The following is a 288358-nucleotide window of genomic DNA, read 5'->3' as shown; positions in this document are numbered from 1 at the left end:
CCCAACTGCTGTTGGAAGGTTTGAAAAGTCTTGTGCACCACCTTCACACTCCCACAAACAAACTTTGGAATGGCCATTTTGATTTTGAGGTCATAACAGAACAAATGAACAAAGAAAGTGACCCTATGTAGCTTCCACAACATGCAGCATGCAGTGAACCTTTCTGGAGGCAGACAAACTACAGGCTTTGCAAGGGTAGTGTCTATAATCTCGGAGAGAATATAGTGATGTCCTCCTACCCAGCAAGAGTGCCTTGAAAAAGTTTATGAAAGAAGTGCATTTCTATGGGTGCACATGACTCAACATACCAATGCTAATGGTCTCAAGTTTTCTTATCATTGTTTCATTGGCCTAAAACAGTTGGATAGCTACGGTTTAAAAAAAAAACAAAAAAAAAACATTATTACTTTTGCTATATTTTGGATACTATGCTTCCATAGTGAGTGATGCAGGATAAGAGTCTTGTCAGACTAGATTTGCTTTTACATAGGCAGGAGCCATTATTCATGGATGGATTGAATTTGTGGATAGATCCATTTGCGTCCCTGTGATTTCAGATGCTGTTACCCCGAATGCTAAAACCTTCATGCTAGTGGAACAAGATTGCCACTTTTATGGGAACATCTTGTGCTGAAATAAATTCTCACCTACTAATGTGTGCTCAGGGATCAAGGGGGGCAATGAATGCAGAGGGAGCTGTCAGTGAAAGCAGCAATCTGGCCTGGCTTCTCATTTATGCTTTTACTTGAGAACGCAATCACTTTGTATTGCCAACATATGCTGCTACTGTGCTCCAAAGTTTGCCGCACTGACAAATATTTAGGTTTATTGTGATGCCAAATTTTCAACAGATTTAATCACACAAATAACTTGAAGGATTAGATGTATGAATAAATATAATTTTATCATAGTCTTCTGTACGCCAGTTTGCAGACCTCACTTAACCATATGATTTGACAGGCTTGTGCAGTTGGAAAACATGACAAACAATTTTTTTTTCTAATCTATATTGTTTTTCGAGAAACCGACCTAGATTATTAGTATAATTTATTACAATACAGATCAACAATATCATCTCAATCCAAATGTGATTTATTGCCAGAAAAGCATAATATTTCAGAAATAATTACCCAACCAATTGGTATAAAATAAGAAAAGTGCTTTTTATTTTATTTTCTTTAATATATTAAAAAAAAATGCATGACATCCAAAATAGTTTCACTGACAGAGATACTGGCGTGATCAGGCACCCAAAGGTTAGGTAATAGCTCACATGGAGGATTTTTAATTTTAATAAAACTATTTTCTCCCAAAATAATTTTAGCAAAATTAATAATACAAAAATAATAAACTTTTTAAGTTCTAAATGTGGTAAGTAACGTGTGGTAAATTGCTGAAAACTCAACCTGAATAAATAATTGGATGCCTTATTTTGTCCTTGTTATTTTTTTTAAGTGTATTCTTTACTCGATACTTTCAGATGGAACTAAAGGTAGCACTTTTGCAGATAGTTCTGCTTTAAAGCTGTTGAATGAGAAAAAGATTAAAAAAAAAAGAAAAAACAGTTTCAAACCTGTTGAACAGATGGAACAATCCTTTTGATTTTATTTAACCAAGGCCATTGCTAGTTAAAAGGGGCGTCACTTTTATACAATGCAAGATCAAACATTTTAAAACAAACCATGGCTATTGTCGCTCCCTTTATAAGCTGGGATGTTTATACAATGGACAAACAATGGGCTTTATAGATAAACTAGATTGAGTCAAATAGTAGAGAAGGACAGTGGTCTGACAAATTTCCCAGAAAGCTATTGTACAGGCAGTATGATGCTCTTTGGCTCAGCACAGCAGACCAGAAATGCTTGAACCGTCTGCCTTTGATAAGAATCCTGGAAAACCTCAGAAAGCGGCCAAATGATAACCGTAGAACTTGAGGGTATATACTGTAAACCATTAATCACCATAAATCATTGTATAAATGGTACAAGTGGGTCAGAAGCTCCCTGCTTCCATGATGATGCTTGTCACTATGGATACCATTCAATCCTTCATTACAACTCCCTCATATTGTGACATTTACATAATGAAGGTAGCTCATCTCAATGCAGGTGGCATCTCTGTGGTAGTTTGCACATTAGCTGATAGTTAAAACATAATGCATATACTATAACATTAGACAACATAAACCACTTTAATATATTGCTGTGGGGATGTTCAGGGGAGAAAAGTGCTGCTCTGAATGAATAATGTCTCTTGTTGTTATTTCTAAATCATATTTCTAACTTGATAACAATAAAACTCGTAACAGACACAAAAAGGCATCACATGTCTGTATGTTTAACCTTGTCCTCAGAAACAGATTGGGATCCTACTTAACTACTTAAATTATGGGTTTAACGTTTTAGCAAATACCATTTTTTTTTCCCTATGGGAAACACTGAAAAAAAAAAAGTTCTATTAAGAAAACAAAATGTTGAAATTGACATTGAAAAATGTTTGAATTATTTGGATCTATTATTTCTTTGGAAACTTGCTGTTTTAGGCAATTTTACTTGCCAAATCTTTCTTCATTACTAATTTGATTAAAAGTTCAGTAAATGACATCAAAAAACAAGAACAGGCAGATTCATACGTACTAACCGTATACAAACAAACACATCTAAAGCTTATTTTCTCCCTCACTATCAACTTTAACTAATATTTTAAAAGGCCAACATGTATTGTGGATGTGTTTAATGACAATTTTTTTTTTGTGGCTTTGGTTATCACACACAACCAGAAGTAGGTGACTTCATTTTCCCAAAAAGTTAAATTTAAGTAAAAAATGTTTAAATTAAATTAACATCTGATGTACCTAAAGGAGGTGATAGTAATTTAGGTTTTTATTCTACAACTTCTAAAGGCAGTCACAATCAAACCTAATTCACAGCTAACATGACATTTAAAGCGGATGTATCTTAAAATAGATAATGGTGTTCTTTTGTAAATTTAGGTAGTGTACTAATTTCTCCTTTTGTATTTACTGTTCCTCATTGTATTTGATTATTTATGAACAGATTTGCCAGGATATTGTAATTGGTCTTAGTTCTGCTTGTTCCCTACAAGTGTCACTGTCCTTGCATTTTGTTTCACCTGACTAGGGCCCACTTAGAATCATTAAACTCTATAATGTTACTTTAAATATGAATTTATTTCTTACACTGTAATTTGTTTCTTATTTCTGTATTCGTTCATATTATTTCTCATTTCATTGTTTAATAATAATGATGTTCTTTAGAGGACTAAAGTACAAAAGCACTTTGTGCAAACATGAGTTGGAGTGGTAGCAATGTTTCAGATGATTACAAATATTAGATGTTACAGGATATAAATTCTAATATGTAATTTTAGTTCACATACAGAAATTGCTTTCCGGAGGAACCAATTTGTGCACTGATCACATCCATGTGAAATTCCCAATGCATATTCAGAGCCAGCATTTAAGTAGAAATGTTCCACATTTAAACATCATTAACAACCATCAAAGTCCTGAGCAGTATAAAAAGCTGCCAGTCAAATGCAAATTGCGGAATATAATTGCTGAATGAATACCATGCATACAGGTAATGAATCTTGGCAATTTCACTGCATCATTGTACACCAGAAACTGTAAATTTAAAAAAAAATGCAAAATTACAACCTAGACAACATAAAACAGCACTGGATAATGATCTTAACAGTCTAATTAAAAAAAGGTCCACGTTAGAATTAGCAACACAAATCACAATCAAGTGCGGGATAGAAAAAGAAACAGCCGCAAGGTGAAATTACAGAACACTGAAGAAAATTCAATATTTCCATGGGATGGTCCTCTTTCCTTCAATCCAAAGTCGTCATACAGCAACAGAGATAGTGCCACACTCCACTCCGTTGAAGCATGTGCATGTGTCTGTGTGCATGTGAGCAATGAGACACATGCTGACTTACATAATCCAATCTCTTTTGTCTCTTTCTCCTTCTCACACACACACACACACACACACACACACACACACACACACACACACACACACACACACACACACACACACACACACAGCTACACAACGATGCCCCTTCAGGCTCAGGGAAAGGCGGGCACACTCACTGTGTTTGTGTGCAATGGGGCGGTCTTGGCACAAACACCTTTCTACAATCAGAAGCTCTGCAGTGTCCAAGTATGAGAAAGATTCCAACTTGATGCAAAAATCTGATGACACGGCATCTGGAATTTCTGTGTTTACAGGCCCTGAGGATGAATTCAGGAAAAAAAAAAAAACAACAACAACATTTTCTAACATTCATGTCCTCAGTGCATTGGAGTGCAGTGGTGGAAGTCTTTTATCCAACGTTGTCCCTTGTGGCTTTTTTTCTCCGGAACAATGTAGAATTGTCTCTTTAGCCGTTTGCTTCACATCAAATATGCAAAGCAGGCCAATAATTACAAACGAGTCGTTACAGAATAATTGCAGCAAACAGGATCCTGCTGGGGAATGAGAAGCCCAAATAACTGGTGTGCAATTCATATCACACATGAGGATGTATCTTCCTCGTCTCCCTGGATACAGGCTGGATGCTCTGTGCCGGGCTTGGCTGGGCTGAGTGGTGGCATCCCAGGGTACTAGTGGAGACTGACTGGAGCCCACAGACGCATGCCTTGAGATACAGCCTCTCTCTCTTTCGGTGTTTCTCTCTCCTCGCCATCCCACCCAGCACTCAGCTGCCTTCATCCAACTGACTCATGAGGAAATGCTCCACAAGAGGAAAAAGCTGCCAGCTCCAATGGCAAGAATTTTTTTTTTTTTTTTATCAAAAGCGGGCATCAAAGAAAAGAGAAACGGCGTACAACAAACGCTCTCGCAACAAGACAAAAAGAAAAGTCGGAAGTCGCTGTCGCTCCGCCCAGTCAAAATCTTCCGCCTTTGTTTTTGGTCGCTCATTTTATTTAGTTTCGCAGTTGTTTTACAGAATTAGCATCTGCTACTGAGCCTTTGTAGAGGGATTTATGTGCCCCCCTACACATTTCTCCGATACCACCCATCCCCTCCCTTTGCCTCCTTATCCCCCAGCAGTCTGCCAGACAAGTTTTTCCCACCCAGTCACAGTACCCAGCCAGCAACCTCTTTTGTGGGTGTGCTTGTTTAGTGTGGGTCTGGTCTGCGAGTGTGGTGCATGTCGTGCCAGCTTGGATAGGAGGAGAGACGAGGTGAAAAAAAACTCTTTGTAAGTTATGGGAACACTATGAGACAGACCCAGGCGCTCATAAATTATACGGTTCATTTGCATATTCTTGGCATACGACATTATGCAAATACTGACCAATTTGCATAATGAATTCCTCTTGTTGCCTCAATTGCCCAGTTGCTGCGTTTTATTTAATAATGGAAAAAAACAATAAAGAATATGATGTTCAAGCCCTACGAAGCACTTTCCCACTGCTTCCCTGAAGCACCAGGCTTCAAAAAGGAAAAAAAAATGTCTATGCTCAGATCATCTTTAATTTTACAGCCAAACAACTGTCGAGCAGACATTGTGCACAGTACATATACAGGCATAAGAGAGAGACAATGTGTAATCATTGACATAGCAATCGCAAGAAGTCTAAGCATCTATAAACTTCGGTTGATTAGTCTATTCTGTCTCGACTCTTAAAAGCAAGCCACTGCATTGCTAATTAAGAACTGTGGGCATACTCTCTTAGGAGAGAGAGTCATTTTATTTAATTATTTAACCATTTCTGTCTCCCGCTATCAACCTCATCAGCGCCGTACTAAACGACCAGCACAAAAAGCGACGAAAGACAAAGCAGATGTGGCCAAGATAATTGTTTTATCAAATATGCGCCGCCGATAAAAACACTAATGATAAAAGAAAGAAATCTTCATTACCGCATGCATATACAAAGCGGTATAAAAAAATGTCAAAATATACACTCATTTGTTTACCGCCTGTTCGTTATGCTTCTTATCCGTGTCCCACAAAACGAACGGCAAAGCAGATGGTTGAATACGGTTTAAAAGAACAGGACAAGTGATTGTGAAACAATTAAAGACAATTGCAAACAGACAAAGCAAGAGAGAAAAAAGATAGGTGTGTAGAGCGGGAAGAGAGCAAGGGCTTTAATTAGTTGTAAAATGCCAGGACAAAATTGTACGCTGGGATCAGCCAGCAAAAAGTCAACTTGGATCAACTACGATCGGATATGCAGCTTGAGATTCTTCACTGTGTGGTGTGGCACAAACAGACACAGCTCACCCTGGTTTTACTACACTACACTCAGGCTGCTGGTTTTGGGTTGAAGGCTGTCTCCTTCTCCATTCAGGACCAGTGCAGAGGAAAGGCAAAGCAGAAGGAAGCACACTGATGCCGGGCACGAAGGTTAGAAGGCAGGGCACAAATTGGCGAGCCAACTGTCATACGAAACTGTTATAAGAAATCATCAGCTTTTAGAATCAATTAACCTAAATGTTAATTAATGTCAAGCCCATAGAAGAAAAGAGGGCGAGGGAAGGTGGGTGCACTGGGCATGTGGAAGAAAGCTATCGAGAGGAGGAGGGTGAGTAAGAGAGGGACTGAGATAGAAAGGGGATGGGCAAATAAGGGAAACAAGGAGCGAATGCGGTTGATGGCAGAGAGAAGTTGGCACAGTGCCATCCATTCAGTGGTAGCACCAGCGCGGACTTCTGTTCGCTCTCTAGGGTAGGTAGTTAGATGTAGCTTGGGAGACAGAAGGGTTCTGCTGTCATTTTGATAGCGTCACAGGCTTTATATTTTTGCTTTATCTTGTTTTTTTGTTTTTTTTGTTTTTTTATGAGGATGGTCAGCTGTCTTACAAATATTACAAGTCGCAATGAAGATATGGGTCTTCAGACACACATCCATTCTTCAATACAGCATTGGGAGGACTGGTGAACATCTGCTGATGAAGACTTGAAGATGTGACTTAAACCTGAAAGAGTTTGGGGAGCTGCCAATTCAGATGGATTAGCTGTTGCTGCATGGCACCACGATGGTGGTATAAGGGTGGATATCCAGCACTCCAAATTGTAAAGACCCAGCGTATCAGAAGCTGTGAGACAGGAAGTGCACCTACAGGGACGGGTACCAATTGCACAAGAGTGGGAAATAGAAGCGGGATTAATGGAGATGGAAATTCGGAAACAAAAACAACAGAAACTTGACACTGTTTTGTTGTTCGAGTGATAACTGGGGGTGTGGCGGTGGCACAAGAAAAAGCTCCTCCCACACGCTCCTTCTCGCTCTCTCTCTCTAACCATCTGAGGCACAGCTCTGTGCCAGCCAGCCAGACAGCCAGCCATCACAGGAGTCGCCAGGCCAACTCATTCCTTAGCAGCAAAGGACGAACCCTTGGAAGACGGCAAGCCAATCTCACAGTTTGCATTAACAGACTTGGGTAAAAGTCGGTGGTTTGGAGGATGGCCAAGGAGCAATGATGTGGCGCTTGCGGATCTCAAGTGGTGTGCCATTGGGAATGTAATGGCATCTGGCACAAAAACTGGCGAAGGACGAGGAGATATACCACGATTAAGCCAAAATCGACACAATCGGATAACCTTCACGAATCGGCAGCCAAAAAACAAAGAGAAAAAAACAAACAGAGACACTACAGCAATAGATATACCTAATTAGAGTAAAATCTGCTTTGTTAATTAGGGTGACACACTCAATAAGAGGAACGACCTCAATTATCAACAAAAGAATCCATTTCGGGGATCCAACAACAAAAACACAAGACGAAGCAAGACAAAAGCATCGAACTGTTCAACTATTAGGAGAGAGTGTGAAGTGAGTGTCTCTTTTTGTGCCAACTCCCTTCCCCCTTTACGCCACATTTTCCCCAGTGTAAACTGCCACTTCTTGGTTGGCAGCCACATTGAAAGTCTAAGGTTGCTGCAACAGACGCTACCAATCTGCCAATCGCTTGTGTGTTTGCCTACAAGAGGAGGAGGGGGGAGGAATGGACCTGAGGGACTGTGCCTGAAGCTCAATAGCAGCTGTTTACAATGTCACAGACACAAAAGAGAGACAAAAAAATGCAAACATGAGGATGCATACTAATGAACTGCCAAAACAAATTACAATCAGCGAACAGACAGGAATTAATCAAGGTTTTTTTTCTTTGTTTACTTGTGCTTTTTTTTTTCCCGTGACAGGGTCGACTTTTAAGTGAAGAAAGAGTCAATCAATTAATAGCAATAGAAAACGCAGGTATTTGTGTGATTCATCTATATTCACAGAAATCATCATGGACTCCAATTCCAATAGGCTCAATACAGTATTCAGCAGCATGAGAGGCAGGTGAGAGAGTTGAACTATTTGGACTGGGTACAGAAGACACAGGAACAAGGAGGCAACCTGAGTTCAAGAGACACCGAGGGGGAGGTGCTGGCCTGGGTGCAACCACACTGGGGGTAGTGAGGCCGTGGGAACTCATTACATCCTCCACACCCACACCCCACATTTCCACGACTTCTTTGCCCCCGTCTTGCCAACCATCCAAAAGAAATGAACAAACTCCACCCTTTGAGGATTTTCCCTCCTGCGCTAAACTATCATAAACAGATGCAACGCAGACTTACCAACTGGTCTGAATCTCAGTTCAGGGTACTCTCCGGGTCGGGAGGGACGTTTCTGTGGTTGCAGCGAGGTCTGCTGGCATCGGGCTCGGAGCCAAGGATGGGCATCGCTGCAAAGGCACAACGGAGGATTTGATTAAGTTCGTTTTTGTTGTTAATATGCACATTCGGAATTAAAACAGTAATTAGCAACGCATGGATATTCATCCACTGGCATCCAACAATTATTGTTAATTATTTTCTTCTGGATTTCTTTGGACAAGAGGCATGGTTGTGCAATATGAATAATTAAGGAAGTCATCCAAAGGGAGGGATTATAACATCTTTGTGCTTGCTACCCAACGTTGGCATAACCAAGATGTCTGAATCTGGCAGCACCACCACTGAGGAAGGACCGCTTGAAAGATGGCATCTTTTTGGGCATTTCAAATGCGACAATCATGATCGCAACAAATACGATGAACAATTTAATTTGTAATTGATGGCGCATTTCTTCCATATTCATCACAGGGAAACGTGGATATTCTAATCTTTCGGAGCTAATGAACTTTGGATAATCACCCCTTTATTTAATTCCATGGGGGATATTAATTGCGCAGCGTCTTCATTACACAAATGGATTACAAAAAAAAAGAGGGCTTGCACGGGAGAGCAGAATGGATTGGGGGGTGGTGTGTGTGTGTGTGTGTGTGTGTGTGTGTGTGTGTGTGTGTGTGTGTGTGTGTGTGTGTGTGTGAGAGAGTGAGTGAGAGAGAGAGAGCGAGAGAGAGAGAGAGAGAGAGAGAGAGAGAGAGAGAGAGAGAGAGAGCGAGAGGGGAAAGCAAGAACGGAGATATTTTTCTTCCTTCGTTATATGCCAGTAGTCAAATAATGCCACAGTACTCACAAACAAGCAGAGAAAAGCTCCTGCACTGCTAGTGATGTTCAAGTGCTCCCTCTTGGAAAACCTGGTTTCTTTGCTCTCTGCCTGCTCTCTAGAGAACTCTCACATATGAAGACATCTGCCTTTCCTGGTTCTGGATCTTACAAAACTGGAGTGAGAAGAAACCTTCCTGGAATCTAATTTCCGTCAAAATGGATATTATTCGTGTTATTCAAATGATTAGTGCATTAGCGGCATTAATCTTTGTAAGAGTGGTGTTGGTGCCTGGTCGAAGCGGAATGCAGAAGAGGCAACAGACACTGTGGGCAGGCACTGGCTAATGTCTCCTGTGCTTAATCATCCTACAGCAGAATGATTTTATGCATATTTCATTTGCATATCATTAAATCGCTAAGGCATACGGGCAAATGGCAGCGGAGAGCGAGGGAGTGGAAACAGAAAAGCATAAAATATAAAGAGGAAAAAAAGCGACTCATTATGCGATGACAATCTTCAAAGCTGTGCGTCTGATTTCTGGCAACCTGCCAATTCATTTAATTCAACTTTAATTAAAAAAAGTCAGTGCACTCAGCCTTTCCAACACGGATTAATTGAGCACCTTACAATCTGTGCAAGAAGCTATTGCAGATACAGTGAATGTCTGTCCATGTAGAACTAATGGATGTTTATGCATTTGTGAATGGAACAGAAATTAGATTATTATTGTGATTACAGACTTGTGACCACCTGGATACTGAAGACGAGAAAATGGTTTTAACGACCGATTCGCAGTTAATTCTTTGAGAGCTTAAAATTATAGTTATTGAAATGAAGGCAGACACTAAGAACTAAAACACCTTCTATACCTGAAGGGAATAATTGAGGAAGATCTGTTGTATGTCTTTCACATGATCTTCCTACACGACAAGAAAAAACAACTTCAAGTTACTCCTGACATGAATATGACCAAAATATACCCCACACCCAAACTCACACCTGATTCTCGCTTTGAAATCTGGCCCATTATATTTGAATTAGTTTTTAATAAAACATAAAAACAAGCAGGACATGCAGTGAAATTTAACATTTTGCACATTTTAATATCACGAAAAAAATAACAGCATTTAGAAGAACGTAGTTACTAAAGGATAACACACTGACACGTACTTTGAGGGTTCAGAGGATCATCGTTCATTTCTAGATTAAACATTTAGCACAGAGTTTAAGGAGACAGCAAAAAGCCTCTTCCTAGAAAAATCTTCTATAACAATCAATTCATAAAAAAATATTTAAATTACTGTGTCTTTTAAAAAAATAAAGGATGCCACCTAATTTAAAGTTCATATTTGAATGAAATCATTCCTCTTACAAAACAATACCCCGCTGAAGTACAATATTAACAGCATGGAAAACAACAATTCATTGGCAGAATTGTACTCCACAGAGAGCTGTGTGTAATTTCGGATCCTCCTTTTCCCAGACATCCTTGCTTAATTCTTGCCATACGCAGGGCAAATCCCCTCCAAGCAAGAATATTCAAATGAAGTGAGCTTCACGCCTCACACAATTAGCCGTGTTTAGTAATTTGAGAAATGAGTGCTGCAGGGGCAAAGGGGTGGGGCAGTACAGATGGAATGCAGGCTGGCAGGGGAAGCCCAGTGAAGTGGGTGGGTATGAGCGCCTGGCGCTTTGTAACCATGGCACATGCAGATGTCGCTGTAGTTCTTCCAAAAGCTTCTACTATCTAAGTGGGAGGGAGGTAACGAGGAACTCCTTTGGCATCACATACCTCCACCATGCGTTCCTAATGAGTGAAAACTGGTGGAGTGTGGGAAAGAGGCTGGCAGCCAGGGCCAGAGGAGCTGACATGGCTGAGACCAAGCTGGGAGATCCCTCCCAGTATGAGGGAATGTGGATGCAAATAGCGAAGCAGGAAAGGTTAAGCAATACCAGTGAGGTGTCAGTGTGTTTCTGAGCCTGTCCCAAGATGTAGACATTATGCAGAGTGCTGACATTAATATGCATGAAGGCCCTCTTTATTATGCAGCTCAGCGTGAGGTAATATTGCCGAGCTGTTCTGCCATGCTTTGGTTACTCACTGAGAATGTTATCTGTCTCTAAACAAACAGAGCTCTCATTTCCTCGCCCTCCTATCAAAATGTTTAATTACCAAACATATCCATAGAGGTCGAGTCGAAAAAGAAACACAGAATCTCAAGTGACAAGCGCCACCATTGACAGGGAGAAAAATTACAATGGTATATATGTCAGGGTTATATGGTCTATTCCTTAGGAATGTGATTTCATGCCTACTTTTAGCATCATCGATGTATTCATTAGCAGATGCAGATATTTTCTACTGTTCAAAACTTTGGTATTCTATGACAATATCACATCTACAAGTACATGCTGCATTGTTGTTCTAATAATTAACCAAAGTTAAATGATGACGGCAACTCAAACCAGACACAGTATCTGTAATGTTGTATTAAATAAATATATTTTAATAGGTTTCATTTTTAATCATTTTATGTGTAATTACTGTACATAACAGCCTAAAACTTCAGGTTCTTCACTAGAATTCAAATATCTATCAAACTCAATCATCCAAACCAGGAAGTGCCATTTAGTGGTTGGAGGAGTAAACAAAACAACACCGAAATATACAAATAAAAAAATAACTTTACTTCAAACTTACCATATCTTCTGAGAAAGCTATGACTAATATCACGAAGTCATCAGGCCAATCAGGGAAATTTTATATAAAATAAATATTATAATCATGTAGCTAATGCAGATCAAAGAGCAGATTTTAACTCCCCAAATTCATCAACATATCTCAACATACAGCACGTTTAGTCTATACGATAGATCGCCCAGACAGTTTGTAGAACTCACCTCATTTCTTGCATTAATAAGTCAGCTGTATACTTCACTAGGGTCAGTGTAACCTGACCTAAGAATGTGCACGGTCATGACGGCTCACCTTTTGGCAAACCACACACACATGGAGTTGAATGAAATGGCAGTGAAATCCATGAACCTATGCACGTGAGCTGGCCAATCTAAAACACAGCACTATCTCTTTAACCACTGTCTTGTCTGGGGTCTGCAGATTAATTGGTTCCCGGTAATTCTATCAGATTACTATTAATACACGGTCATGGAGGCAATCGAGGTGACCCATTGTATCTTGCAGGCTCTTCATAAAGTGGTGTGAAGGTCAACTGTCACTCAAACGACACAATATGATAATCAGTCTTTAAAGTCAGCATGAGGATGCCATTAACACTAGCAGTAAATGGCTGATGAAAGAACTGTCATAATGGCAAGCCTCCAGGGATGAATGCTTATAGATCAGCTAGAAGAAGAGTGAAAGAGAAGGAGGAGGAAGCTCAGCCATTGAGTGAACGTGCAATTTGTGAGATCCTGTCTTTGAGACAACAGATGAGACTGCGGCACTTAGCAACACCTATGCCTAGCTATACACTATATACATAATTAGCAAGGCAATATCTAGAAACTCCTTTTTATGTCTTTACCAATACGACAATGTTGATGTCACAGGCCTTCTTTCTTCAATGGATAGTAAAGTGAAGAAGTAAAATGTCCTCGCACTTGAAAGACATGTCCAGCAGGAAGTAGACTGGAAATTCACTCCACTAACAGAGCAGTGCTTAAAGCATACTATGGCTGTCAGAGAGATAAAGATGTACCATCAGAGTGTGACTATTCTGCAGGGCCTGCTGAGAAGCTGCCTGTTTCAGCGAGAGCAGACTTGACTGCCCATGAGAAATCCACTGTATACTGAGTAGAGGAGGCTATCCTATGGGATGCAGTCACTAAATGCCCCTCATGAGTCCTGCATGCTCTATGAGATTCTGTATGTGTGTATGTGATTGTTAGCAAGAGTACGATTTACTGTCTGTGCAATAGCAGGAGACAAAAGATGTGAGAGACCTGGCATAGTCCCTGTCCGGGTCAGAGTTTAACAAAGGAGTATGAGAAAGGACGTGAGGGAGGAGGAAAGACAAGACAGAGACAGAGAGAGTAGGAGAGAAATAGAGAGAGAGAGGGAGAGTGGAAAGGAGTGCAGGAGATGAGACGGTGTGAAAGAAATGGTTTGTCTGTGCTATGTCCCACAGGGCCTGAACTGGGCGGCTGGCAAGGGAGCCATTACATGCGTGTCTCTGACAGCTCACTCTCTCATTACGCCAGCAGACAGTTAACACCACCACTCTTACACCCCAGCTTTGTAATGCAGACTATATCATCACCCACCACACACACTTTAATCGCTTTAGTGGCTGCTTTGATATACTGTGCACTAAAGCGGGTACTTATAAAACATGTTACTTTACATTTGAGCTGTGTAGAGCCACTTAAGGCCTGGACCACAGTCTATGGCTTTGTCTCGAAGTAATAAAAGTCAAGTTTACCAATGACATCTACATGCAGATGTTAAAGGATTTGAAGATCAAAATTTGAACATTTTGCAACATTAAAACTCCACAGCATCATTTAGGAAAAACATTTAGGGTGTCAACTATCTGAACTGCTTTTTTAATGCGAGCAAATCACAACCAAGCCAGAGGGAGGAGTTTGTTAAGTGCACAGGTAGGAGATAAAAATGGATAATCAAATCACCCAAATAACACCAAGCCAACACAGGATTTGCCCTCCACATTTCCTACCTCTTTAACCCAGTTTTCTTCTGTACGTTTATGTCTATAATAGAATATGCTGATTTTGTTTGGTTCATCCCCCATTACTCTAGTTCTCTCTACTCACACTATGGCTGCCATGCTGTTCTTTGGGAGAACAGAGATACACACAGCTCTACTAGAGCGGGATGTTCCCTGGCACACATGCCATACTCATCTAATAATATGAAAGTCCAGCCGAAACACTGTGAGCCTGTGAGAACATCTAGAAATTGCATGTTACTCAAAATGTACTCTATTGTCAGAAGATGACCTGGTTGAAATCTCCCCTGTCCCACCCACTCAAAATGAGCTGAGGCAAAAAAGGCAAGAAGCACTTATAAGAATAGAGCTAAGCAAGCACACATGAACATGACCTCTGCTAGCTGTGGAAAAATCTGCTGCCTCCACACTTTACTGCTAAAGGGCAATGACAGACTTAATTGGACTGAAAAAGACATTTCTCCAAGATTTTTTTTGGCTAATCTTACTGCTAAGGTTACGTGAAGTCCTCAAAAGAAGGAGTCAACTTAAACAAATGGAGATGTTTCTGTAGCTCTTCAGAGCATTAATCAACTTAATGATACAAATATTGGTATAAATAAAGCAAACTATTTCTGAACGGAGAACACTGCTGTTCTATCTATATCTCTCAAAACACTCACATATACCAAAAATACAAAACAAACAAAACAAAAAAAAACTATGAAAACCCTCCTCACAACTGTGGTTATGTTCAAGGTTCTGCTGTACAATGAAAGATACTGCTCCTGTAACCTGTAAACAGTTGATAGTCTGCTGCCCGTTGCAAATACAAACTATGGATTGCAAGGTTGATTATCTGTTGTATCTTAAATTGACAACATGTAGAAAGTATTGTTCATGTCACTCACTAGCCCTGGTCAGAGGATTTTAGCACAGTGCCTGCTTCCTACGTAGATACACTGTCATGTAAGGTTGCAAATGCAGGATGGAGGGAACAGGAATACTGTAGATGAGTACCTTGTTCAAAAACGACTGACACAAGAAGCTTGCAATAAAATAAGGAGCTTGAGGCCCCATTTTCATTCTTATTCCCAAAAGCCAAAGACATTAAGCAGTGTTTTCAAAAAAGAAAATCTGTAGAATTTCCTCAATCAGGGCCAGAACAAAAGGAAGAAATATGTCTTTTAGAGCTCACGGCCGTCTATGCCTTTTACTTCTCAGAACTTTTCATAGGTTTACCTTTTTGTGTGTCAGCTCTGAGGCACAAGATCCAATCCCTATTTCTACTTATATGTCTCAATTTGGTGTCCAGGAATATTAGTAAATCTCTGCAGGATTTAAAAACTAGAGTTACTCTTAGTGAAAACTTTTTGGGAATATTTGCTTTGTGCTATGCATGAGTTACCATCACACTTGTCCCAGTGAGGAAGAAATGAGGCAACTGTACGATCGTGCATCTGCACAGGGTGTCTTATTGTGAAAATTGACCGGATACTATGTGTCAATTTTCTGTCCAACTTTCTACTCTGCAGCTTGACATGGCGTCAATCTGGCTTCCGTCAAAAATAAACTCACCCTTTTTTAAGCAAATCGGAGGGCCGAGCCGATTCTTGTGCACTGCTGATAAGTGCCACGCACATCTGATGGAAATATAAGCTAGAACGGCAGCTATCAAATGCAATGGCCGTGTCAGAGCGGGCACATGATGCAGTCGGTTCCGGTGTAATTCAGCCATAAACCACATGGAAAACTGGGTTATAGAGCAGCAGATTGTAAATGAATATGACACCAATGATTAAGTACAGCAGAATTTACAGTACATAACATACCTTTTGCAAAGGTCTATCGTACAGTAAGGGACAAAAGCTATTTTGCACTGGTGAAACTATCTAAGGAGTTAATTAGGGCATGTTATATGTGTGAAAAAAAATAAAACATTCACTCTTAGGTCATCAGACTCCTTGTATTTAGATATGTTATTGACTTAAGAAATCTGTAAAGGAAAAGGAAAAAATTGGCAAGAGCAACGTTGATATACATTAGTCCTGTTGGGGCAATGATTTTCCCACTGTGACAACACAAGCAGAATATAGTGGAGATGTGGCAGAGACAGTTGTAAGGGTGGACTCTGGGCAGCAGAGAAGTATCTTACAGATGGTGTCACATAAAAGTGATGAGGACTGCGACCCCCCAGAGACATATGTACCAGGAACTACTGTGATGTAAGTTGTGGGGAGGAGAGAATGAGAGAAATTAACAAGACAAACATCCAGAAGACAGAGACAAGGAACTGAGATAAGAAAGAGTGAACAGATACATCTGAGCTCTCTTGAAATAACTAGCTGTCTTCTACTTGTAGAGAAAGAGCTTTCTGATGTACAGCAGTGGCAGGAAACACTGATGTCCCTGGAGGCCAAAAACTGGTTACTAAACTGTGGAACAAGCATTTATGTTAGAATATATAACTGTGACTGTGTGTATTTGTGTGTGTATGAAATTTTTAACATCTTAAACACAGTCACAGTATTGTGGCACCAAAACTAACAATGAGTAATAGTAACCTCATGATGTCTAAAGATTCTCAGCCATCTAGGTCATGTTCAATCTAACTGTTATCCAAAGGCAACGGAACTTGCTTTAAGCAAACACATGATTTTAGGTTTACGAACACGTGACATTTGTCTTGTCTAAATCTTTATATTAAGAAGAACATAAATTTAGAGAGATGCACTTCATACATACAGTTGAAAGCACCAAATATCTGTGAAATCCTCTTAAACCTTTAAAATAAACCTAAATCATGACTCAAACAAAACAATTAGGGTATATTGCAATACGAGGGTCGATCAACAAGTTCCTAGACTGCTCTGATTGCGCACTAACAATGAACAGCACTGTGACATGCACAGAGGAGGAGGAAGCTATAACCCTAATGAGTTAATTGTTAAAAATGTTGTCGCTTTACCAAAATCAGCACCTGAGTTACACACATTTATGTGACCACAGCGATTTCTCCACGGACATGACCAGAGGGCGCATGGCAAATTTTGTGTCAAACTCTGGAAATGGGCAACAGAAACCCTTAAATTGCTTCAGAAAGCCTATTTTAATGAAGCAATGAGCCTGGAAATGGGTTTTGTGTGACATTTTCGTTTCCAAGGGTCAGAACTTCACTGTTCAAAACCAAAAACGGTGCGGTACACTGCAGACGCACCTAGACGCCCATGGAGACACCTGGACACACCTGTAACTCAAGTGATGATTTTCATCAAGCAAAACTTGGGAGTATTTAGTAACAAAGGTTACAGCGTACCTTAGTTAGTCATTGAGGTCTCTTTGTGGAACTGGTTGCAAACAAATAATTGTTACAAATCAGGTCTGAAAGAGAGAGGTTTTCTTAAAAAAATTTTAAAAAAAAATGACAGCGAGTTTATTCTAACAAAGTAAAAGGAAATGTTATGGATTTCTTACATACTGCACTGTCTTGTTTGCAAACAGCAAAATAGATCCTTAGTTAGAGTCTTCCTAAACAGTACATGTGATGCTCCAAAAACAATTTCAATTCGTATCATATTCACTTATCGTTCCAAAATATCATACCGAAATGGAAAAGTAAATAAGCCAATAAACCCTTAATCATACTTTTTTGAAAGGGAAAGATGGAAATGTCCTTTTATGTTGTCAGTCAGCTTCTCACAAAGTATTGTATATTACCAGCAAGCATAATATTTTATGCCCCAGGGCCCCATTACTGTGCATACTGGCTCACTAGAATGGGTTACTGGTACATCTGAATGGAACGTACCATTTTTGTGAATGAAAGTTGCACCCAGACTGGGCAGAACTGTAACGTAGGAGTGTCGATAATAATGATAGTCCCACCTCGTTGAAGCATAGTTGTTAGAGAAAGCAATTTAGGACAAGTTTGTAAAAGAAGGTTTGTTGATGCCAGCTTGGAATACTTGTATAAAACAATGTTAAGGAAAAACGGGGCTCTGAATTTACTTGGGTACTTTATTTTTAATAGGGTCTAAATTGTTGTCTGGCAAGGCAAGACCAACAAGAAGAAGATGATTTGTTAAAAACACATACGACTCATTATCAGATGGCACATTACATCATTCTCCAGTGGCTCCATTGCCAATATTAAGGCATAACAAGGCCCAGGACTAAATTGGATTTTTCCAGCAGTGTTTCGTAATTTGAAACATCCATCATTTATTATTAAAGAAGGAAATCCAGGGAAGACAGGGAAGTATTGCCTTTGGCAGCATCAGGAAGTCCTATGCTAAACACTTCCCACAACTTTGTGCTTCTCCGTACCCTTACCATATCAAACCAAATATATTTTCATACTTTCTCAGAACTTGTCAATATGATAGCAGGCCCCCTCTCTTTTGTTCTTCTCTCCCTCCCGTCTTCTCTTCTAGCCTTTATCACTCCTTTATTTGATCTATTTTATGGTTTTAAATGTTTTGATGATAATTTCTATATCTGACATCAGCGTTGATGTACTGGCAACCAAAATCAAATTAGAAATAAGTCAAAGAGAAAGAAAGAGAGATAGGACCGACAGAAAGATAAATGGCAATTTTGTTCAAATTGAAATCCTATTGCTGAAATGGCAATTTTACAGTTTATCTCGTCAAATAAACGCACTATTCAATTCTGTCTTTAAAGTGTGTTGAATGATTTCACAAGTTTTAACAGTTTTACCATGTTTGGGATATATTCCAAATGAAAATGTCAGGTAAAAATGTGTCTTTTATTTTATTTCACCATTTTAAACTGAGCTGCTCTCCCTCCAGCCAGATTATGACCACTTTAGACATGAACAGAATAACGTTTTACAATTTAACAATTGTCTCATAAGAATGACTTATTCCAAGGTCAGGAATCAGTCAGTTCTCATACTCGATGTGTAAAATACAGGAGAAAGTCAGTGACTCCGAACTTAAGCTTGTTTTAGGCTTAAAATTGCCCCCATGGCGCACGTCACTGTCTGGCAAGAGCGATGCCATTAATGCTGCCACGCGCCACACTTTGATGTTATTTAGGATGTCATAACAGATGTATTACACAGGTGGTCATAATATTTTGGCTCATCAGCGTATAGCTGCATGCCAAAAGCAAGCATCCATTCTTAGGGGTCATTTCATCCTTGCATGGAGTTTATATATCGTTTCTCCAAGGAACCTGCTTCTTTGGGAGGAAAAATTATTCTTTTCCCACCAAATTTATTAGATTCAGCTGATAAGTTAGTGCAAAAAGTAGAAATGATTTATATGGTAATATATGCTCAGACAGCAATGTGTATGCACCTGCATGTTGGATATGTCATGTCCGACGGGACAAGGTTAGGGACACTGCTTTGAATGGCCCTCACAGAAACATAAGGTGGTGGTGCATCTCTCAAAGACATCCAGGGAATCCTTCTTAATAAAAGCTCCTCCATGTCCTTTTGTAATCCTGCTCTGTATTATCTGTACGTTGCAGCTAAGTGTTGCAATTAAGCCAGCCTTTTTCATGCAAATCAATTTGACAGCCCAACAATCAGTTAGTTATGCTAGCTCCTGCTCTCTCATTCTCGACTCCATCACTCCTTTGCCCTCTCCCTCCCTTCTACCTCATTTTCTCTGGCATTTGCAGAGGTTGCTACATTTGCATTATTTTTCATATAAGGTTAGAATATGCATCACTCAAGGCAGGAGTGTATGGTTATTAGTGCCATATAACAAATGTTAAATACAAAATACAGTTAATTCCTCATTCATGCTACAAAGCGTCACTAAAATGTAACGGGATCATAAGGCATTTTAGCTACTGAAATCAAACATGGCATGTTGGAGGAGGGACTTCTCCATGGCTCATGATGAACAATCAAAGCCAAGAAAACATGTCGAACTTCTACAGTTTTCTCTGGTTTGTACATTGCACTCATTCCTTCTCTGTGTGTGGGTCTTGATACTGTACTGTCCAGGTTATCAATTTACTCAAATCACGCAGGCAGCAGTCATACTACACTTGACAATACAGTCTCAAGCCTTGACAGGACTTCAGCCCAACAGCATTCAAACTCAAAAACACAACTTATATGTATATGTCATAGGCTACTCAAGCAGTTGGTCCCTCCAACATTATGATGCGTGTGCTGTTGGAAAGTTGCTCATTGAGAATATAAATAGATACCATTTGCTCACAGGAGGAGTCCCATCAAAGGCCTGCACGGACTTGTGCTAGTATGATCGATAGATGTGGCTTTATTGCCATTAAAAAGTCATTTATAAGACAAATAGGGACACGATTTCTGAATTATTGTTACTTTACAAGACACTGGATCTGGAGACAAAATTAAAAACAACCTTTTGATTTGCAGTAGAGATGACTGCTGGTTGCTAAAGATTTCATTCTATGCGTAGTGGTGGATTTAAGTAAGAAAAAGCTAGTATGGCTGTCGCTGTTTCACACACAATATATTTATGCATATTATACATGTGTGTGTGTGTCACATGTGGTCAGAAGACATTTTAGTCACATTAACATGCCAGCCTACTATAAAAATGATCTAAATTCATCTCCTCATCAAAGTCCTTAGTTAAGTACAGAGGCGAGATGGGGAGGCAGCCTGGTAAAATCATAAGGAAATAACTGCATGTGATCTTTTTTCTAAGGGTCAAATAAATTAAATCTGACAGAAAAAATATCGAGGGAGAGTTTAAAAGAGAAAAAAAAGCTGTGGGCGAGAGGCGAGAGATGAGCGAGAGAGAGAGGGAGTGTGTGTGTGTGTGTGTGTGTGTGTGTGTGTGTGTGTGTGTGTGTGTGTGTGTGTGTGTGTGTGTGTGTGTGTGTGTGATATGGGGAGAGAGAGAAGAGAGAAATGTAGAAGAAGCTGCAGGATGGTCTGTATGCCTTTAAACTGAAGTCTCAATCTCACGTAGTTTTGTTCCTTAAAAGGAAATCAGAGGGCTGAGCTGAGGCATTGCCTTGAAAGTCATGAATAAACATTGGGTTGCCTTTCTGTGCATACATCATACATCACAAGATGACACTACCTAATGGAGGAGGATTCCTCGCCCTCCGACACATGAAAAGGCAGTGAAATTACCCACCAAACCATGCAGCTGCGTGGTTCTAAAATGGACCGCTGAGGGAGAGAAAGGGAGGGGCTAATGGGGAGAAGGGAGGGGGACTGAGAAAAGGAATCTCTTGGTAAAGTGGATCCCTGTGAAAACCACATACTCTCTGCATTGACAAGCCTATGTTCAATGCAGGTAAAAACAACATCTACTGCGACAATAATTTACAATTACAGTGAGAATTTGGCTCCTTCTGCATGTCCCCATGTCATAAATGAGACCCCTGCTATGATTCTTGTGGTGTTGATTCTAATAGTACATTAAGTATGGTTGCTATTTAAGACCAGACATATAACAAAGTAAAAAGAGTTATTATTCTAGGCTATAGGAAATAAATTGCATTTATTATGGTCCTCTGTGCAAAGAGCAAATTTGTTATGTTAGGCAGTAGACACACCGCAGAAAAATGTAATCTGCTAGCCAGCAAAGAGGGCCCACTGATAAGAGCGGGTCACCTGGCTCCAACTGTGTCACCTCCCAAACTGGACATAAAAGCCGTAAGTGCTGCATCTAGTGAAGAGGGCATAGAGGCACACTGATACAAAATCAGGAGAGAGAACACATAAACAGGGACTGGGGCAAGCGAACAGTGACATTAGAAAAAAACAAGAAGTATAAGACACAGACAATTCAGCATATTCAGATGCAGTGTCGCAATGTAACAGAATAGACATCCTAAAGCCGACTAAAAGCAAGCTGACTCTGATGATTCTACTGCAAATGTTCACAGCTGTGTTAATTTAAATGTATTTTCACAAAGACTGAAATTCAAAAATGATTCAATGATTGCATTCCTAAAGAGCAAACTCCTTATTAAAACATCAGCAAACATGACAAATTAAATGCAATGGCTAATTAATATTATATTATAATTACAAGATATAACAAAAAGACCCCTCAAGAAAATGTCTGATAAAAAGCAGTCGGAAAACACTTGTAGTAATGTGTCCATGAATAATTTGTGGTAGGGGTATGGAGAACAGACTATCATTTTGAACTCACGCATGTCCTCCATTTCCTATCTGCAAGCGTGGGTGCATCAACTGTAGAGAGCCTAAGGCAACTACGCGCAGGACATTTCCACAGAGGATCACTTGGAAAATATCCATCAGAGGCAGATACTAATTAGTGTGAGTCCATGTATGCATGTGTGTATATATGTGCATGCATGTGCGTGTTGGGGCAGAAGGATGTACACCGAGCCAGGCGTGAGAGCAGTGTTGTGCAGCCGAGTGCAGTAATTTCTTTGATCATTTTTAATGGCCATTCTTTCATGTGAGGCTGCCGCTCACACACAGCTCCCTGCAGGTGTCATCTCATTCCTTCAGTTGTGGGATTAGTATGCGGCAGGCAATAAAAAGCCAGGCCATTACACTGTGCAGCACACATACATAATCTCAACACAGTGGGATCATTACCTTTTCAAAGGATGATATCAGCTCACAGTCTACAGAGAGACACAAAGAAAGCGATAGAAGCTGAGCAGAAGAGGAAAAGGAACCAGAAGGAGACATAAATAAAAAGGTAGCAAACCACAGTTACAGTGTGGGATGGAGGTGTTACAGAAAGCTCTAAACAATCAGCATTGCAAATAATGGCAGGCAGTGGATGATGGTTCAGTTTCATGAAGGCTAGCTTGATCTGGTCAAATGGGTACCTGTTGTATTCTCAAATATAGTTCTCACTACAAACATTCTCTCTTCTTCTATTCTGAAGTCCCCAGATAAATGATTTAGCCATTTGCTTATTTAGTTTGCCATTTAGGTACCATTCAAAACCAAAATGAAAACTGAGTGCCAAGATTCCACAACAATCTATTACAAGAAGAAAAATAAATCCATCTATGGCACTGGAGTGACACTCTGGTTGTGGTAAAACATCTGATATATGCTCTCTACTGCCCCAAACATGCAGTACTCTACACACCAAAAAACAGTTTCCACCAGCAACTAAAAAGCTCTCCACGAGGGCAAAGAGTCCCCCCACTGTCTTTCACAAAATCTTGCACGAGTGTAAACCGAGCAGACAGGTAAAAGGTCTGTAACATCAACTAAAAAGCCATTTTCATGATATGGGAATCTGTATAAACCAGCATGTTGTTTCATTATTAATAGTTCTCAGAAGGATCTGCTCGCTGAGAAAGACTGTTGACTTATCTCATCCACCCTCATACTGCATCTCCCCTGGTGGTCTGATACTGGTGCAATTTACACACTTATTACCTATTCCTTCAACTCATAACCTGCTCTCCCGCCAGCCAGAAGCCTTTCATCCAGAGAAAGGGTGCTCATGCATGTCCTGAGCAGTATATGTATACATGAATGTATGCAGTCTGAAGACCATTGCTATTTGCTATTGATTGCTATTTCCTAGGTAGTTTTAAATACTGTAGTTCAAGGATTCAGAAAACAGTATCATTATTTTCATCAATAATACCAATTACTCATATGATTTATTAAGTCACTGCATCAGACTTTTTAAAATAGTGAACAGATGTCTCAGTTTAGTGAATCAGAGACATGTAAGAGGCCATGTCACTTTGAAAAGTACACATTTTTCTGTATAAAAACTAAATATTGATGAGGGACATTTTTCGTGGTCTTGCCATTTCTGCTTTTTATTTAAAAATGCATTTTATTTATTATCAATACTCTATTGTTACCGATTTTTCTTTTTTCCTTCAATACATATGACTAATGTCAGTGAAATAAAAAGTAGGCATCTTGGACATAGTTCAATTCTGCCTGGTTGCTGAGAGAGTTGTAAGCCAAAGAGTAAGTCACACTGGTCAGCAATCGGAGTTTGTGCCTTTTTCTGGTTCAAAAGTAGTTTAACCCAATTGTGCTGCATTCAGGGCAGGAGCAGAGAGTGCTGGAGCAGCAAACAAATGATAAGATAAATCACAACAAAACTAAATATAAATCAAATGAAGAATTAAATTGTGAAATAATTGGATGGACGAAAAAAAATTGGAGATACATGCAGCGTTGAAAATTGCACAGGATCAGAGCAAATGACCATAGTTTCTGCAGTCTTGGGGAACCACAGAAGTTGAAGTTATATTTTACTTTCCAAGAAGATTAACACTTCTTACGTTTTCCCATCTCTTTTTGTCTTTACTCCCTTGGCAAGCCTATCTCTACACAGTAATTAATTGACTCCAGGGACAAACGGAATATAATTCCTCAGCTTTTCATTCAAGCAAAGCTGCTGAGCCCTGGTATATGTTAGTAAGCCCATTAATCACCAAGAATCTGATAATATCAATTATTTCAGTAAACAAGGAAGTCTAGATCAAGCCCTTGCCCCCAACTCAATCCCTGCATTAAATCACCACACAGATGGATTTAGCAACTAATTGGAGTAAAATGGAGCTTTGTGAGGGATAATTGAGGATTTCTATACAGTGTGTAGTTGTGTCTGTAAGGAAAACTACATAGAGGTAAATGGGAGTGGTACGTGTGTCACACTTAATATTGGAGTCACATGGACAATAAACCAACAGTCAGACACTGAAAATTCTAAAACTGCACAATGTATTTCTTAGTTAAGCCCACCAGTGTTCTTTCAGTGTACATTCCGTTGCTGTTTTTTTTGTCTTTACAGTGACATCTTCCAATCTAAAGTAAATCTTGTATGGGACATAAACAATGTCAGAGGATAAAAAAACAAACATTTCTACGATTTTAACTGGGCTTTACACAATCCCAGCCATCTCCCTGCTCTTCACCACTGGCCTATTTCTAAGTGAAAGTGAATTATTTGAAGTAAAAACATCTCCAAGACATGTCTGACAGGCCTTCTGATTCCCTGGGTGAATAAGGGAAGGCTCCCACTGGTCGGATAAAAATCCTGGGTTTCTGTAGCAAATGATGCCTTTCTCTAGACTTATGCCTACGCTCTGCTTTTAATTGGCCTCTTCTGTAGCTGCGAACCTTAATGACTTTGTTCCGGGATTAAAAGCCTCAGAGTGTTCAGGCAAGGCAAGGGTCCTAACCTTTCCTCGGCTGCTCTGTCTCTCCTGCTTCAACCCTCCATTTCCCATATTTATCTTTCTCTTCATTTTTTTGTATACTGCAACCCTGTCTCATTCTGTTTTTCCATCATCCTTTTTCACATTAATGTACATGTATCAACTCCCGACCTTCCATCTTCAGTCACTTGACATCAGTCACATTTATCCAAGGTTGTACCCATTAACTTTATTTCTATGTTTTATCTTTGACTAAATTAATTATCCAATTTTATTTCTCTTTAGTTTTAGTGCTCGTGTTGTAATACCCAATTCCTTGTCACTGCTAACTCTACTCTGTGGTTTTAAAGAGGCTTCATGATCCACGTTCTTCCTCTGATACACAGCTCCGAGGATTCAAAAGACAAGGTGGCCTCTCACCCACCACCTAAAGTAATTGTATTTGTTGGAATGCCCACTACAATGCAATCACATTGTTGGTACTCCAACTACCTATGTGACAGGTGCAAAGGTACAGAAGCATTTGAATCCAAAACAAATGTAGAAATCCTTGGATTTTTCTTTTCTACATTGGCTTTTATCATCACACGATCTGCTATTATCTACTTCATTTAATAAAAAGGTGCAGTCATGAATAATTGGATCACAACAACACTGCACGACCACAATAGAATATAAACTACACTATAATATCAATATAAGCTGTTAAACATGGTAGTGTCAGGAAAGTAGTCGTACCACAGAAATTTAATGCAGGCTGAAAAACTCAATAAGGAGGGTCTTGAAAACTATAACAAGCTGTTAAGGTAATACTTAAAGGTACTAAAAGATACTTTCTAATGAAAGGTAGTGAAGGTTTCATAACACAAACATAATTTGTGTAAAAAAGGGTTCATTCAGTGGCAGGGGAAAAGAATGAAACAAAGTTTGTATAAATGTAAAAGATTTAGTTTGATGTACATTTGTGATTCACTAAGTGAGGTCATTTCTCCAGGATGGCTGTCTGTCCTCCGTTACCCCCACCATCAAACGTACCTTCCTTCCAGATGCCCAGACATGGCCAGTGCTGAGTGATAGACTAATCGATGTGCAGCCTAATCAGCCAGCTTAACTCTAATACCCTGGACAGGTCCACATCATTATCATATCAGCCTCCACACGTTTCGAGGTGACATGGAAGGCGAAAGATTAAAGACAATCTTGTAAAGAGGCAGCACAATTTTAAATGCGTCGACCAACCAAAGGTGGCCTACGAAAGCTGGCAGCAGCAAGAAGGAGCTTAAGGTAGAACAAGTGATGACCAAAAACAGAGACCCAGACTATTGCTTCATATCAGGTTGAGGCTGCTACTTTCTCTGGGCGGGGAACATCAAGCAGAAGGCATTACTGAGGTGTAATCACTTTCAGAGACGCTGGTCCATGCAGCCAGGGTGATGTCAGCCCATGACTGGGTGTCTATGAAAGCAAAGAGTTGTACAGTACAACTTAAGCACACAAGTACATATTTAGGAGAGCCAAAGCCACTGGTAGAAATGATCTGTTAACTACTTTACCCGTACTATTTACAAGTGGTGAAGTAAACAAAATAATAAACAGGGTTGAGGTTTATGCTGGCAGCTCAGGGCATGTGTTAGAGATTGCACCATTAATGCCATCATCTTGCCAGAGACACACATGCCCATGGCTAAAAGCCAGCAAGAAAATGTTGTGTCTTTTAGCATTGTCTTGTTGTATGACTGTGCCTTCAAATGGCGTAACTCTAATATGTGTGTAGACTGATGACGTTTGAATTTCATAACAAAAGAGGAACAAAATGGTCAGCTTAACTAAGTTCAAAGGTCCCATATTTTGCACTTTTTTGATGTTTTAACTGCTGTCTTGATATCCATAAGATGATAATTTTATCTTCAATATATTGTTATTTATCTCCTCACTCTGGAACTCTACCTAGAACAGGCTGTTTTGTGTCTATGTCGTTAAGGCATATTGATATCAATGACCCCCTCCCCTGATTGACTGACTCTTTTCTGAGTGCCAATCACAGGTTTTTTTTTCATTCTTGTAGCGTAGTAGCTCCACAATGGAATGACTGCTTGGTGTTCTCTTCCACATAAGAGGTTGGACATGCATATGACATGAGTGTGAGATTGTGACATCACAACTTACAGAAGTCCAAATGTCACTGTTGCTAAATACGGGTTCTGTGCATCTTTCACAGTATTAATATTGGACCTCGACCTGCTTTAAAATCAAATCGAAAGAAATCAAATTCTGAATTCATGCAAAATGTGACCTTTAAAAGACAGATGGAATGACAGATTGCTTGATGTTCACTATCACAGACAGAAAATAGAGAATCATGTTTACAAATCAAACTAACCCTAATGCTTACTGAAATTAATTTGAAATCACTGACTTTGTTTGTATGAACTTAACATATATGCAAATGTCTTACAATTCTGAAGGGATTTTGAACGGATAAGAGTTTTTATACACAGTCCTTTGATAAATCATAGGATATATATTTAAGTTCATATGTTAGTCATCAAAGAAAACACACAAGTCAACAAGACTTTCACAAGCCATCTTCACCAATCATAAAGTGGTAGTACTGGTGCACCTCAAACAGTTATGACTGCCTTTTTGTTTAAAGTTTTGTGCAATGTGTTTCACTTCATTAAAAGTGTCACTATGCTTGAAAAATAATGTCTCTCTCTCTTAGTCAGCAGTGTAACTCAGAGCAACCACTCCCCATCATCATTAATGTTTAAGGTGGCTGACAACTGTGCTGTCAACAGCTCCCAAGATAATCGACGTGTCAATCAATGACGGGTGTGAGGCCAGCTTTTAGAGGGTCCCTAAGGTGGCTGCTTAGAACACGCTCAGTTTAACACAGCAGCAGTGGGAGAGTGTAAACAGAGAAGAATATAGACTCCAGGATTGACTGGCTGATCAATGCCATTGATCACTTAGCCCACAGTATCTCCACTTCTTTGTATGGGCTGCTCATTTTCCCCTCTGTCATCCCACTCCGGCTTTAAGCTCTGGATCACAACAACCCTCTACTCAGTCACCACCAAATGAAGCCTGCACACTAGAGGGAGACAGAGAGGAGAGACCCAACTAACATTATGTCTGGTTAATGGTTCCTGGTTAAGGTACATTAAAACAGAGCATTATGTCAACAGACACGTGCGCGCATGCACACTAACACATAATATACTTGTTGATTGCTTGTATCAATATTGTTGGTTTAAAATTTTGATTCCGGTTTTTTTTTTCTCTTTTCTTTTCATTTTAGGACTATATAATCACTAGCAGATGATCCTCACTGTCACTTCTTTTTATGAGAAAAGTTGCTGGTTATATACACAGCTGCACTGATCAGTTGTAATTTCTGTATTGAAAAAAAGACATATTTTCCTCAGGAATTGGTGGAGACCAAAACAGAGCTAAAAGGAGCCCTTAGCATGTATAAGCTAAATACAAGACAACTGTGATTAAAAACATTAAAACATTAGCATAATGGGAGTTGTTGTTTTTTTTGTAACCTCGAGCCCCCAACCACTTACCGGTTGTTGCAAATACAATGACCATCAGTCTGCTACCAAATAGCCCAAAATATCTGGATTAAAACTACCAGTTTTTACTCGTGTGCAGACACAGAGCATACCCCGTTGCTGCTTCACAGTAAAGGCCTCCCACTGGTTTGCCGATGGAAACCTTTTAATACACTACTACTGTCCAGTAGGCATGGGCTAATATCAAAATTTTGGTCATATGTGCTATTGCACTGATGTGTGTCTCTTAGAACACATAATATTTAAATATCTCATAAGCTGTGTTTCAACATTTTAATGCGTTAAAGAGCTTTGTCGATATTTTAAGGCCCATGCCTAATGTCGAGTAGATACTAGGGTCTTACACCTCCATAGTCCTCCACTGGCTTTCATAACATAATTGCACACAAGGAGAAAGAGCACATATATTCACAGTAAAAATACATACTGAATTCAGTGTGGAGCCCTGTCAGTATAACTTTATCCCTATAGTGTAGTCATATGCCACATCACACAGTAGATAGAGAAAACATACTGTCAACAACAATACAAATTTTAAAATTAAAAAATAAGCCTAGAAGAAAACTATATGTGGAACTGGTAATGGCGTTGTGATGACTGGTAGTGATTTATAGTAAGAATTAAAAGGCTGTACAAAGGATCAAAAATGTTTATAGCTATATTGATGTAAAGCGCTGTAGTTTTAAGCCATATCCTGCCTGTAATCTATATAGGTACCATCTTATCTGGAGAACATGTTTATCATACTGGGTTTAGATTACGCTACATTTAGTGTCATAAAAATGACTGCTGCTCTGTCAATAATGAGGTATAAAATTGTGATAAATGCTCCAAGTCTGAGAGGCATTTGCTTTTCAAAGCATCTTTCAGTGGCATGGAAATAGACCCAAACTCAAAGTGACAGTTGGCGAGGCTAGCTTAAACAACAAGGCAAACCTGTTGGTTTGATTCTGCTTTGATGTTAGGCCTTGCCCACCACATCAATCATTGTACAGGGTGATATGTTGTGGCAGCATTCACTCTCAACTGTAGACTGTATAACATGCAAGGACCCTCAAATACAGAGTTAATTTCCCAATTCTAATACGGGGATGGGAGTCTTCTTTGTGCTCGCGAGATACGATGGTACATATTGGGCTCTCTGGGACAGACACCATGACCGGTTCCAGTCTTAAATAGCCATTCCATCATTTGAGCAAGTATGTGGCAGAGAGGACAGAGACAAAGTGATATCAGGAGCACGTTATCTGTTATACCTTTTAAAAAACTCCAATCCAGCTGTGAACAATTTGACCAAGCAAATCTTCTAGCAAAGATAAAAACACTGCAAACCAAATAATGATACATAGAATAATCATAATCCAATGCGTATTACTAGCCAGTCAACTAGATCCAGGACAGTGCTGCGCCTACACACGGTATCATCAATTCAACATTGATGATGAATTTTTATTCTTGCTCTTTTCTCAAAGCATCCATTTCAGATGAGATGAAAAAGTAATATTCCAGCAATAAAGCTTGATTTACATCCCCTTCATCGTTCTCCCTCTTCCTTTTTTATTTGATCATTTAGCCGGGATCATATAACTGTATATCAGACACAAATGAAATCAGGTCTCATGCACATTAAGGCCATGTCTTTCTGCAGCTAACATCCCCTCCAACCCAACTACCCAGCTTCACAGCAAGCCAGGGGCAGAGTCCCATTCATTTTCAGGCCCATTTCCTCCTATGATTAGGCGATCAATCAATCCCAGCATTCAATCTCATCAGGCAGACGGGATTATCTGCCCATCTTCCCCTCTGCCTCTTTCAACTCACTCCCTCCCACACACACACAGCAGCACATTAACATCAGATCAAGTATCACACAACACAAGCAGTCTACCACATCCTCCGACCACAAACAGACAGCTCTCATCTTAGCCATCTCTTCCTCGTCCATCTCATCTCCTCCAACTGACTGTGCTCACAAATACACACAAAAAACAGGCACAATATAAATATATGGATGCAACGATTTCTGACATGTTGCCTGAATATCAAAAATGTCTGAAGAAAGCATAGCATAATATGTCCATATTAAACCTCATGTAAATGGCAGCCTGCATTGCTTCATTTGAAGATGACTAAAGTCTAACAATACCAATTTCCTTTGTGTTATTTTCCTAACAATTACATTTCATGTATATCCCCTCTTCCAATATATTGTATGTATACTTAAAGTCTAACAGACATGCTAAGTGCATGTCCTTCCCCATGAATCTTTTGATTTTTGAAGCACTTTATATAATTTACGTAGTATAATAGAGTCAAACCATAGGCAAGAATTTGGATCACATTATCCACATACACCTGCATGTGTATGCGTGTTCAAGACAAACATGTTACATAAGTGCAAAAACGCAAATAACGTGTTTATACAACCATGTATTTTTTTTCCACTTGTACCATTCAGTAATTTTTTTGAATTTTTAGATACGTGTATAGGTGGCAATGCAGGATAGAGAGAGACAAGATACAAAGTGAAATGGATGCATCGGTCTTTGTTCATTATTCCACTGAGATACTAATCTGGTAAGAAAAAAAATGAAAAGGATATTAAACAGTTTACTCGGACTCAAAAGGCAAACTCTTAATTAATGTGCAGAGATTTATAAAAGAAATGTGCATTACAATTCAGTAAATTAGGATTCGACCGAAAGCAAGAGTGGTGATCCACCATTACATTTTAGTGCTTTTATAATATATCTAAAACAAATGGGAAACATTACAGGAGAAAGCACAAAATAAAGTGAATTGTGCACTTATAAAAACAACCTATTTATCTATTGTAACTGAAATACCACTTTACAAACCCTTCTACTCATGGCTGACTGTATTGTTATATGCCATGCCTATGAACATATTTGCTCTCCCGTGGATTTTCTGGAACCTCGATCAGAAGTATTAGTATAACTATTAATTACCAAGCACAAATATATAACATAAAACAATGATTGTTTATGAAGTTGCTCTATTTCCTATCACACATCTAAATAATCACTGATGCAACCAACTGTTTTCAGAAGACAAATTTCTGAGTTCAATGAAATATTTATACCATACGGACAACGGGATTCCCCAAGCAACTGTGTGACATGTTTACTGAAAAGCACTAATCAGGGTAAGGATATAGTAGCTGTGTTTGAGGTCATTGTGAATGTAATACCTAATCCTTAAGCCACTGTTATGATATGCAGACTGAAAAAGGCTAGGGATCTGCTTATCCCTCTAATTTTTGTTATTCTCTAGGGGAGATGATTATGATAGAACATCATGTTGTGAAAGGCTAAGGAGAAAAAAATGAATAAGTAATAAACTTAAGAGAGACTATGAGCACACACACAGGAAAATGAAATTACTTTTTATGCCATCACTAATATTTAATATTTCTAGTTTGTCAGATAAGCACTTGGTGAAATGGACATTTTCCTTACAGTTGAAAATATGTAATTAATTTTCCCTAATGGCAAAAAGCTTTTTGATGTAGCAGTGCTAATTCGTGAAACAACACTGATGAAACTGTCATGCTTTCAAGACACACTACCTTTTAGTATCCACTAGCTAGGTTAATAAAGTTTCACATCTGAAAGGCAGCCGCTTCTTTCATGCTCATGCCCCTGTGTAGGTAGGTAGCAAAACCCCAGAAACAAATTCAAGGCTGGTACAGTCACACTGCCAAACTAACCAACTCGGAAAAACGAAAACAGTGTCACGCTGACAGATTTAACAACAATTAACCCCACCAGGCTATTAAAGTTACCTTTGCTCTCTCATCAACATAACCAACATGGAATTTGTGTTACAATGTGTGCCGAAATGTGTGGGTCTATGTTTTTCTGAATGAAGTCGGATTTCTAATCCACTTTTGAAAACCCTCAATCAACTGTGGGTGCAGTACTGTAGTGCACCCATGTGAGATTATCTGTGAGGTGTCCATGTTGTTACTGTTGAGGTGTCACATGTTAAAGTTCTTCTTAAATTCGTCATGCTTCTGGCAAACCAGGTTGCACTCTTTAAGGATGTGTCACATGTCTTCTGGTCATTGAGTGTCCTGGGATTAATGAAGTCCTACCAACACAAACGTTTTCATTATATCCAACACATCTGAACATTAAGACATAAACAACACATAATCGAAAATTATGAAACACTCTATTCATGTCAATAGCAGCAATATTGTCAAACTTACACAGCCATGTTATGCTTAAAAATCTCTCTGTGGAACTCTTGACTGTCTGGAGAAGCTGAATCTGCTGTAATAAATGACTTTAATAACACACCTCCTCAGCCTTTGTTCTACACGTCATTGTTTTAATTAGGTTCTGGGACCTACCAAGAGCTGCATACTCCAAGTTGTCTGGGTGTCCCCTTTACCGGCAAGCATTAATCTAAGGTATAGCTCAGCTTCTCTTAAAAGACCATAAACCAAACCACCGAACCTACAAACTGAAATTCAGACAGTTAATTTAGGTCCTCTTATGGCCATTTCTAACCGTGCAGGTATTAGGCTGTCCACAAATGATGAGCAGTGTCATGTACTTGGCTGCTGGGTTAGGACCAGCATCAGGACTTTGCTGTATCCATACACAATTTACAAACAAAGGAACGCTTTCTTATTAATAAAAGCACCCTAAAATTATCTGTGCATATCCACCATGTTAAATGATCTTGGTCAGTGGTAATCGAACTGGACATGCTTCAGTAGATCAGTGTTGAAATGGGCTAAAATTCAAATAATTAAGTATAGCGATGAGAAGTAAAATCAGAGCAGTGCTCAATGCACAATTGAACATCACTGATCTCTCTACACCATATATGTCAAGCTCAAGGCCTGCGGGCCACATCCGGCCCAGCGTGCAATTATATCCGGCCCGCGAGATAATTTTATATAGATCTATTATTATGGCCCGGCGATATGAAGCGCTGATAATACACAAACTACAGATCCCATAATGCAGTGCTTCAGTTGCCTCTACCGACGCTCGGATACCCGGGAACTTTCCCACGTCAATCAAGTCAGCTTCTGTTGCGCTACAACTGGCTACAACCCTGTTGAAAAGTTATTGCGATGCCCCTCACAATGGCGAAGAGAAAAGTTGATTCTGAAAACAGAGCTTTTCAAAACCGATGGGAGGCTGAGTACATGTTTACTGACATTGCCGGTAAACCTGTGTGTCTCATTTGTGGAGCTAATGTGGCTGTAATTAAGGAATTTAATCTACGACGGCACTACGAGACAAAACATCAGGAGCTGCAAAACCTGAATGCAGAGGAGAAGATACAGAGAGTAGAAGAGTTAAAGAAGACTCTGAGATTTCAGCAGACGTTTTTCACCAGAGCAAAATCCCAAAGTGAAGCTGCTGTGAAAGCAAGTTTTATTGTGGCAGAGGAGATAGCCAAATCAGCCCGTCCATTTACCGAGGGAGAGTTTCTGAAGGGATGCATGATGAAGGTGTGCGATGTCTTGTGTCCAGAAAAAAAGCAGATGTTTGCAAATGTAAGCCTGAGTAGAAATACGGTTGCTGATCAGATTTGTGAGATGGCCACTGATTTAAAAACACAGTTGAGTGAGAGAAGCAAAGACTTTACTGCATTTTCTCTTGCTGTTGATGAAAGTACCGAAAGGGACGTGACCGCATAATCACTGACATGTATGATGCGGTGAAGGCATTTAAAGTGAAGCTGCTCTTATGGGAGACACAAATGCACCAGTCCAACTTGCCTCACTTCCCCTGTTGCCAAGTAATGTTGAACCAAGTCGGCGCAACGGTGTTCCCAAATACGCACTTTGCTGACAAACTGAGCGCACTACGCACTGAATTCGCACGGCGCTTTGGTGACTTTGAAGCACGAAAAAAGAAGTTTGAGCTGCTTCGCAACCCGTTTGCCGTCGACGTGGAAACTGCTCCTGTACAGATTCAGATGGAGCTGATTGAGCTGCAGTGTAATGAGACACTAAAGGCAAAGTACAACACTGCAGGGCCCGCACAGTTTATTCGCTCCATTCCTGAAACAATGCCCCAGCTCCGTCTGCATGCTGCTCAAACCTTGTGCATGTTTGGTAGCACATATCTGTGTGAGAAGCTGTTCTCAGTGATGAAGATGAACAAAACAGCACACAGGAGTCGTCTCACCGACGAACACCTGCAGTCCATCCTGAGGATCTCCACAACACAGGAACTCACACCAAACCTAAACGATCTTATTGCCAAAAAAAGATGCCAAACATCCTGCTCTGACAAAATGGCATAAGAGCAAAGAAAAATGTTTTGATTTATTTTACTTAAAAGCACTATTTATTTATTTTTTTTCAGGTTTTTTGCAGCATGTTCATATTTCTAACTTGTATAATTTTGACAGGATATATTTTTATGGAGAGCAAAATACTTGATTTTATTTAAAGTTTAAGTTTATTCATTCTGAAATAATATTCCTGTCTGTTTTATTCATATTTATGTTCAAACATGTAGTTTCAGTGTGTTCAATAAATGTTTATCCTGTTCGGCCCGCGACCTGAAGTTTGCTTTGAGTTTTGGCCCCCTGTGCAATTGAGTTTGACACCCCTGCTCTACACACAAGAGAAATGCTTCAACACCCCGATCCCCCTCCCCCTAAAAAAAAGAGAAAAAAAAACCCAGAATGATCACGTGTAAACAACAAAGTTGTGGGTGGCACCAAGGATGGGGGCCGAAGGGGAGGATGTACTGAAAATAAAAATCAGCTTGGCTACATCATCTTGTTGCAGAGTGGCCTTGACCTGCTGGAGGATCTTGATAGAGCTGCTGTCTATTTAATTCGTACGGATACACTAACATCCCGCAGTATGCCTTATCTCAGTGAGGACCGAGTAATATATTTGGGATTGGATTAGAGTGATCCCACTGAGAGAGAGAGAGAGAGAGAGAGAGAGAGAGAGAGGGAGGGAGGGAGGGAGTGAGGGAGGTACTGACAGATAGTCAGCAAGGTGTGCAGACCAACAGGATTGGTGCCACCAAAAATATGTCAGTTCCTAACCTTGAAAAGTTTAAGACCATTATAAAGAAGCCTTTGACTTTAGAAATGTAACTTTGAAATGTGAACAAAAAATAAACTAGAATGTAATCCAACTGTAGTGATATAAAGACACAAATATGTCTATATATAAATCAAATTAAACACGTTACTTAGGATTCAGTACAACCTTATTATCCTGACATGTAGATTTAGCTAATAGGCCTTTTTCACTGACAGAAAGCACCAGTGGGGAAAAAAAAACACCAAAGATGGCTGCATTTAATTTAGATCATTTGGTTTCATGGTGCTGGTTTTGGGTAAAGGTAATAAATAAAAGGCAAATTAAGTGATTTTAAGTAGTTAAGTTAAGTAATTAGTATAATAAAAAAAAAACACAGCCATTTTGCATTGTAAGGTCAGTTTAATGTTCCCAACGCCAAGTTTGTTTGAGGTACTGCAGCGTGGCTAAATGTTTCTTCAGCCTAATAACTGTCCGTTACCACACAGACATCACCAGATTTCTCTGAAACCGACGGGTTTTTTGGTACCTGTTTTGTTGATGGATGTGTTGCTTTGGTGCTTTTGCATGATCCAGCGGGTGTATCCGCGTTCCTCTTTCGGCTACTTCCCCGCCCGTTTCCGACTGGAGGTGTGGGAGGAAGAAGTATCAGGCAGGGATCGTGGATTCCTCCTCCGCACCGGGGATCTTGCAGACTCTCTAACATTTGATGTTTCTCAACAAAAACAAAACAAAAACAACAAAAGCGCACGTCGCTTGAAAACATGTGCAAATCATGTGTGGTTAAAAGTGACCGCTTAGCAGCTGTTGTTAACGCCACTCAAACATCGTTCTGGTTCAGTTTGAGCCGGCGTTTACCTTTTGATCACGTGTTTACAGGTGCGTTAGATTCGGGTGACAAATGCAGCTCGCTGGGGCGGTGCATTACTCTAGAAAAAGTAAGGTAGACGCAAAAAAAAAAACATTAAATGCTGGAGTATAAGAATGCAAAACCTAACTATTACTCATCAAGCAGTCATTCCTGAATTTGTAGGATTAAAATGCCAACAAAGCCACTTTTCACTCTTGACCCTTGACTGTGTTGACTCTTGACTACTAGGCTATATGTAGCTTGAATATCTGTGCTGAAATGACCTCTTCCTTTTCTGTTTCTTTTTTGAATAGAGACTGGAGATACTGGTTAGTCATTCCCCTTTTTTCCTTATTAAATAATACACACTGAAACCTTTGAATCTTTAACAATAGAAACAAGAGTAAACAAAGCATAAGTTTTAAAACAAGGGGAACATCTAGTTTTGTAAGAAATAATACAATTATAGTATGATATAACAATGATGAGTACAGCTTGATTATAGATTCATAGTGTTTGTTGATAATAATTGATACTGATGGGTGAAATGAAATCATCAGTTTAGTCAGAATATTTTGTGGAAAAGAGTGTACTCCTTGGGGCCGGTGTGAATTATCTGGCCATATAAGTGGGTATGCGAGGTTTATAATGTGACTATGACTTGGTAACATCTTTGTTACAAACTAAGATTATTAAAAAGATGTCCCTTGGCAACTCATTATACCATCAGCTCAGGCCATTTTCTCCTTAAGCCTTTAATTAAATTTGAATGATTATAAAAGTACAGAACAGTCAACAGCTACATGACTTGCAGCCAGAACTGCAGTACCCCAGCAGGCAGATGACTTATTATATTCTTTTTTTTTTCCTGCAGGCCCACAGCTCCTTGGCATGATTGTTGGTCTTAATAATATTGACATTTATTACTGTCTGTATACCCTCTTATTGTTTATGGGTCTCCACATGTTTCTGTGTCTTTGGGATGGATTTATAAGTCAGATATAACCAAAATAGTTTTCTATGACATTTATGAGGGTAGAAGTCTTTTGAAAAATATAATGGTTTGGCAAACAGTGTAGATTAATAGAGCTGGGCCATTCTTTGGATACAAAAGAATCAGGCCTGCTTTCAGCATGCTCATTGTATGCAATTATGTTGATTTATTAACATGTAAAACTTAACTGTAAGTCTAATTAAAAGAGAAATCAGTATGTCAGCTATGCTGCCCTAATAAGGAGGGGAATGTCACAAAGGACAGAGTTAGGGGTTGTTCTTCTTTGTTCTTTCCACTGACTTGCTCTTCATAGATCTTCACGCTGAAAAATTCAGTAATTGTGGTATCAGTTAAGTGGGTAAGGGAAGTTATGTCAAGGTAACTTTTGAATTGATGTTTTTTTTTTTAAATCCTTTTGTACATGTGAGAGCTAGAAATGAAAGGAACACGGTACAAACAGTACAGTGGAACAGTGACCTGTATGTGACATACAAGACAATCACATAATGGCTTCTTAAGAGGAACAGTAATTAATGAGTCAGATAGGAATACTCAAACTTCCAATATTGGATGAATTGGATTATGATAAATGCTAACGTTTTTATGTCACGGTTTTGGAAGTGAAAGTCTTTTGAAAATCGGAAGGCCTAGTCTAAATGAATAGATATGGGTCATATTTGAGATACAGAAGAACCAGGGTGGCTTTCATCCATCCCTGTTCAATGCAACCATTATTTCTAGTTTTAAATATAACAGTTACCTCTGAATCTTATTAAAATAAAAGTGATTTTGTTTTCAACTGTGCTTCTGCGAGGAGTGGAATGTCAAAAGGTAAGAGGTGGACCAACTTATTCTCAATCTTAATGCTGAAACATTTGATAATTGTGGTATTGTTGGAGTGGGTAAGTATGCTAAAAGCAAGCAGTGTCAAGGTAAGATTTGAATGGGTTTTGTGAGTTTTGAGAGCTGGGAAATATAGCAGAAAGGTATAAATAGTCCACAAGATCTTCATGCAAACTGCACAAACATAGACTGTCGCAAGGAAGATAGAACTGCACAATTGAAAGAGGGACACTAGATGTAACAGATAACACAATGGTCACAATGGCCTCTGATGCATTTCCAATAATTAGAATAATAACAACAATAATACTGACCACACTCAAAGATGTGGAGATTATTGTGCAGGATGAAGTGGTAAGAAGCTCTGTGGTCAGGGCCCTTTTACCATTCTGAGCACTGTTAATCATGGGACAGTAATTAGAACCCCAAATATATCATCTAAGAAACTTCCTGCCACAGAGGTGTTGAGTTGCAATTATATTCCTGTATTGATTGCTGGGACAAGAGCTGTTACAAGAGCAATGTACGCTTCAGGCTTTGCACACATTTAGAATTAAGAAATGGGCATAAACTGCGCACAAATTAATGAAACATCTTGGCAGGTGCCACCGACCACTGTACAACAAAGCAAGCAGTTTTTTCACTCAAGTATAAATCATGAAAGGCTAACACAGTTAACACGTTGATACTGTTTTCACTGTACATTTACCACGACGGTGTGTCATAGCTGTATATAGGTTTACTGTTCAAATGTAAAGCCAGTTGCACATTCAATAGGTAGGCTATATGTCTGTGAAGTCTGCATTTAAATGACTTCTTGGTGTGAACATACTTGGTACTAAACATGATTCAGATTATTAAGTTTCTGAAATTTAAATACTGAAGTCATGAACGGTGTTTAAGGGATCAGCAGGAGATAAAACATCAAGGCTTCGTGTCATGGTGATAAAGAGGAAAGGGGTTTTGGTCTGTTGCTGAACAACAACACATGAGGTAGAAGGATAAGACAGGTGACTTTGTGGGCTATGCTCAATTTCAAGACGTGTGAAATCTTGCAAGTTCTTGTTTTGTGCCCAGTTAGTTCACACAGCTTCTTACTGCCACAGTCTGTATGTGCTCTCTGTTGAAACACTGTTTTCCACCACTTGCTTTGTTTACATGGTGATTTATTGGTTTGAAGATTGGTTTGAACGTCTCTCTTCAGCCCACCATACTTTTAAGATACAATTGTCTCCCACCTACCTCCCTGATCTTAAGGGAGGTGGATAGTATCAAGTGAAAATTGAGAAAGCCCAAACACACACACACACACACACACACACACACACACACACACACACACACACACACACACACACACACACACACACACACACACATATACGCACACATATGGGTGTTAGCATTGTTATAATAGAGGTGTTCAGGTTTGTGATCGAATCACATACCACAAAATATTATAATAACGATCTTCTGATGATTGAGGCTGAGTAATCCTGTGCACATTATAACAGGGCAACACAGGGTGACTATGGTTGGCAACATTTCAACATTAATACTGCAGCATAAAAATATGAAAACATGAATTATAGCATTGTTGAAATAACCCATAGGTTTCTAAAGACAGTCATAGAATTTAGTTCATGTCTACTTTGTCATTTATGGCAGACATTTGAATTAGCCAACTTTTCATGACGGAGACAGAGCCTGAGTAAAGCTGAGGTTACAGTACAGCTGATAGATGTAAACTCCAGCAAATCAAGCAAACACACGTCCAAACAAAACTCTGCTTAATCCCTGACAGTGTCTGTGAACACACACAACTGAGGAAAAACTGTGGATTTTCTTGTTAAATGTGGATGCAGCTGTTGCGTCCATGAAACTGAGTGTTTGGGATGTAGATGGTTTTACAGCACAAAGGGGTTAACGTGGTCAATGCCAGGAATTTGTTTAAAAGTGATTGCTGACATAAAAAAATATCTAAAATATTTCCTCTTCATTTTACATGTCATAACTCATTGAGAAACTCATGTTTCTCAATTCTTCAAATTTCCTTTAAAAGTTTCATGGCTGACATAAAAATAAAACAGATGTGGTTTTAGATGTTTGTACCTCACTGTATATGATATGTATATGTAAAATAATCTGACACAAGCACACCTCCCGACATCCCAGGCCTCTATTCCTAAATTTCTTCATAGGGCATTCACACTTGAAGTAGCCTAGGTGCTAAAGGGTTGCTACATCAGAAAAAGATACAGCAAAAATTTCATCTGAGTGTAGACTATCATCTCCATCCGTTTATGGGTAGCTAGAATTTACCAATTTTCGGACTGTGTATGTGTGAAATAAGGGTGGATTATCAATCTGCTTTATATTTGAAAGTAATTAAAATTCTTCATTTTTGAGGCCCCACAGAAAGACACAGGGTGGTGGTGTGGGGGTGACAGGTTAATTGAGGAATAATACCCTTCAGAATGATGGATTTTGGTGACTTGAGATGTCAGAATCCATTATAGGAAATTTAAATTTGCAATTAAAGAGGGAGGTTGGGTGCAGAATTCTTTCGTTTTAATTCCCTCTTGCCTCCTCCTCTGTTATTATTAATGTTCTGCATTAAATGTCCAGGCTCTCTGTTCTCTCCTTTGGCACTCACCCACTACCCATCACAGTTTGCCAAAATGAGGCTTAATTAATGAACTCATACATACAGTAAATCAAAGTTTTCTTTTGCTAGAATGGAGATGGTGGACTTGAGGGATATTTCATGAGATAATTGAAATGCACACCTCATCATGTCAAAAAAAGAACTGAGAAAAGCATTCAAGTTTATTCTTATATGTCAAACCTTGTCATATTTAACTTCTGGGCTGCATGGAATCTTTCAATAGACTGAATTTATTGGAAAAGTCTTTGTAATGTCATTTCCAATATGTAGATGACTGCTGGTCATTACATTTTTTTTCAAGAAATTTTGAGCTTCAGTTGGAGTGTGTCAATACTTGTGTCAAAACATTTCTAAAATGAAACCTTTACCACCTGCCACAGATTAAATTGTGTGTACATGTAATGTTGCACCACTGATTCTTCTCATTATGCACAACTTTATGTTTGAACACAGTTGAGAAATCAAGAAAGTGATCTTGTTGACCTATTTAAAGCATTCTTATAAATATATTTTAAATGGAGTAAACTTAAGAAACAAATGTTTTCTTCATTATGAAAGATGTTTGTTTTTTGTCTCATTTCCTTTCACTGTCATCTAATTTATGAACTCAAAGTTTAATAAAATTTCATCAAAACCCTTCAAACTATTAGATTGGAAAAGACATTTTAAATTGAGTAAGGATAAATTTTAAATTGAGTAAGGATAAATACATTAGTAAACATGGAATTTGGCATTAGTTAAAAAAAAAAAAAAAATTTTGGAATATAATTATAATTATTAAAATCATTATTTAAGTTTATATAACAATTACATATTTTTTCCAACAATGCACTAACTTGTGCAAGGGGTTTTGCCTTTCTACTAACCCAGAAAGAAAAAAGGCCGAATGAACAATATTTTTAGCATCCATTGGCAAAATTGTGGCGATGGGTGAATAAATTCAGCATCTCTGTTCCCCTGTGAGGACTATCTTCAGCAGCAGCACATTAATGCCACTATCAGCTACTATATCACCAGTCAAAGTGACAAATGGCAGACAAGCGCCTCTCAAATATTCAGGGAGGGTGGAGTAGTGCAGGGGTGGTAATGGGAGATAGGGTTTTTCTCCATTTTGAAGGAGGACTCGGTGTAAAATTTGTTGCGATGGTTGGAGTAAAAGTGAAAAAAGCAATGTTTGGAGCTTGTATGTTTGCATGTCTACATGACAGTGTTTTAGGGTGGAGAACAAATGATTGTCTTATTGTCCTTTCTCTGCACCCCACCCCCACACCCCACACCCCCATCTCCCCCATCATTCGGACAGCTGGAAACAGAATTCATCCGATTCGTTCTGCTGCTTTTCTCTCTCCCAACTGCCCCATTCCCCCCTCCATTCCCCAGTCCCCCTCACTGTCGTAATAGGATCTGCAGGAATCATTCAAAGGCTAGATATAATTTACTGCTTGCCGTGCACAATACCCCCTCCCACTCTCACCCCCTTTCTCAATCGCACAAGGTGCCCTGCGGATGAACTAATCATACTTGAAATATTATTTCTGCTTCTTATTCCTCCATTTTATGAACAGCTCCTTTTTATGGTGCAATGGATTTAACCCCTGCCTGGTCACACTCACACCAGTCTGCACAGGCAGAAAGAGGGTGGGTGAGTGGTGTGCAGAAAGAGAGACGCAGAAAAGCTTTTGTTTTTATATTTCTTTGTTTACATTTCTGCCTTTGTTTTGATTAATACACATTTCCCTGTCTTTCCGAGAGGAAAATAAAAAGCATTACTAAGAGAACATGCATGTAACTCAGCCAAAACCATAAAAACTATTCCACAGGGATCTTTTACCCATAATCCCCTTGCTCCCTTTATGAAATCCACATATTTAGACAAGTAACTTCTCTTCATTCATAATATATACACCACAGAAAATGCACTCATGCATAACAACTTGTATTAGCATGTGGGCTGTGCTCCTCTTTAAAATGAGATAATAACAAAAAAGAAAGATTTCTTTTGCTGTAATTTAGCACTTCTGTGACAACATGAACATTTTAAAAGAACATGAAAAGAACAATTAAAATAAAATTTAACTGAGAATAACAACCCCCCCCCCCCCCCACACACACACACATATGTACATATTGGCTCAAAAGACAGACAAAATGGGAGAATGTGATAGGGAGTAAAAGAAGTGAAAGAAGGTGAAAAATGAAAGAGGAAAACAGATAGAAAGGCAAGAGAGGGAGAGGTAGACAGAAAGCAGCTATCAGCTGTTCACTTGTACTTAGGGAGCACATTTACTTTCCATTGATTTCCAATGCTTTAGTCAATTTCCTGTCACTTTTCATTGCAAGTACATGTGATCTCAGTTTAGCTGCTTGTAGGAAAAAGGAGAAAGTTCAAAATGGATATTTGAGAGTCTGTAACACAACTGCTACAGGCTTTGTGTTTCTTGTCTGCAAAATCAAATATCACACTTGGCAGGAATATATATATATATATAAAAAAAAATAGGTATTAAGCAACAAGTTATAATTCAGTAGACTTTAGCTTTAAAAAAAACAACCACTTTGAAAATGAAAAGAATTACAGTAAAGAAAGGAAAGAAAACACAATTCTTACAAAGCTCATATATCACAATAGTAAACTGACCAGTCAACAGACAGCTCACTAACAGATGTGCAGTCCAGCAGTCTCTGTGCATCGCTGAATCTAGTTTAGCTTAAAAAAAAAATACTTTTTTGTTTTCTTTACCTTGGTTTCTGCCCTTTTTTCAGAGTTGCAGCTTCTTTTGTGACTATTTTCTGTGCACACAGCCTACAGGTTTGATCTGTATTCCATTTGTTTTTTCAATCTCCCACGTCTTTCACTGCTTTTCTTTAATGCAAATACTCATTCACCTAGTTGTTATTTTGGTCTTTTTTATGTTGTCTTCCATCAGAGAGCACTGCCAGCTGAATATTTGGTTTGAAATAGCACAACTCCAAACAAAGGGCATTTTTTCTCAGCACATCTGCTTGCAAGGGAGATGGGCCTTAACACCTGGAAGTAATAAAAGACCAACACTGAGAGAGAAAATAAGGTAGGATTATTGTTCTGTGTGAGGAAGAGATTATGTTCAGAGAAAAGACAGGGAGGCATGCGGCTACACTTTCACCTCAAACAACGGGACTAGAAAGCAGCCACTGATTAAAACTGAAATGAGGGGAGAAAGAACATCTGAAAATGAAGCACACTTTCATGCCGAGACAACAAGCAGAGAGCTTTATCTTAAATGGAAATAAAATAGACCGGAATATTCCAAAGCTGCTGCAGTACTATAACTCAGTTACAATGTCATTATCTTACCACAGCTTAAAATGATCCTGGCAGACAGAAAGCTGCAAAGCATTGTCCCAATTGTGATGAGACTCATTTGTTTAATTTTCCTTTTTCTCTATTCTGTATTGAAGATGTTGTGCATTTGTCTGGTTTCTTTTCTCCAAACCTAATCACCATGTAATTTTTATCACAGTTGTACAGAAAATGAGAAGCCCAGGATGTTATCATGTTTTTCGTCAATACTATCCTAATTGACTTCCTTTGAGAAGGATATTTATTATAAATATCTTACTAAAAATGAACATTTCCCACTTTTCTTTCTAAAGCACAGCAAATTGAATCTAGACTTTAGAAAAGGAATTTCTAATTATTTGCACACCAAGACACGGGACAGGACAAAACAAGCAGGAGGAATGCCTCACACAGGTAATTATTCTGTGACGTCCAGACACCTATTTCCATTCGCAGGCCAACATCAAAGCACTGGAATGTGAGAATCATTCAGAGACAACAGTAAATGTGCCTCTCCCCAGGTGTATGACCTAACAAAGATCCTACACAGAGTATGTTGGTCCATAACATCCTGTACAATCCAAATAATCCACACAAAAAACAATTCAAGCTGAGGAAAGGGAGTAAGGGATCCGACACAGTCTCTCCCTTTCTCATCGCTCTCCCTCATGTTGACTGGAATGACATTAGATGCCAGCGCTTGTTTGTGCTCTAATGACAAGTAAGAGGGGACTGCTGTCTCCATGGCAACAGCCAGGGCTCAATACATCATACCTCATTACAGTAGTCAAGCGGGGACGTTTGGTCAAAAATTAATATATCAAGGGAAGGGGAGAGGGAAAGAGTGCATTGTGGGAAGATTGCCCAGCATTTGTTACGTGAGTTTGATAACTGTAGCATTTAAATGGTGGCCTTATTAATTTCAAGCTGCAGCAGTAGACAACAGTTCGAAATGGCTGTTCAGTGACCTTGGCTTGGTACGTTGAGTGTCATGCCTCTGCGAGGAAGACGCTAAGAAGGATAAAAAGGCAGACCAAAGGAGAGGCTATGTTTGCGTTAGTGTGACTGAGTGTGTGTTGGGGGTAGGGATGGGCTTCAGGCAGTATGCTGCAGATTAATTGGGTATGATTCACAATTGTAAGAATTGTAGCACAACAGATACGCTAACTCAAAAGTCAAACTGCTCAGACTTATTTCCATTGTTTAACTGACTCCTGTTACTGTGTAGGTGGTGTTATATGAACTAAACAGAGTGTCAAGAGGAGAGAAAAAGAAGAATCCTGAATGTGGTTCCCATTATACTGTTTTTTTTTTTTTTTTTTGCAATATTCGTCAGAACCAAGTTTACAGAAAAGACCCAGCAAAGGCATGTAAACTACAGCAAATTGACACAAGGACTTTGGGCCACATGCTTAACTTCGGCCTCCTTTTAACCAAACTCCAGCATTTTAATCCAATTTAATACATGTATTTTATTTAGTTAGGTCATGTCAGGTAATTACCAGCCACTTAACTGATAGAACCTATTAACAAAGTGAAAGGAACCAACATCTGAGATCCTGTTTGTCTGTGTTCATCCTGACAGAAGAACTTGAATCTGCCTGTTTTAGTTGCTCTAATACACCATTCACTCACTCACACTCACACACACACACACACACACACACACACACACACACACACACACACACTCTTTAATTATCTTCTTATTTAGCATTTTACGTTTCAAAATCCTTTAGAGCAGGGCGCCTCCGCTAAAGAAATGTTTAATTTATCAAATAAATTCCAAAATGAGAAACCACAATTTAGCTCACAAGGTAAGACATAACTGAGTGACAGCCATTTTAATAGCCAAAGACAGCAGATCAAATAGGAATTGGTCTTTCGGCAATATATCCTCATATTCTTATGGATTGATTACCTTTGCATGCTTGTTCTTGTGTCATTGCCTGACTATCACGGGCCCCTTATTCATGTGGGAATAATAAGTAATTCACACATTTGAAAAAAAAAAAAAAAAAAAGGCCCCAGCAGGACCCTGTTAGATTTAATTATGGGATAATCTCATGGAGACAATACATACTGATGATGAAGAGAGTCATTGCTATTTGTATGCAATCAATGTTAAATATTTATCATTCAACAAGCTCTTAGAAGGCTTTAATGAGGACTTATCCTCACTTGAGTCCCTCTTCAACATTTTCAGCTCTCTTTCCAATTGACATTTATTGACCTCCTGTAGAGGACAGACGTGGGGCAGACTGTTTCTCCCACAGGATCTTCAAGAATCTTTGAAATATGTTCTTAGGGGGTTCCCGTAAAGGGTTAAATTGTTGATGTTAAATGGTATGTTGGACTCTGCTAGCTGCCTGCTAATTAGATTGTAATTACAGCAGAGCTTTGCGAGCCTGTCTGGTCCAATTAGAAACGCTTTTGTGGCAAGTCAGCCTGACCTTTCTTTTAAAACTTTTCTACTTTAAATTAACCACAAATACAAGGGCTAAATGCCCAAAAATAGTTGTTCCTAATGGTCAAATTATAATGTTTATGAATACTACAGAGACACATGAGTGCACATAATTTAAGTCACATATTGACTTTCAGCCAGCATTCTTACTTTATAGAAAAAAGACACAAAGTGCACAACTTGGTTGCTTTACCAATTTATGCATTTATACTAAAATAATTACCACGAATATAGTTTTACAAACATATTGTTCAGCATATACAGTAAATGTGTGTATGAAGTGAGGAATTGGACTATGGCCCAATCTGTTTTGAACAGTGGTAGTGTGCCCTCCCTCTCACTGAGAGGAGCTCTCAGACTGACTGAGGAGTGTCTCAGGCATCCACAGCACACCTGGTCTCCATTATCTCTCCATTTCACAGGCTTTCACCCCCTAACAGGGCAGCCTGGGAATGGGCCTGGCTCTTTCATCTTCCCATCATTATAGCAGCCAGCCCAGGGTCAGGGCCCAGTCTGACAGGCATTCCAGCAGCAATACACAACAACTGATTTTGGTTAAGGTTTAAAAATTACAAAACCAAAGTCAGAGAAATATTAACAAGAACAAGTCTCAAAGCAATTATTGTATTAAGAATTCTTCGAAGAGTTGACATTCTCCCCAGAGCTATGCGAAATATGGCGCTGCATCCTAAAGCTGTGCCCCCCGCTTCCTCAACAGCATCGCATTCCCTCACCCATGCCTTGAACACAAGCTTCCTTTGTGGCACATGTGTACTCTGTCGCACTGGAAAGTATAGATACACAGCTGTTCTACTGTTTGCTGACAAACACACCGGGAAGACTACAAGAGAACTTCTTTTTTTCAAATCTTCCAATGTGAAAGTAATGTTTACAAGTGTGTATTGATGTCATGCTGAGTGTTAGGTTTATTCTGTTGGTTTATCACTCCTAAATCTTGTCCGCGGAGGGACATTTGAAGACAGATCAAGGAGAAGCCAAATTCTTTCCCTTCAGCTCTTTAACTGTTAAAGGGATTTAACAGACCCCTCCAGACAATCTGTGAAACACATTTATGAAGAAAGGATACACCACCTGACGGTACAGGTCTGACATGGTCCAGCCATTATCATTTTGCATATGAGAACAAAATGAGGTGTGATAATTGATCTCTCATGTACTCCAGCTCACTCTCTCACGATACTATCAGCACAGCTTTGTTTCAAGGCAAAAACACTCCCAGGCAGAGCTCACCCGAAGCCTTTTTAATGCATCATCACTTTGAGGTTACAGAAATGACACTATGAGAAGCACTTTGAAGTGAAGTAAAATTATCCCTTATTTCTACCCCCACAAATGATTTATTAAGGGGTAGAGGGAGGGGGAAAGGAGGGGAGGGGGGGTGAGGAAAGGCAAAGGGCAGACGAAGGATAGAGAAGGACAAACACATTCCCAGCACATATTCTCTTCATTACAAGTGGAGGGGTGGGGGGCGATCATTCAATTACTGACTGCCGTCACAGGCTAATATTCCTGCCTGTCAGGGCCTATTCTGGCACAGTTTTGGTCAGAGTTCTTCTGATGGACCTCATTTCCTATTAAACAGAACCAGAAGGTGCTGTGAAAATGGTGACACCTGATCCTGTGTTCAAGAGATGGGAAATGCTTCGGCAAGGCCCAGGGCCTGCCAAGACACCTTCCCCAGCATGAATCTCATGCAGTTGGGAAGAAGTAAGGTGACATTTTTAGACTGCTGACTTAACCATCACAGGTGGGGGTTAACACTGATGTGCGTGTAGTATCATTTTCTGGCTATACAGCGCAAAGTCAAGATGTATCAAGCCATTGTGAATCTTGAAACTTCAGACTATAATTCAAAAGGGCTAGTTTTTAATTTTTCATCCCATTGAATTTCTCTTTGATCTTCACTCACCCATCATTTTATCTGACAGATTAGATTGAATTAGTTTGACCTGTCCTCAGGGGTGTAGCATAATTTGCCTTTGACATTGATAGGGGCAGAAGACAATGTGGAAGAGAAGCATATATGGGGGTGGAAAATGGGGAAGAGCTGTAGATGTGTGAGGACTCTGCGGCTTTCAGGCCTAATGGTGAAATTCCTGTTCTTCACGGTCAACTATGTTATTTCGCCAGACTGCCTGTCTGGGGTTAACCCTTGACAGTGGTGGTACATGCTGCTCATGTGCAGCTCAGTTAGGTCTATCATTGGCTTAGTCGCAAATGAAACCAGTATGTCCACAGTATTTGCTGTTGACACACTTCAATTTGCTACTCCAGTACAGTTTAGATCAGTTTACACTCAATTCTACATAGAAAATGTTCACTTAAGCCTTCAACAGTTTTAGTCACGCTTTGCTTAAAATCTACACATCTTTGCAATTTTTCATAAAATTCCTACTCATTCTGTATGCGCTACATTTCAAGGTACTTTCACATTTTTGGGTGTTAATGTTCATGAACACTGTGGAACAGGACACATTGGCGGGGGTGACTCCCCTCTTGGTGCTGCCCAGTATCACTCCAAAGTGTACAATACACCCATCAGTCCACGAGAGGATGTGTCATGCCTTTCCTAGGCATGAAAATGCATGTACGACCAGCCCAGTCACATGACCAGAAAGAGGTCATGTGTCAAAGGGTTATGACGTCAATGTTGGGATGAGGTAAGGGCAGGTGGATGGAATGAACACTGGAAATTCGACTGCGAAAGCGATGTTTGAATATGTGAGAAAGCAAAAGTCAACATGGATTTATTTTTAAGCTGAAGTTATTGTAATTTATTCAACTCAAGTAATGTACGTGAAGTAACTTATGTGAAGTAAGCAACATTACTTACTTAATTTTACTTATTTTAACTAAACCTTTCCCAAAGCAAGCCAAGTAGTTTTGGTCCCTAAACCCAACCAAACTGTGACTGTGTCACATTTAACTCAAACCACGATATTTTCCTAAACTTAACCACATGCTTTTGGTAGTTATACCTAAGGCACCTTACTTTTTACATCTAAACAAGGCAAAATGTGAGTTGGTACCCTTTAGTGGACTGAAAGGTGTATTACACGCTTTGGCCTTACATCGGGTTGGGTGGTGGTGTGCTTACGGTTTCTGCTTTTGTCGTATCAAGTGGTCATACCAACCTTGGAGAGCTATAATTTTCACTTAAGATCAGCGCCACATTGACATAGCACAACTACAGCTTTTAAAGTCATTTGGATGAGATCCACCCAATGTAAACAATTTATTCCCTGCAAAGGTTGAAATCCAAAACTGAAGAGCTTTGGAAACCCCAACAAGTCACTATTACAACAAAGCAAGAACTTAGACCTCAGGATGGTAACACCAACTAGCTTGAGTCAGAGTACACAATTACAGTGAGTGATCTCCTAGCCACTGGAGCCTTGCTATGAAAGAGAACATTCTGCGATATGTCAGGGGTTATTTGGGATATGTAAAAGGTGGACTGGTCTAAAGAGACAAACGACTCTAAGCTGTCAGCTGCACCTCTGACTGAAAAGACTGAGTTAGTGAGGTGCAGTGAGAATGATAATTAAATATGGGGCCATAGATTGGCAAGGTGGCCCCTGTACCTTTAGGCCAGGGAAGAATGGGTTTCGGAGCTAACATTGCCCAGGGCCTATGTTAAGACTCAGGCGCTAACCCAATTTCACACTGTGCGACTAGGCCTGGCCTGTTTCAATGCAGCATCTGAGTGTGAGTGCCATCTGGTCCAGGCCTGTGAAGGAAATGGCCTTGCTTTTCACACTGATCGGATTAGGGTGTTTTTAATTCATTCGGGATGTGCCCTTGCGTGTTAATTGGCTCAACATGGCCAATGAATCTCGCCTGTTGCTGGCCACGGGATGTCTTCTTCTTTAAACTCTTTTTGGAGGTTTGATGCTCCCAAGATTTCAGGTGGTTTCAAATTTTCCTGACAAAGCAATACAGTTTTAACCAGGTTTATGAGAATATGATTGATGTATAAATTATTAAGCAATTCTGTAATACTGTCTGAGCAATATAGCAATTTAAAGATTACAGTGGAATAGTGTTAGTTTATAGCTTTTTGAAGCATTTAAGAACATTTTATTTGCATGTCAGTTTAAAGTATTTAAAAAATATTTAAGAAAGTTTGCCAAAATGCTAATTCAAAATGCATGAAAATTAACACTATTTTAGTGAGTAGTCATTATAATCTTGCCCATACTTGAAAATGGAAAAAAAAATAAAAAAATAAAAAAATTTGATGCACATTTAACAACTAATTTAAAAAAAGTTTTTTTTTTCCTTACTTACTTCTTGCTCCTCACAATGCACCTCATTTTAAGATACTTATTTCCAAACTTGATTGACGGTGCTTCTTCAGATTACATTAGCTGCACACAGCCACTTCTAATTAAGAATAAGTTCACAGTTTTTGCTTAACATGTACTAATTAGGCACTAACAAACCTTACAACCAGTCTAAATATAACGCAGCTTCAGCAGCTGAAGAGATCTGACAAGATCACTCTACATATTAATTAAACTGTGTAAAACCATTAGAACTGTAACAGTTACATGCATGTATGGGTGGAGGCTAACAAGTGTTAATGATCATTTCCAGTCGCTTTGTTTTTGTACCTAAATGTCTGCTGAGAATTTAGTTTTGCTAAACAGGCAGAGCTGGGTTGGCTGTGTTTTCTTTGGGAATGGTCCAAAATCTCAGGCCTCCTGAAATAAGCACTGAACTGCACGCTGTTTACTGAGTGCTTTGCATTGTATTTTAGGTGTGAACATGGGTGTAGTACTTGAATGGTAGCGGGAAATTCCAACTCTGTAAAATTGACTTGGGAATGAATTTTTTAGGTAAGTAAACAACCTACAATGCTGTGAATTTTAGCCACCTTGGCTAAATTTGGCTGTTGGTGTGGCATACTGTACGACATGTCAGCTCACCAAGAGACAATTTACAATCCAGAAATACTCTCACTGGTCCTTGTTTTGCACGCCATTTACTGGCATGGCTTATAAAAGCACATGGTACAACTCAGACACCAATTAAAAGTTCAAACAGTTCAACTTTCATTGAAGGTAATGCAAAAAAAAAAAAAAACGAGTAGATGGGGTTAAGTGAGGGGAGAAGTCAGCATGCAGGCAGAGGTCCGTAAAAGAGAAAAGGTAAAGTCCAAAGACATGCAGGAGGTCAAAAATAAACAGATGAAAACAGCATAATAGTTAATTTGAATGAATGAATGTGGATGTGGCCCTTCCAATTTTAAGACTCCCAATTCAAATAATCTATGAAAATATACAAAATGAATTAGGCAGAACAGGCTATATTAGCAGGCTTTAACTTTGATAGTTACTTTTTGAACCGGAAACAAGGAATGCGCTTAAATTGTCAGTGAACTAGGAACACATGATTCATAAAATTAGACATATTTTGATGTTGTGTTTGCATTTTTAAATTGTGTGCCAGCATTTTTAAATAAAGATTTTTTTTATTTACTTGTATTTTGTTTGTTTGCATATGTTTTCTCAGTTAAGGGGATCACATTTTAAGGGCAATTGTAGCGCAGGCAGATGTTGGGAATCAGGTGACCAGGAAAGTCAGGCAGGGCTGGGGTTACTGCAGGACAGATGGAAGTGGCTGGATCCGAAATGACAGGATAATTGGTGGATGGCAAAGGACAAAAGGAAACAAGTAATGGATGAATGAATTCTGACAGTTTGCAAGCTTACACAACAATTTAATAAACTTTGCATGTGAGAAATGAAACTTTCTGTTACTTGAAGCAAAAATAGTATGACGACATGGTTGTTTGGTAAAGATGTGCTGGTGCAATGTAAAATGTAAAAAAGTGTTCTTCAGCAATAAATTACAGAATGCGTTGGTCTTGGTCTCATTTCTTAATTATATATCTGCCAGTTACATGTGGCAAGTTAAGAATTTTTTTGTTGATTTTCCAATACAAAGTTACGTTAAGGACAATGTACATCCAAGAGAGAAAGTACAAACATTAGGGGAATTTCACTCCAACGCCAGAATTGCAGGAAATACCAAAACGAATATAAAGTGAGAAGACACGTGCAAAAAGAGAACTAAAATGAATTTGCTACATTGAAAATGCTCCAAGAGCAGAAGTGATAGTCATGATTCGGATAAGCAGCACCTGTACAGAGAGCCAGGCTCAAAGCTGCTACAGAACAGTTTTCATAAAAGGACTACTCTTATGTCAATTTATTGAGTTTTGATATTCTTTTAACTATTTTGATTTCCAATATTTGGCCAGATTATCCAGCTAACACCTGTTTTGAAGACTGCTGAGAAACTTTCAAAGTAGATCTGCTCAGCCAATTTTTTTCAACAGGTGACACCGTGGCTCCTGAGATGACTGGCTGGTCAATGTCCGTCATCACCTGGGGAAAACAGTCTTATACCAGCAAGCCCTTTGACTGTTTACAGTTGGCTCTGATGTCTCTGTATATACTTTGATACACAGGAAGATAAAATTTGGTCCTGGGTTCAAATATGATGTTTATTGTTGCCGGTTTGAAGGTTTTAAGTCAAGTTTCATGTTCTATTGGAACCCTTATATATAAGGCTTCCTCTGGGCTGTGGACTATACAAAGATATCACCACAGTTCTATAAAAATCAACACATATTTGTGTTACACACACAGACAGACACACACACACACACATTACAGATTGGACACAGAAATATCTTATAAACTTTGAATAACTTTAAAGCGTACATCGGGCCCATTCATCCTTGTTACTTGAATATCTGCACAGCCGGCAGAGATGAAATCACTCCTCCTCTCAATCTGGGGCATTTACGTTGTGACAAATTCCTTTTGTAGCATATTGTTTTTTCCCTATTTGTATGCCTTTTGATATTTGTTACATCTCTGTATTTGTAGTTGCTCTTAATTATTGTGCTTTCCTTGTTTGTGTTTTAGTTTTTGTTACATTTTTACCCTTGGAGTATATTTTTCTTGCTGTACTTTGACTCTTATATGCGTTTCTGAATTTGTAGCATTTTTATTTTTTTTTCAGTGTTGGGTTCACCATACCTTCCTGCAAAGCATTTTTTAACTGATGGCTCCACTGAAAGACATAAATTCTCCACTCAACAATGCCAGTGTGTCACTAAAGATATAGAATTACTGTGTAGTGTACAAGGTTTTTTGTTGAATTTATCCTTTTTCTTATTTTTCATTGCTACAAATACTAAAACACATACACGAGTTAAAGAACAAACTGAGAAACCAGACATAGAAGCTATTATGGAATTATGAAAACAACCAAAAATTGCGTAAACAATTGAAACTTCTTGTAATTAAGTGTCAAAAGGAACTAATTATTTCAAAATGATGCTTTGTGAAATGTGTGAAAATATCTAATATGTACAGGCAAAAAAAACATGCTTTTAAGAAACAAATAAAAGTTTTCAGTGAGCATAGAGAAATGAGATTTGTTCTGCATGGTTTCTTTTCAGTAGTGCACAGACAGCAAGAGATCAAATCCATAAACAGTAAAAGATGAGTCCAAAACCAGTACAGCTTATGCTCATACTTTTTTAATGTATCACAATGAGCAAGAAACATACTTGATGAAATATTTTCAAAGGAGTATATTCAATTACCATCTACAATCAACTTAACTAGGACAACAAGGTTTTGTGACAAAAGTTTCTTTAAAAGTCTGAAGTTCCATGTGGTTGTATGTATGTTAGTTTCCATGTAATTTGGTACAGTTTGGAAATCTTCATATAATTACAGTAACAAAAAAGCTAACAAGACTACAGTATAGAAAAGACATCAAGAACAACATTTTTGGTTTAACTTGCTCTTTTTTGTACATTGCAAGGCTGTTTTTTTCTACCCTCAGATGGGCTGCCTGGAGCCACAGAGCCATGCTTGTGAGGCTCGAAGGAGGAGTAATTCAAGGAAACAAAAAGAAAAACTAAAAGCATAAAAAAACATTGTGGCACCAGAAGTCACAAAAGGAACAGAGAGCTCCAAGTAACAGTTCATCTTTGAAGTTGGAGCAAATGGTTGTTTGGTTGTTAGTTTGGTTGTTAATTTTGGTTAATACGCTTTTTTAGTGTGACTGCCTCTTTAAGAATGACAGCTTTGAGAACCCATCCCCTCTCTATGTTATTAATTTCTCTATTTAGATTATGTAACCAACAGAGAGAGGGGTGAGCCGCCATTTGACTGGAGAGCTTACTTGTCGACCAGAGACAAGCACAAGGAAATGAAACGGGTAGCATCATGAACTGGAAGAAATGAAGCAAGCATCTCTGTCCATCCTGTCCTGAAGTTTGGAAAATGTCCATCAAAGAGCAGAAGCAGAGGCAGAGCTGGAGAAAGAAAGGACAGACAGAAAGGAGAAAGAGGCAGCTGGAGCCACTTAAGTTCAGTTTCATCTAAGGACCTTCCTCTGCGTGTCACGCATGTCCATTGGTTCCAGAGTCCATTCCCATTACAGAGTTGTCAGTAATCAAATAAGGAGGTGGTTTTTAAAGCTGTTTCGAGCCTGCCTTTGGCTCCCATGCCCAGTTTTGGTATGCCCACAGCCTCTCATGTCCTCCCAACAAGATTTCCAAAGCTTCCCAGAGTCCTTTTTATTTCTTCTCATTCCTTCTTCATCTCAAAAACAAACAAACAAAAAAAAGTTGATGTCTTGTTTTAAATATATCTATATCTGTATACAGGTACACGTTCGTTTTCACAGTGGGCAAAAGATGACCTCTACAGCAAAACCTTGTCTTTATCTCTCTCTTGTAATTGTCCATTAAAATCAAGTATCCAAATGTAAGTCAGTGGATCCATGAATCCACAATAGCTTTTGTGCCACAATAAAATATACAGTTATCTGGGGCACAATTTTTTTTTCTTTTTGTTTCAACTGCATAAAGCTTTGGCCACATTCATATATTCAATCAAAGTAAAAACTGCTCAGTGCTTCGGTATCATCGTTCTCATTTCTGATCACCATCTTTTAAATTTGATTTTCTAAATTTCAGTTATTTCTAATCCAGCTTTGTGGTTCAGGTTGTTTTGGTGTGTAACATATAACAGAAAACAAAAGGCAAATGAAAAAAACATGAATTGATGCTGGCTCTTATGAAACACACACACGCACACACACACACACACACACACACACACACACACACACACACACACACACTCACACACACACACACACACACACACACACACACACACACACACACTCAATGTTGGCTGAATCTAATGTGGAGTCTTCAACTCCCTCTTCCACAAAAGAGCCCAAAAGATTACACTTTGGAAATAAGAGAGCAAACAGTATCATTGAGACAATGAATATAAAGAACATTATCACACCATAAAGTGGCCAGGTCATACTTTTTGTTTTTGTTTCTTAATTTCAGCATTTCAAATTAAAGCTAGTGTTAATTTATGATAAAAAGTAATATACAGAAACTAAAATAAAATACAAATACTTAGAAGAAAATAACAATACATGTCAGTCATTATCTGAAAATTAAAATAAAACAAACATATTTGAGAAAAACTGTACAACTTAAGAAATCTTCAAATGAGAAAGTACATATGAACAGTATTTCAGGGAACTGGACTTGAGAAGTTGCAAGCTTGCAGACCAGATCTACTGACTTTCAACAGCATGCTGTGGTATTAACACCAAATCACACTTCTCTGCCAGACACAGCACTTTTAAACACTTCTGAGATTGTGCCTTGTGTTCATTGGGGCAAATATATTGGCTATACAAGAGTGGCCAAAAAGTAGTTCTTCACAAATTTAAATATGTCTTGGTTTTGGTTTAAAAAAATTAAAATTCTAGCTCATCAGATCATCAGTGAGAAGGTGAGGGGTACCTATGGACATCCATTTCCATTGCAACAAAATGAAGTAGGCGACTTCTTTGGACATGAAAGCTTCCTAACTATTTGAAACCAAGGGACATCTTCAAAGAACCTCCTACTTTTTCCAGAAATAATGCTTTGGAATGAAGATGTCCCTTAAAAACCTGTAATCTATGTGAAAGTGGCACCCTGCAGACACATGCGACAAGTCACTGGTGGACCTCCCAGGAAAGGGGGTAACAACACCTCAGCAAAACAGCCATTATTTCCCTCTGAGACTAGTTGTAGGTTGACTGGCATAAATGTTACTAAACCTATGAGACGCATCAGTACCAGATGTATTATATACATTTTTTGGTAACCACTATTACTTGCTTAACAAGTGAGCAACAACCTTGACTGGATGGAGGGATTTTCAGCAATGTTCCATGCCAGCACAAAATGACGTATGGAGGTTACTTTGTGCAGCAACCAATGATGCAAAAAATGTACACAAGTTTACAGTCACTTTAAAAATGAGGAAAAAAAATAGATTGTGACAATTAAAAGCAATCAAATGAAATAGGATCAGTCCTTGCTTAAGAAAAATCCATTGTGATATTTGGAATGCACTGTTCTTTACAAACGTTATAGATCATTGGCTTTAAACATTGGTCTGTTCAAAAAGAAAATCGGCAAAATGTCCTTTGGAACATATATTCACAGTCTTCAAAGTTCCGTTTTTGCAACAAGAAAAAAAAAAAGGTGTTGCAGAGGCAAGAAATTGGTTTATTGTTTGTTTTAGTTAAAGCTTAGCCAAAAGCAAAATGAGCATGCATCTAGGTACTTTTTTTTTTTTTTTTTTTTTTTTTTTCAAAATTCTACATTAGCAGCAAAACGTATGTCGTTGAAGACCAGACCTTATACATTTTCTTAAAAAAATGGACATTTGAATGTGACAAAGTCAAACAAAGATCAATAACCTCTATCTTACAAACTGCAATGGCTCTGTAACGGTGCTACTCCACAATGCAAGGACAAGGGCCCTTTTTGGTTTTTGGTTTTTACGTAAAAAAGCCACCTGTTTGCTTGCAAAGAAGCAGAAACGGCAACTCTGATGCGTACTCCTTTATCTTTTAAAACTTTGTTTTCTTTCCTCTAAAAACAGCAACAAATTCTCAAGTATAAAGAAGCCTCTTTTCTCATCTTTATGCACCAATGGTGAAAGTGTTTAGTCTTTGGATTTTCTTTTTGTCTTAAAGCGTGAGAATTATTATTAGTATTATTTTTTCATTTTCATTTATGACAACAAAAATGTCAAAATGAAAATAAAGACTGTAGCCACACTACATGAAGAACAAAAGACCTGCTTTGTAGTATACATATCTACAAACACAGGAGAGCAGAGAAATTAAGTGCGAAGAGAGGAACAAGAACAGTGAGAATTAGGAGTCAGACAGTGATAAGTGCACAAAGGTAACACAAAAATTAAATAAAATAAAACTTTCAATATTTCACCCAGTATCTTTTTCGTTTTGGTCAGTGCAATACCAACCAGACCATAAAATTTAAATAATTCTAAAAGAGGATCCTGCCTTGTCAGGAGGGGCATTTGGGTGAATGTTTCCCAAGAAGCTGAGAATAAGACAGAAATAAAGTTTAGATAAATTACCTGTCCATAATCTAGACTATCGGAATGACCAAGACAACATCAAATGAAGTGTCATAAAATTGGACAATACAAAAGCTAAATGTACACAAAGTTTTTTTTTCAACCTACCATACTGTTTAAATTCATTTCCAATGCAACAATCTACTTAACACCAAAAATGCTCATATCTATCATAAATACAGAAGGTTGATTTTTGTTTTAATCAAAACTCTTTTTATCGCCTGTTATGTCTGCAATGCTCTCCTTGTCTGGATACAATGGGATTGTGATTTCCCCACTTTAAAAAGATTTCCAATATTAAAATCAGCAAATCATTTACCCTTTTCGAATGCCCAGAAACAATGCCTTATTGAAATTTCATTAAACTTAAAACTTTCTCTTGAATCAAGTTCAGAAAGGAAAGAAATAATGCTCATCTCCTGTTCGAAACAAAAGGTGTAAAGCATGGAGTTCTGTAACAGAAAAACATCTGTGAGCTGTTGACCTGAGAATAAAATAGACATTACATTATTCTTTTACTTTTGCAAGCCATTGGTATCTGAATGCTTAAATAGCAAGAAAACTGATAGACTATTCTCCCATACAGTACATACTGGCTTATTGTGACTGTGCTATTAAGTAGAAATTATTACAAAACAAAAGGGACAGCTTGTTGACTCGCATTTCTTCAAAAGGGTTCTTGGGCCATTTGTCAACTTTGAGGCAGTCCATTGCCATACAGTACAGCATTCCTCTACTATTACCCAAAACATAATTGCAGCAATCTTTTCTGTTCTCACATATTAGTATGCATGTATTTCAGTTGAATTCAACAAAAACAACAACAAAAAAAAAACCACAAAACAAAACAAAACAAAACAAACAAAAACAAAAAAAAGTACAAAATGAAAACCAGCATGTTGATATGGGAAAACAATCCACTAACATTAAAATTTTTGGTTACAAGCTTTGGAATTGCAGTTAGTCTTTACACATCTTTTTCTGAAATTGGTTTGTATACTTTTAATGTATTTTTAACATTGCTGCTTTTTATGTTTTTTTCCATTTGTGATTTTTTTTTGTCTTTTTTTTGGTGTTTTTTAAATATTGTCCATCACCGAAAGCTCTTTTACAATCTGATGGAGTCTGTTCCTACACTAGCAAGATTACTACTACAACTATTACTGTCTTTGACAAAGCCAGGCTGCTGCGGCTCCTCTGCCGTCCTGCCCAGCCTGTCTGCTGACTTCTGACTGCTGTCAGAGTCAGACTCGTCGGTAAAGACGTCTGTTGGTATCGAGGTCTGAACTCCTGAGGTGCTCAATGAACTTGAGGTAACCGTTGAAGGTGAGGACACTGGAGGAAAAGAGGAGGAAGAAGAAGAGGGACTAGCATTGGGTTTCCCAGCTAAAGCTCTGGAGAAAGGGGCCTGGGGCCAGGGTTTGCCGGCAGCTGTGGTGTTGAGTGGGGTAGTAGAGGAGGAGCACAAGGAAGAGGAGACAGCAGAGGATGGCATGGTGGCTGATGTTGTTGGCGGGGGAGGAGGGCTGCTGATGGGATGAGTGGCAGACTGCGAGGTAGATGCGGTGTTAGGATTGGGGAAGCAGGCTGAAGAGTGAGGTAATAAACTAGTAGCGTGCTCTTTGGCATTTCTGACTGATCGCTTGATTGTTCTGTGTTTGTGCAATGCCGATTCCAGGTGTTGACTGAGTGCTTTCTCCCCATCCAATGTAGTGTCACAAGCCAGGCAGTCGTAGAGACTTCCCGTCCCTACACCTACGCCACCGGGGACACGCAGCAACATTTCTTGCAGGTTTGCCACAGACTGACCAAAAAAACAGTTAGATTTAAGGTGGGTAATAGCCGCTTCTTCCTTGGTGAAAACAGCTTGACACTTGCGGCATGCCAGTTTATACTGCACCTTGGGGACGATGTACTGGTCTAGATGGGGGTCCACAGCTTTGCCATCCCTCTCGTTCTGCTCAGAGGGTACTTTATTATGAGAGGAGGAGGAAGAGGAAGAGGAGGAGGAAGTGGGGGGTTCTCTGTGGGGGTTGCCCTTTTGCTCCTCCGTTTTCGCTGGACCTTTGGCAGAATCTTTGCGATCCCCCAAGGTTTGAGAGGGAACTGGAGTTTGGCTCGCCTTGGGTTGCTGGATCTGCTGAAGCTGCCGCTGCTGCTGCTGTAGTGCCTCCTGCAAGCTCTGCTGATATTGCTGGTAATGCTGCAGTAGGGACCCTGGAGACAGGCCCATCAGTGCTTGTGACAATGCTGGGTTGTAAGGGAAGAGACTTTCCATTCCATACATTGGTTGCAGGTAGCCCCCTTGGAGAGCCCCAGGGATTTGCGGGGTGTAATATGGGGAGAAGCCAGGCATGAAGTAGGGTAGAAATTGGTTTGTAAGGAGAGCTGTGGGGTCTGACGCCAAAGCAGCCTGCAGGGCCTGAAGCTGGGCAGGGTCTACCACATACTCCATGCCAGGTGTGGGCATAGAGGTGGCAGGAACAGCTGTGTCTGGTTTCTCCTTCTTGGCGCTGGCAGCAGAAGTGGAAGGGGCAGGGGTGCTTCCAGTTGACGATGGGGTTGAGTGCCTCTCCGTCTTCTCCTTGGCCTTCTCCTTCTCTCTTACCCTCTCAGTATCACGTTCTTTGGGGGGTTCAGGTCGCGAACTGGACTGGGTGGTTGAGGAAGTGGAGTTGGATGTGCAGGTAGGGCTTGAGTGGGAAGCAGATGTGTTGGTCTGGGCTGGGCTGGATGCGGCAAGAGACGATGAGGAGGGAGGCTTGTTGGGCATTTGAGATGTGGGGAGGCTAGGTGAGGGAACACTGGCACCAGGCATGTTCAGGAGGTTTGAAGGTTTTGGAGGAGTTAAAGCTGTAAATTTTCCAAACAGACACAAATTTAAGACTTAATAAGTATATCTCTTTGATGGCTGTACAATTCTTTTTTCAAAAGATGACTCAGCTGCAACAATCAATGTAATCTTTTCATTACATAATGGAGAAAAAGAATAATCATTATGTGAATGATAATAAGCTCATGTAATCTTCACAAAGTCAAAGTCAGTCAGAGCGAGCCTTTTGTTCGCTCTATTAGGGCATCAAGTGTTGGTACTTAAGGCACAATGTGTACTTAGTAGCACATGTCAACAGTGGAAAAAGGCCAATAAATCACGCTCCACATTGTACAGTGGCAGTGTAAATTAATACATGTGGAAGATTGATTGGTAGTTAGATAAGACCATAAATATTTTGTTTCAGTGCTGAATACATGATTACTTTATATTTCCTGTAGTAATGGCTGATACAGTATATATATATATATATATATATATATATATATATATGTATATATATATTTTTATTAGTTAGTTAGTTAAAACAAAACATATTCAAACTTTTCAGCGTATATCAGAGAATGAATGCCAAATGACGACGTACCTGAATTAGATGAGTTAAAGCTGGAAAGAGAGGGGCTTCCAACCCCTGGCAAAAGGACAGGTGGGATGCCTTGCAGATTTGGATAGGCTGACTGGAGATTCAGAGCCTGCATTGCAGGGTTATCAAACATCCCCTGCTGCTGCATGGCCTGCTGCTGTGCCAGTCCTAAAACTTCATTGGCCTTCTTAATGCGGTCCATCTCTTGCTGGGCCATAAGTTGGCGGACAGTGGCTGGGTCGAAGTATTCTTTTTCCTTATCGATCTGGCTGCCGATGGTATCCTTCACCTTAGAGATGTGTTGCTGGGAGAAAATGTGATCACGGACAGAGAGGCGAGCACTGTACTTGACACCACACAAAGTGCATTCAGTCTTCGGCCCCTCGTAGGATGTCTGATTTATGCCGAAGTGCTTGGCCATGTTGAGTTTTGCCTTTTTCTCCTTGGCACGGGCATTTTGGAACCACACCTGAACCACTCTCTTTGGAAGTCCAATATCATTGCCAAGTACCTCACATTCCAGCATAGTGGGAGTCCTGTAGTCGTTAAAACAAGATTTCAACAGTTTCAACTGGAGGTTAGTCATCTGGGTTCGGAAGCGCTTTTGCCCAGGTCGATCTCCGCTGTCAATGCTCCTGGTACCTGAAGCACCAGGACTTGGTGAGCAGGGGTCAGCCAGGCTGGACGTCTCACTGTGGTCAATCATATGTTCATTGTCATAGTCCTTAGCATAATAGCTTGTTGCAGGGCTTACCAGCCCTGAGGACATCTGGTCGTCATTTTCAAGGATGGCGGCTGAGCCTCCAGACTTAGACAGGTAATCACCAATATTGTGGCTGTGCTTTGCATCAGCGCTGTCATTATCAGCATTAGCCTCATCACCTGTGGTCGTGTCTGTGATGGCTGTATTCACAGAAGAGCAGTCGTCGTTATCAAGTTTGTTCGGGTCAAAGCTAAGGTTCACAGAGGACATGGTTGCACTCTCAAAGTCTTCCATTCCTTCAACTTTGATGGATGAAGGGCTCAGCAGACCCCTGGGAGACAGATCCATGCCTTTGTTAACTGGTGACATGGAGGAGCTTTGTCCATCACTGTTTGTAGTGGGGGCTAGTTGGGAGTAACCCGATGCTTCTAGAGCATCCATTTTTATTTGCATGCTCTCCTGGTCTGGTAGCATTCCAGCGAGAGTTAAGTTATATCCAGCACGTTTGGCTTCATGCCAGTGACGAGAGCGAATGTGCGCCTCAAGGGCAGTTTTTGCTTTAAAAAGAGCTCTACAAAAAGGGCACCTCCGATGGGCTTGAGCTGGCCCTACTGCTCTAAACTGGCCTTTTCTCTCTCTTGCTCTGGTATTCTGGAACCAGACTTGCACTACTCTCTTCTTTAATCCCACCTCATGAGCAATGTGGTCAAGCATTTTCCGTGTAGGATTTGAATCTAATAAATACTTCTGATAAAGGATCTCTAGCTGCTCAGGTGTGATGGTGGTCCTGAGCCGCTTGTCCCTCTGTGGCTCTTCTCCGCTATTTGTGCTGTCGTTCTCTCCGGGGCTAGTGCTAGCTTTCTCTTCTAACTTCCTCTTTAGGGAGTTCATGGTGGAGGTAGGGGTGGACGGAGAGGTGGCAGAGCTGCTAGGAATCTGTGGCATTGCTCCAGAGAGTAGCTGACTTGCCAGGAGAGGATTGCTGGGATCAAACAGCATGAAAGACATGTCAATTGGACGGTCGAGGAATTGAGGGTGGATGAATTGATTTTGCACAGAGAGGAAGTGTAATTGCTGGTGTTCCTGCCAGTGCTCAAAGGAGGGGAAGCCAATCTTACACTGCTCACACTGGTACGGGATCATCTGTTGTGCCAGTTGTTGTGTGGCAGAGGTCAGGTGTGCATTGAGGCTCATGAGAGAGCTTTGTGATGAGGCCTGGCTTGTCTGAGAGGCTGAGGGACCACACTGCTGTTGTTGCTGAGAGAAGGAAGGTGATGAGTGCTTGTTGGGCTTAGAAACATTTTGGATCTTTTCTTCTCTCTGAGGTCTATGGTGCTGTGCCTCAGACTGGGGTTGGTGCACAACTTCCTGCTTAATAGAGGTTTGGTTTTCTCGTGGGTCAGCAGAAATTTCTGGTAACAGTTTGGGCTTCTCATCATAGAGGGATGAGGTGGTTGCTGGTGATGCCTCCTCTTTTTCAGTGGATGGGAGGTGTGAGAATGCTGAAGTCGAGGGTGGAAGGGGGCAGAGGCTTGAAGAGGAGGGCATTGGGGTGTGACAGGAAGACCCAGAGGGAGTATAACATTCATTGGAAAGATCCAGTGAATCCTCATTTTGGCTGTCATACTGTCCATCCTCATCTTCATCTTTGTAACACAGCTTCTTTTGGTGTTTTATTAGATCAAATATACGTTGGAAAACCAGACTACATTTCTTGCACTGGTAGTTCAGGTTGGATGTGCGTATGTAACGATCATTTGACAGTTCTCGTCTTTCACCCTCTTTTGCTCCATCACCCTGGTTTTCATAATTCTTCCTCGCCTTTTGGCGAGCATTTTGGAACCACACAACAATAACACGGGTGGGGAGGCTCAAAAGGTTGGAGAGCTGTTCAAATTCATCATCTTTAGGATAAGCATTGGCATCAAAGAAGTCTTGCAGAACTCTCAGCTGGTAGTCAGTAAATCTTGTCCTGGATGATCTCTTGCTGCCATATAAATCATGTTTCTGAGGTTCTGGAGAAGGAGGTTTGGAATCAATTTTGGTGTCTTCTAGTGTAGTTGTTGGTGGATTATTGAAATTGTACGGCGAATCTTTATTGCGCTGCCGTTCTTTAAAAAGGGTGTTTCTGAACCAGTGCTTTATTACTTTTTGTGGTAGCCCTGACTTGTCTGCCATCTCTTTAATCTGTTCCTCATTTGGTGAATTGTTGATGTCAAAGTACTGTCGCAGGACCCTAAGCTGGTCATCCGTGATGCGTGTCCGTGGCCTTTTGTTCTGCTGCTGCTGTAGCATGGCTGGTGTAAGTTGTTGTTGATATAGCTGTGCCAGGTCTGACGCCAGGCCTGGCTCAACAGATGATAACTGGGGAGGCATCTGACTGGGCAAGGACTGGAGAGACATGGGCTGCATCATAAGCGGCGAGAAGAGGGGCATATCCATTGGCATGTTTATTTGTGTCATTGTAAGTGGTGGCTGTTGGGGAGGTACTGATGGAGGTGTGAGAGAGGCAGAAGAGACAGGAATATTTGGTGTGGGAGCTCTTTGGGGTGGTGGAGGAGGTGGAGGTGGAGGAGGAGGCGGTGGAGGAGCCGGAGCAGCCTCTGGTGTAGGAGGTCTCAGTGGATAGAGTTTATCATAATGCTCTCTGTATTCCTTGGCAAATCTCTCAAGGGATCGAAATGGAAAGAAGGCCTGGTGGATATGCTCCTGGTGACTCTTTAGAATCAGTATGTTTGAAAACAGCTTGCCACAGGCTTCACATTCCAGTTTCTCTAATCCCTCAATGGGGTCCACCACTCTTGTTATTCCACCTGGACCACTTGAACCAGTAGGTCCAGCTGTCTTTTTCTGAGCTTTCTGTTTATTTTCATTGTACTGAATTACTAACTCAAACCCAAAATTTTCCAGCAGGGCTTTAGTTGCATTTCCTCGAGCGTCTGAAGCAATCCTTGGTGGTGGTAAGCCAGTATCATGGTTTATGTTAATTGAAATATGCTGAATGTCCTTCTTTTCTTTTGTTCTGCTGTCTACAGAATCTTTGTTGACATAGTCCTCATTTTTTTCAGTTGTATCTTTGTCTCTTTGTATTTCTCTATCTTTCTCATTCTGAGAGGAGGAGGCTCTCTGTTTTTTTTCAGCCTGCTGGAGGAGAGATGCACTCTGTTGCAGCAGTGCCATTTGGCTCTGAACTTGTGAGTGAGACTGCTGCTGCTGTTGCTGTTGCTGCTGCTGCTGCTGCTGCTGCTGTTGTTGTTGTTGCTGTTGGTGTTGCTGCTGAAGGTGGTGGTGCATCAATTGCTGCTGCAAGCAACTCTGCTGGGCAGAGTTTTTTAGATCTTCCAGCAGTGAGGAAGATCCTGCTAGACCAAGTGCTGCGTTGCTGAGGTTGAGCTCTGGGTTCAGCTGAAACTCTGCTCCAGGGATGTAGAAAGGAAACAGCAACTGCTGCTGTTGCAGGGGAAGAAGTGCATCAGTTGTCATTGGGAAGTGCTGCAGAAGTGCTGGGTTGAATAGCTGTGATTGTAGAAGGGCAGCCTGCTGCTGGAGCTCTTGCTGAAGCTGGGCTTGAGCTTGAGCCTGAGCTTGAGCTAATTGCTGTTGTTGCTGAAGCTGCTGCTGCTGCTGCTGTTGTTGTTGTTGTTGTTGTTGTTGTTGTTGTTGTTGTTGTTGTTGCTGATGCTGTTGTTGTTGTTGTTGTTGTTGCCCCCTAGCAGAGAGAATTTCTGTAAATTTAGACTTTTTTACTTCATGGTTCTCTGATGGTGAGGAATGGCAGCTCACTGAAGAATTCCCCAGGCTCTCAATGCTATGAGTCTGGTTCATGTGGTTTCCTCCAAGAATATTGTGAACTGTTTGAGACCCAGAACTGTGGTTAGTAGAGCTAGTAGTTGAATTGCTGGCTGGGCTTGGACTAGATGTTGAAGTGCTCATGCTGGACCCACCACCACTTAAACCAGTAGCACTTGCAGAACCGGTGATCCCGCCTGCTGCTTCAAGTTTGGCTGCCCTAGCTTTGGTCTGGTGTAGAACAGAGCGCATGTGGATTTCCAGAGTAGAACTCTGGCTATATGCCACATTACAAGTGCTGCACTTGAATGGCTTGTTGTCAGGGCTGCTAGTAGGCTCAGGCTGACCAGTCGTGGACTCCTGAAGAGCCCTCTTCACCTTGTGCAGATGGGAGACAGAGTTATAGTGAACCAGAAGAATGTTCTTCTGTGTGAAAGACTCTTTGCATACAGTGCACTTGAAAGGACGGGATGGATCCAAGAACTTCTCCATAGTAAAGTTAGGGCCCTTTCTGAATGGCAAAGCACGTTTAGGTTCAGATCCAGAATCTTCCTGCAGTGAGCCAGAGTCACTCCCTGTTGGACTTTGTTTTTCCTCTGGATCACTTTCATCTCCCTCTTTGTCGTCTTCTCCCAGACTTCCATGTTCCTCACCAAGGTTTGGATCCCCCATTACCATAATGTCACCATTCATCAACAATCCCCCGTATAGCTGCTGGATATCAGCTTCACTCAGCTCCAGGTGGCTCGTTTCTAAATGCTTCTTCAAGGCCTGGAGTGTTCTGAAGCTTCGCTGGCAGAGACAGCACATAGTGGCTGCTCTGATGACATGGTACTGTGAATGGAGTTGTAATTTCTCCACAGTCTTGAAGGCCAGGCTGCATTGGTTACAGCGGTACTTGTAGACATGGCGATCTGAAACAGGCAACTGGGGCCTTTTGTTGTGAACTTCATTGAAGTGCATTTGGAGGGAGTTTGAGGACTTGAACACTTGATTACAGCCTTTCTTCCAGCACAAAAATCCTGTGGCATCATCCCTTTCTGATTGTTGATCTTCCAGAGGTGACTTGCGAGCTTCAGCTATTTCTGTAGGGAGTGATACCCCCTTCTCTGGATCAGCATCTGATGCATCTGTGAATAAGTAAGTCAAAAGAAGACAGCAATTCATCAGGTTTCCACATATGTAATTGACATTTTTTCAGTAATGTCAATATAAGACAATAAAGCGTTCATGGTGTTAGTACTCTTTGAAAGGTGAAAAAAAAATGAATACACAATGGCTAATTAAAAGGCCTGTTAATACCAACCATCATTTATATTGTCTTTTTGTGAAAATAGTTTAAAGCATGAAAAGGTGCATAGTCTTAAATTAAACTGTCTCTGACAAATATCAAAACAATCCCTGTGTACAATGATTTTTTTTTTTTTATTCCTTGCCTATGTAATAAATACTGACTTAATATTGAAACAGCTATAAAGTGATCACATTTAGTGAAATCTCATTTATTGTACAGTCGGACAGATTATCCAATGTGATAATATTCTTATAACAGAACATATAGGTGACTCGGATACTAACCAGCTTGCTTCTTTGTATCTTCAGAGTTAGAGTTGGCTGTAGCATGAGGGGTGCTCTGTGACTCTCTGTCTGGACTTGGTACAGGTATGAACATGCTTGCTGGTAGTGCTTCAGTTGCTGTCACCTGGAAAAACAAAGCATTAGGAATTTAAGTGTTAAAAATCTTGTGAAGTGATACAGTTATTTTTGATTGAAACAATTCAATGAAAACTCCAAACACAAACAGGAGGATACACAAAGTAGTTACTGAGAAGACAGATAGACACTAAACATAAAAATCGAGTCAAAGTTAGCTACCAAATTCTCAATAGTAAAACTGTAAATACCAGTTCACTAAAAAAAAAAAGGATTCCTTTTAATAAGAATTGCTTAATTAGACTGTGATAAATCAATTAAAACAAAAGAAAACAATATCGGTGCTGATAAAAATGTATGAGATTTACATTTTGGGGAAAAAAAATATAATTTTCAAAGCAAAGAGAGGAACCAAGGTTTTTTCAGCTCTCACAGTTAGAGTCAATCATGATTAAAAGTAGCAATCTCTGTCTATTCCTGTTGCGCTCCCTAAACTTGCCTCCTATTTCTCTCTCTGATAGCTTCTCTTCACTCCCAAAGCCTGATAATTCATGAAAATCGCTCGTCAACATTTTTTTTTAACAATAATAATTGGCTGAAAGTGGGTAATTAGGAGATGGAGCTTTGTCTTTTTCACCGTCCTTTAATTAACTTTACAAACAGAGTAATCAGCTTCAGTCTACATGTTGCATTTCAATTTATACCTCCCCTCCTCTTTCCCCTTCTGTTTTGCAGCTGAACCTCAATATTATGGTACTTTTCACCCTTCACTCTTAGCCTAAAGATTTATTGGTAGTCCTTTCAAGTAACATCAAAAAAAGATGTCTCGCATAATGGAGATGAAAGGAGAAAATATCTTATGCAATGCATTCCGGTGGGCCAAGAGTCTAAGTCACCTCCACTGTACATCAAGAACCAAGAACCACAAGTATAGAAATTGGTGTACACACATTAACATGATCAATTCATAATAATCACAAATTACCAAATCTGATCAAAATGACCATTTCAGCTCCTGAAATAAATGAGGAGTAAGAGAGTGCTGTGTTAGATCTGTACGCTTGATGCTATGGTTAATCTACCATAAGTACCATATGCTTTGTAATTACTCCTCTAATAGGCACAGTGAGAACACAGTTGAAAGTACTGTAGCATGTCACTTAGCCTATGGGCCGAATCCAAATAGAGCAGAATCCCCCTCAAGCAACAGGGGTTTCAAGGTTAAGTAGAACAGTTCGCACTCTGTATGACAAAATCCAACACTCTACAATAAGACTGGTCCCAAATTCACCCGACATCCAGCTATTTTCTTTATTATTTTGTTACCTCTCTATCTCAATAAAGAGAAAATTATTGCAACTATCACTGAAACAAAACAAAACAAAAAAAAAAGCAATGATTTACATTACAAAGTGGACAGTTTCTAGACAACTGCTTCATTAGACGATTAGAGGAAAGAGCAGAGTATCCCAAGGTCACTTTTAATTTGGACTGCCTAATTGGCAAACATAGTTCAAAATGGCTATCATCCAGCCAGACTCAGAATTAATGAAGCACAATTATTTTCATTACCCCTATCTTACACAGAGAAAATGAGACATAGAATAAGAGACAGAGGACTCAAGGAGTATGTGTTATTTAAGATATATATATATTCTACTATACATGCTGTATAGGTGCTGTATGAGACAAAAGAATGAGAGACATCATGGGGTGGAAAGGAAAAGAAAGAAAAGGAAAGGAGGGAGTGCAAAGACAATGGGTGGACGAAGGGACGAAGGGTGGGAGCGTGAACACATCATTATGCATGCTTGGCAAGAAATAAAAGTCACCTATTTCAGAATTAATTAGGCTCCTCTCCGAAGACATGTGAAAAGGATAAAGTACCTTTCCATCTGCATTCACCAGTTATAAAAAGGTGCTAGCTTTAATGTGTGTTATATTACCTCTGTTCTATCTCCTCTTGTAGTGCTTCAGTACATTACTACCTCTATAAAAGAAATAAATATTGCCATCTACCATACTAATGTGCTTGCCATTTACTTTCTGGATGGGGGATGAAGATGGTTAGGCAGCAGACAGAGCAATGTTTTATTCGGTGATTGTCCAGCAAGCTATTTAAGCTTCACAGAATAGAACAGAACAAAGATTTGCTCAGTGATTTACAAGAAAACGGGGAATATAAAATTGTATTTCCCCATGATGAGCATTAACGGAAGCTAGGGAAGTTTTCTCTCTCGGTAGAAAAGGGTGTACCAGTGCACTGCAGCAGATATAAATCTAACTTGAGAGTAAACGATCACATGACTCATGCTACAAACACTGCACATTTTGCATCTTATTTACTGTACAATGGGAGCTGCACATTGGTAGTTTTAAACACTTTTACTTTCTACTTAGACTATAAGCATTTTTATATTTATATTTTATAAGATTTGATTGGCTCTGACTACTGATTGGTAGTGAATAACATCTCCGTTGCTTTTAGTGGAATTTCACAAAGTGGAGTAACTGTTCATAAAATGTCACAATCACTTTAACATTCATCATAAAAGGCTTTGTTTTGACTAGCACACAGGTGATCATAGACTAGGCAATAATGCCAGTAAAGAAATAAATGAACCTAAGAGACCTGCTCATCTTGAAATCATTAAGAAAATACAAAAACAGATTAAGAATTCTCCTCCCCAAATGACTGTGATTAGATGAGAGCTGGAAAAGGCTCTGTAATGATGGGTGCAATAAGACAATGAAAAAAAGAGAGAAAAAAATGTGCATCTTAAAAGGTCTAATCATTTCCAACAAGCCAGTGGGACTGCTTGCAGTCATTTCACAATTAACAGCTTTTTTTTCAGCAGGATACTAACACTATAAGACATGAGACTGTGTGGAGAAACTGGAATCAAAACTTGAATAGGTGCTATATATAAAATATAGCTTGCACAGGGGTCAAAGCCATTTGTTCATTTACCCATTTTCCACCAGTGCTTTCTTCAAATTAAATACGTATGTATTCTATTTCTGTGGCAGTTGATAACCAGAATAAAAAATGTGCAATTGCTATGCCAAACTAATACAAACCACTCCAATAAAATAAAGGCCAACTTCAGGTTACCTTGAAATATGCAGATTGGTAAAGAACAAAAATTAAAAAGCATTTCTTACAGAGAAATACAAAAATGAATCACTAACTTTGGCAGCCAGCCTGTGCCCAATCACATGCAAAATACACACAAGACAGGACTTACTGTGGCAATAAGCTTATCAACACAGTCAGGCGCCACACTGTGGAGGTGTGTGAGGTGGAACTGCAGGTGGATCTTGTTGTTGAGCATGTCCTGGCATAATGGGCAGCGTAACATGGGCTGGACAGAGTGCTGCGTCATCACGTGCATTCTGAGGCGATTCAGGTCCGTGTTGGTAAACTTGCAGTAGGGGCACTGGTACATCTGGGTGAAGGTAGAGACAGGAACAAAGAAAGAGAGAGGAGGGAAAGCAGATCCACAAAAGGGGTTAATGGGGTGAAATGGGTGCGCTGAGCATGGTGGGCCTGCATGAAGAGAAGCTGTAGACCAGGGGAAAGAGTGGGACCCCCTTCCCTCAAGCAGGCAGATCCCTCTGATCACAGATGAATGTGTAATACTGAGCACCACTGAGTCTTAGCACCCACTTCAAAGTGCTCTCATCTGTCAAATACTATATTGATTTTCCACCTTATACACAATTAGCAGTGCAACTAAAGCACAGGGGCTAAAATAGTTTTGAGTAGATTTGAAAAAAAAAATTCAAACTATGTAAATAACTGAAAATAATTAGTGTATTTTTTTTTTCTTTTTTTTTTTTAAAATTGATATGTAAGTTGCAGACTTTTAATGATGGCTTGGTAATTGAGGATGAGATAACTTTTTGCAAGAAACTCCTAATTAAGAGTTATGAACATCTGAGGGCATTAATGTTAACAAAATTCTGTGGTGTGAAACTCTCACCTGCTCCGTAGCGCCCTTCTCAGCTGTCCTGGGACGCTTTGAGGAGAGCGGGCTCTCTGAGGTCTCTGACCGCGAAGAGGGCCTTTTGGAGGGAATTGGGGACCCTGACTGGTGCCGTTCCAAGTGGCCAGACAAAGCTGAACATACGCACATTCACGCAGACACAGTCACACGCAAACAGGGAGGGATAAAGAGCAGAGAGCAGACATGTCAAGACAAGGTGAGGACTTGGCAGCCTGGGAGCAGGTCAATCAATAACACTGTGGATAAAGGGCTTTGGAATGTCTTTCTTAAATGTGATATAAGTGCATTTAATGGGAATTGGGCAGAGCAAGTGTTGTTATCCACCTCATGTCTTCGCATAAAAAAAGAAACAAAACCCATGCTGCTGCAGCAGAGGGGCACTCAGCCAAAGTCCTCTGATGGCCTGTCTCTTTTAATGTTAGCTTGTCAGGATATCATACAACACCATAAACGCTAATAAAAACATTAGTCTGCCACAGGGTGCAGATTTAGGTTTCACACTACCTCATATTTTCAGTCCAAGTGAGTTTCTAAACTTGAGACAAGTTACACAAACGTCCTGCGACCTCATCATACAGTCAGAAGGGTAAAGAGATCCACATCAGTGTCAAACTACTTGAAATATACCTTGTTTTAACTTTTTAAAACTTTTCAGTTTTGGGCTATTCATGTGTCACATACACATGATGCTCAAATGTAAAATAATGCACAGTATTTTCAATCTATAGCCGATAGTGAACAGCTATAGCGGACATTTTTTTACTCGCACAGTGATTCTGATTTTGTAAGACACATTACATTTTTACATACTTCACCAATAGTCACAGTTCTGCCTCATGAAAATGTATTTCAAAAGAGTGATCCGGCAGTTTTTAAGGAATCAAAACAGAAATATTTTTATGAGGCAGCGCTCTCAGTTTGACCCAGCTTGGAAAAATGTTCAGCTCTTTGTTTCCGTAAGAAGGTGAATGCCAGTGAAATGTTTTGCATTTCTCTTACCAGACAACTTCAGTGTGTTGGAGTTTTGTGCTAGTGGTCTGTGACAAAGTGAAAGAAATAGGACAGTGAGATGAGAGAACCTTTTCTGAAACCCCTGAGCACATCTCGATCCCTCCCTAAGGCGGGTTGCACAAGACAACAAGCTTTCATTTAACTCTGAGATTTTCAAGATGTAAAAACATGCCATGGGGCTCAATGTTGGCATCAGACTGATGACTAGTCATACGCAAGCATATTCGGATACAACTGTGCTTTCGTGCTCGGTCTGTGGTAATCTATAAAAAAAAAAAAAAAAAAAAAAAAAGGGGCTAAAGTCATCGTCAGGTGGAGGCCAATCTTTTCCGTTCTATAATGTTACTTGAAGTGTTTCGTGCATCGAATCAGATGGCTAATCCGTTCAATGCAAACAACGATAATATTGACAAAATAACACGTCTTTCTTTCCACAGCTGCAGAGCAAGGCCTCGCAGAAGAGCTCCAAAAAGCCCCTTTAAAACGACTCCACTCGATAAAGGAAAGGAGAAACTGGAGGTGGCACACAGAGAGGTCTAACAGTTGTCGAGCAGTTAAGCGTGGGTTCACAGAGGAGCTAAATCCACATAGAGCCTGTATGGAGGAGCTGCAGTTGCACCACGCTTTTTCACCAGCGGAAAAAATTCACTGTGAAACTTAAGGAGGTGTCTTACCAACCCCTAACAAGCCCATAAAGAGTTAAATTTGGCCTGATTTGTACAGTCCTGGAAGGGCAAATTGAGAACAGAGGGCACTGGTGAAGGAGGGGTGGTTTGGCAGGGGGTCAGGTTAAGCAGGGCTGACCACGCTCCTGCTCCAGACATTAAAATGTCAGCTCCAATCAGGACGAGGGCAGTTGAGCTGATTACCCAGTGGGGGACCTGGCTTTGGACAAAGCAGCCTGCAAGATCTCCCAGAGACACCGGGATCAGCCAGTGAGGCCCTATTAGGGTCCAGTCACAGTCAATCCTATTAAACACATCCGCCAATAAACAAAGGGAATGTTAAACAAAAGGAACCTCCCATTCCCTGACATTAACCTCTCAGTCATGGCACTGTCCTCACCAATTCCTCCCCAACTCCACTTCAGTCCACTCCTACTTCCCCTGAACTCATCTCTTGAAGAAAACAAGAACGGTCATCTGTGGTCACGTTTCAACAATCGGATCTTTTTGGGCCCAAAGTATTAATGATAATACCTTTCATGACTGCCTTGTGCATCATAGTTAGGAAACATAATATCTGCACGTAGACCTTTCTCCTCTCCTTCAATAGGTCATTACAAGAATAGGCAGCTCCTTGAACATCATTTCCACAGCTACAAGGTCAGGAGGGATAACTTTTCTCCAAGCAATGTGACAAGAGCAGAGAAAGAAACAAATAAACCAGCAAATACATCACAAATAAGTGTAATTGCAATTTACTGGGAATTACTTAATTTTTTTCACTAACAATTTTCATGTGGTCATAAGAGTAGTTAACTCTCAGCTATAGAAAGCATACATACAGTATAGAAAGTAAGCATGGATTAAGTATCAAGCATCCTATCAGCCTCATGATTAAGAGGATAAACATAACTGATTACAAGTATATTCCACTTCTACAAATGCTCAATTACCATTAGAGAGGTGAAACAAGTGGCTGTTTATGCTAATGCGCGGGAGATCTGCTGTAGAAAGGCCCAGTCCTGCTCTCTGGCTCAGGTGCTTTATTTTGGTGTGTGTGTGTGTGTGTGTGTGTGTGTGTGTGCGTGCGTGTGTGTGCGTGTGTGTGAGAGAGAAAGTGTGAAAGAGGAGGGCAGATGGAGGGCTGGGGAGGCTTACTCTGATGCAGTCTCTCTCGTCACGGCCAATTAGTACTCCGTAAATCTGATCAATGGTGTTCTCTTAAGAGCAGTACACTCCAACACCATCACCAACACCATGACTAATATCCAACTACTGTATCCTATTTTTTCCTTGTCAAGGGTGATGAAAAAAATGACAAACTTTGAAAAGCTAGGAATGAAATAGAGACTGTCATTATGTACAGTCTAACACGGCAGATTGGACACTGTTGTCCAAGCATACATGCGTCCACATGTGACACACAAACCTACAATATGAACAGGTGATCAGAACCAACGACCGAAACATTGTGTCCTGATGGAACAGGTATACGACTATTACGGGGGGAAAAAAGTGCTGTCAAGAAAGAACAGAAAAGAACAGTCCCTGGTGAGAAATGCTATGGATGTCAAAAGTAGCTGACAACAATTAGAGGTAGTTTTGCCATCTGATGTTATACTGGTGGGGGTAAAAGCGCAAAAAAAAAAAAATAGTTGCAAAAAGTAGTGAAAATTTGAATATAAAAAAGAAAAAAAAAGGAGGAGTTCCTGTTGTTTTCCCTTTAATACATAATATTCACCCTAAGTGAGCTGGGATAGGCTCCAGCCCCCCGTGACCCTATTCAGGATAAAGCGGGTATAGGTGATGATGGATGGATGGATGGATGGATGGACATAATATTGCCATCTTTGTGGAAAGTTTCTCTTGAAGTTACATTTTCATCACCGGGCCCCGTTTGACTGTAGTGGAAATTAAAATTAAAAAAAAAAAAAAGTGTTTAAAAGACCTAGAAGTAGAGTATATGCATGTATTTAAACCTCAGTAGTTGGTTAGATTAGCAACGCCTATCACATTCACACACAGTCCTCCACAGAGATGACAACGGGGTCCCCTTCTGTCAGTGAGGTCTGTCAGGAGCCTGCCTGTTACCCTGAACTCTTCTGCTTGGTCTTCAGACACTGAGCCCCCATCCACACTAAACATCATCTGACAGATACATAGGGTGGCCTTTTGTTTGAAGGCACAAAAGACAAGAGCAGCAGAGGAGAAAAAAAAACCTAAGAGTCAATTAGGTGATTATTAATTCATGCCCCTTTTCCGTAAACCAGAGGCTTTTGTGCTGTCGAGTCCCGTAAGTGAATTGGACTTTGGCACCTTGTCTCTCCCCCATAGCTGGACAGTATTATTCAAGCAGCAAAGGGGCTGTCAGCACACTGCACCGGTCTCTGGAACAATCACAGCCTTGTTGTGCTTTCAAGGGGAAAAAAAGATGGCTGCTGGACAGAGTGACTGACACAGCACGCACTGAATTAACTACAACGGGTCATCTGCCACTGAAATCTTGCAGGACAGCAATCATAGCTGCCATTAACTTTTGTCCTTGGGAAAGGTTATCCATATTCTGACACGCAAGTTACAGTAAACACTGTGTAAGGATGCGCAGATGGGAAAGAGATTTGAAGTGTTTTGGAGGGGAATTCCCCTCCCACTGACCGAGATGAGGTCTTCGTCATCTGTAGAGCCTCCCCTCCCTCATTACCACAGTTCCTGTCTCGCCGTGGCAGCTTTAGGCCTCAGTTGTAAAAAACACAACCTATCATCCATTCTGTCCGTGCCAGCGAGGCTGCATAACTTTACTGTCACTTTGCCCAGAACAGCCAGTCTGCCAATCAAACTTAAGATCAGTCGACAATTCCACTGCTTACAGAAACCTATCCCCCGTGGTACACTTTCTGCAAAGTGTATCTTCTGATCCCCAACTCCCTAAAACCTTTCACCTTCACAGTTCTGAGACCTTCTGACACCCCTCTGCTTCTTGCACCGGAAAATCCTCACCTGTATTCCCTCTGCAAGTTGGCTATTAATATGGAGATGATTCAACTCCCCCAGTGCTACAAGTCATTTTCTTTCAGTGCTATGCTAACAACACTTGAATATTGTCTCTTCCTTTTCCCATTTCTATGCAGGTTGTTCATTTACAGCCTGTGTCAGAGCCCAGAGCAATAAAGGGGCAGTGTTCCATTTCATCTTACATTTCTAAGGTAATTATTCTGCATTAATAAAAAAAAAAAAAAAAAAAAAAAAAAAAAAGAACGAAGAAACCTTCAACTACAAACCTGATACTGGAGCTACATATGAAATAATTTCTAAATATTTCTAAAACTTCTTTTATAGAACAAAACACAGAAATGTACAGTGTCAAAGGGACTTAAAATAGAGTGTGTTATGTAGCCTAAATTGAAAGGAGATAATAATTAGCAGAGGTGCTATTAATCTCTGCGGGCCAGTGAACAACAGGATGACAAGTTGTTCACCTTTACAGGACACAGCACTGGTGCTTGGCTATTAAACACCCTGTGGTAAAACTCATAAACACCGAGCTTTCAGGGAGGTGGCTCACAAACAAGGACAATTTATGGCCTATTATCTTCAAAGACAAAAGGAATTATAATTTGAGGGATGGCAAACACTGAAAGGACGTGATATGAATATGTAAACATTTTCACTGCTCTGTCTCCTGATTTCTCATACTACTTAGGGTTTAAAAGCAATAACAAATCACCACTGCACTGAATGTCCCCCAGTTTAGACTGACAATAACATAAACTTGAATAATTTGATTGTAACGAACCATAACCATGCAATTTAAACTTTTAACCTTAGCTAATATTAAATCTATGTTTCTGCACTGTCATATAGAGAACAATTCATAACATTTGGTATGTCTGTTTCTGAATGAGTAACACGAGAATGTAGCAGCACAATATAGAGCACAATAAAAAAAAAAAATGAGCTGACTGCAATGCCACAGTGCTGCGTCTAGGGGATGCTAATCATCATGTTCATTATACAGATTAAATGCAGCAGCTGCGGTGTGCAACACCACATCTGCTTCTCTGACGCACACACACACACATACATGCTGTGGCATATTTACATAAAAACAGGTGCATCTGAAGCCGAAAACTCACACACAGGTGCGCGCACGCATCCAGCTGCTCAGTCTTTGTTTAGACCATTTCACAGGTTTAGTGTCACAGTTTAATAGAAAATAGTTATCTTGTGTATTATCTCACACATCTGTGTGAAAACCTCCTGTGGAAGCATATTAAGAAAAATAAACAAAGCAGAGGTTTGGCCCATCCTGCAGAGAAAGGATATATAAGGAAATGTAGAGTTTCAGCAAAATGTGCTCCTATCTTATTACAAACAGGTTCTTACAAGTCTACAGTGTATGCTTTGAATCTGCTGTGGTTCATCAGTCTAAAATGCACAAGATTTTAATTGTTTATAAATGTGATTTCAGCTATTTAAATTGTATTTATTAAGACAAAAACTAAAAACAGTTTTTAAGGTATGATGAACTACAAAAATATCAGAACTATTTGTACACAGCAGTGTGAAAACTGTGTTTAGCAGTTAATTGAATGCTAAATTAAAACCTGCATGTCACCTTTAATTGGTGTTCCACAAAACAATGTCAAAATACTCCTACACACTTGGTTTAACAACAGTAACACAGAGAAACTGAATTTGAAGTATACAAGTATACATAGATTCACAAATTGCATTTAACAGATACAACTTATTTAAATGTAAAAGGACAACTTAATGCTGTATATGTGGTTAACCAGGCATGTGGACATGTTTTATTGAAATATCTTAAAGCACATTTAAAACGGTCATTAGATTATCTGAATTAGCCATGATTTTTTAAATTGTGAGCTACAAAATGACAGTGAAATACTGTATTCAGTGTGTGTCCCTGTGTTCCCTGTTTACCATTCACTGTCATTTGTTTTTGTCTATTAACAAGTCTGTCTGGTCTCTGAGGTGTTACAGGTCTGAGAATGACCCAGGTTGAAATATATTTTTTTCTTCGCTAGCCTCCACCGCTCCAGCTTTCATAAATTGAATGTAAGGAAAGGTATGAAAATAATTATTTATCAAGTTCAAATTCAGAGGACTACCTTCCTTCCAATGCCGGAATTGAGACTATATTTTTCTCTTCCTCTACTCAACGACCCCGATCACCCCTCTACCCAACCTGTCCCATACATTTATGTAAAATATGTCAGATCACATTGTGTCCAAGTCTGCAGGTGTATTAACAATCCTCCCTCTTTCCTCCTCTTCCACTTTCTGCTCTCTTCGCCTTCCTCTCTCCCCGACACTCACCACCCTCCTGCCTAGCTCTCTTGCTGCATTCCCATACATTCAGCTGCATAAATACACCACCTGCTTTAATGAAGGTAAGGATCCCGTTCCTGTGCAGAAGCTCTTCCCTTTAGCCAGTGCTGTATCAGCGAGGTGAAAAAGTGTGAGGAGAGAGGAAAGAGGCTCATGGCTATCCATTTATACATATTTCATACCTAGCATTAAAACTGACCCTTTGAATTACTCATCAATGTCCAAATATATTACGATTTTAGTATTCCATTTATAATTTTGTCTTATGTCTGGTTATATACTTATGATAATATACTATATAATCACCAAAAGCTGCACTGCATATTGTGTGCAGTGTTGGAAGCATATGACATTTACATATACCTGGATGCCTTTACATGTATCATCTCTGAGATAAATAAAAAACAACAGAATAATGAAGGCATCTTTCAAGAGATGACATGCCGAATACATATGCATTTTACAAAGGCTTCTGATGTACCTCTAAATGATTTTAATGAATACTGAGGAGCTGAGGAACAAGAAAGAGAAAATGAGATTGACAGTGGCTTTAAAAAGGAGAAAGCCTTTTTTCTGTGTTCACTAATGCCGTCTGTTTGACAGTGACTGTCATTTGTAAAGGAACAATGTTTTGCTCTGTTCCAACAGCTACATGACAACGATGAGAAGAAATACTTCAGTAGTTCTAATGACGGACCTTAGAAACAGCTCAGCCCCAGACAGTGGAAGACTGAGCACCTTTCATATAAATAACAGGTTGGCCAAGATGCTCATACACCATATTTTAACATACACACCATCTGTGTATCTACTGCACAACATTTTCAAACAATCACCAGCCCAAACAAGTGCTCCTCTGTTTACCAAATGCATTGTGAGGTCTTCCTTGCTTTTCCCCTACAAGATGCACTCGCTTTGAATGGGCATTGTATTCATCAATCACAAAAAGTTTGAAGCACAAAAAGAGACCCTTCCATTAAACTACAGCTGTCTACCTTTCGCTGACAACACAGCCTTGAACCCACCACCCCAACCTACCCACCCACCTTTTCACTGACATCAAACAGAACCTCAGACCTGGTTCCCTAATGCAATGCTATTTTTAACTAAGCGTTTCTAATAAGCTGCTGGGAAGCTGTAAATTTTTCATATGCAAGCACATATTTCCTTTGTGAAAACACAGAAACACACTTATTTGGTGATTAGCGACTGACAGAGGGGAGGAAAGGAACTGAATATGCTTGTATCAAATTGCATGCCTTTCAAAAAGGAGGAATCCTAATGCGAGGAGTCGTCTTCCTGTGCACCACAGGTATGAGTGAATTATTAATCGGCCAGCTCATTTTAATGCTTTTTAAAGTGCTTTATTTTGATGTGCTAAAACATACTTTTAGCCATATTCAGTCAGGCATGCATATCATTATTTCTTCCATCAAAGAAGAGTGTCGCCCTTTCAAAGAGCACAAACAACTCAGCCTCATTTAAAATAGAAGTTCGAATATCAAAGACATTTTACAAAGGCTGGGCTTCAAACACTGTGATGAAGTTTTTTTTTCCCCCTGCACTTTATAAAAACTTAGGTATGCAAAAGGTCTGAATTGTTTTCCAGCTTTTAACCTGACTAGTGTATATCAAAACATCCTGCAGTAACACAAGAAGTTAGACAAGTGAAAAGCAGCTATCCAAGCCTGTTACTGTTCAATGTCATCATTATCAGGAATCTCTTCTATTGAATAAGAGATGTCTTAACTGCCAGCATTGTTTTTCTAACACCAGCATGCAAAGCAAATTGTGCATAAAAAGAATAATGAAACCATATTTCATTTACACTGCTTCAGTAATCTGAATACAATCAGTAAACAAAGTTTTATATATTAGACGCAGTGATGCACATTCAGTGCACAGTATAGAATCTAGTTTTAAACCAAATTTGTTTGTCATTAAATGTGTGCTTGAGACCATGTTTCATTCATTTTCACATCTCTCTCAAAACTGGGAAAAAACTTTTTTTTGTTCACCAATGGCTCCACACAATTTAGAACCTACAGTGCTGCTTTTATTACGGGCACAAATATGTCTCTTGCTTAAGTAATTATTCTAGTTGCAGTACCACCTACAATAGAATCACAACTGCTATGATAACCTCAACTATTTCTGCTATGAGTCCTGTCATCTTTCACTGTAAACAGGCCTTCAGTTCAAATAATATGGGAACTTCCACATAGTCCACAACTATAGCAACATTTAAATGCCATGCAAAGTTTAGGGTCCAATGTTTAAACTGGGTCTATGTCATGTAGTTATTATCACTTTGATAATCAATTGCCCAAACAAGCAGAAAAAGAAAATCCACAAAAGCATTCTTCCGGTATCCCCTAATTTGAAAAAAAAAAAAAAAATCAAATTAGAACCTAAAATGTTCAAAGATTGTTTTCAAGAAATGCTGCAGACCTGTGACCACAGATTGTTTTGGCCTAAAGCTCCTCCCCATCTACTAAGCTCAACCCCCTACTCGGGAGTCACCACCTTCACCTATCAATAAAGAGGGCCTCAGGGAAGTGTTGTCTGTGTTGTGTGTGTACAGCAAAGTTGTGAAGGGGGCAGTGCCATCACATGTGCCTGTACACATGGTACAGTTGGAATTACACATACAGGCCCTGCTCTTCACATTACCCATTATTCATACACAAAACATGGGTCACATGTCACCTGAGCATATTACCTAAATTGACACCTTATCCTAACTGTATCTGATGAGATTTAATGCCTGGATGCATGCAGCATGAAAGAGTAGCCTTTGAAAACTAGGTTATGGAGTTTTGAGAGTGTGTGTTTAATGTTTAAAAAGGCTCTCCACACTATGTTTAAATATGTTTAATCTAATTAGACAAAAGGCCTGTTGTCCAGCACCTTTCAGCTGCATGGGCACATGACTCCTGTGAATAGTATTCCCTAAATATGGGGGTAAATATTGGCCTTACCTGTCCCTTTGGGGAGCTCCTTCTCCCCCCCACTTTCTCTGTCTTTGGTTTGGTCCTCCTGGTCTGTGGTGGTCTCACTAGCAGCCTCCACATCCTCGCTCAGCTCTCCTGAAGGGGGAGGGAGAACGGGATATGTAAATCACCACGCCATCAGAATTGGTGGAAGCACTTAAAGGGACGGCAGCGTTTTTTTCTATAGGAGCTTGCAACAATTACATTTGCTGACACACAGTTGCAAGGCTAGCAGACAAAGAGGGCAGCATCTGCTCTCTGCTTTCTGTCCTGTGCTGTCTGATCATTACTGTGAAATTTATTTAGACTTGAATTATAAAATCAGTGTTGAATTAAAAGGAGAGCGAAATGGCAAATATTCCTTCTTCTTCTTGTTATTATTATATTGTATCCATGTATTGAAAACCATGACACAAATATGGTTTCCTCTTTTAAATATGAACATAAAACTGTGGAAAAAAGCACACATGTGGCCTGAGCTGGGCAGATGGAAAAATAATTGTGTGAGCAGTATCCTTCAAGAGAGGGACCTGATATTAGACAAGCCCCCATTCTCTTTCTCACACGACACTCACACACACTTTACTGTCCCCTGCTGCAATCTGTTAGGCTACTTACCAATACAAACCTCATTTCACTTCTGCTATCCTAATATGGCAAAAAAAAAAAAAAAAAAAAAAAAAAAAAAAAATCATAAATATTTAAAACTTTCAGAGCCACAATTCATTTTATTTTTATGCCAAGTCAAAGGCAGAAATCCCCTGTAACCACCTTAAAAGCCTCAGCTCGATATATCAGGCCATTTAGGAGCATCGAAGTCCAAACAATGGATATCCAATAACGCCATTTGTAAGTAACACACAGAGGAAAAGATAGCAAAAACAGATAATAAAAAGGGCATCAATCTTGTTTATTTCCCTCCAGTGCCCCCTGAACATCCCTTTTGCCTGTTAAGTTTGTTTAAAAGTAGTGGGACTTGCATGCAATAGCATTGATTTGACAACAGTAAACTAGGCCGCAGTCAATAGGCCCTACCAGTTATTACACAAGTCAGCTAATTCTCAGCAAATGTACTTAAATGCTCTTTTGAAAATGCTTTCATGCTTAGGTCTCTACTCTATGAGCTATTGATGTATTGACAAAGCTACAACAGCCACTGAAATATCCTGTTCAAGTATTCAGCCCTGCAGTCATCACACATCCAATCTTAGCTCACCACATGACTACGCACAGCTAAAACCGCTTTTATGGCGTTACATTATCCCCAACACTCACTGTTTACGCCGTCAGTTATGAAACATTGCACACACACTGTATATACTGTCAACATCACATTCTCCCACTCTGGTATGCGTCATTATCACAGTTGAACAATCATACATCTGAACCATGTGGCTATTCTCACGGTCCCTTTCCTGATGACAATTCTTACATGTAAATAAAATATTCAGAAACATCTCTGGTTCTGCTGGGTAAATAAAAATGCTTTATGCAAATGAGTTATGTTTACTAATGAAAAATATTGTTATTAATTATGGTTTTGTGTATGTGTGTTGTTTTTGCAGAAGCTTAAAAGAGAAATGTTGTATCTTTCAGAGTATTTACAATAATTGTTGCTATTTTTATAGCATATTTAAAATGATTGTTTTCTTTAAGGTTGACTGAATGCACACTACAGCTCCAAAACCATAAGGGGTGTTAATTCCCATAACAATATTGTTTTATTTCAGACACAACTGCAAGTTAATGCATAAGGGGTTATTTTGTTCCAAAAAATATCAAAGTCAGTGGAATATACACCTTTGTATAACTAGCAAGACAGGAGCAGAACCCTCCATTTCTACTTGCTGATACAGTTGTAGGAAACAGCTGTCTGCGCAGAGTGAGAGGTGTTTGGATTTTGAGGGAACACATTACTGTTAAAAGGCAATTCTGTGATCCACTGATGCCCTGTTTAAATATAGGTATTTAAAAGGGATGACTGACTCCCAGTAAAAAAAAACATATTTAAGTGCTCCTCAGATCCAGCACACAAATACATTTTATTCTTTTATTTTCAGCCATGTTTCTATTATGTTTCCAAGGCAACCTATGAATTCCATCCAGTGCAGCCCATCCGGTGCTGCTGAGGCGGATCTTAAACATTTCCAGAAAACCAGAGATCTGCTGCAGAGTCTCAAAATCCCATCTAACTCCTGCCTGCATAAATCTCCACAACTGTGTGAGAATTAGGATACTGTACAGCTGCATAGGTGCTCAGATTACAAAATAATCTCTAGGTAAATTTTTTCACCTTTAAAAACGGGGCAAGGTGTCATTTCTTAGCTATGTGACACTTGTAGTGAGACTAATTCCCCACCTACGCTTTAATACACACCTTGTGCTTAAACATTACTGTGATAGGCAGCCAACATTTGAATGCTATTCCGCTTCCCCGTACCAACCCCCAACGTCCTGCACACATACTGTACATGTACACGTGTGCGCTGATATTTTTCCTCCTCATGTTTTCTATACCTCTTTATTTAGATGTTTAATCCAAATATATGACACTTTTAGCACACACGACACAGAGCCCCATCCATAATTTATGCAGAAATGCAGACATTTAATTCCAAGAGCAGCGTTACATCTTTACAAGGCAAATGGGTTTGCCTATTTCTAGTCTCATCTACAACAGTATTACAGAATGATTAAAGCTGGGCCAACTATAATTAATGAAAGGTCATGAGTGGCCTAAGAGTAGGATGCAAATGGAAGAGACACTAAAACTGTAACCATAGATTAACTCTGAAAATAGATTAGGAGAAACACTCAAAGCTATGGCAGCAGGCCATTTCTAACCCAAATCTGAGAGATGTAAAGGACAATAGCCTGAAGGTTGTCTTCTAATTAATTGTCTTCATTAACAATCCTAATACAATGATATGAAACAGTTCCATTAATCTAATCATGCAAGCTGAATAAGCCCATTGCCGACACAGAGATTACACTCATCTGTTCTGAGCATATAAATATCAGCTTTGCTCTGCCAGTCACTCAGTGAAGACAGTTCATGGGCTCTCTGTTCCAGCTTTTCACAGACAGAGACAGACAGACAGACAGACAGAGACACGGATGCACATGCACACAGGGACACACACACACACGCACACGCACACACACACACACACACACACACACACACACACACACAGCGCACGCACACTGATCCACCATCTGTTTAGCGGTCTTCCCCTCTTGTGTTTTGCCAGTGAGTGCAGAGGCCTAATCAGACCCATAGGTGTCACTCTATACAAGCTAGGAGAGAGCAACTTGCTCACACACATTAATGAGGTGGGGGTGGGGGGGGGATGGGGAGAGAGAAGCAGCAACAGACAGAAACACACGGGGAAGGGGAAAAGGAAGAAATATGTGGAGATGACAAAAGCAGATGCTATGCAAGAGCTGTCCGGTCAAGATGAGACACTGAAAATGGAAAGATTACCTTCAGATGAGAGAGAGCAGCCTTCCTTTCCCCTGAAGAGCAGTGATTACACTAATGCTAATCAGACTGACAAGCACAAACGGCCTAATAAATAATTGATGGTAACCACTGCACTTTCCAGTATTCCTTCCCAGACTGCAGAGAAGAGCAGCAGCAAGTAATAATAGTCACTCTAGATATCTTTCACTAGGTCAGGCTCCTCCTCCATACCGGCCTCAGCAGAATATACTACTGTGATGATAACTGCCTTACTTAAAGTACAGAATTCAGGTCCTACCTGTGAATGGCTCCAGTGTTCCTCAAAAAGCAGTGACAGTCTGCTCTTTTTTGTTGCATATACAGTATCTCAGTCAACAACACTGTCTTATGTATCTCGCTTGGCTTTCGTAAGTCCTGGAGAACCAGCGCGGGGGCTGAGTTGAGCTTCTCCCTCTTCCCGGCTCTCGAGTACTGGGAGCGAGGGTTGAGCTCTGCTTCTCTCTGTGCTCTCGTGTGGAGCTGTATGTCTAAGCTCTCATTACTCTCATTATGATTATTGAGGCTGTTGTTATCATTTTAACCAGGTGTCACAGGACCGCACTGTAAATCAGAGAGGTGTGCTTCCCCTGCTTTATCCAGGGCCGGACAGCTTCCTTTTCTTTAGCACTGCACTGTCGGATAAAAAGCAATCTTATTTCACACTTCACAGACTCTATCTTTCTCCCCGACTTCTTCTTTTAAAAATCCCCCTCTTGCTCCCCCATCATCCCTTGCACCCCTTCCTTATATCAAAGTTGGCCTGACTCTGGACTAGAGGGTGCAAAATGAAAGTGACAGGAGGGTACCAAGGGACAATGAGACACAGGACCCATGCTGAGGGCTTTCATGCATTGTCCGCTCCTCATATCAACACCTCTGCGCCCCATACGCAAGACCCCCCTTAAAAAGCACAACACACAGGAAAACACTCCCACCCCTCGTAACCCTCCTCTCGACACACACACACACACACACACACACACACACACACACACACACACACACACACACACACACACACACACACACTAACAGACTCACAGAAGCTCTCTCCTCAAGTCCTCACAAGATACACCTCATAAAACCACAACTGAGCAAAACATGCCCACAACCAAGCCAGAGACAAGAGGAGCTTTTGCTTATGAACAACAAATAAACCACAACATGGAATTATCAGTAACCATAATGGCCATTACACTACAAGACATGAAGCTGAATTAAAATTAGGACACGTTAGGTGCATAAAAGATACTGTTTAAATGACTTGCAAAACATTCATATTTGTATTTCTGTAGGTTAACCATAAGTATTTCCGTTGTATTCGTTCATATGGACAACAACTTTATATATAAGATATATTTAAACATGCAAACCATATTATTTAAAATGAATGAAAGTGCAGTAAAATACATATTATGACACGTCAGAATGAATGTGAATGTAGTAAGATGTCAGAAAATGCACCAAACACGAGACCTGCCGCATACACACAAAATGAAAGTATATCTGTCTCTGCAGTCTTCTTTTCTCACTCATGCTCTCACTCCCTTTCTCCCACACACTGTCACATTATGAAAGGAAAGAAGAGTAAGCTACCTCAGCGCTGCTGGTCGGAGTTACATGTTAGATTCCTGACCTGTCTATGGGGGGACTCGCTGGCCTCTCCCTGCTGGCCCTGCTGTGACCTCAGGATCTAAATGTGAATGAATACTTTGTGTCTCCATGGGGCTGAGGGCAGGAGGGAGAGGTGAGTGTGTGTGTGAGTGTGTGTGTGTGTGTGTGTGTGTGTGGGGGGGGGGGGGGGGGGGGTAGCAGAAGAGGAGGAGGTACAGGAGATGAAGGAGGGGTACCGGGGTAGGGCAGCTAATAACTAAAAAAAACTTTAAACAGAAAGTTAATCACAAACAGCAGTTATAGCTCATACGGCCTTAGAACAATATTGTAGTAACCCCCCCCTTCACCGCTCTCCCGGTGGTGCCCTCTCATCAAACCACCACACAACACTTAATTTGATCCCCCTTGCATTTCAAAGTCACTGGCCATTTTAAAGGATGTTAAATATATTCAGGTCACAGAGAGTCAGTATATTTTTCAATAGCTAACAGAAAAAAAAAAGAAAAAAAAAGCACTAAAAGTGGCTAATTTTACTGTTTTTTTTTAATACTTACTAAATTAGGAACTGTTATTGAGCACCACGTAACATATCAAATATTCTCCCTAAAGTGTTATCTCACGGGAAATCCTACTAATTAGAAATACTTCTCATGATAATGGCATGTTTAGATACATTACAAATAAAGTGGATGAAGTGAGTGTGCTGCTCTAGTTCTTTTCTCTTTGTGTTTTACTTGAGTGATGAAGGAGAGGAGGATCTAGGTTAATGTGGCTACACAGGGACTGAGCATTCAGGGACTGCTCACTCTTCTGCCCCATCTGACACACACACACACACACACACACACACACACACACACACACACACACACACACACACACACACACACACACACACACACACACGGAGTTCCTTGAATCCCCAAGATGATGGCTGCTAACTAACACATATTATGTCCACAATGGAAGATGCAGGCTGTACTTTTCCCTGCTAGGACAGTGGGCTAAAAGCCTGGATAGGGGGCAAAAGCATCACTGGGCCACACTCTTCCATCTACTCTGCCTGAGGGACATTGTCCTGCACAAAGAGTCACTTTGCCTCTCTGCCACTGCCACCCCCCGCCATGCAGTTATGCTTATCGTCCTCCACCGCAGCCTCCTCTTAAATCAACCTCCTTTTATTAATGCATCTTTTTCTTTTTTCCTCCAGCTCACACAACAATGGCTTCACCTATTTGCAGCCATTCAAAGGGACCAAACAGAATTGGGGTGGGTTGACAGAGTGTGGGGGTGGCTGAAGGGGTGTCTGACAAAAAAAAAAAGCATCACCGCTGTCATGAAGGGCAATCACATCAACTCTGAAATATTCACCAGTGGGTTGGAAAATGCGATGGTACAGTTATGACAGGCGAACAGGCGACTCCCCCCACTCTAGCCCACAGTCCCCCGCCCCTCTCTCCATCAGGGCGGAAGCATGGTGGACACTCTGAATATGTATAACCCGGAAAATGTATTGATTTTTCATTTGGCAAAAAGGGACACAAAAATCACATAACCTGAAACTGTCACAGCTCTTTTGTTCATAGCTCATCTCTCCTGATGTTTGGCTTTTGCCACAAACTCTCTTTAATTACCAGGTACAGTGAGCTTCAGAGCCTTTCTCCACAGAGACACAGCCACATACAGCCTGCTGGGCTTAACAAGACAGCCCACATCTATTATATATGACATACACCCAGCAGCTTTTGTTTCATATCTGACTAATAAGCGCACTGAATATGACTATACCCACAGTTTGTTTTGTTATTATAAGCAAGATAAAGTGCAAAAAGCTTTCTTGAAGAAAACCTTGAAAATTAAAAATGTAGTGTGCCACATTAAAAATAGCACTTTCATATTAAAAGCTAATGCTGGAGAGTCACGGCATTTATTTGATGTGCTTTTCTGAAGCACTTCTGCTCAACATGAAATTTTATTATCAATCTAAGTTTCCACAGGTAACAGGCAGGTGCTTGTATGTTTGTCTGAGTGCGCACACTCGTGTATGTGTGTGTCCATTAACAGGTACTTATCTGTTTATCTCTCCTTTTAGGCACTGCAGACCAGTACAGCGGACTGTCTGAAAAAGATCTCTGTCTGTCGATTTATTGAATGCACCATTTGCATATCTTTGTAGTGCTACCATCTGCCTGTGGACTGTTCTGTGGAGGTATTAGCTCAGAAAATCAATGTTGCCATGGTTGGATGTATGTAGCCCCTACCTCGGCGCGTGTTAGGAGTCCGGCTCATATCTCCCATATGGGTCCTATTTACATGAGTCCTGCTGGCAGAGGCTTTCCTGCCAGTTATTTCAATCTTTGTAAAGTTAAAGTACACAAACACATTTCTCAGCATGCCCCTCCAGAGTAGGCTGGTTTGCCATCCTCCTCTATGGTCAGCCTGCCTGTCTCCATCCACAGCCCTGGGCTCGACCGTCTGTTTGTTTATGAAAGCGTACGCAGAGATAAAACAGAATCTCACAGGTTATGAATACCAATTTTGCTAATCAATTTTATTTATAATATAAAATATAGGGTATCATTGATGTGTGTTTGCTCTCAAAGGTTTAACAGCCGGCTAAGTTCAGATCTTTCAGGATAGTTGAAGAGGTGGAGGATAGTGTGATGGTGTTTTCTCTTATTTATTTATTACACATATCTTTATTTATTACATTACACCGTTGTACAGATATAGTTGGAGACAGTGTAAGCGGGGACCTTAACATGGATATATATTTTTCTAGTAAAGACTGCAGTGGATAAGCCGGGCAACTTTTCCTCTAACAACCACCCGGCTGGTTGCTCATAGCTAATTGCTAAAGAAATCCAATGATTACACTGCACAGGCACTTTAAAACATCCATGAGAGTGCTACCACTTATTGAAAAAAGCCCTCCCTACCTTTATCCATTCAGTTTCTAATACAAATCAAACATCGGGAGCTTTCGTTCACCATTTGTCTTTCTTTCTGTTCCTCTTTGCATAGCCCATCCATTACTTTCACATGAAATATGAAAAGGCAATATCCTCTCTGTGTTTGTACTGAAGCGTAATGCGATTGTGTTGTCATTTATAGGAAATAATCACAAACCTCTCTTTCATTTTCCAGTTCAAATAACCATGAAAAATTAGCCTTCAATGTCAGGGAGGACAACAAAGGGATGCACACAGACTATTGCTTCACCACCGCGCTTGACATTTCTCCTTAATAGGAAAACGGGTGGTTGTTTCTATCTTTCTTTTTCAATCTTTTTCTTTTTCTAACCTCATTTTTTTACCTAATTAAAAAGTTCTGCACTCAGATCTTTGTACATCTTTCCAGCGTCTTCCTTCATTGTGCCAGGTCTGTATGTTAGAAAGAGTTAGAGCGTCAGAAAACTCTGCTTCCATGCACACTGCACCCTGTTCATTAGCACCCCTACCCCTGTCTGTTAATGGCTACTGTTGAAGGGAGATGTCGCCAGACAACCACTACGGGGCCTAGGTCGCCGTGACTACCGTCCAGCAGCCTGATAGATAAATAATTCAAGAGCTATCAGACTCCCTGGCAGCAGAGCAGTCCCAAAAACACACATTCAGGACACAGCTTGTAAAGGCCTTCCTAACTGATCAGCATTTAGCCCTTACAAATGATGTACAACTAGAAGATGTCTGTACAAGACCCCACACAATTAGCTATAGCTGTAGTCTGAGGATCCTTTTAATCTAGAGAAATCTTTATTTTCACTGTGAGCAAGTAATGGTAATTGCTTTCTATATTACTGCCATTAAATGCTTAATAGGCAGGTTGTTTTCCTCTGTAATTATGTACAAAATAATCAACCAACTTTGCAGTGCAATTATAGGAGATACATTTAAACAAGTTTAATTTTTGCTTGCAACACGAGGTAAAGAGAAATTGGATATTAAGACAGTATGGTCTATTGTAAATATATACAAATAAAATACACAATTTTAATTCATGAGAAAAAATATCAGGCATCACTTTAATTGCTAGTTTATAAACCTTTCATGTATTCATGAGTGACTATCAACGGGGATAAGTAAATATTTTAGTGAGGTTATGTCTCAGTCTAAAATGAAACTACTCAGAGTCATATATTTTTATATCTCCCCAAAAGCCTGACAGTAAATGCCACTGAAAAGCTGCACACCCTCAATGACAGAGACTCTGGGCACAGGTCGGCACCTTTTGGGTAATGGATAATTTCTATTTAAAAATTCAATGTCGTTGTCAACAATGTAATGAGAGATAAAACGAAAACTAGATTAAAACTAGATAATGAAGTCCCAACAAGATGTCAATTCAGATGCAGTATAACAACTCTTACGCTTCTAACTAAATACTTCAACCTTATTTGCATACTTTTAAAACAGGATTTCATCTGGCCGTATGGCTTGTGATGCATAAAATGAAATATTCTCTCAAAAGGCTAATGAAAAAGACTCATCTCATGCAATTAGCTGCTTCTTTATTCACTTCTTGTAATGTATTAATTTCTTATCACACAATTCTGGCAGCATTATTTATTTATTTGATTAGACGCATACCTTACATCCTTAATTACAAAATAGACTCTGGGCCAGAAGATGCGATGCAATGAATGCACCAACTCAACCATCATTTAAACTAGTTATCCTTCTAATCTCAGTGGTATGTCCAGCCTGCATTAATCTTAGCCTAATCAGTATGCCAAATTGCTTTAGGCTTTCAATTTCACCTGAGATTCAAAAATGCCTCAGAATGACACTTGACAGAGCAAGCCTACACAGTTCACCCTGGATGAGCGCTTCTTTTTTACGATAAAGTTTATTCCAATGACTGCTTCTACCACTTGTTCAGTTGAGTGTACCCCCTCAGAGTGGGTCACATTTTCTCTCTGCCTATTGCTGATTATTAGAAGATAGATCAATCCAAATAATTTACAGCTATACAGTTTTAAATAGGCGTGCTTTTGCATTACACACATGTAAGCAAAGTTGGCTTTGTCTGATTCTTCATGAACATGTCATCATACTGAGAAAGTGGGCTGAAAGCTCCTAGAGGGGTGGAACTGTGCTGCCCGCTGTGCTGCTCTCCAGAGGAGGAGACTTGGAGTGATTACAGTCAAACACTGCTACTCAGTTATCTTTGGCTCAGCCACAGGAGAGGGAGAAGACGAGACAGGAAAGGAAAAAAATGGAACTGATGATGTGGCTTAAATATGGGCCAGCTGCTCTGAAATGACCGAAATGACTAGTAGTGTCTGATACTGTTCTTGTAACATTTACCCTATGCTAAAAAAGAAAACCCACAACACCCGAGTAGCAATCACTGAGGTCAAGGGATGTGCACCAAGACTGTCTGATGTCCACTGGCTACAAGACATTCCTTTACCAAAAGGTGCGCTCTTCCAAAACACTGACCGCTCTGTTGGGGAAGAGATTATTAAAGAGACATTTCAAATGTCCTTGGATTCTCAAGTGGAGGCCAATTAAATGGCTTTGCAGCATCCATTTTGTGCCAAGTGAACAGGTATGAGTGGGGGGAGGAGTGGCTTGATGGCAGCAGGGATTATGAGGGGAGAGCAGATCGCACAGGCAGGAAGGTATGGAACCTGGTCAGCCAATCAGATGACTCCACTCAATGCACTTTTAGTTTATGTACATTTATGGAATATTATGATTATACAATATCATGTAATTTAAAGTGACTTTAACTTTTACAGAAAATGTTAATGGTGTGAGGATCGCGACTGCAGCATTTGTAAAACATTGAGTTTTCCTACCCACCCCCTCCTCCCTCTTCTGTTTAATGCTGACTGGACATATGGTTATGGAAATGAGCAGGTCCGAGATGTGGAGTCCCTTGCCTCTCGAAGGCATGGTCAGGGATTAACAACCTCTCCCCTACGGAGACCCAGCCTTCTGCTAAATTGGTACTGTGCTATACCACATCTTGCATTTCTATTGTGTGCATGTGTTAGTGTTGCTGTTGTTTTTATAATGGGTGCTGTTATTGTCCTCACTGCAGAAGACTCTTCTCACTCATTAGCCAGAGGTTGGAGAGTTAAGGGTGAGAGCCCAATAAGGTACAAAATTAATTATTCATCTCAGTGGTTGGTGTTTGGGTGCAGCTATGGGGCCTAAAGCAGGGACTCCTAACTAGCAGAGGTCCGCCTCTGGAGGACTGCCGGAATAAACAATTGAAAAAATGTTATGCCGTGGGTGTCAGTTACCAGGAGAAAGCAAACACTAATCACCAAACTAATCATTAAAACAAGCTGCCTACAATAATATGGCTCTCTGTGGATTTGTGGTACCTCCCCTGTGTACTGATCCAACATCCTAAAGCTCCATCATATCCTCACTCTAGATCCTGCTTCTGGCTTACGAATGGCCCCAGATACATCCCCCTCCTCTTTATTCAGCCATGGCTTCTGTTGGCTCCAGCCAGGACCAGTGGCCTCCTGAGAAGGCTGTGATAAGAATTCATTTCTTCCTATTATGTGCTCTTGTCCACTGCCTCAGTTCATCAGTTCAGTGCAGCCAAGTCAATGAAAGGGCCTGTAATGAAGCAATCAGATGCAGCCTGGTTCTCTGGGCCCGCCACTCCATTCTTGGCTCCCAGACCCAAGCTCCCAGTGCAGGGTGTGGGTTGGGGTGGGGGTGGGGGCAATGACGAGGGGAGAATGGACATAAACTGCACAGAGGCATTAATTCAAGAACTTGTCTTTCATAGACTGAAGGATAAGCTGCTCTCACATGTGCTTCACACCAGGTCTGCCGTCTCCTGTGGGTTTAGAGAATCATCCAGTTTTAGAGCGCTCCATTAGTTTAACCAGGCCTCAATATCGCCACTAAATTGGCCAGTCAGGTTTCTGTGGGATCCTATGCTTAAGTCACCAGTGAAGATGGTTTGATGGAAATCTCTTTTTTCATCTTCCTCCATTTGCATCTAACCCGTTTTACTCCTCTGTCTTCACTGCCATCCCTCCTCTCCTGCCGCCACCTCTTCACATCTCCTCAACATGTGGACACTATTATGGGGAGTTTGGGTGAGGAATGTATGTGTTGAATCTTAATCGGTCCCTTAAAGTAGGAGATTCTGGGTCTCCTTTGTCTTGTGATGTAGTGAAAGTTTCATTTCAAATTAAAAAGGGCCTTTTAGATCTACCTAATATTGTTTTCTTTCCCTTCAGGGGCTGGAAATGGTTGGTGTTATCTTTGATCAGCCTCCCTTCTCGACCCTTTATTACACACATGGACACACACACACACACACACACACACACACACACACACACACACACACACACACATATATATATTTTATGGTCTGTTTTATGGAGTGGTCAGGGTTCAACGATAGGGTGCCCAGGCCCGAAAATACACATAACACGCACGAAAAGAGACTATAAACTTTGGAGAAACAATAATGCTTAAACACTGCCAACACATTTCATTCAGAGTCTAAATTGGATTCTATGTTGCTTAAAATATAAGGGGTTGTCCAAATCCCTTACTTCCCCTTCATGTGTACCTTGTCTTCCACCTTCCACAGTTCACCTGCTGCCAACTTTGGCAGAAAGACCCTGCAGCTGGATTCTACCTGACAAGAGCTCCTTAACAAGCAGCAGTCATTAACCTCAGGAGCAGGCAGCTGCCATGTGATGTAGTGCACTCGGCCTGCTGCAGAAGGGCCCTATTGATCCCAGACATACTTGGTGCCTTCCTGGATGTTTATAATCAATATGCAAATGGCCCACAGCATTGATTCAATATTAATTTTCAATTAGGGAATTCTCAGGGGGTCCGGAGGGGTCAATACAGAACCATTCAGAGGAAAGGCTTGAGCAAGTTGCAGGCATTGACGTTCCTCTACCCAAGACAACTTACTTACTGTTTATTTAGCCTGCCCTGCTGTACGTTCCGATTAAGGCTTCGGATAATAGGCAGAGAGACAGATGGGCCTTTCTGCACTTCTGCAACACCTATTACAGAAACTGGATTTTGGTTGAAAGGGCTTGTCCCAACTAATAAGTCATCATCTCACACTTAGTTCTGTTTCTTATTTTGTTAAATCTGCTGGAATGCCTACAGGATTAAATGAACGTTTCCATATTTGGATTTGCTTTCATGTGTTCATAACAGCTTTCCCCTCCAAAGTTAGAAATAAGTGATAATATATGAATGTAGGCATTACACATATCTACGTACAGGCACGGAACAGTTCACACCTCGCACCCAGGCTTTAATTATTAAACATACAACAAATCACACGTTAAAGTGATACTTGTGCCTTACAACACTAAACATTTTCTGACAAGCTTCCATAATTAATTGAAGCCAGCTACAGCTGCCATGTAATGCTCAATGAATGAAAAGCATTTACTGTAAATGAGTAAAGGAAGACATGGAGGGTGCGGCCCGACAATCAGCATGACTGTCATTTACTTAACACGTTATTGTCTCCAAAGTCAGACAAGCACTAGCTGTCACACCATACATTCTCCTTTGTTCCTTAACAATAACCATACAGCATAAAGGAGGAAACCCTCTTTTATTTACACCATATGAACATGAGATGAATGAAGTTGTTGCACAATGAATGAGGTAATGTATTCCAGGTAAGACAATGCTTACTTTAAAACATAAAAAGTATTGATTCATAAGCCTGCTATTATTCATGTGCAGACAGTGTGTCTTTCACAGAGAGTTGTGGTTTGTTACTTGACTCTCTGGCTTGCTCTTTGTTGTAACTGTCAAGACAATCAGGCTTTTGTGGCCATCTACACGCACTATAGACATACTCTTTACCACAAAAACTCTACTACACGTAGTATGCATGATTGGTTAAATGTTAAATAATTACATAGTTCTGCAGTTATTGGCCTACACGTGTATTTGTTATAGCGCCATTATCTTTACTATTCGTTCATTTTTTGTTGCCTGAATAGTCGACATTTGAAACCTCACTCTCACTCTGAGCCTCTGGGTCCACAGCACAGATACTTTTAGAGGAGGAGATGAAGGAGGACCTGGGGATTTAGGAGACTGAGAGAAAGACCAAGGATCCTTACACAAACAAAGTTTCAGATCCAGGAGCTTGAATCCCCGTATAAAGAAACAAGATGAATTGGATTAGGATAGAATATGAAGCTGACTACTTTAGCAGATTATGTAACTTCAAGACAGAGGTAACAAATAAAGTAATATTATATAAATACAACATTAAATATGACTCTCTTGAAAAAAAAATATCTCCAATTTATTTGATAGACTCTAAGAAGATTACACAATATTTTTTGTTTCTAAGGGCTGCAAATACTCTGGGACAGATTGCAGCTTTACAGCCATGTTAAAACACAGCGCAGTAAAGAGGCTGCATGAGAAAATTGCTCAGTATAACAGAGATAACCTGGTTGGACTATTTGCTCCGCTTTCCTGTAGATGCACTGCCTGAGGTAATTGGTTTAGGGATAACATTAATTACCACATTGCTCATTAATGGATGAAGCCTTTATTGGTTCCATTGATCAGCAGGACCTGTTAGCCATCATCCTAAGCAATGGTGGATGTAACAAGCTTACATATTGGCATATCAATTAATGCAATCAATTCCTGTCTAGCAGTTGCCATTTTCCCTGTCTACCCCGCCCCCTTCCAATCGCCCCTTCTTTTTCGTCTATCATGTATCTAGAAGGCTGGGACAAAAGGCCGATGTCAAACAAAAGTTCACTAAGAGATTTCCTAATCGTTGCACAGTAGGCTGAATGAGTTGATGTTTGTGTTTCCGGCCAAAAAATATCTCTGATTGGCCAAAAGTAAAGGGTCATCCAAGAGTAGTTCATGACATGAAATTACAAATGAGAGGTGCATCATATGAGCTACACACTACGGGGTGAAAGAGAGTTACATGATCTGACATATTATAATTATATATCATTTCAGAAAATGTGTATTTCAAGTGATTATGATTCAAAATAAATGCCTTTATAAGTCCTTATATTAAAAGACAATCTTAAAGAAATGGCAGAATCAGATCCTGAGATTTGTAGTGGGTTTACCCTTCACTTTATCCTTCTGAGGAGAAAAAGCCTACTTAAAAAAAAAAAAATTAAGATCAATGCGCCTTTTAAGGAGTCATTGATTACAACTTGGAATCCTCTTTGTGTCATGCGCGCTCCAAAGGGGCGACTGACTTCAAATACAAGGCTGCTGTGCCCTGGTATAACATGGTGAAATGGGTAGAACATCAGGAATGAATGAGGGGAGTAGGGTGTGATAACTGAGAGCACACCATGACAAAGTGGAGGGATTTACCGTTGGGCCCGCAGCACTTCATTTGCTTAATAACAGATCATTCTATAAGAAAGTGGCTGCTCGGAGGGGGATATCACCCAACGAGGATGTCTCACTTGCAGAAATCCTATTTGAAGACAACACCTTTTGAGCGCTCATCCTCCTCCACGCCTAAGACGATCAACGCGCATGACAGGCCCCATTAATATGACGCCCCGTGTAACCTTGCTCTTTCTCCCTCTCTTCCAACAGGAACAAAACTGATAGCCAAGGAGGAGGGGCATTATGTTCTGACTGAGCATGTAACGGGAGGGGTGGTGTTCATTTTGAAAAGATGTCTTACATATCCTCCTCTGAGCCACCTGAAGCCACCTCTTCGAAGGTGAGAGAAGTGCATGGTACAGAGCAAGAGGGAAGGGTGTTTTGTTTGTTTGTCACAAAAATGCCAGTTTTTTTGCATGTCACACATCACGAATACTCTGACGTAAAGCAACATACAGAGACAGTACACCTGGGTCCATCAGAAAAATACTGCTAATAACGTTTTTTAAAGCCTCAATTCAACATCATTGTTATATTATAAGTCTATGCCCACAAGCAGATATTTTATTGTAGCTATAGTTATTGTTTAAATACACTATGTAGAATGTGCCTCTGGTGATTGCCAGTGGAAGTTCACTGAGACATCATGTTTGTTGGACAGCATTACGTGTCGAGTGGGAGACCAGATGTGCAGGCAGTTAGTCGGACAGCCCTTTCTCGCTCAATGCGGGACCTCCTGAAGGCCCCTATCCCCTGAGCAGCACACAAGTGGGCTGAGCAATTAACAATTTCATGCTGATTGCCTGAAGCATGTTTTGCTATGCCATAAAGATAATAGCATGAAGGGTGCAGCGGCAGCAGCCCCCACTCCCCCTCCTCTGGTGTTCCTCTATTGCTTCCATCCCTCAATTCTCTCCTGTGCAATTCACATGTTGGAATGACGCTCTGTCTGCTTGCTTTATTAAAGACACTCTCCCTGCTTAGAGGGCGCATTTAAGAAAAAAATATATAAAGATGACTCCCTGAAGAGTAAACAGGGATGATTATTAAAGGGAAGGAGAAAACTAGAGTCTTGGTCTCCCACTGGCTTCTTGATTTGAAAGTCTAATTTGGCAACTGCACACAACAGGCGTGCAGGTAGACAAAACAAACAGGTTCCATTCCCCCAGACAAACGGAGCATGCTCAGAGTGCCTGCTGGTGACAGCCCTCATCTCCCTCATTCTCTTCCCCACCATGGCATGACAGCAATCCACTCTGACCATGGAGCTCACCGCTGTGCAACAGGAAAATATGTGCACCACTAAACCTACTATTGGTGTACAAAGCAGAGCAGAAACAGTGCAAAATGTTGCTAGAACACAACACCGAGCATGAGATACCACATTAGTAGCTGTGTGACACTAAAATAGTTATGTTTGTGAAGAGAAAAATCTTGAATTATATCACTTTTAAATATATTTGTGCATAAATATCAAAAGGCCTTTATGCTAATAATGATGTCTTATGTTCCTCTGTCAAGGACTGCAGATTTTATTGGTCAAGTACTTTTAAAGATTATATTGGCAATATGGAACTGTATTATTTTGGAGTCTGCAATAGTAAGAACAGCATATGAATATTCATGCACATCAAGTAACTGAATTTTATGGAGTTTTCTTGAAATCATCCACCATTTTAGGTGTCTGTTACACATGTGGAAGTTTTCTATTGACCACTATTACTTCAGTTCACAGTATTTAGCATTAAAGTAGCAAATTGCCTCCTCATACTAAGTGCATTTCCCTTTCTGAATATACCAGTGAAAAGTTAAGAAGATAAATATTTTTGGGGATTAAAATAGACTGATAAATGAAGTCTGGCACTTTTAGTATTCAGAAGGCCACATTATTAACAATCCACCCCAGGGTCATTGTTTTTACTATGTGAAAACAAACCCCAAACACATAAGGAGAAGCTGTGGACAAAGGGGTTGCGGCACCAGCCCCCTCTACCCCTCTTGCCTGCCCTCTCTGGACCCCCCCCCCCCCCCCCACACACACACACACACACCTCCCAGGCTTCTGGTTGCCTTTCCACCCCCACCCCCCCACCCCCCGCCCCCCACCCCCCCCGGCTGAGTGTGAAAGTCCAGCTGGCGCACTGACAACCTCGACACCTCAACTGAACATGGCTGCAGTACAGGCTCCATATTGTTTATGATATAGAGCCTGTCATAATTTGCATTCTGAAGGAGCAAAAACACACACACACACACACTTACTGTGCGATAAGGAGAAACATGTTTTTGCGTTAATTTATATGATATAATGTCCCCCCCCCCCACCCCGGACACACAACAACACACACGCACACACTTATAAATTGCAGTCACATCCCCCTGCTAGAAGGGGATGATAATTGCGGACGGCCAATAAATTACTGCTGCCTCCACATCAATTATAAGCATCACGTCTGGCAATGAGGAAAATGAGATCTTGTGACAAATTTCATGAGGCTTGGCTGCCCAGCAGCCTTTCTTAACATGCTACAGATAGCAATCCCTTATCAAGCCTCTGTAATGGGGAGCTACGGATAGAGAGATGGAGCTGCAGCCATTTAATTAAAAAGCTGGGGGTAGGGGGTGGAGAGGTGTAATTCATTGAAAAGGCACGGGAAGGAGACAAAGCCTTTGTCTCCAATACATATTTTGTTCAATATTGTCACTCATCAGAGGCCAAGTTTGTATCTCTGACAACAATTCTGGAGATTTTTCTCTTTCTTTGTGCTCATCTCTCCACCATTTTCTTTTCTGTTTCGTTCCCTCTTCTCTCCTTGTTTTTTTTATATTTCCCAGGAGTCCACTGTTTTCTCCACTGGGACAGCTACAGCGTTTTTTACGAATGACTGCGGTGGACAGACAGTGGCACTGAATGAAATGGCCCCTGCACCTAATTGTATTCCCACCTGGGGAAGGCAGACAAGGGCGGAGGCTTCAAGAGCACAGCAATGAGGATTTATGGCAGATGGGGAGACGGCAAAATAAAACACCAAAAGGGATGGCTCTTAAATCTCATTCCCAGCGCAATATTCATTGTAGTTGCAATCGGGTGTGCTGATAGAGCATTGAAAAAACGACCGCTGTGTTCAAATTATGGCTGTACTCTCTACTAATATTTAACATCATTAGAAAATCATTAGAAAACCATCATAAAACCTGAGATTATGACCAGAGCATTAAACACAATGATTATTCAGTGTGTTCCTGCTCCGCTTTGCCTTGGAAATGAGATTTGCACTGCTGCGGCTATGTAGGGGAAAAGTATGAATATTTTTCATAATTACTGTAACATTTGAAAAACACTGGCTTGCAAGAATTACTATACTATTATGAAGTTGTGTTTGTCTGCCCAAAAGCTAAGTTTTCAATGAGCCTTTGCATGGGATATCATTAATGCATTTTCATGGGGCCATCAGTAGGAATAATGCCAATATTTTATTAAACCCTACAAAGCTTTACCAGTTATATGGGTAGCAGAGGCACGCTAATTCAAAGCATACACAAAAGAGGCAAAGACAATTTTCTTTTTTTTTGTTTTTCATTTTTGGCTGCAACATAACCACAAAGATCAGACTGCAATTTCAAAGGTGGTGGAACATGAGAGGGATAGCAACTGCTTCGGTGTGGTGAAGTTTCAAAGCATGAAATAAATTTCAGTAATGGATATCAGCTTTTTAAGGAATACATCTGAAAAAAAGAAAGAAATCAAGCAAATCTGATTTTAGTACTGAAAATAAGAGTGTATATATCTTGTACTGTACACTGATGTACTTCTCTACTTACAGAAAAGGAGGGCCGATAGTGTCAGAGTTGAGTCTTTACTTTTTGGGATTTCTCGGCAGCCCCATTATCAATAGCAGCCATCAGCACAAAGATAAAAGATCCTAATGGAGCTGGCCCTAGTGGAGATGAAAGGTGCAGAGATGGCACACTGTTATGAATCTCTAATGCAGCCCATGTTTCGAAGGTAATGACTGACTCTTAGGCCTCCTTCACAGGCTTCCCTGCTTAGGGCCCGGGCGATAAAGGTCTCCTATTCTTTGTCACTGACCAGTAAGATAGAAACCCCATGGCCAGTGCTCTCATTGCACAGGTAACAATCCTGAGAAGGAACACAGGTTTTTTTTTGTGTGGAATAAAGCACATCTGTGTCTAATCTGATTTAGTCAATGGATTGACATAATCAGTTCAGTAGCCAGGTTGAAAATAATCTTCCTTGTCATCACTAAATTTGACTTATGGTCTGTTGCTACTCCTCAAAAAGAGGTAGCCACTGTGATAGCAATGGGAAGTGGCAGATAGCATAATTTTGGTTTATGGGTAAAATAAACACCTCACTTGAATTACACGGTGAAGATGGTGAATCGTTCTAATATTATGAGAAGCTGAAATACGCTTGTTTTACAGTAGGTGAAGACTGAACAACATACTCTTTTGGGGTCAGGATGAGCAGGAGGCTAATGTAAGAGCAATTCCATGTCAAGCTTTTCAGAGTAATTGAACTGACACTTATGAGAACCAATGTTCTTTTAAATGCATTACTTGGCAGATATTCGGGCTTTTGTCCCTTAAACTTTGCCAGCAAAAAATCATGCCCTCTGAACAACAGGGAGAGGTGAAAATACAGTGAAAGAAGTCTTTTCTCCAGTCCCTTTCACAGAACCTAATGGATTGTGAGCACTTAATGCATTAATCAATCAATATCTCTCACTGTACATCAACAACGCGACCAAGTTATGAATGACCTTTGCAACAAAAAAGGACACTTAAATGCACACAAGATTGCTCCTAGGTTAGTAACTTGGGCCCCACTTTTAACATGCATGATTACACCTTCACAAGGCAATGGGCCGTTAACGGTGCACTAAATATACTGAGGTTAGTTGGTACACAATTTGCACATGAATTTGCTGGAGGTCGGGAAAACCTAGGTTCTTCCATAGAAAGGCCTCACTTATTCACCTGCCCAACTGTTGTTGATTATAGCACACCCGACAATATTCTATATAGGTTTACATTCACGTTCCACATCATATCAAGGCCATTAATGTGTTTTTACCCATTACATTATAATCCACTATGGAGCAGGCTCGGCCACCAAGCAACATATGAATTGCTTTGGCTTGCTCTGGGAAGACATCATGAAAGATAAGTGCTCTTCTTTGTAGTATGGCTCAAACACTAATTTAAAGATGGTCCCTATCTTTAGATAAAAGAATATGAAAAAAACAAAACTCTCAGTCGAGAGGAATTGTTGTAAGTACTGGCTTATACTCCAGTGGTTGCCCACTGAAAGTCATTTTCAATATCCACTTTAGGTTTATTGAACAATGTTCATCAGACGTGCAGCTGTTGTGTATGGGCTGGAAAGTGATACGTGACCAAGAAAATAACTTAAAAGAGCTAATTGTTCCATTATTTTTTTGTTTGAAAATAAATGTAGTTTTGTGACTACAAATCATTCATCAATAATTTGATTCTTTTAAACTAATAACAGAAAAATCCTTATAAAAAAAAAAATAAAAAAAAATAAAAAAAAATCTCCCAGGGGAAAAGTAGATGACACAAATCAGAAAAAAAAAATTGCTTTACTTCACTATCTTTATCTTCTGACAGTGCGCATAGGAAAGCGAGACAGAACAATTTGAGGATGGTGATGGTAGGTGATGGTGGAGAAAGAGGGCAACGCTGAGGTGGTCATGAGAAGGGGGCGGGTTTCTGAGTCCCTTCCTGAGTTGTGGTGGAGCACGGAAGGGAAACGTGGAGACAGAGTGGAACGGACAGCAGCTGACTGCAGAGAGTCAGAGAAAAGAAGAGACCAGAACAAGAGCACAAACTAATGCTATTGTGGTCAGTGCACAATGGCCTTGAAAAGTGACTGCAGAAGGCCCTTAAACAAAGAAGGCATTGCCATTCGCTTTCCCCCAACCAATTAGATTCCTTTACCCAGTTTAACGTGAGAAAAAAACAGCCCATTTTTCCTACTTCTGGCTGCCATACCGGCCCCTGTGCCACCTTAAGTCGAGTAAGCCTCAGAATGTGGGCCTGTTTGTTAGACTGACAACAACCTGTGACATAGATTCAAACACATCCACTGTGTTCTCCCTTCTACATCTCACACACAAATATGTGCCCCATCTCAGCTTTCCCAAGTGCTTGAAATATTCCACATATACATGAGAGGGACTCATTTCCAAAGAAACCCCACTCACCAGGCATTGCTGCGGTTAATCATTTTTAAGGTTTTTCACACATTTTAACTGAAAAATACCTGGATTTTTTTTTTTAAAGAACAGATCTTCAATCATATTTTACGTCCCAATGCAACCTAAAGCTGATGCGTTTCCTGCAGCAAGAAGACACTGTTCTCATCAGATTACAGTAAACGTGGTCCTCTTGAGACAATCACAGCTCAGCATATGCGTCTGGTAATAAAACATCAAGAGAAAAATGGGGTAAAAATACAAATGAGCTGATGATGATGTGGTTCTCAGAGCCATTTCAGTTACAGTACAGTCTTTGCACTGCAAATAGTACTGTAATTTCATACAAGTATTTGTATTCATGACATGTCTTTTTCTTTTCATGCTTTTGTTTTATTCTATATATACACTGATAAATTATCAAAGGGAACAATGACTAAAAAAATATTGAGCACAGCATACTTATGCTTTAATAATTGTCCATCGTGAAGAGTGTTAAACCACACTAGGCTAAATAAGATATATGAGGTCATTTTTTTAATGACACGAAACAACAGCTGCCACAGTATTATTGATCTGTACATTTGTAAATCCATAAAATATCCACCCCATCATTGCCTAAAACTAATGGCTGTTTAAAATGGTCAGGGTTTGGCACAATGCAATTATCAAACACATTTATGTTACACAAAATTAATATGTAAGGAACATTTTACACTTTCCTCACAGATATGGGTAATGATTTTAGTTGCTACTTATAAGAGAAGTGATTCATCAATGACTCCTAATTACCATAAGGAAAAAGTATCAATAGTGAAGCTCATGTTCTTAATATGGTTGTTGCTCTATCTAAAGATTTTAAATTACACACCCGAGTACTTCTGGACAAAGAACAATATAATACAATCAAACTAAGTATCAAAGTGCACATATACTGTACAGTATATGGAAATATTACAACTTAATAACACAAATGATCCTTCTGAAAAAAGAAACGAACATCTTTTATAGCAGCACTTGGTTTAACATAACATACTGTATCAATGCAAAAAATACAAAAAAATAAAAAGATTTAGAATTGCACGTCCTCCCCTCTATGGTCAACTCCACTTCACATCTGAATTAACTTGAGATGTCCTTCCTGAGCAAGTAGCATGAAAATGTACCTTTGCTCATTTTGTAAACAATGGATCATTTATCTTAATGCTTCAAGTGACGGCAATGTGTAGAGAAATTCAGGAAAAAGATACATTCTTCTTAAAACAGTTACCATTCACTTACCAAGTAAAGAAAAAATACAATTTCAGTTTCTCCTGCACTTTACTGATTTCAGTGTTAATAAAATAAATACTGTGAAGTCTGTCAATCAGAGAAAGAAGTGTACAAACTTAAATTTCTTTGTCTGTGCCATTGGATGCATGTTCTGCCAAAAACAGGCAGTTCAACAGGGAGTAAAGTACTTAATATTGTGATCGCAATAAAAATCTAGCTGCAATGAAACAGTTTATCCCTCTCAGTAGTCATGGTGGAACCTTATCTCATTAGTGTGCATTTACAATTTAAATTCCTGGCTTCTTGTTCACATTCCCTTACCTAACTATCATCCATCACGATGCTCATCCAGGCTCCTTCGCACCAAATGGACAGCGGGAAGAACATATCTCCAGCCAACTAATAAAACAACAGCGACAGAGCAGCATTGCCAGCCAGACAAAGAGATACTGTGAGGGATGGGCCATCCGTTGGACCAGGACGAACACCATAAATTTCACTGAGTAAAACAAAAACTATTTTGTCCAGGATTGTCATTGAGCAAGCGAACACATCTGGTTAAACAGATTGGGGCTGTGAGCACAACTCTGTCAAAATTGACACATCTTTTCTCCCACAAACATTGCCTTCACAGAATAATTACTGTCTAGTCAGTTGCCACCAGCCAAACAGACAATGTTGCGTATGTGCTCTACTAATCAGCCACATTGTTCTTCACAACACTTATCCCCAGAGAACCACTGTCTTACAATGCGTTATAGGAAAAATTACCTTACAGCAGGCAGCCACACGCCCTGGACCTGAAGGTGCTCTGTAATCAATAGCATCTTATGAGGGCATCACTTGTGGTATCACACTTGAAGTGGTGTGAGGATTTCTGTTTGCTGTATATGCACAGCTATTGGGGAAGTGGGGCAATATTTGTGGAAACAAGATAAATCCAGAACAATTCCCAATATCCATCTGTGGAAAGTTCCCTACAATGTCACACACACACACACACACACACACACACACACACACACACACACACACACACACACACACACACACACCATCACCAACATACAGTAGAGCCTTCCTCCCACTCATATTATGCTTTTGTGTTTTTCACCAAACTCATCCATTTCTCTTCATCCACCCTCCTCTCACCCTCCTCAGGTGGTGTGTAGTGTACTGTCAAGCACAGCGTGAATCAATGACTGGTGCTCACGCCCACAGGTAAAGGTTAGAGAGGTCCACTATTGAATTATTTCTGCACTTCTCTCATTGCTGCCATCTGCCAGGCTGCTTTTAGTTGATGTGGTTGAGGCACTGGAGGGGACTCTTTTTGCTAATGCACTCAAAACATGAATGCATGTGTGTGTTTTGTGTGTATCCTGCATGAGTCTGTCTGATTTTTTTTTTTCCCCGATAAGGATGTTTTCTTCAAATGTAACAAACCTAAAATTTATTTTCATCACATACACACGTGTACTTACACGAGCACACTTACACACATTCTGTTCACTACTCATGCTTATCTATCAGACAGCGGATAATGAATCACAACATCTGTGCTTTCAGCCAGTCTTTGTTTCATCTGCCTTTATTCTAATGGAGCCTACGGAGTGTGAGGGCAACATGCTGTTGGATAGGGCATCCTTCACTCTCTGGTTATATTTTGCTGTCAGCAAGGCTGATCGTCTCTGCTGGACCCAGGGTGAACTCATCCATAGCACAGATCATGCCCTTTGATCCACCAGCTCTCTCTGGGGGGCACAAACAGCCTTATTAAAAATGGCTAAATAAAACTTTCCTAGCCTCGACTCGATAGTTCCCAAACTTCAGCCCTGCTTCTTCTCTAATGCTGCCTATGGTCAAATTGAGCTGCCCAATTCTGACAGCAAGCAGCACTGTTCACCCAATATCAAAACATAGAAACAAATGAAGCAATGTAAGCGCTTAACAATTTATTGGTTCTAGTTCCTGGACTACCTGGCATACACTTGCACTACAATCAATATCACAGATGAAAACATGCTGGATGTAAGATGATAATGTGAGCCTTAGGGGAAAGTTTAAGTAAGGAGTGTGCAGGAAAATTATATATAAAAAAAAAAGAAATATTACAACCACTGCATATTATCCGTAAAGAAAAGCCAAACACTTACCCGTGTTTACTGTACTGTAAGCATAGGCAAGTTATTTTACCGCCATTTATACTGTAGAAAATGTGCTGGCTATAATATATACCCAAGTGGGCTTGAAGATGAAGGACAGACAAATGCCATTTCATAATTATGATCACAGTAAAGTGTACATATAGAGATATAATTTCAAAGTAAATGTTGAGGGAAAACCCTGCTTACTATTCTATAATAAGAAAGCCACTTCACATTCACCTCTGGGGGATCTAAAAATAATATCTAATATTGAATAAAATAATAATAATAAAATAATTATATTATATAAACAATATATACTATATCAAACATACTCGTATTAATCAAGTCTTTAAAGAGTAGAAATGTGTTTCTCCTTCATCTCACCTGTGGCAGTGACATGACTGCTGCTATAATTAAACCCATCACAACCATCGCGTCTTTGGCACCTAATCTATTCCCTCCTCCTCTGTCTGTGTCTGTCTGCAACCACAGACTTCCCGCCCTCAGCCCTGACTGACAGACCCTGTGGAGGCTGTGGTCACTCTGTGTGAGTGACATGAGGGGCAGCAGGGCTACTGCATTACGTCCTTGCCCTCCCTGTGAGCTCCTCCTCATCCTGCAATCCAGCACCTCACACCACCGATCGCCACCTCTGCTCCAATATCCAGAAGCAAAGCCTCTAGGCCTGAAAATAGAACTCATTAACACGTTTAGTAAGTACAAATGAGATGACTGTCTCCTGATGGACTGTCTATCTTTTGGATCAGCTTTCAAGGAGAGTGTGCGGTAATGACAAGAGAGAGGGAAACCAATATTATAATGTGCTGCCAGCCTCCTCTGAAAATGGGCTTGATGACAGGGAGAGCCTCTTGCACCAACACTCGGCGTGAGGTTCAGAGTGGACACCTATGTGTGTGCTCATTTATCGGTATGCAAGTTAACAAAATAAAATTTGGTACATTCTTACACCCACATGACACAACTGACAGTGAAATCACACACAGGGCGTAAAACATACGGAGCGCAGACAAGGTGAACTCAGCATGTGCAAATCTCCTCACGTACAACTACTGCATTAACGGATTCATGTTGTATTTTTGAGAGGCTAGACTCAACTTGTCCTCATTGAATTTATTACTTTTCTTTACATAAACACTCATCCTTAACATTTGTGCTGTCTATGCTCTCCTCCAAGCCAAATGTATTGGACAGGGTGGCACACCAGGAGTCAGACTTTGCCCGCCTGAGGGCAAAGCAAACCAAGTGTTTGCGGAATGAAGGTTTGCTCAGGAGTGGTAGTAAAAATCTGGACACCAGTCACTTTTATTCACAGCCTACCCCAGAATAAAGTGGTTGCTATTATAGGATGAGCCAGGAGAGGACTTCATACCAAGCCAGTGTAGCAGGGGGCACAGGGAAAGAAAAGACTTGCTTGTGTTAGTTTGAGCAGCAGGGTCATATGAATGCTGAAACACAACTGGAAAATCTATAAAGCCATCATTTTGGCTTTTTAATAAACGTCTAGTCTTTTGTAATATTTTCAAAATGAAAAGTAATGTATTTATGAATTTCCTGGCACGTTCCGCAGACAGCAAACAATTTCCTATGCTGCCTAGATGCCCTTCGGACAGGGATTAGAAGGCAGGCGACTGACAGAGGCCTGACTGAGCTGCAGGCCCTCTGGGGCCCTGCTCATCCAGGCCTGCACAGTCCTCATCCTCATATCCACTCTGCATCACCAGGGCAATAACAGCCTTTATTAAAAGCGCATTGCAGCAGTGTCTGTCTATACAACTTACTTTCAGATTGGCCATAATGTGGCATGTAGAAAGGGTCTGGTGGTTAGGGGCTACAATATCCTGTTTCTGGAAAGGTTTACTTTGCATTTTCACAAGCATGAATAAGGAAGGACATTCCAGAAATGGCTACCGTCTGTTTCGCTCATGCCTTTGGGGAGCAAAAGCTCAGACTAAGGCCCTTGCATGCCATCAGAGCGTGGCCTGGCTCACCTCTGATATTACCTGGTTTTAACAGCTGTAGCTTAGCCACTGGACATGCAACAGTCATAGGATGGTAGCAGGGAAGAGAAATGCTCTGTTAATATATTGCAAAAAAGCAAAGCAGAGCATCAATATATTAGACATGTGGTTTAATAATTTGGACAAATTGGATGTCGTCACATATTATGTGCCAACATTAAATCTCAAAGTGAGCCGCAGGGTGTTGTGCAAACCTTAAATATGAGGGAAGTTTGCTTTGTTTGCTTTATTAGTGCATTTTTCAATGTCACAGTGTATTTTCCGGTATTTTTTTTTTTTGTGTGTCTCAAGAATTATGCATGAGGCAGAGAGGGAGGCATGTTGGGAGGGAAGAGAAATGCCTCTGTTGTCAGGACAGGCCTTGCTATTAGGTGTGTGACCCTGAAAGTGCACCCCTTTTAGCGAAACAAGCAATGGATCTCATATTGGATACCACTATTATGCAGTAATTTGTATGCATCCTTTCGTCTCATTTCCATTTAATAATGCACACGGCTCCCCTGCCCAGTTTCTCAAACTGGTCATTAAAAGTAACGCTGATCTAAACGGGAGGCTTAAGTTCCACTTACAAGCAGTCACAGAGTGGTAGATGAAACAGCAGCATGAGTGAAAGTAAGCTAACCGTTCCCCAAACCAGCCTTCGCCCTTGAATACCCAGGCCTCTATGTCCACACAGGCGAGAGACAATGACTGGTGGCTGCCCAGGTGGCCCCAGCCCCAGCCTTCTCCTTCCCAGCCTCCTAGGCTCACAGACAGGGATTTCCTCCTGCGATGAGAGCCAAGCCGTCACAGCCCAGCGATCAAGGGCCTGCCATCTGTGACTGAGGCAGATTTACAGCAGGAGCTAATCCACACTGTCAGCCACGTTTGTTCTCCAGCTCTGCCTCTGCACATACATAAACTCACACAGATCCACCACCACTGAAAAATACTAATATTTTCCCCTTACAGAATGCTCGCTTCTGCATCTCTCTCTTTTCTCCTTGTCCTGCTAATATACACACACACACGCACACGCACACACACACAAAGCAAACATCTCTTGCAGAAGGGAATTCACCCTTCAGTGCAATTTAACTTTGCCCTTTTTAAAAGGCATGATCTCATTCTGTTCTATGCTCAAAAAATAACTTTACTCGATTAAATGTTAAGAAATGAGAAACCTCAATGTGTCATTAGTTATATGCCCTGGTGAACATCATTCATAGGAAATAGGGTCATCATATGCTCAAGTGTCACACTAGCGCTCACACGCAAACTCCCAAAACCCAGTTCCCCCACCTTATCCGGCATCCATTTCTTACTATTTTACCTTTTTACCTTCCTCTTTTAGACATACAACCTGATGCTTTACACTCACCTATATATTTTGTTCTCATGCTGTCAAACCAACTGTCCTCACAAGTGAAGACTTTCTAAGAGTTTTAAACATTTAAACAACTGTCCCAAAACATGTCTCCTCTATTTCTTGTGTTTATCTGCCACAGTAATGAGCTACTATTCTTAAAGCGAGAAGCTACCACTGGTGCATTGGTTCAAGTCAGTGCTGAGCTTTGTTCCGTGATCTGTGCACACAGGGCAGCTGTGTGAGACTGGGGTCCCTCTGAGACCTCCTTTGTTTCCCCATAGATAAAGGGTTAAAGAAGACAAATGGAGGTGGGGCCACAGAGCAACATGCCTAAGCAGCACATTTATAGTGTGAGTAAGAATTAAAACAATGCAGGCCTTTTATCCCTGTGTTAGTCTAATTAAAAATAAACTTAATTTTGCAGCCCTCGCTCTCCTCGGACATCCAGCACAGAGGAGATTTGTGGTACCAAATCCCTGCAGTCCGTGTTTGCCGCATCCTCACAAGGAACATTTATATGCAAAGTTGTAAAACAAACCAGATGATGCGTGAGCCAGCCCAAATGTATTCCACTGCTGTCATAGCGACTTAGCACTACATGTAAAGATCACGACTCAAAAATCATTATTTTTGGGGGATTTTTAAAGTAAAAATTATGTCACGCCACCATTTCATACCACCTCTGTATAATGTTAACATGTGTTTGATAAGAGTTGCAAGCTTCTTTTTTTTTTTTTTTGGGCAGGGGGCAGATTTCATATGTTTTGGGCAAAATCCCAGGCAGGCTACAATCCCAGGCACCTAAACCAGAGTAGAAACACTCGCAGGATCACAGAACAGCAGCGTGCGAGGGAATTACTTTCGAGGTGACCCAGAAATCCAGGAGCAACTTTGTTTGAACAAACCAGGGAATGTTCCACCACTTTAGCAACTATGCCTTAACCACGAAAAAAAAAAGAGCCCTGTGCCACAGAAGAGCTAGAGAAGAGGAAATTAAATATTACACTGGGAGGGAATGGGTGAGCCCCAGCTGAGGGGTGGGGTTATGATGTGGAGACGCTCAGCTGATGCTTTTGGGGCGTTAAATGGTAGTGAGTGAGGGGTGTGGAGTCAGCAATTTTAGAGTTAATGATTGTATGACCATTATATTGTGCTAATTTGATCAAGATGCTCAGTCAACATTTTTACACTATTTCATTTAACAGAAAACAAATGGAGGGGTTGTTGAAAACAATGACTAAGGGTCATAATCCCTTATCTTGTTTTTGTATTGTTTTTTGTCTTGTAAAGGAGACAGGAAGGCAGTCCCAGAATCATAAGGAAAACAAGAAAAGACATTAATGTCAATCCCAATAATCAAGCATCATCATCATCATCAAAATACGAAATGAGACTTTAAAGACATTCAATTTAAAGTGCAGTGGAGCGGTCTATTTAAGTGAGGGTTACTGTAATTTGATTTGAAGTTCTGCAAAGTAGTCACTGCTGTTGAGAGCGTGTGTGTGTGTGTGTGTGTGTGTGTGTGTGTGTGTGTGTGTGTGTGTGTGTGTGTGTGTGTGTGTGTGTGTGTGTGTGTGTGTGTGTGTGTGTTTGAAATGATACTGCCCACACACAATACTACTACAGCGACACGTTGCCTGACCTAAGGCCCGGATTCCTCTTCCTGCCATAAACATGGCCATCTAACTCATGAAAGGTTCAAACAGAAAAAAAAAACACATTTATTTGCAAACAGCACAACAGCTCCTCATGTGTGACACAGACAGACCAAAAAAAGAAAAGAAAACACCAACCCCCATCCCTTTTAACCTAAATGGCCCTTCCTCTTGCCTTTGCATGTTCGCTTGTCCACTGTACTGTAGTCATTAACATATTTGGAGTGCAGCGAGCAGAAAGCTTAATTGTCCCTAATTGCTCAGCTAAATATGTTCTCTAATGATTTGCTTCAGATCTGTGACTGCCTTTTGCGCAATTTCCCGGCCGCTGGCTTCATTATCCCTGCCTCCTTAGAACAAAGCGTCTTCACAGGCTGGCCTTTTTTTTTTCCTCCTGCATAACACAGACAGCGAGTATGTGTGCGAGGGAAGTAATGGTTCCCTCTTGGAAGGACACACAATAGGGCCCCTTTGTGAGGGCACAGGAGTTAAAGTGATTAGAAAACCAAATCTCTACTAAGAAAGAGTGTTAATTGACCACAGCTCACTCTTCCTAATCAGTCCGTAATAAATGGGCAGTTGAGGCACTTTGTTTCAGCCATGCTACTGTTGTTGTGGCTGTGTCTGTTTTTTGGCGTTCTTGTTGTTGTTACAGCTGCTGCTGTTGTTCAGCCCCTCCTCCTCCAGCCCTAACGCTCTGTCTCAATATGTCTTTGATGGCTGAAAAGGTCAGCTCCCATTAACATGAACTTCAATTTTGACAAGGCAATTCTGCTTTGCAGGAATATTTTGTGTAAATCTTAGTTACTGCTAAAATTGCATCAAAAATACATTTGAAGAATAAAGTTATATTGTTGTCTATTTTGTCATTCAGTTCTGTCACTAAAAATCATTCTTCATGGTGTCCAAGAATAGTAATATCTGCGTTTATGTATCTGAGTTATGGCTGTGCCATGTTTGTCATCTTTTTTTTTAACAAAACCAGCAAAAAGTATAACAAGAGCGCACAAATCCACTGTAAAAATGTTTTTGATGTCATTTCTAAATGAATGTTACCCATTCGATGGGGACGTAAATGTAAAAGTGCAAAGACACTGAACAACCGTGAAAGCAGAGTTTGACAACTCAGGCATATAAAACATTTTTTAACTGAAAAAATGGATGTGTGTGTACGTGTGCATGGCATAGGAGGAGAGAAGAGGGAAAAACAAAATGTTTTTACGCGTGTTCTGACCTGTATCTGAAGAAGGGCATTTGCGAATGGTGAAGATGGAGCTGAGGTCTTCTTCGTCCTCTGGCAGGCCCTTCTGCAAGCGCTGAAGCTTCCTGAGGCTCTCACTGCGTTGGTGCTTCATGGAGCGCACATGCTGGATCAGGTTGAGCTTGGCCTTGGTCGAGTAGTTGCACAGCACACAATGGTAGTAGCAGGCATCACCCTCCACGGCGTTTTCGTGCTGCTGCAGGTGCTGTGGGAGGAGATCGAGAAAGAGAGAGAGACAGAGACAGAGAAAGAAAGGAACATAGGGAAAGAGAGAGAGGAAAAGAGAGAGAAAGAAGTTATTGTAGATGGCAGATAGCTGGCCAGGCACCACTGACTCACTTTCACTCACACAGTTGGCAAATGAACAAATCAATTCCCAATCACAGCCCTGTTGTTTAACATCCAGACCTCTTCCACTTCAGGACAACTGTTTGGACTGCACACTTGTCTGCGTGAGTGTCTGTATCAGTGGGCTAACAGGACAGGAGAGGCCTGGGAGGCACGCAAATCTCAGGGGCCCAAGGGCGGGCAGGAATCGCATCAGCCACCCTTCAGAAGCAGTGGGTCTGCAGCCTCACAGACGGAAGGAAGCATTGATCCCCTTCACTCAACAGAAGCTTCCTGTCTCTGAAAAGGAAACTCCAAACATCTGCCTGTTTCACGCATGGGATACTAAATATTGATCATGGCGAGTTAAATCCTCGCTCTCTCATAGAGAACGAGAGGCACAGCCAGCCGGTGGTGAGGCAGGAGGGCGACTGAGTGTATTCTGAGAGAAAATGGAACATTCCACAACAGGAGGACAACCTTCAGAGGACAGGAAATCAGCATCAGTATTGACCTGTCAACCCCAGCACTTCCTCCAAGACTCAACAGCATGCCAAAGTCCAGTCTTGAGTCTCACCCTCGGTAGTGCAACAACATGCGTAACACCCCGTAGTGACACCATGCCACCACAGCCTCTCGTCACACCGCCAAGCTCCAGTCTAATTACCTCCTGCATGGCTCAATCAATGATGCAAGGCCAACACAATATGGCTGGGCCTGGTGTGAGCAACAGAGTTATTGACCATTATCCTACAGCATCACACTGACTGTTGCTGCATGTTTACAATAAAATCCCCAGACTCGGTATGGCCACTTGTGTCATGCCTGTCATGCACTGCTCAAACTCTGGAGTCTCGCTGTGGATTTCTGTGGCTGCAATCGATGTCAATCACAAAAAGTTTTCCTTTAATATTCTCTGACCCTGTGTCTCCTGTGAAGCATGCTGTGAGAACAAAGAAATTACTCTGAAATGTATTGCGTGTTGTGAACTCTGTAACTATTCATACATGTATGTGAACATGTTAATCATCTTATTAAATTAATGCGCCAAGTCATCAAATCTGCCAATTATAACCAGGTAAAATGCACTGATGAAAATGATCCTGCAGTAAGCAGAAGCTAATTACTCAAATGAACAACAGTAATGAAATCTTACAGTCAAATGTAAAAGGACTACTCTGCATTTCTGACCAGCCTCTCTATCCTCTGTGTGTTCATTTACCTCAGAAAACAGGCTTTCACACTTCACAAAACTGAACCGTTTATCAGGAAGAAACTGAACGATCCTCTCCTGCACTAGATGGCCTGTTTGGCTGGCTGGAGGATGTAAAAGCAATGGAAACATTACACATTTAACCACATTACATCGAAATCAGGTGTTGACAGGCTGGTGGAAAAAAAAGTCATAACGATATTATGTCTCCCTAAAATGCTCTCGTCCCTTTCTCCTAATGTTTAATTTTCTGGCAATATTGTAATATTGCTATGGGGTTTTCTGGACTATTGTGTTTCATTCTCTTTGGTTTCATATTTCTCACTTCTACACCTAAAATGTGCATTAAGACACCGCTTCCAGGAAAAGGAATAGGACTTTTTTTTCCTCTTTGTGAGCCCCACAGCTCGGTGTAATAGAGTTATTAGGTGATTGTAAAAAGCTCTGTGTGCTCTCCTTTCTCGCCTCGTTTTAAGCCATCCATGATGTCATGAATAGGTGTTGCTGGATATTGTGGATGCCCTCCCCCTTCTCTTTCTTTTCCTCTGTGCACAAATATTGCATCAGAACTAAGGTGGGGAGAAATCTGAGAGACAGATTCAGTTATAGATGACACCAAATCAATCAAAATGCTTTTTAGTCAGAGCAGATGTCTTGAATTTAAAAAAAAAGAGCTCCCGCCGCAAATGACTCAAGGTTCCAAAAATGTACAAGAAGACAAGTTTTTTTTTTTTTTTTTTATAAATGACAGCACCTGACTGAAACTTCAAAGCTAGTCTCATGAGGTATTAAAAAAAAAAATCCTGGGAGTTTTATAGTTCCCCATAAAAAGCACAGGGTTTATATAGGAGTGAACCCGAGACTGCCTACCCCATAATCGGCCATAATTCACTATAAACCTGACTGGCCAGGAAGATGGGCTAAAACTGGCCTGCCCCGGTGCTTGTAGCTCAGTCTACAATGTCAAATGGTTACACCTGTAAACCAACATGTTCACCATCTCTGCACTGGCCATGACCCAAAGCAGTCTGGGGCATTTTAGAGTCAGTGAAAGAGGGAGAAGATCAAACCAATAAAGAGTAAGGTGGTCCGTGCTCGTTCAGTATTCTGGAGAGGACTGAGGCAAAATTGTGTAGTGCATAGGAGAACAGCAAAGCTTGGCCTGAGAACAACAACCCTATGATCATCACACACACACAAACTTTCTCTAACATTGATTCTCCCTGGATTCCTCAGGAATTATCCATGCGAGAGGCTCCAAGGATCATATCTAAAAGCACAAACACAGTTTGGACACAGTACACTCTAAGGCCAGCTCCTTCCCTGCCACACACACACACACACACACGCACACACACGCACGCACGCACACACCACACACACGCACACACACACGCACGCACGCACACACACACACGCACACACACACACACGGAATACACACTTTGAATGTGAAACATAATAATGCATGAGACAGGGCCTATGTCTGTTTCCTATGAACCTGCAATGAAGCCCCTAGTTGATAAATCACCTCCAACTGGAGTGCAGGAATTTGGCGGCTTAATGAAAAAGTCATGTTGGGCTGTGAGGAGTTGGTCTGCCTGGCTCTGGGGTTTCAAACCGCCCTATCAAGGCCCCAACAGGAGGGGAGCTGTGGAGCATAATGGGGTGGGGGGGTGGGTTGGCTGGCTGGGTCAGTGGCATGGATTCAATACCACTGAACTGTCTGGGAATTTACAGCAGTTATATAGGAGATTCAGCTGAGCAAGTACAAGTGTGCGAAGGCCTATAATGCTCCGATGTACAGGCTTTGTGCATGTGAATATATTGTACGTGTGGCCTGATTTAACAGATAAGTTCACAAAAGGCACACTAATTGGTGGTTTCTTCAAGGTCAAGGCACATTGTAGTAATATTGCAGTTTTTTAAAGGAAGAATGTAAAGAAATAAAAATAGTTGTAAGAGACATTTCGCTGAAAGGTCCAGTTCTGAGCTCTGTTTAATACTGTGGTGGTTTTCATAGTTTAAAAAATGCAATCATGGTTTTTCAAGCCTCTCTCTTCGATGGAGCACCTTGTCTCTTGCTGTGGAGGCTGAAGCAGTGCTCTGTGCTTTTTCAGGTAAAGAGGGGCAGGGGCGGTGTGGGCACCACCCCATCCTCTCTCTAACAACTCTACAGTGCACCTTGCCCTCTGAGTGGGCAATACGTGCCTGTATCAGTTTCACCACCCACCCAGAGCACTACATACATCTGCATTTCCATCCACTTAAATGCAAAGTAAAAGTGCACCTTTAACACAAAACAGTGTGCTTGCCGAAAGAGTCCAGCTAGCACAAGATGGAGGTGGGTATTACTGGAAGGGTGGAAGGGAGACAGAAAGCCGGTAATTCCAAAGAATAGCTCCCAAAGGAGCCGTATAATACAGCATGTACACGCAGCAAACACATACAAAAGTATAGACAAAAAGAACATCAGAAATGTACACACACAAACATGCACGAATACACATCGAGGCACAGGCACAAACACATACACACCGCCACATACCATTATGATCATACCCTAATTTCCACCATTAAATTTGGCAGTGCTGTTAATACAAAATTAATGCATTAAAACAGATGACTATCTGATAGCTAAATAGCTATCAATTCCAAGAGAGCTGCCAAATTCCCTCTGAGAGAGAGCTAGTGAGTATCTGCTTGGATATTGCTTTGTAATTGTCGGCCTGATTCTCAGCACTAAAAGCTCTTGTTTGTGTGTGTGCACTTGCACACGTGTACTTCATGGGGGGCTTACATGGTTTAGAAAACTGTCATTCACACCTGAAGCCATGCAATGCACTGCAATAGAGCAGATCTGAGCAGATCTATGAGAAGATTATATCCTCAAGATCACAGAAGCAGGAGTCAGGTTTTGGCTTCCTGGCTTGACAAGTGTTACAATGAGTCAAACAGCACCTTTGTTATTCAAACATGGTGAGGTCATAGCAGCAATTATAAGCAATGAGGTAACTGTATTTCACTCTGAAGGGAGACAATGTAATGTGCCTGTTGAGGTGTAAAAACGCACTGTGGCCAAAGGGAAAAGAAAAAGCCTTCCGTGGGTCATTGAGTGACAACTGTGTCATAGTACCCACATACTGTTGACACAAACCCCAAAGAGAACACTGGAAAAAAGAGTTACTCAATTGTTACCTAATTCTGACGGTTATAAATCAAAATTTAAGTTAATTTTAAAAACAGAGTGTTTTAATGATGAGGATTAAGTTTGGGGTTGGAGTCTGAAAAATGAAACTATTTCTGTGTAATGACCCACTTCTTCCCAGCAGCAGTGTATTTGTACATGTGCGGAGATTTGTTGGGAACTTGATTCTCATAAATCTGCACTTCGGGATTCCCCTGGAACGTAAGCAGTTATTTAGCAAAGCAGAGCACAGTGACTGGAGTCAGAGAGTGCTCGCAATTTGGCCAGTGATTCCCTGTCTGCCAGCAGCACAAACAACAGCTCCGACCACAGAGGCCCCACTGGGTGCCAAGTGTGGTGGCTGCTTTGAATTAGCCACTGCAAGTTGCAACATGCCTAAAAGTTAGGTTGTGGCTAAAGGGGACTGTGTACTCCAGGCCCAAACTGCGTACCTACTGCTTCCTGAACCTCATCCCCACCCTTGTCCTTTCCCTTCCTTTACTATTTAATCCCTGCCACCCCTTCACTCTATCCTATCCCTCTGTCTCAAAGCCCATAATGTGCTAAGTTGCTTCCTCTACTGCCTTGCTGCAGAAATGATCCATCACTACCAGTGAATAAAAACAGGCTGAATATTTGTCTCTGGGAGGGAAGGGGGAAACAAAACGGACCTCTGTGTCGTAAGGGAGGGCAGCAAGGTAAAGATGGATCGCTACAGGGATCCTTGGAGAGGATGACTTAACATGGGCTGGTGAAACAAAGTAGCTTGGGAGGGGTCATGGAGACACTTAAAGACAATGCAGCTACTGGTGCTCCACACCCACCACTCTTACTTACTTTAACATTAAATAAAGCAATAATTATTGAATTCCATTTGAATGAGTAAGACGCTAGAAAGTAAACAATGGGAACATAATTGCAGAGAGAAGGCAATCAATGGAGGCAGTCATTTGGGCCATGTTGATTGTGTAGGCTGCCGCATGTGCTCTGTGTGTGTAAGTGTGCACACTTTTGTGCAGCCATTGCATTTCTAAGGTGAGCCAAGGAGGGTATGTGCTGTGACAAGGAGCTGAGTAATACACTCTCCCACATGCACGCACAAAACAAGAGTTGGGTAATCCGTCCTTCAATAATGACCCAGGGCTCTAAACAATAGCTCTCAATCAGCTGATCAATGTGTCCACATAATTCATGTGCGACTCACTGTCTTTGAAAGGGGAGGAGGAGGAGGATAAGCAAGCGGGCGGTCGAGAGATCAATGCCCTGTGTGGTGATAACGAGCCTGGGCCTATGCCCACAGGAGCCCCACACTGGCGTCCAGGGTCTCTCTCATTAAGAACATTTGGATAAGCATGGCTATACATACATAATGTGCACTTCTAATCATAGCCAGATAAACACGTTTTTCCCTTTCTTAATGAGCTGGGTCCTGCTTTTGTGACACACAACAATGACTCCAAAACAGGCAGGAAATGATGTCAATCCCCAAATAAAAGAAAAAAAAGAGTAAAGCAAATTAACAGCAAGCTGTTGGCCTTCTCTTTCAGTAGCTAATTAACAGCTTAACCTCCTGGTGCTTTTATGAAAGCCATGCTGGGAGGAGCTTGCCAAAATTGCAGTACAATAAGTCTGCCTGCAGGAGGCGAGAGCAGGGTGGAGCCGTGGGGGTACCAAAACAACTGTTACAGCTACTTGATGACATGTGCACTGGCAAGGTACCATCTGGAAGCTGAATGGGGCAAATCAGGACCTGCCTTTGCTCTTCTCTACATTACCCAGAGTACTGTGTCAACATAACAACCCTCCATTTTGGACAGTGGTGACAATAATTACTTGTACGGGGCTGGGGAAGAACATTTTTTTTTTATTTTCATTTAAGCAAAACAGGAGGCGCACAGCAGGCTGAGGTGTTCAGATTTTGAGTTTCAATAGAAAGTTCATTGTATCTGTGTTTTACTGGCACTCTTATTACAATAATAATTCATGACATTAAGGAGGAAAAGAACTGTTTTTGTTGTAACAAGACTTCAGACTGTGATAGTGCTGGTAAGAAAACAGATAATAGAGAGCCAAAATATGTCTGTCTCTAAAACTGCAAAGGCAACAGTGAGATTCTCATAAGAAAGACAGAAAAAAACCTGATGAAAAAACACACCAGCTTTCAGAATCCAAAACACCAACCTAACTTCTCAATGCTCCATCCAAGACTTCAAGTGTACTTCACAAGCAAAAATGACGGCATCCAGGTGCCACTAATATGGAACTGAAAAACACTACCTGTCTTCTGGTTAAGAAATTAGGCCAACACTAAATACTGACTCAGATATAGCGTGACATAAGTCTTATACTCCTGTGCTAGTACAGCTTTCTGAAATATTTCCAGTGACAGGGCAAGTGTTGGCAATGCAAACCACAGGGATACTTGATGAAGTTAGGCTATGGACAACTGAGTTTATCAATCAAAAAGAATCCTCTTGCACATCTACACTAAGGACAATCTCAGGAATGCATGAAAGGCACTGCATAGGGTGTCTGATGAGAGCTATATACAGTACTATAGGTTTTTTAATGGAAGTGAGTGTGCATACTAAATAAGAACAAAATGACTGACTGCTTAGATGTGGACTAAGCTGTACTGTAGGTCACTGATGTGTCAGTGGGGTAAAGGCAAAGGCACTGCACACAGCTGACATGAGTCTCTAACACCTCACTGCCTCTCATTTGTCACTTGCCAGCCAGACAATGGCAGAATGGCCTTGTGGAGCAAGTCCAAATGTGAGAAGCAGAAAGCTTGTTAGATGGAGATGAAGGATGAAAAAGAGTTTGGAGAGGGCGGAGGGGAATCAGCCCCATAAGAGATGGTGAGTTGCAGAAATAGAAGGGGTTGGGGCGAGGGTGTGTGTGTGTGTGTGTGTGGGGGGGGGGGGGGGTGTTGGATTAAGATACAGGCAAACATCACTTGTAATGATTAATGCAGTCAGTGAGAAATAAATTCAAAGCAGGAACATTACCCAAACACAATTAGCTGTGGAGAACAAACACACTCCGCAGTGAATGCAGATCCACTGCCATATCATTGAGTGAGTAGCCAACAGAAATCAAGGACTCTGACAGTAAGACTGAACAAGTCTGACATGGCCATCTAGAGAGTCACTGTAACAATTATGTGTCCCCCTCTCCAACCTCCCTTCCCACTGTGACCCAGAGAAAGCCTTAAACGTTCCCACAGCAGCAAGGGTGACTAAAGGCCATGCTTACTGAACGGCAGGTGTGTCCACGATCCCCCTCCTAAGCCTATTGTCATGAGCTGATCTCCTGTTCCACCTTTTCGCTGACGTAACTGCAGAGAGGAGACACAGAATCCATCCTCCTCAGGCTTGTATTATCTAGCTTTCACCCCTGGCGTTCTCAGTTTGGTAGTTTAAATATTTCATTAACACATAATTGGTTGCAGCTTCAGGCTACGCAATAAGGCTGTGATAGCTGTAACACTGTATGTTTTCAGACTATCCTGCATCCTTTTTTATGTAAAATTCATAGAAGTGTGTTTTAGGGAGAGGATGTTTGAGATCTCAAAAGGGGAAATGTTTAGTTGTTCATGCACTCCCCTCACGAAAGCTTGCTCGAGACACCAGCTAATTAAGAACAGTGATGATGTGCTCAGCCAGTGTCAATATTTAACCCGGTCTTATGCAGCTATCTTTATTAGCAGCGCTGCACTGACAAAAGGAGCAATGTGGCCTTTGAGAGGTCCTCTTCTTAAAATGAAAATTAATGAGTGGGGTTGAGTGCAGGTGAATATACAGAGTAGGTCTATATGTGGGCTTATTTGCATGGAACGTGAAGTACCTTGTTGGAGTGAAACTGCCGTTGAGGGTTCTTCAAGCAATTCATGCACCAAACACCCACCAGCTTCACCTGTCAACTCTTCCATACCTGGCAACTGAAAAGCTGCAACTTTAATGAGTGAAACCCTGACATTTAACTTTTGGTGTAGACTATATAACAGACATAAAAAGCCTGACGTTTTAACAGGTACAAACAATACCGTTGCTTTAAAATTTTGATCATTTTGAATGTCAAGGGTCTTAAAGACAGTTACTACACACATCCTCGAAGCTTTCGTGTTCATTCTCCAATGACATGTCTTTAAACTACACTTATTTTGAATGAATAGCATATTATTAAAATGCAGACCCATAAGGACCACATCTTCCTCAGACCATTGTAGTCTTTGACCCCCCCCCCCCCCCCCCTCACAGGGAGGGAGTGCACTTGTGCTGAAAAATGTTGCTGTGTGCAGTGCAGTGCCACCCCCCACCCGCCCCCACCCCCCCTTTCCCATGAGCATAGCCAACTCTATCAGTAATACATATGGCCTCGCTAACAAAGATATCTTTACAGGGTCATTGTCGGGCCTGCTCATTAGCCAAAGGAAAAAAAAGATATCTCCACTTTCCATAAAAAATAAACAAAAGTGCTCATTGATCAGGGTGATCAATTGAGGATCAATAACCTAAACCTTCATCATTCCCAGTGCAGCATAATTGCAGTTGAGATATAGTTGTCATCACTAAAAATCAAACACAGACCAGACTAATTGGAAGAAGCCTATTGCTTTGGTCAAGCTGGCAAAAAGCTTCATAAGCCCCAGAAAGGCTTGATGATAAACGGCCATTGGAGCTTCCCAAAATAACTTCTCAAGCCATTAGCAAGTGTCATCATGGAGGTCATTGCGCTGGCTGCCCATTCGAGGACATCTAAAACAGGGCATAGCTACCACAGAGGAGCTTTGTATCCCTTTTCAGGTAACATGTGCACTTAAGTTATGAGATAACATCCTTCCCTACATTTACGGAAAACCTGATCATAGTATAAGGTTTTGGATGACTATCCTTATTAGATAATTTGTAGCTGACCTGTGTTAAGTAGTGGTCAGAAAAAAAGGAGTCATTTTCCACTGCAGTAGTTGGGCACTGTAAAGATGCTCAGAGAGTGGGTAAAGCAAGGAGGCATGGCTGATATAATAGATATTTCACAGAGTGGCATCGCAGCCCAGCTGCCCTTACTTGCTACACCATATACACTGCTAAATCGTGCAAAAAATCTCAAACTATACTTCAAAGCCTACCACTTTTCCCCTTCCTGTTTATTGATTAGATAGAGCTCTTGTTCAGTAATTGTGCAGTAAATCAAGCATGGTGAGCACTAATCTCAACCCCGAGAGGAAAGTGTTAAAGGTAAAACCTGCTGAAAAGTGCATAATTATGGTGCTGTGTTCAGCCAGGAGAGAGGATACACTCCTCCCTCTCACATTTCTCCCTCAATGCCTGCCTGCGCAACCAGAGGCAGCGGGGAGAGGGGTTGGCAGAAGAGCAACGGGAAGTGTATACAGTTTCTAACCACCTCTTGCTCCCTCCCTTACTCTTTCAATCCTTCTCCCTCTCAGTGCATTCCCATCCAAAGCGCCGGGGGCGCCATGCTTGTAAAGAAACCACAGCCTTTTGAGTGCCTCTTGTATTTACAAACGGAGGCATGTTGGAATCAAAGGCATTACCACATGACATGACACATTAAACAGTTGGCAGATTGAGAATTTATATACTGAATAGATAGTGACTGGGGTAAACAGGAATAGTGCCCTTGTTGGATCACTTTAGCTAGCTATACTTGGTATGAGAGCCAAACTTACCTAAACCAGAGTATATATAGTCAACTGCAGCGGGTCCCTCCTTTCCCTTGCTTTGCCTTCCCTCTTAGCACACAGCTCAGGCTATGCTCCAGGTGGAGACAGCTATCACTTTCCCATCAACTTCCTGTTCCTCTTGTCTCTCCACCCCCCTTTTCTCTCCATTCGCTCACTCCCAGCTGCACAACTTTTTTTTTTTTCTATGCCATTTTTGAAGTAATACAAAGCTGCATCTCTTCCCCATCTTCTGAAACACTCAACTCTGCAGTTAAGAGATATTTTTTCTCTCCCCTACCTCGTTCCCATATCCTCATCTCCCAACAGTTTCCCCATGTTGCTGTTCTGCCTAATCTCACCTCAGTTTTTATTTCACCCTCATCAGCAGGGATCTAAAAATAAATGATAAATGGAATATGATATTTTAAAGCCTTATCTCTTAGCTGTTCTTAGAGGGGAATAATAAGGTAGTTAATCCTGCAGATCCTACTCAAATTGATTAATCAGCACATGCGGACAATCAAATAAATGATTAATATTCCCTAGTCCTGTGGTCGGACATTTACCCCTGAAACCATCAGTAATAATTCAGTAACCCTTCCCAGACCACAGGCTGCAGCTAGTCAGCCTCACTCAGCATCAGCCCTCTGATGTTCAGCAGGACTTTGAACTCCCCGCACAGAAACTCAGACACACCAGGGGTGAAACAATCTGCTGTCTACTCTCTCTAAAGCCCTCCTACAATGCCTGCCTACCTGATCAGAATCACCCGCTATACAGTATACAATGTATATACAGATTTTAGGGAGGTGGATGGCAACATATAGGATAAAGTGTGGTTAATTTCCCTGCTGTTAAAGATAGCAGCATATTACTGGAGGAGGCTAAAGAAACAGATCTGGATCATCTAGTTTCCCAGTTACTTTACGGACATGCTATACATACAGATTCAAAAGTGTTCACAAATTGCTGCTATATAATATTACGGCCGCTTATCAAAATATCCACGCAGTCATACAGAAAACATTTCCTTTAAGAACGCATGCATACCTGTAATGGTGGGTTATGTAAGCACTAGGTGAAGTTTGTAAAAATGATGCCACTGAGCTGCCACAGCTAGAGAACCAGAAGTCTTCAGACACAGGCTGACGGAGAGACAGGCTGTTTAACAGCAACTCTCCCAGGCCTCACCACACTGAGCACACCCTGTCCTGCTGGTGGACAAAGGGAGGGATCTCCATTGAAAAAGGCCTTCTTTTCTATCCCATTACCCATGCTATTCCTCCTCCCACAGAGGTCAGCGAACAGCCAGCTTCATGGCGCTCTTCTGCATCTGCCAGCTATAAGAGTTATTAATCAGGCAGAGGGCTGGAGGAAGAAGAGAGCACCTCTTGCTCCCTCACATTTGGGACAGGCCAAGAATGAATGGTGGGGGTGGGTATTGGGGTAGGATGGGAGCTGTATATGATGGGGGGGAGGAGGGACGCAGGGTGGGTTGTCTGTCTCTACCAGTGCTTGAAAACGTGACATCAGGCAAAGTCTTTTATGTACCACTGCAAACATGAACTTTCTTGCTGTAAAGCACTTTGGGCTGCATTTCTTGTATGAAGGGCGCTATGCAAATAAAAGTTTATTATTATTATTATTATTATTATTAAACATACTGTATATACCCTATGTACACATACTGCCCCAGCCTAACCCTAACCCCTCCTCTTGACCTGACAAGGGGACTTGGGCTTTGTGTTGCATCTGACCAGCTGGTTGTCTGAATCAGCACATACAGCTGTCTACAGTGATGGAGGCTATGTTACCATGACCAGGACACTGTGACTCTTCCCTGCATTGCTATGTTTTAATATGGCTGCCTAGCATTACAACAGCCATTTAAAATCCATCTAAGAGGCCACTGACATCAGGGGACTTTATACTGGCCGAGATCAGGTTAAGTTTTAGCTATAACGCATACTGATGGCTTTTCACTAGTGTTTGAGAACCTTGGAGGGTAATGCTATAAGAACTCGACTCTCAACTGGGGGAAGCCTGAGCCCTAAAGTGTGAGTGGCCATTCAGTACTCTTGCCAATATACATCGTGATATATAGCTTTGTCTTTAATAGGTACGGGCATGGTGTGTAGAGCGGTGTCGTGAAAAAGCCCCGGTTTTATATATAAGCGTTACAGTTCACTTTGATCTCTTCTCTTGCTCCACTGTTTATAAATCAGCCACACAAATATTTATGAGCGGAACGAGGAAAATGGCTGGTCTGGTTTGTATCTCTGCCCTCCTTCCCTCCCTCCCTCCCCTCCCTCCCTCCTATGCTCCCTCCCTCCCCCCGTGGCTGATGTGTAGATGAGGCCACCGCAGACGCAGAGCACATAGGCCTCAGGCCACATCCATCATATCTGTTCTGTCTCTGGCTATTGCGTGGCCCCAGAGAAGGCTGACCTAACCAAAACCAAGTAACAAAAAAGATGGCACATTTTCTCAGAATAAAAGAGAAAACAGTAAAGAACAGCATATATCACTCATCACAGGTTTAACTCGTATGAAATGATTAAGAAGAATTAAACTATTACAGTGTGAGTGCACTGTGTGTACACTGTGTGGCTATGTGTGGCGTGTGGACACACACATGCATTCGTGCCTCTGACTAATGCATCACTAGTTCATCAGTAACAAAGTTCAATAAATTAATATGGCCATGTTCAATACATACTGCCTCTGCCTCCCTTTTAGCTCACCTATCTGTTTCTGCCTACTACACACACACAATGGGATAGGCCCCCGAGCTTCTGGATTCAGATGCTTTAATTGCTCCCCCCAGCCCTGACCTCTGCTCCAGATCACTCTGATACACAACATCTCTATTAAATTGGGAAGTAGGTAAATATTCTTCTAATGACCCTCAGTTCTAGTGACACCATTGAAAATGGAGGGGGAAAAAAAATCAATCTTCTTTCCTTTTTGCCCTTCACTGACTCTATTAGTTCCCTTTTTATCTGAAGGTTGACTCCAAAAACGTAGTGGGAGATCAAGCAGAATGGAGTGTCTGCTCTCAGTTTGACATGGCAATGGACTTTTCTAAGATGCATTTCGGTAATGAGATTACAAACCTATGGTCAGACAGAAATATCTTTTGAACAGTATCTTGACTGTCCTTCAAGTAACACATTGGGTTTACGGATCCAATATAAAAAAAAAAGTCAGACAGCCTTTATCTAAACTGAGCAGAATGTTGATCCTGCAATCTAGACTTGAGATCATTTAAAAGATAAAGCAGTTAAAGCGGGAAAGAGACAAACTGGACCAAATGTTACCACCACGTAGTGCACAAAAACATAGTGGCTTTCAGGCTGTGTGCATGTGTCGGTGCATGTGTCCACTGTACAGTCAAAGCTGATGAACTGTATGCGTGTCTGTGGGCAGGGGTGGGTGGGGGTAAAGAGGGGGTGGTAGTGGTGGACTGGCTTGTCGATCGATGCAGTGATTGGCAGTTAATGGCTTTTCCTGTTCTGCCTTGGTAACCCTGGCCTGATGGCTGTTGCTTCTGATCAGAGATGGCAGATGGTGTTTGATTTTCGTATATAAACCTCTGACTTTGTGGAGATGGCTTCATCATGTTTAATGATTTAAAAGTTAAGTTGAATACTGGGAATACTCCAATGCTGGATCTCTCATTTAAAATGCCCTAACTTCCCTTCCAGATGTAAGGACTGATCTCTCTTATGACTACATGCACCACTCGTGGTTAGTATTCTGCTATAAGCCACTCAGTCCTTCGGCTTCGATGGTAAATTATTAGAATTAAATTCACAACACATATGCATTTTCTATTTTATGTCGTCCAAGCATTTCAGTCTCATCTTACAATACACATCCTCCCAGGCTTCTCAGTCACAAACTCCTGATCTGATATGATGACTCAAAGAATCAAAAAAATACCCTAAGATCAAAGATAATCCGAAATACCAAAAGGTCTATTACCAAATTATTCCGTCCTTTTCACCCAACCAGTCGGTAATGACAGCACAGACTCGAAACTGAGCCCCCGAAAAAGGAGAAAAGGGTGTAAATGGGAGGAAAATTGAATGATAAGTCCCATTTGATGTGTAAGAGAAGATGGTAAGAGAGTACAAACAGCAGGTCCTGAAATCTCCGATTTTTCACAGTAATTTCGTGTTCTCTCAGGTTTGCCTTTATTTGGCTCCTCACTCAACCAGTTTTGACTGCTTAAGGCCTAAGTCTATGGTTTAAGTCTATTTAATATCCCACAACTCCAGACATTTTATCATTTCATCTCCCCATAAGTTCAAAAGGAGCTGATGGCAAAAAGAAATAGGAGATTTCACTTTCTGAATTGTCTTGCAAGAATAGAGAGGCTTTGTATTTCTTGTTTACAGTTAAGTATAAATATAAAGGTGTGTACGATAGTGATGATGATAGTGATAACAAATATATGTGTGTGTGTGTGTGTGTGTGTGTGTGTGTGTGTGTGTGTGTGTGTGTGTGTGTGTGTGTGTGTGTGTGTGTGTGTGTGTGCGCGCGCGCGCGTGGGGGGGGGGGGTGGGGGAGAGAGAGAGAGAGAGAGAGAGAGATTTAGGTCACACTGGGACTTCCAACTGCAAAATGAATACGCCCTCACCCCTGAGACATCAACAAATAATAAAATACTTTGCTTTACGGAACTTATTAAAATGCTCTCTTCCCCCTCACACCTTTCAGCATGCAAATTAACACAGTGATCATTTGAATAATTATTTGCATTCCATCTCTCACAATTTCATGTCCAAACTTTAATGGCTCCCAGAGTTCTCATTTTAACAGTAGCTGAACAGACAGTCCCCGTATGGTTCAAATTACTTTAACATCACTATTCCAACCCAACAAGCATAAATTACAGAAATTCCTATCCTGTGACAGAGATAGGCCATCTGAAGGAAGGATCTAAGTTTGAATTATTCAGCAGGCCTTAATTTTAGGGGGAACTGTTGATTGAATATGGTGACATTGTACAAAAACAGTTTGTGGAGCTGGCAGTGAGGGGTGGTAGTAGAAGATCTGGAAGTGAGTCTGGGAATTCAGTGGCTTTGGAGACTTCCTCTACTGTCTGCGTCTCAGAAGAGACCTCAGAGGAAAGAGGCCTCTGTAAATCAACACGAGATTGAAAAGGACTTTATAAAACACAAATGTGTGAAACTGCCTTCACTTCGGTCCCCCTGTTTTCACTGTTGCCACATAAACGAAGCAGGGCGAGGTGAAGGTGAGTGAGGAAGAGACATGTTAGGGTGGGGCTTAAAGGCATGCTAGTTAAACTTTTCTTTTTCTTCCAACCCCACTCTGTCTATTCTGGGCATCAGTGTGTCATGAAAGAACGTAAGGGCTATAAAGTATGGGTGCCCTTGAAAAGCTGAAGAGCATTCTTGTCCCCAACTCTTAAAGCTGTCTCTCTCTCTTACACTCACTATCACTTTCCCTAACTCACTACGCTTCTCTCTTCTTCCAGGAGTAAAGTTTCAAGTAGAACACAGGTGTAGAAGATGGCACCCGTGGGAAAGATAACATTTGGGAACATTCCTGGGGTTAGAAAAGAACTTTTTTTTCCTGATATTCTTCATCTGAGGAACAGTATAATTGCCTTGGTTCCAAGACTTTGCCTTAGTCCCCTTTTGTGCCTCCATCCCACACTCCCCATAGCAACCTCTTACATCACTACCTTGTAATTTCCATATAATAATTTAAACAAGGGATCCTATTCTCTGCTACTTCTTTCGTTTTCATCCTTCCATTTTATCCATCTTTTGTATTCAAGAATAAAAGGCATAATGAGAAAACAAGGTGAAAAATGATCTTTTCCAGAGCCCTTAATAAAAACCGCATGACACCCTGGGCTGCAACGCTTAATTACAAAAGGATGAAATCTTTCTTCTACATCTGGAGAAAACATTGTCTGCGTAACACTGAGAGATTTACAGCTCCCAGTTCTAACCCTGGACTCCAGCATACAGCAATTAGGCAAAACATGGATGGACAACCAGCGCTGTGAAGTTCAGGAAGAGATGGCTATTCTTTCTTGGCACTATAGAAAATGCCCCTGAGGTCCCACAATTTCAAATAAAAATTCTAGTCTCAGGAAACTGGTGGATGGTTAATTTTTATTCAAGCCTTGATAGTGGTCACTGAGAGGTGAGGCAGGCATTTCCACTGCACAGACTAATTCATGTCACATTTTGTGCTACATAACCCATCCAAAATAGATTGCTTTGAGGAGAGCACGCTTACAGGCATCAGCATCGCTCTGACCCACCACCGACAACACACTGCCAATGAAATGCAGGTAAGAAATTGCTGGACTGTGCAATCCATCAGTAATCAATGCAGTACAAAATGGAAATATCTTTGGGGCAGGTTTGTTAAGACAAAGAAAAAGCTGGGTAAAAACAAAGCATTACATGTCCTGTGTACTCAGGTAAAACTTAAATGGCTGTTCTGTAAACCAAGCATGGGTTGCAGTCTGCCTTCAAACAAACACCAAAGCCAACAGGTTGCACAGTCAAGGAGCTGCCAAATGTACTAGGTTATATAAAGTCTCTAAATTGCGTCAGCTCATAAATATAAAAACACTTAATAATGCTTAAAATATTGCGTTTAGCTACTCAAACATCCCTTTTGACTTACAAGTGGAACATTGCAACACATTGGGAATTAAATAACAGCCAGGGGCATATATCCATTCTTCTGTCAAATTTACCTGTCCCATGACTCTACCCTGTAGGCCAAATCCAAAGAGAATATATTCCCTGTGTGCTCATCCTGGTACCTATGACTACCTCCCTTCTCCCTACCTTACTTTCATGTACAGCTCCACTGAACACACAGCTCAGAACTGAGTAGTTTTTGGCCCTGACCACTCGGAGGCCATTAATCTGGTGGCTAAGCCACTGATGTATTGATGGCACAGAGCCGGTAAGCTTGCTGGCCTCACTCTCTCCATCCCTTCAGCTTAGGAGCTACAGAGCTACAGTATATAGATCCACAGGAACCACCATCTGGCCTCATCAGTGCAGCATTTACCTGCCAATTGCCACTGCTATTCTTTCAGGTGCACTGGTTATAGGCCACCAGATGTATTGACCAACTGGATACTAAGACCTGGGAGCTTTAATCAAGCCATGATAGCCACACAGTGTGTCTGCATGTACTCTATATGTCCATTACAACTATATAAGCAGGTATGTCTGAGATCTTAATTGAAAGCAACAACATTAAGTTAACATAAAAACATTTGAGATTACAATAAAGGTTAAAATGCTGTTTAGACCAGCAAAAAGTAAAGGCTGTTAGTATTAGTGCTACTATTAATGTATCGTGGAAACCTGTAAGCAACCACAAGTAATTTCAGATATTAAATTGGCTATGAAATAACGCCTGTAAACGTAATTATTGCAGAAGATTTATTATTAAAACATAAAAAAGACCTTAATCAGTCACTTCAATCTGAGGATTCATTGTAATTCAATTATTTTGAAATGACAGACAAGTCTACATGGTAACTAATTTTACCGCAGTTTTACTACCCAATATTTTGTCTTTTTGAAAACAAAATGGATACTATCTTTGCAGAGAGGGTTTTGTGGAGGTGATAAAAAGACAGGAACATGACTGACATGTCTGCAATGTCATCTTTATAAAACACAAGCAGGAAGGGCCAGAGCACAAGATTAGATACAGAGTCCTTCAGTTGGTGCAGGAAGAAGTTTTCTCCAAGGTGTAATTTTCGCCTCCATCTCCTATAAGGGGAGAACCTCATTTTACTGTTTGACATATTTGCAACGTTTAAAGAAATTTAAGCCTGGAAAGGTTTATGTGTCTTTTTTTTTTTATGGGAATCAGACCTGTTGATTTAATAAGAGAATTAGTGTGATGAAAGTAATGTTAACAGTACTTTACTCTTTAGTGGGGGGCAAGGAATTTCTAACAAGACTAAGTAGGTTGAAGGATGAAGACAGAGAATTTAGCTCAGGAAACTGTTTCGTTTTCCAGTATGGTTGGATTAAAGATATTTAACGTTAAGCAGATCCCCTTTGCCACCCGCTGGTTCACTTCCCATGCAGGTTCGCTTTGTGGACATAAAAGCATTTCTTATTTTAATTTTGTGGAGACAAAGTAGAAGGGTGAAAAAGTACGCGGGGAGAGAAAACATACTCGGAAGAATCTGGTGGGAGGTACAACGTGTATATAAACAACATAAAGCATTGCCTATAGTGACAAAATCATCTACACAAAGTGGAGCTTATCTCCATCTTGAACTGTGGTGAACCCAGTCACAAAAACTGATATACCCATGCCTCCTTTTCCTGTCCTTCCACAAACAACAATCTGTCTTTTCTGCTGATCCGGCTGGAGATAACAGGATCACCTGCTTCCACGCACATTAGTAGGAATGTGCTCTGATGCCTTTGTCCAAAACCAAGAAAAAAAATAAAAAAATAAAATAAAAAAACATCATTAACATAATGACAGAGGATCTCTAACTCCCAGCAGTCAATGTCACACATCATCTTATTCTTTGGCCCTGTGTCATGGAACACAGCGAATGCATCTCTATTTCTACCACAGACTCAGAACAGAGAACCTGGTCTATAACACACCAAGCTCATTTAACTCTTGCAATTGTGGTAAACAGCCACTGAAAAAAAGCTGGGAGCAAGGGAAAGACCAGCCTCCCCGTCTAAGCAGCTTTCTGCTTCCCCTTTCTCGCTTTCATTCACTGTCACTTTGTAAGTCCCAGCAACACCCACAGTAGGGCCTTTGCACGAACAATCAACACCACCGGCAGCAACAGCTGTGCCACGGGTCAAAGCCCGACCCTTTCCCTGGCCTTCTCGAGGGGTGGGAGCTAGAAGAGTTGTGAAATTCTTGCACACTGCCAAACACTAAGCCCTACTAGCCCCCCTTACTTGCCTGACAGCCGCTCTCTCCAATCCCCCCTGATTTTCTGCTGTATGCCACTCCTTCCTTGTTCTACCCACCACTGAGTGACTGAGATTTGTTTGAGGTAGGATGCCAGAGTTCAACACCCTGCATATGACGACTGACACAAAGAGGGTAAAGCGGTGTTCTGGATCATAACAGTGTTGGCTAAGGAGGTGTTTCAGGGACAGGGACCAATAGAGAATTTAAATACTTCTGCTCTGTATGAGCAATTAAAATCATCAATTTCAGGAGCCCTATGGAATTTTAGATTACACGATTGCTGTGTGTGTGTGTGTGTGTCTGCCTGTCCGCCTGTCCATCTGTCTGTGTGTGTGTGTGTGTGTGTGTGTGTGTGTGTGTGTGTGTGTGTGTGTGTGTGTGTGTGTGTGTGTGTGTGTGTGTGTGTGTGTGTGTGTGTGTGTGTGCATTCACACGCTTGTGCATGTGAAAGGAGAGAATGGGTTGTCTCCCAGGATGTGCAGCAAGCGCTTTATTAGAGCGGTAGTACCAGTAAATCAGAGCTCAGCTCTTCCTGGAACTGCTGCAACCTTTCCCACTGAGCACTATTACTGAACAATCATAGGCTAGCCATGATAATTAGCAGAGTATCTATCCTTCCACCCCCCACCCCTCCCTCCCACCCCCCGCACCCCCACTCCTCCTGTCTGTCTCTCCATCCTCCTCCTAACCCTCCTCTTAGAAATGTCTGGTGTGTCAGTGGGTAAGGCAAGGCGCCCACAATCACTTTGTGGACATCACTTTGGGGATATAACCTGCCATAATTTTTGTCTTGACGGTGGCCAGAGTGACAATGTGGGCACATTCATCTACCCACACTATAAGACCACCAAGAAAATATCAAGCAGAAAAGTTTGAGAGATTGGGAGAGGAGTTCAACTTTGACATGCCAAACCTGTCAAAGTAGTAAACACAATAATGTACAAAGTCTGACGACTTATCTAGGACGCCACAACCAGCAGTACTGTCAACCAGTGAGCACTTGGCTCAAGTCTGGGTCAGCATGACTTGATCTCCTGCGTGAGTCCAAAATAAACTTGAGCTTCATTTGATTGCAAAACCAAAAATTTTCTTGAGCTGGAAAACAACCATAACCTATTTGTGGTTGTTGTCCTACTACAATCTACTGTATAGTCCAAAGGGATTGGAGTCAATCCTGGTAGTTTGGATCATTAATGGGGAGAGGTCATCATGGCTTGCATTCCTGAGCCGGAGAAACTAGAGCTTCTGCTGAGTAGGATCATCAGTAACACACCTTTAATGCCTTTTCATGTAACCACTAATACCTTCATTTACATTACAGCCTTCTTTCCTCTATTATGTTTCATTGTAATTATTTGCTCTCTGCAGAGTGTAGACATGTTCTGTCAAAACTGACTCTTTTGGATTGCAATGAGGGGTAAAATAAGAGCAGTAACTCAATCCAAGATACAGATGTATTGTGTTGGGTAGAACATATGATCAAAAGCCTTGTTCCTAAAGGTAAGGAACAGACAGTGGATGTGACTGGGCGTGTAAGGCAGAGAGAGAGAGAGGTGAACATTTTTATAGTTATGTGCGCTCAATAGAGCGGGACCAGGACAGAGGAAGAGATGTCAGGACTTTCTCGGTTAAAGATTCCCCATCTGATAGTGACGGCACTTTCTCCCTGTCTTTCCATGGCCAAGCGGCATCTGGAGTGGATTTTGTGCTAGCAGACACCGAGGAACATGATTACATTCGGCTAACTGCGCTCTAAACTGATTATGCATGTGCCAAGCTAATGGACTACATTTGCAAGAGGAAAAATAACATCCAATCAATCTCAATTACCGCCGATTGCACCAGCCCCCGAGACAAGAAGGTAGCCAGCTAACCCCCCCACCCCATGCTCCTCCCCTTTCCCCAGCCCTTGACTGGAAGCTGAGGCCTGTGGCCGGGCCTGGTTAGGCCCCACCCATTCTGTCTGGTCAGAGCAGCCAAGGCCTGAGAGCTGGATTAGTCTCTCACCTCCACACTAACACATAGCCAAGCTTTGAGGCCTACTGCTGGTGGTATAAGGGCTACTATAGGCACATGCAGTACAGTATTGTGTATGTGGCGAACAGTAAAATGGGCTTGTTCAATAGAATCTCAGAGGAGAGCTACATATTACACTAACCAATGGTGGGTTATCTACACCGCAACACAGCCCATCTGTTTGTGTTTAGGACTGACCATTCCAGGAGCAGATGGGTGACCATCGTGCTATCATCGGAGCCACTAAAATCCCAGTGGTCCATGGGAACAAGAAGGTGAAAGTTAGCCTTAGAGACTTAGACTTAGAGACTGTTGGCAGAACACCCAGCGCTCAGAGTGGGTATCTCTCAACTGAGAAAACAGTATACAGGGGAAGACTGCATCACCCCCCACTATGTGGTGGTCCAGTGGTCAGGATGACTTGCTGGATAGTTCTGAGGTCTTTTGGAACATTCCAATACATGGGGTGGTGGGGGTGATATTTTTAGAAAGCCCTAATATGGGCCGCATACCACAGACTCTCAAATTATCCCATCCAGCTTAGCCCTCAGTTTAAACCTTCCTTTTTAATTCCAGTAATTACAGGCTCCAATTTATATGGAGCTGTGCACACAAAGGGCCTGTTTAATGCAAACCAGTTTGATTTGGGTGAAGTGTCCCAAGCATCTCCCACATCTTACAGCCTGTTTATGCTGACTTGATGATTTATTTTCTCCCCAAAAAGGTTAAAAATGGTGCTATTTGCATCAGATTTCTTTGGGGAGGAATAAATGAATGGTGATTTAACTTTTTTCGTCCATGCATAATATACCAAGTGTGGTTTGCAGGGTTGTGGGGTACTATGGGTTTCTGCCTGTCAGTATCTCTACCAGGACAGTAAATCCAACATAGTCAGACAAAATTGTGACATTGTCAAGTGGGGAGCCAGTACAGCCAAGAGGCCCCACAACCATGTACTTGTTGTCCACTAATCACATTGGTGAGTCATAAAATATTGTAATAATTCTTGTCAACTTGTTAACATCTCTGTTTTTGAGCAGTGTCTGGGATGAGAGGAGCTTATGAGGACCACAGTGTTCTCTGGTTGAGAGAGCAGGTAATTTCTGGACAAATGCACACACTCTTACTCAGAAGATCAATTGGTTTTAAGAAATATGGAGCCATCTTAAGAGGCTTAAGTCATAAAAAATGATCATGCCTGGATGTGTTGTACATATTTAATCCCCACCAGCCTGAACAGCAGCGTGACATATGTCTCTTCTTTCCTAAAAACTTGCACGAAAAAAGAGACAGGGGAGGGGAAAAAAACTGTTTTCTTTTGCCTTTTGGGCTCTCACTAAAGTGGAAAGCATAAAGATAATGAAATATAAATTGTACCCTATTTTGCTAGACAAAATAAAGTTCTCTTTCCAAAGGTGTTAAGAAAAGAGAGAGTGTGCCAGAGCCTGTCTATTTTGGTCTATTGTGAAACAGTCAGTGTAATTTAGCCAAGTCAGTCCAGCAGTTAAGGCCAAGAGAAAAGGACCAAGGATTGAGAAACGGACACATTGACTCAACAAATTCACAGATTATGTTGCAGATTTGAATTCGTACGTCTCTATAAGTACCCCATGTATCTGAAATGATACTTTGGTCCTCTCTCTGGTCATGGTAAAAACTATAGACTGACAAACCAAACACCTCCTGTGTCCTGTGGTTCTCTGTAACGACCACAGTTGGAGCCCTACATCACATCTGCCCCTTTAACAAAACACTGTAAATTGACTTTTTTATTTTACTGTTATTTCAATCCAAAGGCCCTGTAGACAGGAAACATGTCTGCCATGCCAGTGGCTCTGCGGAACCACTCATACTGCTGGATGGTTTTTGAATAAATAGGATTTTTGAGGGGGTTTAAATTGACCACTTCACCTTAGTTTTTAATGTGATTAAAACACCATGGCTGAAGTAGTCCATTTTTCACATGCCTTTTAATACCTCCCTTTCAAAGGACACCAATATAAAAGACTTGCATTGTTTAAACTGATTTTCCTGTTCGCTTTGTAAGGGTCAAGCACTAGATACTGGAGTGGACTTCTTGTGAGTAAAGGCAACATCTACAAGGAGATGGTGCACAATGCAGTGCTATAGTTTAGGTTCTGTTGTGTGTGTAGTGTATGCTTACTGAAAGTATATGTTGCCAGTGTTTGTATGTGTTTTGTTGCGCACGCGTGTGCAACTATGCCAGTTTGGGTTAAGCGCAGAGTGGCCGGAGCCGCAGACACACAGGATAGGTACCTAAGTGGAATCAGGCCTGTTAGATTTATGGCCATTTGTTCGGAGAGTGTTCATCCACTGGCTATTATGGAATGATTAGAGGAGAAGGTGAAGCTCCAAGTCCAGCAAAAATCAATACGGCTGTCGAGATCAATTCAGCCTTTCCCGCTCCGAAGAGTATTAGCACCAAACCTCTGTCTCCTAACACTTCTTCATTCGTCTCCAAGTGATTCAGCCCTAAGCCTCCAAACCAGCTTTGCCTGCCATGTTCTTCTCATGGAAGCAATGTGGCCCTGTTTCTGGATGACTACTGGGGAGGCAACGGTTACATGACAAAACTAGCATTCATGCCTTGGGAAAGCAGCTAGTAGTGGTGTGGGGAGCATTCGGACATTTACTGTGTCATGTGGGGGAGTATGAAGTTTGCAGGGAGATGATTAAAACATATGTTTTGCCACATTTACGAAACTCATTTAAATTCCAATGTTCATCATCAAGGACCACGAATACTCCCAAATACAACAAAACACATTACTTCACCTGGTCGTATTGTAACACCTTAAATAGTGCAGCAATATAAAAACAAATATCAACATACTGCATTTGGGTATTGTGTCGCACAGAATAGTCTGATTTTGGGTTCTAAATGTCTTCGCTACTGACATCCTACTAACATACATGCTTATTTCCTCCCAGTTATTCCTTATTGATGTGATAATTGTGATACACTGTCAAGACAAGACTGAATGGTGGGTGGCATAAAGGAACTTGAGCACCACTAACCTTGTACAGTTTGAGGCTGGCCTCATGGCGGGAATTGACAGTGTGCATCCTCAGCTTCTCCAGGCTGTTAGTGTAGTAGTCGCAGGCATTGCACTTCAGGTGCACTGGATTGCCTATGGCCACACATTTCAGGCGCCATTCATTGCCTTTGCCCCCTTCTTTGATGTGGGCCACAAGCTGGTACTTTTGCACATGCTTGTCTGTTTTGCAGTGCAGCTGGAAGTTGGCCTTGAGCTGAGTGGTGTAGTGGCACAACTTGCACTGATGAGAGTCTCCCACCACAGCACGCCACTCCTCCTCCGGTAAGCTGCGTTCAGCTCCCATATGCATGCCAAGAACATCCAGGTTGTCTGTGGTGAAGCGGTTGCACACGGCGCACTGAAAGAGCTTGAGGGAGGGATCTGTGGTTTGTGATAGACTCTCTCCCAGGGTCATCAGTTCTTCGGACACCAACTGGCCACCGCCCAGCCGCACGTCCATAGGGATTTCTCCACCTACTACAGAGTAGAGGAAATGAAGATGGACAAAAATAAAAAGAAAATGGGAGGAGAAAAGTGTTCAGATGGTTGCGTACATATAATCGTCATCAGGTTAGACATATCTCACCATCTCTCAGTTTTCCAAAATCATTTCATCTTTCAGTATTTTGGGGAGGAATAAAGTTTGTAGTTTTTGTCACAATCTCAGGTAAATTAAAGGCATACACCTTTGAAAAGCCATACTCTGTCTGTTGGTATTATATTGCATGGAGAATAATATTTAGGCTTGTATTTATGGGTCTATAGAGCCATCCTTACTTTGAGCTGGAAAAGAACAAAGCTTAAGACTTTTCCACCAAGACAAAAGCCTCACACTGCCAGAAAATGAACGCACTCATCTCCCTGTTTGGCTGGTGCACTTTGATGCCCTGTCTGTAAATCATTTCCAGAGGCCATGAGCTCCATAGAAAAAGCAAGTTATTTCATAATTACTGAAGAACGAAGGAGTTCCCAAGCACATATTACTGTAAATCAAACCTATTGCCCTAGTTCGCAGAATAATATTTTAAAAAAAAAAGTCCACTTCTCTGCTTGGATTATTCTCCTTCATTCTGTCCAGATTGCCTCTAAATCAAGATGGACACCTCACATATTAAGTCTCCTTGGTACCGAGTATAAACGATGGACAGGGAAAAAAACAAAAATAAAGCACATATATTCTATGACACCAACCATATAACTGATGTCTATACAGTCTGGGAAAGATTACTTTAAAAATTAATGCTAAAAAAATTAGGTAAGAGCTGGCGTTTTTGCCTTTACTTGCTGATCTTTAATCTTTCCCTGCCCAGACTGAGCATGCAGGCTTGACCCCGCCCGGCTTTACACTAAATTAATTCCAGCAGCTCCTTTTTATTTATTGCTGCAGTATGCAGCCTGTTCTTGGACTTTTCTCCATTACCTGAATTTTTATAGCCAGGAGAGGGAGACCTTTGAGAAGCCCTCTGAAATCACTCACAGACCCAGCTCCCCAGTCATGGCTCCATACGCTCACGCATACAAACACAGATGCACACACATGCTCACAAACTATCCGCGTCCTGTTTCTTCCTGGCTCTCCTGCTACATTAGTATTCAGATTCAGTGATTTACCATGTACCTGAACCTGCTCCTCGCTCAATTCTGGTTGAAGATCATTAGATCAAGACTCTGATTTGTAGCCCTGCACTTGTTTTCACATAGGTTAATTTATATTGAAATATTGTGAAGGTCTAAATGCCAACCCATTCACGTATATTCAATGATAGATTATTAGTACTCTGGGATTCTTAAAAAAAAAATCTGAAAGTCTAAATCTTTACACATTTGCATTTCAAAACTAATGTTTTAAGTAATAACTCTTTGACTTGTCTGTTGTACTGCTTCACAGGTTCAGGAGACAACAGTTCAAGCACAAATAGCTAAAAGCCAAACCCGCTCCCCTCTCATCAACTCTCTTGCTCTTCATCTCACATCATCCTTTCACCACAGTAGCTGAGTCTTGGGAATGAGGATTACAAAGAGGCTGAGATCATGCAAGGTCTACATTAGCAGTAATATACTCAAAAGTCAAAAATCTACAGCTAAAGAATAAAAGAGAACCTCACACTTTGGCTGTTTGGTCAAATATCTCCTTATGATGACACAGTCTCTCAAGAAGTTTACTGAGCCTTTTGTATCATACTGTACAGTTACTATGAGAATGTTTGTATATGATTACTTTAGAAGTTGCTTAAAATGTGACCACGGATAACATCAGTGCAGTTTATGGGCCCAGACTGTGTAATCACTGCCTTCCTTGTAATATGCTTATTACAACTCACCTCAGGAAAACGAACCAGATGGCAGAAGAGGGAAAAAGAATTAGTCACAGCAATCAATCCTTGTTTGTGTCTTCAAACTGGTGACAGTGAGAGACAAGTCTGTACAAACTGTGTGGTTGAAACTGGTCCTCCAAACACTTTGCTATGCTGCTGAATTACCCCGACTGAACCCTCTAACCTCCCTTCTTTGACCGAGATAAAATTTATGGCTGCAATTACAAACTTGGAGAAAATGGAGGACTCCAGTGGTGAAGTTGAGCAGCAGTTTGGGAATAAGCCTGGCTGTCTGTGGGAAGGGCAAAGAGTGGAGAACATAGAGGTTTGGCCCACTAACACACCTTTCATGGGTATCACAAAGTGAAGTTCAAAATACAGGAGAATTATATCAGTGAAGTGTCTTTTTTTGTTTGTCCTGTTAAAGACCGTGTGACAAAAATGATGTCTGGGGTTCCATTTGCTACTTGGCACATTTCTAGCTATAGATATGTAAATGAAATGACCTTTGACACTAAATAGTTTTACTATTGATGGCATAGGTATACCTTAGGGCACCTTAGCGCATGAGAAAGAAAGGCAGTTGTTAATTTGATAAAAAGTTACATTAATGTCTGACCTTCTTGCTGTGACAAGTGACAAATCAAATGAGACAAATTGCTCTGAAATTTACTTGGTGATTTTGTGGGCAACTCAGATCATTTCTCAGAGCAAGAGAGGCAAAACTGGGCTCACCAAGTGCAGGGGCCAGAGCAGCCATGTTGGGATCCAGGTGAAAGCTCCCCATCAAAAACTGTGCCTCAGCTCCTGCTGGGTCTATCTTGAGGCCTGGTGGAAGGCTCATGTTCTGGGTCAGGTAATATTGGTAGAGCTCAGCCTCCGAAGGTGAAGGCATGGCTCCCAAGCCAAGTCGTCCATGCTGCATCTGAGTCACGTTCTGCTGGAGTAGCATCATGTTGTGCATGTGCTTTTCACTGGTCATGTGGATACGCAGGTTCCGCGCCACATTGGTCTCGTAGTCACACACCTCACACCGCCAAGTAGGTTTACTCTTCGGCTTGGTTGGGGAGGGGGCCCCACACGGTCCAGACATATGGGTGGAGGACTGGGTGGGATGGTGATGGGGAGGGTGATGGCTACTGGCCTGGGTCACTGAGGGGACAGCCACCACTCCTCCTGGGGTATGTCCAAACACCTGCTCTTGTGCAGATGCAATGGAGCCTCCATTCTGCAGTGTCTGCATGTTGTTCAGGTGTTTGTCCGACTGCATGTGGATGCTTAGGTTGCCCTTTGTGGTGGTGGAGTAGTTACACACCTAAGAAATATAAAACATTTTGTCTTGTAAGTAAGTAATACACGCATGAATTTTAAATCATTAGTTTAGATCTAACAAAACACCTACCAATCAACAAAACACAACAATGTTCACTCCAACTCTTAAAATTTTTTAGCATCACTGCATAATTACTTGCTGCATACCTCACACCGGAAGGGCTTGTATCCACAGGTATAGCTTTCTCCACGAGCAAGACGAGGGTGACTCTGACCACTGGTGCAATACACACAGGAGCCTCCAGAGTCTGGGTGCTTCTCTTTCATGTGGGCCTCCAACGTCTGCTGGTACTTGTAATGCCAGTTGCATTTGGGACACTTAAGTGTCTTGCATGAGTTGCGTGAATGCATCATGGTCATGTGACCACCCAAGGATCGTGAGGAACCCAGAATGGTGTCACATTTAGGGCATTCTACCCCACTTCCTCCGCTGCCACCAGGCCCATGGTTCTGTAAACACTCACCCATTCCTGTTATGTCACAGGAGCCCCCTGGGAGGGGGTGGGAGTGGCCATGAGATGAAGGGTGGAGGTGAAGATGATGGTGGTGCATGTGGTGATGATGCAGAAGGGCTCCATTTTCCTCCTCTCCCTCTGCCGGGCAATCATTTGGTTCTGGAGCTGTGGCACTATCTCGATTGGCACTTTCATCAGCAGCAGCATTGGAGGACAGAGGTGAGGAGGAAGTACCAACAGTGTCATCCTCGCTCCTTCTGACGGCAGCTGCCGCCATTGCCATGGGAACAGTGGGTCCCTGGCAGTTAAAGCTCGGAGGGAGCTCTGAGGTCCTCCCCCCACCGTCTGCAGCTGAACCCTCTTCCTTTACAGAGGAGGAAATGGAAGCAAGGGCTTTGCTGTTGAGTGTGGAACTGACTGCAGAGGTGCAGGTAGAAGGCTGGAGAGTGCTACTAGGCATTAATAAAGGAGATTTGGAAATGCTTTGGTTTGAGACAGCTGGTTCCCCTGCTTCACCCCCGCCGCTGCTACTGTTACCACCACAGGCCACTGCAGTACTTTCTGCCTCCACCCCGTCTTCCTCCTCCCCTAATAACAGTTCCTCCTCTTCTTCAGAGCCCCCCATCTGGCTGGATAGGTGAGCCTTGCTTCCATGTCCCTCAGTGTTCCCATCCTCTCCCTTACATGCCACCTCTTTCCCTGCAGGCTCCTCTGTTCTCCCTCCCTGTTTGGGCAGGGCACTGGAGTCTTTGGCAGAGCCTGGGGATGAGGTAAGAGTGGATGCTTTGGGAATGTTCAGCCCTCCACGAGAGAGGACTGAACCGAGTGGGGTTTGCTGCTGCTGCTGTTGCTGGAGGCCAGAGTCAGGGTCTTTGTTAAGGAGGGTCTCACTGCTCCCGCTGCTGCTTCCAGGCTCCAGATGGACACCACTAAATGTACCATAGAAGCTCTGTGCAGAGTTAACGGGGAGCAGGGTAGGTGGCAGAGGGGTGCTCTTATTTTTTGGTTCCAGGAAACTAATGAGGGGCTCTTTGTCCTTCCCAATGCCCTGGATGATGGCAGATGCATGCTTGTCCCCGAGCAGCTGCCGCTCGTCCTCACACAGTGTCATGCGGTGGTCATGGACGGCATGAGTGGCAAAGGAACGGGGATAGCCAAAGGACAGCTTGCAGAGAAAACACATGAGAATGGGCTTACCCTTGCCATACAGGGCTAGCCCATCAAATTTGGAGAAATCCACGTTGTTGGGAACATCTTTGGATACACAGGACTTCTTGGCAGACCCATCGCTGTTCAGGTAATCCTTGTTGCTTTTGTGCCGCACATCGAAGACACGGAAACTGTGCAGGACAGGGCTGAGACCTGCCATTGTTGAGGTATTGGGAAACCCTTGGTCTGAGTTGCCAAACCACTTCCCAAAGGACGAGGCTATGTGGAACGTGTTGATGATCTGTGGGTAGACCGAGGACGAAGTCCCAGCAGGTTCTCCCGGTTTCCCCCCACTTGTGAGAGAGTTTGTGGGAAGCAGGGTGGGTACCATGCCTCCACTACTTTGGATCAACTGACTGAGGCTCTCCACGATGTAAGCTGAGCCATCTGGCTGGTAGACTATTTCTCCAGCCAGGTTCTCCACATCACTACTTTCCTCTTCCTCCTCCTCCTCTCCTTCCTCACTCCCACTCTCAGGTGGTCCCTGCTGTTGTGTGGACTGATGTCGCAGAAGAGTGGGCATGCCCCCTCCCCCTGAAGCTATTGGCATTCCAGGGAAGGGTTGAAGACTTGGGAAACAGCTGTCAATCTCCATTTCATCTAAGTCCTCAGATTCTTCCTCTTCTCCACAGCTCACTCCCTCTTGCTCTTCTTCCTCAAAACCCTCTCCTCTAGGATGCAGCTGGCTTGTGGCAGAGCTGTCACGGTGGGCCTGGGGCGATGTCTGGTTTGGCTGCTGCTGGGACTGTAGTTCTCTCACCCCGTCATGAGGTGCAATGGAGTTTTGGGGTTGAGAAGGGTAGGGAGCAGAGAGAGACAGGGGGTCCAGGGAAGGGGCCTGGTTGGTGCAGGTGACCTGTGAGCTAGAGTGATCGTTCCAGGGCTGTGGTGGTTGCTGCTGCTGGGAGGAGCCGAGCCCATCGTCTGTCCCAGAAACCACGGGAGACTCACAGCTGTCCATGCTGATGCCTACATGAGGCGTTCATCGCATCCAGGCCTGCAGAGACACACATTGGGAGAAATAAGAGGTTAATGTTGTATTTGGGACAGTTAAGGTAAGCACACACCCAGAAACATAAGCACACACTTCTGATCATTTACCATCCGAATGTTAGAAGCAAATGCCTATATCTTCCAAAATATAACTATGCCTATCAAAGAAAGATCAGATATAGAAAATATGAAAGGAGAACTAAGTATAGGAACCTTGAAAGACGAAAATCAAATGTATGGCGCATTGGGTGAGAGAGAAAAGTCTGAGATATAATTGGAAAACTGACACCGTGCTCATTACGCTAGGTTAGGCACTTAAACACAATACCTGAGACAAGCACTAATAAGCCGTCCATGATTCATCTTCCTGCCATATCACAAAGGTACCATCTTTTATCTTCACCTTCCAAACAACACCTAATCTTATATTCTGCAAATCCTACATCCGATTTTAATTAACTTGCAGTCAGAAAAAAGGAGCAACAGACTAACTTAATGGATCAAATAGATTCCTTGTGAGATAATTAGACACTGAGAAGCCACCCATCAGCACATTGTACATTTACATAACTGGAAGAAAAGGAAAAAATACATTTAAAAAAAATTAAAAAACAAGTACATTTTAACAGTATCACTGTACTCACTCTGTCTATAGCTGTGTACATGTAAGAAGAAAATAATACATGTGAATTATTGAGATAGATATGTCTGAACTCCAACATGTGCAATAAAAGGCAGTATTTTCTATGAGCCCAAAATACATAAGCTGGGTTGGGACTTCACTGCAGCTGTGTTTAGATCTTACATCCAATAACCTCTACGCTTAGCCTCGTTTCAAACACTCCAGCCATCCTCCGCCTCTGAAATAATAAATGGGAGCTGAGCTTTCGGGAGCTGGCCATGCCCCGAGCATCTGAGAGGCCCAACACAGGCTGCAATTTAGAGCGCAGAAGAGATAAAATGATAGCGCAAGATACTGCTGAGCTAATAATTTTATTAAAGGGATGCAGCCAACATTGATTAAAGGGGGCAATCGGGCTGAAACCAATAACTCTGGGCTGCCCTTTAACCCACCAGTACTGCATATTACATGAGCAAAGTTTCCCGGCACCAAGCTCACTGCCATGTCCCAGTTGATTAGCACATTCACTGCTTGCACTTGATTTATTTACTTATTTACTTAGGGATGCAAATTTCAGCTGTGATCAGAATGGAGTCTACCCCCACACCCGAACATATTAACCAGTGAGGGAGAGGAGAGATTGATAATGTCTGTCTGCCTCTTCATGAATGTCTGATGAAGCCTGCCTCCCACACAATACACCCAAGACCTCTCCACCTATATGCACTCAAACTACAGAAATAATGGACTCCCATTTTAAAGATGTGCTTTTGTATTTAGGTTTTAGAATAAACAATAACAGACCAGATTAGTAAATTGTGGGAAACTAACAATAGAGAACGAAGCTGTGTAATGCTAAAGCAAAAGCTTTGATTAAAGACATTTAAAATATGACTGCATGAACATTATAGATGTTATTGCCATAGATACACACACGTTTCTGGTAGTATGGTCCACTTGATTGTTTTGTTTACATGCTACAGAAGTTAACCTCGATGACCCTTGAGTTGCTTTGCATATAAAATGAAAGATATCAGACTGGCTGGCTTATTAACAAGATTGCTTTATACAGCCAGACATGATTTAGAGATGGCTGCCATATTGAGTGAGGGGATACTAGCCCTACTGGTCTGTATTTATATTTGCTCCAATAATAAGAGGCCATGAGCTAAACAGCTATTTCACACAAATGGACTGAGGGTGGCGAGAGTAATGCGAGAAAAAAAAATATATGCCACATGTCAAAAAGACAGGGATTCTTCAAATTAACAGCAAGTGTATAAACTGCACAAAATGAAAAGAGAAAAAAAAAAAGGCAGAAAATGTGACGTGACACATATCCATGTGTCCTGTCTGAACATGGAGCGTTTCACACTATGTTCCTGTAATCTATCGGCCCCTCCTCCAGATTCCACAGCCTGTCTGGACCAGGCCTGGGAACACTGGGCCCACATGCACAACTAGTAGTTAAAATTGCTAGTTAACATGGACCTCTAAAGTTCTCAGCTCTCGTCTTTGCCTTGATGGGTCTGAACAAGGTGAGTACGGTGTACTGTACTGAAGGTATGTATCCATCAATTCACATTATTGCTGTAAGATACCTCAAACAATTAGCAGTAGACAGAATAACACGATGCCTCTTGATTAGTGCTGGAGCTTTGAGCCAGCTTGGTGTGTCCACTGCTTACAGAAAACAGGATTGCCCTTTAAAATCAAGATGGTGTAATTCAATAACCTGCAGTGGTTACTGATGAGCAATGGGATTGTCTGGAGTCGGAAAGTCGCAGATGGGCCAACTGATATAACGCTGTTTGTCTCTTGGAGGTCTGCCTGGCTCAGTGACACCTGTTTAAAGCAGGAAAAGCTTTAATCTCTGGGAGGCACTAAACAAGTCCGGGAGACAGACAAAGAGACGCGGTCGAAGTCGAGGGGAAGTGGAGGAGGCCGGTGTCTCTGTGTGCCGACTGTGTTAATAACCACAAATCAAAATGATGGAGCAGACCGCTAAAGGTGACTACTACTGAGTGTTACTACAGTATGGTTATATACTGTAATATTTTGAAAATACTTTTTTTTTGCCATGGCCTCTGCCCTTGTGTGGCATTGTAATTCTGAATGTGGGCCCACTGAGTTGACAATAAGCAGGCTGTGTGCAGCCAAAACAAGCCTTAGCTGACAATAAGGGATAATCACAGGGAAGAAAAGGCTGGATTCCTGAGCTGATCTGAGGGAGAGCATGCCGATGCACAGATCCTGACTGTACGACTCACCCTCTGCTGCCACCTGCCTTCAAAGACTTTATGCCAGGGTCTTCATGCTCTCTCTTTTACTCCCCTCTGACAAAAAAAAAGTCATACCCCCCCTCCCAACCACAAAGCAGATAAGGTTAGCAGATAACCTTGTGAAAAGGCCTTGGTTCTTATGAACAATGTCAGAGAGTGGGTCTGGATGTCATTTGATGGGGATGCAAAATGAGATAACTTTTAAGTTATGGGTCCTTTCATTAGGTGGGATTTACCGGCCAACTGAGGGAGGAATTAAAGGATAAGGAAGCATCTGATTATAAGCATGCCTGATCACCTGCCTGAAGGCCTAGCCTTGCTTTCGGAGGACCCTGCTCTCTGGGGTTTCCTGAGGGAATTAGCTCTGAATCATTCCAAACAATGAATACTGCTGGGCTACAGGCATGATGTAGCCCTGACCCTTACTCCTATCCTCATATACATCAGCACTGAGGGAACACCTCTTTAAGATGGAAAAACACAGTTTCTTAATATGCCTAGAGGACCACTAACAATACACCAGATCTGATTTTCAATTGTTCCTCAGTGATGCTGCTTGTCTGTGTCTGGTCTCTGAGCCATCACAGAGCCTGGCCAGCCACCGCAGGGTAAGGGGCGCTTATTGGAAAATCAATGGCGTGAACGCTAAGCAAGTTACAGGAAGATGTGGGAAGGAAGGGTTCTTATTGATAAAGCAGGGGAAGGCTTTTGATGTTGCACTAGGGACATGCTCATTGATGGGGGAAACATTGTAGTCCTCAGGCAGAGTGAGGCCTGGGTTTATCTCCTAGGTTTGCTCCAATTAATCACCAATAAAGGCATGCATGCATTGCACTCTTTAACACAAGTCCACTTTAATGCCTGACACGGTTTAGTAAATTCTGGTTTTAACACCATGCTCTTTCAGTGAGTGGATTTATATTTCTAACGCTGGACTGCAAGTATCTTTTTCTCCGTTTCTTTTCTGTATATTTCCCTCCAAAGCCTGTAACTAATATAAAGACCTGATACTCAATTAAGGTACGACTAGGCTGCATGTGTGAGTGTATGTGTGGTCTTAAAATGGCACGCTGATTTGACAAGATGATTTACATTATAGAATCAAAATTAAATAAATGTACGACTACAAATAATATGGTTTTACTATAGAGCTACTAATCAGCAATTTTACTTTATTAATAAACAGTGACACAGCAAAAGAAATTCTGGACACTGAAGGATAATGGGAATTTTCCCGAATAGAAAACTTGAATTACTGGCAATAAGTCTCAGAGCTGTGAGCCAAAAATGTTTGTCAAACCCTACTATACAGTGAAGAATTATAATAATATTGGGTATATGGAGTTTATGTTCTCGTTGATCCCCATCACTGTAACTCTGACAATTAACCATGTACAACATTGGTGTTTATTGTGTGCTATAAATATTCACTCTACTTTTCGTAATAATGCAGACATAAGGGTGCTCCAGTATTGCTCCAACTGCAGGAGGCAAAAAGTCACCTCAGGTCGATGGCACTCAGCCTGTAAACAGGGCTTCCCGTAAAATCAATGATCTTCAGTAGGAGCTATCAGTCTGTGGAACAGAAATAGCCATGGCTGTGTTGAGTCTAAGGCGGGGAAGAACGGGGCTGTGTGTTTACATGAGTGTGTGCGAGTAGAGGAGGCTGGTCACTGGCATGTCTGGGAGTACTTCTCAAAGAGAGCAAGACATCAGCTTCTGTCATGCATGCAGCTGGGTGCTGTACAGACACTACAGCTTCTAGGTTTCATTCATTTAGTTTTGCATTTACTAGTACTTTATGCATCAAACTTGTGATGGAACAAATATATAACTTACAGGTAAAATAACTCTTGCTGATTACAATATGAGCAAACTCACATACCCAAGAGGCAACAGGCTGATTGTTTTAGCTTCACAGCACTCAATTTTAGTAAGCATTTTACACTAGCAATTCTGGCCAGAGAAGGCGAAATTGATTTGTTTGTAGTATCAATTGCCTCCTTTGTTAATAGACCTGAAATAGAACCCTTAAAATGATTTTACACTTTACGCAACACCATCAAATTGTGCTAATCCATCCCATGTTGCAGAACTGAAGAAAAGTTATATGAGATAAGCAGCGGTGAAATCATCATGCCGAACTGTATGTTACACAGAGCAGTCTGATTAAATGATCTGACTGGAGATCAGCTAACTTCCAAAACGCCCCAGAAGGGTTTTACACATGGCACTGGAGTGTTTCCTCAGTTTTGGAGGGTGTGATAGAAACAGCGTGCGGGTGTAATTAGAAGTAGTTAATTAGCTGTGGGTTAATTACTGGGTTCTGCAGAGCTTTGGTGAAAGACCTGGTGGGGTGGCAAAGCAAAGGGAAGCAGCGAACACACAGCAGGAAGCTCCCCGTCTCCCGCCAATTAGCAACTAGCATGGCAGGGGAGGGGGGGGGATGCTTCACTGGTGCACTCGGAGTACAAATGTGAGAAGCCTCATATTATTTCATTCAAACCTCAGTACGGGGAAGAGATGAAATGAGAGCAGGGAAAATTCACATGCTGTTAGAGGCTTTTCACTGCTGTTTGTAAAAAAAAAAAAAAAAAAAAAAAAAAATATTTACCAAGAAGTCATAGGGAAATCTTTAACGATAAAGTGATGAAAATAAAATGTCACCCAGGTCTCTAAAGAATTAAGATTGCAAAAAGTGAGCTGGAAATGTTGTAATTAAAACTAAAACAACAACCTCTGACAGCAACAATAAGCACAATCAGTCTTCATTCTGAAAGACTGCACTGTATTATTTTCCTGTTATGTCCCGTGTGGTTTGTTTAGAAAGCTTTGTAATTTATAAGCGCATAAATTATCCTTGGAATTAAGGTATTGATGTATAATCAGAGAAGGGCTATCGGGCACAAACTAGCGTTCGCCCCCAGGCAACTGAGTGCACAGAGTACTGGTATACATTCACACACAGTAGGGTGTCTGTAAAATTGCAAGACAGACAGAGAGAGAAAGAGCGACAGAGAGAGTGAAAGGTTCAAGCTGTGTCTTTCAAATACTTATCAGATTAGTTAGATACACATCCTACGTTTCTGCTCAATTTCAGACCAACAGACATGGATATTGAATGATTTGCAACAGTCTGACATGGACCCTCACATCCTTTATCATGCAGTGCTGACTTTCCCATAGAGTGGAATGCAGAAAAGCTGAAAGGACAGTTGATACTTTGTACACTGGTCTGTCAGGGACTAATCAATCAGAAAACAACACTCTGATCATGATCCTTGGGAAGATCTCTACATGTAAAACATTTTTAAATCCCAGAAAGATATGTGTATAGATATATGGTACATAGAACTGTATTTCTGTAGTGTTTGCAGATTAGCAGGAAAGAGAGAAGAAAGATAAGAGAGATAGAAAAAGTGAGATTGAGTTATGGGGTAAGAGAGAAAGTGAGAGAGCTAAAGACACGTGTCCAATGAAAGGTCAGGGACAAGGGGGAAATGTGCTGATCAAAGTCTTTGAGCCCCAGGACCTTCATTTCTACTAATTATCAAATCTGCCCCTATTTATATCTGCGGGAAGCAGACGTTCTCTCAAGAGAGGATGGAAGTGAAATCTGCTAACTACAGTGCTTTCAGAGCTTCTGTTTGCACTCCCTCCATTTCATTCCTTCTATAGTAACAGGATGAGGGGAGTAGAGGGGGGTTAAGAGAGCCAAGGACCACAACTTATTTGGGAATGTTGCTGTGAAAGTAAAGGACAGAACATGGTGTACAGATGCCTGCAAAGCTCAGCAAAATGTGAAATACTGAGCAACTCTGTGTCATACAGACACATACTATACACACACGCGCACATACACACCGTATTGCAGTGTTTCAGCGAAGGCAAGGCAACCACAAACACAGTTGTTAAAATGATCAATACCATTGAAATATTAAACCTTAAGCCGCATTATTGATTGGGAGCCCAATGATAAAATGGTTTATTATCACAATAGTGGGGCTTTATGTAAATGTCTTGGAGCTGTCCATCCACCATGAGCTGTGGCTAAATTTGAACCCCCAACCACACAGACGCACATACACACACAGACCCCACAACCCAGTCAGCTCTGCTCCTTTACTCTACCATCCAAAACCTGAGGGATTGGAGGGATTCGGACAGGGAGATGCCATTACCACTACTTCTAAATCCATTAAGGATAGCTGGCACTGATCAGCATACTGAATCCCTGTTGCCCGAGAGAGGAGAAGAGAGATCTGGGTCTCCAGAACAACCTGGTGGCTCTGGGATCTGGTCTAAGTGATATCAAGCAGGTATTACATTAAACAGGAGCATACAGGTGAGCACAACACAGGCTCCACACAAGGATCAAGCACTGACAGAAAGTTTGGGGACATGGATGACATGTCTATAATGGAAATAAACAAATACCTTAGTAATGACCCAGTCCCGCACCTGGTAAAACACAGGCTTCACTGGCACCTGGAATTAGACAAATATCCATAGCCGAGCATTCTTAAAGGGACACACTCCAAATTGCTGAATGGAATTTTAGAAGACACAATATATGAAGAAATGTTATTTTCTATGAAAAAAAATTACAGAAAAGAGGAAACAGAACATCTAAAGTGTAATTATAAAATGTCAGTAACTAAGATGTTAAGATTGGGAGATGAGTGAAGTCACACAGAGGCACAGAAGTAAAACAGTAAGGCGGTGCCACAAACATGAGAGTTAGGGCCAGTGTTCGGTTAAGTGTCTAAACCTGAGTAGGGCGATAAGATCCCTTTTAGAAGGCATGTGAAGGCCAAATGACCAGGAAACCTGAGTAATGTGGGTGAAAGCTGTCCAGGGTGAGAGCAGAGATGTGGAAAGTCATGCAGTGTTATGTGTGGAAAATGGAAACTTACTATCTCCTTTACGCACCTCATACTGAAGAGCAGTGCAGTCCCATCCACATAAGCTTGTGTGTACGTACCCTATCATGTGTGTGACCACATATCCAGACAGGCACGCACGCACGTACACACACACACACACACACACAGACACAGACAGACGCACGCACGCACGCAGACACACACACACACACACACACACACACACACACACACACACACACACACACACACACACACACACACACACACACACACATAAAGCAGGGATTAGAGAGTGTCCCAGTGAAACCATTCTGTGGAAATTATTTCTTTGCAGAAAAAAGGCATGAAAGCCAATGGTGACCTGGCCTCTAATTCTAGAGTAGGATATCCTGGATAAATAATTAGAGGGTTGCTTTGAAGACCTTGCACAGCTGAACCATTCACTCCCCACTTCACATTTGCTAAAGTCATTAATGACAAAGATTTAGAAGGGAAAAGCGAAAATCTTTCTGGTACACAAATACTTTTTTATGAGGCCAGGCCCAAATTCCTCTGTGCTTTGCTGAAGCCCTTATCCTGGGAAAGAATTGCACCCGTTTTAAACAATAAACCTCAGGGAAAAAGTTTTGTCTATTGCCCCCTAACCCCGCTGAATTATGAGAGTTAATTAAGTTAATAATGTGCCCTGTGTTTTAAAAGGGGAAGTGGGCAAGAAAAGTTGATACATTGATGTCCAGGAAAAACAAAGCAACAGTAAATATTATTCTCAAACTAAAAAAAACAAAAAACTTTTGTATTTAAAGATGTTAAAAAAGAGTATGATAATAAGTCTACTATGTATATCAAAAGGAACCCTACCCTACTGGACATCACTGACTTCTTAAGTGTGGCTATTTTTGTGTCACAGTGGCATATGTCTACAGTCAGTGCTCGCACTTAGTCACTGCATGTGTCCCCTCTTCAAAGAGCTGTGTGGTAACCTGGATCAATCAGAGCAGGAAGGAATCTGACAAGTGGAATTCCCAACAGAGGGAAATACACTAACCAATGTGTATTTCAGACTACACTGCATACAGGAGAAGCCTCCCTGTGTATTTAATTTGGATGAAAAAAAAAAAAGAAGAAAGAAACGTAAGGAAGACGAGCCCCCTGAGTGCTAGATTACATGCCAAAGAGATGCCTAATCTTGACACTGGCAGTTTAAAACAGACCACTCATAAATCAGGTCTTGATGCAATCTTCATCTTAAAAGGAGAGCAGAGCTTGCCCTACAGTTTACAAGGACAGATTCCAAGGCAAACCTTGGAAGGTGATGTGCATTCTTTCTGAGTAAAGCTGTGATGAGGAACTGTCAACAGAGGAAAGGGGAAGAAAAACAAAAGAAAAACAACTTGTTAAGTGTATAACAAGGTGGCCTGGAGGGCAATGCTGAAAGACACCTCAGCACTTGACTCTGAAGTGTGCAAGGAACATCAAACAACATTTCTGTAGCTACGTTGAGCACTGACAGAGCCGACCACAGTGTTCAGAGGCCCTTGTGTGAAGAGAAACACTACAGTTTGGCAGAAAATAAACAGGCAAAATGTGACTAAAAGACAACAGTTCCTTCTGCGTTAGTAAAAATAAGTGTTCATATGCACTAAATCTGAGCCACACACCTCGAGGGAGACATGTCTAACAGGAGGGAGAGCTGCTGCCATCAAAATACCAAACAGACGGAGAATTATCCATTTCTAAAATGAATTTGCAAACAGTTAAGTTGTTCTTAGCAGATCATGTCTGCCTGAGTTGTATAGGTAGAAGGTGTGTAGTATATAGAGAGACAAGAGGTTTGGGTGGTAAGCACGGCTCTCTATAAGAAGCTGCGCAGAAGGAGAGCAAGAGGCAAAAAAGAGTCAAAGCATCTTTACTGCACAGCAGCTGAAAGAAAATCAACAAATATCAGACCATTAAGGCTGTTGGCAGCTCAGTGATTGCACCAAAACTTGGCACGGTGGTATCTACAAGTGTCCTGGCACTTTGAGCCGGGGAGGCAGATGCCGAACACTAAAAACAAAATCAAATCTGCTATATCTCAGGCCAGGGTGAGCAGGCAGAGGAAACTGAAAAATGAGAGCAACGAGAGGCAAAAACTGGAGTGATATTTTAAGAAATGTGGAGTGTGTTAATAAATTCCTCTTCTTCCTCTCCTCTCCCGGCCTGGTCGGAGTGTTGTGACAGCTACAGTGCTGCGGAGCTATATTTGAGAAAGACCAGCCTCCTGCCCCTCATCTCTATACACACTGCAGCCCTTGTTCATCTGCTTTAATGAAATGGCCACATGCCTCCTCTCATCCAAGAGTTGCTTGCACACTGTAGCACCTGGTAGATATAAATCAGCCCTACTGAGCTGTATTTGGGAAGTGAGGCATTAAGCATGACATAGGCTGTCAAAGTTCAGATCGCACCGACCGCAACATCTAGTTGAACCGCTGCAGAACAGACCCGAGACCAAGGAGCAGGCCTACCATCAGCCTCTTATCTTCTGCCTCCCAGCTCTGCATGACATGGCTGCCACATCTGGGCCCCAGCTGGGCAGCCTGCTGAGCACAGCATAGTCCAACTCAGGCTACCAACACTGGAGCACCCATGCTACTTGGATTTATGGCAAGAGTCCCTTTTTTCAGAGATCAATAGCCTCACAACAGTGATGATTTAAATAGGTGTTGTTTGCTGCTGTTTATCTTTGGGCTTTCTTATCTGTGAGCTGTGTGGGCTTGTGGGTATTATTACAGTTTGTAAGTGGTGTAGGTTCTATTTTTGAGCAAGGAGATAAAAGTAGCTAAACACTTGTGTGTCGCGCGAGCACACTGTATGTAGTTTGTATGTGTGTGTGTGTGTGCGAGTGGAATTTCAGTCACGTGAGCCGAGGGTCTGAAGGTCAAACGCTGCAAAAGAGAACCCACACATTCCTCAGAGGACAGGCACACATCTTTAGTACATGAGCATTTGTAGGTTTGCATCAACTCGGATGCATGCATGTATAAACAAATCAAACTAGCCAAAGCTCCACTCCAGACATCTACCAAAGAGATTTATATCTTAATATTAAATGTATTCTCCACTGAGATATGTACGAGATGACTTCTCAGACAGATAAATAAGATGCAAAGGCAGGAAGACGGCTTGCTCAAAGAGAAATGAAAAAGAGAATAACAAGGGACAAAAGGGGCTAATGAGAGTGGAAATAAATTGTCTTCTGCAGTGGATTTGGTTGTGGGCTTTTACAGATGGTATGTGCTGCTCGTCTCAGCTACGAGTCCTCACGAAGAGCTGAGATGGTGCAGAGGATTGAGAACAAAAAAAGTACGTAATACGAGGAAGGAGTAGTAAGAAGGAAAGGAAAAGAAGATGAGGGGATTGTGCAAGTAGCCAAATTAAACTAAAACCTACTGTATTATTATACTGACATTACAAACTACTGGATTATTGTTTATATTGCTGAGTAATTAGTTTCAGGATCAGGGGGCTAAAGCCAATGATATACGCCTCCCGCAGGGGAAAGACGAGCATGTGAAGAGCAGCAACAACATTACTTTATGACACATAACAGTCATTGATTCAGTCTGTCGGAGGAAGCATGTGTCAAGGGCATAAAAACTGCTGTGCATACAGTACAGAATACAGTGAAAACACTTTGCGGATTTAAGGTCGTTTTTGGCAGAGGTGAGTAAAGTTGCAGATTAACTCATTTGTGGGAAAGAGATCCTACGACAGACATTTACTGTTAAGTGAAGACTTAATTTAGAAGTGGTTAACATCTACGTTATTTACCTTTCCTGTGCGCACCCATTTACACACAAGCATGCACACACACAGAAAAAAAAAATACTATTACATTATTATTTAGGATCTCATTTGCATAATATAAATGCAGTGTAAAATAATAAAATACAGGAGATTAACTTTGTTTTTATAAGAAAATAAACCTCACTCAGAGGCAACAGATTCAACACTGCCCCGTGATCCTTTGCGGACTGCACATTTAATACACATTTAATTAATGATGTCATTGTTTTGACATTGAAAGAGCATGCCAGCAAACAAGATAAACAAGATCTAGCTCTGGGAAGAGTGCTATCAGAATACTAAAGGAAACAGAAAGCTGGGAGATCACATCCAAAGCACTTTGAATCTTAACCCTGGGCGCTTAAACAGCTCCATTCAATCCCCCATACGATGAGAGAATAGTTTACACTCAGTGCAATGTGTGTGAACATACAAGCATTTGTGTATAAGGTTATATGTGTATGTTAGACTAAACAACAGCTAGATACAGTGTCATATTGTAAATGGATTCTCGCTATGGAGAGTCAAGTTCCCACTCAGGCCACTATGCCAGCGTTAAAGGACGTAGCAAAGCGCCTTCACACATGCCAACTAAAATTGGGAAGGAAGCCATGAAGCCTGTGAGGACAGCCATATACAGTATATGTGCAACACACGCAAGCACACAAAATCCACCACAACTCATAAAAACATGAGACAACAATTACAAAAAAATAATTTGTGCTCACCTCCTTTCAAATGCACACAGAACAAAACATGTTCGCAAGGAGGTGAGAATTAGAGCGGGGCCAACTGGCTCACCCTGAAAGTTCAAGTTGAGTGCCACCACAAATTACAAGTTGACAGCTTGAACCATGCCTGGTATGTGTTGCTTACAATGTATGTGCATGTTGGAGTTTGCTGAGGCAAACGTCTCCATACAGCTGTTCTGGATGAGGTATTTGCATGTCACCTTATCTATTACATTAAAAAAAAAAAAACTAAAGAACATAACAATAATATAAAATATCCCTCAAGCTATACCAAACAGCATCTGCCCAGACCAACAGACTCCTTAATGATAGGATCCTCTGCCCCATATCTGACAAATGCCCCCATATTTGAGCTGTGAGGAGGGAGAGTGGTAGGGGCAGTGTAAAACGAGAGCGTGACTAATTGGTTCATAACCTGTAATTGGGGAGAAGTAATTGGAGTGGTCTCGCCGATGCCAGGTGCACCTTCATGAGGTGGGGCAATGGTTTGCCCTTTGACTGGCTATAAGAGTGTTTGTGTGTGTACGTGTATGCAAAGGCCTGGGCAAGGATTGGATGTTGGGGGAACACAACCCCTCTGCAGCAAAGGTCCCCAAAGAGCACAGGTTAGCTGTGGCGTGTGCCTGTTAGGTCCTTAAAACCACATGAAAGCACACGTACTGAAACCTGAAACACAACACAGCCACACCCAATGCAAATAGGCACACACATATAAAAACACACACTCAAACAATACATACACATGTAAAGCTTCTTGTCCACTGGCGATTACTCGCCAGTGAGCTGTTGGTCATAAGAAATGTGCAGCTCAACATTTTCTCATAGCTCACATGGTGGGTCAATGTGATCAATGTACTCATGGTCCACCTAGCCAATACTACACCTCTCCCAATCAATGTAATGGGGGCTGAGTGTTAATTGGGACAGAGTGGGAGGAGGGTGGGTGATGGGGCACTGTGCGCTTTTTGCAGAAGCATCAGAAATGCTGCGCAGGGTCGTGTTGAAAGCTGCTTAACGTTGACAGCATGACCGCTTGTTTAATTGAGTGGTGTGTTGAGGTGGTACATGGTACAGAGAAGGAGTTATTTGAGGGAACATCTGTTTGTCCTGCCCATCGCATATGATTATCAGCAATTAGCCATAACGCCTGCAGGTGTGTGGGTGCGGTCATGCATCCCCCTCTTTGAGCAGGTATACAAGGAACACCCATAAAACACACAACTTACCCCGTCTCTGGCTGCCTGCCCCCCTCTGTAACATAACCATCATTGAAACTCACCCCACCCAAAGATTCACTCTCTCTATTACAAGGTTGCATTTTAAGCTGTGTTAATTTTGAAAATAAGATACATTTATGTTTGAATAGAGTCAGAGTTGACTGTTCACTTACACAAATGTTTACTTCCCAAAAAGTATGGCAGGTAATGCAACGAGAGGTTTTCCTTCGACACTGAGCTCAGTTGAGAGGAGATACTTGCTCTAAAGAAAAGACGCCTCCGGATCCTGCTTTAGACAGGACTACAGTATCCACTTCAAACAGAAAGCAGATCATCTCCTCTTCACTCAACAGCCATGCCTCCAATTTACTGGGGGGAACAAGTGCTAAAGATGGCAATGAAAAATTAAATCGGCATTGTAAAGTGGGATGATGTTTTTGCTGTTCATAGGTAGAGTAAATCAGATGTGAAGCATCATATATTGTTAAATATGACTGCCATATTCAAACATTCAAGCATTCTTATTGCACAATGCACCTTTTGATGGAAATCTGGGGAAACTTCCACTGAAGAGATGAACAAATTAAACAAAAGCAGTGCACGAAGAGACAGTGAGACAGGTGGGTAGAATGAGAGGCATTACACAGTCAACTGTTTACCCAGCTTGTTTAGTGCATGGCTGTTTATTTCTGATGAGAAGCTGCAGCTGACAACTAAAAAAGCATGTAGAGCACAGGAAAAACCTGCCTGACAGATATTTTGTCTGTCAGCTAAATGGAAGTAGGAAGTGATGGTAGGGGAAACAGCCTCTACCAGAGTAAAGGATGTTTCCCCTGTGTTGCCTGTTGTCTCACCCAGTTTATACAGGACACAAGGTTAGTCAGCATGGCATCCAGCCCAGAAAACTGCTGCATCACACAAGGCACCGTGTAGTTCCGCTTGCGATGTAGAAGGTTCTACATGCAGAAAACCAAAAAACAGTGCGTAGTTTACTTTATATATTCGTAATCTTTTTTTTTTTTTTTTTTTTTTTTTAAATCAGTATTGCAATGTAATAATGTAAATGTGTATAAACCAATCCAGTCTCTTCACTATAAGCGCCATGACCCATTTATCTGAACCATTAACTAGAAGTGAGGACATCTGATAGGGATATATTGATTATCCACCATTTTGGTGTAGTTTGGTGAAGATTAATTAACATTTTTCCTTGCTCTGCCTATCTTGCTGACACAATGAACACAGGCGGGTCAGAGGAAGGTCTAAAGTCAGGACACAATTGGTCCAAAAACAAGGAGGCCCCGGCAAGACTCTGGCCTACCCCCAGCCTCTAAATTACCTAGGCTGACACCACAGGGGAAGAGGTATCGGTCTGTACTCAGGCCAGTGTCTGAGCAGGTCAAGACCTCCCCATTAGAGAGCAGGTCAAAGCCACATAACTCTTTAGCTAAGGTGAGGGTCACTACGATGCTCTGTCCGGCCAGGGTCAACCAGAGGTCTCTGGCCACTGAGGTTCATGGCAATACAATAAAGTAATCAATCTGGCCGCTGGACCCTGGTCAATAATATACTCCCAGGCTGCACAGGGTCACCACCTGTTCCCTGGCCTCTCCTTGGACTGTCCTGCCCTCCTGAAGGGCCTGGGTCTTAGATTTCAGTCATGAAGGGAAACTGGAAGTCTACGGCAAAGCGTAAACAAACTCAAGGTCTAGTTAAGCACCATGGCAAGAAATCGTGACAGACATTAAGTACAAGCTATCAGTAGACAGCAATTAGAAGAGTTAGACTTTTTTGACATTTCCACCTTGATTCAGGTAGTCTACTGTAGACAGACAGGAAATGTAGGGAAAGAGAGTTGGGGAATGAAATGCAGTAAGGATCCGGCAGGTTGGGATGCAAACTGGCTACTGAAATGTAGCATTCTGCTGTTAGGTAAAAATCCATTTGGTAACAAACTGGAATTTTTCCTCTGTAGATGGCACCTTCTTTCACAGTGACTAATATCTAATATTTTCTTTGCAGATAAACGGTGACTGCATTGTTAAAACTTTTCAAAGAGGATAAAATATCCTTTATCAAAGTACAGTCTAAACAAAGACATAGCTGGGAAATGAAATTGACACTGCACACCAATATGAGCTGTGTTCTTTTTGAGGAAATGCAGACATCTGTTTTCTACAGCTCTTCTTTAACACAGACAAAACACTGTATGGTGCCAAAGCAGGATGCATTATTGTTAATACTGCTAATCCCACTTTCTTCCTAATTTCTTTCAGTTTTTTGTGACAAACATTGCCAGTATTGTCTTTCCCCTCCCCTTTCTGTTCTTCCCTCTTTGCCCTCTCACGCTCACCATGAATGGAGGCAGACAGCATCCTTGGCGGCTGCCAGGATGAGGCAGCAGTTAATTCTTGGCTGCCCTCCCTTTCTGCTTAAAGGCAGGTATAGAGTTTCCAACAGCTCCAGCTGGTTTGATACAATGGAGATCTCAGTGCAGGGGCAGAGTTCCAAGCAGGTGAACTAACCTCTCCTCCTCTCCCTTATAGCCCTTATCAGTCAGTCTTCCAACGGTAGTGCCACTAACACCCCTACACCTCCACCAGAGTTTACCTTATCTTGCTCAAATTCCAGTCGACCCAACCCCAAAGTCTCACACCATTTCCTGGCTGATAGTCACTGCATCCCGTCTCACAGAGAAACGTAAAACTACAATGATACGATCTGAAATAGAATCTAACAAGCTAATGAAACAGTGAAGGTTCCTAGCCCAAACCCAGACTCAAATCTACTGCTAAATTTTTTTATTTTTTATTATTTACGATGTTTATGTCTGAGCACATGCATGTTTCCACTGTAAGACAAGACTCCTGGTTTGACTCATTGCATGTCTTCATCTCTTTCCTTCCTTCCTTTTCTCCCCTTAGCTCTCTCTGCCAACAACATGACATGTCATTAGGCGGTATAATCAGCATCCTATTTGCATACATCTGCTTTATTTTATTGATTGCTCCTCATTCGTTAAGATTCAGAGTATATAATTAATGACCAACCCCCTGGTGCCACACCCTGGGGACAGCTAATTCCACTGCATACCAAGGGGATTTCAGCTGAGGGCACAAGTAGGCTTGTTACAACGGGCACTGGGCCAGTATCAGTCCCGGTCCCCTCCCTGCCTCCGGCTGTCCTTGGTCCCAGCCAGCTCCTCTAACAAGGAGAACCCTTCCTGGGCAGCGTTAACTAAAAGGACAATTATCTTGAGAACAATGATGCTTTTCACAGGGGCTGTGTTGTCATTAATGCAGTGGATCTGGTTACAGCAGCCAGCTTAAGCTAATTAACAAATCCTATCTGTGGACTCTCCTTGCTTCTTAATTAAGTAAGATTCATTTCAAAATGGAGCCAAACAGTCACTTTTTTGGAAGGGGTGTTTTGAATTTTACTAATTGAACATTACTAATGTGACCCCACAGCTACCACTAGCCTCCACTGCACTTATAGTTAACATTTTCTCCAAAATCCCTTAAAACAAGCCGTTTTATCCCCTTGGTCTGTCATGCAGCCAATCAAACACAGGGAACTATAATAATCAAATCTGAGAATCAACATAATTTGATATATTCCTTGAAAGATGCTCTATTAAACAGCAGCTTTTGATATTGTCAGTAATGCGCTGTTGAGGAGCAGCACACCAAGCTTTCTGAATGTGGTCATGAAACAGTTTGCTCTGTGAAGTCTCAGTTACTACAAGCCTGGAGCTTCTCCTGTCACAAACACTACCTAGACCCCAAAGTCTCACCATCATTCTCCACCATTATAAACATATTCTGATTAGAAATCGCTGACTGACTGACACACTGAAAACTGTGGGAGCAGTTGCTTTCCAAAAAGACAGCTGACTCTTTCTTTCCAAGGAGCCTGCTGACCTTTTACACAGGGGAGGGCTGTTAGTCACCAGTCACTCAGCACTGACTGACAACATGGGGAAAACTGAATGAGAGAGATGTGTGTGTGTGTGTGTGTGTGTGTGTGTGTGTGTGTGTGTGTGTGTGTGTGTGTGTGTGTGTGTGTGTGTGTGTGTGTGTGTGTACGAGTGGCAGCTAGAGAGAGAGAGAGACAGGTAGAGAGGGAGAGGGAGAGAGAGGTAGAGAGAGAGAGCAGTAGAGAGAGAGAGCGAGGTGTAGAGAGGGAGAGTGAGAGACAGAGCGAGAGAGAGAGAGAGAGAGAGAGAGAGAGAGAGAGAGGTAGAGAGAGAGAGAGAGAGCGAGAGAGGTCAGACAGTTCTGTGTAAGGTCCTGCTGTATTCTCCACATCCTTGGCTGCTCCCTGAAGACGGACAGACACATGTGCAGAGGTTAAGATGACACGTAAGCCCAATTAAAGCCATTGCATATCCTTTCAAATGACACACGCTTACTGCTGTCTCAGGACTCCAAGACAATAGCTCTGGCTCACAGAAGATGGGCAGCGAGTAAACCAATCATACGCAAACTAGTACTATAAAAAACGGGATTGTAAAGTGTATTTTCTGCATCTAAAGGGTGTGCGGCGGTTCAGCAGCAGAGACCAAACGTGTAAACACAGACACACATGAGTGCAGGGATCTGGTTTGGCAACTATATATGTCCTTACTTGCTGAGTATTGTGCAGGAGGTTACAGCTGTTGATTATGATTAAAATGTAAACAAAGGCCGAGTTCAGAGAAAGGGCGAGTATGTGAGTTTGAGGGTTGATCGACTCTCATAGTCCTCCATGCCCTCTTATTCTTCACATAGCCCACATGGCCCGGCGACATCATAAACACTTAGTTGTATACATATAATAAATACTGGAAAATAAAAGCAGTTAATGATCTTCCAGGCGACACTGACAATTTTAAGTTCAGGAAATGAAAATTAAAAAATGCATTTTTTTCCCCCGAACAAGAAAACAAACATTTGCAAAAATGTTCCTCGACAGAACACTCTGAATTTATCAACGACAAATGAGGATTTACGTATCTCCTCCATGTGGTGCCCATGTCTGGGGTGCCCGTGACCCCATCGTGAGTGCTCTTCACATCAACAGCAGCGCTGCTTCTTCCATTTACCCTGCTTTTAGCCTCTCAACATGAAAAATGTACTGTTTTAAGTAATCCTTGTTTGTACTGACCATAATTGATTGGGTAATCCTGGTTTAACATGCACTAAAGCCAGTGCTTAAGAAACTATTAGGAGGGCTAGCAGCTTAAAGAGGCAGGATCTATCTAATGTTGGCTGCTAGATCTGTGTTTCTGTGCCTAAAGGTTGGAGGCATTTGATGACCCCTTCTGTAGTGACCAACTTTAAGCCCCATCTACTGATCTGTTTTGTTTTTTTCTTTAAACACGTTTCTGTCTGCTGGTTTAGTGATACATTCATGTGCCAAGGTATTGCCAAGGTTTATCCTCTGAACTTCACAGGCAAATCTCTTGGCGCTCTTCCATCAACCTGGTGACACAGTTGTGGTGGTGTTTATGCCAGCCTCACCTACAGCTATAACCCACCTCCACCTCCACAGACGCAATGCCAAAAGTCCCCGTCAACTCCACGTGACACACGCCACGCCGCACACTCATCACTGTGACAACCCTGTCATAATCAACACAAATCTCTCAGCGTCAGCAGGAGGAGCAACGATATTATGGAGCTGGAGAAAGGGGGAGAGAGAGAGAGAGAGAGAGAGAGAGAGAGAGAGAGAGAGAGAGAGAGAGAGAGAGAGAGAGAGAGAGAGAGAGAGAGAGAGACAGAGAGAGAGAGAGAAGGGAAGGCAGACACACTAAGTACAGGTCATGATACAATCTTAGTGGCTCTGGGATCAGGCAGCAAGTGTGAATGTGAGTGTGCACACAGGACAGTCAGACAAGGGGAAGGCTAATTCCTGCTCCTCCTTCTGCCCTGGCTGCTGTGGTTTGTACATGACGCATTAGGAGGTGGGGAGGTCTCACACACAGACACACACACACACACACACACACACACACACACACACACACACAGTGGAAAGAAGAGAAGGAGAATAATCCCCACCAAGACCTCTGCCCTAATGGGGCCCACTACTGTAATTACAAGGCACAGATTTCAGATCAGGCACTTAAGTAGCCAGCTAAGAGTGCCCAGAAAACAAAAAGCTCTGTAATTATCATCTGCCTCCTCTCTCCCCAGTGTAACTTCAGTTACCTGTCATGCTGCTGTTTTGTCAGGAGTTTGTTGTTTCCTGGATTCTCCCTAATCCACGGCTGGAAGCAGCCCTGGCAGTGCGCCTGTCTGTGCAAGATGCACATTTCAGCTCGCGGGGGCGAGTGACGACATGGCACACAAAGATAGCAGAAACCTGAGTCCGCACAGCCTCACAAGCACATGAATGCATTTTTTTTTACAAGAGAAGGGAGGAAAAGAAGGAGGGGGAGTGTTCAGTTTGCTCTAGACAAAAGATCCATTGTGCAGTGAAACTTTATATACATATTAGAAACTCGAAACCCATAGCCTCTGCAAGCAGGATTCTTGTAACTGTGAACAAGATAACATTACCTACCATTCTTTCCTTCTGTCCACAGAAAAGGAGAAAAGCCTTCAATCCTACTTTTCTGCCAGGATCTTATTCTTCATGATGGATTCCTGTTTTTTTGCAGGGTCATCTAATATCAGCGATAAGAGAGCTGTGGTCTCCAGGCAGTTTTGTGGCCCATTAAGTAACACATTCCCCAGGTGGAGCGGAGCAGGAGGCACAACTTGTCGACAGAGATTTGCACTCAGCATTCTCTTAGCTTGCAGTCACCATCTGCCTAACCTCTCAGGTGTTCCAGCAGGAATGTTATGTCCATTCCTATACTTGCTCATTCACCTGCTTCAGGCTGGAATGCATTGTACGTGCACTTCCTATGCTTTAACAATACTACTCAACCGGTTTCCAAACAAGAGTAACATTTATATTTTAATATCCCCCTCTACTTATGAAACTCTGCCCTGTATTACCTGCAACCCTTCAGAAAAAGTCAAGTGATATATTTTTAGAATAATATTAGTCACACAACACAAACACATTTCTCCCTTGTGCATTTTTGTTAGAGTAATAAAGCTTTTTGCCTATTTTTCAACTGGAGAGTTAAATAACAGTACTAATAAATAAAATCTGAGACACACACTACGCATCAGGAAGACGAGGGTTATAAATACAGATGACGAGGATTGCTTGGAAATAACGGCACCCCCTCGAAACAAGTTAAATAAAGAAATAAGAACAACATACGGAAAAGGGAAAAAACTTCCAGTTGCTATCACAACTTAGGGAGCGTCAAGACCCAGTCCAGCTCATCTTAAGAAAGTCTGTTTCCACAATCCTGGGAAAAGTCGCCAACATGGTGACATCATCAACATCAGACATGTAATTAACCTATTGGAGTCATGCAGTCAGGGGGAAGGCAGGACAGCCAGCTTTATAATGACAACCCGTACAACTTACAATTATCTTTCCTCAAAGGACAAACACAGACACATGCACACATGAAACATGCACACACAAAAGGGAGGACCTGCAAAATCTAATGCCTATAAACATACATACCAGCATTCAAGAAAAGGTAAGTAGTAACTAATATGCAACATACAAATGTCATAAAAGCTAGTTTATAACATCTAATTTAGGTTGAAAGGCAACGAGTGTGACTTACAACACAAGTCAGTTAAGATCAGCGCAATATTATGTTTTAAACAAAGATTAATGTTTACTCCAAAAATCCCTACATGGTCATTTCATCATTGAATTACACTTCAAGCAGTGTTTTAAACAAACAGTAAGTGTAAGCGTACTTTACACAAATTTACTGAACTGCCCTGTGATGTTTAATTGCTTATTTTTATATGCCGTTTGTGCCCTGAGTAAGTTAAGACGCTTTGGGAGGCAATAGCATTCATTGAAAACACATTAACCCAGTAAAAGGGTAGCCGGCCCTACAGGGCAACTTTAGCACTCTGAGGAAGCAGGACAAAGACAGAGAATCTAAAATTAAAAGTTACTTAGGACCTGTTAGGGGTTAGGTCAGGTGATGAAAACCATCTGTGCAGATAACAAATCATGAAAGCCTTTCCTCTATAACAAGAGTCAACAAAAATAGGAATAGGGTGAGCAATCCTGATGCTTTCCTTTTCAGTTCTGGCTCAGTTTTTATATCATGAAGACATTCTGTGAGTGTTTGGATAAACGACAGCTTCCATTTTTACAAGTTCTATTAATATGGGCTTGAGGTGGATGATTCATTGTGAACCAGACCTGGGTTTTGTCAGCCTAACTGGTTCCATGAAGACAGAGGTTAACTTTTTCCACAGATACAGATCTATCTAACAACTATGACCGGCACACATTTATCTGTTTAAAGCCTTTACTGTGCCCCGGTGAACTTTTCTGTTCGTTATTCCTTTTGAGGTTACCTGTTGTGTGAGCCAGGAAAAATAACTATAAAAGCACAGTGCTGAGCAGAGAAGTAACCACACTGTTGTACCATTTGGGGGCTTCAATGGTTTTGCATGAGGCTAGATTAGGTGATGCCGAGTCAAATGATGTAACTGGCGCCTAATGTGAGGAAACGTAGGTGATCCTTTACTGCCCTCCACCATGGAAAGATCATATCAAAGAGGGAGAATCATACAGTGGACTCTAAATGAACATTGTCTCCAGCTTATCTCCCCCTTTACTGGGCTGGGGTAGGGATGGCTGCACAGAGATTGTCACAGCTGAGCTGAGGTAAGTATCACGCCAGGTTTGGTGTGGTTAGCTTAGACCCAGGGAGCCTTAAGAGTAAAGAGGGCTCTAAGTTAGTTTTAATAGGCACATTATTTCTACCCCTAACACCCGCACAGGCTCCACTCTGAGCCATTGGCTGTTTGAAGTTGGTAACAGCTGTAGTGTTCCAGCCTTTATTTAGAGGTCAGCACACTGACTTCACTTAAAAGGAGAGTGGGACTAAAGGAGAGAGAGAGAAAGAAAGAAGAGAAGGCAGTGGGAGGAGAAATAAAGAACAGAGAGAGAGTGAGAGGTGAAAGAAGGAGTTAAAAAAAGAAAGAGTTACTAGTGTGGCGAGGGATTAGCTGAGGGAGAGGTTAAAAGTTTGTGGAGTTGCATCTGGCCTCCTGCCTGCTCTGTTGTTTATTGCCGCTGGCGTGAAGATCTGGTGCCAACATTAACCGCACCTGAACCACTCTACAGCACACACACACACACACACACACACAGACACACACACACACACACAGAGAGAGAGAGAGAGAGAGAGAGAGAGAGAGAGAGAGAGAGACAAAACAGGACGAGGCATGCGCACAGCCTGCACTTTACTCCAATGCTTTGGCAAGACATTACAGTACACCAGCTTTTTCTCCTCTTTATATCAAAATGTGTGTGTGTGTGTGTGTGTGTGTGTGTGTGTGTGTGTGTGTGTGTGTGTGTGTGTGTGTGTGTGTGTGTGTGCGCGCGCGCGTGCGTGCGTGCGTGTGTGTATGTGTGTGTGTGTGTGTGAACTACACTTGCAGATGCCAAGTCATGACTTCTCATTTGTTAATCCCCCCCTTGCTCCTATTACCCTCTTCTTTCCCTTTCCATCTTTGTGCTCTGTCACTCTGGATGACTGCCTGGCTGCAAAGCCCCAACTCGCCTCAGCCAAATCTTTCTAACTTGGTCGCCCGAAGCCTGGCTCGACAACAGTTCCAAATCTGCTCAAACTTCCACAATATGTTCAGTGAACACGAGACAGATGGGAGTTCTCATGCTCCATATAAGAGTCCTATGTGCCATCAGCCAGTAATATAACACTGACTGGACCAGAGAAATACACAGGGTCACTGTGGGCAGAAATCACACAAAGAAGAATGCGAGGATGCCACCCACCGCAAAGCCATGGGACAGACCCTTCTCTGTTCAACTTCTCTCTTTCACTGGAATTCCCCATAATAATGTACCAGCTTACACAGTGTAGCACGTGCACACATCAGCATGTACACAGACACATGCTAAAGTATGGGGACACATTAGGGTCTGGAGAAAAAAGAAAGAGAGTTTGGAAGAGGACGGTTAGAAGACGTTGGGGGTTGAGGGCAGGGTATTCCTTCTGCCCCAGGCACTATAGACAAGCCTGGCAGCCAATTAGTGCAAGAAACCATCCCCACCACCCCACTCCCCTCACCACCTCCCCTCTGCTCAACCCTGTGCCCTGGTCTTCTGAACTTGGTATGGTCAGGGCTGGAATGTTGAAGCAGGTCATGTTCACATGCACATCAAAAGCGATTAAGTACAAGCCTCCTGGATTAAGATGAGTCTGTAGACCTTCACATCTTGGGCTAACCTCTCGAAAGCACTTGGCTTCCTCCTGACACAACAGTATCCGAGTTCATTTTGGCCTGACACAGGCCCCTCCTTTGCTTGTGGAAGTAATACCAGATTACAGAGCAACTGTTGTTAAATGTTGATATAATGTGTTTTTCTTGTTCTTTTTTCCCCCCTCTCTTTGTTTGCACAGCTGTTCTTTAACAGCGGGTCATCTCACTGTTCTGCTCTTGTATGGCTTACTTTGTGCAAAACTGACGTCTCATTTCAGTTTAATATACATGAAATACATTTACAGATTGCCTGTGAGGGGGGGAGGCTTTTTTCATGAAGACTGTGGAATTGAATCAATGTGTATATGTGGCACACTTTAACCTGTAAGGGGCTACCTTCTCTCCTTAATTTTCCTCCTGCTCTGTCTCTCCACTAAGCCCCAGCTGTGCATGGTTTGGCAGACTCTTCCTAAATAGTAATGTGAGGGTTAACTTATCCCTCTGTGACTCAGTAATATGGGACATGTCCTGACAGGCGACCCACAACTCAAACACACCATACAGGGATCTGCACAGCCCACAAAAAGGGTGATTTTCACCAGAGCAAGAAGGTCTTAGAAAAACAAAATGAGAAGAAGAAAGATGAACACCTCCTTGACAACATTCTTTTCTTTGTTGAATCAAAGCAGGCAAAGATAAAAGAAGGACCCATCAAAACACCCATTCATAAAACATCCCACCTTTAGGTGCTGTGTGTGTGTGTGTGTGTGTGTGTGTGTGTGTGTGTGTCGGGGGGGGGGGGGGGGGGGGGGCATGTGCAGGTCAATGGGCACAGCAAGCTTAGTATATGCAGAGATGTATACAGTGTATTAATTGAAACCTGCACTCTACCTCTCCCCACCCCCACCCCTCCCTCTGTGTGTGTGTGTGTGTGTGTGTGTACATGTGAGGACCCAGCAGGCTGGAAGCTCTCCCAGGGCCCAGATGCTCTCTGTCAACACCAAGATTCCAGAGAGGAAGCAGGGCTTTACAGCAGCAAGCTGTACACACAGCCAGGACCTGCAAAGACCAGGAGCCAGGAGAGGACAACCTGCTCCATATAAACACAGACCTCCCCGTCTCCTGTCTGAGCCACTGTTTCTGCTTCCTCGCTCATGGTTCAGAACAAGCTAGTAAGCAATGAAACCCTGGGAGTGGGGAATTGAGCCACAGAGTTCCTCTTGCCGGGCTGGGCCCCCTCTCTGCCTGCCACCATCAAGAGGTAAATAGCTATTGGCTGCTCAATAAGTGGCTTCAGTGCGTTGGAGTGAGGGGCCTTTTTTCCTCCACACTCTCCCAGCCTTGACAAGCATGTATTGACAGAGCAGTTACACACTAACCCATTGGGGGAAATCCTCCACATTGTGCCCCAGGCAGCTGATAAATGGAACTCATACAGTACCTGTAAGCATGATCTCCTACACATAGTCACGCAAAAGTGCATTTGCGCATACACACAGCTCAATACTACCATACTAATGCAAACATAAGTGAGGGTGAAAAGAGGGGCTTCATGATACATAATGTGATAGACCAATAAAGGTGTGGAAAGACAAAGAGAAAAGGAAAAGGGGGATACAAATAAGTACACGGGGGTTTCTGTCTCAGTGCTGACACTGGCTTTTTAAGCATCATACAAAAACTAAAATCCATGAGCATGTAGTGCCTCAGGTAGCTGCAGATTATTAGATTACAAAAATTGACAAGGGAGCAAGTTAAATATCGACAATGTTGATAAAAAAATTCTATTGATAATCACCAACATCGGAAGTACTTTTATGGACCTAAATATAGAACTAGAAAGGAAGAAAGTGAAAAACAAACACAAGACAAAAAAGTCTCAGTTCAGCACAGACAAGACTCAATTGTTGTCTGTGCTGAAATATTGGAGAAAGTCTTTGCCATTCTTCATGACTTCATCCTCATTAAATCTTAGCAGCCCACTGCCTCTGTATGTTGTCCTCGCCATACGGGCCATATGTGGGCCACCGCTGCCCAGAAGAGGAGTCAGTGACAGGGCAGGAAAGGAGGAGTCAGAGCTTGAGCCCCCAACATTGGGGAAGCACTGTCTTGTCTCATCCTCTGTCTCCCCTCCACCCCTTTCATGTCTGATCTACTGCTGATAAATAGCTAGGGGTTCAGCACTTGCTTTCACTTTGTGATATGATGTCAGTAACCTTCATTGATCTGCAGGCGGGCAGGCAGGCCTTATCACTGCTTCTCCCTTGTGATATACTGTGATCCAGGGCCCTGACTGCTTTTTAATACACTGCACTTTAGGTAACGGTGTCGCAGGCTAACCACCCCAGCTACTAACACCTGAGGCTGTATTTTACAGCAGCGCTGTGATGGTCAGTGAGATTACACAGAAACTAACTCTGGGAGAGCCTGCCAGCCAAATGATAACACTGGCTAAAGTGGGACAGTGGAGTTGTGGTGCGCGAGGAATTCTGTATTCTGATCAGGCACAGTTCCCAGCACAGTGCATGAACAAGACAGGCAATTGTGGAGATGAAAATTCATAACTATGCATTGTAAAAACTTTCATGTGTTAGTTTAAAACTCTCATCAGGGTCATCAACCCCTTAAAGTTCCCATCTCAAAACTATGACAGACCTCTCTTGCCTCTTGTCGGAACCTTTCAATCCTGCCGCTTTGTGAAAGGTGCACCCTGTGCTGTATTTTTAAGTCTAATCAAGTACCTGTGTCAGAACATAGAGCTTGTGTTGACAGAGCACGAGGCTCTTTGCAGGGCTGAATCAGTGCTGACAGACACTTCCTCCCACCAGATTTATACGTGCACTTACTCTGAGACAACACCTGAGCGGATTGCAGGGAGTTGGACCCACATCATGTGAACTTAAATGAATAAAGTGACACCAATAAAATGGGGTGCAAGATAAGACACTGGCACGCTGCGTAGTGAGATGAAAAACACTTTGTTTTTTTAAGGTGAACATTTGGAAGCAGTGGCCCGCGATCCTATCCTGAATATGGCAGTTGAGACAAATGCAAGCAACACTTACAAAAAGCAAAGGTATATTTAAGTGTAACTTAATAACTTATTATATACGCAGAGGCATACTCCAGCTAACCACCACCCCCATGTACATGGGTTGAAGAAGGCTGCAGATAAAGGAGACTGGACGACTAGAAGGAGAATTATCCCAACTATTGATTTTAGCTGTTGGGTATTACAGAAGGAAACAGCGGGTTTATCAGGCCAGGATCCCTCTGCACTTTCACTAACTAAACGAGTATTTTCCAGGCTTATCAGGCAAAAAGCCTATTACTGATGGTGTCAGCCTCCCCCACAACTAGACAAAGAGAGAGGTTGGCCACCATTATGTAGCCACTGGATGGGTGAGGTTGCATGGCTCTTTTAGGGACCTCTAACACCTACCCATCACTTAACAAACCCAAAAAGAAGTCCATATATTCAAAACCAATATGATACTCCTGTAGGGGTATTGCATATTTTATAATATTTATGTATATTTACAGTTATCTGCTAATGGACTTGTGACCTCCTCAACTATCTGCTCTCCATCTTCCTCTCTCTCTCTCTCTCTCTCTCTCTCTGGGTCAATGTCATTTCTATGGCTTCCGCATATGAGGACTATAACCAGAGATAATGGGAAGTGCTATAATCCCTGAGAGGAGCCTAATACCAGCCTTAATCACAGGGAAAGAAAGTATATGTTTTAATTACAGACTAAAAGATCCACAAAGATACCTGTGGGGTACCTATCCCCGGATCCTCGGTGAGCATGTCTTTCTTATCTGTGAAACCTGAGGAAAGCCGTGTTCTCAGTGTGCATGCTGCTCTGTATTAACTGGCATGAATTAAAAGTGCTCTCGTTATTTTAAGATGAAATTATACTCAGAGACATTTTGAATGTATACCCATTTCCCAATATTAATAATGAACAAGAGGAGAGACAGAGAAAATTTCCCTCAGCAATTACTGTGGAAATCCATACACTGATCAATGTGCAATCCCAAGGATTGTCTTAATACATATAAAATATAGACAACACCACATGTGCGTACGAATGTGCATGAATTTATTGTAGCGTAAAATGACCTCAACAAGATGAGAATATTATTGAAGAAATAAAAGCTGGGTGTAATGATTTACATATTTCATCACAGGCACCAATGAAAGTAAGTGATTAAACACACAAGCGAGAAGGAGCGAGCGCAGGAAAGAGGGGGGAGAGAGAGAATATTGACAAGACTGAACAAGACAAACTGCTAAACAGAACAAAATGATAAAGAAATAAAACTACTTCCCACTTGGGTCAGCCGTACTAAAAGTGCATCATGGAATAATAAGACATATTGGATAAATATGTCCACCAGATGCTTTAAACAGTGTTTGTCAAAGCCAGTCTTGTTCTAACTAAAGACTACAAGAAAAGCCTTTATCTAATGTGTCAACACTAAAAGTCCTCATGATCTATTCTACAAGAAGTGAGCTTACAAGTGGTGGGGAATGGCACCAGCAACCAAACCGGAGGAGGACAGAGAATCGCGGCCACACTCCGCACCCACGAAGGGGCAGTGCTCATCTGCCCACCGGCCTGCTTTTATGTCTCCAAGTCAGCCCTGCAATTTGCTTGGAGCGGAGATAAATCTTATCTCAGAGACCTGATTAAGTTTTTAATTTACACTCCAATCAATAGCCCAGGTCTATTGGCAATGTGTCTAAAACTCTATTTACCAAAGGATTCCCTGCTATCAATTGATCAAGGACCCGGCAGCCATAAATTATGGGAACATGTGTGTGAGAGAGAGAGAGAGAGAGAGAGAAAGAGAGGCAGAGGGAGACTGAGAGAGAAAAGGTGAAAAAGTAGTGCAAGAGTAAGAAATTGAAAGAGTCAGGCCATGTTTGGTTTATTCTAGGATAGAATATGAGCTGTTGTCTACTTACAGACACTCATTAGAGACTGTTGCAGAGTGACCTGAGAGCAACATAAACACACTTGAAACTCTGCTTAATATGCTTCAACAACACCGGGATCAACATACAGTCTACCTACACTGAACCCGATGGCAGAGAGAAGTGGAATCATTATAATTCACTCCCACATGACTTTCAAAAGATTTGCACCCAGAGTGACCATGCTAAATGTCTGGACAAGTGAGACCTCCCACTTCCGTCCCTTTCTGCATGAGTGCCATTATCTGTTTACAGTGCCTACTTTCCCAACGGAACTGTTAAAAAGGAATCTGCTGGGATCTGGTTTCCCCACGCAGAATTCCTGCATGCAGTTTCTCCGCCATGCTCCATAGCATCCTGCCTGGGAAGCTGAGGGAAGGATTTTTTTTTTTTAGACCCCCGTTTACACTGCTGTGACATCCAGGAAACAAAGATTTTCTGTTGGTCTTTTTCAGCAGTTCAGATGTTTGTTGAGGATGTGAAAAAAAGGGAAGGATTATCCAAGAACTGTAAAGGTCCAATTAATCTTAACTGAGACCATCTTCACCTGACTTCTGAGCTGGATTGTGTAAGAAGAAAAAAGGCAGTAGCATTCTGATCCAGAGTTAGAGGGCACAGATACAGCTCAGACTCCTCTCTGCTGTTCCAATGCAGAGGAAGTGAATGGGAGGGAAGGGAGGGCAGCGTTATCACCGTGGAGAAAGTGTCGTCATGGCGGTTCTGCTCTGACCCTGCTGACTCGCCGATTCCTTAACATGAGATCATTTTGGACAGCTGACCTCAATATCACTGTGCTCTGAGGATGAAACAGATCCAGTGGAGCTCCTTATTCTCCACACCCTGCCTACAAAACATAAGTGGGACACACATTTAACAGCCATAGACAAAAGTCTCAGTTTTATTCCTGCACCACCATTAACAGGAATTAATAGAACTAAAGTGAACAAGTCGTTGTTTCCTCCGTCCTCACAATTTCCATTGAGACATAAATAAACAAGAGAATAGACCAAATGGGCTTCCCACCACTGGGACGGTCTTTGCACACTCAGATTTAATTTTGCTATTTGGCTCAAGTTTCACTCTCTTACACTCCTGATGTCTGACAAAGCAGATCACACAACATGTGTTGTAACAAGTACAAAACTATTCTCCCAGTTTGTCAACAGGTCAGCTAAAGTAGAATTGCATGTTTTCCAGAAAGTACTTAAAATTACAACATGCAATAATAAGGTAGAAAAATATTGTCGTAACAAATGTTTTGGCGGATGTTATGTACTACTTTGTCATTAGTGGAGAAGCTGTCTGGTAAAATCAGGCATAAACATGTGTCAGAATTACATGTAATTACAGTTGAAAAACTTCCGCATGGGAGTGTGAATCACCTCCGCAGCTGGCTGGCGTGGCAGGAGAGAATACAGTACCCTGCTATCCTCACCTTCATAACTGCAGTGGGGGAGGGGAGCCAAACAGAGGCAGACATGCAGACCAAAGAAGACAGACAGGCTCACACTAAGTCAGAGAGTCCGACTTGCTGGTCCTCTTCTGGATTATCTAAAGAGCCACCGACGGATATGTGTAATCAGCCCCATCCCCATGTTTCTCTCTCACTCTCTGCCTCTCTGGCTAATGTCTCCGCCTGATTCGATTGAGGCAATTAGGCAGTAATCTATAGAGCTAGGGAGTGATGGAAACATTTCCCACTGTCCTCCTCATGTTTCTCAGAGCTGCTATAATTAGCCAACTTTGTTTCTCATTAAACATCAGAGCAGTATTTACATACCCAGATCCAATTTGGCTCTGTAGAGCCCATTCCTTTTAAACCATCATGAAGCCCCGAAACATGTCTGTAAACAAAAGAATGAGGGAGCTGTAATCTGCAATTCAATTTCAATCAAACATTTATATACTATATTGGCAGGACACAATGTGTCTCGTATATACAGGTTACAAAAAAATGTCAGTGTGTTTACAAAACACAGTGGATGATCATTGTAGAGCAGTGTGTTTTTGTGGATGCACTGTAAATGCAGCCCAGGAATGCCAGAGTTGTGGTAAGTTTGATCTCACAAATGGAGGACATTCTTCAATCTTTGATGTCAATGAGCCATCATGGGAACCGGACACACTTATATTCCCCCATGGTTCATACTCAGTCTAAATCAGTTTTGCAGCGACCAAAACAGAAATAGGAACATTTAGATCTAGACTGTCTCATTTGAATCCAAGCTAATTATAATATACCGTATTTTTCGGACTATAAGGCGCACTTAAAATCCTTACATTTTCTCAAAAATTGACAGTGCGCCTTATAATCCAGCGCGCCTTATGCTTATTGATCGATTTTATGTGGTACAATGCGCTCAAAAATCTGTCGAAATGTGTAAGTACGACTTTGGTAAGCAACGAAGCCGCTCCGCTCAATGGATATTCGGAGCATTACGGTACGCTGTGTCACCACCTGATCGGTCCCGTAACATGAATGTAATGGCTGAACTAAAAGTGCATTCATGTGAGGCAGCCCGCGCCCGGAGTATGCGTTAGCTACAATAAACCAATCAGAGAACAGTATTTAGTACGCTTACCCCCTCCACTTTTTATACGTAATACTTACTGTGCTTCAACATTATATTACAGTACATTTACCGGACTGTGTTGTTTTGCTTAATGCGCCTTATAATCCGGTGCGGCTTATGTGTGAACATAGACACGTTAATTCACAGTGCGCCTTATAATCCGGTGCGCCTTATAGTCCGAAAAATAGGGTATCTGATATTAGACAGACGACATAAAGTAAGCATTTAAATTATTACTTTTAAAAATATCTAAAATAAATTCTAACAAGTAGATACTATTTTGTTTTGTTGTTAAGTTAGGCCTTGCAAAGCAAGACACAGAGATGCTGAATGGTTCAGTTTAGAGGAAGAGGCAGAGCACCCTTAAAGTGTGGATCTCTCCTTCAATCTCCTCATGCCTTTAGTAGCTCTAGACACCACCCAGACTTGTACAGCAATTGTAAACTATTCAGTTGATATGCAAAGCAGCATGGATCATTTTATGTCCCCATGGTAATGCTACTCCTGCTTTGCAAAAATGTAACGATTAATCATAGATTTGATAGCAGTGGACAAAATTATGGCCCCAACATTAATGTGTGTGTATGTTTTTCAAGGCCAGGCATGGAGACATGGTCACTGAATGCAGTGATTACCATGGACTTTGCAGCTAGTCACAAAGCTTGACTCGCTATGCAGCTGCATTTCTTTGACTTATGTTGATTTTCTGGAACGCACTGGAAACAGTTTGTTACTGCATATCTACCTTTGAGGGCCAAACAAACTCAGTTAGCAGACTCTTAGACAATTAGAGCCCCTTATTTTGTGTGGACTGCTGCGCATTCAACATTAATTTACTTCGACTGTGACAGTGGGCCTTTTTTGTTTTTTACTGAAAATAACGACTACACTGTACCAAAAAAAAGTTCACTGTTTTCCTTCATGCCGGCTACTGCCAAAAATAAGTTGCAGCTGTCATCAACCAAATTAAAACTGCAGGTGATGTTTCAAGGTATATTGCATAATGCAACAATAATATATGGTATAAAATAAAATCCAAGCAAAACTAATATATGTATATTAGTTTTGCTTGGATTTTCTGCTTATCTATGAACTCCTTATGATAGCCTGAATCTACAATGTGTGTGTTGTATACTGTATGTACACTTTTTAACTGGAATCCAGCACAAACAAATGACATCGGCTGAATTCTGACAGCTCTAACAGTTCCAAAGCTTTAATAGCTTAATGTTTGGATGAGAATGAAGCACACAGAAATCCAATCTAGTCCTTTGCTTGCCTGTAGTATGGTGTAGCTTGAATACATATGCAGGAGGACAGCCTGGACTGAAGAGAAGGGTAATTCAATCAGCAGCATTCCAGCATGACACAGATTCGCTTTGTCATTTGTGCGTTACCAGTAATTCATCTTTCTAAAAACAGACACTATCTCAACAACAATTTCTTTCAACTCCGATACCTGGCAAAGAGGTGCGTGGAAATGTAATAACAGGTTTTTATTGGCTAGCAGCACAATCCCTTCAGATCTCACCCTATCCGCATAATGTTTCCCTTTCCTGATGTTTCTGAGAAAGCCACTCATGAGATACAAACGAGTTGCTGAAATCACAAGTGACCAGACTTTAACAAAGACTATACGAACATACATATGCACATTGAGTAGTAATGGAATGCATACGTAAACAGTGAGAGGGGTAGGGCTCTATGTAGAAGTCCAGATGGGCTGGCAGGGAGGCCTGTCCTGGGAAAGGGCTGTCCCAATCCCATACGCCCCTTCTCAGTTCCCCTCTGGCCCTGTGTGCAGGACTGCAGCTCGCCCGGCCTGAGCAGCAGAGGGTTAACTGCACTGCCCAGTCACAGGCGTGAAGTGAAACAATGAAATAATGGCAGTGAGTGAACGCTCAAAGGCAGGGGGCACGGTGGGTGTGGGAGGGCGGGGGCACGCCATAGGCTCCTGCAGATGTTGCCGGGCTTCGGCGGGTCACACAATCACACGTATTAGCATTCCTGATAGAGGGAGCCCGGATTAGGGAGCTGAATGCCTTTCTCAACTCTGTCAGAGTTTTAACACTCCAGAGAAGCAGAGCAGAGGAAGAGAAATCCCAGAAATGTGGTGAGGAAAGGTGGAGACAAGACTATAGGAGAAGAAAAGCACTCTCTAAGACAGTGTTGAGGAAGGCCCAGCTCACAGAGAGAGCAGCACAATGTTGAGGGCAGGAGAGTAGTGGAGAAAAAGGCAAATGCAGAGTAAGATTGACAGACAAATTAAGCCAAATTGACTAAAACAGCTAATGAAACAGTTTAACAAACAGACAATAAAGAGAAATCAAGCATGTGATAATTTAATGGTTTTGTGAGGGTGGCAGAGGGAGTGTATATATGAAACGAAGATTTCTATTTGTGGCTGAATGAGTGAATGAGCATAGACAAACGGCTTTCTTTCTTCTTTGTATGTCTGAGTGAGCGAGGGAGAGTGAGCGAGAGAGCAGAGACAAAAGCTTTTCAGAGTGTATGTGTGCTGTCCTGTCCTTTTTTCCCAGGACAGAGGTCTGGAGAGGCCTCATATTTCTGGCTGCTGTCAGGCCTGGGTGAGAGGCAGAGACAGCAAGGGGCAGCTGTTTTCTATGAGGTAGCCTGGCTCCCTCACACATGGTCTTTGATCCAGTTTGGCTTCCTTGGCCAACCAAGCTGCACATCCACCCCCCCCCCCCCAACCCCCGCCCTTCCAATGTATGTATTCATGTATGAGTATGTGTTTGGGTAAGCCTATGTCAGAGGGAGAGCACATGAAAGTGGGGGTGTAATTAGCGTAGTAAGGGGCACAAGTGGTGGCACACCGTGGAACAAACGGTGAAACTTAAGTGTCAAAATGAAGTGAGAGGCAACGTTAAACCAGGGCTTTTGCTCTCTTCCGCTCTCTTTGTTTTAGTACAAGACAAATAATTTCACAGGAATGCAGCAAGGCCAGTCTGATATGGTTGTGTAGTCAGCAGAGATTTTAGAATATAGAGGAGACGAGTGAATAATAAGATGTTGTAACAAACACACATATTTTGAGAAACACTTCTACAAAGGGAGCGTTCCCGTATAATAAAGTAGGCAATGCTGCAGTTCATTTTTGATGGCTGAAGAATAAAAGCAGAGGCGGAGGTGGAGGCAAATAACAGTATCAAAACTGCTACTGATCCAGGTGCCTGCACCTTTGAAAACAGGAGAAGCCAATCCTGTCTCTGTCCAAACCACTAGAACACCAGACCAGATGGTCCTAGAAAGTCGCAAACACCAACCAATTTCAAAGTGTTCTCACTCACACACACACACACACACACACACACACACACACACACACACACACACACACACACTTTTTTTTAATGAATTTCTCAATTGTAATATTAACAATATTCCTCTTTAATTATAAAACACGATGTACATACCTTCACAATCAATGTCTCATTGTGGTTTTATGACTACAAATAATAACCGATTTTTGGCAGAAAAAACAAGAGGAAAACAAACTGTTTGATTCATATTTTAGACTCCTGTTCCATACAATAATAAAAATAGGGCTACCTTTGAATGTGCACCCTTTACTGCAGTATGATTTGTCAGCAGGCACATATTTACAGGTTTATAGTAGGAGGTTGTACAGTTGGAGAATTTTCTGTGCATCCTGCTGCCATTGTGCTTAGATCCCTGACAACAAAGAAAAAAACAGCAGTGACACTGAAAGCACACAGAAACCTTCATATTTGACAGTTAAGGGAGGTATACTTTTCTCCCCAACCAATGTCTATCAGTGACTCTACAAGTTAATATTTGCTTCTGCCTGCTCATAAATTTGCATTGCATTAGAACCTGACCTAAATGCATTTTTATCACCCAAAGTAATTAGCTGAGCATTAGTTGCAGGAGGGAGAGAGAGAGAGAGAGAGAGAGAGAGAGAGAGAGAGAGAGAGAGAGAGAGAGAGAGTACTATAAGGCTGAATACTTCCTGAATGGGTGGTGGCTAGACTAAAGCTACAGCAGGGATGGCTGTGGAATAAAGCAGAGCTTGGCCACCAGATGAAAAAGGAAGTAAACAGGGCCAGAGTGCTGCCTCTTTAATCTGCTACATTAACTCCAGCACCACAAGGGGAGGAGCCAGCAAGAAGGCAAAAGGCACAGACACACAAAAGGGGAGTGTCAATGAGGGGGTAATAAGGAAAGACAATGAGTAAACAAGCAGGGGAAGTCCAGGCCTGGTGTGCTAGAAACTCCCTGCTTCTTACTGCCTGGCACACACAAAGGCCCTGCTGTAATTAGCCACCCCAATAGGTTGTTTAGCATTTGCATATAAATGCCCTCACAGGCAAACACTAAACACGCTGACACAAGCCATGCCCAAAACAGACGTTCGCCACACCTCTACCCCTCCAGGAGGTCTCAGGGGTCCACTTATGTCGGGGTACCCCCTCCCTCCGCCTTGTGCTTGTACCCACTACAGGCAAGCTGGCATCCATTACACAACAGCACACCAGAGTGCGGGTACTGAGTTCTTGTTTCTTGCGAGATTGGGAAACACTGTAGCCAGGCTTCCTGTTGAAGGCCAACATACCCATCTGTCATGTGAAAGTACGTTTTGCCCTGACCACAAGACTCAACGAGACAGGGAGTGCAGGTGTCAGTCTGCTGTTTCTAAAAACTCTATGAAGGCAGGAGAGAACAGTATATGTCCATGTGCAATCAAACAGTCGTGCAAATCTACACACATGTGCATGTGTACATCTGTGTGGAACAAGGGGTCTCCACACAGTCTGAGGAATGAGTGTTCGGGCCTGATAAGGGTCAGAACATACAGGCTTGTTTAATGTACCCTGTCTGGCAGCAAAAAAGAGAAGTGTTGTAGCTGTATCAGAGTAGATCAAACTGGTAGATTAAAAACAGTGCCAGATCATATTTAGCTAAGGTTTAACAGAAATCGTTTGTTTTCCGCAGACGTTTCATGCATTATTATGATTATGATTATTATTATATGAATAACAATAATAGGACCTGTGCCTCAGTTCTACACTTCCTCTTCTGTCGAATGTTGTTTTGACAATGGCAATTCATGAAAAAAATAAAAATTTTAGAGAGGAAGGAAGTGATGAGACTGGTGTCTGCCCTCCCCCTGCCCTGACCACCGCCTCTCTCTTTTCTCTCTTTCCTCCAAACCATATTCTCTGCAGTGTAAACAAAAGGCTGTGTCATCTACACACTTGTCCTCCTCCTGGTGCTGCTAGGAGGGAAAGAGTTCATCCACAGCTCCTGCACCATACTGCTACTGCTACTTCCCGTGTTAATCCTCAGCACAGAGGGCAGTTCTACCGGTCTGCTTCTGCTTGCTTGCAAGAGTTTTCCGAGTCTTGCTTGTGGCACAGGAAGACCGCAGAACGAGAAGCTATCCGCTGGCATTAAACACTCTTTTTTTCACCTGCCATGTGGCCTGTTGTTCTCCATCAGGGCATGATCCGACATGAGGAAACACCTGGCTCTGACAAAAAGCAAGCAGTAAGAGGAGTCTATTTTACAGCGTTCCTCCCCCTGATACAGATACCTTGCACGAGTTGCAGCAACAACACTGGAAGTATAGAGGAGATGCTGTCCAAATGACAAAAATATGATTTTCTCTGTCAAATGTGCATGATTTAGAATGGCTCTGGGAGAAAACGCGCTTTAATGTTGCTTGGAGAAAGAGCAGCACAAGAGGAGAACAGCAGAGCATTTCTTTTTATCAAAGAATTGGCACTTAGCATGTAAAGAGGAGAAAAACTGTTGTAACAGTCGGTATCCGTTTTGAGCCTAGCTCTTACCTCAGGCTGACTTCCTATATGTGGTCAGGGTGTGTTTTATTTTACTGCTTCACACAACAGTGCTTGCTATTTTTTACCACCTGAGTAGAACAGAAAAGTCAGATGTTTAGCTTGACTTGGAAAAGAGAAGAAAATGTCAACTTTAATTAAAACTTAAACTAAAACGTACCAGACGTGCAGGGATACAGCAGATGATGTGGTGAAAGGATGTTTTAAACTCATTTTATCGTATAAGGTTTTTCTTATGCTTGTGTTGGCTTCCACAGTCAGCTGAACAACTAATAGCTGCATGTATTAACTAGCCCGGGCCCCTATCTTTATTCATTGAACAGTAGGGAAAATGAATGCTATGGTGACCAGACGAGGCGAATGACGTCACAAAGCCGAGGTCACCAGTCTGTTACGGCCGTCTAGCGCTGTGTCAGCCCCTGGGGACCCGCCCCACCCCCTCTGGCCTGGGCCAAATCCCAACTCTGTGGCACTGAACATCAGAATGAAAACCAAACAGTCAAGGAGGGCTCCGTGTCAGATATGTAAACGCCATGGCACTGTCATTGTCATGAGACGTCAGTGCAAGACATCAGTTAAAGCATAGCCTGCCTGAGAGGTGGGAAGAGGACCAGCAGACGGGAACGGCAATTAAACTGGATAAATATAATTTTTTTATTTGCTGTATTGGTGTATGGATGTATGTTAGGGAGAGGAAGAGAGTATGTCTCCTCCTCCTCAGGCTGAACACACACACACACACACACACACACACACACACACACACACACACACACACACATATACACACACACTGCACAACTGTAGTTTTCGGTGTGGCTGTGTGGCAGTCTGCTCCTCTAATCAATTTATTATGAGGCACTGAAGTCCTTATGTTTGTTCATTTAACACAGGGAAAATGAGAAACAGCATTTGTTTTAGGTACAGCGAGACCCAGAGTGAAAGCCACATGCCTTTCGGGAGGAGGAACGCAAGAGAGGAGAAGGATGAAGCGAAGACGCACAAGACAGTGGCACCCTTCAGAATAATGTAGAGATGTACTGCGGAAATGTTTGAGTTAATTGCAGTTTGGTATAACATTTAATGCAGTCTGTATGACACCTGGCATAAATGGTTTGCACTCAGGACAGTGCCAATTATAATTCAGCCGATCAGAGATCTTTCATAAATCCACAGACATGCTCATTGCAACAGCTAGATGCTTATTTGACGAGATGAGATGGAATGGCGACAGAGGCACATGCAGTATATCTTCTTTTTAATTACAATGTCTGCAGAGGTGGGACTCTGCTATAAACAATCATCTGTGCAATCAAACTCAATAACACCAACATTATGCATTATTATAATACATTTTCAAATTGAAAAACTAAATTGTTATACACTTTTATTTTTATAATTATTGCTTATAAAATAACTGAAAAATGAAAAATAGTGTATAGCAAAAGATCTGAGGCATCTAACTCTATCATTTATTCAGCAGCTATAACAGCGTGACTTCTTTATTCGATTTGATAATGATCAGGTGGTGGTCAGATCAGCGTAGATATTTACTGGCATTCACAGAGCCAGACGCACATCACAGGGTACTAAAAAAAAAAAAAAAAAAAAAAAATCCCATTACCATTCTTCTGAATGTAAAGCTCTAATACTTCAAATCAATTCCATAGATTCTCAAATTATAAAAAAGTGGCATCTTTTAATGTGCTTTTCATAAAGTTAGCAATTTCTCAGCCACATCTAACACTGCAGGTGCAAACAAGACCTTTATATCCATCTTCTATTATATATTCTGATCATGTGTACAGTATTTTGTGTTTGTATGCAAAGCACCAACAAAATCTAAATAAACTAAAATACTCTTCAGGAGTTTGGTATGTGATTTACATGCATTTTCCAGCAAAAAAGAGAAGATATGTGAGCTTATTCTTACAAAACCAAATAATAAAAAGAATCGCAATGTGTGAATAATGAAAATGCATTGCTATAAGAATAAAACAATGTACAGTCTATGTGTGCACTCAGTGTACATTGCACAAAGACAAACAGAGGAAAAAAAGGAAAATATAGCGGCAGAAGCTGAAAGAGAGCTGACATCAGAAGACTACGGAGGCTACAGCACTTAGAGGCCATTTTATTGCTTTGCTGTGGTCAAGTGAGGTGCACCGAGCTCAATTCCACCACAACAATGGCAAAGAGGGCCGCAGAGACAAAAGAGGGCTATCCCTGCTTCTTAACCCCTTCACTACGGGCAGATCAGTCGCCTGGGGCACTGAGGGAACAACACCAGGCCACCTCAGGAGAAGCTAGGGGAATGACAAATAGCAAGTCCTAACTTATGTTCCTACTGTATGACAACGGCTCAAAATGCACATTATTTCCGCAGTAAAAACAATAAATGCACACAAACCCCAAAAGAATATATCATTGGGCAGATGGAGATGGCTGCTTTCCCTGAGCAGGAAGAAGCAGTCGGTAGCTTCACCTCAGCCCTGCCTCACACTGACATACACTGCAGCCTTCTCTCTATGTCCTTCCATCGCTGCCCCTCCCTCTTCGTCTCCCTCTTCGTCTCTCTCTCTCTCTCTCTCTCTCTCTCTCTCTCTCTCTCTCTCTCTCTCTCCTCAACTAGGAACATGGACAGGCTACTACACATTTGCAAGTGAATTACACTTTTTGTTGAGATTTCTGTGTGTGTGTGTAAAAATAGGGAAGCGGGTGTGAGAGGGAAAGGGTGCTCCTGCCATCGCTCTTTTCTTTTCTTCTCTATAATCCTGAGGAGGATAAGCTGTGAGGTACACAGAGAGGAAGTGCCATAGAGCTGCCGGGGTCCAGCACAACCCAGCAGTACATTCCTACAGCCCAGCTATCAGACACATATATAGACAGATGCAGCCTAAAACCCTCTCAGACACGCATAACTACTGTTTGTCACAGTCACGGAGTGGAGTGGATGCAGAGCATACACAGAAAGGGAATTCAAATCAGCATGACCTAAATCTGAAATCAAACCTCAGCTTTAACCAGGATCTGAAAGAAGATACAAAATATAATTTTACTAAAAGCTCACAGTGCATGTGCATGTCACATTATAAATTTAAAAAAATTAAAATACATAAAAAAACAATTAAAAAAAACTGTCAAACATAAACACTGTTGATCCATCTATTTGCCCCATTGTTACCAAGCATGTTTCGGTAGTAACAGAAGAGAATGATGGCAAGGAGAAAACAAATATGGAGTCAACAGCGGTACAATATTAATATCATCTCCACATCTGGTGGAGCCCCGGTCCACTGACCGACAGTTAAGCTGAGAAGCTGTTAGACAGTGTACAAACACACACAGTGTTTTTGGTACTAATACAAGCTGTGATGTTGCGTCATCAGGTGACCTGGCTGTAAATTAGTGAGGAGAGAAATGACATGCTGATGGCCTGAAACACAAATCACTTGACTGCACTGACACACGTCTTCTGATTTACAAAATAAAATGTTTCCGAATGAACAACATTGTTTAAAATAAGCTTAACCCCTGTGTAAATACACCATGTTTGTTTTAAGTAAATGATAGGAAATTATATCTTAAATACATAGGCCTACTACAAAAGATAATATGGAATATGAAAGCATGAGCTGTGCGGCTGATGTACTGTCAATATTTTAAAGCTGTCACTCTCCCTCCCTCAAACACCCACACGCACACACACTTACATTTCGGTTACACAATGCAGATTTCACAGACACAGATAAACAATGCGAGGGCAGTTATCACTCCACAGAGCACAGTAACATAGAGGAAGAGGAAGAGGATGACAAAGAAATAGGGGAGGACAAAAAAGACGGCGTGTGTGTCGTCAGAGTCACAGGCCAGAGGGGCCCATGTATTGTTCCAGGGCTCAGTGTAGGGAGAGAAAGGCGACCTGGGCCGCCTGTCTAAGCGTCCTCCATGTTTTATGCATTCTGTCCTTTGTGATGATAAGCGCCAGTGCGGAGGGTGGAATGCTGGCCTCCAGGGTCCAAGAGAAGGGTGGGCTTATGGGGGGCTGGGGTGCAGCTCGGTTCAATTTTGCAGCCCGTGGAGTGCTCCCTGTCATCCCTGCCTTGCCCGCATGTAGGCATATGTAGCCTATACAGGCCGAATCCCGTTGTTCCTCCCATCCCTGAACGCAAAAGCTAGCTGCTGCTGCTGCCTCAAATAGGATATATCCACCGTCAGTCATCGCCGCTGTGCCACACACACACACACACATATACGCATACACACACACTGATATTGTCAGTCCTGGACCGGCATGCATCACACAGGTCTTCTACTCAGTCGATACAGCAACCCAGAAATAAAATGATCACTGCTGCAACACTGCTATCTAACAAACGGCCTTGTTTGCTACAAAACTGATATTGTACATTTATTACAGAAACAATATTGAGATTCTCGTCAAGGACGCAGATCCACAAACACATTATAATCCCTTACCATGACTACCACCGCATTAATTTAATGTAAGAAATGGAACAGAAATTTGTATAAATTTGTGTCACACATTATTGCACTATTCCATGACAGCTTGTGAATATCCCTCACTGAAGGGGAGAGTCGAAACAGAACCCATACTTTGCTTTTAAACTGAATGAAAAATGATTTTTCTACTCCCCCCCCCCCCACCATCTTTCTATTATCAGTATGACTGCTTGATAATCAGTAATGTTGCCTTAGGTCTGCTGTAATTTCAACACTGCCTTACATTTTAGAAAACAGTTCAAAATTAATCAAAATAAGGACTACTAAAACAAAAGCATGTTACAACTAGACCTTGACGTGGCATGTTCAAGAGAAATTACATTTTCAGAATACCAGTATGCCCACAAATCTGAATGCCGCTGTGCACTCAATCATACACACACACGCAGAGATACATGCGCATCATCTCAGTCATAAATCTAGTCTACCACAATGATTTAACCAAGATTGTTAACACGATAACATATTGTGAAAGAGCAAACCACAAAAAAAACCCCGCCAACTTCACTTCAAAAAGGATGACATTGAAAAAGAAGAAACGCTTAAAAGATGAGAGAAAAGGGAATTTTAAAGAAAAGGGGCGCCTTCTGTGGATAGACAGGAACCCTTTTGGACACTCGGAGCTGCTGGGATTAAGTTTCAGGTACAGCATTCATGCACAGCGTAAGCATGCTTACACACTTTCACACACTTTCACACACACACACACACACACACACACACACACACACACACACACACACACACACACACACACACCTGAGCATGACATCTCTTCCACTCTCCCTTCCTACTTTCTTGCTCTCCTCTGTGTTGAGCCAAGACCCCGCACCCCCCACCCCCACGGTCCTTTATGATATAGCATGACACGTATACTGGCCTCGGCTGCAGGACAACTGGAAGAATTGGTCTTCGCTGCACGACCTTGCATATTCAAAACCACACATCAGATTCAAAGGTATCCTCTGTGTCGACTGCTCTCATCTCCACGTCCATGCAACTAATGGTAGAGACAGACACTTAACATTCCTTTCTGATTTCAGAGAGAACGCATCCACACAAAGGTAAACCTATTCATATCTAGAATGCGTTGCCTCTCGTGTATCGAACAGCATGCAGGAGAAAGGCATTCATTTTAACTAACAAGTGACTGTAGTAGAAAAGCAAAATAAAAAAAGATAATAATAATGATAATAATATTATTATTAATAATAACAATAATACATTTCAAAAAAAAATATTAGAAAAAATAATTATATATTTTGCCTTTGAAAGCATATTATGTTTTTGTTTTTTTTCTGTATGCATATACGCTTTGTCTGGCACACCAACATAACTGCTGAATCTACCATGTATGGCCCTAACCTACTGTTCACCCAAAGAGGGCTCTCTCCGACCGAGGACTTGGCAGTGAGCTCCCCCACGGTGTCAGTGCCTGAGCACGGAGAGGTGGGAGTTAAGGAGAGAGATACGCAGAGACACAGAGAATGAGATGGAGAGTGAAAGAGGGAGAGGGAGAGAGAGAGAGGGAGAGGGAGAGAGAGAGAGAGAAGGAGAGGGAGAGAGAGAGAGAGAAGGAGAGGGAGAGGGAGAGGCACAGTGAGGAGGAGGAGGAGGAGGAGGAGGAGGAGGAGAAGGGGTTATGACAGCCAGAGGCGCTGTCTCCCCTTTATCTGTGTTACCCCCAAACCATGAAACAAGCCTATCCATGACGACTGCGACTCCCTTTATCTCGCTCACCCAACTGGACGTGCAGTTCCCACTCGTACACTCAAATGACATCTGAATTCTCTGAATATACCTGTCATCAAATATTGTAATAGAGGGCAACCGAGTGCAAACAGTGGACAACGGTTTTGTTGCTGTGCAGGATCAATGGCAATTGGACATCTCCACAGTAAAATCCTATCACAGCATTACGACACCAAATACTCGCTTCATGTTACGAATAACAATCAAAACAGCAACAGCACAGAAATAGCAATTCCACCATATGCACCTATTTCATTAATCCTGAGTGTAATCAAGCTTTACCACTAAATGCACAACACTACTATTACAAAGTTGTTGTTTTTTTAATTATTTGGACCTTAAAAATGAATTTTCTGATAGGCCCAACACATACTTGTAACATGTTCATAATTTCATCTATTTTCTGTAAGTGATGGTTTAAAACAGCAACCTGATGTCACAAACATCTCACTCGGTCCAAATAAATTAAAACAAATTCTAACAATATTAATCAAAATAAACTGATTAGAAAAATACTTGCATGAGAGCAATTATTTATTTATTGTCAACAGATTCATATTTTTTTCCATTTTATTTCAGTTGATCTGCACCTAATGGCTTTCGACTGATAGAAATATTAAAATGTTTTTTAAAACAAAAATGTATACGAAAATTTGGTCTTGATAAACATATTAACCAAAAGGGATGGAAATAATCTGATCACAAGTAATGATTTTAAAATTTAAAAAAAATTGACCATTTTCAATTATTTTCAAAAAAAAAAAAAAAAGGTGTTTGTGGTATAAACCATCACTCTGGTAGCACTTGAACATGAACGGAATACTTCCAGTATCACAATCAGAGATGAGCTTGAGATACTACAGTTAGCAACACCAAACACAACACATGACAATATTTGAAAAAGACTACATAGAAATAAAGCCAGTGACATTCCTATACCTTTTCCTGGAACTGTTATAATTAAACATAAATATGAAAATGAGGCAAGACAGGAAAATCAGACAGGTAAGATGACAGTAAACATTCCGGCTGTCTTTGTTTTGTAACAGAAGAGGGAGAGAGGGAGGAGGAGGACGAGGAGAGGAGTGTTACTGTCTGACAAGGGAGGAAGGGAGATCACTGGTGTTTTGGCACAGCAGCCTACCTGTCCTATATAACACCCACTGGAATCTAAACACACAACTTACTGCTGCAGAAACAAAGGGGGGAAAAAAAGCACTGGGATAAAAAACTACAGAACAAAAACTAAAAAAAAAGAGGATGGAAATAAAAATGAATAAGCTCACTAATAAAAAAATTCAAGTCAAAAATAATAATTAGCAAAGATGCCAGTTTCCCCTCTTTCTCACAGTGCTAATCTCTTTCTGTCTGCTCCTCTCCATGCAGTCTGAAAGGTAGGGATCTGTTTACCTGACCTCTTCCCCTGAATGCTCCTCTATGGCCCATGGCTATCTGACCCCTCCTCACTCTTATACCCTCAGCCCCCCTATTTTTTTTGTGATTTTTTTTTTTTGTGTTTTGGTGGAAGGGGGTGGAGAGGTTCTCTCACTGCCTGACAGCCTTTACGTTTAATTTGATTAAACCCGTTACCAGTCTATTTTTCTTTCTCCCATCCTAAAATAAAGCCAAAGTCTTAATCCTACAGATGCTGACAACCGTGCGCGCTTTGTGCGGCACCCAAAACATACCAAGAACCACCATCACCCTTCTCTCCCCGCCAGACCTACTCTCTCCCTCATTATCCTTCGGCTGTTTGCGAGGGGGTTTCCTCTCTTTCTTTTTTACCTCTGGACTCACTCCATGACCCCTGTTCCCCTGTTTCTTGCTGTCTGACCTACCACCCCACCCACCCATCCACCCACACACACACACACACACACACACACACACACGCAAGAGCTTCTCACCCCCCTTTCTGTCCCCCCCCCCCCCCACCCCCACGGTACACATATCCTATCAATGCCTCTGCTCGCTCGCAAAACCTCTTTTTTTTCCTCTCTTTCTCTTCCCGTCGCGAAAAATATCCAAGACTTGCCTTCCTATTCTTGCTGTTTTTCTGAATATAGATGCATCCCTTCTAAAAAAAAAAAAAAAAGTAGTCATGATTTTTTTATGATATTTGTGGAGATTTTCGTCTTGCAATTACACCTAAAAGTCAAGATACAAGCTCCATTTCCGATTTCTTTATTTTTCCGATCATATCCATTTTTGGAGAGATTATCAATGCAGACACAGGCTTTAATAAAGTAGGCTATATTTTTGAAAAAGGCCCCTTCAACTTAGATAAGATGTCTCTTTGCACGCCGTGTTTTCCACCGAGAGCGCAGCCTGCTCTATTTTGGGTATAGGGAAGAGATATCTTGGGTAGTTTTGACTTTTCCACAAACAACAACAAAAAAAACAACCTCCAAATGTTAACTGGCAAAGCGGTTACTAAATGCATGCACTGACCTACAGGTTTAGCCTGAACCATAGTTTTTACGTTTCCGGCAGTAACTTTGGAATGATTATGTCTGCTTAAGGTCAGACTAATAGGGCGATGTTTTGTTTTGTTTTCTTTCCGGTCAGCATTTCTCGAGGAAAAAAAAAAAATGTTGTCTTGAAAGTCAGAGAGCTACGGTAGCCAAGTAGTTCGAGGCAGGAGATCGAGCCTGCACGTCTCCGTCCCTAAACCACATGTCTGTTCTCTGTAACGCAGAGACTCTCAGGCTGTCCGTGTACAAGGTCCTGCTGATCCGCTCTTGTCATGAAGGAGACCCGGGGCTCCGTTTTTCTCAACACACCACATTCACATAACACACACACGCTCGCAAACACAAGCCCCGCATGCACGCACGCACGCACGCACACACACACACACACACACACACACACACACACACACATGTCGATCGATTTGCATGTGACTTCGTCAGTGAATGAGCGAGAATCGACTTAAAAACAACGCTTCAAAGAGGAAAACAGCTATGAAAAATAAAAAAGAAAAGATGGACAAAGTGGGGTAGAGAGGGAAAGTGTAGCTAGAGGAACTAAAGGCAGGGCGGAGGGATTGCACATTTCAGACACAGAGACGTGTCGAAGAAGAACAAAAATGTCTTTATCCAGAAGAGGATTTTATAAGCACACGACGTTGCTGAACCCCCTTGGATGTGGCAAGTATCAAATCTGTCAAAATTAGAAAGCGAGAGACGTCCCCTTTTGCCGGACGCACACGGACCCACAGGCTGGACTTGGAGCTCCTTTTCTGGGCTGCGCTCGTGTGGAGCTGCCGCTGCCCTTCGTCCGCTCAACACAGACCCCTTTCTTATCGCATTCGTGCCTCAAAACACGCTTCTCGACCACCATAAACCCTCTATACCTTTTCCCGATCCCACCGAAAATCACATATTTGTTGTAAAACCGTGCTTTTCTACGATCAACTGCTTGGAGTGGATCGCTGTCTTGCCCATTTCTTATCTTCCATTCATGAGGAGGAGAGGACGAACGCTGATGTAAACACAGGTAACGATACGAATAAAATCGAGAATAAACCAAAACTACTTGCATGAAATGAACTTGTGATCGCCAGTCATGTCTCACAATGTGAGAATAGCCAGCTCCGCTACACGTAAACTACGAACAGATAGAAAAGAGATTCAGACAAGTCCCACAGCGAAAAGAATAGGATCGTGGAAACAGAGAGGAAAAGAGACAAACGCAAAGTTGAAACTTACAATTTCTCGCTGCCGCTTTGTGATCCTCGCTTTTTAATCCAGTATTGAGATGATTTAGCTAAAGATCCCATCAAGGCAGTCCGCTTTTGGTCAGTTTGCGCTTAGGGTGGCAAAAGAAAGATCATTGTTGTTGCGGAGTGTAAAAAACACGGAGTAGGTACTATTAGTTGTTAAAGGCAATATAAAAATAATTTGGATGCAAAGCAGGCGATGAGTCTTGTGTTAGAGGGAGCGAGGAAGAGGTGAAAGTGAGATCTGATGATTGAAAAGAAAAAACTCTTTGGATCTTTATTCCTGCTAATTAGTTTCCTGCAAAAAATGGCTGTGATTAATTCAGTGCGCATGTGCTTCATTACACAGGCACGAAGGGAAGGGCTAATTAGCCGCCTTCTGGATCAATAAGATTCAGCAAAGGAGAGAGCTCGGGAGAGAGAGGGAGGGAGGGAGGGAGAAAGAGGAGGGAGGGAGGGAGGGATGGATGGATAGATACAAGTAGAAAAAAAAGAGGAAAGTAATGATCAGGAATTGAAAATATGGAATTAAGAACAGCGGAAAGTAAGAGTTTGATTAGACGGAAGACAGTGAAAGTTAATACTGGAGCAGGCAGCCGCAGCAGCCGAAGCCCGACGCTACAGGCGCAGCTTTCCCTCCGCTCGTTTCCACTTTGTTAAACGTTTTTTGTCCGCTTTTTTGCGTTTTTAAATGAAAGATACGCACATGCTGTGGCCACCAAAAGTACATAAGCGACCGTGCTTTATTTTACTCTGTCTCTTTCTATCTCTGTGTGTCATTTTAGTCGTGTCAAAGCGACACACAGGGCATCGTTACAGAGAGTTTATAGTTTGGAGAACTTATTAAAAAACATAACTGAGTTTCGGCGGCTGAAGTGGCTAAAATGGATTGCGCAGTTTACTTGCAACCACGCAAACAACTAAACGAAACATTTGGCAAAAATTAAAGACTGCTTGGAGCGATTTCTGCATGTATGCAAAACTGTACTGTAAGAGCAACATATAGGCTGCCACGGTGTACCTTTGTAATCTGTAAAGAACAGAGCTTATCGCAAGTACAGTGGCACCTGGATATTATCGGAGCCAACTGTGTATTTGTACCGGCAAATACATATTTAGGCATTAAGAGAAATACCACTTGCTCAGAGACAGAAGATAAACAGCTCCTGATGCGTAGCTTCAAAATTATAACTTTGATAAACTTCATGTAATTCGACCTGTACACAGGATTTAGGGAAAATCCAGGACATTTTTTATGTTTAGATTGCATAGAAATATTAATTTAACGATGACAGGCTCAATGACAACAGAAGATTAACACAAAGTAATACGTGTTTTAACTCGCACATAATGTTTATGCACAGACTAATTTGGAATAAAACAGCAAAATTAAGGCTTCTAACAATTTTCAAAAATCAGTTTTATAAAATATGACAGATAAAAGCATGAAGGGGAGGATATGAAAGACGTGTCGTTTTTACAGTTACTATCAGCTCAGAATATCAGTCTAAGTCAAATCAATCATAATATTTTTTTAACACCATTGTAATATAAGATAAATGAATTGTATCAGAGAAGTGAAGGAATACAAGGAGGTGTAAATATTTTTCCAGAGAAATTGTGAAACTCTTGAGAGCTGCTATGCCAGTTCAGCTTATTTTATAAATAGGCTACTTGTTGAAACCTCACTGTGTCTTTATGGGTGTGGGGATTTATTCAAATTCAACAATGTATTGTTTACACAGGGCATTTAGAAAAATATGAACAGGTATATTCTTGCCCAACACACCAGTGAAAGTGCTGTAACACACAGGGCTGATTGGGCAAACAGGCTATCCTGACATCTATTAACCTACCAAACTGGGAAAACGTTGTCAATACGTGTAGGTTCTCTTAAATAATAATAATAACACTAAATGTGAGGCAAGGTGTCAGAGTTGTATATATCAGGGCGTTTGGTCAGCTCCGGCCTGCATGCATTAAGTTTGCTATAGATATTGTGAGATTATGACAAGAAGCCCAGATGGTCAGTGTCTCATCTCGTTTTGAGGTGTCTGGTGATTAGGAATTTCTAAAAAAAAAAAAAAAAAAAGCCTTTATGATTAATACTACCATGAATTTGTTGCCAGGTTCTCTGTTTGTTTTTCTTAATAATCTTAACGTAAAGCACGTCGCCTCTGTTACTGATGTCCCATCGTTTCCTCCGAGTGAAAAGACTGTATTGCAAAAAAATCTACCTTTGAGTCTCAGTGCTCTTTTGTTATGATAATTTTATTGTTGATTCTCCGAGGAAACGGACAATCCCTCACTCTCAGTATGCACACTTTCTGTGCAAACAGCTCCATATAGAGTCCTGGTCCACTGAATACAAGTAGCAGCTTTCACAGATCACATAACGTGCCGTGTTTATTGAAACAATACGGATTTGTTAGCCTGCGTCTATATGGTAAATTCCGATACAGAGTTAATGGTTAAATGGCAAATATACTCGTATCCAAACACCGGCCAGGCATCGCGCAGAACTTAAAAGTAGTCATTATACAATGCTGCTGTTTAAGAGACAAGTCATAACTGATAATAAAGCGGACAGACACGTGTATTTCTTGAGACGTGTGTTGGATAAAAGTGCATGGTGCAGATAAATGTAGTGTTTCTATTTTAGAAGGTTGCAGACAGATGATATGTTAGGAAGCCTTTCGTGATGTTGTAGTGGTGACGATGGCTGATAAAATATATAGACTATATTTTATATTTTTCCAAGGGCCTTTGGCTTAAAGGTTATAAAGGTTACGGAACCCCCATGGGATGCGGCGTTTTCACAGATCCAATAGTTTTGAAGAGCCTATGAAAATCAAACTTCTTACATTGTCGTCTATATGGCCAAGACCTAGCTCTCTCTCTCTCTCTCCCCCCCCCCCCTCCCCCCCTTCCACCGCTTCCTCTCTCTCTGGCTCTCTCTCTTCCTCTCCCTGCTGGTAAAATATATGGTGTGGTGTAACACGGCATTTCCTCTGCACTTGCCTTCCACAAGCCGCGGCAGGCACTGATACCTGTTTTTTAGGCAGTGCAGCATCTGTTTGCCCCTCAGAAAAAAAAACAAGAAAACTGCATGGCCCCGTCGAACAGCTCGCATTTTTGCAGCGCGAGAGGCAGACTGCAGGAATCTCGAGGATTTGCGACGTGTCTGCTCTCTCGGGAAGAAGAGATTGTAAAATGAATAGGTTGAAAATAGCGTGCGAGAGGAGTTAAAGGGGCTACGAGATCATAAAAGAGTCTGGTGTAATTTCAGGCTTGTAGGAGGCAGCTTTGAGCCAGTCAGTCGCCGAAAGCCTAACAATGCAAACTTCAGTTAACAAATTTATGCAAAGGTCTGATTGACATTACTCCATCAGTGACCATATTGAGTGTAGTGTAGGCTAAATCAAAAGAAGACCAGCCACACGGAGGCCCTGATGCTTTTAGGGCCTATGCATCACTGAAAAGAGAAAAAGGGGGAACTGACAGGGTCTGAAGCTTTTGTGTTTCCAGCATTCAATTGCGCCTCTCAGTGGGAAGGATAACTGTCCACGTGCCAGCCTCAATAGGCATACATCGATGAGTGGCATTGCAAATTCAACACAACCTGTGGCTATGACAGCCCGTGGATATGACAAAGAAAGGGAGAGTAGCTTAAAATGCAAAATGCTCCGTAGATGTGGGGCACATGAAAGTGCTTGACCATCGCCAGAACTGCAAGGAACAACAGTGCATTCAGACAGAGGGCAAAGCCCCATAACCGTTTCTAACGCGCTTGAACCGCTGTGCACTACTTGTCAGCTTTTAGAAATATTTATTTCAACGTAGTCAAATTAAATTACATTTATTTCATTTTATATATCGGTTACAGTGTGCGCGTGCACTTGTACGCACGCGTGCACGCGCAACCCTGGACAAAGCACAAAGGGAAACGGAGGAAATGAGCAGGGGTAAAAGTATTTAAAGATAAAAGCTGCTATCGAGAAAAGTCATATAACTTTATAAAGAGATAACGACCATTATATTCCGAAGGATTTGGGGATTTGAGTTGTTCATAGGCTGCAATATTAGCAAGGAGGGTGTCAGTCATATGTTCAGGCTTTGGTAAACAGAGATGAAAAGGGCATCCGACATTCTTTAGGAAACAGTCTGAGTGAAATTATGCTATGAAAATATTTCAAAATAAAAAAAAAATAAAGGTGTGGAAACTCCAGGTGGGACACACACTCACACAAAACGCTGGACTGTTTTTTAAAATGACAATTATTGTTTTTTCTTTAGTGAGGTACATTGAAAGACACTTTAAAGACGACATGCCACATGCAGGGCCTGTATGTAGGTTCGATTCTGCTCTTAGTGACTGCAGCTGGGCTGAAAGGAAGATTGGAGCAAGTTTTCTGTGAAGGGCAAACCCTTCATTACTTACTTTAGCCTAATTTTTTTTTTAATGTGAAATAGAAACATTGAAAACTTTTTGACATTACTTTATTCATTTTTCATGAAGTTCTAACGTTAGGGGGGAAGGTTTAATTTGACAAAATATGTATGAGCTAATTTTCATATTCGTCTTTTTTTGGTGTGTGTTTATAAGAATCGATTGCATGAAACAGTTAAGGCTGCGCTGTTTACCACCACATCACACAGAGAGGTTGGTGTCCGGCTCTCCGTGTGTCTAGGGTGGATAGGGCAGCACAGCCAGGTGCAATGGGAGCGCCCTCTTATGTTCAGCCTGACCACTGGGATCAAGCAGCGCATCAACTCATTCACAGGAGCCAAGCGCCTGCGGACCAACTGGTCTTTGGCAAAGCGCACCTTTGTATTTCAGTCTATCATTATATACAAAACTGGCTCGCATGTAAATGATGTAAAACGACGTGGTCGGGTTATTAGTGTGGACAAAAGAGAGGAGGGCTATACACAGCGGAAATCAATAATATTTCAGATAAATATTTCATCTCAGTAGTTCGTCTGAATGAATGACGCTGGATAGACTACACAGTCCGAAACTGCATTCATTTGTAAATAGTCCCTTGTAGTCCCTTGACTGTTTAGGGAGTGACAAGGAGCAGAAGCCCAGCACAGATCAAACTTGCACTTGGCCTAATTAGCGGGACATCCTGCAGAAATAAGTACAGCTGAAAGCCTGCACAAATGCAGCACAAAAAAACAAAACAAAAAAAAGTATATATTTGATTTAAAACTATTTTTTTTTTTTTAGAATCGTTATAATGTGTAACTGTACATGCAGCATATTCCTGCTCTAGATGATTTTCCACTATTAAAGCATGTGTCTCTTGTGGACAGGTCTTTCTGCAAACACTTCTTTTTATTTGTAATTATTTCTTCAGCTTTATTTTTTATTTCAGTATTTGCAAATATTCCAAACCTGTGTGTGCCTTTAGCCTGTTTCTTTTTTTGTTGTTGTAATGCTTGTGTCGTGTTTGGCACACGAACTCAAGTGTGGTGAATCTTTTGTTCAGCCTACTATCAAACTGAAATGCAACGTTTTTTCTTGTTTTTGCTGCTGTTTTCTTTTACTTATAGTCTTGCCTGAATTATATAGCAGATAATTATGTCAGACCATTTATTCATCATGGAGCTGGTTTTAACTTTATTACAGAAACGTACCCCCCCCCCCCCCCCTCCCCCCAGTAAAAATCTGTCCTCAGTGTTTTCCACGACGAAATCTTGCAATGTTCATGTAGTGGATATTTTGGGCATTTAAACGTAGATGAAGTTATTTGTTTACTTGTTTGCTTTGGTCTTGTTTTGTTCCAGATATTCTGTATGTCCTATGGGAATTTTACTGTTTTTGTATTTACTTGATTTTATGACTGCCTGTTTATAGCTAATTTGTTCGAATGATAGGATTTGATTTTTAATATTGATCTTTTATTTTTGTTTAGTGATCTAACTAATTACTCTTGAAACTAAATAATAATATTAAAATGTTCCTGGACAAAAAGCAATGAATCATCTGCCAGTTTTCTTTTTCTTTTTTTCTACATTTTAAAAGATTTGCATCCTGTGATTCAAATGTTTCTCATGAAAATGTGAAATTGTTTGTAGATCGTATGCAAACCAGGGACACGCAGGAGCAAAATGACATCATATATCTGAATGCACCTTGAGGTGGAAAAAAAAACAGGACCTGGTTTCTGCTGCTGCTGTTGTGATTTTAGAGTTTGGAGAATAAATGACGAGCGGCTGTCTGGTCAGTCTGCCTCATTTCCATGAGAAACAAGCAGGCATATCAATTCAATTCCTCTCTTATCCATTTACTCGCCCTGCCAGTACTACCTTATTAATGGTCCTATGCATTATTCAGAAACAGTTTTGACGTCTGAATTTTGGAAAAAAAAATTGTGGTGTTTTGACCCATAATTATTCTGTCAATATTCGACAAATGTCGTAAAACATCCGAAAATCCCCGATGTTTAGCTGTCTTTACTTAATTGTAAAGATTATTTCAACATGACCACTGCGATGAAATCGAATCAGTAACACACACACACACGCGCGCGCGCGCGCACGCACACACACACACACACACACACACACACACACACACACACACACACACACACACACACACACACACACACACACGTAGAGACTCCCCCAAAGTCAGCGAGTGGGACTCTCCCTGTCTCTCTCCCTCCTTCCTGTGTCTGTGTGCCCATGTGTGGTGTGTGGTGGAGGTGGCGATGGGGGGTCGGGGGAGTGGAGCTATATCACGGTGTCACATATTTTAAAAGGAGTTAAAAATGTCTTTAAAAATATTATTATTTACAAATTATTATTATTGTTATTATTATTAAAAACACACAAACTCAGCAGTCTAGCCTCACCACACCTCTTCTTCTTCAGTCCATTATACCTTTTTTTGAAAATCCTTTAAAAAAAAACAATTAAAATTACTGTTTGCTGTGATAATTACCTGTGTAATCTAATAAAAACTCCTGAGAATGTTGATAAAAGGTTATACTTGTGTATGTATATTTTCTATTTTTGCACGTTTCCAGAAAAGATGCAGTTTGAACAGTTTACCTGTTGGAACCCGTTAGATTTAAATATTTTACAAGTGTTGCCATATAAATTCCAAAGTCACAAAAAACACTGAGCAAGCGCACAAAATAAATAAAAACAACCCATAAAAGGGAGTGTCAAGTCTTTAGAATTTAACCACAGTATTACAATTTATCAGAGTTAAACACCAAACTGCCCACTGAATATATAATGTCAAAATTATTTTTTGAAGAAAATCCAGCCTTAACTGAAGAAAGAAAGAAAAGCGGACCAGGTCTTCTGTTAATGCATATTTCAGGTCGGGGATATAGTGAATAATGTAGAAATCCAGAAAGCTGCTGTCACAGACTCTGGGCGAGAGACAGGCGGGACTCGTGGGGTTTTAGGCGCTTTGGAGAAGCTCACGGAAACGGAGGGATCCCAAATCAGAGCCATATGACCACTCCAGGTAACAGCTACACAAGCTGGCGGTAAACCGACCCAAACGGGACTGGGGAGAATCACAGACCCATACAACGCCAAACCGTATTTTTTAAATACCACCTCGTGCTCGCTGCGTTTGCACTTGAACGTAACAAACTTAAAGAGAGTAATTTGCTTTGATGTCACAGTGAGAACACGACGAGATGAAAGATGACAGGTGGAAGCTACCACAGAAGGCGAATACAGATCTAGGATTATTGCCAGAGGTCAAATCCAAACCCCTGCGTCACACACACAGCCTCTGGGTGCCGCAACGTCATCCATCTACAGTGTAGAGCTCGGGTCAAACAAGACAGCGACAATTTCAAGTTTGTCTTCTGATAATCCACGAAGCAAAAAAAAAAAAAAAAAAAAAAAAAAATCACACATAACAGTTAAATCCAGAAGTCACATCAAGGATCAAGTGAGTTTGAAATAATTTAACGGATAAATTGCTGATTGAAAAACGAATTAGACATAACGAGTTTTACTATTCAAATCAATGACATTAATGTGAGAGCAAAATTGATGGTAATTGACAAATAATGACGCGGTCTTTATAGTGACGACAATGGACAAGTGTAGCCCATCTACAATGACTAAAATGACAGCTTTTGATTTTTCCTTTACATACTCAGTGGTTAGTCGGTGTTTGACAGTGACATGGATGCCGTTACTACACACATTCATGCGCTAACAACCACTCACTCAGAGGGCTACTATCCAGACAAGAGAGACAAGTGAATACAGACACGGGTGGGATCATGGGGAATTTTTACATGCATGGAAATCTACCACTCATATCTACGCCACACAACGCCCTGCTGATGCGGAGACAGCATCTGTGCAGCATCTAGTTAAGAAACAAACCCAACTAGCTCATCTGAAGCCTCATGTCATCAAACCTCCAGAGCTGTGAAGGAGCCCTCTGGTTGTGTGAAAGTAATTTCAGATGGTCAAAGCAACTGAGGCAGAATTATAGATGCTTAACCCCTACAAGCTCCCCTAAACTTTGTCTATGGTGGCAGGCAACCCCACCCCTATTTGTTGTGTGTGGTAAGGTGGGAGGGGGTCATAGAGCATTGCCTGTCCATCAACTGATTTGGCCCCCATGGTCTAAATACCTCAGCAGAGGTGAGCCCCCCCCCCACCCCCCCTAAGTGCTCCTGGAGCCAATAAAAACAAGTGATTATTGGAGCTGCTCCTTTTTTTTTTTAGGTGTTAGGTTGTTAAGAGAGTTAATAGTAAAGGTGTTTACTTTCGCATGACAGGCACACGACAGGAGGGTTGAGCTAACACCTTAAACCAGGAGGTCCGCACCAGTCCGTCTACAAGGGCTGTCTCCACCACTGTCATGCCACTATATGCATTCACACACACAACACTGCAGCCAACATGCCTCCTAAAAATCAATCCTCGTGGAAACACGTAATCTTTCAAACTCACGAGTTGATGTTTTTCAACTTGGACGGAGTGTCATCATGCAGGCAGTCGGAGGCCTTGCACACGAGACGTGCTGGAGGATGCTCAGGAATATCGCCTGTATCCTTGCTACCTCCTCCTGCACCTCACATCGCCTGCATCTGCCCAGATCCCTTTTGTAATATGAATTTCAGCACGTGTGTAAAAGTCACCTGATCTCATTCCAGTGACAGAAATGCCACCCTTCACCCAGTTCAAGCACTTTTTGCGTATAACACGCAGAAGTTTGGTACTGTAGAGTGAATGATGGCAGCCTCTCTTTACTGTGTTAATACACATGATTGACATGATGTTAGAAGAAATTAGAAACGGTGCAATACCGCATCCAATCCTGCCAGGTAAGTGGTTACTGAATCATTTGTAATGCCGTGCATCTGTACAATGCTGTGGAGTATCAGCTGAATCGAATCCACTTAAACAAGTTGTTTTGCTGCTCATAAGGACAAAAAGATATCAACATGAATAACTGTCTTTGAATTCCTAAAGGTCACACCCTCCCCGTGGTCAAATGGCCGACAGTGATGAGATATTCTCTTTCATAGCTTAGAGGATAAAATGTGTTTACAGACATTAATTCACTTCATGGCAGCTAGTAAATTAACCTGGAATCACCAAGGTAATATCTTGCTCATCTTGAACTTGATATAAAATTAAATTTGCAATGATTTTATGCATATTTATATATTTTTTGGTGTTTCGAAAAAAAATATTTCTCAGTCTGAAAGCAGGGGAACACAGTTTGCTTTCTCACTATGAGGTTTAATTCAGATGTAATGCAACATTATATTTTCCTTTGATTGCAGAGAAGGAGGAGTGCCGTTTCAATTGAGAATGCACACCAAAAACACAACGAGCATTTTGCAAACCTTCAATATGCAGGTCTACAATGTGTAATCTTCATGTATTTCCATAGATGAGCTGCATTTTCTGACTCGTATAACTGATTCCATCGTTATTTCTGTTGCACTGAATTTGAAAAGAAGGACTGGAAGGAGATACAAGACAAGTAGAGATAAGGACTCCACTTTTAATTGAAAACTAAACCATTGTATCCTGAGATGAGTACTACAGTGAAGTTGATATTTCCCCCTAACACCACCCAAAAGAAGTAGTCATATGTATGATTCTGAGAGTCGCAATACACTTATATTTACAAAGATATCCTGCCGTACATGCTTGAATCCACTGTGTTTCTCCTTAAGCAACAACATCACTGCCTCAGCCATGCACTGATAAAGGGGAATTATGAGATATATTGGCAGTGCTTCGGCATTTTGTACATTCACATGAGATATAAAGCATGCAACAAGAATGATAACCTGTGTTTTGTCTATTTTTTGATCTTATGTTTCTGAATATGTGCAAATACATTTCCTCAGGAAGAAAGGGGGAGAGAAAGAGGAAACGGGTTTGAACGTATTCTGTTTAGAATTGTAAATGTATTGCATAGGCCCCGCTGTCCAATTACATATATCTTTCATGTATGAAATCATGCATGTCTTTTTCTCTGAGAGGGGAGGGCTGGCACAAAGGGAGCAACCTCGACTGCAGCAGAACAGTGTGCAGCCCACATGAAAAATAAGGTCTAGTGTCGGAGCCCTGGAGCCTTGGGCAAGGAGCACAGCTCCATCAGCACACAGGCCAGGGAGGGGAGTTGCTTTCCCCCAGACTGGAGCCCTTTCACTCCTGACTCCTGCTGTATTATTGTTGCCCTATTTGTGAGGCAGATGACCCTTTGGGTCCTAAATCAGACTTTAGAGAAAATACATTTCAGATCACGTCCTTAATTAGCTCCACAATGATAAATATCCTTTCTTGTGTTATCAAGTGTTTTATTTTCACCCACACTAAAAATAATCTTAAAGATGCAGGAGAAAGACAAAAATGGCTGTATATATTTTCTCCTTCTTCATTCTCATTTTCAAAACAATGACTTGCTGCTAGGTACTCAATTTCAGCGACCCAAATTTTATCAAATAACTACGAATTTTTCAAACAAATCCCTTCAGGTCCTTAAGGATCATCTTATTTTAGTATGTCCTGCTGCTTTCACCATCATTTTTCAGTTTTTATGTCACTTGATTGCATAATAAAATTTCAATCTTAATGAGGCTTATTTTCAAGGGAAAAAAATAATGAATTTTGTTTTTACAGTTGACAAACAAAAATGAGCAGTTTTACCTTTTGAAGGAGAGGGAATGCTTGACCACATCAGTCTGAAGTCTCTATATCTTTATATCAGATGCTATTTGATTCCAAGTCATTGCCTGAGAAAAAAACTAAAATCGTGCATATTCCTTTATCAAGCAGAATAATTTAATATAGTCCGAATAACCTGGGATTAGGTCTTAATCACAGACTGAAAATGTGTTGTCAGTCTTCTGCAAAACAACTGGGAAAACGAACCCTAATAAAACAGGAGGTGAAGCTGATTTCAAAGTCACTCCGAATGGAAATGCTCATTTCACAGCCATGTGCTATGAAGCCCAAGCATGCATGTATGCATCAGAAATGCGCCATTGCTGCACATTTCTGATACAAGATTCAAACACACACTGTATATCTTTCCTTGTACACGCCCAGACACACACAGTAAAACACAATATACACCCAACAATAATCACACACACAAATAGCGGGGACATTTTATCAGCTAGAAAATCCCTTTTGTCCCTTTAAACTCAAAAGCACCCCTCGTTTTGGAACATTCACACATCCCATTACTGACAGGAAAACTGAATACTGTAACAGAAATTACACACCTGAGTGTGAACTATGAATAAAATGCATGCCCTGCCCATGCGTTTGCACATTTACATATGTTGGTGTGTGCGCAGCGTGTGTTTGCATGTCCACAGAGTGTAACATGCAGTAGCTAATGAGAACACGTTTGTGTATATGGTGTGTAATATAACTCGTCAGCCACACCAAGGTTCTGGCAGGTCACTGGTCACAAATCTACAAGCAGCAAGAGAAGAACTCAGGGCGAGCATCTATCACCCAAACAACCCCAACATATTCAGAGCCTCTAATCCGAGAGGAACAAACAGGTGAGCACAGCATAAAAGTGGGGCATTTATCAGCCAGACTTTCCTTTACACTGAACCTGGAGGCAAGCTAACCATGTGGGGGACACAGACTGGGGACAAGTTAGCTTCAAAGCGCTCGAGAAGTTAAAGGGCTTAGGGCTTGGACAGCAGGAGCAAGGGGGACTTCACAGCCTTACCTGATGGGGTTTTTGGTCTGAGTTTCCAACACACGGAAGCCTCTCTGACTGTGTTTTCTTTTCAAGTGTCTGTTTGAAGTCAGCAGGCAGAAAGGTCACGCCCTCTTGGTCACAGCAGGTTTGTCGAAGCAATGGTGGATGGCCAGCGGCTATTGCTAATATTCAGTCTTTCTTTCTTTGTATAAACAAAAAAAAAAAAATTGAGAATGTAAAGCTATTGATCCGGTGCCTGGGCACCTGAAGAAGTTTTGGTGATATACTCCTAGAATTCCAGGTATTTCCAGGGTTTCCAAAGCTATATGTTTTGGGGATTTAGGGACTCCCGGGTCACAAGAAGAACAACTCAGGATGACACCATCACCTGGAACAAGAAACAAAGGGAGAAAAACAGTCAGAAACATGTTTTGAGCACAGTTGAAAATCACAACAATTAAGCTAGAGTTCCGCTGCGGTCCTCTAAGAGCTCCCACATTTACTGTACCTCCTCCCGGAAATGAGTACATAATAAATGTCTTTCAGAAGAGGAAAACCAGAGCAGTATGACTTCCATCAAGACTTCAAAATTAATCAGCTGTTTTTAGAGTCAACTAAATTAATCTATAATTATTTGTGAACTACTACTGCAGGACAGCCTCTTATGATTTCAAGATTACATTGAACAGCAAATGAACTGCTGTGAGTAATTTCTCTTCTCATACCACTGAAGACTTTTAAAATGAAAAAGATTTCTGAAGAAACTTAATTTCCCCATAACCGGAACAAGACATATTCCTGTAATAGCATATATAATTGCCTGTTCTGCAGAGGATCTCCAGTATATGACAACAAAGTCTCATAGACAATACATATTTATTCAACTGTCAATTCCAGCAATGGAAAAAAAGGAACATGTGAAAAAAAGACTTTGAATTCCACATGGGCCTGGTTTGTGAAGCTGGGTAAATATGCTTGTCATATGTTCCAATAGTTCCACAGCGACAGAGATTTAGTTGGGGAATACAGGCGGGAGAGGCAGACAGCTTGTGATAACTGAATAGCTCTTTTGAAGCCACTTCCATTTGGAAACATTGTGCGATTATTTTTACCTCTGTGGTTAGACTCGAGTTAAAGCCCATGTTTAATTGTTCCCAAGAGTTCTTAGTGTGGTGCTGATAAGGAGCTCGGGGAGCAACATTTAAAGCTGCAACAAAAATAACTAGACTCCTGCTCATTGGCCACAGGTCTGATAGAGTGACAACACAGGATCCACAAAGCAAAGAGAAAGAAATACAGGTGAAAAGAGACGAGAAAGAGACACACACACACACACACACAGGGGCAGAGGTCTATGGTGGTTATGATGGGCTTGCACTTGAAAGGTTTTATCAGTCTCTCTTTGTCTTGATTTTAATGTGTGCTCAGCTTTTCAAAATCCAATCACTTCCATTTGAAATATCAATTTGAATAATGGCCCTTTTAAGCTATCTTAAATACAGAGTGTACAGTACATTACTTGCTAATCAATAAATAAATTATTTTTACGACAGAGTTTTGTCAGCAGTTACAGCGGACAGAAAGCAGTGCTGTTAATTTGTCATCTCTCTCTTCCCCTTTCTCTCACTTCGTCCAAGGCCACGACTTCCCGGTTTGTCAGAGCGACCTGTGGGAGTGTGTGTGTCGGATCAATAGCCCACCCACAGCAGAGCCGCGGGCCATCCCTGACCTGGGCTATTGATTAGGCCTGGCTCAGCTGCCAATAGCAATGTGCTGGATGTGACACCAGGCTAAAACGGGAGCTGAGGAAGGGGGATTCTGAATTGCCAGTGGCAGCCCCACAGCACACCGCAGATAAAAGTCAATTCCACTTAACCAAATCACTGACAACTAAATAGTTAGCAGACAGAAGAATGCACAGAGTGTGTGATGGCAGCAGGTGGATGGCTTTGGGGATTTCCTCGCCCTGACCAGTGTCGGAGCACACAAAAGGCCATGGCAGAAACACTGTGACATATGTTTGTCTTTTAATATGGTCACTCCTCACTCCGCAACTTACACATTAAGGACACAGTCTATCAAGGGCTCCCTCTAGACTGATCATTCGTCAGATATCATCAGGTCAGGAGTGATGATTGATGTCCACTGGCATTTTTATAGTTTTATCAGCAAATAGAATAATGAAATAATTTGACATATATCTTAAGTATTATTTTAAGTATAAACTAACAAATAATGCTTCCAGTGAAGGTGAGATAAAAAAAAAAAAAAGTGTTTATGCAGCATCACATTTGTGCTACTAATTTTTTAAAAGCAGCTACTGAACATGAACTTCACAGTAGTGTTTCCTGTGCCTGCATCCAGAGATGTAATACAGACTCCTTTCGATCCGTCTTGCTTCCAGTCATTACCAGCCCATATTAGAGTAGTTTACATGTCACTTTACCAGTCCTTTGCCTCGCGAATGTAATTCTGTGACTACTGCCTCCATGTGCATTCAGCACCTATCTATAGCTCCATATCTCTCCCAGTAATTGCTGAGTGACAGAAAGGCAATACTGACCACTTCATTATGGGACAGCCAGACTGACTGGACACTGGCCTCTTGGCACTAGGTCACTCTGGCCAGACTGACCTTATCTGCCCAGGTCGTCAGGGGTCAGTCATCCAGAATCTATAAGGACTTTACCAGAGTTGCCGTGGGTGCCATACAGCAAGGTCGCTTGACCCAGGCTGGCTGCTTATATCAGGTATTGATTGCAGTTTGTCTACTTCAGCTGAGGCTGGACTAATCTCCCAACACTAGGGTCTCAGGGGCAAAGGCTTCAGTGTAAAGTTAAGTATTGGAAGTAACAAGAGTGATGGTGCAGCCAGTGGATACTAGTGACCATCAAAGGGGCACAACAAGAGTCGTGGGGATTTGGGGTTTGAAAAAACAATATGTGTTAAAACAGTGACATGTAGTAGCAGGACTGAAACTGATTGCAGATCCACCAGGAAAAAAGTTCTATTCTTAGGGTGCACTTGGGGGATGAAGCTGTGTGCATGACAATTTTATTGAGTAATGAAATAAAGGATGTTGTAGCAACTGCAGTAGTGTACTTTGACTGTACTGCAATCGGAGAGTCTGTTCCTTCTTGCTGTCTTCTAAACAAAGAGACACAGACAGGATACCAAAAAAAAAAAATCTGTGTGTATGAATGAACTCAACATGTACTGTTATTCACGTTGTTTTAGACTGTTTGGTTTTCTGTAGTTTGCTCCCAAGATGGTGAGGTTAAACAAAGGAACAACTTATCAGACTGTTGAAATCATTACTAATCTCCAAAGAAAATGAATTAATGCAGCTGCAAAAGTTAGCAGCAAGTCTTTCAGTCAGTCATTTTCAGCTACTACATATGGATAAAGATATACAAGATTGTTAGTCAGCACCTATGTGTGTGTGCGAGTGTGTCGGTAGCAGCTTGTGTCTGCGTGAGACCCTTTATGTACATACTAAAGCACCTCCCTGATGCTCGTTAGATCTCGTCTCTCGGCAGCTGCTTGGCACCGTTCATATTAAATCACAATAATGGCAGATGAGCTCGTGCACTAGAGAGACAAGCATCTATTTGAAACTGCATTTTATTACGCTTTGTTCCGTTTAATCAAAAAAAAAAAACTATGTGGAAAAGATAACCCGGTTTTAAAAAATCCCAGATAAACAGCAACGATCGCATCTTTAAATAATAAATGATCCTCTGCCTCTTACAGACGGGAATATAACTGAAAATAATTGAAGACAACAATGTCCTATAAGAGTACCACTCGAGCAGTGCTGATTCAGAATCCCTCATAACTTCAAACATTCAGTCATAAAGTATAGATAATCTGTAAAAGAAAGGCAGGCGTCTGTTTACAATTTCCTTCTAATTAACGCTACAGGATAGAATCTACCTTTGTTAAAGTTGATATGTGTTTGTTAGACTTCTCGAAAAACTGTACCACTGGCAAATTAGGGGTGGAATACAAAACGAAACAAACAATAACACTCTAATATGATCTGCAGTCAAGGAATAAATATTTTACAATCTGTCTACATTTGACACACTTTCAGTTGAGAACAAAGGATTCCTTAACAACAAATTGTCTAAACTTGGTCTTGAGATGATAACCTTTTAGAACTGCATTAATTCACAAAATGACTCCCTCCTCATGACTGTATATGTAATCTGTCCTCAATTTGTTTGGAATTTAAGGACACATTGTTACCTCTTTTTTAAGTCGACAAGAAATGTCTGTTCTGTTATGGAAGGGAGCAGATTGAAACAGATCAAGAATTTAACAAACACAAATCCAGAAAGATGTTCACTAAAACGATGAAGTGGGCAAAACATAATGGTGTGCTACTTTATAACCACAGTTCTCCAACACTGATGAGACTCTACATGGAGCCTGAGTGAATGAAGGGTCTTAAAACCATGAATATATCCTTGAGATGATCCACAACAGCCTTTTATTGTATAAGGCCAAGAGTGGGGGTGAACTAAAGAGTATGGAAAATCAGGTAAGCACCGTGCTGATGAAGGTGATGTTTTCCCATTTTCCCTCCAAGAAGCAGGCCAGCAGTGTGCTGTGTGTCTAAGAGGGACAAGGTAGTGCTTGATGATTAATCACTGGACATAATAAAGCTTCTCACCATGAGCGCACAGTCCAGCTGATTCCATGATATGATTGGGGCCGATTAGAAAAGAGAAATAATCATTGCTTACAGTGCATTCATAGTACACTCTAATGACATCTTCTGATTGGGCCTTGTGAAGAAGATAATAAGGGTCGTCTTCAGAATGGTCTCAAAGATTATTTCTTTAACTTCATGAAATGGGGCCACGGGCCTGGATGCTGCAGATTTGAGGATTAAGATAAGATGACCTTTCACATTATGTTTCCATGTATAAAAGATGAAGTTTACAGTCCCTCATTACATTAGACCTTATCAATGGTTAGAGCCTCTGTGAAGCCCCTTTGAACATCACAATGTTTTTTTTTTTTTTGCTGATATACAACAGGCCTCTACCCCCTAGTGTGGGATTACTGTGCTCGTGTGTGTGTGTGTGTGTGTGTGTGTGTGTGTGTGTGTGTGTGTGTGTGTGTGTGTGTGTGTGTGTGTGCGCGCGCGCTGTGGACATGCATTGTAGCTGTTTCAGACTAAAGTACTAATCTGGTGTAAAAAAGTTTATTCTATCTCAATTTTGTGTTCATGTGGAACAAAATTAAAAAGAAAGAAACTTGAGACTGGTAGGTCAAGTATTTAACATGTCAATTTAAATGATGTAAGAAATTAAAAGATAATTTGACAGCAATGGAACACAGTTCTCCAAAATAATATTGGCATACAACTGATATTGAATTTTAACATCGAAGTATTCTATGAAAAATAAAAAAATAAAAAATGGAAATGGGAGGCAAAGTGTCACTTGTTTCAAATGCAAACCAGCATGTTTAAAACATTTTCTTGGATCAAGTGATATTATGTTGAAACTAGAGGAGTAACCCACCTGTCACTTACAAATACTGTCACTTGCTTCCATCTATAAACAAGTAAAACTATATTTGAAACGAGTCAAACGATCTCACCCTGGTGGCACGTTTGTTTTCTCTTGTTGTTTTGATGCAGATAAAACTAAATAGAACTGGGATTCTACTAAATGTTGTATGCTCATGAGCACTCTGATAGTGAGTGACACTTCTGGATCATTCGTCTTCAACAGAACCGCCCTGTGCTGGGCTGGCATGAAGGGCTATAGGCTTTAGCAGGCATCAGCCTGCTGGCCAACATCTTCAGGCTTCTTTGATGTGGGAGGCATTGCTTACCCCTATAACTTACAGCCCAGCTCTGCAGGGACTTATTTTTATAACCTCTATTATTTTCTATCATAAATATTCAAATCCAGATCTTAAATCCAGAGCTTAGTGAGGAGAACAGCCAAAAACAACATGCAGCTCTTCAGCTTCCCCCAGCTCTCTCTTCTACAGAAAATTATTATGAAGATTAATCCAGAAATCAAACAGAATGCTGAGACGAGACTGTAGAACCCAGTAAAAATAATGCACTCATATAAAAGACTCAGGATGGAATTTTTGGTCAAGGGTCTCTGTCTTTTTTGTTCTTTATTTGTTTGAGCATTTTGACACATTCTGCATTTCCTCCTTTTGGCTGTGAATTAATATTTGCGGCTTGAATATTAATCCTGATTCAGTAGTGGATTAGTTTGCTATTGTCCCCTCTGTGCTGAGCCCTAAATAAAGGCGCTGACATGGAGAGGAAATCTATACCTCTCTGCCCTGCAAACAAAGACCTCTGCACCCAGAGATAACACTTGTCCCTGCAACACAGACCCCCCCTACTCTACACACACGCTGGATCCTCCATCTCCCTCTCACTTTAGTTTCTCCCGCAACCCTCAGTTCCACATTTCCCCTTCTTCTCACCACTCTCTTCCTCCCTGTCTCGCTCTCTCTCTCTCTCCCTCAGAAAAACTTTGCCATGGTAGATTTGCAAGGCAATTGTGCCCTTAAACCGCGCCTCTTCCTCAGCTTATACCATGCATTTTCCAGAGTTTATCAAAGAATACAATGGGGTTATGCTTTCACCATTATTCTCCAGGCAAGAACAGTAATTTAAATGCACCAGTACTACTGAGGCAGGGCGCAGCCCTGCTGTCTCACTACGGAACAGAGAGAGATGAAAATGCGTTACAAAAAACGCACTGCATTACTTTGTTGACCTTTCCTGTTCTCATAGTTTACAAACAGCTGTGAAGCTCCTTCCTCTGGGCTCTTTGTACATCAGAGACTAGGACTGATGGAGGCACGCCATGCTTAAATGAAGGGCTTTTTCTAACTTGCCTCCGTTGTGGCTCACAAACATAGCCTAACAAACACACATTTACTTTATTTCTGCCGCCAGAGCAGTTGCCAAAGTGAGGGAGGAAATACATACTGAAACAGATATGGCATCCTTTTATGTGCGTATATATTTTAACACAGTCTGTTCAACAACAAAAGAAAAAAAAAAATCCAAACATATGCACCCATCAAAACACCCACCCACACACTGAAACGAGTTTAATTTTCTTATCCAGTGTAATCGCATGAGTAAGTATTTTTTTAAACAAACTCTTTTCATAGTAATTCAAAGCTGAAGTTGCACTGCTGTTGTGATGCTCATCTCAGACTCCTGTCTAAAATGAACTGCAAGCCACCGTCCTCAATGACACCAATCAGCGCATAACTGCAAGCTCATATAGTGAGATATCTGATCTGCACACATGCACAGACACGCACGCACGCACACACGCACGCACGCACGCACGCACGCACACACACACACACACACACACACACACACACACACACACACACAGTGTTTTATCATAATATTGTGAAGGCAAATGGCAACATTAAGTACTGTGATTCAAATGGTGGTTCTACATATGTGCCCTGAGGCTGAATGCCAGGTGAATATGAACAGTAAACTGAGAGGAGGAAGAAGAGGCAGAGGACACAGGATGACGAGGACGAGAGGGAAATTAAGAAGGGTAAGAGTAAGGTTTCAAGGAAGAAGAAGCTAGGCAGGAGGAAGAGAGTGAAGGAAAAGGAGGGAAGGAAAGGAAGTAAATGAGGAGGGACGGGAGGAAGGAAAAAGGACAACAGTGAAAAAGCCAAATGACAAGAAGAGAGAAACATGGTTGAGTGCGGCAGACAGCTGGACATGGACAGGACCAGTCTGCAGACCTGGTCACACTGATGACAACGGGCAGCCATAGTGATGCCATTATGTTGTTAATCAATCCACTGGTGTTTTCGTGTCTGGGTGGGCAGACACTCACAGTCTAGAAGGGGTTAATGGGAAATCAATGGGAGGGATGTGCTTATGAGCAGGACATGGGGAAAGAGGGACAAGGGGGAGAGAGATAGAGGGGCGGGAAGGGGGAGATAGGAACATTGTTTTCTGTGATAGCAGCCGTCTTCCCAGATGTTATCTGTCATTCAAAGGAACACTCTGGTGACCAGATGTTTAGGCTCAATGTGGTGGAGTGGGTATACTTCCTAGTGGGGGATCAATATAGGTCAAGTGCATGGTAATATTTATCAGTGCACTGCACACACAAGACATTGATGTCTTTACAACACAGACTTGTGCTGAGCAGGAAGAAAATTATGTATACAAATAAAAAAAATAAAAAAATGCACACCCTTCTGATATGCTCATTTATTTCAAGAGGGTATACTGTATATCTGGTATGATGGTGTTTTCTCATTAATATGGATCATAAGTCTGACCTGCATCAGCAATATCTCCTCGCTACGTCCATTATAGGAAACAAAGGGAAGCGCTGATTTGGAAGGAAAGGTAAAATAAATACAGCAAAAAATCAGCCAGGGTAGTTTTCTGAAGGCCTCGGGGCATTTGGGGAGGTGGGTGGGGGGTTGGAAAGGGGGAACCAAGAGCAGGTCCCAGAGCAGTAAGGCTCTTTGTAGTTTGAGCAGTCTGAACTAGCCAGAGGCTTACTGCTCTAACCCCTACCACTCAGAGAGTCTGTTTGGGGAAATTACACCACAGAGTAATAATTAATCAAGTAAACGCTGAACTGCTTTGATTTGGATTACATTAACATATTATCAATAATGTATTAATCAAATACAAATAAACACCTCTGCATAATAGCATACTTAACTAAGTATATTTTCTCACTGAACTAGGAAAAAGTTTGTCTTCTCAGAGCAACGAGGAAAACCACAGCAAACTACAGTGGAAGCACGAGTTCTTTTGTGGGTTTTGGAAGCAGCACCTCTTGGCACTTAAGTGTCTGTGTTCATCAACTTCCTTTTTCATCACTACATCACCCATTTCGAGTACTTTTAGCAGGAGGCAAAAATTATGAATTCATTTATTTACTCTTCACAATGGAAGTGTGCATCATACAGAATAAATAAACAATGACGAAGCACTGAAAACACAATACACGTAATTTGTGCAAAGCTACTCCAGGTTTGATTCCAAAAGTAGCTAAGTGGATTGAGGAAAAGAGTTAGTCACTTTTATCATTTGCAGAGGAGTCGAATCAGCTCTGCTTTTGTATTTTCACTTAAATGCATGTTCTGTTTTTCTCAGATAAGTTGTGTTGTTTAAAAGCATCCGTTCTCGCCTAACGCTTTGTTCATTGGGGGAACTTCATGCCCAGGGATTTTCTAAACACAATTCATCAAAGTGGAACGGCAGTCTTTTTTTCTGCATTCCTAATCCTTTTTGCTGCAGATGAGAGATTTGCTGTTCAGACTCATTAAGATTAAAGCGTTTTGCCAGAGTTATTTAAGAATGCAAAGTTCCATGTGAGACCTCTCAGAGTTCAGAACAGAAGAAAATCCTATTGACACGCTCGGTGCACTGGGGGCTGATCTTAGCCTATATTTCTATATTTGGTGTCAGTGATTGAGTGATAGCATGTGAAATAGTTTTTCCTGCTGCATTTTGGTTTTGAGTTACAATCACTTTTACATTCTTACCATCAGAGGATAATGGGTGTGATTGGTCTTTTTGTCTTCACTTGGAAAATTAATTTAGCTGCGTGTGTAGATATAAAAAGCCTGTGATTTTTACATCTTTTATGAAGTTACCATCTGCCTTTAAAGTAAATATTTTGTTTATTGGGTTTGATTACTAAGTATAAAGTGGCAGATGAATTACTTGGGTGAGTTGAGACCTCTCTTTTGTCATGGGAAACAATACATTATGGTCATAGCCTGTAAATGTGCAGTTAACTAGGTAGCATTTTGCTTTCTAGTATTATTTTGGCAGCAGAGTTTGGCTGTGGTCAGGGTATCAGTCATCTGGTTGGACAGACAACAGTTAATGTTTAGCTGGAGGAGATAGCAGTCTTTTAGCTGAAGAAGAAATTACCATTGGATCGGACTATGTGTTAGTCTTCTGCCTAAGGATTTTTAATATTAGTTTTTTTGGCCAGAAACTCAGTAGTCTTTTGGCTGTGCTCGAAAGCTCCTTTCCCAAACTTTCCAACTCCAAGTGTCGCAATCTGGTTCCATTTTACAGCTGGCCTTGAGATTGTAACAGAGCTCCTTTCTCTCCCTCCTCAACCGCATATTTAATCCCTGTGCTTATGTCAAACTTAATTACAGGACCTTGTACGAAAAAATAACAAGTGAGCCTTGTAGGGGTGAGAGAGAGAAAAGAACAGTATTCAGAGAGGGAGAGAAAAAGAGACATGGGGAGAATGTTAAGAGGTGTGAGGGGGGGGGGAAGGAACAACAGAGACATTTAATCTGTAGACTCAGTATGTAAAATGACCAAACAAAAAGCTATGATCTCAAGTATCTCTGTTTTAGTTGGCACTGGAACAGTCACAATCTATGTGAAAATCCATAAGAATAGTTTTGATAACAGAATCTAAAAGCTCTCAATGCTCTAAAACACCAAAAATATGTCCTGTAGCTGAGAAGTAGCGAAATGATATTGTCTGCCTTGTATCTACTGTACAACACTATAATACTAACTTAAATTCTCAAATGGGGACAGGCACTTAAGACAAGAAAGTGACCTAAGAGGCCCAACATCCATATCTTTTAAGTTGCAAGCCAGCAAATTCTTCTGAACCCCACAAAACTAAAAAGAAATAATCATTAGAATAAGTCACCGAGCCTGTGTGTGCATATGTGTGTTTGTGCACATAAAACTATTTATTCTGTAGAAGTGGAACAGCCGGGGAGAGAGATGTTTAGTCTGTCAGTTTAAAACTATTACCTCAAACTCTGAAAATATGAGCTGAGCCTGTCGTGCATCGACACAGGGAGACAGCACTGTGAAGAACAAACCTTTGAAAAGTCGAAATCAATTTTTGGGGGAGTAACATAACAAACGCTTCACTGCAGTGAAGAAAAGGGAATCTCTTTTTTAACAGTCTGAAAAGCACATATTCATACAATCTTCATAAGGCAAAACAGCATAAATGCAGTATACATGAAGTCTTTTGAAAAGGGAAATGACGGGAAAGGGAGAAAGGGAGAAGACACAGGGATGCTCCTCTGAGATGCACACAAAACAAACAGGAAGACCATCGCTGCTGAACACAACCCTCTGTACATTTTCCCTACACTGCACACATTGCACACACCTACACACCCACCCACCCACCGTTTAGGCCGGCCTGCTGGCTGAAACCTTCCCAGACTGGACTTGAGAGGCCAAGCAATGGACCAGAGGAGGGAGAGAGGTTCCCATGCCACTGGTGCTGGAACTGGCGCGCCACCCGGAGGTATTTATAGCAGGCCAGCACTGAAGGGCCAGGAGCGAGGGCATGCTTGTTTTCCTTTCCATTCCCCAGGCACTTTCACCAGGCCTCACATGTGGGTGTTAAATATATATCCAAATACTGGGAGCAACATTGTGGGGGCAGAGGACAGGAGGCAGTGGGCTCCCTTGGAATAAGAGTGGGCTGGGAGTGGATGGGATGGAGAGTTAAGAGAGGAAACAGGAAGTAAGTAAGATGTAGATTTGAATGAAGGAAGAAAGAAAGAAAGAAAGAAAGAAAGAAAGAAAGAAAGAAAGAAAGAAAGACTCAGACAGACAGTTGCTACTGTGACTTTATGTAAACTAAGATGGGAAGAGAGGTACAGTAGGCTCAGTGGAAGCTCCAGGAACCAGTCTAGACCCATACAAGGATCAGAGGTTAAAGCCAAACTGAACTCAGTTCATCTGGAGACTCCACAGTGGAGATGCAGGGAAAAGTCCAGACTAAACAAGGCAGCATTTGGAGGGAGGTGGTGGAGCAGTTCTGCTGTTGTGGCCTCCTTCACATCAAATGATATCTGGCTGCTTCCTCTATATGCTCTGAGATGTATGTGTCGGTCTCTCTCCTTCTGCATGGAAATTCCAGAGTGACATTATTACTATGATGAAAACAGACCCTATAAATACGGAGCACTATGATGAATATAACAGCGATTATGGAGGCAGCGATAATTAGATCAGGAAAGAAAGAGAGGCTCATTGAAGTTTTCTCTGTTTTTGTGTTTGGGAATTCCTTTCAACCTTGTGTCTTAATGTATGAAGAATTACAGAGCCAACAGTAGTGTGGTAATCATATGGGTCTCTAGGAGCGCCTCCTGGGGCCTCTTCAGTGATCCTCTCTCCTGTTTTAGCTCTCTGCTCCCACTCACATCTCCGTAAAAGCCACCCTGCTGTCTGCTTTTTTTAATGATGGTTTGGCCAACAAACAATTAATAGGCTGCCCCACAGATGCCTGTTAAAAATGAAATAGCAGGAACTATGGAGTGCTCCCAAATGGGGCCATCGAGCAGCTCCTGCTATCTCTCCATCCAGTTCTGCTCGTCAGGTTTTTCCCTCGTCAGCAGCTCTCTCACCAACCTAGGTCCAGCTTAGATCTTTAAGCCCTAAGACTACAGCTTTAACAACACCCTGACCTGAGCCCCTGTCCAAATCCCAAATGTACAGCAGCCATCCCACTAGCTGATTGCGTCAGAAAGATTCCACAGCCACAGCCTCTGTTTTTTCATACTTGTGGGAAAATAGCAGCTCATGTTTCCTTGGATGCTTTACACATTCCTCACCCTGTCTTCACATTGCAGGGCCCCCAGAGTATGGGTATGGCCAAAGCCACTCAGGAGGAGGTGCTTGACAAATAAGAGGTGTGGCTATATGAAAATGGAAGGGATTTTTTTTCTGTGTTTATTTAGGAGAAAGTTGCTAGGCGACGTGAACTCAAAAAGGCACTAATTACATTTCCCTGAGTTTGATGAGTATAACAGAACTTGGACAGGAACTTTCCAGCTCATTTAACCTCTCAGAACACAGCTGGGAATTATAGATAACAGAACATCTGGAAGTCACAAAAATACTTCTCTAGCATCTAATCCAAACTAATTCAAAATTTGCCACATCCTGCAAAGAACGACATCCCAAAGCTAACTCTGTGACAGCTCCAATATTTCAAAGTTAGTCGTAAAAAAGAAAGGCATCTGTGAATGGCATTTTAGTAATTTGGGCAAAAGTTTATGACTCCTAGATCATACAAATTTCAAATTTCAGCATTAGACTGAAAGATCATGAAAGAGTATCTCAAACCTCACACACGTATGCACTGTGTAGTACTACTTAATGCTATATATGCTAATGTATCCCTTAATCTTGAACATAAATGACAAACATTCCAACATGTAAACAACACAAGTATTCCAAACACTCCTACTTGATTCTTGTCATTTAGTTGTAAGACAAACACGCACACGCACACGCACACACACACACACACACACACACACACACACACAGACAGACACATAGATACATAGATACATAAACAAATCATTTCCCTGGCCACATTCAAGTTTGGTCTCATCCCAAATTCCTGACCTCAAAATTTCAAGACAAAGGTAGTTAGTCTTGATTTATGCATGCTTCAGCTTTGGATGAAGAGAGCAGGACACAGTAGCGAAGCAATTAATTTTGATGCTGAAAACATTATTAATGGTAATGTTTAAAACATCAAAGCCCCGGCTGACAGAGACACAGCATCTTCACTCTGACAAGATGGAGCAGACGAGCTCACTTGAGTTAGTCAAGGTGAGGCACGGGGGAAAATGTAATTTGTCTCACCATTGATTTTCATCGAGATTTCCTGAGAAATCTGTGGTTCAGAAGAGGTTAAACTCATGTGCCTTGCGTCTTTTATATAGTAGGATTGGCCATTATATGGAGGGTAGTGCCTGTTCTCTTTCACTGGCTCATGTATCAGCCTACATGCCACAAATACATCATGCTTTGGATTTTTTAAATCTTTAAAAGTGGTTGGAGTGGTTTAATAAGGAGGAGCCAGTACATTCTTTTTAGATCAGACAACTGAATTCAACCCGTGGACATGGGATGTAGAGGACGACAGTCAGTCGGTTAGAATCCTAAGTTCATAATGAATGAGTAAGCCAGTTAAGAACCCCTCCTCTATCTGTGTGGACTCCTCACTGTAGCTTTGGGCAAAGGGATAAAGCTTCTCTCACTCCCACATATTCATTTACCCCCCACCATCACACCAATTGAACCAGGGAGTCTGGGGGGAGTCACATTGATATGCACCACACATCTCCATCCCCCAGCCACAACCATCCCCACTGGAAACATTATTTCATTACATATATTATGCATTCAGCATAAGGGAGTTGGTGAATGTGCGGTGTGCAGATGCGTGTGTGTGTGGGTGTGGGCAAGCGCAGATGTTTCCTTCTATGTATACACGGCTGTGACATGCTTGTTGTAAAAAGAGTTTTAAAGAGGGTGTAAAAAGATATAATGCCTCAGGGGTCCAGTGTTAATGGTACTTAGTTTACTTTGAGAATGAAGACAAAATATTTATTTCATACTGTTTTGTGTCAACATTAGAAAAGTGATCCTGCGAGTTTTACAGTGTAGAGGGACAGAGTTTCCTGCAGAGTTGGAATGAATTTTCTCAGCTCATCTGAGTATGTGCGTCCACATGTGAATGTACACTGTGCCTCATGCAGAGCAGGAGATAAAGAGATAGACAGAGAGAACAGGGGAAACAGAGGAAAGAGACCAGAAAGAGATGAAGATAGAGACAGACAGACAGATCTTTCATACAGCCCATTGCTCTTTGGGCCCTGGTCCAGATGTCACTAGAACAGTTTTTATTTGTTAATATCTTGTTTTAAAAGCCCCCTAAAAGCGCCTGCCGCCTTTCCTTCAAGACTCAAAGTGGCTCAACACAATACAGTCTTGTCTGATCCAAACTGGAATCAATTTGGAAAAGAAACCATTTCACCTCTGATTAAGCACTGCTCTGTCTCTGCTGTGGCATGCTGACCTTTCCAGAGGTCTGTCTTGTGCTGCGAGAAGGGGCTGACCAGATGATATGCTGGGCTAATTAGACTGATTGACGTCAGCAGGCAGGGCCCGAGAATGGCTTGTATTTGAACCTTCAGCCATTTGTCAGGACTCACAACAGCATCTCTGTCAGGGACCCTCAGTCTCACAAATCAGTTTCAGTGCATAATTTAATTTTATGTACGGTACACCCAGCCTCTCTTTGCAAATATCCCATCATGTGTTTACCTTTCATTTTTCGACATTACCAATCTGTTGCCTCTGACTTGAGAGGCAATCAAAAATGTGATACTTTCCTTTTGCCTTAAGATACAGTGAACCTGGCGTGCACTATTCTTTTGCACCAAGGTTTCTCCTTGTGTTTTTCCCACCAGACTTTAAATAATAATCAACATTTTTGGGCCAATGTGTACAGTCACGTCACTCCTACCTATCACACTCGGGTCAGACATCTTTCTGCCATGGGTGTCTTGGAAGTAGCTTCTCCTGGGACAAAGTGTCTTTATGTGATCAGTGTGATCCCAACACATTTCACATTGGTTTCTTCAACTCTCACTTTCTTTTATTAACTGTAGCTATGAATCTGTAGTCATGGCAGTGGAGTGCAGATTCAACATCTGTGTTTATCATCTATAAAAAGTTGTAAGCCCAGAGTACTTTTAGAAGAGAGTTTAGAGGGAAGAAGTCCACCAGAGATCAGCCCTCTCTGTCCAAATTCCAAGCACTTTGCCTTATACACCCTAAGAAATGTTGCCTAAAGAGAGGCCTGGTGGAGAGAAACCTCACCTCCAGTTCAAGCGGATTCCTCTGCCCTTTTATTTGCTTTCGTTTGGCTGCAGGGGGAACGTGCTCCACTCTGACCTGGGGGCACTCATCCAATCAGCTCGCTATCTGCTGCAAGGGCCTCCATAATAGTGACATTTTTCCACCTCGTCAATAAAGTGGTGAAAGCCACCCTCCACCCGCTACTTGACCATTTAACTTCTTCCTGAAAAGGCCCTTTCTTTCTGTCTGTTTCTGTGTCTGGCTGAAATCAATAAAAGCAGAGCAAGGAAAGAGGCCAATCCAGCAGCTGCATTAACTGGTGGTCTCAACTGCTGTACAAAGAGGATGGCTGGCAGTGAAAAGGATACAGGAGAGCGGGCAGTGCGGGTCTTTCCCCCTCATACAACAGTGGGAGAAATCTGCTACCTGTCTCCACTCGAGGTATTACACAGTAAGAACAAGGAGATTCCGATTCTGAATGAAAAAAATTCAGTCACACAAAGATGGAACACGTGCACACACACACTTGTGTATCTAAAAGCCACAAAACAGAATAAAAACTAAAAAACTTTCATTCATTCCCGCAAACTGAAAGGTGACAATCATATGCAACAAAACTGACACATACATTAACACATATACAAACTCTGTAGTCTCTAATGATCATTGCTTGCCATGACTCATTTAGCAGCTGCATTCACACATCACCACATGTCTGCAGAGATTGACATAATGGCATCAGAGTGAGAACAAAATGTCTTCCAATAAAGGAGCAGGAGAGAGAAAATGAGAGAGATGGGTTACATCTATGCCCGTGCTGAAATGAGTGCAGTGCTTTGTTTGGTTATGCTGTCTGAGCTGAAATTGATTTCTGTGAGAAGCATGCACCAAAGAGCCCCTGCATTCAGATGAAATAAATAACACACTCTTGTAGATATGGGAGGGTATGTGGAAGAAGGAACAGAAGGTGAAAAATGGGATTGGGGAGGAGGGAAGAAACAAAGATGGATGAGGTCAAAATGAATTTACATGGGTGGAAAAAGAGATAAAAAAAAAGAAGGAAATGTCTAAAGGTGGGGTGCTGAATGTCATGTCTTCAGTCTCATGCACCATTGAAGAGACACGGCCTGAAAGACATCTGGAATAGTGGAGGATAACAGCCACACGCCACTCTCCAACCACAGACAACATGATGAGGGATTAAACTTCATTACAACATGTTATGGTAATGAATGGGCTGTGGCCAGTTCTGGATGTGTTAGAGTAATCACCACTCTCCAGCATACGTGTGAGTGACACTTTCTAGATGTGTCTGTATGTGCATGAGCACTAATCATATTCTTTGGATTCCAGGGTTTGTGAACTGGAGGAGGCCGGGGGGTCTTTTCCACATTGAACCAAACAGAAGCAAGCTAACTAAAAAAAAAAAAAGGCACCCAGCACTAAGACAGTTACTGTCATATGTATAATCTCCCATAATAAATGTAACAGTGTTTTTTTTAATCAAAGATGGACTTGGACAAACCCAGACATTGTGGTCTGGGCTAGTGTCTGGGCATCTGGGTCCAGGGTTGGTGCCAGAGAGGGAGGGGGACAGACAAAGCCACACAACCCAGAGGGGTGAGGTTGACTCTAGGTCACATTGGCTGCCTGGGCTTATGGCTGACAGATGTTAGTCTGGTTCAACAAGAGTTGTGATTCTGGAAAAAGTTACACCACACTGTGCTCCGCACTGCAATTATCTTCTCTGTGTAATGAAACATCTCATACATCATCACTCAACAAGCCATAAACCCCTCCCTGGATTACAAAGCCTTTGATAAACCATTCCACTTGAATCTGCTGTCGTTGTACGGCACTAACGTATTCTTGTGTTTGCGCTGGCTGGCCTGTCAGTGGCATTCCCAAGTGGAGCCACAGCATGTGTTTGCTGTATAGACAGAGCATAGCAGCCTTCTGTATTCGGTGGCTGCTGCTAATGTTGCTAATGATCTGCACAATGGAATAACGAAGACTGAAATGGACTCCCTTTATTTACAGTAAGCTTCAAAGTGTGAGAGTCTGGAGGGAGGCAAGTATGAGAGCCAGGGGGAAGTCCGGTCCCCAGGCTGCTCTATGTTATGCTCATGACGGTACAACAGGGACATGCTGTGGATAGGTGGTTCCTCTGCTCAGTGACAGCCTATGAGATATTTTATATCATGTATATAATTAAAATTTGCTCGTGGGGTGTTTCTATGGGAGTGAAACAGGTGCAGGGTTCCTGACGTGGAAAATTTCCTCGAGTGGGCATGAGGAGATGTTGGCAAGCACCAGGGTGGCATAAAAGAGGAAGTCTTTTCCCGGGGGAGGACAGGGGAGGGACGGTAAGTGAAATGACAGCGGATCATTAGACTGGGGTTGCTTGCAGCTTGATAATTTATGCAAATTAATTTCTTGGCTAATGTGAAAGGAGAGGGGGTGGGTGGCACCACTTTGTGCACAGTCAACATCCATTGAACAGCGAGAAGGTTTAACTGCTGCACTCTACTTTGGTGGTCTGGAAAGTTTAGCAGCGTAAACTAGGGAGGGCTGTGGTATACCAAGCAACAATGACAAAGAAGTACACACTATGCCAGCCCTCTTCCTGGCAAGGCGGCGGACAGACAGCCAATCAGGTCCGTGCTGGCTCTCCTATAGGCGAATGGCATGGCACGCTGGCCCGCTCGTCGTCCCGCCTACCCTCCCCGCTGCACCACAGCTGCCCAGAATGATTTTATAAACATTTTGCCAGTGGATCAATACCTGTATTGATCAACCATTGTGAGAGTGATCCGTCTAAAACCCAGAGCAGCCTAGAGCTCCGAGATGGGAGGAGCGAAATAGAAAGGCTGCAGAGAGGATGGAGAAAGAGAGAGAGTCTGCAGCCACAGTGAAAGGGAGAAGAGGTACAAGGGAAGAGAAGGGAATCTGAGAGAGAAGCAGACGCAGAGCTGAAGGCAGGTGGGGAGGCAGATTTCGGAAAACGTTGCCAGGCCACTGGGATTAGGGAGAAACCAGTGGTAATTGCTTTCTCATTAAGGGGAGGGAGGGGGACTAAGGACTGCTGCGGGTAAGTAACAGACAGGAGAAATAGTATGAAGAAATGTATATATGTGCACGACCCGGGTTGACTCAAACACCTGAGATTGCTAATGCCTGCACCAGTTTGGCCTGCTGGAGCATGTAGCGCTTTCAGGTACATTGTTGCATGTGCATACGTGTGCATGACTGCATGAGGTTCAAAGGGGCTGAGTTTGTGGGAGGTTGGGGGTGCTGCTGACGGGCGAATTATGTGTTCCGCACAGAAAAGAAAAAAACAAAAAAACAATTAGCGTACTTTATTTATTACTGACTGTATGGTGATTTTTCAAGTTTTCTTTTTTTTTTTTCATGTTTTTCCTCTGAAAGGAAGCAGCCGGACAGATCCTTGGTGACAACATGGGATAGAGAAGGCCCAGCACACAGTGCTTTCATGAATTTAGTTGTTTAGTTTAGTAAAATCAGAACTACAAAATCTAGAGAAATCCAGGACCTTGTGGAAAGGAATAGTCTGCATCCTGGATACAAGTGACCACAGAGGAAGGAACAGTAACATTTCTCAAGAAGGCAAAGTTGATTGCATGATCCAACACTGAGGTCAAAGGATGAAAATGGCTGCATGAAGAATAAAGAAGAAGAAGATATAACTGGCTTTTGGATATTGTTTGACATTTTGACAAGTCATTGGATTGGATATAAATTTGATCACATTTTGAATTTTGTGGGAACTTTACTGAAAAGATGACTAACGGGACCACTCAACAATAACATTGACTGTTTGATTCAAGGCCACAAACTGCACTGCACGTGGGGAAAAGACAAAAGGCTTTTGGGATCATCCCCCGATGTTAATGGAAAATCAAGTTTGCATTGATTGATTTTAAATGTGACTTTCTTGGGCATAATGATTTGAGGGGCGATAAAGCCTTCAAACAAAGTGTGGGGGAAGACCTTGATGCTCATGAACTCACTCTGCGCTGGAGCTCTGGTGCGGGAGCACTCAGAGAAAAAGGGCCTCTACTCTACACGTTCACCGTGAACAAGCAGTTGGACTTAAAGAATGAATGCGCTGTCCGAAAGACAAGAGGCACCCTCCATACAATTTTTTTAATAAACTGTAAACGGAATTAAAAACTATTGTGCTGTGCACAATGCAAATCTCTCTAAGTGTGTGGCTGTGTCTCAGTTCCACACTTCATAATACAATAACAATGAATTGCATTTGATAAATAGTATGCTGTTTTGACAGTTAACTAGGAAACAAGAAAACAACGAGGATGTGATACACGGTGGCTGCTAACACAGTTAAATTAAACTGCCATTTGCCAAAAACGTTTTCCAAAAAAAAAAATAAAACGGCATGTGTGATATATGAATGGATTTACTTTCATTGTATTGAATTTGATCACTTTTCCAATGTGGCTACACTCATTCAAAGCTCAATAGAATTGGGAAAGAGAGTTAGGTACCTTCTATCGGTCTATAGTGCTTGTACAACACTTGAGCTGGACTTTTAAGATGTATACAGTGCAAGAGACTCAGGTGATGTTGAAGTAAAGGGGTATTCAGCAACACAGGACAAACTTACTTGTGTCAAAGTTGTTCGATGTACAAAATGCACACATTATGTAACAGGCAAGAGAAAAACAGGAGAAAAGCCAATGGTCACAGGTCTGACATGTATTAATATTAACTAATATGCCAATAGTATGTAATCCCCAGGGGACAAAAAAAAAGAAAAAAAAGTGTGATGCAAAGTTAATAAGCAAAAACAAACTATTACATTGATGAGACCTTTACACTTTTACTACGCAGACAGAGTTTGAAACATGCAGTAAGAGAAGATACAGGCCATAAACATCCCTGTGGTACAGCAAAGCATGGGGCAGCACAGATAGGGACATGTTGTTTAAGGCACCAGTACAATGAAAAACAATCCAGGAAGTTTAAAAGCTGATCAGATGCCAGAGCACTTCACAACACAGACAGGATTGTTCAAATTCTGGAAAGTTATCAATGTGGCATTTGTGAGGTAAAGAGTAGAAATACAGCATTCATGTTGCAACGTTATTTACCAAGACTGTGGGCTTGCCTGTATTTGACTGACCAATGCTGTACCTTGTTGGATGACATTGCGCAGTATTACAGCAAAACTTGGGTCAGGTGAAGCTTCTTTTGGTCAGACAACCCTGCAGCACAGTCCCGGCTCCATTCAAATGAATGAAAGGCTTGAGTTTGCTCATGCAAAGTTGAATTCAGTCAATCAGCAGCCTCAGTTGCTGTCTCAGCTTTGAAAGGAGTTAAAAAAAAAAATGCATCTATTTGCCATTTTATGTCACTGGAATCCTGTGTTGATGAACTAAGACAGTTGCAGCATAAATAATGGTTATAAAATGCACACTATTTGAAAAACCTACCTGAAATCACTTTGTGCCATCAATGAACCAAGCTGAGATCTTATGAAAGTTAAGCCAAGAGCTCACATGGCTGCCAATCCTCTCAGCCATGGGCTGTTTATGAATATCTAATAACTGCTTAATAAGCACCTTCAACAAGAGAAGATCACCCATTGCAGAATTTTTTTGAATCATTATTATTATTATTATTATCATTTATAGTTAGTATACGTGGTCAGTACATAATATATACTGAGGAAAAAGACTCATTATTTTGCTCATTAGGACAAATAGCCAAAAGGGTGTGCAGTGTTACTAATCTTTCAATGGCTTCTTCTCATAGTGTCTCTGCTATTGTCTATACCTACTTAATTTCAGGAAGATAAAGACTTAAGTGTTAACACTTTACTCAAAGATTTAATTCATGTGCTATCAAAGCAGCACTGGGGCACTGAATTACTTTCTTCTTTCCTTTAATCCTTTTTGTTTGATTTCTACTGTCAAAAACAGACCCTTGGATGAGTGCCAAACAATAAATTAGGGTCTTCATTAGACACATCAAATCTAAATTACTATTCAATTAACAAGCCAGTCAACCTGAACTAATCAACCAATTAGTCTGTGTGTGTACACAGAAAAGCTAACAAAAGCGCACGAGTCCCCTGGGAAAGCAGTAAAACACTGCAGAAGAGTGACAGTGCAAATGAGAAGGTACTGGTTTAGGAGGGAAAGGGAGGATGAGAATGTGGCAAAAAACCAAGACATCCGTGCAGCCCATTTCTTTTTGGGGAAAACAAATGAAATAAATAAAAATTGAAGACGGATTACATGAAAAGACTAAAAGAAAAAAGGGATCTGGAACAAAAGAATTCACAAGAATGAATCCAACTGCATTGTTTGATGGTATAATGTTTTCAGGTTGATATTTCTGACCAATTCTTGAATGCTAAAGAGTTGAAATTATGTCATACTGCTCCTTTGATTTGATCCTATATAGTGTTAAAACATCAGCTCTCCCTGTTGCAAACTAAATGGATATAAACTGATACTAATTTCAAAGTTGAATTAGTTATTTGACTTAATCTGATAAAAGAAAACATGTAATACAAGATTCTATAGTGCAAATCAAACCGAATTTGATGGCGTGCAGAGACTGCACTGGTTGAGTCTCTTTGTAGAGACAGAATTTCACATACACCAACCCTCCAGGAAGACTAGTTGGAAAACATAGTCAGACGATATTTGACAAGCAATGTTCAGACAGTACAGCTCATTTGCTAAATTCCCTCTGTCACTCAATGAACTCATGTTTGGTGAGTGCAGATTTAATGCCCCATTCAGTGTGGTAGAGCTGCCAGGGTGTCCGTCATGAACGTACCTTTAGGCCACAGGAGATGTGGTCGGCAGTCCTGGCTGTTCAAACGTCCTCTTCACACACAGTAGAATGGAACCTATGAGACAAACACGACATACACGCACTTATGAACATACTGTACAATACAGAGCAAAGCCAGACCAATACAGGATTTAAAGGCCATTACTGATACTGGAGTTTAAAAAACAGAATATAATTCTATAACCATAAATATAAACCCATGAACTTGATATAGATCCTTTAGAGGTTTTTTTAAAAAATTGTGATCCAGGTACATACTGACCGGGACATCTCTACCCCTTCCACTCATCACATCTAAACCCCTGAGGTCTAATGGCACTCCACTACAGGCCAAAGGGGGTTGTAGAGAGGAGAACACCATTATTGTACCAGTAAATGTCAGAACAACCCTGTCTAATTGTGCCATTACTAATTCATGTTTATTAATGCAGTGATGTATGATGGCTCCACAGACAGACTGAGTTTGTCTGTGCCTGTCATGTATGGCTTATTCTTTGCTGATGAGGGCTGCAGGGAGCGTGTTCCTGTTAGACTGCGTGGTGGGTGCGGGGCAGATGGCGCACGTAGTGACAGTGCCAAGTGGTGTGTGACTTTCACATGAAAGCAACACGGGTAAGGCAGTTGACTGATGTTGCTGGTGTCTTCTGCTGGCCCAGTGCCAGGGCCCCGGTCCCCAGTGCCCCAGCCTCTCACTACCCCGGAGCCTCTGGGCAAGTACCACAGTTATTGTTTTCACTGCCAAGCAATTAGCAGCACTTAAGATTTATTTAGTCATGCTCTAATGTGTGGTAATTATCTTGGGGCCCAAGCAAGCCTCTTCATCCCATCACCTTGTCGCTCACACCAGAGCAATGCATCAGCAGGAGACAGTGAGGGAATGTGTGGGAAGAAGCGTGAGGTACTGAGGGTGGGAACGTGAGGGGAGGTGGAGCAGTGCTAGGAGGATTACAAGAGCACCAACCCAGCTCTGTGGATCAGCACTTTTTAAGAGATCTTCAGGGGCCTGTTGGCTGAACGCATAGCAGGAGGAAAGGGCAAATACAGCCCAGTTACACTTTTATAGAATGCTTTGTGGAAAAACACCCCTGACACACACCTCGGTCTGGCAGCTCAGTTTGTCATATGGCCCAGGGGGCTCCGCTAGCCTATCACGTGACCATTGTAATGACCTTAAAGGGCAGCTTCCTCAACAAGCTCAGGCCACTCCCACTGACTGGACCGCTGTTTGGAAAATGCAGTTTGGGTCACTGCATAATGTGTGATGCACTTGGCCCTCAGGCTGGAATAAAAAAAAAAAACACAATGTACAAAGCATGCCAGATAGATTATGCAAAAGCTGACGAGGAGGGTAAAACAAAACAAAACAGAAAAAAGTTCCTCTGCTGTTGCTGATCCATTATACTTTTGGGAATTTCCATATTATCACACATGATATAAATGTGTAAGTTATGTCATAAATTACCCACGGGGGTCAGAAGCAGCTCTGATAAAAGTCTACAGCATATAGCTTGAGAACTGAGGAGAACCAGTTCAATTTACATGATCTACTTAAACAAGAAATATTTTGCAATGCAGAGGGTTATAGCAGGAGCTCAGTGAACACATGTAAGCAGATGAAGGTCAAACGCAGGTTCAACCGCATATTCTCATCTTATACATATGCATAAAAAAAACAACCGTCAATCTTTGCTGATTGGAGGGGTGGGAGACAATTTGAATCACTAAATATTAAAAAAAAAACAGCATGTGCAACACTATACAGCGTACGTTTTTGGTCATGAACAGCAAAAAAATGCTGATGCAAAACATCACAGTAGCCATTGTTGTGTTTAGTGTACGACTGGTAGCAGCACTCTAATCATTGCAGAACTGGGCCTTCTCATCACCTCAAATTACTATGCAGTCTGGAAGGGTGGTGCTATGAATGAAATATCACTTTCCATTTTATCTGCGGGGGCAGGTTGATACTCCGAACCAATCAGAACCTCACAAGCCAACCCCTGACCTTTTTCATCTCAATATGACTACCATTATCTTGCAGAAAATTAGAAGCGTCTCGCTATTGTTCCGTAGCGACAGGGGGGTGGAGGTTATTTAAAGATAAATGCTTCAGTGTTCATGATCCATGCAGCAATCACACACCACCAACAGCAGCAGAGGAGAAACATGTCTGCTAAAGACTGTTGGCTGCATGAGTGCACATGCGCGCAGCTTTCACCGGTTGCTTTTGTATTACTACGCGAGTACTCAAATGAACAGCTTTAATGTCCAATTCAGAGCAGAAATTTGAAAGGAAAACCAGATAGTTACATAGCCTTGATTTCAGTTGTCTCCATAGGCAACTGGATCACTGCTGGCTGTCTTAAAAACATGAGTAGCGAGAGAGATAATATCCTCCTGGTAACAAAGCCATTAGGTGACAACTGCAAATAGAACTGATGTAGGACTGAAATGACACAAAAAGTAGCTGAGCATTTGTTAGCCTTTTTGCACATTCTCAAGCAGAGGTATACAAAAAAAATGTTTTTTTTGGCAGTCTGAGCAGTATTTTTGAGGACCAGCAATATATTTAAAACCCAAGAAGCTTTAATCTTCTATTCATATGGATATTTTTGTTCTGACGTTAGTTGGAAGATTTGCAATGAATCTTTCCCTAAATCATGTGCATCATATGATGTTTCATTGCAGCTGTAATAGGAAACTCAAGCACAGAAAGATATTAATAACTGCCTGAAATACATGCACTTCAAAGTAGCATGTTTACACTCAACCACTAAATTCACTAATTTAAGAAGAAAATCAAATGATGTACTTTTTAACCTCTTAACCCCAATATAAACAGTTTAAGAAAAAAAAAAGAAAAAAAAAAAAAATCAAAAAAAAAATCAAACATCGTCAAATACAACCTCTCAGCTGCTGAAATTTTTTCCCTTTTCTAATTTTCATGGACATCTCCACAAAACATTATAGTGGCGTTCCATTTCCGCTGAAAGTGGACAGCTAGCATAACCCGTTTCTTAAAATTACTTATGAAAATTTAAAAGCAAAGGGCTCTGCTCAGTTATGCCCTTGAAAAAAATGCATTACAGTCATAGTTCACAAATTTTCTTTCCAGATTTTTTTCTAAATTCTATGAACAAATAACTAATAGTGAAGGTGTCCCATTGCAACTAAGTGCAGTGGGAGAATTCCCACACAATAACTGTGTGCTACACAATCACATTACTAGTATGTTGCTTGTTAGCTTGAGCCCAAGGACTGTTAGAAATAACCTTTGCTCCTCTGCTCTCAGATGTGTTTTGGATAGTTCAGTGCAAAGTGAGACAAAAGTGAGAAAAATGTATCCACAAGAGTTGCAGTTGCACATTTTAGGCCTTTTATTTAGACTATCCCTTTTAATTCACTAACTGTGAATATGAGACATATTCGAATGAATTTAAACACAGGCCTTGCTGATAATCCTATACATTTTGCAGCAGGCACCTTGTCCACTGTTGCAGTTGCAGTGAACAGTATTACAACAGTTACAGAAAGCATATTGCTCTTAGCTGTTCTTAAAAGTAGTTCGTAAAAAGAGGTTCAGAAGACTGTGCCGGGAAAAACTAAACATTTAATTTAGGTGCAAGTTCCCATTTAGTTTGAATTAACTTTCCAACGTTTTCATAAGTGTGCATTAGTAGACTTGGTAAATTAAGATATTCAAAACATGCTTTACTGGGTTTCTTTATACAGCTGTTTTTATTCTATTAACCCTCCAAATTAAAAGAAAATACCACTTCATAAAATAATTTGTTGATTGTCTGTAGTTCAGTTTTGACATGATGATATCATGACAGGAAGGCTTTCCCTATTTATACCCAGAGCAATATTATCAGAGCACATGACCGTGACTGAAATGAAATGAAACAATTTTTAAGGTTCTCTTTCATATTTTTATAGTTCAGTTTTCTTAAAAACAACACAATCTGCAAATGTTAAATGTGCACTGTTAGGGGCAAGAATGAAAGTGACCATGAATTTGCAGTAGTTCTGTTGAAGGACTTGCAAATGCTTTCCTGAATGTCATAAAACAGCAGGAAATCGGCTGTTCTATCCAACATATGTCAATAGAAGGATATGATTCCGAAATAAATTAATGTATTAATATTTTGTTCTTTTTCTCACTTCCAACATTAGTTATTATCTAGTATGATGCATGCATAATGTTAGAGAGGGTCATAGGATAGCCCTGCTTTAAATGTTATATTTCCATGATTGGTTCATTCTCTCCATTTCCTGTTCATTGTGTGCGAGCAAACTCTATTGTCTGTGGGTAGATTCTGCTCGGCCCTCAGAGGGGCCATCTCCAGGGAGCACTGCATCTTTTATTAATCAGGGGCGCTGCGCCACAGCCCCGCTTATCTAATTTAGCAGCCCGCCTCACATACAACTATGTTGGGCTTGGTGTGGAAAGAAGGGACAGGGGTGTGGGGGTGCAGTTGGGTGTAGATGGAATGGGGGTTGGGGTGCTTCCTTCGGTTATTCCATATTGTGGGTGATGCAAAGGGGGGCTGTGAGGGAGCGAGGGAGACAGAGGGGAGGTAGCGACTTATCAGACACCTCGTCACCAAGTTTTAGGACTGAATCACAATACAGCAAATTACCTTCTGCTGACAAGAAAAAATGAGCATAGCCCCCATATGAAAAAAATAGGATTGTCAGGAAGAGGTGACACATTGATTGCTTAGTATGCGCATCCAGGAGGCTGGGGTTCAGAGGCGTCCTCCCTATATATATGTAGAAGAGGTGCAGCAGTGCACAGCACAGCCATGAGGGGGAATGAGAAATTGAAATGCCATGTTAGATTGGAGCACCTTCCTCGAGCCAATCTCTCCAGTCGAGCCCAGTCTAGCCCATATTAGTCCACCATATCATAGTACCGCCATGTTTGTTATGGTGAACAAGCATGAACCAAACAACACAACAGCGATCACAGTTTGTAGTTCACTAATATCATAATGTAATGGAATATGCTCTGGTACACAGTATATGCATCGTGCTCATTTTAACACCTGGTAAAATAACCTGGTCTCTAAGTGTTTAATGCTTCTTTTCTGGCTGTCCCTCCTCCCTCTTCTCTCTCATCTGTGTCATAGCTCAGATGAATCAGTGTCACCAGTGTTGAGAGCACTTACTGTCAACCCTAGCGCCCCGGGCTACAGCACTGATGGACACAAACTATAAAATATCAGCCCCCTGGGGAGACATCGCTCAAGCACTGCCCCACATCCCCGAGGGGGTGCGATCTGGTCAGTGTGTATGGGTTTCTGTGAGTGTGTTGAGAGAGCAATAGGGCAACGTATTTGTCTTTGCATCTGTCTGTAAGCATGGCCTATGTGTGTATATATGTGGATAGTTTTAACATGATTCGCATGAGGAAGAGGTAAAAGGGGAGCTCCTGAGGAAGAAGAATATATTTTTATCTGTGTTTCACTATTTTCTAGTTTCATAAATGTTCTATTTCACAGACTGCTTTAGAAAAGAAATAGAAAATAGAATATACAAGGTCCTGCACCTTTTCAACATTTCCATCTCTGGCCCACAGCAATGACCCCGGCTCTGCCCCAATCCCAATAAGCCTAAATTCCATAACTCTGTAGCTGGGGTCCCAGCCCGTCTGACAAAAACTATAACCAGGCAACTGTATGGGAAAACCACAAATGAATCAATCAATAAAATCAACGGCTCTGTGTGAGGACATGTCCCACATCAGCTGATAAGTGGTATAACCTCCCCCTCCTGTTCTCGCCAGGCACAGCGAAGGTATGAAAAGTCACACAACTAAAATTGGAAGAGGTAGGAGAGCAATATCAGGAAGAGACCTCAGTCCTCTGAATAAAAAACCCCATCCTCTACAGGTCACTGGGCTGCAATTCCTTTCTTCCAATTCTGCAAGGTCAAGGGTCCTGCTTTTTTGTGCTAATGTTCAAGCACATGTACAACTGCACTCGTGTAAAATATAAGCAACACACCACAGCTGCACACATTCTAAGATAAAAACACCAATTTACACTTATATATTTGTCTCTTAACATGCCTTTACCAAATCTCCAAATATTGACTGTTCACTTACACTGTCTGAAGTCTGTGGCTGCCCGATTCACCTAACAGAAGTATATTAACAAGGCTCCTTTGAGGTTCAAGGACAAAGGCATTAAGAGAAAAAGGAAGCAAGGGACTGAACAGTGGACTGCAGGCTTACGATCATTGTTCTATTATACGTTACTGTGTTAGTGTTGGAGGACTTCTAGAGTGGGTTGGAGGAACATATGAATGCAAATAGATGAAATCAAAGGCAAATCACACATTGCTGTTTGTCTTTTTTTCCCCCCATCATTATTATTTCTCTCACTCAGTGCTATAATGGAAGAGTCATGAGACCTAACATAAGGATTGTATGATCAAAAACAGTTATTCTTAGTGCCTGGCAGGTAAATGACAGAAGACAACAAAGTAGTCTCTGTTTGATCAAACACATTCAAAGGTGGATATACGTATGCATCAACCAATCAATTACAACTGCCACTGGTTTTGTTTATGGACTTACTTTGGGCCTGGCCAATAAGGTTTTGGTCTTCGTTTGTTTTTTTTTTTTGTTGTTTTTTTATGTCTATGTTTAAAGAGCAGAAGCTGCCCTACTCCTGATCTGATTTGGATAAAATAGCACCTTATCTTGTAAGTCTCAGTATTAATGCAGGTAACCACTTCTGTCCTCTGATCTGGCAAAGCCTCGGTGAGGTATGAAGGGGCAGTTTTGAGAAGAAAAAAATAAAGAGAAATGTTCAGCAACGTAAGATATAATCCACAAATTCCTAACGTTAGTACAGACAGTCTCAATAAATATTACTCTCAACGGGAAGGGATGGGGAGTGTTTAAGAAGGGAGGTGAAACAGGGCCTGCAGACCCCCTGTAACAGTCACTTAAGTTAAGCACTAGTCTACCAGGCCGCCACACAGTAAAACTCATCTATAATTTGTGATGAGTGTAATGCCATCTCCACTTCATGATTATGTGATATTCTTCACCTCTGCCATAGCCAATGAGGCCAGGAGCTGGCAGTCTTAATGAGGTGCCTCAAAGTTCAGCTTAGGGAGAGGAGAGGTGGGAAGATGGGTGTGTGGAAAGAAAAGAAATTTAGGCCAAGTGAAAGCTGGATACACTACTCTGCCAGTAATATTATCAATATATAGTCATAGAAATAATAGTCGTAAAAAGTAAACATTAAGGATGTATTGTGAATTGTTATTTGAATAAATTACTTGTTTGTCTATGATGAGCTAAAAGCCAAAAGTTTTTAAAAATGGGTTCAAATTCTAAACTCACTCTTCCAGATTGCTCTGCTCATTCTATGAGATATAGTCACAATAAAAACAGAGAGAGAAAGTCATTACGTCCATGCCCAGTCATACAGACCCCCAAACCACTTGTTAGGGAAGCATGGCATCCTGGTTTTGTCGAGGATTATGTCCACCAGGGAGATCTCATGAGAGAGCCCCTTAGACTCATTTTCAGCAGAGTGCATTGCTATGCTCTTATGACTGGTCTAGATGTTATGAATAAGTAAATAACAACATTTTTCCAGTCGTTTAATCTCTGAGCACTGCAATTAGTAAGTCTGTAGTTTGTGCTGCCTTTTTTTCTGCCCTTATTATTGTTATTGAAATGTCACGCTCTTATTTAGCTCAAGGATGAATAATAAATAAGCTATAATTACTGTCTTGAATGAGCTGACGGCTTGGCTGGGTCAATGGTAAAGAGAGACCCCCCATCTTCTCTCTCTCTCTTTTCCTCTCTTCCCCTTCTTCTCCCTCTCTCTCTTTAATTGGATCTTGTAATTAGTTTCTCTGAAGGATCTGGGAGGTCTGAGGCATCCTCTACAGCATTCATTAGTGTTCTTGAAGAAGGGTGCAGCTTTTTAAAAGCTCTGCCTGCTCCGTCCCTCACATGTCATAACACTAGATATGAGTATGCCCAAATACAATAAGACCATAATTTCCAGCCTGGTTAGGTTTTGCCAATAAACTACCAAAACAAAGCAGCTCAGCACTGTGTGGGCCTTGAGGGAAACATTAAGGTAGTTCCTAAAACACACGGAAATGTACTCTTTTTCATGATTAATCTTTTGAGTATAAATTTTCCATGGGTGCTCCAACTAGGAGAATCAGAAATTACATGAAATGCCTATGTGATGATGGTTTGCACACTCAGAGTTTAAGAGAGTCTTACTTGATTCACATTTATTGTGAAGAAAGCTAAATACTATCAGACAGTTCATGGCTGCAGGTAGCAGTGTGTTCTGAAATCTTAAGTAAAATGTCCTTTGGCTTACAACTAGAGAATTGACCAGCCTGAGCAAATTCTCTTTTTGAGATGCACGCATGTACAACACACATATACAGAAACACACAATCACACATATGCATACACACACACACACACAATGTTCAGACCTATAATATACAACCCCCCTCTAGCACCCCAACACCATTTCCCCCTTTTTCTTCCCCACCCACCACTGGCCAGGCTACACTAGACATCTCTCCCTAATCAGCAGCCTCGTCTCGCTCAGACTGGTTGCCATAGTAATATGCCGGCTGGTCGACATGGCAACCACTCTGAGGTCCACTATTAAATGAAGAAGAGTGGAGGGAGGGATAGGGAGAATGGAGTTGGGATGAGAGGAGAGGGAGAGAGAGGAAGAACAGGAAAGACAGCAAGAGACAGGGAGAGATTGTCCAAGATGGGGGAAGGGGTATCAGGGGTGGGGTAGTGGGGGGCATAGAAAAATGAAAACGGTGTGGAAAAAAAAAGCATAGAAAAACGAGTACAAGGACAGAGACAGACAGACAAGGAGGGGCGGCAGGAGGATATAGTAGTACCATTTGAGCTACCTATTGCATTGTATGGTATTAAAAGCTTCTGATATGTGTCGCAACAATGCCATTAACCTAATGCATGACGTAATTTACTTAATGCCTTACACTTATAAATTTATACGCATGAAAAATGCATGTGCAGCCTGTCTCAATCTAGATAAAGGATCATAAACTAATATCGTGTTTTAAGAGATACTTACCATATTATTGTCAATCTACATCGGGCATACCTCAAAAATGATATAAATACAGTAAAATGTATAATGTATAACAGTTTTATGGATCACAGGCCAACAATAATTACTGGTGAAGGCATTAGAAAAGTTTATGTTAGACAATGAGGTCACATTGAATATGGAACAAAACCAGGAGGCAGTTGCAATGTATTTAGAGTCTGCTTAATCATCAACAAACCTGTTCTTATTAAAATAGTGATCTTTTTTGGCATTACCCTGAATGGTACACCTCCCAGTTGCCTTATAAAAAAAAATTTGGGCACCTCCCTCTCATTCCACTTGGCATGTCAGACAAGATGGAATATATGTAAAATGTTTCTGTAATTTAAAATTACACTGCAGGCTTGGCAGTTTCTGGAGCCATTCTGTCATTGTGCCATCAGTGGTGCACTCTTTCCAAACTGAAGTGAAAATTCACCAGGGCACACATATCTCAGTGTGTCTCTTGTACAATCTGCCTCCATCATTCTTTCCTCACCCCCTCCTCCTGTCTCTCTAAGTCTTCTTTCCTTCTCTTATTTTTTGTATTTGCACCTCACCTATATCTTGGTGTCTCCTGCTACCAATGCAATTTTTTTTTCCTTTCATCAGATTTTTATCCCCCTTCTTCCTCTTTGAATGGATCTCTCTGTCTTGCTTTTTCTCAAAGTCTGATTCTTTAATGAATGAATTGCCCTTCTATCAAGATGCCACTGCAGCAGTGACACAAAATAGCATTTGTTGCCTTGTGTGAAATTCCTTCATGAATTGGAGCCCTCTCTTTTTCCCTGGAGCATCTTATGAAAGATAGCTAATTGCTTGTCCACATTGTACCGTCAGTCCCTGCTTCCCCAGTGCACCATTCAGAGGCAATTAAAGTGAGCTTAAACAGAGTAAGAAAGTGCGTCATCCTCTTAATGCAATTAAGGATGTGTGCACACAAACATACAGTAATAGTCAGAAACACAAAAACAGGAACACATAGAAAGAACACAGGAAAAAAAAGCAAACGGAAGATGTTAATTTATCAGGCAATGCATGCCCTTTTCTTGGTTGCATCATATGTAACAGTCTAGATTTTGGCTATCAGTCAGGATTTTAAAATGCAAACATAAAAGTCTAAAATGCTTTCTGTCTTGATAAATTGTAAATGTCAATTTGACTTATAAATACAGAAAAATTATCTGTGGAAAGATAAATATGAATTCATAAATTCTTTCTATTCATATAACATATTTAAAGCAACATTTCCAATCTTAGTCTGGAAAACCTGATATGCAAATCTGTTTAGCAAATGTCTTTTTGTTTATTTTAAACAAAAAGACATGTAGACATATAATGCTGTCATTAGAAGCAGAATAACATTTCCTAACTCAAAAAAAATGTTTTTCTTGCAGTTGATGGTAATAGTTTGGTGTAATTAACCACACACACCTTGAAGCATCCATGTAAACAGGCACATGCTGCCTGTGAGTCACAAGGTGAAATGACAGGCCTCTGGTCAGACACACAGGACATTTTCATTGTAACAGTCATGCTCCAACACTTAAGCCTCTGACATACTGTATGTGATTACAAGCACTAGGTAATCAGCTAAAAATCAAGCAAGGTTTTATTAGAACATTGCAAACTTAAATCAATTTGAGAAGTGAATAGCCTCTAATTGTGGGGTAATTTTGCATGAGCGGTTGCCTTGTTATTTGTGTGTAAATTCCACCCATTCATTTGCGTCACATTTTGGTGGAGAAATTGAATTTAAGTTAAGGCAGCAAAGTCACACTACTTGCAGGGCCTACTGAGACAGGCTGGGGGACGTCTTGGGAAATCTCACCACTTGTTTCTCTCACTTTAGCACTTTATGTGGTAGCTCCATCTCAACATCTTCATTAATGTTTTGTGGGACAGCCAACCAGAGCCAATCCCAGCCGGAACAGACTTAAACATGTTCAGTCTATGAAGATTCAGCACGTCAGGAACTCATTTGGTTTAATATATATACGGAATACTATAGTCTTTTGTACATTCTACCAAATGCAGTACTTAAGCATATTCATAACTGAGCTGATGCAGGTCACAAACAGTAATATACTGTATACACACAGAACTGTCTTTTGTTAGACATGAAGACTCCATATTTAGTACTGATCTGTCATTATTGTGTTCTACTCATCAGAATTTCCCTCAGTTTCTAGTCAAGTTCATCGCCTTTGCGAGTGATTTCTGGCAACAGATCTGTCTCATCTGACCTAATCTGCCTATGAGTCACCATCAGACATAGAGTAGACAGTACACAAATGACAATGCAAGCATTCACGCTGAACATTTTAACATGCACACGCATGTCCCCAGTTCCTGTTTTTCTTCCTTTCCTGACCTCTTCTACTTTGTCTTTTGTCACCAAAACAAGTTTTTGTCAACGTGCATGAAAAGTTCCAACAATGACTGCATGAAATTATGTTCCTATGTAACATCTTGCAAGTATGTTTTGAAGGACTTCATTTTCAATCAACGTAATGAGGAAATGCAGTTAATTAGCGCATCAGGCAAAGTTGCAAATACACTGATGCTAGACGTATCCAATCTAGTGACTGAATCATTATTTATCTTTTTCATGGTTATATTTAAACCCTCACATCACCCGGTTAAGGTGTTCTGAAAAGTCCACTGTTACGTGAAACAAAACAATTTTTTTTTTTACATTTAATCAAAACTGTGATTATTTCCTAATCTTCATCAAAATAATCGCAGATGAGACTCTGGATGCCAATCCCAGCCCCTCGTTTCAGAGTGGTGCATTTTGTACATCCACCTTCAACCCCAACCATCTACGGCCCTACTGCCGACTGCGGTTCATAAAGACTGTACTTCTTTTGATTAAAAAAAAAAAAAGAAGGATAAAACATCTGATGGTCAAGAAGCCAAAATGAGCAGTGCTGCCTCCCTGACACTGAGAAGATATTTCCATGCAATGTTTTGAAAAACAAGAATGAGTGTTCTTTTGGACTACAGATATTTGTTTGTACTGTCAGAGAGCAAGGCTAGGGTGTGTCCTTTATGTCCTGAGGGGGAGTGTCTCTCAGTGGCAGAGGTAACTGTAACTGTCTTTATATCTGTGCAATGCATGGAGGGGCCCAAAGGAAGAAACTGTGACCCGATGGGTGCTTATGGCTGTCCTCAATTAGCATCCAGTAGCCTTCCCAAGCAAACCCTTCTTCATGCAATTAAAAAACGGACCAGTTTATAAGACCCCAGAGTTTGTTTCCACTCCCAGATTTAGCACTCCTTTGGCTCCAAAATCCCTGCGAACCCACTGAGCTCTACTCTGTACTGGGACTGTTTCATTTAAATAATTTCTGCAAATATTGAAGTGAAATCAATGATGTTTTTGAGAAAATTGTTAATTACTGCTGGGTTGTAGATAGATTGATTGGGCTGGCATATTGATGCTGACTTCCTTTTTCAATCATCTGAGATGTACAGTGAAGACGAGGAACAGATAACGGGAAAAAAAAAAAAAGGAGGACTTTACCCTTAACAGTATACACTCTATATGCATGCGTGTTTTCAGATACATTGTAAATGGTTAATTACAGCTATTAATTTGAATATTTTTCCCAAAGCAGATAAAGAATCTGTTTATCTTCAGCTACAATTCTTTTCACACTTCAGTTTGCTGATGCCTTCACTCCAGTCCCAGACAAGCTGGGCTCTGAGCCCCAAGGCATCCTCAGCAGAGTTGGATTCAAATTCACCGCAATCCTACTGCCAGCCTAGAGCTAGCTACCACTTGTGTGCCAAATTATTCTTTAATTTAGCCACAACATTGTTGAGTAACCATTGATACACACTGTGGTTGACAATCTCCAGCTAAGAACATGCTGTGAAGAAACATAGCAGATTTATTTCGGTCCAGATAAAATCTACTTGACAGTTTAAAAGAATTTGTTTTTACTTTTAAAGGTTTTGTCACAAAACTATGTGTGTACATACTTTATAGTTGTAACCTGTTATTAGAAATGATTTGACGGTTTAAGACTTTTCTACTTGCCTTTCTTTAAAACCATTGTCATACAGAAAATAAAATGTCGTAGAAAGAACAAATGTTTAAAATTCGGTGTTGTGCATCAATACTTTAGAACATATTGATACAGAGCTGTTTCTGAAACCCGTCACAATGTACCGTGCAAAAAAAGGGACGCTAAACAATCATTAATCACTGCAACAAATATTTATGAAAACTTCTCTGAAAGATATTCGATATGATATAATAACATATAAACTATGTCAAGTAAGACGTTGGAATATCCTTCGTGCCGTGGTGAAAATGTAAGTGATAAATATATCTTAAAAGTGTGGTGGATTCATTGTTTTAGCTGATTTCAAAATGGACTGTGACAAATGGACAGTAACGAAGCAGATACACAATATATGCAGACTATTCATAGCTGCCACACAATGATCTACTTGACTGCAGTGGGGGCTTTGGCACCTGTTATTCAGCCAGCACAGTCACCATCACAACCTATTCTGACACCAAATGTAAAGTCCAACTGCCCTCCAAATCCCTCCCAATTATAAAAGGTCCTTGAGTTGCTGTTTTGCCCCCTCTCCAGCTCCTGTCTGATTACTGAGTGTGGGGTGAGCTGCGCAGGCAATCAGCCGCAAAGCGCAGAGGACCAGGAGGACTGGGAAAAAAATCAAATCCAAAACACTGCAAAAAATAAACTAAAGGGAGACTACTGGACCGCAATTACAGGCCATCCAGCCAGGCCTCTGCTCCAGCACTCAAGAGCTGCCGTGATTTCCGACAGAAAAGGTTATTAGTTTTTATTGGAGGAAATAGATGCTGGGTGGCTTTAAATGGCACAGTAATGCAGGGGCGGGGGGGGCGGGGAGGGGGGCTGGAGGGAGGCCTCCTGACCCAGGTCTCCCAAGAGTCCCATTGCGCTGCCAGAGAGACATACAGAAGCCATCACACACCCTCTCCCCTTCCCCCAGCCCTCATGCCCTACAGCTCCTGCTTGAACTCTGAGGCAGTGGCTTGGTCTTCGGCCTCGAACTCAACCTGGACACACGCTTCTCTTTTTTCCCCCCTCTTTAAACAGCATTACATTTCTACAGCCTCACATTCTTCCACTGTAATAACCTCACAGGTAAGAATGTCTGAAAATCATTCCCATCTTCTATGTTTTAATATTTTATCAAACTTAGGTTTGTGGTTGTTTAAATTAATAATCTTAAAAAATGTCATTTAAATAAATCTCTTTTATATCACTACCCATCATTGAATGAGGTAACACAATGGCGATTGAGCCTGTGGCCCGCTGATGAAAGCCCTTACATTTGAAGTATTCTAAACTGAACGGGCTGGGTGTTGGTGGTGATATTTTGGGGTAAAATCACCAGCCGCTTTTTCCATCACCCCGCAGTCGCTGTTCCGCCAGAGAGGATAGGTGGCGCTAACGCAATAGGCTCGCTCTTCAATTCACTTGTGTATGAAGCAGCGTGCCAGCAAGATCAAACTCCCGACTGATCGACGTCGCACAGGTTTCGCTGTTAGGATCTGCGGCAACAGAGACCTTTTAAAATTGTTAATTTAATGAGATTTCCTTTGCAGTTTTTAAACATTAACCAAAAGCAAATTGAAAAACGAACCAATAAACTAAGGATGGATTGCTTTAAAATAAAACATTTCCAGGCTGTCTGTCTGTACACACACATGCATGCCTCCAACAGAGGAGCAGCACATGTGAAAACATTATGAGTGACCGTGGCGGCTGCGTGTTTGCTTGGCTCAGTGTAATGACTGCCTGCAGATTTCCTGCCACGAGCATGTGCGCCTGCGACTCCAGAAGGGGAAGTATGCAACCATATTTGCCTTTGTGCTGAGCTGCCAGTGTGTGTACTCTGCTGTGTGTGACATTATTTCAGAACGTGTAAGCTATGATCTGCCTGCACCAGATGAAGTGCTCTCCACAGGCGGTGGTGTGTCAGTGTCCAGTGAAAGGCAGTAATCAGACGTGTAGGCTTTTATCAGCCAAAGGAAATATACTGAAATGTTTTAATGATTTTATCATTATTCCATGCACATGATGCAACATCTTAGTCACTTAGGTGTGTAAAATGCAATTACTTTGATTATGAGTGTGTGTGTCAAAATATGTCTTTATGTCAAAGTAGATAATATGTTAATGTCATCTATGTGAGAGAGTGTATGTGTTTGTCTTCATTGTGATTGCTGCCCATACTCTACTATCCTAATCTGTATTCAGGGCAGGTAGGCTCCAGCACGGACCCGCAGCTCAGTAACTAATGGAGGGGCTGATGGGAGCCTGATGACGACCACAGGGCCATTTGTGTACACACACACACACACACACACACACACATACACACACACACACACACACACACACAGACACACACACACACACACACATACACACACACACACACACACACACACACACACACACACACACACACACACACACACACACACACACACACGGTGCACATATACAAACACAAACACTATGGCTGTTTCCAGCTGCAGCTGCACCCATCATGCTGCTAGTAGCCAAGCAAGTTAATTACATTGACCATTTAATATTGGTGATTTCTTTTTCCCTTTTGTGCGCAGGGGGATGCAATTTGATAAATTTTATCATCTTTCTGAGTAAGTGAGTAACAATTACAGTGCAAGACATCATCCTTTCCGTCCGTTAATTTTTCTGCTGCTGTTGTTGCTGCTATTTCTTAGATTTCGGTCTTTAATTGCCTCCACTACAAACTTTCCCAGCGAATCACTGCCCCTCTAAGTTGATTGCCAGGAAGTGCAGGGAATTAGAAAATTAATGTCACACTAAGGTCAATGCTTTAGAGTGGCACAGACACAAACTTGCACAATGTGTTTGCTCTGTTCACAATGTTGCAATACCTGTGACCAGGGTTTTACACAGGCACTTCAATATTTTTTGTTTTGCACAATTTTTTGCAGAGTTAAGTCAATGCATATAGGTCTCAAATATAAGTGATCACCTCTGTTAACACAAAAACAGTTCACGTAAAACAACAACAAAATTGTTGTGAATCAACCTACAAATTGTCACAACACCCTCTTGAACATCACAGTTTCAGTAATCCTGGATCTCCTCTCGTTAACGTATTTTATTTTCCTCTTCTTTCCTTTCCTCTTCTTTCCTTTCCACCCTCCCCCCCATCTCCTCCTCCTCCTCTGCTGAGCTTGGGCCAAGGAGCTGACAGCCAGTGACCTAGGAGTCTCCGTGGTTCCCAGGGAGAGAGGTAATGGGCCCAACCCCGGAACGCACTCTCACTCTCTGCACACATGGGGCTGCCGGCAGCTTTGATCCAGTAGCCCCTGCTCGGGTCTCCTGACGCCTGGTGAGGAAATTCATAGGAACAACTGGAAGAGGCCTGTGTTTATTCAGCTCCTTTAATGAGGAGGGAGACGGATTATCGGGGGCCTAAATCTCCCCAAAAAAACACAGAGAAAGAAAACTGCTGCTCCTTCCAGATGTTTCTCTATCACCGCTCACTCCAAAAGAATCCGAGGGAGAGAGAGAGAGAGAGAGAGAAAGGGATGGTTTCATTATGCTGGAAGGGGGAACTAGTGGTCAGCGGGAGAATTTCCTTGTGTTTTCTCTGTTCTTCTGTCTGGCCAGATGTGGGAGCTGGCCAATCCTCTCCGGGTGAGCCCAGAGGAGAGCAGCCGCCCAGGCACAGTGGGGAAAGCTAGGGGCTCTGAGAGGGAGTTTGCAGACATATGTTATTTTGTTGAAAGGGGGGTGTTTGATGGTGTAGGTAACCAGAGCTCCAAGGCATAAGCTTTACTTTAAGCAATTTGTGCCGTCTTAAAGAGAAAAAGAAGCTATTTCCTGAGCTTGTCATATGACCCCTAATGTGTTTGTTTTGTCCATTTTTACACATAGCCTCTTTGTAATCCCAATTAACGTAGCGAAGCAAGTGACGTGGGACCAGGCGTATGAAGCTCGTCTGTCCCAGGAATTGAAACAGAAGCCTAATCCACACATAAAGTAGCACATGACTACAGGTGGTGGACAGACAAAGGGAGCTTCAGTAATGGTAACGCCACTCTACCTACAGACACTCAGAAGACTCAGGCTGTGCGTCAGGCTCTTGACCCTTTTGCCAGAAGACTGCCCAGATCAATACATCTCTCTATTGTCAAATCATTTAGGGGAGGATTACGGGTTAGCTACTGGTCACAGATCCTAACACACAGAGGGCAAAGGTCAACACATTTACATGTGATTTCCACACATTAGGCCTTGTTAAGAGTATCACCTGTGGTACAAGCAGCCTTGTAGTGCTGTCTGGTCTGGCCTTCGCTCATTCCCTCATCCTTTCTGTTAAGGTCACACTTTAAAATCAGCTTCTTTTCTAATCTATACGATCAGACCATCCTCACCCTTGTCCTCTGAAATGCTAACCCTTCCAGGTTCAAGGTCAGGGCAGTGACAGGTTGAAGAACGGGTGCCCACGGTGCGTGTTTGTGTGTGAGAAGGCATATAAAAGGTCAAGTTCACTAAAGAACAGCGTGCAAGATGTATGAAGATGCTGACAATTAAACTACTCTGTAATGGCTGTCCAAAGTGATGTGCATGTACATGTGCCTGTGTGTGTATGCAATCAAACAAATGATCATGCACATGCGCTAATGTAAGTGTTATTCACAGCTATAAAATAACACTTGAGTGGATTATTGAATTAAAGGAAAATTAAGTACCATTTCACTGGGGTTGATTAGTGCAACTGCTCAATATAGACAACTTATTAGGATGAATTGCTTAAATTGTCAGTTCATATTAAACTGGTTAGATAAAATGATCTCAAAAGAACAACTAGTATTTTTATAAGTATTAGCTTGCCTTAACATCAGTCCAGCTCTGATGTGAGTCTTTTAAAATTCAGAGTATATATGCAAGATGTGTGACAGTAATGTTGGTTTCGTTTGAGTTCTTAATTTTGTAAGATTTATCTTTGCACACTTCACTGGCAATATATCATCATCTGATTTTATTATATCTGGTAATAATTTGATTTTGACACTTATTGCTTAAATCTAACATTCAAATATATTTCTTATAAATATATGCTGTAAAAAAGATTACAGTTTATTACTGCTTAATAAAAACAATTTTTTTTTGGACTGGTCAGTGTCATGTTTCGATTATTTTAAAAAGAACAATAAATGAAAATGCTCAAACAATCATGATCGTGTTATACATTAGTTCATATATGAAAATAAAAATTAATTGTGCTCTTGTCATGTTTCATCATTATTTTGTCATATTGCATTTTTAGAACAAGAACTAAATGTAGACCTCTCTTTTACCTATGCTACCTTGGGACAAATTATATGGTTATCTATTTACTTAATTTACTTCTCAACAGTTTTATGCAAAAGTTTGGGCACCCTTGGACTAATTGCATTTTTGTTCATTTGTTGGAGTGAAAAAAAAAAAGTGAATATAAACACAGCAGTATTGCAAACATTTCTTTTCCCAGCTGTTCTAGTCTGGATAAAGGAATTTTTACCCACTCTTCCTTGCAGATCACTTTAAGTCCTGATATGTTTTTAGGCTATCTGGCACACGGATCTTTTTTAAGATCTGCCACAGATTTATAATGATGTTCAAGCCAGGGGACTGGGAGGGCCATTTTTTCAAGCCATTCATGGTGGATTTGGAGCTCTGTTTTGGATTATTGTGCTGTCTTAGAAGTCAGTTTCTTTTCGGTGACAGTTTATTTGATAACTGAATGAAATTTGCATCCAGAATTTGCTAATATTGAGTGGAATCCATCCCTCCCTATATCTGTGACACTCGTTGCTAAACAACCCCAAAGAATTTCCACTCTCAGCAGTTGGTGAGGCGCAGCTCCTTTTGTTATACCAACATACCTTTAGAGATTCTGGACATGGAGCACAAATTTAATATCATCTGTCTGTAGCACTTGTTTCAAAAAAATGACTCTGGGTTATCCAGATGTTGCTTTGCATTTTTTAGAAGTTGACTTCTGTGAGGAGGTGGCAGGTAAAGTTTCTTTCTACCGTTTCATGTAAACTCTGTCTGTGCATCAACGCTGCACCGTGGAGCTGTGCACCATCACTCCTATGTCAGCAGCTGCTCCTTCACAGTCATATGGCTCAACAGACATGCGGTTTTATCTGAACAATTTCTTGGTCTTGCAGATGTTCTATTGACTTCCCCAGTTCCTGACATTTTCTTAATGCAAATTGCAAGGTGGAAGTGCTTTGATATCTTTTTACAGCCTTCCTCTGTTTTGTAGGCAGCAAATAGCTTCATTTTCAGATCCTCAGTCAACTGCTTAGCCCATAGTTAAATGTTACCACAAGGATTAAGGACTCAGAGAAAAGACATTTCTTCACCCGCTTCAACGAGTCGAGCCAAAAAAAGCCAGTTAACTAATTTCTGAGACTTTACAAGAGTCTCAACTTTATAAAAGACACACGGTTGTTTAATTTGTTTCTGTTTTAAAATTAATAAAAATAAAAATAATGAGAGTGCATTAATATTTGAAGGAATTATGTTGTTTTAGTGTCTGTTTACTGCAGGGTTTGTATTTTTCAAATCAACAAAATATGCAATTTGCCTAATCTTTTGCACACAACTATATTTTAAGTAGAGCTTGTGAACAAAAATCTATTTCAGTTCATTGTAAGAAATATATTTTATATCAGATTCTCTGCTAGTAATCTTTGACTCACTCACCACTCACAGTTTGCGCAAACAATGTAATTATGAGGGAAAAAACAACAGATGTCCTAGTAATACTTGCTTTCATTTATCATCAGGTTATATATTAGAATTAGAATCAATTAAATAAAATTGAAGACAAACGTTCAGGCTATGAATTATTCAGCATGGGGACGAGGTTGAATCCAAATATTTTACCGAAAAAAGAATCTTACAAGGACAATTATGTGGTATGGGTTAGAGAGAAGGGGATACGTAGATGTAATGGATGTTATCAGCGAAGACGTTCAGCACAACCTCTCTCATCCCTGAAACTGTCTTTGGCTGATACTTCTCTTCAGTCAAGTCATCAAGAGTTTGTTTGGAGATGAAATCTATAAAACACAAACTTTCCTCAAAGAAAATATTTCCCCTAAAGTCTCATACATGTAATGAGAAAAAAGGTTTGAAGAAAACACTTACCAACAGTGAAGCAGAGAAAAGACTTCCTTCACAGTCCTGCAAAACAAAAGAGAAGTGTATCATTGTCCACAGTCCTCAATCGTATATCCATCAAACAATTGTCTCTAAAGAAACACAAGTGAACTACAAGTCTCACACTGCATGTGTTAGCTTATTACAATTGCTATTCATAACCTTCTGCCAATGTCCTTTAGTGACCAATAATGTCTGCCCTGAGGCTGTACTAAACGTGCAACAAGATCTTGTATATGAACGGATAAAACCTGAATAATCTGGAAAATCACAGTCATTATCATGATATTGTTATTTTGCACTCATTTTTGTCTGCAGGCTCCGTACTGTTTGTTATGAAGTTATATTACAACCTGAGGGCAAGAAAAGGACACTCCAAACGCACATTATGCATAAAATACATAAAAGCCAACTAAAAGTCTTCTCTTACTCAGAAAAAAAATATATTGATGTAAATCAAAAACTACTCCTCTTTTTATAAATCCATTGCATTCTCATGTCATTCAAAACCCTTTTGTACAGCAGCTCACACAAAAAACCCAAACAGACTCCAGCACATTGTTCCTTAGTCATTCAAAATTTTCAAATCTTTAGAATTACTGCTCCTCAAACAGTAACTCTGTTACCGGAGCACAAATTACTCTATGACTTGTCTCACAAGGTCAGAATAGTGTATACACCACACTATTAGGTGCTACAAAACATTGCCCACTCAAATACAAACTTGTTTCAAAAACGGCTTTTTCCCTGCTGCTATGACAAACATTGCGTTTGTATTATGTGTTTAATGCCTTTATTTTCCCGTTGGTCTTTTGTATGATTGTGAGAATGACACGTCGCTCAGTCAAAACAAACGACACACACAATACCAAACTACTCACCATGCTGAACCAAAAACAAACCAGTTGTGGCTGTGCGGCCAGACAAGACCATTTTCAAGAGGGAAAATCTCAACCTCAGAATCACGACCTTGGCAATAATTTCATTTCTCCTTTCATTTTTTATGAAATAATTACTGACAGCACTGCAAATTCCTCAGCGAACAATACACTATAGTTTAATTTTGGTGAATAATCCACAGTTTAGAGAGCGTAATTAATCACCTCACTCTAGCGCAGAAAAGTTTTGCCTTAAAATACGATAAATAAAAGACAAACAGACAACTAAATGTATGAATAAACAGATTATAAAAAGCTACGCACAAATTCAACAGTCAGAAACTAATCTACAGTATTCCCTGCTGTGATGGCATTAAAACATTATTCTAAAATGATATTAATGCTGAAGTATCACTTCCCTGTTTTTCTCTGCAATATAATGTGATGATGCCAATCAGCCTTTAAGCCCTGCCCTAAGACAAGGTAAAGGCCTCCATTCCCCTGACTCCAGGTCAGTAAGTAAGCTTGTATTTTTGGATGGCTGCTGCCGATTGTGTATGTACTTTAATAAACGGGCTGCAGGTCAGGCAGATTTATAGGCCCGTGGTGGGGTGGAGGGACCAGACTCCCTTGGCCTCCAGCTTCCCCCTGCGCCATTATGCCAGAGTGAGATATAGTGGGATATTGATCCCAATGCCACTTCATTTTGCAATAACTATTACACGATATTCTTCCAGGCTGCGCGTGTCTCCTGATTTATGCTGCCTTGCTATTTACATTAGCAGTAAGTGTTTTTCTATACCAGCTGAAGAGGGTCTTACAGCCACACAAATGAACAAGTGAACATTCACATTCTATACCATACCTGTCTTTTTGCTGCCTTTTCACAGTAGCAGGGGTGCTTAACACAGCCCTGCATGCGAGGTGAGTAATGGAAGATACAGACATAAACATATTGAAGAATACATCTCTGCCTTCATTACAGTTGCACGATTGACCTTGAGGCAATGTTATTTTCTGCATTATATCTTATTTAAAATACCTACTTCATCACATCCATTCTTTAGAAGACTATTATATTCAGGAGCATATTTTGTATTATTTCGTATTATTCATTTCAACTCGCTGGTCAGTGTAGTGTACAGTCAGCATAAAGAATGCAATCAAAAAAGACATGACTGCTTCATCTGTGTAGAGAAACAAAATCATAATTTGTGTTTAAATTGTGCGGTTATAGGCATTTAGGTGTATTTCACAAAACCAATGGATTTATAGTATGCTTACTCTTCATTCTGTAAGTGATGTCTAAAAATAAAATAAGAGCTACAATTCAAATCAAGGCATTATCATTTACTCTGTGCTAGGATGCGTTCTCCCATGAAACAAATACAATCACATGCCGCCAATTTGCAGATGATATTATATGAAAGAAATTGTTGCCATGATCAGGACAAGTGGGATAAGCAGCCTGCCCCCTGAGCTCGCACCATCACCAGCTGCACAATCCAGAGCTGGGTCTTTGCCAAAGTGGCTTCCCTTGCAGTGCCAGGCTGGTGCTGAGTGTTTGTTTACACACAGAGGAAAGCTGTGTCAGTGGCAGAGGAGCAGACATAAGTGGGGAGGAAGGGTGGGAGACAGACCCTGTATAGTGCTGACATTCCCACAGGCAGCCCCCACAGGGCGCACTGCGCCTCAGATTCCATCACTGCTACATTGTGCCACAACAAAAAAACAAAAGGACTAATGACCCTTAATTGCTTTGGAGCTGTTTAAAATCAGATGAGTGTCACATAAGCAGGAGTATGTAAATCAAATCCCCCTCCTCGCCCCTCTTCCCGGTCTGCCCCCTAAGCTGTCTCCCCTGGCACAATCAAGTCTTTTTCTCATAAGGGGGCGGGCAGCTTAGCAGGCTCGCTGCCAAGTAAGGGGAGCTGGCAAGCGTGGTAATGTGGAGACACTTGTTGCTATAATGCTGGCCTGTTACGCCAGAGCACATGGTAGAAATGCTGAGGCTGAGGGGCGCGTGTGAGGAGCAGATGGGCATACTATAGCCTCCACGTGCTTCCATATTAAACATGGCAGTAGAAAGGAAGTGTGCTCTGCTCTCAGCTTTCAAAGCTGCCAGACACTGTGTGCATGTCCCATTCATCAACAGTTCCATTCATATGCAAGACAAAGTTTGATTGTACACAAATGCCCCATCAGGGAGGAAGGGGGCAGATGCTTGTGCTTGTTTGCATGCATGTTTGCATATCTTTGAAAGTGACAGAGTTTGCTTTGTGCATGCTTAAAGAGATTGCATGAGGTTGAGTTTGGAGATGGTATACTTTATATTGAATGAAAGATGTCATTTTAATGCTACAATTTTCTACAGTTTTACAGAGATTTACTCTGCTGTTGGTTGGATGAAAAAGAGGTAACAAAATAACCTTTTATGGAAAGTATTTGCCATATTTATTAATATTATATAATGGTAAACACTGAATAGACCTATTAATTTATTGTTATTTAAATATTTGTTTTATAATACATTTTTCAGTTCTGAGAAGAAAACACACAAGTTTAATCACTATAGATATTTTCTCTAAGTCTGAGCCCCAGATGTATCGAGCCTGTGACCCACTGAGAAGTGAGCAATGTCCCCCTGTGCCCCTGGTGTTCCCCTGCTCCCACCACACCCATTAACATCAGGCCTTAATGCATTTCCTATACCTGCATGCTCTTCTGCTATATGGAGTTTCTGGTGATTTAAAGACAGCAACAAACCTGTCCCATTTCCAGAGTGACATTATTGATAGACTGTCACTTCAGATTGTAGGTAACTGCTAATGGTTATTTTATGGTGCATATGTCAAATCTGATGTGGACTCTTTTTTTTTTTTTTTGTCCCGTCTTTCACTGCATCTTCCTCTGCTTTATTTGAGTCTAATGATAGCCTCAAGATCACTGCCACACTTTTATTAGAAAAAAAAAAGTGTGCTTCCTGTCAAGGAACATAAACAAAAATGGACCTTTCAGGAAAACGCCCTGCCAAGTAGCACTAAAACATTTTTTGGGGGGTTTGAATATGTTATTGATTTTCAACTTTATCTTATTATGACTCATTTATTTGTATTGTGCAAGTTAATAGTGGCATAATATTCACTGCATTCGATAATATAGAACAGAATTGGCTGATTTCTTTTGTCCAAGACAAAGCTGTGCACAAAGCTGAATAAATAAGTGCAAAAATGAAAATGTATCCAGGGCAATCACATCGATAAAGCGTATATTTTATTTCTACGTCTATCATATTGCACTGAAAAGCCAGTTACCCAAACAGACCACCACCTCCTCTTCTCCACTCCACTCTTTATCCACTCCAGGGTTTTCTCCCTGTGAACCTGTACCCCCTCTTGTCATGGATTAGCCTCCATACTTCCATGAACAAAGACTCAGTTAGCATGTGTTTATGTGTTGGTCCATGTGTTAGGTGAAGAGTGAACGTGTCTCCCACTTAAGTCCAGATCTTAGAGGACCCCAATTTGTTAGGCATTAATCAGAACACCTGCTCAGAGAGTGCCCGGTGTCAGTGGCTCACTTTGTGTCCCAACGGTTCCCTCGCTGCCGGGCTTTTTGTTTCCCCACTTCAGTCATCAGTGTCATTTGAAATCAATTTAACGATTGTGCCTGAGTCTGATTTGAGTATGCAAATGAAGCATGGGGAGAAAAGGAGTAAGCAACATACAAAGAAATATGAGTGGGGCTAAAAAAAAAAAAGGACTAGAAAAGAGGAACTGTGTACTATGCATTACTCTGGCATTAAAAAGCAATAAGTCATCGAGTGTTGTTCCAGCATATGGGTATAAACAGAAAAGAACAACAACAAGCTGAATTTGGCTCTGCACTATAACAGTGTCACTATCCCTCTGAAGGGACAATGCACATGCACAAGAGCAATGTTGGAGGGGGAAAAAAAAAGAAGAGTAAAACACTATGACAGGGCAAGGAAGACTAGGTCAGAGAGAGGCCAAGAAAGAAAGGGAGTACAAGAAAGAGGTAGCAGGGGAAACAAATGAATAAATTCATGGGGCACAAAATGAAAAGAAAGATGGGGTGGTGGGTGAGGGGGGGGGGGGGTGGAGGAAAAAGGGCTTGGAGTCATCAGCGGAAAATTTTTATTGTCCGGACACTGGAGGCGCACACAAAAGCACTGGGAAGATTCAATTAAGTATCATATGCAGTGACCTTATTGCCATGGTTACGGAACAGTGGAAAATATTAATCAAGTCTGCACTTGCAACAAGGAGAAAGATGGTGGAAGGAGAGATAGAAGGTAGACGGCAATGAGAGCGACAGAGGGTGGTAACAGAGGGAGAGAGGATAATGGTGTGGTCTCCATATGTGCTTGTGTGGGTCTGATTTTATGTTTTAATGAGTACAGTTGCAAAGGTTCATGACTGTCCCTACCAAGCTCTGAACATCGTTATGCTTACACTGAAACATACTATTTTTGACAATGGATTTTTTTTCCTTAGTCAAAAATATATTTTAAAATGCAAAAAAAAATACGACTGTTCTCACACTAGTCTGCCTAACATTTACATAAAGAGGAGTCACAAATGTGAAATGAACTCAATTCTGAACTCAGAGGAAAATTCACTTCGGTTCACAAAGATTTGTTTTAGCTCCTTCTCTGTATTTCATGTTGAATTTCATGTGCCCCAATGTCTGTTGATGCTTTCTCAGTGAGGAAATAAAACAATCCATCTACATCTACCATCCATCACACATGCGTGAATCCATTAAAAACACAACTTGCAAATGTTTGCCACATGAAAATGAAATGTTTTCATCCATCAGTTGTTGTTTTTTTCCAGTGTAAGGTTACACTTACACATGGTTCTAAATAAATCCTCTAAAAAACAGTGCTAGCATATTGTTACAGACTCAGAGAGAAAAATTATGACGATCATTTTCAATCATATTCCATTATGATGTTGCTCTCAGTCACATTTCCCTGCACACTGCAGAAGGGGAAAGTTGAAGATTGTTCTGTTTGATGAAGCTGTAGAGTGTTTGCTCGCTGTCTGCAGGGACTGTCTTGAAAACAATCTATCTGAAACTCCCCCGCTGAGCAAAATGTTAAATAAACAAAGACGGGGATAAACAAAATCCCTCCATTTCAATGTCACTGAGAAGAAAGCCAACATTTTAATGCTGCGATTGTGAACAGGAGGTGGCAGCCACATAACGAGATCAGCGTTTAAACTTTGGACACATGGTGAAATTATAATTTTTCTCAAAATAGTTAATTATAAATATGGTAGCTATCAAAATATAATTGCTGTACTTGCGTCAGCCATGAGACAGTGTGATAATCACCCTCACTCACTTGTTCTCCAATATGTCCTTCCTCCAGGTAGAACAACTTTAGATTTTGCCTGATACTGATAATGATATCAGACTATTTTAAACATATTGTCTTACTTTTTACTCGTTCAGTTTTTGGAACTTACTGTGGGAGAAATGGAAGAATTCTAAAAATTCAAATGAAATTAAAGTTTTTTTTTAAACATACAACATATTTTAATTCACATTGTGGTCACGTAGACAAAGTGATGTAAAGTAGAACAACGTGTGTAAAAGCACAGTGTCACGTAAACCTACTGAGTCAAACAGTAGGTGGATTTTTCTTGTTAACTGGTTTCTTTCTTTGCGTTGAAGAACTAAGTCATCTTGTGTGCATATGAACTGGGGAGTGCCCCAGGGAATCGTCTTTAGCTCACAGATTTTCTCCACTTAATGATTCCACTGGAGTCTACACTCATCATTTCCTGAGACAGCATCAGCATTCACAGACAACACCTGGCTTTCTCGATCCATCTCCAACGTTATGCAATTAGAAAGCTTATATCAGTGCCTTATTAAAAACTGAAAGGCACAAGGTGTTGCATAATTAAACTCAGAATTTAACTCATCATCTTTGTGTCATCTTTGATAACAAACTAAACAAATTAACAGTATGGTTTCCTCCTGTAGCATATTATTTAAAATATTTTATTGAACAAGGCCACACTCATTCATGCCTATATTATATGGAGGCTTGATTTCTTCAATTCACAAAATATTTATTACACCAAAATGGTGATTTAGACTGTAGTTAACACAGGAAGCTGCAGCCGGGATCACAAAGCAGAGCAGATATTACTCCTGTCCTAGCGGCTCCAATATCCAGATGCTAAGGATGACTGCGTTTTCTTCATTATGGGTCCTTTCCTGCCAGAGGAAATTAAGCAAGCCACCTGAGTTGCATCTTTCAAGTCTCCGTGAAAAAACGAGTGTCAGACTTACTTTTACTTGAAGTGTGTCAATTTAAACTGTCTGTGTTTAAAACGTGTTTTAAATACTTCACCCTCGCCTACATTTGCATTGCAGTGGTTTATTCCTCATATTTGGCAATTAGCTTAATTAATGACTGAAATGAATAACCAAAATTGATGAAAAAATTTTCTGTCTACTTATCTATTAATCAAATTATAATTCCAGCTCCAAATTCCAGCTGCATCTGATACTGTATCATGTGATGTGGCACAAAAACAAAATCTAAACTAGTGCTGTAAGACACGTGGTTTCTACTCCTCCAGCTGCTGTATGAAACGACCGTGTACAGAAACCGCATCACAATTTGCTAGCAGGTTGCAACCTCCAGCAGCATCTGATTTCTATGGCCTATATTGAAACTAAGTGAATAATAATTTGATTAAATTTGGAGTTTTCCTGAGAAAAGTTCTGAGCTACAATAAAGAACTTTGATGAGAGAAGTTGGCACAAGTTAGCTCTTTTTTTGAGTGATTTGCAGAGTGACAGGCAGTGGTCATGCAGAAAATCAGCCAATAAAGTCATAACTGAGTGATTTGAGTTCAACATTGGTTCCATCCCCTGCCTACTCTAATCCCGAGCCCCAGTGTTTGAAATTCCACTGCCCATCCCTGTGGCACAGCCTGCGAGGACATATGGGTGAGACACAGGCCGATGTGTAACAGGAGGGGGCCTGTGCAGAGAGGCCGTTAAAGTGCCTGATGTGACCATGACCACTTCCAGAAACAATTTAATTCCACAGCTTCAGCCATCTCCAGCTGATCTACTCCTCCAAGGTCATTATGTGCCACAGAAGGTCACATGATTAATGAGTGACAGACCCTCTGGTGCAATAACGTGTATGAACGTGGCCCATTAATTAGACAGGGGGGCCAGAGAGAATGAATGGCCAGGGACAGCTTGGCCCCCTCACAACCCTGTCCTTCCCAGACCCCATTTTTCATTTTCATCTGCACAAACAGACACATACAGCCACTCTTAATATCCCCAAAATACAATGTATCCCTCCAAACACTCTAAAAAAAAATTACATTAAATGAAAACCCATACCAATATATTTAACATAACTATTAACTCAACAACGTACAGTATGTAACATCAGAACCAAAGACACAGTAGAGCTGATTAGAGGTTTTTTGAGTCAAAAGGGTCATTGTTCAATGCAACTAAAAAAAAAAAAAATCCAACTGCTGCTCAGAAGTGCTATAAGCACTGGCCTCAGGTTGATCTGGGTATCAAGCATCTGAATGCTGTGTTGTTGCAGTCCTTTTTCAGGACTATGATAAGCACTCTGCATTACTGAGGGCAATCTCCAAGAGGAAATGAAACATTCTGCTGCCACAGACTAGCTTTATTAGAAGACAACAAGTCCGGCCTCTGAGGATATACAGATCAGGATATTTAATTGATGCTGACCGACTGTCAATGCACTCCTATAGCTGGGAGAAACAACAGTGTTTAACACTGCTCCATTGTAAATAGTATTAATTTCTTGGTCTAATCAACTTAATGCAATTCCAATAAGTCCATTTCTTAGAGTGGCCTTGTTGATTTGAACCCTCATAGCCCTCTGTTTTATTTTCACCAGTGCCAACAAATGTAATGGCTGCTAAGTATATTGGGCAATAATATACGAATGCTCTACATCTAGTGCATGCATTTCAATTTTACCTTGAGGTCACAGCATTATGGATATACCCCAGTGGGGTCATTAATCATAAACACAAACACTGTATGTAATAACAGCCAGTCGGGAGAAATAGACTTCAGGGAAGGTTTCAGATGAGGACTTGTATAAGACCAGGGGACACAATGGCTATCTATGTAAACAAATCTCATCAGTTCGCCCACTGCACCTGGGTCAGTGTTTTCCCAGAGCTGGCACACAGTCAGGCATATGTATACAAAGGTACACATTTCCAGCTGTCATTGTCCTAGAAACATAATAAGCAGTGACAGGGTGAGCCGAAATCACTCAGAGTACAACCAGGAAAACAACATCTCTTGGAAACAGGAAAAATATGAAAATGTTGAGATGTGTGTGTTTCTGTAATGATGTTTTATCATGAGATGAATTCTAGGTCATAGGATATTTATCTGTAGTTATGAATATGGAAGAAAAATAATTCATGAGGCATGGTGATAATAAACATAATTTTGAAAGGTACTGCTGACATTTTTACACTACTTTTTTTTTTTTTTTTTTTTTTAAATGACTAACAAAAATAAAATAAAAAAAACATATCTTATCAAGCAGTCAGAGAACCCCTTGACCCTTCTGAATAAAGCATCTCTCTGGAGATTTGACACACATCTCTCAGCACAGATCTGAAGACAGCCATGAATGTTGTTTGCCCTCTGATATATTTTTAATATTCAGATCATATCAAATATGTCCTCTTTCAATAATTGATCTATCTATCTATCTATCTACTAGCAACATAACACATGCTGAGCTTTGGCATGTGATTTCTATCCCCCACTCAGTATATCTTCTTCCCTCAATTCAGTGTGATAAGGGGAGGCACCGGCTGCTCCCTAAATGAAATGCACTTGGCCAAAGGATCTCCCCTCAGCATGTGCCAACAAAGCCTGCAAGCACAAACTGTCGGTCCATAACACCCTTAAGATGCATTTGTTGGGTCTGGGATCGAAATAAAATATCACCACTGGTAAGAGAATGATTATTTGATGGTAAAACAAATGTTTCAATAATTTTGGTTATGTATTTATTGCAATTCAAAATTATTCGTATTGTCAAAATCACTCAAACAACTTAGAAGTTTTAGTGAAATATCCGTTCAAAATTTGTAATCTTTAAAATAAATGCATGTCAGCATCTTGCTTGACAAAGGCATGTTCATATGTAAAGGTCACACGTGCACTAAATCATTTAGAAAAGCACACCCTGTAAAACAAACATTTATTGTGTAAGATATGTGCTAAAACATTTTTTTTTTTTATAGGAACATGGTGCAATGCAAACATATCAGAGTTTAATGGAGTGAGTGTTTTCTTCATCGTGTCTTTTGACCAACAGCATCTCCTGTGGTGGCTCATTTCCGTAGTGCAAGAGGTTCCCACCCTCCATCGCAGCCAGGCTTCAGGGGGCATGGTGGAGAGAATACGAGATGGAGGGAAGGAGCAAAGTAGAGGAGGGAGCCATGCTGGGAGAAAGGAAATCTTCCATGTGCAGAAGCAGAGTGGCTAGAGGACATTTCACACTAATGGCGGCCGGGCCAATTGAAATGACTGCAGCACTGCATGATTTGAAGGTCAGGAGACAGCGGATTATATTCCAGTGGTGGCGGAGGAGGATTGGAGGAGTAAAATGGTGCCTCCCCTGTACCCGCCCCTCCTCCTCTCCTGAATTATTGCAGAACAGCCAAGATGGAATCAACATAGCACCAAACCCCACCATCATTACTCTTACACACAGCGCACCATGAAACACAACGCATTGCTCCGGTCTTTTCTGCGCCCGCACATCATCATGACAAATTCTGCTCTGGTAAATTCAGAAGCCTAGTTTATGAAACAAAACAACACAACAAACCACCATGCCCACTCTACAACACACAGCTTTTCATTATGAATCCAACTGATTGTCATTATGTCACCAAAAAAAGATTTAAGAAAGAAAGATGTAATTCTCCTTATGTAGACATGGGTGACACACTACACAAAATAGCATGGCTGAAAAAGCACAATCTTTGGTCGGGCTTACAGATGAGGGTGCAAAAGTTACTCACACGTGAGGAAAAACATGAAGTGATTATGCACATGACTGCAGTAATGAGCCATACTAAGAAGTCGATGACCAAACATACGCACTCCAGACATTGTGCAACTCAACATGATTGCAGTGTATTTTTAGCCAATGGACATTACTGATTTAAAGCAAAAGAACCTCAAGCCTAACATGCAAACAAATGTGGAAACAACAACAAATGAGGCAACAAGGATGTCAAGCAGAATTTCATAAATCAGGGACATTAATGTAATTAAACTAATCCCTTGTAGGCATCAGCCTCCCTATCTGCTTGATGTAATTTCAGAACTTCCAGGGGCTGTGCAATTTTTCACAGTCCCCACTAGACATTGCACATTGTCTAAGGAATTCTGACCATCAAAGCAAATCAGACTTACAGATGCACCTGTTTTAGTAAGATGGAAAGAAAATCCTGTCTAAAGCAGCAGTGATTTTTTTTTTAGATGCAGCGGTTTTGTGTGTCGGTAAACACTTTAGACTTGCAGCCAGCATCCAATCCCAGTTGCTCTACAACACAGACAGCAGAGAGGTGGACACCTTATAGGAGGAGAACAGATGCCAGTCTTTGTGAAAAGCCAATAAACGCGTTTGTATCATCGAAGGACTAAAGCAAAGACACTAACAACCATACCTGTATTCATATGCTAACAAAAGCCTCACAACCAAATCTGGGAATTCAAATAGTTCTTTTCTCATATCTCGCTTTGCTATATTGTATTGTGCACTACACTATGCTTCACACAAAAGAACAGGGAAAAGGATATACACCTTCAGTAAATACAGAAAAACCTTCCGGCGCCAGCTTGTGAAAAAACAAATGATGTGTGTGCCTGCCTGTTTGGTCTATAATGTAACTGTACAAATGAAAGACAGACAGATGGATAGAAAGACGGATAGAAAGACAGAAAGACAGAAAGACAGAAAGAAAGACAGAAAGAAAGAAAGAAAGAAAGAAAGAAAGAAAGAAAGAAAGAAAGAAAGAAAGAAAGAAAGAAAGAAAGAAAAACAAACAAACAAACAAACAAAGAACTATTTAGTTAATGTAATACTGTACCAGCTAGTGTTTTTGTTGGCTTGAAGTTATTTATTCATCATATTTATAAACAGGAAATCCACTGATTTTTTTATTTTTTATTTGGCAAAGATAAATCAATTCAGCTATTAAAAGTTGTAAAAGCTAGCCATAGTGTTCACTCCCACTTTTAATTGACTCTTTTGACTTAAAAAATAAATTAAATTAAACATTTATGCATTTAAATGAAAAAGAAATTGAATGAGAGTGGAATGGAAAAAGACAAATATTTATATTTTGTATCACATAAATGTACATTATTATGTCTGATCAATGTTTTTAGCGGAAGGCGATACGTTTTTTTTACAAAAATATTTATAAGAAATATAGGTTTTTCCAGAAGGGTACCACATCAGTGGTGCACAGGATGAAGAAACATCCGGCAGGGATGCTGTTACAATTCTCCACAACTGACTACTGTGCTTGTAAAACTCTGGAGGAGATAACAGGCAACCGGGATAGCCCAGTCAATCCAGTGCATGTTTGAATGGCTGACCATGTTAAGCTCTTAAAGCAGGCATTAATCCAGGATTTTAGGAGCAGAGCTAAGTTTGGCGCGTTATCATGGCAAGGCCCGGACCTTAGACGGAGTTCAAACACTATGCACAAGCACCAACAGCCTCAGTCACACGGGCCTCAGACATGACTTGCACGGCAACTGGCCTGAAAAATTGGACGTGCTGATGACAAAGAACACAAAAAGGATCAGTGATTCAAAGTGATGTCTGTGACTTTCCACGTGACTCATGGGTATCTTAAGTTCATTTTAGTTTATCTTACTAAAACAAATAGAGACGAATGATTTCTTATGGTAATTGTTTTGTAATCAGCATCCAGGATATGCATTTTACTCCACCAGGTAACTGTATTCTTCGTCTGTAGTGTGTGTTCTGTGACGCATTCTAACAAGGCATGCTCAGACTACTGGCTCCCAGAGCCTGAGTGACCTCTCTGGCCAGCCTCAGTCTCAGCGCTAGCTTCACCCCTCCAGATGTACACAGGCCAGACCAGTGCAGAGCACACGACCCAGCACACTCTCTGCTCTGCTCGACTACAGATACACACAGACCACCTCGGATCAACATCCAAGATAGCTGTGCAGACAGACAAACATATTAAGAGCTGACAGCTCCTGACCATGCATCTGCAAAAGTAGCATCATCACGTTTTAGCAGTGGAACAAATACCCATCAGCCAATACGACAGCAGCGGGCACATAGTCACGTGACTGCATGCACAAACAAACGTACATACACCCCCAGACACACATTCACACACCAATCTTAGGGAGAAGTCATAGGGCTAGGGCCAAGGCTTAGAGCTAGAACATAAGCTTAGGGAAGTAGGTGTGCTTGTTGGCAGAAGGGGGATATTAGGGGCAGTGTGTTGACTTATAAATCTTCCAGCACAGTGTAGGACCTGAGTTATCATCTGACATATGAAAAAATACCAGAGAAGCTGTGGAGAAAAGAAAGGAAATGAAATGAAAGGGTTATAAAGAAAGGGAGCAAAGCAGCATTGTGGCAGGCATCTGTTTTGCTCCTCATCCTCGCCCACAAACACACTCAGTATGTGGAAGCACGACATATCAGATTTGATTCATGTTTCTACATTTACTCTGTTTGTGTCGTGAGCACAACAGTAGCTAAGTGCATGGCTAATACACGTGTAAAAATAGTCTCGTACACTTGTAAGAATACTTGCTACTTCCTGTGTGGGATTTATGCAGCTACGAATCTGGATCATCACTGTGTGACAGCCTTCACTTATATACAGTATATTGTCTCTAAAGCCTGGCAGATGATTGAAAAATACATTGATAGTTTTTAAAAAATTGCATATTGGATTAAAGCTTCAAATGTAATGGGTTTCACAGCAAAGAGAAAAATATGGAACCGAGTAGTTTTATTTTTTGTGTCTTTTAGTCTCAATTTGGAAAGAAAGTTAAGGTTTTGTTAAATATTGAAGTACTGCATAATACCCCTTGAACTTCAGATACAAACACAAGAATAATTTGAAAATGTTTCATCTTTTAACTTCTTTTAAATGTAAGTACACTTTATGCCATGTTAGTGAAGTACATCTGCTGGCTAAATTGAATGCAGCCTGATACATCACCCCTGCAATAATTTTCACCTTTATGAAAGTTAAAGTGTTGTTTTTGTTGAAATGTTTTTGAGATGTGCTGCTGATTTAACCTCGGAGTCATTTTGAAGGCCAACAGCCTGTGATGCTGTTGAGTTATATTGTCATACTTTGAAATTTTAAATAATTCTTTTCCATCCAATTCATGAATAAGAGTAAACGAAACATGTATTTGTTATGAATATTGTATTCTCTCGAGAAAAAACAATTGCACATTGATGCTTTAAATGTGTGTCAGTAAGCACTGTGACTCTTCTGATTATTTGTACTCACTCTGCCAAACTATCAGGGTCAATATTGCTCTGAAAGTACAAAAATAAACACTGTTAAAGCCCATACTCACCAGAGTAAAACATATTTGATATGTTGAACACCTGCCCCAGAGCCATGTCAGCCCTGTAAGTGGACAGATAATTCTCCAATCAACACATGTCAACTCCAAATAATTGCAACTGGGAAAAAAATCAACACTTATTAACACTGGGAGAGTTGCTGTGCATGGTATTTGGGTTTAAGTGTGTCAGTGAATGTGAGTGAGTGAGTGAGTGAGTGAGTGAGTGAGTGAGTGAGTGAGTGAGTGAGTGAGTGAGTGAGTGAGAGAAAGAGAGAGAGAGAATCCAAATGGATTTCAGCCCTAGAATAAATCACTGTCGCCACAGAAACAGGCCGACAGCTGTGATGGATGGCTGAAATTTTTGTGTTGATGTCTTTAGTATTGCTGACAATTTGGTAGTTCAGGCTTTTTCACTTTTCCTGTGCTGGTGTGTGGCTAAACACATCTAAATGCTGCCACATACCCATACACATCAGTGTTTAGCACCTGTTCAAAATCCACTTTGGGATGGAAACATTCTTTGCCAGATATATATTGTCTTTCAGTTTTTACAAAGAACTATATAAAAAAAAAAAGTTAAAATTATAAATTCATAAATTGATGGCTTATGAATTCATTTTTTTGAGATCTTAAAACTTCTTCAAAATTCTTTCAATTCTTACCCCATTAAATGTTATTGTATCTGAGGAATGTTGTATTGTAAGCTCAACTTTCTGTAGTAAAAGTGTGAAAACCATCTTGTGTGTGCGCACCATGGTCACGTGGTCTTTTTTTACACCTGTATGCACTGACCCTCTCGTTGAGCAATATGTCACCACATGACACAGTGACTGTTCGGTGTGTTTAAAACATACAGTGTCTGTCTCAACACCATCCAGGCAAACTGAGGATGAAAAAGTAATTTTCTTCCTTTTTCCTCTGTTACGACCCATTTTATTCCCAGTCCTGTTATCTGGTCCACTCCAGCACTACTGGGCGGAAACTCTGCCCCGGTCATTTAGAACAGGGGAAGCATCACAGTACACACACACACACACACACACACACACACACACACACACACACACACACACACACACACACACACACACACACACAGTTGACTTGACTGTAAAACACATTTTCTTTTTGCACAGGCTGTACATAATGTACTCCATCCTACATCTAGACACCTATGCATGAAGTTATATAAACACAAGAACACTATACACCCTTACACACACACACACACACACACACACACACACACACACACACACACACACACACACACACACACACACACACAAAGTAAACAGTTGGGCCACTCCAAGCCAGCCCCCCCACATCCAGTGTTTCCATCTGCTCTCACCTGGCAGGATCAAAAAGAGCACACTTCCCACAAACTTACAAAGAATCAATACTTCCTCCAGCAAATCAGAGCAGTCACAGTCTCAGTCCTAGCTCCACATAAACTGTGCTCAAAGTACTGTACACTGAAAGAAAGAATCCACAGAGCAAAAATTCAAAAAGAAATTACTGACCTTACTGTCTTTTTTCTCTCTTTTCTCTCTGACGTCCAATCCTCTCTTTTTCTTCTGCTGGTTCTTGTCCTCTAAACCTCTAGTCTAAGTAAGTCATGCAGGAGCTGCTTCCTGCTCCTGCTCAGCCCTACGCCACTGTATTAGTCTGATTTCACACTCTGCAGCCTAGCCTCCCGTCCTGAAGGGGACGGTGAATGTGCTGCTTATTTAGAAGCCGGCGCACACTACCTGGGCTTGTAGGCAGCTGTTTAAAGCACGAGGAACATCCAGGGTGCATAATACCCCCCTACACACCCCCACCCCCCCCCCCCCCCCCCACACACACACGCACGCACACACACACACACACACACACACACACACACACACACACACACACACACACACACACACACACACACACGCGCATCTTCTCTCTCCCTCTTGCTCAAACACACACGCATACACTCACTAGTTGGCTGGCTCACAAGACACAGACACACGCACATGAGCAAAGTGAAATACACACACACATGCAAGCAGTCTGTCAGAGGTCTCTCTACCTTGGCTGGGATAGCAGGCAGTGTGAGAGTACACAGGCACACTGAGATGGGCTGGCCGCTCCGTTCTGTCTCCTTCTCTCTAAGTGTTTAGAAGACAATTTCAACAAGGGATTGCTCCCAATCTACTAGGGTGATCCACATGGATGAGTTATAATATGCTTGCCACTCTCTCCCTCTCTCGTACCCCCCCCCCCCCCCCTTCTTCCTCTGTTCCCTCTCTCTCGTTCTCTGTCTCACTCTCTTACTCCCTCTCTCTCTCTCTCTCTCACTCTTTCGCTCTCATGCTCGTTGTTTTAGCCTATTATCGAGCCGTCACCGATTTCAGTTCAGAAGGAAAGCCTTCCCTTCTTGGATTCTATATTTCTTCTCTCTCTGGATGTGCATGAGATGGGGCCAAAGACTGACTCCACCTGAATGCGTATTAGTAAAATGCATTATTTATTACAAAGCTGCATTCATTTTTTTTTTTTCTTTCTGATATGCCGGTGGACACGCGGGGGAAGGGAGCAGTGGTGACAACTGCATCAGCAGCGAAGGGGTGTGTTTGTGATATGTGTGTTTGGGGGAGGCTGGGGTGGCGGCAGAGGGTGGAGATGAGGGGTCAGGATTTGGGATAGCGGGGGTCTGAAGGGAGGTGAAAAGAATACATAAGATGTGCTTTTTAATTTATTTATTTATTCAGTGGCTGGGATTGCCTTATCATCCAGGATGCTGCTTAATGACATCACTGCTGGCTCCAAGCTGTCCCAAATCACACTGCCACTCATTTTTTCATCAAAATGACTTATTGCACTGTGTGTGTGTGTGTGTGTGTGTGTGTGTGTGTGTGTGTGTGTGTGTGTGTGTGTGGTGTGGTGTGTGTGTGTGTGTGTGTGTGTGTGTGTGTGTGTGTGTGTGCATCAGTGAGTGAGTAACAGAGAAACAGAAAGGTAAAGTGGAAGAGTGAAGTGAACGATCACAAAAAATGTTTGAATCAAAATCACAGCTTACTTGTAAAGACAATATTGAAAAATTAAATCAATAAAAATTAAATCTATTAAGTATGAGTTATGTTAAAATAGACTGTAATTTCAATATGTTCATTAATGAACTTTGTCAAGATGGGTAAAATGGATATTTATAAATTCATAATTAAAATGCTCCAACTATTTCACTTCCTGCAATTTAAAAAGCTGTGTACTGAAAGGTTTTTTTTGTTTTTGTTTTTATAAAACAATGATTTGGGGATTTTTTTTTTTTTTTTTTTTTATGACTACCAGATTATTTTAATTGTGTTGCATGTAAAGTAATTACATTATTCACTTTAACATAAAGGCACTTTCTTTCTACAACAGGATGTATCATAAGAATTCTACACCCTTCAGTCATTTTTTGTAAATTTATATAATTAATTACTTATATAATTAATCATCTGAAGGAACCAAGTTTTAGCCAATAAACTTAATTGATCAGTTCAAAACAACACACTAAAAACCATTAAAAAAAAAAAAACTTTTACTGAAATTTGAAATATAGAAAGGCAGACAACACCTGCATTTCTATAATAACAATTATTTATAAATATTATGGAAGATTAAAGGAAAGCCATGACACAACTTCTGACCTTTTGGTAAGCTTTTTCAGTTTCCTTTAAAATACGAAAAGGTCTTAAAAGGTGTAATAAATAAATACACTATATTAATGCCACTTTGAGATGACATTAAAACAAACAAAAACTTGAATTATCATCCCAGGTTTTCTGCAGATTAAATGCAGAGCATGAAAATTTCAAATTTGGGCCTCATCAACCATAAATCTGTGACACTGTGTCAAAATACACTTACAAAAACTCTTTCACCCCTTTCATTCCAGTCTTGTTTGTTTTACAGACTAAACATGTGCTAAACTAACTTAAAGAAAATACACAAGGCTTCAGAATATATACATATATATATATATTTTTTTTATTTTTTATTTTTTTTTATTTTTATTATTATAGTGTTACTTATATTTACTGCTGATATAAAATGAATTTAATTTTTTTTTATTACGAAACAATGAGTGAGATCCAGTTGTTTTGAGTTCCTATGGACAGAATGGGGTGAATGGCCAAAGGTTGGTCAGTGTGGGGCCTGGACTCACAGAGGGAGGGAGGCTGGAAATGGCTGTGTAAGCCGGAGTTGCCACGCCAGTCAACAGGCTGCTGCAATATGCACCCATGGGGGCAAACAGCCAGGCAGGAGTCATGACTGCAGAGTGGACCCCCAAGACTCTGTCAGCACTATCAGCCTTCGCTCTCTCCCGCAGCAGGAGAAACAGACGGACACAACAGAAACTCCATCCAGCAGATCATTCCTTATGTAGGCTGCTAACCTCCGCTGTGTACCTAATGGTCATTTTCACCACACACATCCAATCTAAACTGAAACAGATTTAATCTCCCTCATAAAAGATTCAAACAACAAGACATTTAACAACTAATGCACACACAGGTGCTCAATTTAAAATCTGCAAAACATATTCGAAGTTAATTGTTTACACAATTCATGACTATCCATGTGATACCCACTGTGCTGCACTTTATTATACATAAGTCTAATTCAGTCTACGGTTGTCTGTCCCGAATCGAGACCATTAACTGCTTGGTCCTCAGCCACATGATGCCCATCTACTGTACCTGCAAAGGGAAATGATGTGGCCCAAGGCCCAGCCGGGCCATTCTATCACTGCCATTAGGTCTTAAGTAGAACTGGAAAATTACTCCATTGGCATTAGCAGTCCATCTCAATCATTTTAATACCATCATAATCATGAGAATTTCTAATATTATTTTTAAAAGCCTTAGTAAGAAAAAAGGAATTTCATTTCCTTTGCTAACTACCTTAAATTGAGAGAGACTAAGTGAATGGAGAAGAAAGTGATATCTTGAGAGAGAGAAAGAAAGGTGATCAAGTGTCGCCTCAACCCCCACCCCACCCCCACCCCACCCCACACACAGACACACACACACTCACTTCTTCTGTGCTCCACCACTCTCACACTGCCGTCTGTCTGCAGCACCTCTGTGCCCTGCCAGCCTCACCAACTTACAAGTCAAAGAGATGGGACAAGACAATTCATATTAATGAGTGCACTGGTTTAACTATGTGACTGTAAAAGCAGCCTCCTTCACACACCTGTCATGTGCTCTCCTTAACCTCAGCACCCCATCTGACCACGGTAAACCTGCCCTCGAGGTGTTCGGATAGCCTCTCCGTGTGCATCATATTCCAGACATGAAGCCATGAAACATCACTAAACACTCTTAAAAGTTAATGTTTCCTCCTTTCCTCTCCTCTGTTTTTCAACTTTCAATTTTCCTGAATAGCATTATTATGTTTTATTAATATCTTTGAATTATTACTCATTTTCCTCTTAAAATGGAGTGCTTTAATTCACATTTGAAGTACTCATCAAGGCTGTGCAGTGAAATGAATGTGGAAGGATACATTATATTTGCAAAAATGCAAAGGGTGAATTAAAAATATATAACAACACTAAAATATTAACTATTAATTTCAAAAAGATAATTTGCCAAGTAAAAAAAAACCTTTTCATTACTTGTATGACTTTCTTTCTTTTTTAAGTGTACCTCTGATGCTGGCTTTTTGAATAATATGTAATTATCTTGTACTGACTATTCACCTGCGTATCAAACTGAATATTTTATGAAGATTATATTTTTACAATGAGACAGCACCATGCATGTTTACTTTCATGAACACAGAGCACAGAATGGACATGGGTGCAGCAGGATAGTTCTGTGTAAAATTCACAACCAATGCAGTTTAAGATGGGGCTTCAGTCAAAAATAGAAAAAATAGCACAAAATCAAAAGAGGTCCTAACATGATAGATTCAACTATCACTCCATGTTCACTCTTCATGTTTTTTTGTTTTTTTTTTACAATAGTGAACTCTAATTCCCATGATCACCCTTGAAAGCGTGACCTTGTGCTGTGTGACAGGAGATAGCCACAGCATGAAGACAGGACGGCACTTATCATCAAGGGACGAGGTGGCTGTTTAATTTCACACCACCAGTGGCTAAAACCCCTGTTAGTGTGGAGCGCCACAATGGCAGCTACACTGGGGGAGCAGATGTCCTCGTGAAGGGGTGTAAAGAGGGAGGAGGTTGGGTTGGGAGAAGGGCAGGAGGGAGGTAGGAAAGATGGTGTGGTGGCAGGTGTATGTGCGCGTGTTGTGCTGTAGCCAAGTATTGTACTCAGAGCAGAGTCTGACCTCCGCGCGCATGCCCAGAAAAACAGCACTCTCTGTCTTTCATACGCGCAAAAACAGCACAAATAAACACACACATGGTCACCGCGGCATTTGATCGTGCTTATGGGCTATAATTAAAGGTAGCAGGATGAGCACAAAGGTACACAAACTGAAGAAGACAAGGCGAGAGCAACGGTGCAGATGTGATGGAGGTGGTGCGTGAGGGGAGAGTTTTGCAGCGCAGCTCCACACATGCCAAAATCACTGAGAGCCCAATTGCTTTCTGAAGAGCTTTCCATTGTCTGCAGTGATGAACTTGAGCTCTGGCCTCCAACCCAGGGGTCTTTCTGTCTAATCCTGAGTGCCCCTGGCTCCCCTGCACAGCCACTCCCTCAAACCTTGTATACACACACACACACACACACACACACACACACACACACACACACACACACACACACACCCTTCAACTGGCTCCTGACATGACTGCAGGGTTGAACAGTGACCAGCGAATCCCAACACAGCTGAATATAAAACACAGTAATGAGCGGGGCAAGAAAATGGCTTCTCTCTCAAACATGGCTGCTTACTGATGGCCAGACACAAGCCAGGGAGAAAAAGGTCACCTCTCTCATCTTTTTGTACACCCTTCCCTCCCCCCCACACATCTTGTATTGCAGTGATATTTTTTTTTTCTTCCTATATTCTTTTTCTCTCCCCCACTTTTTCATCTCTTGCCTCCCTCCCAACACATCCTATTTTCCCTCCCTGGTCATTCTCCTCATCCCCTTTCGTATGCGGATGTAGGCTTATTATTCAAGAGATAAAGGAAGGGGATCTTGGGAAGAGACAGGTGGCTGCATCAGAGTGATGAGAAAATTGCAAAAGTGAAATCCAGCTTCCAAAAAAACCTCTTCTTCACGGAAGGTAATAAAAAAAAAAAAAGAAGGGAAATAAAAATAACCGTGGCCCTTCTCCACTTTGGTCCAACTCAGCAGGAAAAGGAGCAACCCCCACTCTCATCCCTCCCCAGTACGATCTCAAATCCCCTCTGAGCACTGCAGTCCAGTCAGATATATTCATTTTTCCTCACATACTCCCCCAGTGTCATTTTTCTCTATTTTCTCCATCGGTTGGTTATGCACAGAATGTTCCAAATGCATTTTGACTGCTTGATTTCTATTTTCATAATATCGGAACATCAAGTTAAAGAATATAAATGTTTATTCAGCAGAGTGGGGAGCGCTGGTATATGGGTGCAGTGGCTCTTGGGGGAGAGAGCCCATGCTAAATCGGTAAATCACTCCATCTGGAAGATGAACGGCATGTTTTGGAGTTCATTGCCTTTCGTCTCGGGCGAGTGATCGGTGCAGCGGCAGGCCCAGCAGGCTGGAGCGGAGGTGTCTGCTGATGTGGATGGTTACAGAGGGATAATGAAGCGGCGACCGGGGGCTTGGCCGTGTTCTGTTCGCCCTGTCCACCCCGCTGTGAAAGGGCCCGCTGCCGAACGCAGCTATTAGCCCGTCCTCGTTCTGAACCATCATAAGGCCTTCGACTGAAATGCTCCTTGAAAAATGCTTAGGTGTGAAAATGGTCGAGTCCTTTGCGACTTTCATCTTTTCATTCATCAGTCAGCACCATGTTAGACTGTTCCACTACTCACTATGAATAACTGAAGAAAAACCTTCCAAGACCATCACACCCATTTCCTATCTTTCATCTCCCACCCTTCTTTGACAGACAGCTTGCCAATCTAAGTTTATCGACTGCAGAAAAGGTATAAATTACTAAAACAAGCTGTCCAACACATTCAGCAACATACTAACTACTTAGTTGAAAACACATAGCAGCATTAAACTTTCAGAAGAAAAGTTGGTCTTCATCTCCTGCTTTGAGAACATTTAGTACCACCATAAGCTTCAAACAACCCCTGATGTACACAAAAAATTTTTTACATGTTGCTTTCTTGATGTATATTTGTGTCTGTGCCAAAAATGAATACCCTTACTCCCTCAGATAAAACAGATAGATAAATAGAGTACTACTAGATATGCAGTGGTTTCAACTACACTTGAGTTGCCTGAGGAGTTTTGACACAGGTCAAAACAACTGAAACAAGAATAGTGAAGATGTTTCTTCATGATCACAACAGTTTAAAAGTTTTGCACTCTAAGACTAACCTCAATGTACTACTCAGAAATGCCATAGCTGTAGCTCAGTTTACAGTCATCATTTGTAAATGTAAATATGTTTTGACATTTGGGGCAATGTACACTTGTGTTACATTTCAACCAAAATTTGTTTTGAACATTAATGGCATTATAAAGATGTGCTTTTTGATTTTATTACAGCACCAAAAGTAATGCACAAAGTTTTCTCCTCGGTCGCCGTTTATTCTTTTTCATTTCATAGTTGTGTTTTAACACAACAGTAAGATGTACAGGAAGTGCAGTAATCTTAAGTATTTAATAAATTCTGTGCTGAAAATGTTAAAATGTGCATCATCCCAAAGATGTCAGTTCTTTTTATTTATGTAAAATATATTTACAAATACAATAGATTTTGCACTGCATTGAGCTGTTTTAGCAGATCTCCACACAATGACTGTCACTGGTTCGACATTGTAAACCACAGGCACGTGATAAAACACACGTCTGACCAAATATTCAATCTACCACAAGTTTGCCAATAGTCCCACTCTTCTCACCTGCACCTCAAATTGGGATGTGAGGCACAACACATTTAAATAAGTTGATGGAGTTTATCAAAATGACAGGCAATTAGACTTGCTCTGACCACGGCTTTGCATGCTAAATGAGAGTCATTTGAGTGGTTGGAGCCGTACATGTTATATAAAAGAGAGTGAGAGTTGTGGAGCTCCATTCCTGCTTGTGGACAGCCCTAAATTAAATATCCCCAAAGTCCATTAGGCTAAACAGCCTGAGGAAAGACTTTGTCTCACCATAGAAAAATGACAGTAAACTCAGGCAATCATGCCGCCAATCAATTATGCATGAATTATATTTTTCTTAGACTGTGTAAAATGTCTTATGTTAATTCCCCTAGGTATACAGTACAATGCCCATTACTTTCAAAGCATGTATCCATATGCATATCGTCTAAATGAGCGTTTTCCTAAAGATTTATCAGCCCCATGCTGCCAACTGGAATGAAAACACTGAGGATGAGTTGTGATTCCTCCATATCAACTATTAACTGGAGGAGCCACAGGCAAAGCTCGGAGGCGCTCAGTGCTGATAACCTACATGGCTGTAAATCTAGTGATAGAAAACCTCCCCAGAAAATATCAAGGTGTGCCAGTAAACTCTTTCATAGTAGCTGCAGCATGTGAGATGGGAAAAAACAAGATGATGAGACAGGAACGGAGAGAGAAAGAGAAAGAGACGTGACAGAGAGAGGCTGAGCTGGGAGGGAGGGAGGAGGGTTCGCCTTGACCTGACCTGTCTCGGCTGTGGGCCTGTTGAGCCAGTGAATAGTGGAGTCCCTGAGGTCCGCGTCGTGGCCCAGATCTCTGATAATGACCTCTGTGTGGCCATGATAGTAGGAGACAGGTATTGGCAGGCCCGCTAACCAGTGTCAGTGAGGTGCCAATAATTGGTCAGTGTGTTAATAACAAGTGACCTCGTGGCCTCTGTAAACTGACCAGCCTGTGTTAGAGAGGAGTGAGTCAGCGCACAGGTGAATGTGTTCAACTTTTAATCTAAAGACAGCGAGAAATACGTTTTAAAAAATTGAATGATTCATTTGTAAAATATAGTTATATTTTTCGAAATATACACAAATGCTTTTACAGACTATGAAAAATCGACTAAATCTGCATCAATTTCCATCAGTCTGAAACAATTCAGATATTTACACATGGACAAACATGCCTCCTGCTCTCCTTTCTAACTTCCCTGACAGCTCCTGATGATCCCCATTGGCCTCCTCTTATATTACATGCAACACAATCCACCCCGACACACTAATTTGTTTTCTTTGGCTCTTTTTCTGTTTCAGTGTGTAACTGAGCCCTTGAATATATACAGATTTAATAGAGCTAATAGAATCATTATCAAATTCAGATCAATATAAATTTAGCCCCAGTGCCCATAAAAGGCAGCAATATTGAAATACAACACTGTCTGTGCTCTTTCATTCTTCCGCCTACAACTGACGCTTGCTGCCATCAGACATGAATTACCAGACAGGCACATTACAGCTAATAAGACTCTCACAAAACACCATTTATTAATGCATGAGCGAGTCTTTGATCTTGGGGAAACTTTCATAGGGAAAGCAGTAATCACTGTACCTCAGACAACACAATAAGATGCTTCCCATTACCTTGAAAAAGTCAACAGTGTGGCTGAGGTCAAATCAACCTCAGCCTGTACAGCATGTCTCTGAGGGGAGGGACAATGCCAGGCTGCCACAGCTCGGCTACATAAAGCTGCTTTTCTCTACAGTCCAATAATATTTTTTTCATTTCGTCAATCAAACCTTTTAAAGCATGAATCAGCCAGTATTTAGTCCAGAAGTGACACACACAAGGTTCTAGTTAGGGTATACAATAAAGATTATTCAATTATATTGATCAAAATAACAGACCAAAGGATGAAATTTGTTTTTCAGCACAACAATGATTAATATAAGCCTATCAATCATAATAGGTCTCATTTAAATTCCAGTCTTAGCTGTGAAATTAATGAATATGTTTTATAATGTATAATTTTAGTCCATTAATACAATTTAACAAGGGGTGTAACATTTTCATTTTAAAGCATTTTTCTTTAGACAATGTATTCTTATTTTTCATAAGGAAATCTGACGAATAAATTTGAAAGACACAAAAATCTATTAAGAAAATAATAATAATTCAAAAGCATCATACTGCATGCTATCATCCTTGTTACCAACACTAACAAAGTCACTTTCCTGTACACTTTTTCACACTGCATTCAGTTTGATAAACTCAAGGAAAGTTAACTTTCCTGGTTTAAGAGGAATCAATATTCTGAAAGTCTTTCCATCGTTTCAGCACACCTCTCAGTAACGGTATTAGACCCCCTCACAAATGATCCATTGCAGGAAAATTTTGGTTTAACTTCTATTCCAATGACCAAGATTTTGACAGAGCCTGTCACATTATAAAGTCTGAACATAGTTACAAGAATTGCGAATGATACCTGTGATTGAATTTTATTGAAGTGGTCAGCAAGTAGCTCATTCCCCACAGAAAGCCCCGGGGCCTGAAGGTGGTCAGTGGGGAGCAGCTTCACAACACTACTCACTACTGCACGATATAGTGAACGGGAGGAAAAGCAGAAGAGAGGACCCCCATTTGAGAGACAGCGCCACTGCAAATTCATGACAAGGGGAATATATTCCCAGTTCAGCCGGGATCCATTGCTCATTCTCCATCATGGCATGTATGAGTTCTCACAAAGCATGCTCACAGTAAAACAGGTACACACAAACACAGGGTCATGTGTACCGTTGAAACTTAAAGCTGAACATGTGTAGGCCCAAGAGCATTTGGTATGACTTTACATATAATTATTTATTATAATTATTACCCCTAAAGCTAAAATGAGTCTTATTCCATGAATCTTCAAGTATGTTAGTTTACTGTAACTGAAAGGAAAAGAAAGACAAAAAGGATGACATAAAAACAGAGAAATGAAAGTTATAAAGTTGTTAAAGTTTGAGAGGTATGAGGCCTAGAAAAAACATATTCTGAATATAAAAAAGATCAATTTAAAGAGGAAAAAAAAAATGTGACTTCTGAAAAAAAAACTGTTTTGGAAATTGATTAAATTAATGTTGTCCATTTCTGCAAACTATGATGAGAGTATTTGGTATGAATGAAATGAAATTACCAAAATCACATTAAACAGAATTTGTCGTTTTTTTTTTTAATTTTTATTGAAAACTCAAACAGTGTAACACCTCATCAGCTTATACACTGAATTATGAAATCCAAAAACTATCACTCACAGAAAAGCGACTTTTCCCCATCTTGAACACAAAGCTGCACTCAGTATGAGAGATTGTTTTTTTGACCCCTTTTGCAAGAGAATGCTAATCAACCTAAAGGGTCGGGTGGGGTCAGGTCTGGACAGAGACGACATCCCAAACTGGTCACAACAAATGCAGAGGAACATCTGCTCTCTGTGCGTCACACAAAGCTGTCCCCTCGGAGCCCCTCGCAGCCCTCCAGAGCCTGGGAACGGCTCAAAGTCAAGGGCAGTCTCCACAGCCCAAGTGCTGACTGGACACTGCAGCAGTCGTCCACTGGGCTAAAGAAACCACCACAAAAATGACTAAAATATTTTGATTTTCAACAGGAACAAATTACAGTTGATTCTAATGATGGATTTTATTGTAGTTATCTAAACATTGTAATTATTTTTCAATGCATTCCCTAAGTTGGCCATAGTGAGACCAAACTGACTGAGGCTTGTCTGATCCGGAGAGATTAAAAAAAAAAAGGTTGAGGATAAGCTGCAAAGGGCCAGGGTGCTGGTAATTTAGCTGAACAAGAGGCACCTTTGAATGTGCATGTACTACATTACACACATGCTGCCCTGATGAAAGAGAGATCTCCCCGAGACACTTTCACTCTCTTTCCTCAGCGGCCTAACAATATGCTTGAAAGAAACCGTCAAATGATGTCAATAGTTGGATCAATATCCCGGGATGTCTCCGCTTTCCCTGAAGCAAATGACGAGCATTACACAGCACCTCCTGGGCAGAGCTCTTACCACACCTCCAGTGGCTACAGTACGTACTGTATTGCCGTTGCTGAGGGATGGCTGATGCATGTCTCTCGTCAAAGACATCACCACATGCGTGCCACATTTCCCCTGTCTGTCTAATGTGCTGCTGATCTACACCTGCTGGGCCCAGGGTTGCATAGGTATACGCTATTTGCTGACAACATCAATCACTCAGCAGGCCTTATTATTGCCATTTAAAATACATTTAAGACGATTCACTGCAGCCAGTGTCCAACTCGGCATGGACGCAGTGGTACTGATGCATTGCTGTGAAGAATGCTTCACAGTGGTGGCTTGGTTGTGAACAGATGGGAACCCTTGTGCTATGAGTTTTATTCCTATGGGTAAGCAAAAGTCTTTTAATAAAAGCAAAGCATCATCATCAATCATCGACATCCAAATAAGTACATTAATTGTAGTTTGTTTTTCCCCTGCAGAAGCACTCCAAAGATGTCAGCCCTTAACAATCTCAATGTCAGCAAGCCTGACCAGCCCATTGGGGAGTAATCTATAGAGGGGACTGAGCTGATACATGCTCCTAAGCTCTAAGGTGAGCTTAGTAATAGACACAGTCACTTTAATTCCCCTTCAATTCTCAGCTAAAATTGAAAGCTGCCAAATGCAGCCTTAATTACACACCACCCAATCAGAGCTTTAGTGTAACCCAGTGCTTGCTTACCCCCCCCCCCCCCCCCCCCCCCTCCGATCCACCCTCTGAAGAATGAAAGTAATGCATCCCCCCTGAGGTCTACACTATATTTCACTGAGGGAGTAAACAGGTCTGGAGGATATGAGATGGATATATTATGTATATAGGAAGCAAGTGTGAGATTTAAGTAGGAACCTGCTTGGTCAGCACAGAGTGTTCTGGAAATGCAAGCAGATCAAGGAACAAGCAGGATTATGGATCTCCCCTTGTATGTAACTGGGCAAGGTCTATTGACCCAAATTTAATTATTTTAGCCTCCACCTATTCCCTTTCCCCTTCCTGTTCCCTTTACAGTGACGTGCATCTCTTTCTGTAAAAGACAATGCTCTTAATATCCAGTGGTAGTTTGTTTACACTCACATAGTTATACTTATATTACTTTTTATACATATTTTCTGTCATTTATGGTGCTTAAATACATCTCATGCATGTTTTAGCTTTTAGTCCCAAAATCAAATATGTAACACACATCTAATCATAAGCAAAACTATGACTTCAACATCTGAATAAATATTGGTCGTCCCTCTGTTTGTTCCTCTGCTGTGAACTGATTCTTGTCTATTGTATATTAAAGGCATCTCCTCTGGGCGCACGAATAAACCAGGGACGTCTGAAGGCAACCACAGTCACACAGCTATTTTCCATCCTCTCTAATCATGTGATCAGGGTGTCGGCACCACATCCTCAGCGGGAGGGGCCAAGCAGCACTAAGCTCACCACCATTTTGTGTGGGTACCTGGCTCCTTTTGTGTGAGTACCTGGTTTATACGTTTACCTGTATACGTGTTAATAATTTACAACAGGCCACGCATCATGTGTGATGTGCTTCATTCAGTTTGGTTTTGTAAAGGGGAATGCATGATGGGCACGTTGCTAAAAGGAACATGAGCGGATGCTGCAGACAAAACATCACGGGGTATCGGTGTGCCCCGAACTGCTGCCCATTCTGGATTTCATGTCGTGTATTTTCCTCCTCTCTCCTCTCTCCTGGCTATGCTCCCGACAGACCCCTCTCCTCCCTGCCTTTCGATGTGTGAGGCACATATGGTGAAGTGAAATTGCTGTCTGCGAGAGCATGCCTCTGCCTGTCCAGACTTCATCAGAGGGATTAAAGAATGGGATGAAAAAAAAAATCAAAATAAAATGATGATAGCTGGGCTGTGGCTTTTCTCTCTTTTTTTTTTTTTTCCACACCCCACACTCCAACCCCCCAGCTCTGTTTTAAGTAGAGTGGAACATCAGATGACAGAGAAGGCTCTCTTGCTGGGGTGCAATGGTTTGCAGGGAAAGGTTGCCCGGTCGGTGAGCTGCACTGGGTTTATTTGGCTCTGACAAGGGCTCACTACAAAGGAAAACCAAATTACAGACAGTACTGTTCCTCCCTATATCCAGCCAGTGAAGTTCACTGAAAAGCTGCATCCAATTAAAAAAAAAGTGACTCAGCGGTGCAGCAGCAGCAGCTTTCTTTTATGATTACTTAGCCATCCCTCTCTGATGTGTTTACTTTTTTTTTTTTTTTTTTTAAATAACAAACAAACCAAAGACAACATGTGTCACAGCATTAAGAACGTGGAGGTGGGAATGTGCATGCTCAGGTGCGGACTTATATTCTCAGAGACGGGATTTTAGGGGAAAGAAGAGAGGAAAGTGGGAAGATTGCAGGATATTAAGGAGTAATGGATGTCACACCAGACCCCTATAAGAAAATCCCATATGCTTTCATCATGGCTCTATGAGACTGATCAAGGGAACAGGACATTACTTGGTTTCCTAGTGCTGTTATTACCAAGGAACAGTAAATAGTTATTGCAGTGTTTATCATCCTGAAAGATAGCTACTACCTGGTGAGGCAGCGCAATCTCCTTTTATATTATATATAGATATATTCAATCATAAAATAAATGAGAGCGCACACTAGGAGGAAACAGTTAAAAATAAAGTTATTCTAATGATATACAAAATTATTCAGAGTATAAAAAATGTAGTCAATGAAACTATTCAGGTTTTAATAATTCTTAGACAGAATGAAATGTATCAAATGTTGATTAAACTAAATTCAAACAATAAATTAACACATATTTCAAGAAGCAAGGGAAGCTGGGCACGGGGTTTACAGTGCTAAAAGCTAAATTTAAACAAATCTTTAAAGAATACAGCTTTTCAGAACTAAACATACAGATATGGTCTACCTCAAACTGTACATGCAGATGTGAGTTTATGGTGATCCTACTAAATTCAAGTAAATAGGAATATATTTTGAGGTTTATTCTGGGATTTGCCAGACACTAGCTCAGGCACTGTATTTGAGACAACAAAAAGGCAATCTTGACATCTTGCCCAACCAGCAGATAATATTTGCTGTTCAGAGATTGGCTTTCTTTTGTTCCAGGTTTTTATAAACCCAAGACACTTGAAATTTAAACCCAGTTCAAGAAATATTATTTGCCACAGGGCAAGGTAAATCTCTTGGCGGGGCTTTTCAAAGGGTTGCCCTAGGTTTGTTTACAATTGATCTTATTTAAAAGTGGATTTTTTTTGTTTTACCTTTCAAAGACATACTTTCTGCAATGATCTTGTAGGTCAAAGGAATGATGAATGTTATTTTTCCAATTGGAGCAAAAAGAGTGAACTAATCAGAAGATAATAATGCCGAAAGCCCTGTCATACCACTGCTTCTCCCTAGATCTCCAACTTGCAAATGTAAAATAGAAAACACATGCAAAGCAACATCTCCGACTACAGAAAAAAAAAAAAGTTAAAGAAACACACCCCCGGTGAGACAGCAAATAAATACAATTTTAACTGCCTGAAAATGTTTCTTTCTTGTGATTTACTGAAATACGAGTTACAAAATAAAGCAGAAAAATATTCAATCATACCACTGGTGTGTGCAAGTGTGCGTGCACTGTGTTGCAGTGAAAAGAAAATGGCTTATAAGCTGTATAAAATAGCTGCTTCTCTCTTTGTTAAGGGAAGTAGTATACAATTTTTATTCAACCTTCTTCCTCAGAGAGAACAACTGACCTGACACCTGACCAATCCACATGAAGCATAGGGGGTGGGGTGGAAAGAGAGAGAGATGGAGGCAGAGGAGAGGATGAGCACCTCTCTCTTTCTGGCCTCGTGGACCAAAGTCCATCTTTCAGACAATTATTCCATTTCAACAAAATAAGTTGGTGCACGTGGAGTCAATAAGTCATTATTTAGCAATATTCTGTACACGAACCTGAATTTGTTTCAATTTTCTAAAACTTTAGCAGGGGCTCCCTAAGCGGCAGAGAAAGATGGGGGCCATAGTGATAGCCAGGGGACTATCCTCCAGGGCTGGGAGGGTCCCTTTCCTGCTCCGACAGGCCATGCTGGCGGAGGAGGTCACAGGCCGAGTTGGTTTAAAGCTTGCCGCTCCTGGGGAGCAAGACGGACAAGCTGAGGCCAGAGCGGCCCCAGTAAATACCCCCTTTATCTGGACTACACCTGGGGGAGCCCACGGGCCACCCGGCTCAATGGCACAGCAGCTATTTCAGAGAGAGAGAGAGAGAGAGAGAGAGAGACAGACACAGACACACACACACACACGCACACACACACACACACACACACACACACACACACACACACACACTTGTGTGTATCTACCTCGGTGGGAGTGAAAATAGTCTTGGACCTCTTCACATAATGACTTGAAGATTAAAATAATCCCACAGCAGTAACATATCTAGGACATCAGAAAAAGATGGTGAGCAGACTGTACAAACAAAGTGTACAGATGGGGAACATATGTGATCCCATGTTATGTGGTCACCATTGATACACTGCATATATTTATGGTGTGTCTCATTGGGAATGAAATCTCTACATGTTTTGATGACAGAAACATTGAGTCTCAGGGTGGTTGAGTAGTTTAAAATTTAAATTCTATAACTAATACATTTAGCAAAGGTTTTACTGTCTTCCTTCTTGCAATGTATTGTTTCTTTTTACTAAGATTTGTGTGTGTGTGTGTGTGTGTGTGTGTGTGTGTGTGTGTGTGTGTGTGTGTGTGTGTGTGTGTGCTCTGTATTGTAAGACAAGTGGTCACAAACAGTGATTGTTACTTTTCAGTTTCATCATTTGAATTTATTGCACATTTCAAGAGTTATTTTAAGGTAGAAGCTAGTTTTAATCAGCCGTATATTTCGGGTCAACTCTGGCAGGACTGCAACACTATCCGGACTTACAGGAGGACCCAGGCCACAGCGAACATTTTAAATTACATCTCTGTCTTTTGTGTCTTGCTTGAGCTTATGCGAGGGTCCCTGGGGCACCTCCATTTTCCCAGAAACTCCCTCCAAGGCTCTTCAGGTTAACATGCCCAGTTTGACTATTAGATCAATAGTTGTAAATGACTTCATCACACCAAAGAGGCAACTTTCTGGACGGAATTGGTCCCACAGTTGCAACTTGACAGTCTCGTGCTGTGGGGAAGTCCAGTCAATCTAGTCAAGTTACAGATCTAGTGTTTCTCTAAAACTGTGCCATGGTTTAAGAAATAAAATAAATGATCCGCTGGCTGTAAAATTTCACATCATTTCCACAGTTTTTTTTTTCCTAAAGGAAAAATGTATTTTGAAGGTTTTTAAGACTGCCAAAAAGTGATGCTGATCTAAGTTAAGTTGCAAAGCAGGAGAGATGTACTCATCTATAGTAGCTGTGGTGAGAGGTGAAAAATCCCCATTGATATCGCATGGCCTTCCTGCACCTCTTTTGTTCTTGCGGGATAAGGGGTGATGTCAGTTCACTCCCAAGCCTCCCTAAAATGCCCCCAAAGCCTGCCAGGCTCCTGAGTGGGAGTGTGTAATCGGTCCTGGCAGAGTGCTGGTTAATGGGGGGCACAGGGCCATGGGTTGGAGATGTATTCATGTGCGTGGCGTGGCGCCTGGACCCAGGGTGACACTTCTTCATTCACGCCGCCTCAGGCCAGGATTAGGATTGCGCCCAGCCTCACAAAGCCAGCTGTAATGCAAAATCATTTTCATATTAACCTCGTCTCTCCTCTCTGGGCCTGACAGTGGACAGGCCTGCTCTCTTTGGTGCTCAAATTATCCTCAATTACTGGGGAAAGGCCAGGCGAGGGGACGTCACCTAACCTTCACCATCTGTTAGGTTCAAAGCTTTAGCAGTCGGCCAGCCCGCCTGTCTCCTGCCTCTCCTGACCTTTCCGCCTTGGCCAGCTCCTGCTCTATATGCCTTTCACCCACCCCCCACCTCTCCATGATAGCCCTGCCCTCTCTGGACACAGATGGGAAGTGCATGTGCACACATCTCATTAAGGGGGAAAATGTTATGTCACACTTCTTCCAAAAAGATATGAATATTCAAAACTATGCACAGGCCAACACAAATACTGTGTCAAAGCATTGGTTAAGTCAGCCTCCTAAGGATAAACCAGTATGTTTGAACAGAGTCTTGCTTTTATTGTCAAATTGTCAAAATTAAAATAATATTCAAAATAGATTGTAAATAAAAACTTCTTCTCTCAGGTTTCTGGTTTATTTTTGTATTATAGAAATACCCAAAGACAAACTTACAAATTTAGACATGAACAATTTGATTTTATTGCATAAATATCCAGAATTTAAATTGAAAATATATTACTGCTTAAAACTATATTTTTGTGACTGCTATTATTGCTCTTATTCAAATTGTCACTAATTTCTTTTGTATTTTTGCAAAATGTTTTAAAATTGTTTACATGTTTTTTTGTCAAAAGATTATATAATACATTTAAGACGTTTATTTGCAAAAATAGTTTTCTTATTTCAGTGTGTCACTAAAATGTCACTCACTGTTTTGTGCTTTTATTTAGTTTTCTCTTACATATAAAGCAAAAGCTGGCTTTAATTAAACATTCCTCTTTGAGATTGTGCTTGTGAAAAGCTCTTATTTCTCCTATAGTGAATGCACCTCTTAATAATGCAGGCTGTGTTTTCTGTTTGTTTTGAGCCTGTGTGTTTTAGCAGTTCCACTGTGTCCATTTGGATTTTCCAGCCTGTCTGGCCACTCAGGAGGCCTCCCTTCTCAGGTCATCTGGCAGGACCTGATGGCTCTGAAATAACTTTTAATAAGTCTACTAAATAATAAATGTAGTGTTGGCTAAAATCAAGCAGGGAGGAGCAGGGCTGAGGACAGCAGGCTGGAGACAGACAACAACCATGTCCCAGGCACTTCCCTCGCCAACAGCAGCAGCAGCAGCCATGTTCAGTCTCCTGCCTCACCTCCTCTCCAGAACCAGACTCTCTAAGGTCAGAGGTCGTGGACTTGACCTTGTGGCCCCCAGGAGAATGTTCACGACGTTTGGGATATAATTTGGGATTTATTCAGCAGGAGGCCCTGTCTCAGGCAGCATTACGCCTCATTATCCTCAGTTCCTCTCTGTTCACAGTGCACAGCCCACAGCAGACGCATCAACACTCCATTTTACTTACACCTTTGCAATCCCACAATCAATACCTACAACTGACAACATTATTCATTTGAATACATCTCAACTGACCTGAGCAGAAGTCAACCATTAATTCAGGCCATATACAAAAATAATTGCTGCTTTTTGATGCAAGTCAGGCAACCATTAAGATATTACATATCAATAAATATCTGCATATTTAAATACAGTAAATGTAAATGCTTTTGTAATCAACATAAGAAATTGCTAATTATGAATTCCAAATTAATTTGAGTCACAGCCAATCTTAAATCATTTTAAAAAGTCATTTAGTTTAGTGATTTTGGTGGCATGATTTGTTTGGCTTAAGTTTGATTTTCCTACATTTATTTTCAGTTTGACCTCAGTCTAAACATTTAACTAAATTATACATAAAAACATACCATTATAATTGAATTCATTTATTTTGATTATGATCCAAAAAAAAAAAAAATTAAATGGAAGCTGAAAGTCAAAGATTTAAAAAAAAAAAAAAAAAAAAGTTTACATTTACAAAAAATAGATTCCAGGCCTAAATAAAAGAGGCTTTTCAAATTCTCGTCACTTAAAGTGGAGGGATATCTTTCAGATGCAGGCTAAAAAAGAGTGATCATTTCTATTATGTGTGCTTCACTCTAAGTGGGTCCCTGTGGAGGACAATTTTGGAAAGATCTTTCCTGATAAGAAACAAGCCCTGCATGCATTAATATTACATTAGAGCCAGTATATCACAGAGCCGTCTGCTCAGTCAGGTAGAGAGCTTTTCATTGACATCTCCTTATCATGTTAATATTACAGTCATCAAAGAAGACTATACCGTGGAGGAGGAGGGGGAGATGCAACAAAACGTGCGATATTACAGATGATTCTTATGAGAAGTCTAAAAGGAGGAACAGACAATAAAATGGTTATTTAGGTCACATATTCACTGTAATGCGCAAGAAAGAGACAAATGCCGCAGGAAAGGCGTCGTTTGCGTGAGTGTGTGTGTGTCTCGGCCGAAAATATGACATGCATGGCTAGTCACACACTCACACACACACACACACACACACACACACACACACACACAATGCCGGCAGCAGGAGGGGTGCAAATCTCCAGCGAGAGGGAGACAGGTGCAAGGCTCTGCTCTCTGTACTGTAGCTTAAACGCATTTAAAGTCCATTCTCAGCGCCCCCCCCCCCCCCTCTTTATTTCAACGAGATTATTCTTCTACTGTGCTTTTGTTGGACCGTGCGTGTGCTCGGCTCTGTGTGGTTTGAGAGTGTTAGGCTACATTTTAATGTCAGATAAGAAATAAAAATTAAAAAAATTAAAAAAAACACGCCGAAATAAAAATACAGGATATCGTTTTAATTATTGCCTTTTCCTGCGGGGGGGTTGGATTTCTTTTCCTGCTGCTGTCGGTGCCCGACACGGTGCCGGTGCCGCAACCTCCTCCAGAATCAGCCATATAAGGCTCCTCCAAGCACGTGCCAGGTTAACAAAAGGCGGAGCGCTGTTTTAAAAGGCTGAACTGGGAGGCCGGGAGGCGGACGTGTGCTTGTTTCTGTGCCAAAGTTTGTCACTCTCATTTGAATGTGAATGGTATTTACCACCGAGAGCTGCTTATAAGCAGCCTGTGTCTGCATTCTTCTCTGAAGGCTTTTTTTTTTTTTTTTTTTTTTCAATTAGCGCCCCCCACCCCTCCCTTTTCTCCAACTAATCGGGGCTAATTAGGCTTTATCGCGGGGTAATAGCTTGTATTAATTGCCTGGCGGGCCAACTGTTGAGGAATTTGGCGAATGAGCCAATTGAAACTGACAAGTTTATTCCGTCTATTTAATATTCATTATATTCTAATAGGACACTTGTTAGCATGAATACACAAATTAGGGCAAACCTCGCGCGCAACACGGTGGGCCACTTGTTATTTTGTAAACCTGCTCATTGAACTCTAATTTTAAACATTTTATCAATCTTCAAAAGACACATTTAGCTCAATAAATTCTGGTAAACATCTGAAAGCACAGCATTTTATTTGACTTGGAACTCATTCATATTTTTTCTTACATAGATGCAGGAGACTTCAGTGTACTCAACAGCAGCAATAGGCCTACCTGTTTGTGTAGTCAAACCGTGCTTTCACCCTGAGAATTTTTTTTATTTTTCTATCAATCATCAGACTAAAAAAAAGCAACAGCAAATACGAATAATATGCTTAATTTGATTATTGCGCAGGATTTTTTTTTTTTTTTTTTTTTTTTTTTTTTGAATAGGTAAACAAGTATTGGCACCTGCCACAATCAAGCCTTTCATCTATCCGAGTTTGTTTTCAAGTTTCAACTCTAAACATCATTTATTTATGCCTCACCTTCGCTTCAACCGACTCTCTTTCCTCACAAGAAAGAAATAATAATGTTTATTTAGTTCCAGTTATTAACTGTTACTCTCCGTCATTCAGAGACCAAAGAGGTTTCAAACATGACATCATAGTGCAAGAACTGACATATCGTACAGAGGATAGGGCCTGTAGTCTTACATAGCCAAAATTGATGTACAACAAAAATAGAACATCAATGCAGGATGTAAAAGTATCTACTCGCTGAGAATGTTTGATCATTAATCAATTAACATTTGTGAAACAAAATAGTCTGTGTTTGAAAAAAGAAAACGGACGATGAAAGCAGCAGAGCCATCATCATCACGACATTTAGAAAAGAAATCGTTAATTGTCTGCATGCTTCTATTTATATTGGTTACAGTAAGCTGTGCCATCCTATCCATGAGGGGCAAACATGGGCCTAAATGTGAAGCAGGTCTGGACAGCAGGAGTCTGGGTGAGGATAGGGTGGCTGTGGCGGGTGGTGAACGCACCCCGAGTTAACTCACCTTTTGTTTTGAACACTACATGTCACTTCTAAATCCAGGCTGAATATTTTATAGGCCCCGGTATCCGAAACCACCTGACTATAATGTGCAAATGTTGTGCCTTTTTAGCGCAACTTTAAAGAATAAATACCTCCCTGAAAATACCTTTTTTTAAAGAATTAATTTCAAGTTTGATTTCCTAATGAAATGATTATTGTCTTTTCGCAACCACAGGCATGCAGGCCAGGAACTGAATGAACCAGAGGAGAACAGCGAATTCACAATCCCGACAGAGAAAATGTATTCAAATACAATTTTTTTTTTTTTTTAAAGAAACATCCAGGAGCCACAGGAGCAGTAGGTATTTGTCCTCTCTCTAGGAGCCGGTGAGCATTACTCAGCCTACGCTGGGAGTAACAGCAGTCACTTGAAGGCATATGGCTCTCAGCTGCCCCCCGCATTTGAACCCCCAACCAGCTCCGGTGAAGTTCAAGGTCTCTGCAGCCAGTGACCATTAAGAAAACAAGGAGGACAGAGAACGCAGCGCCAGCTGTCTGGATGCCTCTCAGTCTGTCACAAAATGTTACAGTTAAAAAGAATTAGGAAAAAAGGCCTCTAATATTATCCATGTATTATTATCTATCTATTAGTATTATTATTTCCATTATTATTATTATCATTATTATAATCATAATAATGATAATGATAATAATAATATGCTAATATCCGTAATTACTGTGAATTTTTTTTTTAAAAAAGCACTTGTTAGCAATAAAAATCAACTGTATCACTACGGAACATAGCGCAGAAGCATCCAATTTAATTGTTTACAAAAGGTAGCCTCGTTTCGCATTTCATAAACATGTTGTTGATTATTTACCCCAGATTCCGTTTAAATTGTTTAGGCCATTGTTTCGTAACTAAAAATCCCTAAGAACCAATCACCTTTCATTTTTAAAGTTAAAACGTTACACTCTCACGTCATGCTGAGGGCCTTAATTAAACACTTTTTTTTCGTCACTTCAAGTAATCAAAAGGTTTAGCCACACACCACTTTATAATACTGATATTGTTTTGTTTTGTTTTGTTTTTTTAAATAGCCTACAAAAAATGTGCAATCAATGACCTTGCAGTGGTGGCACTGTTTGCAATTTAGTTAATTACCACTGAAAAAAAATAAATAAATAAATAATAACGTTATGTCAAGTTAAGAAGCCAGCAGTTATCTAGCAACTCTACCTGATTATTTTAAAACCATTCATAGATGTTGCAGTACAGATTTTTTTTCACTTTTACAATTCCTTTGTTCATTGCTTATTAATTATGTAATTTCAATATAACTCGTGGAGTAGTGAGATACCCTGTTCAGTGAAAGGCACTGAAGAGTTTGCCACTTGCTTTATCTGCTCTCAGGAGGAATGATTTTCTTTTAATTGTCAGGAGAAACTCACATGTTGCAGCAGACTCTTGTAGTGATTTGCATCATGAGGGGCCAAGTTCATGGTTTGTCCAAAGTCATGTCATTTCAAAGAAGAGAAAGTACAAACGCCGCCAGGCAGTTTCTCTAAATGTTTTCATTGAAGCTATTTTTTAAATGATATATCCGTTATACGCAAACATATTTTTCTATGATAATGATAGAAATCACTGCAACAACTAAAACAATTCAAGGATTTTTGAGGTCAGCAATTTGATCTGAACAATAAGTAACATTTTATAATGTATATTTTTAGGTATTTTGAAGAATGAAACCATGTTACAACTTCAATCTGGAGATACATTGTCCTATCATGTAAAAATATGAGTGCGATTAAACATTATACAATATTCAGAGGGGTCACCCTAACTTTTTATTTTTCTAACTTGTGAATTGAAAACAGATCAGCTTGCCTTTTTAAAAAAAAAACACACAAAAAGAAAGAGAAAGCGAGGATGAAGATGCAGACAATAAAAAGGTGATGAGGATGAGAAGAAGAAAAAGAAGAAGGTTAGGAAGCAACAGAATCAGATGAATAGATGCAGTCATTGGATGATAGGTGGTCCCAGGTGTCTCTAATGACATCAGTATGGGAGTTATCCTGCATCTGCATAGTGGAGGAGATCCTGTTTCCTCAGAAAGTCTCTTCATGAGAGACAGGTCACGGCCAATAGCCTCTGTCTGACACGTAATTGCCGATATTGATTATAGGTTATCATATGCTGCAGGCCATTTGTAAGATAATGCTGCAGGGGTTAATTTGTCAGCCATTAACCTTTTGGACTGGTGGATGTACGTGTAAATTAAGTTTAAAACAACTTCTAAATGGGTTACCTAGCTTCATCTAATAAATGCAATGCTAACGTATTTAAGATATATTACAATACAACAGCACACGGGACACCAGTTTGGAGCAGAGAAACGATTGCTGAAAGACATGTCATGTGCACTTCAACTTAGTCCCCTCTCAAAGCTCCAGGAGCAGCGCCTACCATACATTCTTGTGCTGACCCTGTAAAAAAATATCTCTTCATCTAAAAATGAGAGTGACATTTACAGGAAACACCTTTTCCTCTTCCCCTGAAATCTGTGAAGTAGTTGCTTTCCTACATGCCTACAGGACTCTGAAAGTTGATCCAGTCTGTCAATCCAAACTAATGACCAAAAGAAAACTAAAAGCAACTGACTTTGTAGTAATTTAGTCACCAAAACTAAACCTTTCATGTGATATCAATTGTATATTCTTTCACTAAGTTATGTGAAGTTGATCAATTTCTGTTAAATAGGTGGTAAACAAATAAAGAGAACAAACCAGCAAAGTAAACGAATGCACCATTAATCACATGGACATTGTGTCTTTATTAAAAACCAAATGTAAGAAATAAATTTTAAAAAAAAATAATTCAGAAATATTTTATGTAATTTTTAGTAATTCTGAGATTACGAAACAATATTACCTACAAGGAAATATAAATGAATATATTCCAACCTTTTTAATTTTTTAAATATTTATAAAAGTGCAACATTTTAGTAACCACTTCAGGGTAAAATATAAAATGTTGCGAAGCATTCAAACAGATTCAACTGCTTCAGAATCATCACAGTTTTCCACAATTTTGTTGTATTTTTTATCTCGGTGAGGAATAACACATCAAATACACAAAATCACAGAAAAGAGAGAAGCTGTAACCTTTGTGAAAGTCGATCAGAGGCGATCAGAGGTGTAGAAGCACCTAGTACAGCCCAGAGCAGTAAAGACAACCCACTTCAACTTCAAAAACATGACATTTGCCACCTCAGAGCATAAAATGTGTCTCTAACTCTACACCTGTAAAAACCTGTAAACCCACACAATGTAGAAGGAAACAGAGCTATTCCCATTCCAGCAAACACTATTAAAAGTTACTCAGTGATGGGAATGCTTGAGTATAGTCTTGTGTACAGTATGTGTGGATGTGAGTGTGAGTGAGTGTGAGAGAGAGAGAGAGAGAGAGGGAGAGGGAGAGAGAGGAAGAGAGAGAGAAAGAGAGAGAAAGAGAAAGAAAGCGAGAGAGAGGGAGAAAGAGAGAGGGAGAGAGAGAGGGAGAAAGAGAGAGAGAGAAAGAAAGAGAGAGAGGGAGAAAGAGAGAGGGAGAGAGAGAGAGGGAGAAAGAGAGAGGGGGAGAGAGAAAGGGGGAAAGAGAGGGAGGGAGAAAGAGAGAGAAAGAGAGAGAAAGAGACACAGTGTGAAAAAAGTGAGTGAGTGCTAGTCAGCAAATCAGTCAGCCAGCAAAGCTCAGTTGACAAAGTGAAACAGAGCAGGGCAGCTCCACAGAAAAGCAAAGCGCAGGTACCTGTTTGGAGTAGTCGGGATCAGCCCCTCCAGCTTGGCATGCATTAATTATCCTCTGGAAAGATGGGCGCTCTATCTGACCCGGCATTCCCACTGTG

General features: G+C 41.2%; 1 protein-coding gene across 4 annotated transcripts; it reads right to left on the bottom strand.

Annotated features, from left to right (window-relative positions):
- Positions 1-56217: 56217 nt before the first annotated feature.
- Positions 56218-263430, bottom strand: zfhx3b (zinc finger homeobox 3b). Of its 4 annotated transcripts, XM_069174378.1 has the most exons (15): positions 263410-263430; positions 246772-246807; positions 226398-226470; positions 203915-204275; positions 151733-151783; positions 141882-144395; positions 141138-141717; positions 138068-138564; positions 113597-113828; positions 82165-82272; positions 72132-72268; positions 71394-71594; positions 68071-68194; positions 62004-67622; positions 56218-61437 (listed from the first exon to the last, which is right to left on the bottom strand). In XM_069174378.1, exons 6-15 carry the CDS (start codon positions 144357-144359, stop codon positions 59693-59695), a joined length of 11721 nt encoding a protein of 3906 aa, XP_069030479.1. In that variant the 5' UTR covers positions 144360-144395; positions 151733-151783; positions 203915-204275; positions 226398-226470; positions 246772-246807; positions 263410-263430; the 3' UTR covers positions 56218-59692. The 4 variants fall into 4 exon arrangements, with proteins under 4 accessions (XP_069030479.1, XP_069030478.1, XP_069030480.1 ...); XM_069174377.1 differs by lacking the exons at positions 151733-151783; positions 263410-263430 and adding an exon at positions 262868-262942; XM_069174379.1 differs by lacking the exons at positions 151733-151783; positions 203915-204275; positions 226398-226470; positions 246772-246807; positions 263410-263430 and adding an exon at positions 191690-192074.
- Between the last annotated feature and the right edge of the window lie 24928 nt (positions 263431-288358).

The sequence above is a fragment of the Embiotoca jacksoni genome, unplaced genomic scaffold (assembly GCF_022577435.1).
Source record: "Embiotoca jacksoni isolate LCO1_2020_lvr unplaced genomic scaffold, fEmbJac1.0.p SCAF_6, whole genome shotgun sequence".
NCBI lineage: Eukaryota > Metazoa > Chordata > Actinopteri > Embiotocidae > Embiotoca > Embiotoca jacksoni.
This window is presented reverse-complemented; position numbering and strand designations above follow the sequence as displayed.

What these genes read in the sequence shown, in the direction of transcription:
- zfhx3b (XM_069174378.1), bottom strand. Translation starts at nt 144,359, where the DNA reads ATGGACAGCTGTGAGTCTCCCGTGGTTTCTGGGACAGACGATGGGCTC. An exon ending in ATGCCCTTCTTCAGATACAG is followed by an intron (nt 82,273 to 113,596) that starts GTCAGAACACGC and finishes CTCCCCCTTCAG; the next exon opens with GAGAGCTGAGCGAGGATGTG. An exon ending in AGAAGGGCGCTACGGAGCAG is followed by an intron (nt 71,595 to 72,131) that starts GTGAGAGTTTCA and finishes ACCTTCACCCAG; the next exon opens with ATGTACCAGTGCCCCTACTG.